We start from the raw sequence: 286,825 nt of genomic DNA, 5'->3' as shown, positions 1-286,825 counted from the left end.
ATAAATTAAAAAGATGAGTTGTTTATTTGATTTTGAGTCCTCTGGGCTCTTTTTTCTGAACAATTCACGTGTGAGTGTGAATGCCAAACAGCAAAAGACACAAATTGAACAAAATCAAGTGCCATAAATGCATTTTAAATAAATGTTTTTTTCAGAATGTAAAAACCTGATTAAATATCAGTCTAGGTTAGATATTTGACATAACATATTCATTTAAAACAAGTGACATGAAACTGTTCTTATATGAATAAAGTTTTTTGTCAATTGACATACTTTTGAAGATCTTTTGAAATCCTTCAAACTATGAAGATGTTCTGGAAATTTAAGATTTTTTCTTTTTATTGTAAAAATTTGTTGAATTTAAAGTTAAAAATTGTTTTATTATCAGAGAACACTCAGATGCTTTTAATTTTTTTTACATGCATACGAAAATATTGAAAATAACAAAAAAGACCGATACCGATGAAATTAGTGTTTTTTTTGTTTTTGTTTTTTTTTTCTTTGGTTGATTTAGGACATATATGAAGAAACTGAAGCTCAAAACTGCATTTCTGAGTATTTCCTTTTTCAAATTATTGAACGTAACTTCTGAGTTCACATAAAAAACTCAGATGAAAACATTTGCGTTGAGATGCTGACACTCGTAAATTCAGCACCAACATTCGGCTCCAGTCCCAGAAAACTGATGCAGAGTCGAGTTTGAGTCATGGCTGCAGCAGTGAAAGCAGAGAATTCCAAACGCCTCTCTTTCTGCAGTCTCTACTCCAGCCTTTCATGCTGATAACGGGAGCTGGAGACCTCAGCAGGAAGGAGTGTTGTCTTAATCTGCAATTCACCGTCACTGAGGGCCTCTTTGTTGGAAGAAACCTGGAGCTCAAGATGATTGACGTCCAACTGTCCGGCTTTCCTGAGAATGGAGATCGTCTCGGTTACTTGAATTCTGGATCCTCTTCTCACAGATCCACCAGAAAACTGAGCGCTTCTCCTTTGGTCTCATTTCTGTTAAGACTAATCTGAACGACAACAGCTTCACGCTGCTCTGCAGACCTGCAGCTCCGGGCCTCATCCATAGAGAAGTGGAGATGGCATTCAGAGGTGCCAGGTTCTGTCAAACCCATTGACTGTATAGGAAACCTGGACTGAGTGAGTGTGACATCAACCAGAGAAAAGGGTTTACTTCCAGCTTCCAACAAAACACCGCCATGTTGGAACCAGGGCTGCAGTAAGCAGTGATTGGTCTGAATCAGTCTGTGTCGGCGTTTCCGTAGCAACCATCTCTACCAAACAGGAGTGAGCTTGTTAGAAGTCCACTTGAAAGCAGGTTCTGGAGACTCTGTCAACCACATGTTCAGAAAGTTCAGTGCAGGGACCACATCCTTATATTAAGGCATCTGATTGGCCATTTTATAACTTAAATAGCTTGCAAAAAAGGGAAAATATAATGAAAAAAACAGGGCTTATTAAGAGCATAGATTTTAGACTGTAAAAATAGAACGACTGAGTAACAGCTGTTTATTTCTCTATAGAAGTCTAAGGGATTTTGGCTTTTTGGAGCCAGCAGGTACCCTGGAACGCCAGGGGGGAGGGGTCACTCAGTTCAGTTCTCTTATACATTCGATGGTCTGAACCAAACTCTGTTTTTTGTTCTGTTTGCGTGTTGTGAGGGAAAATGTGAACGTTTGACTTCAATTGCGTCGGTAGCTTAAGTGCTCCTCTTTTTCAGGGTCTTGATTAAATAGTTATCTGTAACAGCCAGGGCATGTCGCAATATGTGCAACCTATTTAGTCTGATTTATAATTTATAATTTAAAGACTTCAAAGCAGTTTCAAGAGCATCAACAAGGTATAAATATCCTGAATTTTGAGAAGAAGGGCAGACTCCCTCCCTCAGCTGACTGCTTTTGTGTTTGACTCTCTTGCTGCAGCGATCATAAATAAACTTGGTGTTATTTTTACGCTCAGCAAAGTGTGTGATCTTTGATAACTAAATGTCCTCAACAGTGTAGACTGTAGTCTAAACCATCTACAGCTGATATGTGCATTTTCAGGGGTGGAGGGCACTGCAAATAAAAACACTCCCTTACGTTTTTTTATCACAGTCAACAGGAGCTGAAGAGAAACTGAAAAAGACATTCAGGAGGCGAATCTGTAGAATCTGGAAATGCTGCTGTGACTGATGATGATGATGATGCCCTTGCCTTTCCATCACTGCTGCTGCGTGTGCTGGTGTCAAACTGACATAGAGTTCTGAAAAAAACACAAATGTGGTTAGAAATGAGCTCTCTCTCTGTCAAAAGTAGGAATTTATGTGGAGTTTAGTTCATTTTTGTTTGTTTTTTAGTTCATTCAACTACATCAGCTGATACACTGTGCCTAAAACAGGACATTTTTATTAAGTATTAAATCCAATTTAAGACACTCAAAATAACTCAAAAGACTGGGATCAAATAATTGATCAATTTTGTATAAAGGCAAAAAAATATCCTGAATAAACCCTGAGAACCAAATGTGAGATACTGCTCAAAAATACAATTCTAAAGAAAAAAATGGTGTTGGAATAAGTGAAAAAAGTGTCTTCCGTTTGATGCATTTGACTGCAAAAGAAGAGATTCTGATCTGTAGAGATTATAATCCAGAAGAAAACAGATGAAGCCTCATTAGAAGCATCACATTGTATTGTGCTTTTTTTTCTTTTACAGCTTTATATTTTTCATTCCATAACTCTCTAAGTTGTTGTATATTTCTTGAAACACTCATGAAAAGCATTTGGAATCTTTATACTTAAATGATATTGATTATGGGAAACCTCTCTTTATTTATGTTATTAATTGTATATATATATGTATATATACAGATTTATATACAACTCTATAAATATATATATATATATATATATATATATATATATATATTTGTTTTTTGAACAAATCCCTGGAAAAGATGAAAAAACAAATCTGCTTTCAGAATAATTTTAATACAAATATTTATCTTAGTGTATTGAAGGATTTTTCTATATGTCAACACAAGAATGTTTTTAAGATATGAAAGAACTTGCTGAAAGTTAGAACCTAATAAACTCATTCAATGGTTAACAGAAAATGACTATTTTTTTATGTACTTTGGTTTTAGGACCCAGAGCAGGTCTGAAATCCCCACCCCCTCCACACCCACAGACATTCATCAGGCTTCAGATCATTGTCAGAATTTGATCAAATATGGTTGAGATGCTGGGACCCTCAAGCCACCTTAACCTTCCCTCATGATGGTACTCCCACCACCATGTTTCTCTGTTGTTGTTTTTTTTCATCTTTTGCATCTTCTCAGCTGATCAGCTCATGTCGGGGCCACACCTTCATGAAAGCCTTTTTTCTGAACACACCAACTTTCATGAAAGATCACATTTTGAAGAAGCTAGTGTAGATGTTAAACCCAGTGAACATTTTTAGTATCTCCAGATATTGGGAAGGTAGATGATCCATCTTTTGGTGAGGATGGGATTAAAAAAACAAAGTTTTACTGGAAACAAAATGTTTTGTGCAAAAAAAAAGCCAATTTTGTGGAGAAGTTGCTTCAATATAGTCAAATGTTTTCTGTTATTTCTGAGGTTAAACATGTTTTTGATGAGCTTGATGAAGTCTGGAACTGTGTTAGTGTTTTGCTCCGAGCTTGCTCATTTTTCTGATTGATGGTTTGCTCCGTGATTGCAGGCTCCATGTTGATGCTTTAAAGCCACACTGACAGTCTGACAGGCCATTCTTCAGATCTGCAAAGAGCTGCCGCCGTACAGTTCATTTGGATTTGATTTCATTTGCTCCATGTTTTAAAATGTTCAAAAAAACTAAAAGCAAAATGTGAGTCATTTGAAACCTACGTGTATGAACAGCAGAAAGATGGTGCTGTGTGAAGGTAAACATTGAAGTCCACAGGTATAAACCAAACATGTGAGAGTAAATAAAAATGCTGATGTTAATTCACAGAACCTAGTTGAACATATTCCATTTAAAAACATGGCTTTTGCACAAACATTTGTTCAGTTTGTTACATTTTTAAGAACCAGCACAAACCAAAAGGAAGTGCTTCTCTGTAATGAAAGCAACGTTTTCCTTTGCTTCAAGGACCCGCTCTAATCATCTTTTGATTTGATGTAAAAGCGTTTCAAGTGGTCTTTCAACCATGATGATGCCGTTTTTAGCCAAAATCCAAAATTCGGTGTCGTTTTCTGGCTGCAGAGCGGCAGTGGTTCATTAGAACTTCCGCTCCAAGTTGTGGATGTTTGGTGCGGAGCAACCCCCTCCCCCTTGATGAGAGCTCTCTGTTTTCACTCTCTTCCGCTAGCTTATAGCCCCTCACCCCCTAAACCTAACATTAACAGTGCAACAACAATGGCGAGCAACATTCGAGATTTCCAGTGGCACAGTTTTGATCCAGATTCCAGCTCAGACGAGGAAAACAAAGACGTACATGGATTTAGTCGTCTGACAGTGGATGTATCAGAATGGAGCAGAGCAGGGAGCTTGTGGCTTGCCGTAGTAGCTTCTGCATGACAGCTAAGAGGTTATTTAAACAGCGTTTTTGTTGTCTGCTCCAGATTCACAACAATTTAAAATTTAAAATACTCACAAATGCATTTTAAAGCTGGATTTTCTTTATATATTTCTCTCCATCATCAGAAAAATGCAACAAAAACATGTTGAAAACACACATTTTCATGGGAGGGGGTTCTTACAGCGGTCACAGCAGCAGCAGCAGGTTTTAAGAGAATAAAGGTCACAACGATGACGGATGATCATTGGTTCAGACTCCCTCTTCTTTCTTTTCTTCTTCTTTCCTGTCCCACTTCCTGCTGACCGCCTGCAGCTAAACTCCATTGAACACACACACACGCACACACACACACACACACACACACACACACACACACACACACACAAACACCAGATGAACTAAAGCAAATCCGAGGTTATTATTGTGTTTGTGCAGTTTTCATGGTGTTTCTGCTCCACTGGGCAAACAGAACCAGTGTCCTGCATGCAGAGCTGCAGACTCCAGTCCTTCCTGAAAGCATTCAGTTTTAGGCTCAGTCATTGAAACAAACTCTAATTAATACAATATTGTTACAGTTTTTAGTTTGTGAAACTTTGAGCTGAATACATGTTTTCATTTTCCATTAGCGAATCCTTTTAATTTGTGTTTGTGTCCCGATAAAGATGAGTATTGGTCACCCAGAAGACTCAGAACAGCAACAATGAGGCCATATTGGCTTTTACTCCGGCAACATCGGAGTAAAAGCCTCATATTCAAAGACTCGTGTGCACACACACACAAACATACACACACACACAGAGCTGTCATGACTAGAAAAAAGGTGAACATCACTTGAATCTTTTTGACACCTTTTCAATCCCGCCTCTGGTGGTCATCTAAGGAACTGCAACATTTGGAACCTCCTGAAAGGTGGAGGTTTGGTTATTCCATTACCACAAAAATGTGACCTTCAAATCTTCACATTGATGATCAGATGATCTGTGGGCTTTAGGTGCATCTATAAACACCGTGTCCCTTTAGATCACAGGTGTCAAACTCCAGCCCTTGATGGCCGGTGTCCCACATATTTTCCAAACGACCTGCCATTGGAGCTTCTCATTGGCAAAACACACCTGATCCAGGTAATGAGCAGCACATTTGTTTGCATCATATACGGCATCATTCTGGTGAACTCCTGCAAAACTTTCAGCTAGAAATGCTTTGAAGTTCTGCCCGGCTCTTGCATTAATGATGGAGCTGCTGATCAATTGGGCTCAGCTCCAGACTCTGGTTTCATGCTGCTTCAGTCTCCATCTCACATTTTGAAGCTGATCGATTCTGTCTTTGCACATCTGGAATACGCACGGCTGTTTTGTGACATTAAGGTGTGAAGTGCCGGAGAGCCGAGCACGCAGCTGGATTATGAAAGACTCGTCGTGAAGCTGCATAATCTGTCTGGAGGCAGCTCGTCAGCTGTTTTCATTCAAGTCAGTACTTCTTCATCATTATCTTCAATTAGTAAAAATGTACATTATGAACCTCAATCTGTAGCTCATTGATGTTCCTTAAAAAACTCAAGAAAGAAAATGTTTTCTTTGTGGTTGCGCCTAAAGGTTATTGTTGAAAAAAAAGTAAAAAAAATGGATTTCAGAATTAAAACTTCTTACAAATAGATTTATTCACAAGTTGTGGCTATTTGTAGATGACTTAAGCGAGTGTTCCTTAATAATATACCATGGTCGGGGTGAATACTCCATTCTGATTGGCTGCTGTGTGTGCATTAAAAATTGATATATCGCAGTAATAACCACACGGTGAAAAAAGAAGTTCCGGTCAGCTAGCTTAAATGTTTTGTATCACTGCGCCGGCTTCTTTAAAACAACCTTTTGCTTCATCATCTGGACAAAAACAAGCGGTAAGAGGAGAACTTTGTCTCTAAACTGATGCTTTATTCAACCCATCGGAAAGATCAGCATATATATCGGTGAATCTTGACTGCAGCAAGACCGCACCACGTAACAAATAGTCCGTTTTTTGGGAGAAAAGCGATCCAAATCGGAAAAAAGACAAGAATTAAGGACTAAAAACTGGTTAATATGTATTGCTTTTGTAAGTGACCATGAATGGCCTTCGAAGTATGCATTAATACTTTTAACGCACTTCGCGGAAGCAACCGTCCGACTCCAGGCTTCCACGGCGTGCGTTAAAAAGTAATAATGCACACTTCGTCGGCCATTGACCCTCACAAATATGCTGAGAAAAGACGCATTCCTGAGTCATTTGGCACCAACAGTTGCAGAGATACAACCCTCAGGTCCAGATTCTTCTGCCACAGCAGTATTACATAAAACCTGTGTAAAAACGGAAACTTTTGAGCTCCACAGCAGACCAGCTCAGTCAGAACCGGGTCAGCTGTGCATGTGCATGACGCTCTGCTGACCGCCGTCACTAATGAAGGCAGAAGGCTTTGGTCGCTCGCTGTGTAGCGACTAATTGCTCAATGATGCTTTCAGGCTCTGCAGGAAAAGCTGCAGGCTTAACTGAAGTTTGCAGTTTTCTCTTTTTGTTTGTTTTCTGTCATTTTAGAGACAGTCCTGCCCACAACTCAGTCCTATTCCTAAAAAATGACAGGTTTTTCATTTTTTTATTTTGTCATAATCAGAATTAAAAGACCACTGAGAACATTTTCACAATAGATCAATAGATGATTGAAGTGGGAATTTAAGTCACATTTCTTTTTCTCTAGCTTATGATTTTAATTAATGCTGAAAAACCCACGAAAACATGTGGAACTCAGGAGTGCAGTTTTAGGTTTTTGTTCCATTTTATAATTAAAGCAAAGCCAGAAGTGCCAAATCTTACAGTTCCTCAAATGACCACTAGATTGCTGGTTTTAAAAAGGCAGCAGTTGAAGAGTCTAACTTCACATCAAAAGTAGAGTTTTCTACTGCCTAGTAACAAGTGCTGGTGATGTGGTGTGCTTTATTTTATGTTTATAACACCGTTTTGATTTCATTAGAGCTTCAGTTTGTCCAAATTGAGGGGAGTGAATGTCTTTGATTGGCACTTTACTTTGTCCTGCCCAATCGCCCATTTTTGGAGTGTTGTTGGCACAGTCAACGTGGCTGCTCCGCTTAAAGGCTTTGTCTTCAGCATTTGATATCTCATAGGTCCTGTCCTTATGTGTTTGCTTTATAATAATGGAAGCTCACGTGAGGATGACAGCTTTGAGGAGCAGAAGGGAACAGACAGGAAGACCTCACATCAGCAGAGCGCTTACAGGAGGACACTCGTAGGGTCTGTCCAAACTCCTCCATTACAAAAGAAAAGGTCTTTAGTGGGTGAAATGCAGTGACCCAGTGCCTCCTTGATTGTAGCTTACTAGAAAGTGCAGATCTCTTTTATTGTCTCACTACCTACTTTCTTAAGATTCATGCATGCAATCGATGCATCTTTTTTGTCTATCTTTGTTATTTCTGCCTCTTTTGTTCATTCTTGCATTTTTTGCATCTTTTTGCTGATGCTTTGCACAGATTGAATCATTGTTAGTATTGCTGGTGATTGTTTGGAAGAACTTTAAAGCCTCAGATTCTGCTGCAGGTTAAAAAAAACAGCTCTTGCACAGCAAGAAAATAGCTATTTTTTTAAATTTGAAGTACAATTTTTGTGTTTTACTTTTCCCGTTTCAATCTTTCGTTAGGTGAGAAGAAGATAAGCAGGGCGAACTTCTCAAGTTCTCTTCTTTTTCTCCCCCGTGTTCGTCTCCTCTGACGGGCTTCAGAATGTCAGCCGCTCGGGCCTGGTGGCTCCATGCATTCACAGCTCAGTGGTCTTCATCAAGATGATGAAGAAGAAATTATCTGTGCAGCATCCCACCAGCAAGCTGCCCTGCAGCAGTGAACGTTCTCACGATCTGCTGGTGCCCGTGCGCGCTCACGTGCTCGTTGGAGCTGCATACTGATTCATGAAGCAAACTCTGGAAGATCTGCAAACCTTATTCAAGCTCTTGACTGTGAAAAGGAGGAAAGAGCAGAAATGCATTTTGGGGGAGTTGCTGCTTTCATGCTCTCATCCTGGAGGAGCTGAAGCTCAGCAGCAGATCTTCAGAGTAACAAAGGAAAGACTTTTTTTTCTCTTGCAGAGGTTTCTTTAGCCTGCAGACAAATGTGAAATTATTTCTCCTTGTTGATGTTTTTTTATTTATTTATTTTATTTTGTCATTTTAGTTAGGGGTTCCAATGGTGATGCAATGGTTAGCGCTCTGACCTTACAGTGGAAAGGCACCTGGTTGAACCCCAGCTTCCTGCATGCGAGGGTTTCCTCCCACAGTCCAAAAACACGCTTCATGGGGCAATTGGTGACTGTAAACTGAGCCATGGTGGTAATGTGTGTCCCTGTAAAAGGTCATTGACCTGTTCAGGGTGAAGCCTGCCTTCATGCAACAGCAGCAGTAGCGCATCCCTGTAAATAACAAGAGAGACACAGGGTGTTCTGAAGATGGATGTCATTTTAGTCAGTTTTGTTCAGATTTCAAGGCTAAAATGCTGAATGCAGCAGTAACTGGACGCCGAGCAAATGTCTGATGCTCCTGTCGGGGTTAGCGAGGACATTTTGGCCTAAAGCATGAAGCAGTTTTGATTTAGAGGAAGTTTCTGCATCAGCTAGAGAAATATTTTTATAATATATTTTATTGTTCCAAACCTGGAGTAAAGTGAATAAATCCTGAATTTTTCCACACCAGAATGTTTTATCTAAATTTTCTATGAATTCAGTTTTAAGTTGCTGACATGTGACTTAAATGTTCAAAATGCTCAGTTTCTTTAGTAAAACTAGAAGAAACTGATGGATTTATGTAGCTTTGTTTAGGAGGAAAACTGTAGCAGAGGAGCAGAAAAACCTGAATATAGATGAATAATTGTGCCAGCTGCCCCCCTGAAGGTCGATGGGTGGCGGGTTTTATTGTGTTCGTGAATCCACAGGAGGAGGAGCTTCTTGGAGCTTTTTATAGAAGCTGCACTGATTTCATCGGCTGCTATAAATAGACTCGCCGTCGTGCTGCAGGTCTGTTTGTGATGCAGCGATGAGGAGGCCTCATGATGAAGGTCAGAGGTGAATTATACCCGTCAGGAGGAGGACGATCGGGGGGGGCACAGTGAGGATGTGTCTTTCTGAGGTCCTCTACTACAGCTGCACACATCACCCTGTTCTTCGTATTTTGATCATCTTGTGTATCTAGAAGTTTTTATTCCTGTTTTTTGAAGATTTTAGATTTTTCCAAATAACTTTTGGAACATTTTTTAAGTTAGCAAGTTGGCCTTGCAGGTACTTTTTTTTTATTCTTGATGCTGACACATTCCTTTTTTTTTGCTTCTTTCAAAATGTAAGACAAAAAAGGTTTGTTTGTTTGTTGTTGTTTTTTTTTTTTTGAAAGGCTCAGATGAGGGTAAAACTGTTGCAGAGGAAAGGACTGCAGCTCCTGTCAGGACTGGTGTCCCACATATGACGACAACGAAACAGAAACAGACAGAAAAGATTTTCAGCAGAAACGTTTGGTCTTTTTTTAGCTTCTCACCAGAACAGAAAAAAAAATAACTAAAAGACAAAAGAAAAACTTTATTGGAAGGGAGATAAGGTGAATCATTGCCATAGCAACAAAATCCAGTTTTATTAATGTTAATATTAAAGTACTCAAATAAATTTAAAGCAACAAATTTATTATAAGACTAAATCTAAACCATTTAGGGAACTCTGAAACGCAATATCTTTCAGATGTATTTACTTTTTTAGGAAAACATTTCTAAGAAGTGTGTTTTTTTTGGTGTGAAGGACAAAAATGTGGTTTCATGTTCCCCAAAGATGTTTACATCCTCATTTTCCATCATCATCATCATTGTTTTTCTGCACAGAAAAGCAGCCCCAGCCTAACATTATGGGTCCAACTAAAATGGGGAGCAATATCAGAGCTATCCATCTGTACAGTTTAGATCCAGATAACAGCTCAGACACGGAAAACGAAGACGTACATGGATCTAGTCGTCTGACAGTGGATGCATCAGAATGGAGCAGAGCAAGAAGCTTGTGACCCAAGTGTATTTTCTAGAAAGATTTTTTTCAAACTGCCTCGTTACATTTGCTTCTGATTCACCACAATTTAAATACAGAAATACTCAGAAATGCAACTTCAAGCATAATTGTCTTCATATATGTCCTCCATAATCAGACGAATGCCTCAATAACATGTAAAAAATTCCCAAGACACCATTTTCATTGGAGTGGGTCTTTAACCCTTGTGCTATCCTAGGCACTTTAACGTTGGGAGTTGGGTCATCTAGACCCACTAGACAGTCCTCTGAACCTTTTTTCATCAATGTTTTGTGATCTTCACTGGTGTCCATGGATTACATGAAATCTTTCCACCTTTATCCACCTTTGTCATGGTAGGGAGAACATGTCAATGTAAGGGTGGGGTCATCTAAGATAGCACAAGGATGAAGAAGTTTTGATTTATTTGTTGTCCTTATTTGGCCCATTGGAATGGGTTTTCCTTTGATTCTGTGTGGCACTCCAAGCGAAGGACTAATCTGTTGGTGGTTTTTAACCCTGGGCGTGTCTCTGCCGTCCTCTGACAGCTGCGGGGTTGGGATGAAGGCCTTCGTCTTCACCTGCTGTAAATGTTTAACTGCTGAGCAAACCTCCTTCAAGTGCAGAGCATCCGGCAGTGATGCAGGGATGGAAGCGTCAGTTCCCACCGACTCCGAGGCGGCTTTAACAGACTTTAATAAACTGAAAGGGAGCCCACAACATTTAATGAATTATAAAGCCGGTGCATGAATAATGCATTGGCTCTGTCTGCGTGTGTTTGTGTTCAGTGGCAATTAATCTGTGTGACGACAGCTTCCCTCCTCGCCTGCTCACATTCAGATCTTGCCGCTGACAGCAGCCGCCTCGTTCGGGACGGGACTTTGATCTGCAGAAAACGGAGGCCGGTCTGCTTTTAGATGTTTCTTCCTCCAATTATGCTTCACTTATCCTGTCAAAAGTGACGCCCAGCTTCCAAACTGCACTCGGTGTCAGGCTTTCAGAAATATGTGGTGAGATTCATTCAATGGAAATTTCTGCATGTTTTCTTTAGTTTTCCAATATCATCGAGTTTCTCAGCTGCAGTCATGCACGTTCACATGCACGCTCAGATTAAGCTATCTGCAGGATAAACTGATTTTCCTGATTTCCATCGTGTTCCTTCACTTTCTTACGTTTTGCGTTTCCTTTTTGAACAAAAACATTATTTCCTTTGTTTAAATTTACAAATTTTTAGAGGTTTATAGCAGCACAGATTCCTTCCTACAGCCGAGCAAAGTCTCAGTCATAAATCTCAGCTCCACACAGCTTCTGCAAACAAACCTCTGTCTATTATTAGCAGCCGTCTTCTCACTAAAAATGTGTCTTACTGCTGTTAGGAGGACATGAAGCCGCCTGGGGTGTCAAACTGGCAGAACAAAAGAAAAGTAGTTCCGAGACAGATCATTAAAGTTTAGGTAGAAAGTTCTGCTACGTGCAGGGAAAACTTCTGCCCTCTGTTGCCATGGAAGCACAAAGCCATTTAAGTTTTGGGGCTTCCAAAAGAGGATGATCCAAAAAGAAAAAGGTTTATTTATGACAGAAAAGGGAGCTGAAGAATGAGTTATTACATATACGAGAAAGAAAAAGCAACCAAAAATGGATTAAAAAAAAGTTTGTTAGAATACTTTAGGGAAAGTTTATGCCACAATTAAATGTTGAGAAACAGAACCTTCAACAGCCCAGAGATTTTGCTTGGAAAAATGTGTCTGTGTCCAAATATTCATGGTCCTGATTGTATGTGTATGCATCAGAATGGAGCGGAGCAGCACATTTTCTATGTTATAATTTAAACTATATTTTTTCATCTGCTCTTGATTCACACCAATTGGAATAAAGAAACACTCATAAACACAATTTTAATCTTTTTTTCCTTTATAAATTTATAAATGTCCTCCTTTATAAATGTCCTCTATCCTCAGAAAAATGCCACCAGAACATGTTGAAAACACCCAAAACAGTTTTAATCAGAGTGGGTCTTCAAGATTTTACGGAGAACCTCTCAGAGGCTTTCAGATCTGACCCTCAGCTTATACCCAAAAATAAACAAATCAGTTGAGAGGACATTTCTTTTTATAAATTCTGGTCAGACAAAACCTTTGCCTGTTGTGGCTTTGCACCTCAGTAAAATGTTCAGCACGTGTGGTTTTGCTAAAGAACAGGGTTATATTTTCCTTGTATTTTATTCTCTGTTTGAATCCTTAAACATATTTTTTAAAGACTCAGGTCGAGCTTCATGAAGTCTGTTGAGCTTCGTTTAGAGTCTGTTCCTCCAGCTCTCTCCTGCCTCACAAAAGAGTTTTATCTTTACATCGCTTCTCTTGTCTGTCTGCCGGGATGGGGCCGACCTTCAGTTCCTGCTGAGGATGATGGAGATATATGAAAATGTGGTTTTATGGAGATGGTCAGAATCTGGGTGTGCTGCAGTGGTACGGGCCCATGTTGTTTCAGCAGGAGGATTTTAAAGGATCGGTTCTTTCCTTTTTCATCTATTTTGCTGAAAATTGACTCCCTTGAATCTTTTCAGCGTAAATATAAGAATAAAAGTACTAATAACAAACCAACTCCTCTGCCGTTCATCCAAGGGATCACCATGTTTGGATTTCCTGTGCCCTCTGACCCTAATCTTCTTCATCAAAATCATGTAACTCAACTGTGCCGTCAGGTATTTAAAGTGTCACGCCAATCATCTTTTGATCTATTGTATATGTTTCCCAGTGGTCTTTTAATTATGATTATGTTGTTAAAAAACCAACAAAAAAGACATAGTTTCTGTCCAGCGGGAGGAGTTCATTAGAAAATAACCTTGGAGTCATGTTCCAGACCGCTGGACTGGGACGATTTCCAATCATCCCCTTGTTTACATTCTCTCCTGCTAGCCCCTCACAACCCCAATCTAACATTATCTGAGAACAAAAACGGCGAGCAACATCCGAGCAATCCAACAGTTTTGATCCAGATTCCAGCTCAGCCGAGGAAAACAAAGACGGCCATGGATCCATCTGTCTGCAAGTGGATGATCAGAATGGAGCAGAGCAGGAAGCTTACAGCCTGCCAATTGTAGTTTGTACATAACGCTTTTTCCAACAGTGTTTTTTTTGTCTGCTCCTGATTCACAACAATTTAAATAAAACACTCAGAAATAAAATTTTTTGTTGCAGTTCACAGCAGGATGATGGGATTGATCTACTAAACTGTAGTACCTTTACTCTAAAGGTTCAATTCCCTTTGTTAATCAAGCGTAACATGAAACAATACAACAACATTTTATTTGACAAGGATTTGAAGTTTGTTGCCTCTTAATATTTGCTTTCAGTTTTGTTTTATTCTTAAACATTTTGGTATTTTTTCCCCACTTGCAGTAAAAACTCTCTTCAGTGTCACTGAATGGAATTTTTTGCCCTTTAAGTTTGTTTTATTTTGTTTGCACACAAAAATACACAAAATCTTTCAGTCACTTACTCTGTCACTTTTCTGTTTCTGACCAAACTTTTATTAAGAGTAGCAGAATTTGAACTTCAAATTCAGGGAAGCTAATGTGTCATTTAAAACAATATCAAAGAAAAAAGACTCAATCATTCAATCAAGAAGAAAACAAATGTATGGAAACATGGAACCTCTTTTTTTCTTTTTAAACAGCTATATGGATTATTTTTTGACCATTTGTTTAAAGTTCTGATCCCTTATCTGTTACTTCAATAAAGGAATTTAGATGGTTTTGAATTTGTTTGTCTCTCCTCCACCCTTCCCTCCAGCCTGGCCTTGCATCCAGAGCGTTCCCTGGTGGCGACGGGTCAGGTGGGGAAGGATCCTTACGTGTGCGTCTGGGACTCCTTCACCGTCCAGACCGTGTCTCTGCTGCGGGATGGACACACTCATGGCATCGCCTGCCTCACCTTTAGCGCTGACGGACAGGTGCCATTCACACAAGCACATACACACATGCACACACATATGCACTCTCTGGAAAGCACACATGTTCACATTTACACACACACCCACACACATGCACATACCAGTGAGCATGCATGGACCTAGTTGATGATGCAAAACCCAGTTAAGGAATTTTGTAAAAACGATCAGATTTTCAGGATTTCAGCATTTTTGTTACAACACAGAATGATTACAGTGTCATCAGCAAACATTTGGGGAGAATTTCCCAAAACTCCTCGTCAAAATTTGCCAGGAATTTTCTCAAGTGTATCTGTCAAAAACATGAAGCCTCAACAATTTCAGTTAAAAAAATGCTGCACAATGTTTGTGTTCATCTCAAAACAAAAGCTGACTCACGGAAATTTGCTGATAAAATAAACAGATTTATAAAACAAAAACGAAAATTTTGTGTTAGCGTCAAAGTTTCCCACAATTCTCTCCTAACCTGCGGAAAACGCTCCTGTCTCTGCAGCGGCTGGCGTCGGTGGGTCTGGATGCCAAGAACACCGTGTGCATTTGGGAGTGGAGGAGAGGGAAGATCCTGGCCTCGGCTACTGGACACTCGGACAGGGTGCGAGGAAGCCCCTCCCCTTTGTGCGTGTGCGTGTCTCTGTGTTGCTGCATGTTTGTCCTGACGCCTCCTCTGTCCTGCAGATCTTTGACATCTGCTGGGATCCGTTTCAGCAGGACCGCCTTGTGAGCTGCGGAGTCAAGCACATCAAGGTGGGATGAAAATGAAATAAACAAAAAACTAAATTCAAACAAAACAAGCTGAATTGAATTTGTTGAACTGATTTTGGAATTAAAAATCAAATGTTCATTTTTTTCTACAATTTCCAAAAGTGAATAAAAATAAGATATTCTCAAATAACAACCTACTTCACAGCACATTTTTCAATAAAATAGCATCTCATAGTCTGTGTACTTTAGAATTTAAGTTTACATAACCTACCCGATACTTTTTAGACAGCAAAGTATGATTAAGAGCGTTAGGATGAACTTAATGTTCTAAAACACTTAAATAAAATACCTTATGCCTCAAAGTATTGACAAGCAAGAAAATATAAACATATAAACCAACAGAAAAATAAAATAAATTGAATTAAAAGCAGATTAAACGAAGGAAAAATGTATAAAAAGGATGAGAATACTTTAGAAAACAACAGAAGGATGATGTCCAATTATAAAATGTAAACCCAAATTAAATATAAAAAATAGAGTATAAGTCAAAAATTGAAAACCAGTTAAATGTACAGTTTCTATTATGTTCAAGCAAACAGTTTTTTTATCTTTAAAATACAGGATTTAAAAAAAAGTTGTTCAAATTGGGTGATTTAATAAATATAAAAATAAATAATGTGAATAAAAATCTCAAAATAAAATGAATTCCTGCTTGTGTTTAGTTCAGTAAAAGTCAAAGAAAATATAAACATATAACTTATATTTATAATTAAATTAAATTAATTAAACATTATTAAAAAACTTTTATTGTTTTTATTTTTAAAAGGGACAATGAAGATAATTAGATGACAGATTAAAATATAAATGTCTGTTTTTAATTTTTTCTCCATAAAGGCCTTGACAACAAGTGCAGAAAATGACAAATGATTCAAAAACAAAACAAAGAAAGCAAAAAAACAAGTGAAGTCACAAAGTTTCCTCAAAAATGGATTCTTTTTACAACTCAAGGCTATTCTGGTGTTTGTGTCAATTCCATTTGGATGTCTGTCTCCATGGCACCCCGTCACTGCAGCCGAGGTCTGGATGGCCCTGACAATCGAACAATTTTAAATCAGTTTAAAAAGATTTGTTTATTTTTCACCAATCTGTTTCTTTTTTTTACATTGAGGTGTACAAATGCGTCATTCAGTGTTTTAGAGGTTTCAGACAAACCATGTTTTACATCTTTTTCCCTCCTGTTCATGGCCTGCAGTTCTGGGCTCTGTGTGGAAACGCTCTCACGCCAAAGCGCGGCATTTTCGGCAAGGCAGGAGACCTGCAGACCATCTTGTGTGTGGCATCGGCTAAGGATGACATCACATACTCGGGAGCTCTGAACGGGGACGTCTATGTGTGGAAAGGACTCAACCTGATCCGGACGGTTCAGTCCGCACACGGAGTGAGTCTGATCCTTCAGCCTGACCAGCTGCAAAGAGGAGGCACTGAGGCGATGGAAGAGGGTCTTCGGATGGAAAAATGGTCCAAACGCCACGATCCTTGTCCTGGATCCATTTGTGTTTGTTTCAGGCTGGTATCTTCAGCATGTTCTCCTGCGAGGAAGGGTTTGCCACCGGAGGCAGAGACGGCTGCGTCCGACTGTGGGACGGTGACTTCAAACCCATCACGAAGATTGACCTACGGGAGGCCGAGCAGGGATACAAAGGTCTGAGAGTTTCTGACTTAGCAAGCAAAGCAAAGCGAAATCACAAAAAGTAGTTACGCAATACAGCACATTAAGTCAACACGAGAATTTACCAGAAAATTGAAAAAGAGGAAAATGGAGCAAGTTAATCTGACTCTTGAGGGTTTTTGAATATTTTAGAGTAAGAAAGAACAAAGCCATGTTGGTTTTATGCATTTATATATCTGACAAATGTACTCTGTAAAACTAAAAGTCCACAGTTTTTTCTCCTGCTCAGTTTGTCAGATATTGTCTGTGATTTAGGCACACAACAGTCATTAATTCAAAATTTCTGCTAATGTTGTGTCTACACGGAACACAAGCTTTGAAAAATGACTTCAGTACTTCAGTATTGAAGCATATTTGTAAATGACCTGGAAAAAATCCTAGAACCAAAAAGGTTTACCGGGTAACAACTAGATGGTTTTAACACAAACTGTTCAGCTTTTATTTACTCAGTTTGAAAACAAACAAAAACTTTACATCAGTAAAAACCTAAATACAGTCTGATTTAGAAGGCCCCTTTGAAAATTTGTCTAATAGATATTTTCTAAATTCATTTTATTTTTAAATGTTAGAATAAAATTGCTCTCAGCCTGTCAAAGTCTCAAATCTATTCATTCCTTTTTGGTTCCAACTGTTGCCATGCTCATTATTTCTGCCTTTTTACTCATTATGCTGAAAGTCTGGGGTTCAGTGACATCATATCCTCTCAGAGTGGCAACTAACATAGACCGAAAGAAACTGGAACTGGTTCAGTTCATCAAACAACCACTAGGGCTTTTGGTCCATCGTCCCAATAGGGCACCCACAGTGTGGCTCCAGCACTGGGGATGAATTTCTATCAACTTTATTTATATTTTACTTTTTCTTTTATGTTTTAAAATTTATATTGAATTTGAGCCCACTCCACACAAAAAAAGAAGGTCGGGCGTGGTCATGGACTGTTGAATCGAATGGTTTTAAGATAAGATAAGATATTCCTTTATTAGTCCCACGATGGGGAAATTTCCTTATTGCGGCAGCAGTACAGGAACAGAGAGCAATATATAAAAGATACAAAACTATGGAGTCAGTATAAACACATATATACGCAATATACACACATACATTTCCAAAGACATTGCACAGGATGACCATATAATCAGTTATTGCACAGGGTAAGATAAATAAGACAGAGCCCATGATGTTGTTTAACGTGGTTCACTGGGAGCAGCTAAGGTTGTAAAGTCTGATGGCAGAAGGTAAAAAACAACCTGCGGTGTCGCTCCTTCAGACACCAAGGATGTCTCAGTCTGACGCTGAAGGAGCTGCACAGTGAGGACACAGACTCATACATGGGGTGGGCCTCGTTCTCCATCAAGGATGATAGCTTAGCTACCATCCTCTTCTCTCCCACCTCCTAAATTGTGTCCAAAGGCAGCCCCAGAACAGAGCTGGCCTTCTTCACCAGCTTCTCCAGCCGCTTCCTGTCTGCTGCCGAGATGCCGCTACACCAGCTGACCGCTCCATTAAAGATGTCTGATGCCACCACAGAGTCATAAAAAGTCTTTAGGAGTGGTCCCTGCACTCCAAAAGACCTCAGTCTCCTCAGCAGATAAAGTCTGCTCTGTCCTTTGTTGTACAGTGCTTCTGTATTATGTGACCAGTCCAGTTTATTGTTGAGGTGAACACCCAAGTACTTGTATGAATCCACTCTCTCAATGTCCCTTCCTTAGATGTTCACCGGTGCAAATGTAGAGTGTGTGTGCCTGCGAAAGTCTACCACCAGCTCCTTGGTTTTCCCTGCATTAATCTGGAGGTAGTTCCGCTGGCACCAGTCCACAAAGTTCTGAATCAGTTCTCTATAGTGTCTGTCATTGTCATCCATGATTGGTCCGACAACAGCAGAGTCATCCGAGAACTTCTGCAGGTGACAAGATGCTGAGTTGGACATGAAGTCTGCGGGTGTAGACAGTGAACAGGAACGGAGCCAGAACTGTTCCCTGCGGTGCTCCTGTGTTACAGGAGGGGTTTGGGTTTGTTTCAATATCCTCTAGAGTTTTCTGGCTTATATTTCCAGTCTCAGTGAAGCAGACGTTCGGTAACTCATGATCATGGAGCCCAGAAAGAGTCTTTGTACCAAGATCATGTGACCTCACAGGGGCGTCACTTATACAGACATGGGAAAGAAATAATAACCTTTTTTTTTTAAAGGTCAGGCTTGGAAAAGCAGCCCACACCAATAGAAACAGTTTAAAAAATTCTTTAAAATTATCAAGAATTCCTGTTTGGGATGACTTCAGACGATCACAAGGAAGTCTGGATATTTTCCTGCCTTACATGTAAACTATTGATATTTAAATAAGGCGGTTAAATAAGATGTTTTCGAAGACTTCAGTGGGCTTCAGTAACAGACGTTTTCCGAATGAAAATTGTTTAACCTTCCTGAAAATAGGGAAGGTCTGAGCTGAGGCGCTCTGGATGAGAGCCCAGCACATGCGTGTCACATTGGCTCTTATGGAGAACTCAGATGGAAAAGAAAAAACAGTAGGAATAGGTCATTCAGAGAAGAATCCTTTCTCTAGTGAATGTTTTGAGTCAGTGTATTTTTTTACAGAGACATTTTAAAATAAATTGCTTGCTTTTTTCTGCAGGTGAAATGTTTCTTAAGCAAAGTAAAGCGGAGTCTGGCTTCTCCACCTGATGAGCAATTCTCTGACGTCTTAAATGTCAAATCTGTATGAAGGCAGAGATGTGTCTGTTTCAGAGAAGCTCAGTGGGGACTTTTGTTAAAATCTCTTCAGATATCTTCTCAAGAGGTTTTCTGAGCAGAAAATTCAAAATATGAAGAGAAGACTAATGATAGAAATGGTTGGGAAGACAAATAGGAGGTGTAAACTTTTTATTTTACAGTAAAAATTGTGACATTTCAGAAGTTTTTATGTGTTTTTGTTCAATCTTTCACCATAAAAAAGTTGAGGACTTTGATTAGACAAGATACTTGGTCAGAAAAATATTGCTGACAGCACAAGAGGAGAGGTCTTGTGTACAAAGAATTGCACCGATTTCCTGCTGGAAGTGGGAGTAGATTTCAAAATAGAAGGCAGACAGGAGTTTTCACACATATGAATCTGTTGGAGATTTTTTTCAGCACATTTGGGACTAAAACCAGATGCAGCTCTGATTCTTCCTTTAAAAATGGTGCCGGTAAAAAAATGTTTTAGGTTTTCATAATTTGTCTAAATATTAATGCTAATTACAGCAGAAAGGTCAAACAGAAACCGCATTTTCACCAAACGTGAACATTTGTGAACTTTTCTTGGTTCTGGAAAGCAGATGAATATTTTCTGTGTGATGTTGGTCCCCTTCTGCGGTCTCCTCCTGTCAGCCTCTGTGCAGCTGGAGCACCACACTGACACAACTGGCATGGTCTCCATGGTGGAACCATGGAAGATCACCAGCAGCTTCGAGTGGAGATGCTGCTTCCTGAGCCCTCTGTGGAAGTGGATCAGCTGCTCAGCCCTTTTGACCAGAGCTAAGGTGTTGGCTGACCAAGAAGGTCTGTAAAGATGTGGAACTTGGAGGACACCACTCGCTCCACGCCACTGATGTGTGTGTGTGTGTGCTGGAAGTCCAGGAGGAGTTCCTTAGTCTTGGTGATATTCAGTTCCAAGCTGTTAAATGCACTCCACTCTCCCAGTGTCAGACTTCATCCCTGTAGGCCGTCTCATTTTCTCTGGATGGGTGGGACTGCAGTGAGTAGAAAAGTGGGCTCAGGGGAGCTGATGCTGGGAGTGCAGGCAGATGAGAGGGGATGACCTGAGCAGGTGGATGGTGGGTTTGATGTGTTTCAGGACCAGATCTCAATTCATTTGCAGCTGTCAGCAGAAGTCACTGAAGCTGATTGTGTGGCGTTTTGGGGACTGAGAGGATTTAAGCAGGCTGGAATAACAGGTTGACGTTTTAAGGAAAGCTGTGGAAATGCAGATTTGGACCAAACCTCTTCGACTCTCGGGGGGGATCTTATAAATACTTCAGAAAGTAATTGACTAGCCCACTTATGCTCCACATAAGTGGGCTAAAGTAACCTCAGGCTGGTGATGCATGAGCTTTGTGCAGAAACAATCTAAATCCGTTGTCATTTTTATCAATCTTGCTTCTTGACAGTCCCACTCATTATTTCCTCATCTTTGCTTAACCCTCTCATGACCTCTTCAGGCTGTTTCTACTGCTCAGGGTCCAAGCAGAAGACTTTGACAAAATTAGAGTAAACATTTGTCTTCAGGTTTCGCCCTCAGCGGCAGCGGATGCTCTAATTGGCGAGCGCAGCGCGGCTGATTAGATTCTGGTTTCTGGCAGTTAAGCAGAGAGTGAAGGAGGAAACAAACTCTGAAAGCTCCATCTCTGATGTTTGTGGTCTTAACTAAAGCAGCATTTACTGCACTTTACTGACAGAATCCGTTTTTTACGAGCACATGGAAGGTTTCCCATCCCTCTGTTCTGTGTTCAGGTCTGTCTATTCGCAGCGTGTGCTGGCGAGCGGACCGAATCCTCGCCGGAACGCAGGACAGCGAGATCTTCGAGGTGAGGAAGACTAAACAAAAGATGCTTCCGGTCTGTCTTAATTCAATTTAAGCCAATGCAAAAGTCAATATTTAGACCTGAAAATAATGTTGAGACATATAAATTGCAGCTGATTTTTTTTTTATCCATCGGTGTTTGATTTGCATTGAATGTAGAGAAAAAAAAGTGTTTTTTATTTGAGCCTTCATCCTGAGGAAGAAAAAAACATTTCCAGGACCTCCTCTCCTCCTAGATACCACCATGGATTTGAACCTCTTAAGACCTGTCGTCCACATGTGTGGACATCACAGTTTGAGTTTTATTACCACAGTACCGTAGTTGATTCTGCTGACCTGAGGCCTGTGACCTGTGACCGTAAAATAAGAAAGGCAAACAAGAGCTTAGGTCTTGACAGGGTAAAACCCAGAGGATGAAAAAGAGACAAAAAGATGAAAAATAAATAAGTCAGGATACCGAAATGTAAGATCTTTGTACTCATTTCATTACCACGCTTCTCTAGTGTCAGATTGTATGACAGGATTTGAACATGCAAACTCAATGTCAATCTGTGTAAATAAGTCTTAGCTGAAGAGATTAGCCATCAGACGGAAAACATTAAAAATATCACTTTGGTTTTAATGTTCAGCAGATGTTGCATTTTGTGTCATATTTAAGTATAAAACTGTATTTAAAAATCAAGTTTTTCTTATTTATAATTATTTGGTATTTTTATTTGTGCACAAGTGAAATACGAAAGACATCTAATAAACAAAATTTAAGTTTTAACGTACCATTTTGTCCACAGTGAAATGTTTTTTTTGTAGTTATGATTTTAAAAAATTCCAAATGTGTGTTTTTGTGTGTGGGAACAGGTGATGGTTCGAGAGCGAGACAAGCCCCTGCTCATCATGCAGGGACACAGCGAAGGCGAGCTCTGGGCGCTGGACATTCACCCCAAAAAACCTCTGGCTGTCACCGGCAGCGACGATCGATCTGTCAGGTGATCCGTTACAGATTTCCCACAATTTAGAGCAATTTGAGGTTTGATTCCACAGACAATATCTGTCTTTTTGCTCGTGAAGATCTCCTCTGTTCCAGGAGTTTTGAAGTTCCCAGATTGAGTTTTGTTAACTTATTTGTTTTTTTTCCCTCTTCAACCTATTAAAAAAAACTTATTATTCTGTCATGAACTTCAACACTTTGTATGTCAAAGAGACATATCAGGTGGATAAAACCTTATGTCATGTGACCATTTTCTTTTCTTATTCTAATTCTTAATAGATCCTTTAACACTGGACATGTCATAGGCAACATCTATGTTACAGACATTCTTGGTAACTCTTTGACCATTTATTCGATGAATCAGCTGATTGGCAAATGGGCGGGGCATCTGTCTTTCGAGGGAGTCAGGTGGAATGCCTCTCCTTTCCTCTTTGATTTGAGACTGAACCAAGTGGAGCCAAATCACTTAACCATTTAACCACTAGGTGGCTCGTACCAAATCCAGTCATTGCAGGTTTAGCCCCAATGTGAAAGAGACCAATTCTACACCAGAAAAAAACACACTGTGTAAAGTTTCACAAAGAATAAAAGAAATATACTCATAAATTCAATTTTTTTTTATTTAATATTCTTCATCTATGTCCTCCATCATCAAAAAAAAAATCCACAAGAACACATGAAAAACACCAGAAACACCATATTCATCAGAATTGGTCTTTAAGGTTTAGTGTTTAGCTGCTAAACTGACACAGCTCCAGTTAATTTTGTTTTAACACCAGGCTTGAAGGCACAACTGACGGCATTACTTAATAAGGATCATGAACTCTGTTTGTCAAAGAACGTCTTGAAAATGTTGAGGATAGGTCCTACTGTGGGGAAGGAAGTATTACTGAGCACGCACGAAGTGCTAGCTGTGTGTTTGTGCATCAGGCTGTGGAGTCTGGTGGATCACGCCCTCATCGCTCGCTGCAACATGGAGGAAGCAGTCCGCAGTGTGGCGTTCAGCATGGACGGATCCCAGCTGGCTCTTGGCATGAAGGACGGCTCCTTTACCGTGCTGAGAGTCAGGTGACTCACAGTTCACTCAAACCAGCTTCAGGTCTTTGTTCCTGCTGGTGTACTTAAAAGACTGTCCTCCTCAGAGACATGACAGAGGTCGTCCACATCAAGGACAGGAAGGAAGTGATTCACGAGATGAAATTCTCTCCAGACGGGGCGTACCTGGCTGTTGGCTCCAACGATGGACTGGTGGATGTCTACGCCGTCGCCCAGAGATACAAAAAGGTGATGATGGTGGAGAAAAAGAGGCGGAAAACTTTCAGTTTACAAAGTTCTGTGACTTCATTTGGCTGTTTCTCTGTTTGCAGGTTGGAGAATGCAGCAAATCCTCCAGCTTCATCACACATATGGACTGGTCTCTGGACGGAAAGATTCTGCAAACCAATGATGGAGCCGGAGAACACCTCTTCTACCGAATGCCACGTAAGAAACCAAACTCTGTGCTGAGATCTTTGAATGAAGTTGAAATGAAAGTTAAAAACGGAAGAGTTTGGCTTAAAGACATTCGTTTGCTCAGATTCTTCTCCAATGTCGTCACTGTAGTTTTCTTATTTATTCTTTTAATTGTTTTAATGTAGCTTATTCACAGGTTTTTATGCCTTCTTCCTGTTCATCTGTAGTTTTTCTTTGTCGGTATTGTTATCTGCTCTGCCTGGCTATTATTTTTTTCCCACTTTCATGTGAATTATAAATAAAGCCAGTTTTTCCGGACCTTTAGTGCAGTAAAATGAAACAGAAAAACCCCTTAATGTCTTTTTTAAAGTTCCACTCTGATAAAATTGTGCTTTTAACATTTTTTGTAGCATTTTTTGGATAATGGACAACACATAAAAAAAATAAAAAGCTGTGAAAGTAGCATTTTTGAGTATTTTTTTATTCAAATCTTTGTGAATCAGATGAAGATAAAAAAAAATGCTGTTTAAAAAAGATTATAGTTATGACATAGAAAATAATCTTCTTGCACCGCTCCATTCTGATCATCCACTTGTAGACAAATAGAGCCATGACGTTCTTTGTTTTCCTCATCTCAGATGGTATCTGACTCTAAACTGTACGACTGGATAGCTCCAGTATTATCTGCCCTTTTGCATTGGTAATGGTTGGTTGAGGGTGTGAGGGGGTGTAAGCTAGCGGGAGAGACTGTGAACAAAGAGCTCTCAGCAACGGAGAGTGGGAGGGGGGATGGGTTTGCTCCGCCCACAACACAGAGGTGGTGGTCTGCAGAAACTATGTCCTAGAAATCGACAGTTTTTTTTTTAAATTTTGGGTGAAAACAGCATAATCGTAATAAAAAAGACCACTGGGGACGCCTTTACAATAGATCAAAAGATGATCTGAGCAGGACTTTAATGTAAAACTGGAAATTCAAGTGTTTTAAGCTTAAATTTTTCCCTGTCCATTGATTAAACTCCTAAAGCATTTGTGCCCGATTTCTTTACACATTTACTAAGACAGCCTCTACCTGGAGACCTGGAGTGGAGTCTTAAAGTTTGTCGTCTTGCTCCTGTAGTGGGGAAACCTGTCAGTAAGGAGGAGGTGAAAAATCAACTCTGGGCCTCCTGGAGCGGCATCCTGGGCTCTGAGGTCAGTGGTATCTGGCCCAAATACTCTGACTCAACAGCCGTCCATGCTGTGGGCGCCAACCACGCTGCTGCGGTGCTCATCACCGGAGATGACCTCGGCCTCGTGAAGCTGTTCCGCTTCCCCTGCCTGAAGAAAGGTCTGCACTTCGTCCTGCTGCCATATTCCATCTCCCCTTTAGTTTTATCTTAAATACTTGTGTGTTTTTTTTCAAGGTGCCAAATTCAAAAAATACATTGGCCATTCAGCCCATGTGACTAACGTTCGCTGGTCACATGACCTACAGTGGGTGTTGACCACGGGTGGGGCCGACCACGCCCTCTTCCAGTGGAGATTTCTCCCAGAATCAGTCATGAATGGGGGTGTGGATATCAACATTCAAGGTAGGATGGAGATTAACTTTAACCCTTTAAGTACGCCCCCTAGGGCCTGCAGAAAAGAATAAATACAGTTGCAAGCAAAAGTATGTGAGCCCTTTAGCGTTACTTTTCTTTCTGCATAAATTAGACATTAGATGTGGCCTGATGTCCATCTAAGACAAAACAGTAGAAAAACAAAGTTAACTGCAACTAAAACGTCTGGATATTCCAAAGTCCTTCTAGTTACACATCATGTGAACAGATGAAACCAAAAGACAGTTGTTTGTGAGACGCACCATCATCAAAACTTCATCCTAACTGTGAAGTATAGTACAGAGTGTTCAATAATTTATCACAAGTGGTACAGTCTAAAAGTAACGCGGCATAGGTAAAATCCACAAAGTAGAATTACAGATGTTTTAAGGCTGTAAACTCCACACTACACACTTTCTACACTTTTGCTCGACAGACATGAACATTTTCAGACTTTTCTCTCTCAAAATTCAGACCTTCTTGGAAAAATGAGTCTAGTATTATAGCAATTGAAAACCAAGATGTGGCAAACTGAACACGTTCTGTACAGGAGACACGGCAAGGAGGACATTGATTGACAAGGTCAACAGCCAATCAGGATGCAGTATATAGTGCGCTGTAAATTAGAAAGAAACAGAAAAAAATAAGTATGCAAAGCAGCAATGAAAAGAATTGGAAGACGGCGTGACTGTGAAAGGGGAACTTCAATGTAGCGAGGGAACACTTTATATAGATATATAGGGCATCATAGTTTGGGGCTACAACCTGGGTGGTTTGCTTTCATCTACTATAAATGTCTCAGAGATCAAACTATTTTTAAGTTATCAAAATCCAATGAAATAAATCTACTTTGGTCACTTTTTAAATGTGAAATTCATACTACAAACATTTCTGTCTTTTTTCATGCCAATCTGTTACTCAGTTTTGAAGAATCGTTAGGATGAACCCATGAGGCTGCAGGCTAAAGCAAACCTGGCCAACATTTACAGTATACTCTTTCAAAACTTTATATATTTTGAGTACCATCAGCTTTTTTCAAACTGACTGCTAAAAAAGGTGCCAAGGGCAAATCCTGACTTAATTCAGGTGAAATAGTTCATTAAAGCTGGATAGCTCCTCGTCTGAGTTTACTGCATCTTCAAAACTAACCTGGTGGAGAGCAGGCCTGCCTGAGGAAACACCCCCCCTTCCACCTGTCAGGATTCCCCTTTTAATTTATCCATTCACAAAACATTCATTTAGACACATTTTATCAAAAGACGATGTTCGATGTAGATTTCCTTTCACAAGATTTGATGTTGATGTAGAGGAACAGAAATTTTATGCAGATTTATGTTTATAACTTCTCATTTCCTGTTTCAAATTCTCATCTCTTTTTTTATTTTCAGAAGCAAATTATTTAGTTAGTTTTTACTGCAATTTGAGTTTAACTTTAAATACAAACACAACAAAGATTATTAATCCCCAAGATTGTCATCTTAAAGATTGAGTTATGGGCAAAGATGTGGTTAGTTGTTTTTTTATGTGAAATGATCAATAATATTATTTTGTACACAACAACACTCCCCTGGGGTCCAAAGAGACCTATGCTTTTAAAATCAGGGGACATTTTGTGTTCAGAAGATTTCAGATGATCATGCAAAAGCCTAAACTGGATCTCATCTTCTCCTCAGACAGTTATGGCGACTCCGGCAGCGAGGAGTCAGACAGTGACGCGTCCGACGTCCCGGAGCTCGACTCGGATATCGAGCAGGAAACGCAGATCAACTACGACAGACAGGTGAGCCCCTGCACGTCTGTTCAGGATGTCCCGTTTCCATGGAAACCCACTGCCGGCTTTTCTTTCCATCAACCAGCGGGGTAGTTTCCGTGGCCTTATCTCCACAACCAGCTGCAGCCAGATGCTCCTGTGACGGCAGTAGCAGCAATGTGCTGTTTGCAGATAGAGCTCATAGTGCACGTGTATGTGCACGAATGTGTGCATGTGTTTGGCTGGAAATGGTCAGATAGAAGGATTACTTTCTTCTACAATAAATCCATATTTAGGCAAAACATTTTTAAGGAGGCACTTTACAATCGAATGAAAAAAAAATGCATCATGTTGAATTTTACGGCAGCAGCAGTTCTAGCAAACAGCCACAGAAGGAAATGCTAATAAACAACTGGAAGAACTCCTGTAAGTAACCAGGTTAACCATCGCCAATCAGGAATTAAGAGATGTTTTAATTTTTTGTTTTGCAGAACTGAAGATGCACAGAAATTTGCTAATCTGGGAAAACAAAGTCTACAAGACAAAAGAAAGTCAGAAATATTAAAAACAAAGACAAATAAGATTCATAATCATCAGAAAGTTTTAAAAAAATCTCACCAAACTCAAAGAAAATAAAAGAATACCTGTATTTAATGAGAAAATTTAAAAATGGGTATTAGAAGTTGGTTGTGTTTGGGTTAAATGAAAAGTTCTAAAAAATTCAACTGGACAAAACCTCTGGTTTGAAGACGTTTCGCCTCTCACCTGAGCGGCTTCTTCAGGTCTGACCGACTGGTGTTCACACCCGATGGTCAGAAGCGAAGAAGCCGATATGAGGAGAGACTACACGTCTTCAAACCAGAGGTTTTGTCCAGTTAAATTTTTTAGAACTTTTCATTTTATCATGACCTGGATGACTGAGATGACGACAGCAACCTAGTCTTTTGGTTCTAAAGCAGCTTTGCATTAAAGTTAGACAAAAATCTGAAATCAATTCTCACAGAGAAGGAAACCTATGAGCCAGAACCAGGTGTGAACTTGCACTGTAAGGTCAGAGGAATTCACACCTCAGGTTAGTGACTTCAGATTATCCATGCAGTCTGTGGGCTTTACTTTATGTGATCTGGGACATTCATGTCACCCCAACACTTGTTTTTTATGCAAAACGTGGTATGCATGCAAACACCATGAATGACTCACAATCCTGCAAAGATAAAACTGTCAAAAGTATCTGTTCAAAAATAAAATCAGAAAATGTTCAAAAAAACAAATGCTTGATCAGGGGTCTGCAACCTAAGGCTCCAGAGCCACGTGTGTCCCTCTTACCCCTCCTTGGCTTAAGAAAATAAAATACTAGTAATTTTTAAAAGTCAGGGTTACTAAAAAACCATTGATTTGATTTAGATTAGTTAAGTTTACAAATTAATGGCTGATGTAAGATATTAAAAGGTTTTTACATACCGCTGATGAAATCAAAAGGCCACCTTTGCTCTGCGCCTCCTCCAGAATAAAATCTTTTTCAAATACTAAGCAAACTTTGTTAAAAAGTTCGATCTTTTCTGATTGCTTAGGTCATTTGATGAGTTTAAAGCACATGTTATCTTATACTGCACAACAATTGCTAGTAGCTGTCCAGAGGGGAGTTGATAAGATGTGCATAATCTTTATTTAGTTTTTCTACTCGATCATCAACCATTTAATTCATGTTACGTTCAGGTTAACAGCAGTAAGTAGGAAAAAGTAGACCCAAAAGCAAAAAGCAAGTTTTGTCTTGCGTTGTTTAAAACAGTTTGTAGGAGAACATTGGCATGAATTCGTTTGGCACAGGAAGTCTTTTCTTTTGAAAGGAAAGTCCTACAAGCATTTGTCAAAAGTAAAAAATGAATTTCACATTTTGAGAAAATGCTAGTTTCTCTTTCTCTTTATAAAAAAACAAAAAAACAAAAAACTATGTATATTTAATGTAAAAGTAACAATGTAAGAAATGCAAAACAATATCAACATTTCTAAAAGGGTAAAAAAATACTTTGTTGCTCCCATTGGGATTTGATCAATAAAAAACAGGTCCAAATGGCTCTTTTACTTTTAAAGGTTGCAACCCCCTGTGCTAGATACTCAGAAGATCCACACAGTACAGATTGTTGTTTTTTTTTCTTGTGGATCTTTTTTTCTTTTCTGTGTGATCTTTTCATTCAGGTCAGAATGAAAAGAATTCCCATAAACTGCAGATTATGATTATTATTGGTATCAAAAGACTTTCAGCCGCGCCTGGATGGATGTGAAATGTGAGGCCTGTTCTCGGTGCTCCTGCAGGTTTATAAGGAGGACCTGCCTCAGCTCAGGCAGCAGAGCAGAGAGAAGAAGCAGCAGGTTGGATCTCTAAAGAGACAGAAGGGACCGGAGCAGGGCCTCCGACTGCGGTTTGTTCACGGGTAACTTGTTCTTCATGCTAACACGTCACAGTTGTAAAAGTGAGAGTCATTAAGGGTATTGAAGACTGAAGACTGTGGGAGCCGCAGAGTTGAACATGACAACAAATTCCTGGGAAAATGACCAGAATCGACTGAAAACAAGTGGAAAAGTAGCCAATAAAAAGGCTCTGTAAACCTTGTGCTATCCTAGGCACTTTAACATTGGGAGTTGGGTCATCTAGACCCACTAGACAGTGCTCTGGACATTTTTTCTTCAATGATTTGTGATCTTCACTGGTTTTCATGGATTATATGAAATCTTTCCACCTTTATCCACCTTTGTCATGGTAGGGAGAACACGTCAATGTAAGGGTGGGGTCATCTAAGATAGCACAAGGGTTAAAAGCTTGTGGATGAACAGCGAGTTGATAAAATTTTAAAGCATTACAAAGAATGCAATTTTACTTTAGCTTTTGAATGCATGGGCCTTTAATCAAACTATAACAATCATAATAAATGTCATCACTCATTTTTATTACTGTAAAATCTTACAGCCCAAAACAAAACGCTTCTTCTCATCTTTGTTCATGCCAGATTGCCTTTTATCATTTTTGCTGTGCTGTGTTGTTGTTTATGCCGCTCAGGTATCGTGGCTACGACTGCAGGAACAACCTGTTCTACACTCAGAGTGGCGAGGTGTTGTTTCATGTGGCGGCGGTAGGTGTGGTCTATAACCGTCAGCTGCACAGTCAGCGCTTCTACTTGGGCCACGACGACGACATCCTGAGCCTCAGCATCCACCCGCTGAAGGACTTTGCAGCCACAGGACAGGTGACGAACACACACACAAACACACACAATCTGCACAATGACTGACAGCTGACGTGTTGGTTTCGAAGGTGGGGAGGGACCCAGCCATCCACGTTTGGGACATCCAGACTCTGAAGTGTCTCTCCTTGCTGAAAGGTTTTCATCAGAGAGGCGTGTGTGCGCTGGACTTCTCAGGTACCTCTGCGTCAGTACGAGGAGCAAAAACATCCAAACATATTTTTCACATTCAGATGCTCTGGTATAGAGTTAACCTAAAGCTCTAAAGTTCCACTTTGAAAACCAAAATACCCTTCCGGCTTTCTAAACTTAAACATAATTTGCTTAAACCTTTATTGTGAAAGAGCGGGGGCTTCAGGATGATCTGCTTTTTTTCTGTTCATCCTCTCAGCTGATGGAAAAAGTCTGGTTTCAGTGGGCCTTGATGATGACCACTCCATCATCCTGTGGGACTGGAAGAGAGGAGAGAAGCTGGCAACTGCTCGGTAACATGAATCCTGCAACAGAGTTTACTGTTAAAAACATAGAAAGATCACCGTCGTACAGTGCAGCTGCAAGAACCATTTTTTCTTTAAAAAAAAGACTTATGGTATAAGTATTTTACCACAAAACCAAGAAGACCACAGAATCCATGTCTGATATTCTTCTGATGACTCTGGTGACACTGGCACTTCATCCTATATTTTTTTCATTTGGTTTTCGATAACAAATTTTCTTGTACATAATTTTACTGTATTTTTTGTCTTAGTTTTGGACTTTACAGTAACTGTTTCTCTTAACCTGTAGGGGTCATAAGGAGAAGATATTTGTGGTGAAGTGTAACCCCATGCTCATGGACAAATTGGTCACTGTGGGAATTAAACACATCAAGTTCTGGCAACATGCAGGTAAAACTGAAACACAGAGCTTGAACTGTAACTATGTCACCATGCATTTAACCTTCAAACATCAAAAGTTTGAGGCTTTCTTGACCTCTGGTTGGGTCAGTGACATTTGTTGCATTTTCATCTAAAGAATTTTTTTAGAACAAGTCAGCTGAATGTAAGGAAGTGCATTTCTTTTTGTCCTCCAGGGGGCGGCCTCATCTTCAAGCGTGGGGCGTTCAGGAGCTCCGGTCGGCACGAGACCATGATGTCTGTGTGCTATGGTCGTAACGAAGCGTTGGTTTTCTCTGGAGCCGCCACTGGCGACGTTTACATCTGGAAGGAGCCGCTGCTGCTGAAAACGGTCAAAGCTCACGATGGGCCGGTGTTTGCCATGTTCTCCCTAGACAAGGTGAGGAGGACAGATACCCCGATCAGCTGTTTGTGTGCCCTCTTTTTTTTTTTTTTTTTTTTTCTTTTAACTTGTCCTGTCCAACAGCTGGGCAGACAGACGAGAGCTGAGGGCCTCTTGTGTTGGACATATTTTGCTTTAACAAGAGGGGTTATTAATCTTCTGACAAACCAAAGGTATGTCTGAATAAACCCCTTTTGTAATTGAGGCCAAACTTTATTAATTTCAATCATGTCTGAAAATCTTTGGTGTTGGACCGGACGGAAAAGGAAAGAGGGGAAGAAGAGAGAGGGACGCTAGAGAGAGGGGGGGGTAGGGGGTGATAATAGGAGGGGAAGGGGGATAAGACCATGAAGCAGCATACAGCAACAAGTTTACTGGTTGTTAATCATTATGGTAAGGTTCAAATGCAGTACAAAAAGGGCGGGGCCTGTCCACACACACACTCAAATGTTATAAACACACCTGCTAGCTGCAAAAATGTCCACCTGTCGACATGTACACAAAACAGATAGTGTTCACACGCATACTTATGCCTGATAACCAACTAGTGTGAAATATTTCAGTCATTCAGTCATGCAAGCTATTAGTGCAAAGGTGAGCTAACACCAGTGCTCAGGTGAGGTTTTATGTTCTTCTAAAATGGATGGTGGAACGTGAAAAGAAGGAGGGAGAGTGCCCAGCCATCCCCACCCCAAGACCCCCACCGCAGCAGCAGCGGCAGCCGGAATCCCCCCAACGCCACACGGGAACCGGCAGGGAACAACCGCCGCCCGGGCGACCAAGCCCGCCACCCAGGCCAGGGCCAGCAGGGCCGCCGCAAGGCCCCCAGAGCCAGAGGCCAGGGAAGCACGGAGGGAAAGAGAGCGCCGCCCCAGCCCAACCAGGAGAGCAGCCCCCCCGCCGCGCCGGGAGAACCCAACGCAGAGCCCCACCGGAGAAGGACGCCCACAGCCCCAAACGAGCACCCCACCACCACCCAGGAGTTCCGGGCATCCCCCCGCCCCAACCCCAGGTACGAGCCAGGACCCCCCAAGGGAGACCCGCTCCGCACTCCAGGCAACCATCCGCCCGGCCCACGGTTGGTCCAGGGAGGAGCGAGGCAGGGGGCCCGCCGCCCCCGCCCAGGAGGGGGGAACCCCGGGGAAAAAAAGAGGGCCCACAAGGGGTGTTATAAATATGGCCCGACCAGGCTCGGCCACAGTTGGAAATTTGGCGGGGCCCAGCACTCAGGAGCAAGGACCAGAACCCACCCCCCAGGGACCAGACACCCCCGGCTCAGATGTAATGTGAACTCCCCCACCGCGCGGAGAGAGCACCGCCGGGCCCAGGAAGCCGGCACCCCGGGGACACGGCCGCCGTTGCAAAGGAGGGCCCGCACCCCCCACCAGGGAAGAGGCAGGGGACAGACGGACCCAGGTCCCACCTTCCTTGCAAATTGTGTGTGCGTGTATGTGTGTTTGAGATGGTGTGTGTGTGCATGTGTGTGTGTTTATGTTGGGATGTATATATTGAGGGGGGAGGGGTGTGTGTACTAAGGGGGGTGCAGTTAAAATTGGCGGGTAGGGCACTAAGGGGACATCTCCTGATTACTCACAGTGACGTCCCCTCACCTTCCCCACCAAGGGGCCCTAAATGTCTAAGGTGCGGTTAAAATTGGCGGGTAGGGTGCTAGGAGGACATCCGCTGCTTGCTGGCAGTGATGTCCAAGCACCCCCCCTACCAAGGGCCCTACATGTCTAAGGTGCAAATAAAACCGAAAGAGGGGGGGCCCACTCCATACGGCAACCATAGGAGGGGGGCCACTGCCTAGTAAACCCCCCCCCAAGGCTCATCGCAGGCTAAGCCCCCCACCCCCTCACCCTATTATGAGGTTATATGAGGAAGGGGGTAAGTTGGGGACAGCTGATAAACTGTCCCCCGGTGGTCAAACAGCTGTCCCCCGCCCCCCCCCCAGCAAGGGGGCCAGGCCCACCCAGCCCAGGGGCCCCACCCCCGGAGGCGCCGACACCCCAGGCCCAGCACCACCCCCCCCACACAGAGAGAGAGGAGCCAGAAAGCGCCGGCCCCCCCCGGAGCAAGCCCAGGCCCCCACCCCCAAACGCCGGCCCTAGAAGAGCTCTGGTCAGGCCTCGACGGGACCGAGGCAGCCAACCGGCCGGGGAAACCGCCGATGGCCTCAGCGGAGACCCCGACCCGTCAACCCCCCCTGCCCCGTACCAATAGTGGACCCCCCCCCTCCCCCAGAATGCCCCCCCACAGGTCAGGGCCGACAAGACCCCCCACCCCACCCCCCCCAGACCCCGCAGCCGAAGCGGAGGACACCCAGAGCGACCGGGGGCCCCAAGAGGGTTGTCCCGTCCCGCCCCAGAGCCAGGGAAGGGCCGATCCCAGCCCCAGGCGTAGATGGGAAGCCCATCCAGTGCCGCTGGGCCCCCCCCCCCAGCAGCGCCCCCCGCCGACCCCCCCCAGCACAGGCAAAGGGACCACCCCCCCAAGCCAGGCCAGACCACCACCCCACCCCCCCACCACGCACCCCCACACCCAAGCCCAAAGGACCACGCAGCGCCCCAGCCCGCCCCACCCAGGCGCCGGACCCGATCCCCCGACCAACGGAGCCCCCAACAACCCCCGCCAGGCACCGGAGGCCCCGACCCCCACCCCGGCCCACGGCAGAAGGGCAAGGAGCAGCGACGACCAGGCCCCCCCCACCCCCTAAGTCACGGAGTTAGCTATGGGAGACCAGAGAGACCGAATTCTTTCGAAGTTACTTGAACTTTGGGCTGACATTTTTTCCAAGCTGATATGATCAAGCAGCAGATTTCTGTGTTGACTTAAATTTATATTTTTTTTGCTTTTCCAATTTATTAAAATAGTTTTTTTAGCAATGCAAAGAGTTATGAAAATGATAGATGCTAATCCTCCTTCTACATCGATGGCACTCATGTCACCAAGCACACAAAGTAACGGTGAAGCTGTGATTGAAACCTTAAGCCAGACTGATAGATCGGCACATACCTGCCGCCAGAGAGCCTGGACAGGCGTGCAGAACCATAGTGCATGCATGTAATTGTCGGGTAGATTACTGTCACAGTGCTGACAAATGTCTGAGTTACTGAGACCCATCTTGAACATCCTCTGTCCAGTGTAGTAAATTCTGTGAAGAGTTTTGAAATGGATTAGCTGCAGATTTGGACTTTTTGTCATTTTAAAGGTGTTTAGACAAAGTTCTGACCAAAAACTTTCATCTGTGCTGATGCTTAAATCCGCATCCCATTTTGTTGTCGGAAGTGAAATATTGTTATCTAAATTGCATAAAAGTTTGTATATTTTGGAGAGAGTTTTATTCATTGAGAAATTGATCAGAGTGGTAACTACATCTGGTAGCTTTAAATCGTTGTCTCTGTATTTAAACTTTTTAGTAATAATTGATTTAAGTTGCTGATATTCCAAGAAGTTATATATTCCATGTTTGTCTTGAAGTTCCTGGGGAGTTATGAATCTTCTATCAATAATTATGTGCTCTAGTTGTTTTATGCCCCCTGCTTGCCAAGCTGGGAAGTGGATAATTTTTTTGTTTATGAGGATGTCTGGGTTGTTCCAGATGGGTGTCATTTTGCACGGTTGAATTGATGATTTTGATATTTTGATTGTGTGCCCTCTTTTAACAGAAACGTCTGGTCCATACAGTAAACACTAAAGTGTGATGTTGCCAGGTTGCTGGCCTCTAATGAGCCAGGGAGTGCCATTATTTCAATACCTAAAACAAAGAAGCCACCTTTGAACACACAACATATTTACATTTTAATACTTTCTATGTGTAGTTTAAAGCTATTTTAGATGGTTGTTGATTATTTTAGATGATTTAGATTGATTGTTGTGTGCTTTGACCTTTAGACTATTTTCTACCAACAGCTACTCCTAGATCTAGATATTGTTAAACCTTTCTGTTTGGTTTTAGGGATTCGTTACAGGTGGGAAGGACGGTGTGGTGGCACTGTGGGACGACATGTTTGACCGCTGTTTGAAGACCTACGCCATCAAGAGAGCAGCGCTTTCCCCAGCCTCTAAAGGTTCACAGAGCTTTTTTGATGTTTGACTTTTTTCCTGTAAGGTTACATTATTGGTCAAAGTAAACAGGGCAATCATTCTGAGACATGACATTGTACCCCCGTTCAAAAGTACATTCTCTGATAAAGTGCACAACTATCGGATCTCTATTTAGGAAACTACTCAATTTGACCAAAACTTGTGGTACAATGACTCTCGAAAACACATTACATCTTAGCTGTGTGTGTGCATGTGTGTGTTTGAGCAGGCCTGCTACTGGAGGACAACCCATCCATCAGGGCCATCACTCTGGGTCACGGTCACATCCTGGTAGGAACCAAAAATGGAGAGGTTCTAGAAATTGACAAGACTGGACCAATGACCTTGCTCGTGCAGGTAGGAAAAAAATCAATTTGTTGATATTTTCAAGCCTGTTGACCATTGACTGTATGTGAGAACTGGATTGAGTGACCCCTCCCCCCGTGGGGTCCCAAACAGGAAGTACCTGCTGGCTCCAAGAAACAAAATCCCATAAACTTCTACAGAGAAATAAACAGCTGTTACTCCAGTGCTTCTCAAATAGTGGGGCGCGCCCCCCTATGCGATGCCAGGGGGAGCACGCAGTAGTAGCAGTTTTAGGCACAGGTAATATGGCCATTGCCCGGGGCGCAAATTTAACGGGGGGCGGTTGTGACAGCGGCTCAGTGCTTGGAAAAAAATCCGCGCCACTATTGGTTTCCGATCATCTGTTCTATCACAGAGTTTGTAACAGCCTGAAACTGTGAACTGCCATCCCTGCAGCTGCTCCTGTGTCCTGGGGAGGGGTAGAGGGCTGATGCTGCAAGGTGGAACGGCGCACACGGAGCGCTGCCCACCAGGATCATCCCGTGCCTTTAGATTACTCAGCTAATGCTAATGATGTTATTCTTTATTGACCGTTGTTGACATTTTGATGACGAGTCTTTATTTTCCATAAATGTATTCTTTGTCTGCCTGTGGTTTAGTTGGTGTCAGTATTTGACATAAAGACAGCAGGTTATGCAGTAAAACTGCTGAACTTTATGAGATCATAAATAAATAATCCATCATTTTGAAAAAAAAATCAGCACACTGTTTTTTACCTATTTCTTCAAACTAAAAACATTAAATACATTGGTACTGCTGTGTTCATGTTTCAGATCAATTTACACTTAATATTATTTATTGATTGAATTATTTTTGTTGCTAGTTTAATTAATAAATGAGAGATTTTTTATATTTACAAATTCAAATTTAATATTTGTTGAAAGTGGATTTATATTGCTTATTTTCTTTTGTTAATGGTAAACCTTGTGCTATCCTAGGCACTTTACCATAGGGAGTTGGGTCATCTAGACCCACTAGACAGTGCTCTGAACCTTTTTTCTTCAATGATTTGTGATCTTCACTGGTGTCCATGGATTACATGAAATCCTCTCCACCTTTATCCACCTTTGTTATTTTAGGGAGAACACGTCAATGCAAGGGTGGGGTCACAAGAGTTAAAAGATACAATTTTAGGTATACTTACACAATTTTTATAGATACTAAACTAATATATTGTCACCGCGGCGAGTGTGTGTGTAGGGGGAGTTGGGGGGGGCGTTAAATATTTTCTTCCTTGTAAAAAAAAAATTGAGAAGCACTGTGTTACTCAATCATTCTATTGGTCAGAAAAACTGTTCATGCTCTGATCCCTTTTTAACATATTCTTGATCATTTTCATATTTTTTATGAGTACACACACTTCGATCGATCGATAGATATACACATTTTTTTATGTGTATACATTTACATAAATATAAACCATGGCCTGGGTGAATACTCGATTCTGATTGCCTGCTGGGTGTGCATTAAAAAAGTAAAAACGCACAGTGATAACCGCACCCCCCAAAAAGAAGTTCCGGTCACATATCCTAAATGTTTTGTATCACTGCGCCGGCTTCTTTAAAACAACCTTTTGCTTCATCATCTGGAAAAAAGCAAGCGGTAAGAGGAGAACTTTCTCTCTGAACTGATGCTTTATTCAACCCATCGGGGCGATCAGCAGATATATATATATATATCCCTTTATACCGCAGAATCATGACTGCAACGTTGGTGCGGCACCTTGTCATGTTACCATGACATAACAAATAGTCCACTTTTTTTGAAAAAAGCAATCGAAATCAGAAAAAAAAGAATTAAGGACTAAAAAATGACTAATATTTTTTTGCTTTTCTAAGTGACCATGGTTTAAGCGGGTTAATGGCCTTCGAAGTATGCATTATTACTTTTTAATGCACTTTGCTTTGCGTCGGTCGGTTCAGGCTTCCACGGCGTGCGTTAAAAAGTGATAATGCACACTTTGTCGGCCATTAACCCTTACAAATAGTATATAAATGTATATGTATATGTATCTCCTCTTGGTCTTTGGTGCAATGTGCTTGAAATTATCTGTGTTTGTGTCTGCAGGGTCACATGGAGGGGGAAGTTTGGGGTCTGGCCCCCCACCCCCTCCTGCCGATCTGTGCCACTGTCAGTGACGATAAAACCCTGAGACTGTGGGAGACTTCCACCAGTCACCGCATGGTGGCCGTCCGCAAGCTGAAAAGAGGTCAGAGAAAGAAGTGGGCCCTTGAGTCTTCTCATTTTGTGAATTAAACAGTCATGTTTTTGTCGCTGTTAAGGACAGGGATCCTCATTCCACTGCCGTCCTGGTGCACAGTTTTGTTACTTTCCCCCTGGATTACTGGAACTCCCTTCTTTTTGGTTTACCACAAAAACCACAAAACTCTGCTGCCAGAATTATTAGTCAAACACCATCCATCCAACATATTACACCAGTTCTGCAGCAGATGTTATGCATATTTCCCCCATAACTTGTCATCCTTGGCCTGTTTTGAAGTACACGTTTTACTGTACATTTTAATGCTTTTTTACTTTCACTATTATGTATGGCGTCCTTGGGTTCTTAGAAAAACAAACAAAAGCCGGACATGTTTGAACCTGAACTTTTAAAGTTTTGTTAAGAGTTTGTACCTAAACTGGACTCCAAACATCATCATATTTTCACTCTTTTCCCTCCTTTACTTGTGACATGCATCATTTTGATACTACTGAATCCCACACTTGGGGTTTTCAAATCCCTGATGGTTGTCTCTTGGTCTGCAGGTGGTCGCTGCTGTGCCTTCTCTCCCGATGGGAAAGTGCTGGCGGTTGGCCTGAGCGACGGTGGCGTGCTGGTGGTGAACGCCGACACTCTTGAAGATCTACTGAGTTTCCATCATCGCCGCGACGCCATTTCTGACCTCCGCTTCACCCCAGGTGCATAAGCATAGATATACACTTCCTCCAAGACAAAATGGCGCCTAGACATCATCAAGCAGAACATAGAGTACACCCTTCCCCATATCGATTGAAAAAAACTTTATTTTAACTGGCAACCATGAAGTTACACACCCAGCCCATCTTCTATGTTTGTCGTTTTAAGATTGAAAGACTTGTACTTTACTAATTAAATTAACAAAACACAAACTAAACCAGTCCTCAGCAAAGAGTGGATCTGTGTTAAATCACGCAAACTTCATCAACTTCTGTTTCAAACCTTCAAAACAAAGTACACGGTAATTTACAAAAAAGGAGACAATGAGGTTGTAACAGCCCTCACTACATACTTTCTACTTTGGATCGTGATCAAAGATTTATGTAGATTTTACAAGTTGAATGCATTCTCTACAGGAGAGATGGCACGGAGAAGTTGATTGACGAGGTCTACAGCCAATGGCGATGGAGAATACAGTGTGCTTAAAATCAAAACAAAAAAAGGCATGCAACATTACTCTGAACAAAATCAGTGAAACAGCGAGGCTGCAATAGGTGAACCTCAATTTAGTGAACACTGAAGGGAACACTGTATTCAAACAGAAAAATAACAACAACTTCTGCTTAAAGTTGTGTCATTTCCTCTTTTATTCGATGACGTCAGCCGCCATTTGGTCCTTTTCCACTGTTGGGGCATTCACTGATGGATGAATGTGTTTAAGTTGGAACAGAAATAAAGCTTTATGGTAAACAAAGTACATCTGAGTGTCTTTGCTCCATCAGGGTAATGCCAACATAAAGTTTTTCCAACGTTTATCGGCTCACATCTTTTCGTTAGGCTAGAAAAAGTATAGCTCAGTGAGTGTACTCTGCTTTGATGATTGCAATCACCACTGTGAGGCCTCAAAAATGAAAAGAAAAGAATACGTTATTGTCTTGAGTCACAAATGAGGAGCATTTATAGTGATTTCAGGCAAAAGTAGAGCTTTATTTTCTGTTGTTATCGGTGTAAATTGTGTGTTTAGATTCAGGTAAATACCTGGCGGTGGCGTCACATGACACCTTTGTGGACATCTACAACGTGCTGACCACCAAGAGGGTGGGGATCTGCAAAGGAGCGTCTAGTTACATCACGCACATCGACTGGGACACCCGAGGTAATACGGCGCCCCCTGTGGGTTTGCTCTTTCATTTTGACCTGAGATGTGGCATACATCACTATGGGAGCATAGAGCTTTCAGTTTACAAACCTCAGCTTCACCTGTGTCAGGCAGATGAGTCTGTTGCTCCAGCTTTTACGACATTTGACAAAAAAGATTGGAATTTAACCCAAAAAAGGCTTGCAGAGCATTAAACTGGATTTGAATATGAGGTACTGATCTTAATTTTTTTGTCGTGTTACTCATCAAACACCAGGATGTCTTAAGACCAAAACCTGGCCATAAATCGTTTTTCAATTGCAAGCTAATGTGTATAAATGGATAATAAAAAGAAATCCAGATTGAACAAGAGATGGCCTTTTAAAAAAAACATTTCGATATCGTCACACTGAGTGGTTTAAACATTTACACACTTGATTTAACTTGCTATTTAATTTTGACACCATTAGGTGTAACTATTACTGGCAATCAGTTTGATGTAAAGGCGGTCCCTAATAGTCTTAAATGAATTTTCACTTAATTTGCAGATCCATTGGACATATTATCATATAGATTATGATATCACGTATACAGAATTCAGAAAAATGTGATAAATATTTTAAATTATTTCTGACTTAAGTGCCGAGCAGAGGATTGTAGAGTAAGAATTAAATGTATAGAGATTTTTCTAATTTTTACAAAGCGACAAGAAACACTAATCTTTTAATTTTAATTATTTAGAAATTATAATTCACTGATAAACAGAGAAATTTGCATACGAAGCATCATTTTACATGAACACAGACTTCAGGGGGTGTGTCCTCTCAGCAGGAGCTGATAAAAAAACTTTCTGTGTAACTTTACTTAGGCAGCGGTTAAGAAACTCAATAAAAAAAATCCTGAAATGAACATTAAACATCATAATCATGGGGTGCTGAGAAAATTACTGTTTACAAATAAAAATATGTGGCCTTTCAAAATACTGTCTGCTTATTTTTATGTTCACCTGAGAAATGGTTTTTGTGCTACAGGTAAACTTCTTCAGGTAAACACAGGAGCCAAGGAGCTGCTGTTCTTTGAAGCTCCCAGAGGAAGAAAACAAACCATCAAAAACTCGGAGGTGTGTCTGTCTTGTCTGAGTTCAACCATTAAAAGTTTGATTGTTGCAACTCTTTAATGGTCCAATGATGAAGACTGTTAAGCAACCAATGCCTCTAAAAAAAACAAAATCAACTAAATGTCATCTGCATAAAGATGATAGAAGATATCTGTCCCAAAAGAAGAGTACACAGTAAGATAAAACAGGATGGGTCCTGTTACTGAGCCCTGTGGTATCCCAAACGCCAGATGTGCTGTTTAAAAAACAATATTTGCGAAGATAACAAAATTACAGCAGAAGTACTTCTGCAACCACAATCTCAATTTAAGTTCTGATCAAATCAGTTTCAAAAAAAATGTTTCTGTGGAAATGCATCTGATTCTTTTTTTTCCTTAAAACTCCTCAGTTCTTCTGATATAATTAAAAAAAGATTTCAGGAAAAAAATGGATATTTTTGAGATGTGTGAGATCATTGTTGTTCTGTATGAATGTATTGTGTTATTGTGTCTGTCTGTACGTAGCTGGAGCGGATCAGCTGGTCCACCTGGACGTGTGTTCTGGGGTCCAGCTGTGAGGGAATCTGGCCGACACACAGTGACATCACCGACATCAACGCAACGTCTCTGACCGCTGATCGGACGCTGCTCGCCACTGGAGACGACTTCGGCTTCCTCAAACTGTTCAGCTACCCCGTCAGAGTACGAAACTCTAACCACTTTGTCATTTATGAGACATTAATTACCATCACTTGCTCAGGTGTTTCTGATCACATCTATGGTCTGAACTCTTTGAGCAAATCAAGCAAAACAACATCTTTTGGGAGTTAGTAGTTCAGCATGGTGGGGGAAGATTGATGATGTGGACTCAGAGAACTAGAAAAGAGTAAATTCAAATTCAAATTCAACTTTATTTATATAGCGCTTTTCATGCTTCATAGCATCTCAAAGTGCTTCCCAAGTAAACGTGTGTCTTAAGAATGTTCTTTTTGTCTTCTCAGGGTCAGTTTGCCCGTTTTAAACGATACGTGGGCCACTGCGCTCAGGTCACTAACGTGCGCTGGGCTCACGACGACTCTATGCTGTTGACGGTGGGCGGAGCCGACACGGCCCTGATGATCTGGAAGAGGGAAAGAGGAGGCGGAGTCAACCCAGAGCGGGAAGGAGCTGTGTTTCGAGACAACCAGCCGCTGGTGGACAGCGAGGAGTCTGATGATGACACGGAGGAAGATGGAGGTTAGTCCTTTCTGTTTTTTTTACTCTGTACTTTTAATGAATTAACAACAACATTTGGGTATACCTGATCAAACCTAAAGCACACGTTTATTTTAATCATTTCTTAAATCTAACCTAAAGTTTGCCTTTAAAAAGGTGGATCAAAAACTTCTAGTTTTAAATGACAAACTGATACACTTAAATTTTAGTTTATAAAATTATATAAAAAAATATCAAATAAAAACTATTTTATACTTGTTTTTTATAATTAAAATGTCATGATGGTTATCATATTGGAGTTACACTTTTATCCATCCATGTTTTCTTCTTTTAAGGTTTTTCTACATTTTGCAAGTGTTTGAAATGAATGAACAGAAATTCATGCTTTGTATATCTTAGGCAGAAAGTCTCTGAAAATATTCATCATGTTCTTATTATAACAATAAAGTCTCCTGTTGTAGAACATTTCATAGCTGTATTATGTTTTCTAAAATAAGCAACATTTCCATTAGCCACTTGCATTTATATAAAGCTGATGTCTTTTCTTTTCCGGTTTTAGACATTTTCTGAGACTGAACACTTAATTAGTCTGATTGCAACAGAGAAGTTGGCACATGAGTACAAAGAAAACAAAAGGGTGTTTAAGTTTTTTTTCTTGCTTCCCTGAAGAATAGTTTCTAATCTAGAAATTTGGGTTGACAGCATTTTTACATTTTTGACAGTGAATCATCCATTCATCTACTAATGAAGTCTAAACTGCCTGTGAAAGCTGAGAGAAACATTTTTCAGTCCTGTCTGGATTAGAGAATCTTTGTCCAAGCAGTAGTTGGTTTTTGAAAAGTCCTATCAGCTGGTAATAACTATAAAAAGCTTTCTTGTTGTCATGGTTACACATTATGAGAAGTACCGAAAAATATCAAAGCACATTACTCTGCGTTCATCCTCATCTTCTTTTGCATTTGGGCTTTTGTTTGTTCAGGTTGACACAGCTTCCAGCCTTTTTTCAGATGAGCCAGTGTCAGTTTCTGTTGTTCCCCATCTACCTACCCCCTGTCATAGCTCCTGGTTGGGGGTGGAGCCTATAATCTCTTCTGGCTTTACTCCTCCAGAGTAGCTAAATGTGGGAATCCTTTTATCTTTCTTGCAGCCATTTTCTTTAATCTCCCAAATTCGGTTTTGGCTTAATTTATAACAACCTGCACTAAACATTCCTATTCACCCATAACCGTGAATGTACTGTATCTGGAGTTGAATCAGAAAATTGATACTGTGTTTAAGTAAGCTTTATTATCTTTACTTTTCCCAGTTTTCCTTTTTTTTTTTTAAGTATTTTTAATGAGCCGGTTGATAAATTGGGGCTTGTCCGGGATGCGAAGAAGCCGACTCTGACTTCTCAAGGACAAGGATTATAGGAAAATAAAGTTTCCTTTTGAGTTCCCAACAGTTTTAGATGCGTGGCACTCTTGTGTGGTCATAATGCTAAGTCATAGGCCAAAGAAAGCTGATGGGATTCTGCGTTTACAGGGTACGACAGCGATGTTGCCCGAGAAAAGATCGTAGACTACGTCACCAAGATGAGCACCACCAGCATGAGAGAGATGAGGGGGAACAAACCCCACCAACAGCAGAAGGAGATGAATGCTGAGGAGAGGTATGCACATGCAGATGGAAAACATGGAACAAGTCTTATGCACAGACAGGAACTCATATTTTTGTCTTTACCAACATCTCGCGTTTTACGTCTCTGTATTTTCACTAACTATTCTTCACCTATTTCCAGCATTTTTTTTAGCTTTTGTTTTGTTTTTGTTTTGTGTTTTTCACTTTAGACATAGACATAGCATTTACACAATCTGCAAAATGATGTTTAAATCACACAGAACCCCTCGAATGTAATTGTTGTCTTACAGCACATTCTGAGATATTTTCGTGTTTTTGTTACAAAATCAACATTGTTTTTTTTTTTGGTAAACCTAAATCTAGTTTAGTAAGAGCTGCAGACAACCAACAGTAAACTATTCTTTCTTGTTAACCAAATTACAAGTGTAGGCATTGCAAAAATGAAATTAAGAATGGTATGTACGTGCTTCATGCGGACAGTATACTTAAGACCAAAAACAAACAATTGGAAGGAAAAAACCTCCCCTAGCCTGTGACACCAATTTTTCAAAACTGTAAACAAACCCCTTAGCCTGTTACACGGAATGACCAGATGTGCAAGAGTTTCAGATACCCCACAAAAATCACACTTGTTATTCTAGTTATAAATGGACCTATGAGGTGTATGAAATAAAGGTATGTGGCCTCACAGTGAATGTTCTAATTGTTTGATAGATTTTGTGTTGGGCGCCATCAAGTGGTAGGGGTGCGGCCTTCCAACAAGCTCACTCCTAAGTGGAAAGAGTGGTTGCCATAGAAACGCTGACTCAGACCCACTTTGAACAATTACTGCTTACTGACGTATGTCTCCAACATGGCGATGTCCGTATCACATAAAAATGGTGACTGAATTGAGTTTGTTACGTTATAGCCCGAAGTACGCCATTTTCTTTGGGTGACGTCACATTCACTCAGTCCAGTTCTCATATACAATCAGTGGTTCTTTCAAATGTGGAAGAATGTAAAATGGCGTCCTTTTGGTGTCATGGAGCTGCAGATGCTGCAGTCACGTTCTCACAACCTTTGTGTTTGTGAGATTTCCGGGTGAGTCTTTTAAAGTTCTGCACCTCGGTTCTGTCCCTCTGGTGTACTTTTAATTCAGGCAAAACAGCACAGGAAATCTGAATTATAAAAGTATTTTGAAAAAAAGGTATTTCGTCAGCCACCAATTGTGCAAGCAAAACATTAATTTTTAAAGATTTTATTATAAATTATGCTGGGAAATATGTATTTGGTCATAACAAAAGTACAATTCAATACTTTGTTATATTCCCCTTTGTTGGCAATGACAGGAGTGAAATGTTTTCTGTAAGTCTTCACAGACTGCTGGTGGTATTTTGGCCCATTCCTCCATACAGATCTCCTCTAGAGCAGTGATGTTTTGGGGCTGTTGCTGCAGAATTTCAACTCCTTCTAAAGATTTTCTACAGGGTATAGATCTGGAGACTGGCTAGATCACTCCTGGACCTTGAAATGCTTCTTATAAAGCCACTCCTCTGTTACCTGATCAGTGTGTTTGGGATCGTGGTCTTGCTGAAGATCCCAGTCATGTTTCATCTTCAATGCCTTTGATGATGGAAAGAGATTTTTACTCAAAATCTGACGATACATGGCCCACGCGGGCGGATCAGTCAATCTGGTCCCTTTGCTGAAAAACAGACCCAAAGCATGATGTCTCCACCCCCATGCTTTACAGTAGGTATGGTGTTCTTTGGATGCAACTTAGCATTCTTTCTGCTCCAAACATGACGAGTAGAGCTCTTACCAAAAAGTTCTATTTTGGTTTCATTGGACCATAGGACATTCTCCCTATCCTCTTCTGGATCATCCAAATGCTCTTTAGTAACATTTAGACGGGCCTGTACATGTACTGGCTTTAGCAGGGGGACACGTCTGCCACTGGAGGATTTGAGTCCCTGGTGGCGTAGTGTGTTATGGTATCCTTTGTTACTTTGGTACCAGCTCTCTTCAAGTCATTCACTAGATCCCCCCGTGTGGCTCTGGGATTTTTACTCTCTGTTCTTGTGATCATTTTGACACCACAGGGTGAGATCTTGCTGGAAGCCCCAGATGGAGGGAGATTCAGTGGTCTTGTATGTCTTCTATTTCCTAATAATTGCTCCCACAGTTGATTTCTTCACACCAACCTGCTAACCTATTGCAGATTCAGTCTTCCCAGTCTGGTGTAGGTCAACAATTTGTTTTCTGGTGTCCTTAGACAGCTCTTTGGTCTCTGCCATAGTGGAGTTTGGAGTGTGACTGTTTGAGGTTGTGGACAGGTGTCTTTTATATAGAGAACCAGTTCAAACAGGAGCCATAAATACAGGTAACAAGTGGAGGACAGAGGATCCTCTTACAGAAGAAGTTACAGGTCTGTGAGAGCCAGAAACCTTGCTTGTTCGTTATTGATCAAAAAATTATTTTCCACCATCATTTACAAATAAATTCTTTAAAAATCAGACAATGTAATTTTCTGGATTTCTTATCTCATTTTGTCTCTTATAGTTGAGGTTTACCTATGATGAAAATTACAGGCCTCTCTCGTGTTTTTAAGTTGGTGAGCAATTAGTGGCTGACTAAATATTTTTTTTGCCCCCCAGCTGTTTTTTTATCTGTCTAAAATTAAAAATAATCACATTAGTTCTTTGTGTCTGGATCATTTTATTACTTGAAATATTTGACACGTTTTGGTTTTTCAGGCCTCCTGTGAGCCGAGCAGCCCCACAACCTGAGAAGCTCCAAAAGAACAACGTGACCAAAAAGAAGAGGGTGGTGGAGGTCTGTCTGCCTGTTGTGTTCTTCAACTGTCTCCCCATCTCGTCTTCGTCCCGTTTCATTGTCTTCCTCTGACTGCAGGACCTGGTGCTGGATCATGTGTTTGGTTTCCGGGGCTTCGACTGTCGGAACAACCTGCACTACCTGAACGAAGGATCTGACATCGTCTTCCACACTGCTGCTACTGCCATCGTCCACAGTCTAACCACTGGTAACCAAAACCTTAAAGAGATACAGGAATACTCAAACCTGCAACTCTCCAGATAAAATGATGCATTTGTGTTTTGCAGGAACTCAGAGTTTCTACCTGGAGCACACAGATGACATCCTGTGTCTGACGGTCAACCAGCACCCTAAATTTAAGAACATCATAGCGACGGGACAGATCGGTATGTTCTTTTGTTTCTTAACCCTGTAACCATTCATATCATATTTGATACACACATTTCTGAGACTCTATTTCATTATCATACACGTTCCTTAAAGAAATCCTTATTTTTGCAGGATTCATATGCAAATTTGTGGCTTTCAACGACCATTTCAAGTATTTCTAATGGACTTTTCACGTATCTACCACCGATGTATAACTTTTATATCGCATGTACGGTGCACATATTACGTTGAAATTACGTTTTTGACCAATGGTAAATGTCGTATACTTGCATAGTGCTTTTCTATCATCCTCAAACGCCCAAAGCCACAAACCCATTTACCCTTTCACACACGCATATTCACACAATGATGGTGGCTCCGCTGGCGAACACTGGCGCCAACCCTCCACCAAAGGCAAGGTGGGGTTCAGTGTCTTGCACAAGGACAAGGCGGAAATTGAACCTGCAATCTTCCAATCGGAGGTCGACCTCCCTTCCACTGCACCACAGCTGCCCTAAATCACTAATGAATCATGAATCACTAATAAATTGTATATAAGCAGAGGAATAATCACAAACAGGTCATGTTCTACGTTGATTTACATGTTCTTTGCATGGTTTATTTGTACTTCTTCTGTGAATTTTAATGTGGTTCATTTGTGATTCATCTGTGAAAAATTCATGTAAAGTCCACCACTTTTGTTACTTTTTCCACGTATATTCATTCATGACCAGTTTTCCTCCGTGTAATATGTGCAAAAATGTAGGTAGTGGCTGTGTGACACAGCCTTTGACCCTTGTGCTATCTTAGATGACACCACCCTCACATTGACGTGTTCTCCCTACCATGACAAAGGTGGATAAAGGTGGAAAGATTTCATGTAATCCATGGACACCAGTGAAGATCACAAATCATTGAAGAAAAAAGGTTCAGAGCACTGTCTAGTGGGTCTAGATGACCCCACTCCCAATGTTAAAGTGCCTAGGATAGCACAAGGGTTACAGGGATTATCCATAGAAGCTGATAGGACAGTTGATGGATAAATGGCCCTCAAAAATTCTTTTGTTGTCCTTTGTGTGAAGTTTCTCCATGAAAATCTAAAGTAGAGCTCATCTTCATGCAGGGACGACTCCCTCTATCCATGTGTGGGACGCCATGAGCAAGCAGACCCTGTCTATCCTCCGCTGTCCGCACGCCAAAGCTGTTGGCTACGTAAACTTCAGCGCCACAGGGAAGCTGCTGCTGTCAGTTGGAGTGGACCCCGAACACACCATCAACGTGTGGCGTTGGCAGGAGGGTCAGCCTGATGTTGATGCTGATGTTTACATGTGTGACGCTGTCTTTTTAAGGAAACGGACAGCATTCGGATGTGTTGGGGTCTAAACATCTGTGACTAAGGAGATTTTCTCTGCAGGATCCAAAGTTTGCAGCAGAGCGGGACACCCAGACCGGATCTTTGTGGTGGAATTTCGGCCGGATTCGGACTCTCAGTTTGTGTCTGTGGGAATCAAACACGTAAAGTTTTGGACGTTGGCTGGTGGAGCACTAATGCACAAGAAGGGTGTGGTGGGCACAGTGGAAGACGGCAGGATGCAGACCATGCTGTCCATCGCCTATGGAGCCGTGAGTCCACAGAAACTTTTCAGATTTTCCACTAACTGGATTTGTAAAAGCAATCCATTCATTCATATTGATCTTTACTCACAAAACACAAAATGGATTCCAGGAAAAGATTAATTTTGCTGTTGGACAAAAAAGTGATTTTCTATATATATATATATATATATATATATATATATATATATATTTTTTTTTTGAGTTTAGTTACGGTATTTAAAAAAACTTATTCTAAATAATTATAGTGTGATTGTTTTTGGAATGAAAATTTAAAAAATGAGTGAATATGTAAGAGAATCAGATTTAATCTGAAGTAGTTTGGGAGCCTGGCAAAGGCAGGAATTATCATTTCCATAAGGAGAGCTCTTGAAAATGGGATTGAAAGATTTTATATTGAAGTATGGTCATCGGTCCTGACCCTGTGAAGAGACCCCAGCCCAGAGCCCAGACGCTTACGGTGGTTGAGGCCAGACTGCGCCAAATCGAAGAGCCAGGAGAACGGGGTAGAGGTGGGCTGGCAAAATGTCTGGGATGTAGAGAAACAAATTTTAATAAATTTAAAGGCAGGAATTTGATTGGGATTGGCTGTGAGGAAAGTGAGAACATAAGGTATTGGCTCAGACTGAAGATCAGAAACCCAGCATAGAATTGAATTTGCACCAAAGCTTCACTTTAAAGTTGCACTTTGCTCATCTTTTGATCTGTTGTAAAAGCGTTCCCAGTGGTGTTTTAACCCTTGTGCTATCCTAGGCACTTTAACATTGGGAGTTGGGTCATCTAGACCCACTAGACAGTCCTCTGAACCTTTTTTCTTCAATGATTTCTGAACCTCACTGGTGTCCATGGATTACATGAAATCTTTCCACCTTTATCCACCTTTATCATGGTAGGGAGAACATGTCAATGTAAGGGTGGGGTCATCTAAGATAGCACAAGGGATAATCATGATGATGCCGTTTTTTGCCAAAATCAATAAAGTTATGATGTATTCTAGAACATAGCAGTAGTTAATTAGAAGTTCGCCTCTGAGTTATGGGTGAGACTATTGGCAGGTTTGGCTGCCCCTTCCCCTGCTCTCCATTTACAGGCTCTCCAGTGCAACAAAAATGCCGAGCAAGACTGGAGCCATCCAGTCGTACAGTTTTGAGCCAGATTCCAGCTCAGACGAAGAAAATAAAGATGTGCACGGATCTAGTTGTCTACAAATAGATGCATCAGAATGGAGTGGTGCAGGGAGCTTGTGGCCGCGCCCAATGTATTTTCTATGTAATAAATAAAATCTTTTTTAAACTGCATGTTTTTCGTCTGCTCCTGATTCATAATCATTTAAATAAAGAAATACTCAGAAATGCTACTTTAAGTTTAATTTATGCATGTCCTCCATCATCAGAAAAACGCCACAAGGACATGTTAAAAACACCAAAAACACTCCTTTCATCAGGGTGGGTCTTTATCAAAGAAATCAGAAAAATAAATAAAATTTGCAGTTGTTGTGGGCCAAATAATTCAAGATTATTTCAGTCCATCTCATTCTAGTAAACCAGATTATCTTGAGTTTATTTTAACAAACAGATTACATTATCACAAATTATGCTAAACTTAGAGAAAAACTACTACCTTCAACATAACTGCACTGAAATGAAGCAAACACTGATTGTTGGCAGCGGCATTTTTTTAAAAGCAAAGATGTCATTTGAGGACAAGGAAGAAGTTGAGTGTCTGTATTGGGGAAGCGGGTCAGATTAACAGTTGGGTTTGGGTCTCCGCTCCATTCTAGAACAACCTGACGTTCACAGGAGCCATCAACGGGGACGTGTACGTGTGGAAGGATCATTACCTGCTGAGGGTGGTGGCAAAGGCTCACACAGGCCCGGTGTTCGCCATGTACACCACCCTGAGAGACGGCCTCATCGTCACCGGAGGAAAAGAGCGGCCGTGAGTGAGGCATCCATAAGTCTGGAGGCCTTGTGACGAACTGCAGCTTCCAGATGTTTCTCTTGTCTAATGGTTGTGGGTTTTTTATCATCAGGGATGTGATGTTTGTGTGTTTGTTCATCAGGACCAAGGAAGGCGGTGCGGTGAAGCTCTGGGACCAGGAGATGAAGCGCTGCCGAGCGTTCCAGCTAGAGACGGGTCAGCAGGTGGAGTGCGTACGATCCGTCTGCAGAAGCAAGGTGAGGCCGCTCATCTTCCTCCTCCACCTTCATGAGGCGTCTCAGTTCACCCACACCTCTTCATCCGTTCAGGGTAAGATCCTGGTAGGGACAAAGGACGGGGAGATCATCGAAGTGGGGGAGAAGAACGCGGCTTCCAATCTGCTCCTGGACAGCCACGCCCCCGGAGGAATCTGGGGTCTGGCTGCTCATCCCGCCAAAGACCTCTGCGTCACCGCCAGCAACGACGCCACCATCAGGCTGTGGGACCTCGCCGACAAGGTATGACGGTGTTGCAGCCTCATCTGCTCCCATCGCCTCTGATCTCTTCCATCAGACCGCAGTCTCTGATGGGATCTGAGGGAGAAGAAAATGCAACTTCAGCTAGTTCCAACTATTTTAGACAGAGAGAAAACAATCTGGTGAACTCAACAACACAACTGTTGAAAGTAAACGAAACGGAAAAACAACAAAACCACCTTTTCTGTTGCTCTGCTCAGAAACTGCTGAACAAAGTGTGTGTTGGTCATCCTGCCCGCTGCGCCAGCTACAGCGCCGATGGAGAAATGCTGGCAGTAGGGATGAAGAACGGCGAGTTTCTCATCCTCCTCGCCAACTCTCTCAAGATGTGGACGAAAAAACGGGATCGAAGCGTCGCCCTTCAGGACATCCGGTAGGAGACGGCTGAGAGGGAAAGCACTGACGTGTCTCGGTTTAACTGAAGTGAAGAAAAATCACCAGGAGGAGTGATGAGAAGGGCGGCACGGCGGGGGAGTGGCTAGCGCCCTTGCCTCCCAGCGAAAAGGCCCTAGTTTGAATCCCGACTGGGACGTCTCTGTGTGGACTTTGAATGTTCTCCTCATGCTTAAGTGGGTTTTCTCTGGACACTCCAGGCCATTCCACTGTCCAAAAACATCCTTCATAGGTTCATTGATGTCTCTATAGTGTCCCTAGCTGTGAATGTGTGTGTGTGGCCTCACAACAGACTGCTGACCTGTAGCTGGGATAGGCGCTGGAGCCTATCCCAGCTACAGGTCAGCAGTCTGTTATGAGCCCAAGGGGGGGTTTTAGGTGGGTGGATGGATGGAGTGACAGTATCCATATCTGGCTTTGTGTGCAGCTTCAGTCCAGACCAGCGGTTGATGGCGGTGGGTTCTGTGGAGAACACGGTGGATGTGTACGACATGAGCGCAGGCCCGAGTTTGACCCGGCTGGTTTACTGCAGCGACATCCCGGCCTTCATCCTGCAGCTGGACTTCTCTGCAGACAGCTCCTACATACAAGTACACAACACACACCGGCATTTCTTCACACACACACACACACACTAAATGCCGCTTTCCTGTCACATGTACTCCTGGGCCTGAAAAATGACTCAGCATTCGCTTAGGTGGGGTTTCAGCACTTTGTGTTGTCAAAGGTTAGATCCATAGTATCAGAATTAAATTACACAGAATCTAGTGCAAATGGATTTACAATTTTATGTGGTAGTAATAATTCACCACCATATTCATTCTATTTCCTAAACTCCTTGTTTGTGTTTTTAATCATTAAAACACAGCGTTCCCTTGTTCTCTCTTGTTTAAAAACTCAAAGTTCAAACCTTCATAGAAAAATATTTCTATAGACTAAAACAAAGATCTGATAGTGATGGAAGACGTGTCGATTTGGAGAGCTGCATGTTTCTGTACAGGAGAATCTGCAGTGAAGAGATTGATTGACAAGGTCTCCAACCAATCAGGAGGCAGTGATTATGTCACACATATGTTTTTCTAATTATTTCTCATATTCATGATCTTAAATCTACCAAACAGAACAGGGTTCACTCTGGTTCTGTGAGGTGTCGGGTCTGCCGGAGGTCACAGTTGTGGCCCACGCTGACAGAGTTCTGTGCGCTCAGGTGTCCACAGGAGCCTACAAGCGGCAGGTGTTTGAGGTTCCTTCAGGGAAGCTGATCAGCGATCAGGGGGCCATTGACAGGATCACCTGGGCCACGTGGACCAGGTAACAGTTTGATCTCTGAGTCCGAGTCATTACTGATCGCGTCTGTTGGTCCAGTTCAGTGCTGTGACTGTGATTTCTGTTTGTGTGCACAGCATTCTGGGAGATGAAGTTTGGGGAATTTGGCCACGTAACGCAGAAAAAACTGATGTGACCTGCGCATGCGTGTCCCACGCCGGCCAGAACATCGTAACCGGAGACGACTTTGGATTGGTCAAACTCTTTGACTTTCCGTGCACAGAGAAGTTTGTACGTTTCTCACCATTGTTGAAACTGCTCGGATATTTGGTAACCTTAAATAATTATATAATAAGATTCTTAAATAAAGAGCACCTCCTTTTTTTTTTTTTTTTTTTTAAATTGCTTTTGCAAAAACCTAGAAAATAATTGTATTTAGGATTAAAACCACAAGAAGGGGAAAATCTCAGCATGAATGTCACTATAAGCTGAAAGGCACCATTACACTAGAGCAGGTCCGCCCAGTCCGGTCCTCTAAAGCTTCCTCCCAGACAGCATCAGCAATTTAGCCTGACACGACGGCCATTACGTCACATTTCATAACACTTGGATTATGTCCAAATTCCCTCTCTAGTCCCTAACATCTAAAAGACTATATAGTGTGGGAGCATCCTGAATTTTAAAATAATAACTCCCTACTTTTATTATGTAACCCTTGTGGTATCCTAGGCACTTTAACATTGGGAGTTGGGTCATCTAGACCCACTAGACAGTGCGCTGAACTTTTTTTCTTCAATGATTTGTGATCTTCACTGGTGTCCATGGATTATATGAAATCTTTCCAGCTTTATCCACCTTTGTCATGGTAGGAATAACACGTCAATGCAAGGGGGGTGGTGTCATCTAAGATAGCACAAGGGTTAAACGCAATGCATTGTGGTCAATATTTGGTGAGCATTGACACACAATAGTTTTTCGCTGAGACTTCTGGGAAATTTCCATGGCTTGGAATCGTAGATCCGACCAAAGTGATCCGATCATCTTCTGATCTGTTGTTAAAGCGTTCCCAGTGGTCTTTTCATTAGGATTATGCTGGTTTTAGCCAAAATCCACAAACCTGTGTTCTTCTCTAGGACGTTGTTTCTGCAGAGCGGCAGTAGTTTATTAGAAATTCACCTCTGAGTTTTTTTCGCACAGCGGTTTGAATAAAGAAATACTCACAAAGGGAATTTGAAGCTTAATTTTCTTAATATTTGTTCTCCATGAGGAACATGTTAAAAACACCAAAACACGCTTTTCTTTGTGGTGGGTCTGTAAACACCAACTGTGTGTTGGTAGGTCTGCAGTTCAAATCCTAAGCTGACAGTCATCTTACTAAAATTTAAGTGTGATACCAAAGAATTTCTGATTTCAGGCCAAACACAGGCGTTACCTCGGCCACTCGCCTCATGTGACCAACATCCGCTTCTCCCACGATGACAAGTTTGTGATCAGCGCGGGACTCGACGACTGCAGGTACAATCCTTCTCAAGAACGCAAGATCCTCCATGACAAATTGAACTCCATCCAAGTGTGTTTTTTCTCTCCTTTCTTTTCCAGCATGTTTGTGTGGAAATGTCTGTAAACACTGAGACCCGAAGCGCCTTAACAGCACCGCCAAGCGGAATGAGAGTCATCACAAAGAGCCTCCACGGTTTAACAAACACAAACGGCCTGAGAAAATGTTTACAACCCACTCCGGGGGCTTCAACTTTGACAGAGCGGGGAAACTGCAGCGCCCCCCCAGAGGGAAGGGCTGGAGATGACGCGGATCTACCCCTGCACACTCTGACCTTCAAACAGGCCTTCACAGTGGGGCGCCAACACGAGCGCTCACCTCAACACTTTGTGTCTTTACTGTTTACAAATCTGTTCCTTTAGTTTGCTATTCCACAAGCACACAGCGGACCCCACCCATCACACGCAGGCCTCACCGCTATCCAGACGGCGAGAAAGCAAGAGCAGCTCCCTGAACCCTGAAAGGCCTTTCAGGATCATGCGGGGGAAAAAAACAGATATTAAGGACACTTCCCATCCTCTCCTGCTACCATAGCTTTTTAGAAAATTCTCCAGAAGATGCTGTTTTCTACAAATCCAACCAGAATCTGGATTAAACTCCCATTTTCATATTTACTTTTAATAAAATGTAGTTTTAAGATACAAAATATACTTTAAAAAATATATACATATTTTTTTACTATTGGAATTTTATATAGATGTAACTTTTATATTTTGTTTGATTAAAAAAACCCTCTTGAGCTTTCACCTGCAGGTCCAGTTCATGTAACCCTTGTGCTTTAACATTGGGAGTGGGGTCATCTAGACCCACTAGACAGTGCGCTGAACCTTTTTCTTCAATGATATGTGATCTTCACTGGTGTCCATGGATTACATGAAATCCTCTCCACCTTTATCATAGTAAGGATAACACGTCAATGTAAGGGTGGGGTCATCTGGACCCCATAGGATAGCACAAGGGTTCATCTGAAAACCTCTGAAACTCCCGCTTCCCTAGAAAGAATCCAGAAGTTTCACCGGACGACCCGCCAACACTGAAGACGGACTGATCCGGCTGCCTCAGAAAAGTTGATCTGTGTTTGATGAAAACAGCATCTTCATTGACAAAAGAAAAAAAGTTAGCTCTGACTGTTTTAGCTTCATGTTTCCAGAAACTTCCTGAACTGTCGAAAGCAAATCTGCAGCTCCCTCTGCTGGAGAACTGCTGCATCTGATCATCGTCAGACAGAAGTGCCTTTTTGAATCGTTCTCCTCGTTTCCTAATTTACCTCCGAGCTGTGGGGGATTTCATACTCTGTATTTTCAATTGGTTCTTTTATTTGGAAGCCATTCTTGGACTTATGTTGTACTCTGTCTGGTGCTACAAAGAGAGATTGTTCATCTTGGATGAACGGAAAAAAAGAACGTGTTTTGCTTTGCTGCTGCTTTTTGTTTGGAAAAACACCCAAAGCTTTGATGGTAAAAGAATATTTAAAGGAACATATTGGTGTCATTTCTGCCTGATGTGACGTGTGGATGATTTCTGCGATGAATATTAGCTGTTGTGAAACGTGTCCGTTTGTGAAGAATAAATCTGACTCGTCACACACCCGTTTACATCTCTCTGTGGGAAAGAGTTCTGCAGAACTCGTCTGAAGGTGTTGGATGCCAAACGCTCCTACAGGGAACCAAAGGTTGCCATTTGGTAAACTAGGATTGCTTCTTACTTTTTCTGAAGCGCTGAGTTCTACATCTGGATCTCATTCAGATCTGGCATCCATGAGGCTTTACTGTTTTATTTGATCAACAGCTGCTTGATGCATTAACCCTTGTGCTATCTTAGATGACCCCACCCTTCCATTGACGCGTTCTCCCTACCATGACAAAGGTGGATAAAGGTGGAAAGATTTCATGTAATCCATGGACACCAGTGAAGATCACAAATCATTGAAGAAAAAAGGTTAAGTGCCTAGGATAGCACAAGGGTTAAACATCTCATGTTTGATCCATTGGCTTAATACCGTCCTAACTACCAGAGGACACACATTTTGTCTAAACTTTTTTAAAAAGTCCAATCACTACAATTCCCGGAGCCCCACCCCTTCACATTTGGAAAAGCCCTCATGTTTTGGAGGTGATGGCTCATTTACCATGCTGGTGGTCAGGAGGACATGAAAACTGAATTCAGGAGTGAGCTTGTTGGAAGTCCACACCCCGACCACCTGGAAGCAGGCTACACAAAATCTATTAAACGTTTGCAACATTCAACACATACGTTTGAGGCATCTGGTCAGCTTATGACTTGAAATAAAGAAAATCGAGAACATGTTATAAAAAATGTTTTCAGTAAGAATGGTTATTCTGACCAATAGATTGACTGAGTTACTGTTTATTCTATGGGAATTTCTTGGAGCCAGCAGGTACTTCCTGTTTGGAACGTCAACGGGGAGGGGTCACTCTGCCCGGTTCTCATGACCAGTTGATGGTATTTCTTCACGTCAATATTTCTGAACTTGATTGACAGGAACGAGGAGGCGGGGCCGTCTTCGTCTAGAAGCTTTATTGATAACTGTTTACATCTCACAATGCATTCCACAAACACGACTCCCAGCTGGGAGCTTTTCATCGTCACAATTGAAGTATGAAGAAGTTGATCATTCACAATTAAACTTGCATTACAAACAAATGCTTGAAGAGTTTTCCAAAGTCACATGGAGCGGCAGCGTCAAGAAGACGTGGGCTCCACGCGCACGCTTGTTTTCCCTCCGCCTGCTGAAGAATAATACACATGTTCCGATGAAGAGTGTAAACGACGTTCATGTGGTTAATGAGTTTTGTCTGCTGAAAGATTCCTAGATGTTTCTAGCTACAGTTACTCAGAAGCGATGAAGATTTTTAGTACAGCCCCACCCCCCTCCCCCCTCCTCAGACGTGGGGGCACGACCAGATCCCCGAGGAAAACGAGCTCGACGCTTCAGGTACGATCAGAGAAGGAAGAGAAAAAAAAAGAAAAACAAAAATCACGATACAGCTAAAAACATTCCTAGGATAAACGTAGCGAGGAGCTCATCTTCCTCGCTACTGTTCACGAGCGGGAAAAGGAAGAAAAAAAAATCCGGCTGGAGGAGATCCTGACCTCCCACAATGCACTGGGTGGGCAGGGGTTATTCAAGTCTAAAACACCCATCTGGGTGCTGGCACCTCACTGAAAACATCTCAAAGCTTCAAAAAATAAACCGGGGAGACGAACGCCGACGAGCCGAGCTCGCAGTCCGGACCGATCCAGGAAATATACGCACGAAAAAAGGAATTCTGAACTGGAAAAAAATCTGTTTTTATTCGGACAAATACATTAAGAAGGGCCGCGTCCTCGCCAGACCCCTCCCTCCTCCAGCCTTCCTTCATGTCCGACACACCTCCTCTCTCCCTGCCCCCCTCCCTCCCCCCCTCCTTCCATCAAACCATCCCGATCCGAACTTCCAGAATCCAAACTTTGACTTTGCTTTTCTTCACTCCGCTTTGCGTTTCATTCCAGGAACCTTCGCCTGGATCCTGCAAGTTCAAGAAGACCAGAAGAAAATGAGAACACCTGAACGCACCATCTGTCCCACACAGAGCTCACCCCCCCAGAACGTACTTTCCAACGACGTCTTTGACTTGGTTGTTGACCAGAGCCACGTAGTGATCGATCTGAGCCTGGAACGCAAAGATTCAGGATCAAACATGACTCTGCAAAAATCCATTAAGTTCTCAAACATCTTCTTCTTCTGAACGTCCCAATTACAGAGGAAACCTGTTTAGACTCTGTGACGGCTGGAAACTGGTTTGGACAACGTCTCATTTGGACAGCTCAGCTGCTGAACTGAATTGTCTGAACCAGGATTCATAGAAACCAGCTTTAAATGCTTGCTGCGTCTTACCTGGTGTTTCTCGTAGACAATCGGACAGGTGAATGCAGCAATCAGGCCTGGGGACGAAGAGGACAGGAATTAGTCTTCTCTTTTTGCTAATCTTGCAATAAGAGAGGCAGGTTAGACCCTTGGGCATTGTGGGAAATGTTCCTCACCTAGAATAATCAGAGTGAGCCCATTGAAAAAAGCGCCCACGTAGGTCAGGATCCACATCAGGACAGCAAACTGTGCAGAGGAACACCACAAAGGTCATGACATCAAACGCTGAAGAATAACAGCTTCAGGACAATGTTCTGAAACTCCAGGCAGAACCATCGCTTCTGCTCATTCAGCTGTGAGGTTTTGTGCAGAAAACCCGTCTGCAGGCTTCTGACAAAGAGATGAAACAGAAGATCGGGATGACTGAACGCCATCATGACATCATCAGGACCACGGTCAGCCCTCACCTTGATGGAGTCGACCAGGTCCTCCACCAGGAACACACGCCTCAGTTCACCAATGGTCTTGTTGAGTTTGGACAGAGCCACATCACTGTACTTGTGGACCATCTCCTCAGACAGCGCCACCTCCTGGTCAAGGTACTGCCTGCAGGGATGAACAGATCTTATTTTTGTTCAATCTTTGAGTATTTGCCATTAAAACACAGTACAGAACATTAAGATAGTGTGATGCACAAACTCAGAAAAAAGTCTACGGATTTATTTAATCTGATTGAAATGTGTTTCTGCTTTTTATTATTTTAAATAGACCGGAATCTGAAAAAGCTACAATAAAAACTTCAGAGAGCTGAAGCATCATTTCTTCTTAGTTTGGATCTGTTCATTATTTGATCAGGTGGCTCTTTATATAACCTCCATCTTAGCCAGCCACTGACCACATCAGGAAGTTCAGTTGACATTACTTACCCCTTTAATTACCCTTAAAACCTGATCAAAATGACCAACAGGATCCATATGACCAGTCAGTGCCAGCTGCTTAATCCATGTGGGTGGTTCTTTTGGTACTCACTTGAATGGGTGTCCCTCATCAGACTTCTGGATGGCCTGCAGGATTCCCTTGTATATCCTGAAGCAGATGGTGACGGACAGCAGGGCCAGGCCGATGTAGGAGCACACGCTCACGATGCTGCACATGGTCAGGGAGAGAAGCAGCAGCAGGGCGGCGCCAAACACCACACCTGTGTTCTTCACATCGCGCCAGTACAGGAGATCCACCACTGCAGGAGGACCAACAGAACTCAGTCACGACATCCTCTAAACCAGCAGAGCTTTTACAGGAGGCTTCAGCCCAATTCTGAGTTCATCCATGTTAAATGAAGAAGATCAGACGGTTCCTTCAGACCCAGAGCTGCAACCAACACCCCCGATAGGCAGGATAGGAGCACAAACCAACAGAACCCTTTTCACTTGTTCTTTAAATCGGTTTTGTTTTTTACTGCCTTCCCTTTTAAAACACACCAGCTTCCCTTTGTCCCTCACACCAACTCATTTCAATGAGAAATGAAAGCAAAAGGACTAAGAATTTTAAATAAGTGAACTAACACAACAAGGATTACAAAGCGTAGGACTTCCATTACTCTTTTGTTGCTTTGCCCCTCCCTCTTCAGTCACGTGCTTTTGTTTACAAGCTTTCATTCGAAACAGAAATGTCCAGTTTTAGGGCAGTCTAAAACAGACCAAGCGCAAGGCTCAGTACTTGATCCGACCAAATTAAGCGGACTCTGTCCGGACCGCTGGACTTTTCCCATCTGATTTCAGAAATCCCCCTCAAATCCACAGACATGAAAGACGTGGACTTCCTGCTGACACGCCAAACCATTTTCCATCCAGAAAGATCAAAGTGAGACGACAGGAGGAATCCCACATTTTGTTCTAATACCGTGCACCAGAATGGACCGACTAAACTGGTGAATTGTTCTGCAGTTCAGTTGTTTCAGACACACAGAAGTGTCCACATGTTTGCTCGATTAACAAACCAGTGGGGAACTCAAACTGTTCGGAATTTTCCTGGAATTAAAGACGTAATGAAGTGTGCAAACATACAGAACACAGTGTGTTCTGATTTGTTCCCCCAGTTTTTATGAACACGCGTCACCACAGACAGTGATAATGATGACCAGCACGTCAGACCGGGGTCACGGACATTATGCAGGGGTTAAAAAATTACTTACAAGTCAGAAAAACAGAATTTGAAATCATTAAGCAACAAAAATGTGTAAAATAAAGTTTCTTTAAGCTATTTAAAACTGAATTCAGTTTCAAGATGTCTTAACATTACAGTCAATGTTTATCTTTCTTTAGATAGTCAGCTTCCTTTCTTCTGCTGTTGTGATATTCTCCTGCCTTCTAATCAAAATCAAATTTTTAAGACCAATTTAAGACCAATTTTTGATCTTAAGTTTAAATCTATCCGTTTATTAACAGTCCGGCCTTTAATTGCATTCATTTCTCCTGAAGATATAACGAGTGATTAATTGCTAGGACAGCGGCAAACGTGTGAGCTACACTGACAGATGACTCTGGAGCTGTACTGAGCATGCTCAGATTTCAGCAGAATACCAGGCAGGTCAAGGGACAATATTAGAAGTGAAGAAAGTCTCTGTGTCCTGTGGGGCTGAAACCCCTATATGTTGTATTTCTGAAAGGAATGCGTCGCTAGGACAGCTCGACGCCTCAGCATTCACATTGGGAACTATGACATTCCAAAGCCGCCTTTAAATGCTCAAAGGCACGACGGCAGGGGAAGCAGGTGACCTATAGACTGCCAACAACACGCCTGGCGGTGGATCAAAACACTCAGCGAAAATGGCTTTACGGCCAATAAATCAGATTATAAGGCTGATTAGCTGTAATCAGATTTTCTGCGGTAAAGCCGTCTTCTGGGCTTCGCAGTCGCTCTGACATCCTGTCAAACAAAGAAACGCAGTGTCAATTACACAACATCTCTTCATTCTTTTATTGCAGCCCGTAACTCATTCACACTAGAGTCACCGTTGATTATGTTACAGATGCAAATGCCTTTAAAGTTCCCTTTAGGCCAGCAGATAACAGATTATTTACTATACCAACTCAGGGATTACGATTAGGAAACAAAACATTTTCCTCCAGCTTTTCTATGCATGTTAAAACCCGTTATTTTTTATCAATGCTGATAAAGGTAGGGACAGGGACTTGGCGTGTTCCAAAATCCCTTTATTCAGGTTGCATCTCTAAAATTTAAAATATAAACATTTAAATCAGTTATGTTGTTCATCACAAAAAAATGTAATGTGTCATTCAGTCGTTTGTTTTTCTGTTTCTACAAATACATTTGTTTCTGGATTGTCTTTTTTTTTATCGTTAACACACTGCCAAAGGACTGGAGGCAGGAATCAAACCATCAACCACCTCCTAAAAGCACTTAAGCTAAATAAAGCATTTAAACACCTTTTTTTTTTAAAAAAAAAAAATATATATATATATATATATATATATATATATATATATATATATATATTTGTTAGAATTAATGATAAGTGTACTAAATGGTACAGCCCATCCAGTCTGTGTTGTTTCGGCACACAGATGAATGTGTATTAATTTAAACTATATGAAGGATCAGAACCGAGCAGGTCGGCTCTGATTCGGTCGCGCAGGCGCCGTTAGCTCACAGCTAGCTTCAGTGTGCTCCAGCAGCCTCCGGCTCGAACAAAAAGCTACTGTGTTTATGTCAAAACAAGCTACAGGGAAACGTCTGTTTAGAAAGCGGAGCAGTGGAGAGAGAAGGGGGTTCTGAGGGTCCAAATGTGGCCCCCTGGCTACATATGGTAGCGCGCAGACGAGCAGCGCCGACGGCCGCTAAAAATAGAGCAGCATCACATCAACCTTCTCCTCCTGGCCGCTGATCTCGTTTCACTGCCCACCAGCTTTTAATCTTCTCTGGTTGGCATGGCCACAACCCTCCCAGGCCCCCCAACCCGACCGGGAGCTCGCATCTAAGCACCGAACGTCAGAGAGAGAGTCCGGCATGACCTCCGCAGGCGGCCCTGTCAGCTTTTGAGCTCGCGGCCCGAAAGAAGCAACGAGGCGTATGCAGAGAAATATATACACAGACGCTAAAGATCCACCGCCACGCACGCGGGGATGGAAACCAGCAAAAAGGCCGCCGGGAGAAACAATATTAAAACCAGACTAACCCTGCTTGGCGTCCATCTTGAACCTCAGCTTGCGGTAGCTGGGAGGCTCCGCCCACTCCGCGCACGCGGAGAGGGGGTAAGCACATGCGCAGTTGACCTGTTCAATTTACACCGACGAGTCAAAGGAATGGCAGAAACTAATGAAAGCATAAAATAAAAATAAATAAAAATAAGACTATGATAATAAAATCACAAAAGCAAAAATGCAACAAGGCAACACATAAGTAAAAAAAATTATTGTAGACATTTTTAAGTTACTGCTTAATAAGCTAAGTTGTGAAATATCCTGTGTGGAGTTTGCATGTTCTCCCCATGTATGCGTGGGTTTTATTCGGGGTCTCCCCGATATGCTCCCCGTCCTGCTGCAAAAGCCGCTTTCAGCGGTCTGACCCACATTCTTTCAAGAAAGGAAAAAGAAAAACAAGAATGATCAATTTATTATTGTCTCAATTAATATAAGAAAAATATAATAAGATTTAGGATGCTCACGCTTTGTGCTTCGCCATACCGCAGCAATTCACTGGACATAGCTCCTTGCTCCGCTGCAGAGCTCTTTTGCTTGTCATGCTGGCAATCAGGCCGTCTAACGTCCAGCCAGCTGCGGTATGGGATATTGTAGTTTAAGGTCGAATAGGAATAATAATATTCAGGACTTGTCTTTTATTAACATACTCGTTAGCAGTCACTTTACATCTGTAGGCTAGTAAGCTACACGCTACGTAGCCTAACATTTGTCCCATTGTCTATGAAAGCATCACAGTTAAAGGGCCACGGTGATTGGTTCAGATGCATAATGGGATGTGTGTGATGCATGATGGGATACGTAGCATGTAGACTTCGGATGTTAAAAGATAGACAATAATAAATTGATCATTGTTTTTGTTTTTCTCCTCTTGCACGAATGTGGGTCACAGAGACACGGAAGTAGCAGCAGAAAGCTATTTTTACGGCAGGAGGGAGACCATACCGGGATGTGAATGAACCCAGACATGAAAACGTGATTACCGATGCTTTTGTGCTTTTTAAAATAAATAAATCTGAGCTCTAAATATCAGCTGTGTTTTCCATGCAATGTAATGAGAAACAGACAGAAATGTGAAAGTATCTGCCGTGAATCCAGCTAGGAGCTAAGTCTGGTAGGCGAAGCAGCAATCCGTGTTTATGAATGACTTATGACGAAAATAATTAAGTTGTTCGCACAAATTAATTAATTCGTGGGAACAGAATATTATTTTGTGGGAACAAGTTATAATTTTGTGGGAACAAGATATATGTTATTATATCCATGTCAGGACACAGGCTCCATAAGTTTGGGAAGTAAAGAGAAAGAAAATCTTTATTGCAAAAATGAAGTTGAGTGCTAACTGCTATTGCTACTTATGTTAGGGAAATTCAAGGATTTAGTTGTCGGGATTAAAAATGAATAGTTACTTGCTACATACAATAATAAATTCACTGAAACTGAATTTTTTTCTCAAATCAGGGATATTTTCAAATGCACAACTATAATCATGTCTGCCTCATCTCAGCCTTTAAAATCTGGTTTAACTAGCACAACTCAAAATGTGCAATGTATGAACTGTTGCCGCCATTTTCAATACAGTAAACCCTTGTTTTTCGCGGGGGTTACGTTCCAGAAAGAACCCGTGATAGGCAAAAACCTTTAAGTAGAAACCTCTATATCTTTTAACAATTATTATACAATTAAATACTCTATTATACATTGAAAAGACAGAACAAACCATTTTACAGGCTCAAGCATTTGTTTCACCAATAAAAGTACCTTGGAAACGTTTTTTTCTACAAATAACTTCTGTTCTGTACTGTCAAATAATAATTTTAATCATCAATGTGAACAGAAGGCTTCAAATCGGAGATTAGCCCCGCCCACCGCGACCCGAGTAATTGTCATTATAAAATAGTGATTAAAAAAAGTACAGTGGGACAAATAGTGACTCGGGTGTATGTAACTGCTCTAAGTCCAGACTGAGCCGCTGCATCCTGACTTTACTCTGCAGTGTTTTCTTCTTTTGCAGCCCGCGGTGCAGCTGCAGGTGTGTTTGTTCGGGGGAAGAAGAACATAGTGATCGCAGTTGGTGTCGCTCTTTTTTCTTCTTCCCAAAAACATCCTTATACACCGACATGCCAACGTCAAGAGAATTTGCACGTACATAATGTAAATTTGCCAAGCTGTTTTACGTACGTGTACATATTAAACTGCAACGTTATTGACGCACAGGTAGAGAAGAAGCTGAGTGACTTTTTAGCCAATCAGAATGCAGAACACAATGCACGATGCAAATCCGTGAAGTAGCGAAACAGTGAAAAGTAAACCGTGTTATAGCAAGGGATCACTATACAGGAATTTATAGTCCCTATAGAGGTTGTAAAAATGCAATGGTTGTTCAAATGAAAGGAAAATAAAATAGACTGATGATGCATTAATGGCAGATGCATTTACTCTGTTGTGGCCTGATCTAGAGCCAGCATTGAATTTTTGAATGATCAAACTTATTTTCTCGTCGAGGAAGCCACTTCAGATCAGCAGCAGAAGATTGTAAACATTGCATACAACAACTAGAAGTTTAGGTCTTTTGACTAAACTAAATCAGTTTTTAAAATCAACATTTAAAGCTACAGTGGGTAAATTATGATTATTCCTAATATTTGTTGCGTTTCTACTGTCTACTGACAGGTTCAGTCAAGTTTCATGTCCAGCTGGGAACCAGTTTTCATAATTCACTCAGCTGATGGAGACTAAATGGTCTGAGGCGAAACATTACCAGGGATGGGAAAGAAGTATGGCGTGCTGTGACGGAGCCATTCAACTGTGTGATATTATAAAGAGATGGCTGTTCTAATGGTGGTGAAGATGAAGAGGAGGTGTTGCATAACAGGGCTGTAAATGTAAGTCAAGGCTTTAGAGATAAGCAGGAATTCAAATCTACCCAGCTAGAACAGAAGTCAACTTTTGATCGGCTCTACTCAAAATCCATAAAAGGAGGATTGGGCAGTCCAGGTGTACCATAGGAAAGTCTCACCAGCCTCACAGAGGAGCTTCTCTTCAACAGACTGTTATCAAAAACCCAAGACTTCTTGAATTATTTCAGAAACTACAACTGCACTTTGATTAAATGACCCACAATGTCTTAACAATGATGAGTGTTTGTTATTCATCCACATTTAAACTATTGACATCATTATTTAACTTCTCACAAAGAAGCAGAGACTTCTGAAGTTCACCTCCTGTAAATTATCTCAGTGGTCCCCAACCCCTGGCCCAAAAAAGAGAAGCATTCTATAATTTTAATTATTTCTATGTTGTTTATTTTCTGATCCATTCCTGAAAGAATGTATTTATTTTGGAAAAATACCAGATTCTCATTCTTACCGTTCCATGAAAATATTATCTGACAATAAACCGGTTCTTATCCTGAAAAAGGTTGGGGACCATTGCCCTATCTGACCACTGACCATATATGAGAACTGGATTAAGAAAAATTACTTCCATTTGCAATTCGGTTGCTATTTTTTCTCAATACGGACACCATCATGTTGAAACCAGAAGTCGTCAGTAATTGGTCTGAGTTGGTCTAAGTAAATGTTTCTCTGGGAACATTTCTTGCCAAACAGAAGTGAGCTTGTTAGAAGGCCACACACCTATCACTTAAATGTAGGCTTGGGAGAATCTGTCAAACATTTCTAACGTTCTTGATGAGATCACATACTTTTATTGAGGCATTTGTTTGGCCAGTTTATAATTCTAATAACTTGCACTACAGAAAGAAAATGTAAAAGAAAATTAAGATTAGCAAAAACGTGTTTTAAAAAAAAAAGCTGGTTTAGCAAGAATGGTTATTCTAACAAATAAAATGGATGAGCAATAGCTGTTTATTTCTCAATAGAAGTCTATGGGATTTTGGCCTGTAAGAGCCAGCGGGTACTTCTTATTTGGAACACCAAGGGTGAGGGCTCACTCAGTCTAGTAGTGAGGACTTAACCATTTCATGATCATATACAGACAGCATTTTCTGTTTTTGAAATTGGAGGTCAATACTGACACAGGGAGACCCAACCATCACTGAAACAAACATCTTTGCTCTGGTTCAGATTATAAAAATTCAAAAGAAATGAGCTGCTTACCAGACTGATGGAAAATAAACTAAAGCACAAACAAACCAGAATAAAAGCTGAACTATCTTAACCTGAACTTAGAGGAATAATATTAATGTATATTAATAATATATTTTAGGACATCAGAAAATTGATGAAATATTTACCTGAAAACTGAATAAACAATGTGTGATAAGACTAATGCTCAAAAAAGGCAGCCTCACTCATCAGGATGAGCTGTTGGTGGAGTGTCCTGCAGCCCTGCACAGACTCAAATGCAACATGACACACATGTAATAAAGCCACGGGGATTGGCCGAACTCCAATCAAAAAATAAGTGACTTTCATTGTTTTCCGTCAGCAAAAACCAAGCTTGCTGCCCATTCCGGAAGCAAACTGACTTCAGATTTAAGAGTTATTACCACCACACACACAAACACACAAAAATAATGCCTAGTCACAGTGCGGCTTGCAGCTTTGCTCCAACTTTGCTGACAGATGACTTTTGTCCTCTAGGAACACTGTTTCACTTCATGTTCTACCATTAAACTGGCCATTTTAAGTCCTCTCTAGTGTTACAAATTAATATTAGCTCTCATTCCATTTCTGTGAAGCTGCAAGTGATTCAGATAATAAAAGATATTGCCATATGTTTTTATTTTTAAACTAATATTTCACTTTAGAAAGCTCATTTCATAGAGATTCTCTGTCTAAAATTAAATAACATCAAAAGGACTTTTTAATATTAAATTTAGTCCAAATAGTAATGATCAGTGCTTGAACCACCACTTCTGATAGGTGTGTTATGGTGAAATTCTCCTGGAGACTTCAGAATCTTCACATCAGAAGACTGTCAAGCCAAGAGCTTGAAGTAGCAGATCAACAACCTGCTGCACCTTCAGATGAAAGGTCAGCAACGATCTGATCTAATCAGAGAGGCGCAACTCCACCTGTAATTCTGATGAGATCAGGGTTTGAGCCTCAAACCTGCAGCGCTCGGTTCCTCAGTGCAGAACCGACACCAACCTGGAGCTGCAGAACTGGAAACGCCCGCTCCAGGCGCGAGGGCGACGCTCGAGAAGCCTCGTGCCTCTAACCTAAACTCACAGCTACAACTTTAACATGAACAACCAACTGAGGGTCTCGGAACACGGATCTCCGGCCGCTCTTCTGGAGCACGTCACACGCGCGACAATCATTAACCTACCAGCTGACGTCACCGCCCTCCCGACCACCTTTGGTTCCTGTGAGCTGAGAGAGTCCAAAGGTCCTGCAGCTGCTAGCGCAGAACCAAACCGGACCGGTCGGAAAGTGTTACCAATAGAAGTACCCCCCCCCCCCCAGCTGGAAATGATAACAGCTGCTCCGACCCGAACCCGCTGACCGAACTCCGAGAACAGAGTTCGGGGAAAACATACAACCGAACACGCACGCGGTCGGGGAGTGACACGTACCCTGCTCCCTCCACTGCGGGCTCGCGGGCTTCTCGTGCACCACGGAGTTGTCCATGTCCGATCAGCACGCGCGCATTCCACGCAAAGACGACCGGCCGCGGCACGCGCTGGGAACGTGTGAGCTCCGCGGGTGAGGAAGAGGTGGAGGAAGAGGTACGGGGGCGTGGCCTGGAGTCAGGTGACCGTCTGCAGCAGCTCGTCTGACGCAGCGACTGTCTACACCCCCTCCCCATCTGACTACAGAACAACCATTTCTGTCTTCAATACAAACTCATTCTCACACCCTGGTGTACATGCAAAAGTAGTCCTGGATGTTGCCAGTCTATGGTAAATACCGACCACACACCTGTGTGGCACCTTCAGGTGTCGCCATGTTAACTCATCACCACCCTGTAAACCGCGGTGTTTCCAGATACGAACACGGACCTGAGGGATAGACCAGAAGCAGGATAAACACGCCCTCTCCTTCCACTAGAGGGCGCCAACCTGGCCTTCTGTCAATGCAGATTCCTCTCAGATCATCGGCAGAGAGGATGATGAGCTCTTGCTGCTGCTCAGACTGCTGCAGTGACTCTTCACCTCCATGTGATGCAGTGAACTTTCACCCACATTCACATGTTGTAACAGAGCTTAGTCAGCGTTCAAGGTTCACTGGGTTTCAAAATTTACACTTTTTTTCTGTGTAGTCTGTGCTCTTGTCCAGGGGAGTGCAAGGCTTTAGGTAAAAATACTACATCTTTGCTTTTTTATTTATAGATTAAACATTTTCAATAAAAATGTCAACTTTAGGTTTGTGTGAAGGCGGGCATGTGGACAGCAGGAGGCGCCGTAGGACCTGCTTGAACCTGAATAAAGGCAGCATCAGCAGGCGACCTGCCAGACTCATGCAGGTTCAAATCTAAGAGAGCAGCTCAGTGCTCAAGAGATGCCAGCAAACCGGCAGGATCAACAAAGTTCAACCACACACATGGACCTTCTGTATCAGCAGCAGATACACACAGCAATCTGAGCTTCACTCCAAGTAGAAACTTACTTCTTTGAAAGGATCGGACAAACAGAAATCCTGAACATAAAAAAATAGCCCCAATGATGTTTGACAGGTTTGAACCTTTGAGGAACAGATCAACATCTAATGCAGAGATAAGGAAATTAGTCATAGTGAGGTACAGGTGAAGCAGAGAGAAAACAAAAATATGCATTTGATTCCTGCTCCTTTTCTTTACAGGATTTTTATTTTGCCAAACTGGAGACGGATTTCTACAAAAAGCCACTCCAGTCACCTTTTGTTCTGTTGTAAAACTGTTCCCAGTGATCTTTTAGTTATGATTATGCAGTTTTTAGCCAAAAAAAAAACCTGCATCATTTTCTAGGACAGATTCTGCAGAGGGACAGTTCATCAGAAATTCCCCTCAGATGTGACCGGGACCATTGGCGGGCAGCAACCCCCTCCACTCCCTGTTGTTGAGAGCTGTCTGTTTACACGCTCTCCCACAAGCATGGGAAATACATGTCCCATGTCCTCCATCAGAAAAATGCCACAAGAACATGTTAAAAACACAAGAAAATTAATTTTTATCAGGGCTGGTCTTTAAATTGCAAATGTTTGGGATTTTTATTCAGCTGCCAGAACCGTCGATCTTTTTCTGGTTTTTCTCTTTACAATGATTATATTAGGTCATCTGGGGTTTTCAATCTTTTTCCAACGGATAAATGTAGTTATTTTTCTTCAGAAGTTTTAATATTCTTACAGAAAACACTGGATTTTAGGTTTTCATCACAGCCATAGTTATTGGAACAAGACATGGGCTTTCTGGGAGCTTCTTTAGCATCATTATGGGATGTTGGCTGATCGCGGATGTGGACTCCCTGCAGATAACATCCTTACATTTACCTGTAAAGTGACTTTGTTAAACAAATCTGATTAGGATTCTCTTATAAACAGATTTTAAGATCGTTTAAAACGGACTGGCGTCAGAGACAACAGACTGAGCTTCTAGCCTTTGTTGATTCTGGCTGCATTATAAAAACATGCATGCACTTTATGATGCGTGTTATCAGTCAGACATGTGGAAATAGTAACGGATGTTTCAGGATGATGCTCTGAGGGTCATTATACAGAAAGGCACAAGAGAAGAAAAAACCAGCAGAGCTAAGCTTTTATCTGAAAGAGCCTAATTATGTTTACTCAGGAATATTAATGACATTTTATTTTATTACGTTTATATCAGTCTTAAGTATTAAAGTAGCCTGTCATGCTGGACAGTGTTATTTCACTAATGATACAAAACCCCTCACCCACTCAGTCTCAGCTGTTGCTTTTTTCCCTAACAACTATATAAGCATAAGAATATAAGAACTGGACTGAGTGACACCCCCCCCCCCCCCCCCCATTCCATAGAGTTCTATAGAGAAATAAACAGCTATTACTCAGCCAGGCTATTGGTCAGAACAACCATTCTTACTCTGGTACCTTTTGAAAGATGCAATACTTTTGTTTTTTTCATTATATTTTTTCTGGACTGCAAGCTATTCAAGTTATAAACTGACCAATCAGATGTCTCACTCACTCCTGATTGGTGAGAGTGGTTGTCATAGAAATGTTGGCTCAGACGGACTTGACCAATCATTGTTTCCCGACAATGTCTGGCTCCAATATGGCGACGTCCACATCGTGAATAAAATTGCGACTGAATCAGAGGTGATCAGAGGCTTCCTGCGAACTAAAAATGAAAAACGCATAAAGAATTGGTCAGAATAAACTGAGGATGTTCACATTATGTTTTTGTTTTCAACTGCACTGCCTGCACTTCAGGGCAAATTAGGTTTTGTACAATTACTTGCAACCAAAGCCAACTTAAAGCAGGGCAAACCTCAATCTTTACAGCCGTGGTTTTATGAAAGAATTAACAATCGCATCAGAAGACAAAAGCATAAAAATACCCTTTTCTGCACCTCTGTTGTTAAATCTCCCAGATATGATTTTAATTTGATCACGAGTGATGACAAATCATGGTCTGCAGAAGGTGTTCGAAATATGGATTCTAAATTATCAACACTAAAGGGCTTATAGGTGATAAAACCAAGGCTTAAATCTAAAAACACTAGAAATTTGTTTTAGCCAAAACTTGGTCAAGACAAATCTCAAACAGATGTCCCAGTACTCAAACATTAAGGTGCGCAAAGGATTGCTATTTTTGATTCATTCATGCACTAACGTGTCTGACAGACTAGCTCCTCCTTCACTCTCCACACAAACAAATATCTAATAAATACAGGAATTATTTTTTGATTTTTTTTTGCTACAACCAAAAGCTGTCAATCGAAACAAGACACAGTAGCAAACTCAGCCAAAACAACATCAGCAAGACTGACGAAGAGCAAGGTGTGTCAGGAGAGGACCGATCCCAGAGGATCCCTGCTTGCAGCCCCCGCACTTCCGATTGCATAACAGGGAATGTCTGCCGAGTGGTTTCTGGGTCGGAGAACCCTTTGTGGGGTGCCAGTGTCGCAATGCAGGGAGGAGGAGAAGGAAAAGTAGGAGGGAGAAGGCTGAGCAGCTCCAAATAACAAAATCCCTCTGCTGATCACACATGTCTGCTCCGACTTTGCATAAACGCATGAATCGGATTGAAACCAAGAAACTACAGAGAAGTAAATCTGCAACATCTGCTGCCCCAGGAAAACAGCCATGAAAACGTCTCACCTGATGATGTCAGGAGCTTACATGAATTCATAAAGGAGCCAACAGAACCTGAACATACAAGTTTTAAAGTTTCAGTCTGTGATTTTTAATCACTTTTTCTGTGCAACAAGGTTTTTCACAAAGCATGCCGTCCTGGTGAGTTCCTATATATATATATATAAGAATGAAACAACCTGCTCCGTCCTAACGAATAATCCCATTATTTAGAAACAATGTTGGATATTAGTTGCGTTCTCAGACTAACAGGGAGTTTGGATTTTAAAGAACTATTTTTGTCCACTTTCTACTCTAGTTTCCGCACAATAAGGCACACTTACAAGTCTTTTTTTTCCCCAAAAATATTGGGCCTAACAATCTAGAGCACCTTGTATGGATTAACTCTGGTTGTGCGTATTGATTTTGAAGCCATTTTGAGAGGTACACAACGCTCTGTCAAGTCTGTTTTTTTTGTTTTTTTTTCACAAGTTGCAAAAAAGGTTGGGAGTTATTGTGAATATGCTAAAAGCAAATTTTAAGATTAAATTTTGTCTTAAAAGGGCAGGACATCACAACCCATTTTAAGAAATCTTACTTACCATGACGAGTTCTACTAGTTCCATTGGTAGATTTAATTACCAACAACAAAAAACATTCTATATTTGATTACTTGTTTTGAGAAGGACATTTTTTCCAGTGCAGTTATTTTTTGTCGATAACTTAGGGTTGGTGTTTGTGATCAACAGGAAAGGCAGTATATGTTGGAATTGTGGGTGGAGTTAAGAATGTTTCTTCGAAAGAAATAAAAACGCAGAGGTTATCAGAAATCTACACTCAGGAACATAAATCTTTGTGCTCTAATGGTGGGTGTGTGTGATCGCGAAGCTTTCTAAAGGAGTGGCGAGGCCTATCTGCATTTGAAGTCTGTAATGGGCGCTGGGCTCCCTCAGGTGGTGTTAGGTTGCAGATTGGCATCTCGACGTCTTTCCAGAGTCAAGAGGAGCTCAAACCAGAGCATTAACTCTGAGAGCAAAATGTTGAACAATGAAGGTTTGGTCACAAACACTGTTCTGATCAGGTAGTACACATATTCAACACAACTTTAAAACAGATAACTTCACTATACTTACCGTGGATTTGTGTACAAAATTATTGGAAAGACGAAACAGCCAAATGCTCAGACAAGTTATGTAGTTAGACAAAAACACAAAATGCTGCAGATCCAAATGTTTGATCACAATGAAACACAAACACACACAAAATGCCAATGTTCAACAAAATGCAAAACTGGATGATGCAAAGGGAAGACTGCATGGAAGAAAAAAAAAAGGGATGTAAAGTAAATACTATGCGCTGGTTGGCTAGAAGAAAGTGAACGGATGAGGGGAAAAAAAAGAGTGATGATGGAAACTGACGAAGATGGTGGAGCCTGCAGGAACTGAAGAGGATGTGTGGGTGGTTTCCATGCCAGCACTGGTTTATATTACCTGCTCTTATGTTCAGGTTTGGCATCTTAAAGAGCGTGACCCCATCCACACTCTTCTTGGCGGGTGTGTCCCCTGGTTTGCTGGCAGGGGAAACAGTGGGAGCTTGGGTGGAGAGCTGCTGGTTGTTGTGCCTCTCCAGGTCGGCTTTGCTCTTCTGGGGGGAGGCTTGAGTGAGGAGGTGGTAGGAGCTCTCGCTTGAAGCCTCTTCTTCAGCCTCCAGGGGGGGAGTGGTTTTAGTGAGAGGCATGGCAGCACCTGCCTCCTTTTGGCCAAAGCTTAGATCATCATCAATGGGAACTTCTGGGACCTTGGAGGAAGCAAACTTTGATGTATCCAGGGCTTCAAGAAACTCATCAATAACACCTCTTGGTGGTCTCTCAATAAACTCAAATTCCTCTGAAGAAACTTCATGCTCAGAAACTTCTTCAGCCACCTCGGGCTCTTCCATCTCCATCTTAAGATCTTCCTTCTCTGTTTCTATCTGAAAGCTGGCGGGATTCTTGGCCATGGCCTCCAAGACAGGAGACAGGGAGTCTGCTGTTGGGGACTCGGAATCAGAATCCTGAATGTCGGTCTTCTTGCTCTGGAAATCAAGCGGCTCAAACTTGCTCATCATTTTGGGAGAATCGTGGCTTGAAAACCAATCTTTCTGCTCAATCTTGACAGGCTCTTCTTCACTGACCTTAGTTGGGCTCGTTTCTTCGGCCTCTTTCACCAGATCGAATGCACCAAAAGTTTTTTCATCGTCTTCTTTATCTGTAGACAGTGCCTCCATCTCTTCTGTCATCTCCTTGAGCAAGGACACTTTTGTTTCAAAGGCGAAGGGATTGTTAGCCGATAGGTTGATTGGCGGGTTGGGAGACTCCATCATCTTCCGTTCAAAGAGGGGGCTCTGCTCCTCAGGACTTCCTTCAGAGGAGCCAGAATCAGCCTTTTCAGGGTTGAGGGGGGAAGACTTCAGGATATCAGGAAGGGAGGTTGGAATAACAGAATGCTCTTCTTCTTTATCTTTGAGACCCAATGAGAACAGGTTCATTGAATGCATGGGTGAATCAGAGGCTAGCTCACTGCCTTCAAATGGTTTCCCCTCGTCTAAGAAGGATGACAGATTCTCCTGGGATTCTTCAGTTTGGCCATACTGGACCAGATCGGGTGTTGGACTCTCTGACATCTTGGATGCTTTGTTATCAGACTGGGCCTCCCCAAAATGAGAGTAACTGTTCGCAGCCTTTGAAGAATAACTCTCAAATGGGTTATTATTCTTCTTCACCTCATACATTAGGTCATCCTCGTCATCAGACTGGTCATCGTGAAAGTCTGGCACATGTTTGGATGAGCCAACAGAGGTTGTGTCCTTAGAGAAGGGATCCATGGAGACCTTGGAGTTGTCTTGAGATGCTAGGAATGGTGAATCCCAGTGTTCTGTTGGGTTAGAGGAGGCAAGGTGAGACTCAGGTACCATCATCTGGGGGTTCACAGGGGAGGGGCCAGTGGAGGACCTGTCTGAGCTAATGAGCTTCTCTTCAGGTGAAAAGGAAACGCCGCTGTCTTCACATGGATTATAAGGCCCTGGGTATTTCCCTAAACTGAGGTAAGGACAAGTTTCCTTATCTGAACTATAGGCTGGTCCAGAGTCACCCTCTTTTCCCTCCCAAGGCATGTCTTTGGAAAGTGTTTTGTGGGGTTCACTGGAGAAGGAGCCCAATGGTGGAGCTGATCCCGTAGGGAAGGGCTGGTTGGGACTCTCGGTCAGAGAGAGCTCTTCCAGAGAGTCGGGTGAGTGGAGGGGAGAGAGAGGAGAGATGGGAGCAGGGGAGTCACCCTTCTGCCCAAGTTCTTGAGTAGAAAGGGAGGAGGGAAAATGCAATACAGCTTATATCAAAGACAAACTCCATTCCTTTAGAGTGCCCACCACACCTGGGTACAACAGGTACTATACACTGAGGGTCAAAGCTGGGAAAGGTCTGTGGGCTGACATGTCTTTTAGCCCAGGATTCTCCAGAAGCCTCTCAAACGATTACAAACATGGACTCAAATTTAAAATAGTTTTTAGCATTGGTATTAGGGCTGGATACCAAGTTAAATACTTTAAAACTGATTGATTTGCCTCAATATTAATCCCTTTTAAAGACTAATTTTTATTCAACACCAAATTTCTTAAATGGTTCAGGTTATGTTAGGCAGGAGTGAGCCTCCCATACACCAAATTATTCAGTGCTGATTAGACGCTATTAAAGATTTGCGCACTGATACACAGTTTTGATAACATTTGTTCCTGTTGCTTTTGTTTCTTTGCATACTGGTTTAGGAAATCAGTAGAACGTGTTAACACTTTGTAAATGAAAAGGTGAAACAACTTTTAATAGAATCTTATTAAAAATCATTCAAATCTGTAACAACAAAGGCATCATTTGGTAAGCGATATCAAATTGGTGGAGTAAAATTTGGATTGATATCCAGCTCTAAGCACTGGCCTGTAGTTGGCGTTTTGAAGGCGCTAAACAGAGGTGTCCTTAAAACATAATTAATTAAAGAAGTAAATATTAACCATGTTAAAAGATTTAAAAATGTATTTTTAAGTTACAACGGTTACATTTTAAAAATTAAGGAGAAGGGAGTGTTTTGAAACTGTTAAACTGTCAGTTGATGTAATGACAATTTCATTTTAACCTGAATGTTTGTTCCCATCCTCAAGCATCCCTTTGCTGCCTTTCCTTTTGCTTTTTATTTTCGGTTCTTTATCAGTCACATCTTAAGCTGGGTCTTCTTAAATATCTAATTTTAAAAATGAAGATTGAAAAAAGCATCCGTTTATATTTTTGTTCAAACCTCTCATATTTGTGCTGATAGTTACTTGTAGGACTTTGGAATATTACAGTTTTTTTATTTTTATTTTAACCTGTCAAATATGGTGCTCCCTTTCCATAATCATGTTCTCTGTTACTACTGTGCTTCTTTATTATCAACCATCACATTTCTTTTATGCTGATGTCTTTGATTTGTTGCATAAACTCTAAATATACATTTTAACCAAAGCTTGTGGTATCCATAACTCCCTCTATTGACTGAACTTAAGAGAGACGTTTTGGCCATTTGGCAGGGAAAAAAGGGCAGAATGAGCATTTTTCTTTATTTTAAATAAAATGTAAACACTCTCTTCACACTGAGCTGGAAAGTTGGGCAACTACACTTTCAAAATTTACAAAATGACATTATGGGCTGTTAAAATTTGAAACTGTCAAAGATTCAAAAAAGAATTGTCCCATTCTTACATTGGAATGGTTCAACGGTAACAGTAACATGCAAGGTCAATTAGGCCTTTTGCTATACAATTTCTTAATGTAAAAAATGTTTAAATATGGCTAACATAAGTTTGTGAATTACAGTTTTTGGGTGTTAAAGGACATGAGGAGTTCGTTTTGGCTGTCCAGCATGTTTTAATAAAAGTTCAAGTGAGGACCTATATGACAAATGATGCAGTAAAAAAAGTTCAGTTGGATCTGGTGAAAACTGAACCAACCAACAAATGGAAACATGGTTTAAGGGCACATCAGTTAGGCAGTGAAACAAATTTCTGTTTGTACTTTGATGCTTGTTGAGTCAGTTAAGGCTTCTGGATCAAACCAACCCTCAGCCCGTCTAAAAAGGTCAACATTTGCCAGCTTTGGTCCAGTGCCCTGTGCACAGACACACTTTGGTAAAATCATTTTTTCCAGGTCTGGTGCCAATAAAACCACACTCAGTGGGTTAAACAGACTTCAGAGATGGTAAATAATGATTTTTCCCAAAGAGTGTTAAAAACATTTCCATTTACCCATCAATCACTGACAAGGACCATTATTTATCTACCCGCTACAGTGCCAGTTCACTTCAGTCTACTCTACAGCGGCAGTCCAGCGTGAATCACGATGCAGTACAAACGGGCAGATGTCTAAGAACACAGGCTTCCCATGCAAATGCTCTAGGTGACAGATCTACACCTTCTGACATGCAGGGTTATTTTGACAACTACATTAATCAAGACTCAACACATTCGTCAAGACTGAGCTAGAAAGTGGAGAAGGGAGACAAACGAAGACCAGGAAGCCCAGCAGAACAGAGAGAACTTGCCTGTAGGGAATTGCATCAGAAGTGGAGGCTGAGCTTTAGAAGCAGGAGGAACATCTGTGAAAGAAGAGGAGAAAGCAGCAGAGAGTGAGTTTGAAGGCTGGAAGAGAAAACACCAGAAGAGGTAGTGGTACACAGCATCTTCCAGATTCACATAGAAACTGGACTGATGCCACAGCCACGCCTGAAACATGATTTCAGCGGTGCTACCAAGGACTACAGGAAGACGTTTCACTCGTTCAAAGATCTGCTGTGAGACAACGCTCACCTGACCCATGTCAGGGGTGGGGAGGCCTGACTAAGTGTGCGACGTCAGACTTAACTCTGGAACTTAAGGAACTTCCAGTAGTTCAAGAAATTTATCAGCTTGACAGTTTTAACTCTAGGTTGAAATCACTAAAATCGGAAAAAAAAAGGAGACAAAACCAACCGATGGAAGAACTTCAATCTAAAAGCTTCTGTTGTTGCACAGCTACAGAGTTTGACACATCAGTGGTCTGATCCGTGTTATTAAAACAGACAAACTGGATTCTTGTGCAAGAAAGAAAATGTGCGGTGCAGCAAAGACATATGGAGCAATTTGCCGCTACTGCAAAAGGCAGTCGACCATGTGATTGAATCGTACCGTCCACCATTTTAGACCTGGACATAAATAAACAATTAATAAAAGAGTAATGACTAAAAAGCATGGGACAGTAAGAGAACTCTGATGGCTTCCATGATTTCATTGAGATGTTGTGCAGTGAAGTCTCATAAAGCATCAGGGAGTTACTCAGGGAAGGATCTTAGGAGCAGCAGTTAAACTGCATTCCTTTATTCTGACTACAGTCTCTTCAAGACTGAAAAGTGCAACAACAGTTTGGCCAGCAGACTTACTCTTTATAGATAATTTAGATAACTACCAGAAGAAACAGCTAAACAAATGTGTATTTGAAACATAAAGCAAAGGTTTAGGAAAGTTTGCAGTGTATATTTGAAACTGTTTATTTTAGAGTTTATTTAAAGATTCAGTTGTTCGATGAGGTCTAAGAGAAAGAATCTTCATTGTTTCTGTCAGGGGTCAGCAATGTTAATAAGATGAAGGGCCAAATTCCAAAATTTTCTCTATAACAACGGTGACATCACCAACTATAATGCAAACTAATTCATAGAAATACAAAAACATTTCCAATATATCTGAAATTTAATTTAATTCATAGACAGCAGCTCAAATAGCTTTTTCAAAAATATTTAAGCATCAACTCAAAAAAGTGCTTTCATAAGAATATAGCAAATATATCCAAAGTTGAAAAAGTATTGCACTGTTTTGTGCTTGGTTCTTCAACAAACTGAACTTATGACTTGATAAATGTCAGCCACTGCGACGCCAAAAACAGGATAAAAAAAAAAAACAGCTGTGAAGTCATGAACATGTGCAACAGATCACGGATCGTCTTCATGCTTTTCCCACTGACGCACGCGCTCACGTTCCATCCACAGACACTCGCTTATATCGCCCACCTGTCATCTCACAGTAAAAGCTGTTTAATTCTCAATAGAAGTCCATGGGATTTTGGCTTCTTGGAGCCAGAAGGTACTTCCTGTTTGAAATGCCAGGGCGGAGGAGTCACTCGCTCTATTTATCATATACAATCAATGCTTCAGACAGACAATACATGTCAGACTTCTGAGGATCAACATCATGGAGGAAACAGTGCAAAACCTTTTTCGGATCAGGTGTTCAAACCCTATCAATGTGCCTCGTTTCACACCAACATGTGAGCTTTCTAACTCGTCCCTCACAGCTGAGAGAGCCGCAGCTTGGTGAAATGAACTGCCGCCGTGCAGATCCTGTTCAGATCTGCAGAGCTGCCTGCAGGAGCTGAACCCTGACCTGACGTGTTCAGAGCAGCTCTGCGTGCTAAGCCACCTCCCTGGTCTATAAGTGTCTCCTCGCAGCGTGTGGCTGAAACATGACTTCAGGCTGCAGCCTCACCTGCTGCCTGCTCGTAACGTGTTCGGTCGCTGTCAGCGCCTCCTCCTCTCCGTTTCTTTCCCTTTAACTGCTCGGCTTGTGCTGATGATTTTAGCTGTGAATTGATTTTTGAGGTCTCTGCTGCAATCTGCCCATCGACTGACCCGACTCTTGCATAATCTGAGAAAAACACGCAGCGGTCTGACACCCGCACTCCAGCCACCGGGTTTACAGGATTTCATGACTAACCATCTCTGCAGAAAGTGTGAAGGCATTTGTTATTTGTGACACATTGTGGAAAACTAAACTAAAGTAAAGGAGAGGGGCCTCCAGCAGAACCGAACCAGGACCAGTCTGTCCATCACTCCTCTGAACTACTGACAGAACCACAGCATAATACAAAGTTTCCTCTAGAGTTACAGAACTCATTTTATGAGCCTTAAAGGCATTAAACTGAGATTGTTAAAGTGGGTGTTGCTGCCATCACTTCAGCACCAAGTAAATCAAAGTTGCAGTAATTTAGAGTCCCCATAAGAAGCTAAATAAGTAATTAAGCTCCATTTTAAACTGTCATTTCTACCTGTAGTTCAGTGTGTTACTCTTACAGCGCTGCAAGAAAAAAAACAATCCCTATTACTGGGCTGCACGATATGAGGAAAACTCGCAATATGCGATATTAGAGATTAATATTGAGATAACGATATAATGTGCGGTATATAAACAAATAACCAAAAACATCATTCCTGTTTCATTGCAACAGTTTAAAATTTATATTCCAAATGACCCTCGTCGACATATGTGACAAACATCTAACATAATAGGCGTCCATCCGATTGGTCAAATGCATAAAGGGATTTATTTGATTCGTTAAATGCTTCAAGCTGCCATACGATTGCTTTAACAAATTTAAGGTTAACAATTTATTGCGATTTTCACCGTCTTTTGTGATATGGATATTGCAGAGCTGGATATTGCGATAACGATAAATTTGCTGTGTTTTTTATAATTAAGCTTCAAATCAAAAGGTCTATTTTGTTTCACCAAGTCTTCCATGTACTGGAATAGAGCTGCGCTGCAAGATTTCCAACTGTAGGTGGCAGACATGCGCCAGCGAACAGCAGAAAAGGAAGAAGAAGCCCCTTCCTGCTTGTAGAGTGTGAATGCCACATATTAAAAGCGCGTTCAAGAACGTGGCAATCGCAGGTTCTTGAACGCGCTATTGGCATGTGGAGCCACATGCTCGGTGTGTCTGCAGCTTAAAAGGTTTATGCTTTCGTAGATGTTGCATATTTTCTGGATGTTTCTAGGTTACAACATTTTGAAAGGAACAGAATATTTAAAGAAATTTGCTTCAAAATACAACTCTGTGAAATCTCAGCGAATTCACGGATTGAAATGCTAGCAAGAGGAAAACAAACATAGCTTTGAAACTTTTCATAAAGCTCATCTATTAAGCACATTTTCTAAGAAACAAATGTCAACAAGTTTTGAAATTTTAGTTCTTTAATTGATCTCTAGTGAATCCATCACTTCGGCTGAAAGCGGGTCATTCATTTCCCTCCCCCAGCCAGTTCTTCCTGAACCTGATAGTGTACTAAAAAGGACGACGTGATGAAGTTAGACGACCTCCTCACAGGTGAATGAAGCCTTTGTCGCTTCATGGAAGGAACAGCACGTGACCCAGAAACCGTGTGAAAGGGAAGAAAAATGTTTAGAATGAGCACAAACAGATGAGTGTGATACCTCTGCACTCAGCCATGCCTCCTCTTTTACAGCAGCTCAGTGAAAGAGGTCACAGCCTTCAGACATTTGGAGCAGATTAAGGTGAGCTTCCAGACACATCCAGCTGCTGCGCTCGCAGAGACAAAACAACAGACGAGGGCTGCTGCTGCCACAAACACTCCACCTGCGCCCACATCTAAAGCTACCGACACCAGCGTGTAATCCACCCCACCGCGCCAGGCAAGACATCAATGCAGCCGGTCATGTGATCCTGCAGGGGCAGGGCGTGACCGTGCACACATGGAGGCACAGCAGGCCCGTAATTTGCGATGCTCAAAAACCAAAGAGGACATTTTCTACTCAAACTAAACCAACGGCAGGTTCATCTGTTCAAAACAAAAAACAAACAAGATGCTTTCATTCATATCCATCAATCCTCCTCCCCTGAAGGCAGAGAAAAGCTTCCTGCAAAACGGGAAAGGATTAGCAAATAACACGTATAAAATCTCCAGGTCTAAACCCAGCTCCCACTTCCAGTCACTCATCTGTTTCGCCCACTAGCTTACATCCCCTCACATCCCCCAACCTAGCAGTAGTGGTGCACGAGAAAGGGGGAGAAATGTTGGAGATGTCCAGTTCTCAAACAGATTCCAGCTCAGACGAGGAAAACAAAGACGAACATGGATCTATTTGTCTACAAGTGGATGCATCAGAATGGAGCAGAGCAGGGAGCTTGTGGTGTATTTCCACGTCACAAATATAATCTTTCTCAAACAGCATTCATTCTTCTGCCCCAGGTTCAAAACGACTGAAATAAAGAACTACTTAGAATCACAATTTTGAACTTAAATTTTTTAATGTATGTTCTCCATCATGAGAGAAATGTCAGAGGAACATGTTAAAAACACCATTTTCATCAGAGTGGGTCTTAAAAACAGAAAAACTGGTTGGTACCTAAAAGGCAACTAGATCATCTTTACACCAACACTCATGTTTAAATCACTCTTGTAAAACATAAGGTGGCATCAAAATTGTCTTTGCTAAATGGTTAAATCGTTTTAGATTCATCTTCAAATTGAGCAAAATAAGAGTTTTCGTTTTAATGCTGAGTCTGCCTGGTTTCTGCTTCGCCTGGGCTCTTTTTACGTCAGATGGGCACGGCTTTAATGAGCTGCCAGCTGCTTTCAGCACTGCTATGCTTCTTCATGTGCAACATACCTTTGGAAATCTAAGATTCAGAGCTGGCCTCTATTTATACATTCTTCTAAAACAGGGCAGCATATGAAGGAATAGTAAATGCGTGAGAAGGCCTTGTGATTTCTGCATCGACCACAGAAAGGTTACAAGGTTATTGTTAGATTTTCTTAACAAAAAACAAACAATGATTGATGGTTTTGAGCCTGCATGAGTCATTTTAGTGCCAGAGAGTTCATGACCGCTGTTTAAAGGGTTCAGGAGTACACACAGGGATGTGCCACTGCTTACTCAAGGTCTGGAGGAGTTTATGGAAACATTAACTGTAAAATATTAACATTTTATCTGTTTTTATTCTTTGGTTGTATCCTAAGGTACCATGAAGGATTTTCTTTAGTGAGACGGAGAAAATTTATCTCAGTTTTGGAAAATTTTGGAGATCCCAACCCATGATTACTTTTTATTGACTAAAAACAACTTCTAGTGACGTCATTTATGTTTCTGGATAGTGAGAAGGCACCGAAAAAAGACTTTAATCCATACTTGTGGATATAACAAAATATAATTTAAAAAAAAGCTATAATGTTCAAAAACAGTAAAAACTGCATCTTTGCTGAAACAGTATTCCAGTTAAATGCCAGGTTTCTGCTTTTCTTTTGTTCAGGCTTCCAGTTTCATCTGGAGCTCCATGTTTCTCCACCTCCACCCGCAGCCATGCCAGGCAGCCCCACCCTGCCTCTCAGCTCCTGGAGGATCCAGCACAGGCCTGTTCACCAGCAATCTGCCACATCTCCGCGCGCCACGGCGCAACACCCACAAAATAACAAATAAAACTGCCCTGACATCTCAAGCGCGTGGCCACAGGAAGAGCAACGAGCTAAGCCTCTGGACCGGAACCGATTTAAGGTTCTGGAGTGTAAAGAATAACATAGACGGACACAAAACAAGTGGTGGATACCGACTGAGAGCAGCTCAGGTTGGCTGACAGCGACATGCGAATGCTGGGAAACCAGGGAGTGGACGCCCAGCGGATTCTTTTGTTGCAACTGATCGGTGGTACACGGCAACCGCCGCTTCCATTATCGGACACATCTTTAGATGACGTTTTGGTTGCTTTTTTTTTTTTTTTTTACACCCTAAATTCAAAAATAATCTCTTGACGAAAACGAGAGAGCGAGGATGATGCGAATTTACCTGGGAAATATGACGATGAACGTCCCCATAATAAACCACGTTAGGACAGAGGAATATATATATATATATATATATATATATATATATATATATATATATATATATATATATATATATATATATGGGTGTGCGTGTCCGATAATGGAACTCCACTGCTAGCAACAGCCGCTAGCATCATGAGAGAACCGAGCCGCGCGCCCCGTTAGTTTGACTTGAATTGATGTTGGTGACACTTGAGCATAAAACTCACATATTCGGGTAAATTTGAATGTCAGGAAGAAAATCTAAACTGTAGTGGGTGCACGGTTGCCGTTTCTCCGAGCGCCTCGCCCAGTCGACAGCTCAACATTTCGGCTTTTTCTGCAATCTGTGTGTCCGAGCAGGTGGGCCGCATCATGACAACACGGCAAAAGCAGAGCTAACACGAGCTAAGCCGCGGCTCCGACTGCGCACATCCCCCAAAAACCCCCGTGGAAGCTCTTATTTCCCCCCTAATGCCCCCTTATGCTGAAGGATGAGCCTCCTTCATCCGCGGTCCAACCGAATGTGTCAGGCGGCGGATGGGCTCCATCATCATCCTCCCCGGATGCTAGCATCCTCCCTAGCCGGCTAACGCGGCTTTTCAACACAAATATGGAGAAAATACACGAAAAATCACTATTTTCATTATTTTAACGAGTTATGTCGACTAAGTGCTTAAAAGACAACAGTTGATGAGGCTGGTTTCTAATCGGCGTTATGTGGACCAAACGGCGATGGATGCTAAACCGGGTCGGATGCACGAACATTAAAGTAAACAGAAAAAGATGAAAAAACGTATCTAGGATCAATCCACGTTTATTTGGATTATTTATTTAAAAATATTGCCACATAGCGCCTCCAAAATCTGCCATTTTCCTCTAGAAACTTACCCGATGTGGGAGCCGGTGGGTGATGTGTGACCGCAGTCCGCTCTGCTGCCTCTGCGGGGGCTGGCGCAGCTTTCCGGGGTTCGGCCGCTGGGAGGGCGTCGCTCTCGGGGGCAGGTTCCGCCTGTGGCTCCGGAGCGAGGCTCGAACTCTCCGGTTCGGCTTTGGGGGGGACAACACTCGGCTCTGGGGCAACAAAGGTGAAGCTCGTGGAGTCTGGAGCAGCACGCACGGGTTCTGGCTCTGGTTCAGGTTCTTTTACCAGTGGCTCTGGTTCCCTAATCACCGGTTCTGGTTCTTTTACTTCTGGTTCTGTTTGTTGTAGCAACGGTGGTTCTTTTACCCCTGGTTCTGCTTCTTTTATCACCGGTTCTGGTTCCTTTGCCTCCGGCTCTGGTTCTTTTACCTCCGGTTCCGGAATGTGAACAACAGGTTCGGATAACGTTACCGGTTCCTCCACAGAAGTCTGCGTGAGCTCCTGCGGGCCGCTGTCTTCAGCCATGTGCCGCTCCAAGGCATCCTGAGCCCCGCCGACCAAGTCCACTATGTCATCCAGGCTGAAATGCTCCTGCTTTGGTTCCGGCTCCGGTTCTGGCTCCGGCTCGGCCTGGTAGTGATGGACCTCGTCGTTGAACAGAGGGGTGGTGGAAGAGACGTGCTGCTCCTCGCTGTCTGCCATGACTCCTTCCTCCTAAAATAGTTTTCAGTCGGATTCAAACTTTCCGTCGCGGCAGTGACCCGGTTCCAGCGCTTCCCGTCACAAAGTTTCACGGAGGAAAATAAAGGCCCGCTCCGGTGAGTCCCTCCGGTAAATCTTTTGTGTTAAAAAAAAAAATACCGGACTGGTTTCAGAAAAAGTGCGCCACGCCACAACAGCCACGGCGTCGGACCCGAGTCTCAGATGGAAGCGCCCAGGTTGAGAAGTGGGATCCCCGCTGACCAATGACCTGAAGCCTGACCCGTGAGTGACATGGTCCGTAGCCAATCAGAGCAGACAAAGAGGGGCGTGGCGAATGTGAACTGCATAAATGTGGGAGGAGCTGTTAAAGTTCTCTAAAACTGTTACCCCTATTTACTCTGGTTGATGAAATACCCAAGTATTTCACAAAAGTACAAAACCTGACTTCTTGTTTTTGTTCAGACTTTGTGACACGCTTTATTTCACTTAAACAACAGTTGTGTTGCATCACTGTTGTCGCGTTTGCTCGCATATTAGAGCAGTACTCAAAGTATCATGTAACTTGTAATCCTGACACTTGTGCTCCTCAAGTTCTTAAAATATTTCAAAAGCAGGACATCCGCAAACACCAAACTGGAGGGAGTTTTTCTCTTAGAAAGGCAGACAGGAAATAAAACAAAGCTGTTTGAGGAACATGTCACCATTAAACAGTGACTTCCACATGTTACAAATATTCAAAAAATTCTTGAAAATGTTTTTATTTGTATTGTAAAGTAATAAAAAAGGTGTTTCCCCACATTTCTATACACAATTTGGGGTTTTGCATGCCTCCTCTATTAAAAACACAACAGTTTTTAGAGCTTAGTCAAGTTTTATATAACATTTTCCTGTTTAATTTATTAAATATGACATGTTTTACATGTCTTTAAGTATTTTCACAGCCTGGGGTTTAAAAAGCTTTTTATGTGAAAAATGTAACATTATTTTTGAGGCTATTAAGTTTTAAATAGAAATCTCCATTTTATTTGTTAAATATCACATTTTTACAACTTTAAATGAGAATTGTTGATATTTACCAGACTACAAGAGCTTTTTAAGCACTATAAAAATATTTTTCATTACGGTAATACTGTTACAACATTTTAAAAACATGACCATATCAAATTGAATAAAAATACTCAAAGTTTCAGGCCTTAAAGAACAAATTTGGGACTCAGAATCAGGAAATGTTTTTACTTTTTGATCATTTTTCTTAAATTAGGTCCTTATATTCTTAGAACTCTAGTTATGCATTCATGGTTAAAATAAGGAAGAGTTTTCTTCTTCTTGCACTTCGTTATCTTAAACTTTACTCAAATTGTACTCAGAATGAGTAAATATGTATTTTTTTAGCATTCTGCTATTGACTAAAAAGTATTCATTTTTAAAGATTTGAATTTATAAGCGTACCATTTATTTATAACCATGTAATTTTTTAAACAGTCTGACAATTTGTGCATATTTCCTCTTTTTTTGGTTCTGATGTTTTGTAGTTGGATCTTAGATGTGTCCTAATGGGGGATTAAGGGTTTTCTGTTTTTAAAGTAAGAAAGAAAAAGGATCAAAAATCTCTTGGAAAATGAGCAGCAAATTATTTTAAAGATGTATTAAATCCAAACTGATAGAACACAGCAGGAACAATAACTAGTCTAATTGAAGATCCATTTACTTTTCTGAAAATCTGTTCTTTTTACACGTTTATTGAACCACCTCTTTGTATGAAGCTGTATTTGAAGACTGAGCGTTTCTTCAGCGGCGTCTGGAGGCGAGCCTGGGCCAGAAGCAGCTCAGGCAGCAGAGGAGCAGGAACCTGAAGCTCCACTGACAGATTCAGTTACTCAGCCTCACTAAATATAAGACATCTCATTTACATCTGTACTTATGGAAACTTCTGAGGCAGAGCAATGAAAGAGTCCAAGTGAGTCAAAGCTGAAAAACCAAGCACATGTAGATCATTTTACTGGTAGCTCTCATTGACTTATTCCATAAAAAATGACTCCCTGACCCCGTCACGTGAGCTTAACGGCGTGCTGGGAGGGGGCGGGACTATCCACGTATGTGACAGCAGATAAAGGGCGATTATCAGTCATCAACATTAGAGCAGGGGCGTCTGTGCCTCTTTGGGGGAACAAATCCACTGAAGAGAAAGTTTTTACCACAAGAATTACAAAGTCCAGATGAAGCAGTTTCATCTGAATCTGCAGGGATTTATGTCCCGAGAACATCGGCTCCATGAAAACCTTCACACATCACTGAACAAGAGGAGGTTTTAAGCTTGTCTCAGGTGATTTTTGTACGTTCACTCCTATATTTATTCCCAATTTTTTTTTCTTTTCATGAATTTGTTTTAGCTATAACATGAAGTATTTGTTACTCTATTTAAAAGAAAAACAATATCTGCATTACTATCGTGCAGTTCACAATGTCAGAAATCCTTTAACAGCTGACATCATCTTCTTTTATTTTTTAGAATTTACATGGTTATACATCTATGATTTATGCTGTTTATAGCTTTTTAATTGACCTTTTCAGTCGATTTATTCTCTAAAACAATTTTCTTGGTGAAAGGTTTTGATTTTAAATCAATAACCAAAATAAAAGCTCTCAAAAACAGGAGCTGTAAAAATTGCATGCAGTTCTTAAAACCGACCGCCAGAGGGCACCAATACAACAATGTTCAGTAAATGAATGAGGTTTTTAAATTCACAACATATGATGAGATCTGACCATCATCACTGTTTGTATCTATTACTGATTTTATTTTTAATGTGTGCAATCATTTTCTTTTCAAAGAAAGCAAATGTTTGAGACAATTTTCTACCACATGTTGGAGAGAAGTCAAACTTCAAGCAGCACCTGGTGACAATGGAAAGAAAAGACCTTCTAACAGCGGAGAGAGAGAAAACAAAACAATGTTCTTGCTTAATTTTTATGTGTAACTTTTTATTATCCTCTGCAAGCTTCTTCAACTTTGTATTGTAGTTAAAAACTGTATAATTATTTCTTTTACAAGCTTTTAAGCTAAAAAGTCGCTTCAGTTTGAAAATGTGCTTTTTCAGCAAAGTTGAAGGATTCACCTGAGAGCAAAGCTGAAATCAGAAACCGTCTGTGGAGCCTTGAATGACTCACTTTTGACCTTTCAGACTCATTAATGGACTCTGAAAGACATAAACGGTTAGAAATTATCCTCATTATAACAAATGCAATCAAATCTTTTTTTTTAATCCACAGAAATTTCTTTGCCTTCATAGTTTTGAGTGAAACTGATCTGTTAGTGGATCCTCTTCAGGATGAGACATGATCATAATCTGGAGAAGTGCCTCCACCTTTATAACTTTATTTGATTCTATTTCTTAGAATCAGTGACTGTCTTTGCTCTAAGGATCAGTTGGAAGTTTTTTTTCCACCCATAATTCAAAGCTACATATATGGAATTCTCAATTGACATTTCAATATGCCAGTCAGGCTTGTAACCATTTTGTAATTTAGATTTCAAGATGAAAAATGACAATTTAATCTTACATTTTTAGTTTGTTTTGCAATGTCATGTGAATTTTGTTACAAAAACACTACGGTAAATTCAAATGGAATCAATTTAAAAGGAATTTAAAGCAAACCATGTATTGAAATGTCATCTTTTAGTGTTGAAACGTCAATTTAAATGTGGAAGCTGCATTTTCAAAATTCAACTTGCCTTTTCATTTCAATTATGGTACCAATAACCCATGACAATGTAACCCTTGTGCTATCCTAGGCACTTTAATATTGGGAGTTGGGTCATCTAGACCCACAAGACAGTGCTCTGAACCTTTTTTCTTCAATGATTTGTGATCTTCACTGGTGTCCATGGATTACATGAAATCTTTCCACCTTTATCCACCTTTGTCATGGTAGGGAGAACATGTCAATGCAAGGGTGGGGTCATCTAAGATAGCACAAGGGTTAAAATGCAACTGATTTTGCTTTCATTTATGAGTTTATTTTTATTTGTAATATTAAGTTGTAATTTTTCATATTCGATTCTACATTTCAAAATACATTTTCACATAGTACACGCCTGAATTTATTATTGAAATCAACTGCAAAATGCATTTTTAACTTGCATGATCAAATAGCAAATGGAATTGCTCATTTAAAATTCCAAGTTATTTTGAGTTAAGGGTGAAAAAAAACTGGTCTAGGATTGCAGGTTTGTGCAGCATTTACCAGAGAAAAATGCTCATTTGTCTGGAAATTTGTCAAATTAAGTTGACGGAACAGAAAAGTGTTGATTTCTTTTAGAAGATCTGAGCAGAAAGAAAAAATAAAGTAAAAGCAAACACGAAGGTCTGATTGTAGTGATACTTCAACGCCAACTCGTGCTCTGCTGCTCTCTGCTCTTCTTCATCCTAATCCATTCTGCTCCAGTTCTGTTGACTCATTTTTGTAGTGACATATCTGCCACCACACTGCAAACGAAATGAAAATATTATCATTCTGGCCCGTTTCTTTCTGAGTAAAACCCATCAGGCGCCAGAATCCAACCGGGTTCTGCATTTATTTATGTTAGTGTAGTGACCAGCGTGTTTAAAATGTCTGCAGTAGAAAAAAAACATCTCAGTTAGATTAAAGTTACATTTGAGTGCAATTAAGATTTGTATCTGAACTGTTGTTTTGTTTTATGAATAAAATGTTTCATATAAATTTTTTTTTTTTTTAATGAATGATTTTGTTTTTTACTTTGGACAAAAGCAAAGGAATTCTTAAAAAAGAAACATTGTGAAAATTAACATTACAAGTTAGAAATTCTTATTCTGCTAAATACATCAGGTCTACTTATGGTGAAGCATCGTTCTATTACTTTTTACTGCTGTTATTCTATTCCAAAACCTTTGTGCAGCATTACATAAATGTTTTAGTTAAGTTTTAACAAACACATCTTTAAGAAAATCAAACTTTTTACCAATATTTTGCTCTTCACAGATCACACACAGAGCTGTGGATTTAGTGTGATGTCAGCAGATAAACTTTACAGTTTATTTACAGTTTCAGGAAATCCTTTTTTCATTCATTTATTTATTTGTTCCTTTCATGAAAATAGTTGATTGTCAAAAATGTTTACATGTTTGTTGCACATTATTGAACATTTTCACGATTGGAAAGGAGCAGAATTGAAGAACACTATTCTTATAATTGTCTGCTCCCTCAGCCAAAAATTCACAAATCTGACAAAATATAAAATAATTATTGCTAAAAAAATCCAAATACAAAAAGAAATTAGGAATAATTTTTCAAAAAAAAAAAAAGAAAAGAAAAGAGTTTTTCTTTAGCCAAAGAGACAAACTCAAGGGCAAAAAAACCTGTTTCGGCGTCTGAGCCTCGATAGCAGACGCCATGTTAAGTAAATATGGCGATTTGATTGGTTAGAATCTGGACCAATCAGCAGCTGTTTGATGGCAGCTATGTCACGCTAAACCAGTGCTTCTCAATTATTTTTTGCCAGGCCCCCCCTAGGAAAAGAAAATGTTTCGCGCCCCCCCTGACCCCCCCCCCCCCCCCCCATAACCCCCCCCCCCCCACACACACACACACACAGACACACTCGCGCGGTGACAATACATCAGGTCAGTATCTATAAAATTTGTATACCTAAAATTGTATCTTTTAACACTAACAAAAGAAAAAAGCAAAATAAATCCACTTTCAACAAATATTAACTTTATTTAGCCACAGAAACCCTGTTCTAGTCTAAAACAGAAAAGAAGCTGAAAGTACCTGAAATAAAAAAAAATCTGTCATTCCTTATTTAAACTAGAAACATTTTGACCAACTGAACCATTTGATGCTGAAAAAAATAATTCAATCAATAAATAATATTAAATCTAAATTGATCTGAAACATTAACACAGCAGCACCAATATATTTAACGTTTTTAGTCTGAAGAAATAGGTAAAAACGTGCTGATTTTTTTTTTTTCTAAATGACGGATTGTTTATTTCTGATCTCATAAAAGTGCAGCTGTTTTTCTGCATTACCTGCTGTCTTTCTGTCTGTCTGAAACCAACTAAACCACAGGCAGACAAAGAAAACATGGATGGAAAATAAAGACACGTCATCAAAATGTCTACAATAGTTCATAAAGAATGACATTGTTAGCATGAGCTTAGGAATCTAAGGGCAGCGGTGATCTTGGGCAACAGGCAGCGGTAGCAGTGGTCCGCGTGCCCCGATTCCCCTGGCAGACAGGGCCCACACCACCCCTCCCCTTTCGTTCTCACTCGCGCAGCCGCGGACAGACAGAACAGACAATAGGAACCGAATAGTGGACCAGATTATTTTCCAAGCACTGAGCCGCTGTCACCGCTGCCCCCACGTTAAATTTGCGCACCGGACAAACCTGTGCCTAAAACCGCCACCACCGCGCGCCCCCCCTGGCATCGCTTCGTGCCCCCCCCTGGGGGCGCGCCCCACTATTTGAGAAGCACGGCGCTAAACTGAAACACAAAATCAAAGACAGGGAGAAAGCGAAATGAGACACAACGCATGTGAAAACATTTGTGTTGCACACGCAATAATATTGTTCAAACAAAAAACAGTTTTTGAAAACAAATATTTAATATTTTCATTTGCTACTTAAAACGTTCTGTTTACAATGTGGTGGCATAAATATCACTTCCTATGACTGGGGCATCACAAATAAGAATCACACCTCAACTCGGAAAAACAAACCAATAACTGGCCCCCAAAATATAGTCCACAAATCTCTGAGACTGCCACCTAGTGGCACCAACCTGACATGACATGTAAAAGCTGCTGTTCTTACAGTATTTTAAACAAACCGTTTCTTCATCTGGAGAAGATTCCAGTCGTCAAATTCAAGTATATCAATGGGATTAATTCATAAATAAAATAACAAAAATAAGAAAACACTACAGGTTGGAGGGGAGAGGATATTGCACCATCTGATGGCACGTACCGACATCCATATGTTGGCGAAACAATGAGAAATACTTACAAACATGCAGCTGAAATCGACAATCCTTGTGCCGTTCCCTCCTGAGTGCATAAGTGTGGTGTGCGTTAGCGTCAGGGATGCACGAAATGCTATGATGCATTCATGGTCATCACGGACATCCCAGACTTCTGCTCTCCGATGCAGAGAGCTGTCATCTGGTTCAGTTCAGGACAAACCAAATAAACCACAAAGGGAGTTTCAGTCAAAACACATTAGTGTTGGCTTTTGTTTGTTTCCAGAGGAATGCGTGTGAGCAGCTGAGCCGTGGACTCAGAGGCTTCGGTTCTTCTTCAGGACCTCCAGGTATTCTTGCGTCGCTCGGCTCAGGGGGTCCAGCTCCCCTCTGGAGGCGGAGCCTACAGATGACATGCGCGTACAGGCGGCGTCTAGTTCCGTGTTGGCTGAGGAAACAAATTAACAACAGTCGGTGTCAGCCCCTCCCACGGGACAGACCCCCCCCCCCCCCCCCCCCCCGCATGCATGCAGGCATACTGCTGCTCCGGGTTTCTCACCTTTGCCTAATTCTTTGGAGATGCTGCGGTCCAACTCCCCCAGCATCTGCAAAAGAAGGAGCGCTGCTTTAATGCAGAGAAACGACTCAGAGGAGAGTCTAAAAAAGTACAACTAAGGTCAAAGGTCGAGTTTTGGAGAACATTTGACAAGGGCATTGAAGTTGTTGAAGGTCGGATGAGTTTCTTTGCACAAAAATGGATTTTCTAGCTTTAAAACTGAGAGGAAACCCCAACCACTTAGAAGCAGGCTCAAATCTGTCAAACATTTTGAACTTTCAGACCACCGACTTCCACTAAAACATGTGACTAGTCCATAACTTGGATAACCTGTTCTGCACAAAGAAATATCATGAAAAAAAGGATGATTAGCAGGAACAAGGTAGTTGATTTCTCTGTAGAAGTCTGTGGGATTTTGGCTTTTTGAAACCAGCAGGAACTTCCTGTTTGGAACGCCAAGGGGGAGGAGTCACTCAGGCCAGTTCCCCTCGACTCCATTTGGTTGAAGCCAGAGGGAAGGCCTTTTCTATGCATGAGGTCACACTCAGTTAGTCCAGTTATTTTATACAATGTCCCAACATTGAGTTTTCTTTTTTAAGCCGCAACAATAAAGTGTATTTGGGCTCCGGGTTGTTTTTGTGTCACAGGGACAGAACGCACGGCGGTGAGTCACAATCTGCTCTGGTTTGACGAGTGAAAAGGAACTTTTTCCTGACAAATCCATGAATTTGGAAAACAGCAGAGATCCTTTTTAAACTCTTGGTAATAAAACATGTTCTCTTCTCTATTAGATGAGCCATCTGCGGGCCAAGCTCTGCATTTCTGTAAGGTAAAGTCCGGCCGGTGAGGACTGACACCACAGCTTGAGAGCCGTCGCACAGCTACACACCTGGTCATGAGTCTGGCTGAAGAGAGGAGAAATGACAGACAGACTTTTGAGCTAGAAGCTAAAAGGGTGAGAAATAAAGACAAGTTAGAGGGAAAAGTTCAGCGGAAAAGAGCCGAGAAGAGCTTCAGCGTTCACACAAACAGTAAAGTAAAGGCCGCGGCAGACCTTCGCCAGATAGTCGTCCACGCCGCTGCGCTGGCCATCAGGCGCAGGGTTGAGGAGGGAAAGCCCCAGGCTGGCGTTCCTGTTCAGCTGCCCGTAGTTTGCTGGTGAAGCCAAAGAGCTGAGGTCCAGCGGCGGTCCGAGCAGGCTCCCGTTTGCCATGTTGCTGCTGATGAGAGACCTACTGCGCTCGTTCAGCAGCTTGGAGTTGGCTTCTGCCAGCCGGCTGTTGGCCCTGAGGAGAACAGCAGCTTCTGTGACACCCCAACCCTGGCGAAATCACGTGAACAAATCCTTCATTCATGGCAAAACACAGTTAAAAAGAAACTTGAAACTGTGTGATGTTTCACTAGTGAAAGCACTCTTAATGCTCGTTTTCTTTGTTTTGTTGTGAAGGTATCCAAAGACCCACTCTCAAACATAATCAACATAAAAAAGCTTTAGCCTTAAACACAGAAGGGGTTTATCCAAATATAACCACCAATCGGAACAGTAAAGTCTGTCCAACACAAGAGGCCTTCAGCTCTCATCTGTTTGCTCAGCTGCTGGACCGGACAACTTAAAAAAAGACCCACTCCTATGAAAATGTGTGTTTTTGCCGTTTTTAAGGTGCTCTTGTGGCATTTTCTCAAAATTCAGAAAATTCTGCTTAGAATTGCATTTTAAATATTTTTTTATTTAAATCGTTGTGAATCAGTAGCAGATTATAAAAATGCTGTTTGAAAAGGATCGTATTTGTGATGTAGAAAATACGCTGGACGGGCCACAAGCTCCCTGCTCCATTCTGATGCATCTATTCCATGATCGTCTTTGTTTTCCTCGTCTGAGCTGGAATCTGGATCTAAACTGTACGCATGGATGGCTCCAATATTTTTAGCCGTTTTTGTTGCACCGCTTATGTTAGCGTGGGAGTCTGAAGCAATGGACAAGCAATGGTTCAGGAACGCGCTAAACGCAGGGTCTTTAGCTCATGGTGTTCACACTGGACAAGCAGGGAGGGGCTTCTGCTTTTTCTTCTTTTTACTAGCGCATGTCCACCACCTACAGTTGGAAGAGGCTTTGTCGTGAAATGCTGAAGCGGTTCTTTTCTCTCAGGCTTTTTCTTTTACAGCTACCAAATCCTAGTCCCTGATTGGTCAAAGTTCAACAGGTTTAACTTTCAAAGCGTTTCACGCGTTTCCAAAACAGCTGTAGAAACGTGGGTAGCAACATTAAAACGCGAGCGCTTTAAACATGGAAAATTAAAAATGTGCGATTTTATTGGAAGTGGTCAGTTGAACATGGGTTGCTGAGGGTGGCGTGAACGTAGCTTCAGGGGCAGTAAGCTTGTGGGACAGCATAAAAAACAGAGAGCGCTCAGTTATGGATTATAGGGAGAGCTGAGGGGAATTTCTAATGAAATCATGCCGCTCTGCAGAAACTATGTCCTAGAAAACGACCCAGGTTTTTTGACATTGGCTAAAAACAGCATAATAATACTTCAAAGATTACAGGGAAGTTATAAGGGTTATAAGAAGGGTTATAAGAACTTTTCCCAGAGTTCCACAGGGTTATCTGAGGAGTCTTGACCCAAACGCTGAAGAACTCAGGGTTTGCATGCAGACTGTGTTTTCTCCCGAACCTCTCCAGTTTGGCAGACAGGGACTTGCGGAGGCGCAGCTCCTCCGAGTGCAGCTGCTTGAAGCGCTCCAGCTCGGAGCGGGTGGAGTCTCTTTGCGTCAGGCTGTCCTGTTGGGAGTTACGGGCCCGCCCCAGTTCCGCCTCCAGCTCCCGGATCTTCTGCTCGAGCTGAGAGCGCAGGCTGGCCTCGTTGGCCGCTCTGATCTGATCCAGCGCCTCCTGAGAAGCGGCGTGGGTCTGGAACATGGAGAGAGAGCGGCGTCACGAGCAGCCCGTCTGTGAATGGAGCTACACCGGACGTTCCCGTCTGCCTTGTACCTGCAGGAAGAGGTTGACCTGCTCCAGCTTGTGCTGCACCTCCTGCCGGATCCGCTCCTCCGCGTCGCGGCGGAGCTGCTCCACCTGGCTGTGCTCAGCCTGGGTGGCCTCCATGCGGCGCCTCAGATTCAGAACCTCCTCCTCCAGCTGATGCTTGCTCCTCTCCAGCTGCTCGCTGTGATGGCTCGTGCTTCTCAGGGACTCCACCTGGTTCTTGAGCTCTCCGTTCATTCGCTCCAGCTGGTTACATCGAGATGCTTCCCTCTGCAGCTGCACCTGCAAATCCTCCACCTGCACAAATTAGGAAAGGGCACTGTACTGTCTCTCTCTGCTTTTGTTTGACCTTTAGGGAACTTTGTACCTAAACAATCTTTTTTTTAATCTACAATTTTAGCCTGTTTGATTTCTCAAAGAACAGAATAAATGTTATCTTTGCATTCAATTGTTCCCTTTTCCAAAAAGCGTTGAACTTTAAGGCGGAGCTCTAAATCAGCACAGATTCTTCTACTTGTTGGATGTTGTGAGAGCTCGCAAACTCCTGATGCAACATGTCAACTGAACCACTTAAACAAAAAAATATATATTTGTGTGTTGATTTAAAACAGTATATTTGACATATGGTGAGTGGAAGGTAGAAAAGTGCTTTATAAGTATACACCATTTTCTATTTGTTTATAAAATGTAGATTTTAATATTTAGAATAATTTCATCATATTTACAAATATACTGAATTATATTTATTTTAATTTTACGAATAACTAATTTATTTTAGACAGCAACACACACAAATTCCCTTCAAAATAAAACACATCCTGTGGTAAATATGAGGAAAAACCTCAAGAACTTTGCCTCTGAACAGCAAAAAGACCAGAGACCACCAACCGTTCTGAGGATGAGAGCTATGATATGGGGTCTGAGTAGTATGAAGGACTGTAAATTTCTTAGTTTAGTAATGATAATTATTTGCAGTAATTATATTAACACTATGCATTGATTGCTCACTTATCAACAGTATTTTTTTTCCTCAATTCCAATCATTGATTGACAAACAGTAATGAGAAGAAGAACAACATGTATAAACAGGAAACATTGATTTATTTCTGTTTATCCGCTCAAACATTTAAAAGTCAGGAGGGACGCTAGGTGTATTGGTGGTAAAAAAAAAATCCCTTTAATAATCTTTTAAGTCAAGAAAATCATAAATCTTGTTGTCAGAACTAGTTTTTTGAAAACTTAATAAATATTTAACATTTTCAGCTTCATACGTTTAGTTTTATCAACATGATTTGATTTGTCTGCTCATTTACTATGCAGCTGGGAGGACTTCATAGAGGCCTAACTGGCTTTCTTGTTTTTTACCCAAAAAAAAAGTGCAGCCCTAAACGAAGCTTCGGTTAATTTCTGGGATTTTTTCACAGGTCTGGTGAAAAAATTCTGCAATGCAACTTTGCATGTGTGGAATCCGTGGCTGGTGATCCGTAGTGATCATCTGCACTCCATATTAGTTCCAAACATGAACAAAGTTTTTTAAATCAGTGTCAATTCCATTGTGAACTGTGATATTTTTAGAGCCACCTTGCAGGCACTGTGGTGGTGACCCCTGAACAAGGCCCTGTTGTTTATCTGAAAATAGGAATATGTGTTTACTAACTTATTATTTATTCAGATTGTTTGCATTTGTCTTAAAAGCAGAAGAGCCACAATAGATAGAAGAGACGGAGCCTAGACTCTCAATTTGTAACATTTCTAACTTTTAGATGCATTTCTGAGGCTATTATTAACACAACAATAATGTCTATATACAACTGAACATGTGTAAAGAGAGCGCGTCTCTGCATCAGAGGAACAGACCCTGTCCTGCACTCGTCCGTCAGCCTGGCTGTGTCTGCCGTGCTCCATCCGAAGACTGCTGGACGGAGAGAGGAACTCTGCAGCGCCCATGTCCTGATCCCGCAGCTTCTTCTTCGCTGTCTTCAGCAGAGTCCTCAGCCTGGAGCACAAACACACACAACACATTCAAAAAGACTCAACTAGAAACACACAACACGTCATACACACCAAAAAAAACATGCAACACATACAAACATTATAATATCACACACCCATTACACTTGTTAAGCCCAGAAACACACACATAAACAAACAAAACACATTTTACACACAAACATACAAACATTGCACACCGTCAACACATTCCACACACACACACACAAAAAAAACACTCAAGCATGTGTTATACACACTAACATACAAATGTGACACAAACTGATGCCACACACCTATAATATCTTACACGCAAAAATACATTTTACACACACACACACACACACACTCACGAACACACACATACATACATGACACATGTAGCACACAAATATGCAAAACACAAGTCACACACATGAAAACGACAAACCCCATTTCGCAAACACAAAAATATAAATGTTACACACACAAAACACACATTTGACACAATAATTAAAATATCACATGGCAAAAAAACTTCACAAACAAAATCAAAATACCCGCAAGGGTTCAAAGACTGCGGGGACATCCCATAAACCAGAAAGGATCTGGACACTACAGGATCTGCTGAGTCTAAACACCAGGAGTGTCTGCCACCAGCCACAGGGGGGAGCCAGAGAGTCACCTGTACATTTCTTTCTGAAGCTCTGCGTTTCTCTTCATCTCCTGATCAAGGCGGGTGTCCACAGCCTTTTTCTGCTCAGAGACCTTTTTCACCTTCTTCTTTTCCACCTCCATCTGCAAACAGCAACCTCTTACTAACACCAAACTCATTATACATTAAAACGCAGCACAAAGTACTCAACATGTAACTCACTAAAACTATATTATACAGTTAACATAACAAGAACCCATGTTTAAAACTGGAAAAAGGTGGGTGATGAGTTTCCTTTTAGAAGGTTTGACATTTTCTGCAGCCCTCAGGAACTTGAGACAAAATACAGGAACAATGTCTCACTGTAGCATTTCCACTGTGAACCCATTAAAGGTTACTTACTGGACCTGAGGACCTCAGGGTCCACAAAAAATAATAAATATAAAAATTCACACACTAGAAGCCAATCTGGCAAAAGAAGAAGAAGCAGGACCCATAAAAACCCTTCATGCAAATCTAAAATTGACCCTAAAATTCAAAAGAAACAAAGGCAGGGATTTAAAGCTCCACTCCAAACATCTTTTGATCTGTTTTAAAAGTGTTTCCAGTGGGTCTTTTAATTTAGGACAATGCCGTTTTTAGCCAAAATCAAAACAATTGTTTATGAAAAGTGGCAGTAGTCCATTAGTAGAGTTGTGGGCGGGACCGATGAGGAGGAGGAACCACGCTCCCCTTCCCCTCCCCATAGCTGAGAGCTCCAAGCTTGTAGCTCACCCAGTGTATTTCCTACATTACAAATAACCTCAGCATTTTTTGTCTGCTCCCGATTCACAACAATTGAATAAAGAATTACTCAGGATTACGATTTTGAGCATAATTTTCTTCGTATATGTCCTACATCAGGGGTGGCCAACCCCGGTCCTCAAGAGCCTCAACCCTGCCTGTTTCCCAGCTCTCCCTGGACTGCTTGATGCTGATAACCTAAACCAGGTGTGTTCAGTCAATCAGGATGTGAAATCACTTGAGTCAGCGAATCAACAGCAAGCTGTCAAGGGAGAGCTGGAAAACAGGCAGGGTTGAGGCATTCAGCTACCATCGTAGCAGGCAGAGGAGATATTTTTCGAAAAACCAGAAAATAGAGACTGGTCCAAAGAGAGCTCATCAGAGATCATCACAGAGAGGATTCAAGGAAATCCTGCATTGACTTTAAAAAGATTTGATTTTATCTCAGTTTTTTCCTGTTTTTCACACATAGTTTGTTTCTTCTGGTGGTCTGGATTAGGATAATACCATTTTGGTAATGTTCTTGTGTAATATCACCCTGAAGACATAACATGCGTGGGTTTTGTATCCTCAGGAACACGATGTAAAGCTGAATGTCATCAGCAAAGCTGAAAAAGTGACTGCACTCATGAGAGGGATGAAAGTCTGAGCTCACCTGGGCGCTCAGTTCCCCTTTTTCCTTTTCAAGCTCTGCCAGACGCAATCCTAACTTGGAGCGGCTCTTTAGCTCCTCCTCCCACAGCGCCTGAGAGTCCTGGGCTGTGTGAGACATCAAGCTTTGCTTCTGGACCTGGAATCAAGACACAAACCACAAGTTAAACCAGCAAAGAAAAACATAGACATTACTCCAATGACTGTCTGTGGGTGCTCTTGTTAGAAATCAGTTCATAACTTGGTTTTGTTGTAGAGAAAATAGTTTAGATTCAGTAAAACACGAGCCCAACCTCCTTGCTGAGCTGTTCCTCTAAAGTCATCTTACTGGTCTGCAGGTTTGTTACCAAGCCCTCCAGATGACCACGGACCTACGACAACAAGGAGAGCGGTGAATGATCCAAACGTTTGCCGCAGCCTCAAAGAGGACAAACTACAGGAAGGAACATGCAAAAGTCTGCTCCGGACGTGAAGAATCAAAGAAAGAAAGACACACACGGAAATCGAATAATGAAAAGTGACACCAGGAGTAGCCTAAACGACACACAGACAGTCATTTCTCTGAAGTTTTAGCTTTGCTGTCCTGCCGCCCACAAAGCCCAAAAGCACCATGTTTGCTTGAACTAAAGTAAACTTTTGGAGGAGGATTTTAAAAAAGGGGAAAAAGAAGATGAAACCCCACAGAGAGACTAAATCTATGTTGACAATACTAACCCCTCCTCCAGGTGAGCAGTCAGTTAGCTGGAAAAAGATTGCATACATTGAATTTCACAATAACATACTGCAATGAGCATATGAGGCTCCGCAGGCATAGTCGCTGTTCTTTTGGGGGGGGGGGCTGCTCCTCAGGACTCACCTTCACAGCTTCCTCAGCTTCTTTCTGCAGAGCCTCGATTTTACTCGTCTGTTGCTTAGCAGCTGCTTCTAGCTTGGCATTTTCTATCTCCAGTCTGGTGTGAGATAAAAGAGCGATGCGGCCATCTCATGTTTATTCCACAACACTCATGGATGAAAATCCCCGTCCCACACAGTGACTGTATATGAGAACTGGACCGAGTGAGAAAAGAGAAAATGGTTTAATTCCAGCTCCAGTGAAATGAAGCCAATTCAGTGTTGAATCAAGTGTTGGAGCCAGACGATGTCAGTAAGCAGTAATTGGTCCAAATGGTCAATGTTTCTATGGCAACCACTCTCACCAATCAGGAATGAGCTTGTTGGAAGGCCACAGCCGCTCCACGTATTGAATGTTCAACGTGAGACCACATCCTTTTATTGATTACTAAGAACATTTAAAAAAAGGTAGTAGAGCAGAAATGGTTATTCTGACAAAAGGCAGGTACTTCCTGCTTGGAACATGAGGGGGACGGGGTTACTCAGTCCAGATCTCATGTACAGTCAACGGTCCCACATCAAAATAATGTTTTCTGCTGGTTTTCTTTCTACGTGACCACATGGAAGACTTGGATGAGTCCACACGGCCCCGTACTTTTGCAGTGCCTCCTCCAGCTGTTTGATGGTGAGAGCTGTTGCCGCAGAGGAAGACAGCGCCTCCTGCAGTTTCTGAGCGGTAGTGCCGAGCTCCTGCTCCTTCTCATTCAAGCTGCTCTTCAGGTTGTGGACTCGTCTCTCCGCCTGCACAAACTGGTCTTCACTTTCCTCCAGCTGTGGAACAGACAAACGATGAATGCACAAGTTAGACTGAGCTCAATGTCTCTATTCAAGAAAAACGGAACGCCATTGTTTATTATGAATCCCTGCAATGTCTGGAAAAACTCTGAAATTGAATCTGGAGAAAACATGTGTGCCTTATTGTTTCTATCATGTGTGCAACAACTGCAGAAGAGTTTTAAACAGCACCTGCTCCTTGTTTTAGCAATCATTTTTGCTTCAAAGTTATCAGAGCTGATCACACCTACATTAATGGTTTCAATAATAAAAAAGCAGTGTCGACAGATTTTAACTTGTAAAAAAAGTGAGTAAGTAAATAAAATGCAAATTACACAAAGTTAAACACAAATACTTGGTAAGGTTTTTGCTGCGTCCGGGTCTGCCTCACTCTCCTCTGAACAAACGATAAATGGGGTAATTTTATTTATTGCTTTGTGGCGCAAAGCCCTTGACAGTTCCAGTCCCATTCACCCATGCGCGCGCACACACACACACACACACTGATGGTGGCTCCACTGCTGAACACTGGAGCCGAACTATAACCACAAAGAGCAATGTCTAATTTCCTAATTTCTAACAATCAGGCTGCATAGAAGGAGCGTGTACTTATCACTTGAACAGCAGTGACAGACTCCTTGTTCAGTGCACAGGGTTCGGAGGGATCGTAAAGTCAGTACGATGTGCCTGCATCTCACCTTTTTCCCTCTAACTTACCCCTCAGTGTTGAATAGGTCTTTGCTACGACCGCAACATACCCGTAGGAAAAATGTGCATCACCATCTTAGCTCTGCAGACTCCCCAAGTGCTCTGTAATCTTAAAGTCTTTTGTGGGCCACCTTGGGTGCCCAGTACAAGTTTGCCTTTTTTCACCTGCAGATAAGTCTGTCTCCACCCAGGAGGGCAGTTGTGACTAAGGCATTAGGTTTTGTTATAGTGGAAAACTTTTTGGACATGAATTTAGGGATTGGAGTAATCCACCCTCATGAGTGCAGTGTGAGCTGACATCAGGAGAATGGAGGAAGGAATAGCTTGATTTGAGCTCCTGCCACCACCTTTGCTTTGAGCCTGTCCAGGTCTCTGAGAAGCCGAGTCTTCTCCTCCTCCAGGTCGCTGCGATAGCGAGTATTGACCTCCAGAGAGGCTTCGCTCATCGACAGCTTCTTCAGAGAGTCGGCTAACTCTTGCTGCAGCTGCCGCAGGTTTGTCTGTTCAGATGGAAACCAAAGCTTTGTTAAACGTTGGAGAAGACTTTGAGAAGTTGCTGGACTACTGTTCTTTTTAGTCTCACCTCTCTGTCACTCTTCTCTTCCTCCAGCTTGTAAATCTTGTCACAGAGGTCAGCAGCTTTGCTGGCGAGCTCCTTATTCCTGTCCTCCACCAGCTGAACCCTCTCCTCACAGTCGGAGCGCAGCTTGGATAGGATGTCGCTGAAGCGCTCTTGAGCATCGGTCACAGCTCGCTCCTTGGCAGAGCCTTTGTTTTGGGCTTCCTCCAGCTGTTGCCTCAGCAGCATGGCGTCGCTCTGAGCCTGGGCCAGTCGCTCCTGTGCCGCTTCCTGGCGTGCCGCGGCTCGGCTGCCCGACTCTCTCTCCGCCTGCAGCGCCGCTTCCAGCTCCTTCACACGTGCGGCCGCCTGCTCCTTCTCCCGCTGAAGGACATCCAGAAGCAGGCTCTTCTCTGTGAGCTGCAGCGTGACCCGGTGAAGCTCGTTCTCCAGGCTGTTCTCGTGAGCTTCTGCTTTGGCCAGCTTCTGGGACAGGCTGCCGACGGCATCGCGCTGACTCGCTGCTTCACCTGCAGGAACAAACCGGAGCTTTTCAGAGTGAACTTCTCCACAAAAACACCTGCTTGGAGTCTAACTTGTTTAAAAACCCACTCCGCTGAAAACTGTGTTTTTAGGTGTTTTTAACATGTCCTTGTGACCTTTTTCTGATGGAGGAAAGGAGGGGGGGGGGTATAGGAGGGGATTGGAGGTTGTGTGGGTCTGAGGAAAGGAAGGGGGATACATTTTTAAGTTTTTGTGCTTGTTTTTTCTTATTTATTTTGGTAGACAATACTTTGTGTTACATTGGGAATCAAAAGTGTTGCTTGTTTTATATTTGATATATTAGGAAAAATAAGCTGCAAACTGTATTTCTGAATATTTCTTTTTTCAAATCGTTGTGAATCAGGAGCGGACAAAAAAAAAAAGCAGATTTGTGACAATGAAAATTTGCTGGGTGGGCCACAAGCTCCCAGCTCAGAGCTCTTAGCAACAGAAAGGGGAAGGAGGGGCAGGGTTGCTCCAATGTCAACGGCCCCGCCCACAACCCAGAGAATCTCTTAAGAACTGTTCACTCTGCAGAAACTATGTCCCAGAAAATGACACAGGTTTTTTGATTTTGGCTAGAAATAACATAATCATAATTAAAAGAGCACTGGAAACGCTTTAAAAATAGATCAAAAGGTGATTGAAGTGCATGGGTCTTTTAACCGGGGGGCGAGGGGCCAAGTATCGTGCTCCAGGTAAAGAATGCTTCCAAGTCAAAAAAAACAACCTTGAGAGTTATGGCATCGCAGACACAAACCCTTGAGCTTGTCTTTGAGACGTTGGTGCTCCTCCTTCTCCCGGAGCAAAGCCTTTTCCGCCTCAGAATGAGCTGCCAGCCGAAGATCAACCTCCTTCAACGCTCCAGTCAGGCGGCTCCGGGTCGACTCCACCTCCGCCTCCAGAGACTCGCGGACCTGACGCTCACTTTCCAGACGGTTTGCAGTCTTGGTCAGCTCAGACTTGAGCACAGTCAGCTGGTTATTGCAGCTGTAAATCGTTTGGGTCACGGCTTCATTGCTAAGTTTGAGATCCCGTTGGACATCTTCCAGCTTTTCCTTGAGGGCCTCGTTCTCCTCCTGCAGCTGGTTTTCCCTGAGGTTCCCGTTGGACTGGGACCTGTCCAGGTCGGTCCTCAGGACGGTCAGCTGTGCCTGTAAGGCAGAGATCTGCTGCAGGAGCTCCCTCTCCCGGTCACTGGCCTCAGTGAGTTGAGACAAAGCCTACGAGAACCGGGTCAGAACAGAAAAAGGCTCAGGCCTAGACATTCTTTCTCATGTGAAACATTCAGGTATTTTTTTAAACTTAGCAACCAGTTTTTAGACCAATTTATTTATGGTTTATTCATATTTAACTTATGCAGAAATGGCTTTTGTGTACTTTTTTTCATTCTTGTCATTAAAAACAACATTCATTGCTAAATTAAAGTTTATGATTGACAACTTTATGATTATAACGAGGAAAACGAGGAAAGAAACCGTCGTGAATTTTCCAATTTTCTGTCAAATTCTTACACAAATTTCACGATGAAGTCTGATTCTGATCGCTGACCGGGATCATTTTCAGAAGAAAAAGAGGTTACTGTTTATAGGAGGAAATAATAATAATAAAAACAATCAATTTTTTTAGACCGTTTCAAAAAGTCAAGGACATTGTGCATAAAAGCAAAAGCCAGAAAAATCACAACAAATATAGACAGAAAACAAGCAGTGAAAATGCAGATCTAAACAGATTACATTTGAGTTTGGATTTGAAGGTTGGGAGGGAGTCTATGTTACGGAGGTCAGGAGGGAGAGAATTCCAGAGTTTGGGAGCCAAGTGGCTGAAGGTTTGACTCCCCATGGTAATGAGCCAGGCCACTGGAACAGAGAGCTGGACAGACGAAGAGGACTGGACAGAACGGGAGGAGGTATTGATTTGGAGATGGTCAAAAAGATGAGGAAGAACCAGGTTATGGAGGCCCTCAAAGGTAAACAGGAGGAGTTTGCAGTCGATTCTGGAGGTTTTGGGAAGTCAGTGCAGCTGGCGGAGAACCGGGGTGATAAGACCAAAGGTTGGGTTTCTAGAGATGATGCGGGAAGCGGAGGTCTGGACCAGTTGGAGCTTATTGAGGGTTTTTTGAGGAAGACTGAAGAGGAGGGAATTGCAATAATCGAGACAGGAAGTGACCAGACTGAACAAGAATAGCAACAGAGTGGACGGTGTGGGAGGGGCAAAGGCGATCGTAAAGGAAAATGGGCAGACAGAGCAATGTCATTAATATTAAACTGAAAAGATAATGAACTGTCCAGGATGACACCAGGAGGCTGGAGACTGAAGATGAGTCAATGGAAACAGTAAAACTTGTAACTTTGGAGAGTGTGGATTTGAAATGAAGAGAAAAAGTACGGTTTTATCACTATTAAGTTTCAGAACCAGTTTTTGATTTCAAACAGACATGAGGAGAAGCAGGAAGGTGGAAAAGAGGAGTCAGGTGTACTAGATAAATATGGCTGGGTGTCATACTCGAAACAGTAAACATTTATATTAAATTGGTGGAAATATTTGCCATGGGGTAAGAGGTAAGTGATGAAAAGAAAAGGGCCGAGGACAAAACCATGCGGTGTGCCAGAAGAGACAGATGAGCAGATGAGGGCTGGGATTCAAAGAGCTTGAGCTGGATAAATTGGGTGCAGCTTGGTGGAGGTGATGGCTATAAGCTATAACTAGGGATGCTGGGAGGGGATTGAGATGTCAGGTTAAAGGTTTGGATTTGGGGATGAGGGAGGAAATTTCACTGGAATCAGAAGGCTGACAGAAACAGAATGCATGATTTAGAGAGAAAGAGTCAAAAGGGATGGCAGGGAGGAGAGAGAGGAATTGAACATGGAAATGAACATGAACCAACATTAAGCCCACATGTAAAACTTACTGTATTTTCAGTTTGGTTTTGTGTAGAAAAACAAATACAGACATGAATCAGTTTGTAAAAAAAGGTGTAAAGAGAATAAACTTATTTAGATGAATAGTGTGTTCACCGTTCTCTGTTTTTAAATAAATAAATAAATAAATATATATCACAATCCAATTAAAACTAAAGTCCAAACAGGTGTCATATACCTCCACACCGGACCCATCATCCTCTGGGGGAGTCTTTTGTTTGACCCAACTATGGTTTTGAACCCAGGAGGTGGACACTTCCACTAAGCCACAAAGCTCATGTTTGTTTATATGGCTTCCTGCGCTTTTTTTTTTCTAACCTGCGCCTCGGTAGGTTGCCAGTTACCATATCTCTGTGTTACTTGTTTTTTGTGTTATTGTTCAGTTCATCTCTTGTTGTTGGCCTGTTTTGTGGACAAAGACTTTCTTCTTAAATGTAGTGAGTGCAGTGGTATGCCTACTAGTCCTTCTTAGACTCTTTTCCACCACTTCTGAAGTGGTCTGCAAGTCCATTGTTTACATGAACAGCTCTTGTTGCTGGGCAACAACAAAATACCGCCATAGAAACAACCGGAGATCACAGGAGAGGCTGAGGAGACTGAGGTCCTCCAGAGTTTGCAGGACTCTTACAGAGTATTTTTCTGCTGGCGGTGTTGCATCTGCCCTCTCCTACAGAGTGAGATGCTGGGGTGCACAGATGCTATGACAGAAACAGCAAGGGGATCAACAAACTGTTGTGGAGACCTGGTTCCATTCTGGGATGAGTCTGTGATTGTGGCAGGTGAGTGGAATCCATCACTGACAATCCTGTTCATCATCATCCTCCTCTGCATGAGACCATGCGTGCACAGAGGAGCTCCTCCAGTCAGAGACTTTAACACTTCGCTGCAGGAAGGAGCTCTTTTACAGATCTTTTCTACCGTCAGCTATTAGACTCTATAAGGCCTCATAGACAATTATTATTGTTATTCATATCTTAAATGTATTTTTAAGTGTTATTTATTACTGTTTTTAACAGAACTATGGTAACAAGGTAATTCCCCCCTTTGTGGGATCAATAAATTCTATTCTGTTCTATTAATTTTGTATGCTCCTGTTTAACTTGTTCATTTAAATAAATACATTTTAAAAAATCTGTGCATTTTGTAACTAAAGCCCAAACAGACCTCGTTGCTTCTGCTCATGCTCCTCTTGTTCTCCTCCTCCATCTCTTGCTGTCTTCTCAGATGGCCGTTCAGCAGGTTTTCCTGCAGTGTCCGTGCGCTGCGCTCCTGAGTCAGCAACCTTTGAGTCTCGCTGTGTTCCTCCTCCAGCTGGGATACAAACGTCAAACACAAGGCTTTTTTTACCAAAGCCCAGAACGGGAAAACTGTTCACCACATGTGGACAGAAACGATGAGACAAACCCGCTTCATGTCACTTATGAGCGTTCTCATCTCCAGCTCCAGGTTTCTTAGCGTCAGCTCCACCTGCTGCTTGTCCTGAAGATCCAGCTGATGCTGCTCCTCCGTTCTCCTCAGCTTATCTCTGGTGGTGTTGTACATGATTTCGGAATTGCGCCGGTTCTCCTGCTCTTGTTTCAGCTGGAATCTTAGCCAAGTTCACGACAGAATATTTAGGATAAGTCACAACACATGCAGGAAAACTATTAAAGTAAAAAAAACAGCTGTATAAAATGCATTGATCAATTTCCCCATTGTGGGATCAATAAAGTTCTATTCTATTCTCTTCTATTTTAAAGTAAAAGAAAAAGCCATTCGTACTTGAGGTTTGTAACTTCAGTCTGCAGCTCCAGCTGGTTTCGTTCCAGAGCAGACTTTGCATCTTTGACTTCTTCCAGAGAGTTCTTTAGCTCCGCCCTCTCCGCATCTAGCTGGTTCACCTTGTCTGACAGGTAACCATGACGACTCCTCACCTTTTGGATGGAGCGCTCGTATTCATGGAAAATATTCTGCAGCTTTGCAATGCTGGTCGGGTCTGTGGGAAAGAACATAGAAGAGACGTTCCACCATTGACTTAGCCAAAGTTTATGCTTTCAGAAAACAGGGCGTCGTACCCAAAGTGGCTGAGTCGAGCTTCTGAACGAGAAGTGATGCATGATGGTAGCCCGAGGAGTCGATGTCGTCTGTGGCCGTGTCTGACGACTGAGTGAGCTCATCGAAATCTTCCGCCATCTCCATTTCTTCAGGGTTCTAGATAGAAAACAGGCATTCGTTCTCCGGTTCGGTTTCATGAATTCAAACCCAAATCTACTGTGAGTTTTACCTTGCTTTTCTGTTGTTCGGCACTTTGCAGCCTGAACAGAGAAGAACAGAGAGTTACCCGAGACGGGTCGCATGTTACTGAAACGGGAACAGCGTTTGAAGAGCAAAGGTAAAATGCAGTACCCGCTTCAGAGGCCAGCCATGAGTCGGAAATGATTTAAAGACTAAAAACTCCAGGATTCTTTCCCTCCACCACAAAATGCTAGGAGCTGAATACAAAGTGTCTTTACTGCAGCAAATTTGGTTACATGACACTTTGACTATCAAAGTCACTGTGAAGAACAATGAGTTTTCTATGTTTTTGGATAATATTCTTTATTGTCATTCATCTCCATCAAATGTTTTGTTTAATCTGCTGCCCTTTAAAATACATTTTGAGTTAAATGATTCTTTAAAAGACTCAAATAGGAAAATTTATACTCAAATAAGAGTAGTGTTACTTCAAAATAATAATACCAGAGTAAAAGTCAAAAAATTAGTCCAAGTAATGACTTAAGGAGCGTAAAAAAGCATCTGATTCCAAACTATTTTTATTTTTGTGATTTTAATACTTTTTTTGTAACTACAATGTAGGAAATGATTATTTGACCTCTTGCTGAGTTTCCAGGTTTGTCTTCTTAAAAAGAAATTAAGTTTGTCATCCCAATGTGAGAGAGGGAAAAAAAAAACTTTAAAGAAACTATATAAGTGTATTGGTATTTTATCCAGGCAAATAAGTATTTGAACCGTCTTGCCAGAAAGACTTAGTACTTTGGGGCAAAACCCTTCTTAGCAGCATAGATGCCAGAAGTTTCTTGCAGTTGATGAGCAGGTTTCTGCACATATCAGGAGGAATTTTGGTCCACTCTTCTTTACTTTTAAATCAATAATATTTGGTGGCTGTTGAGGGAAACCTCTGACCTCAGCACGCTCAATAGGTTTTCTACGGGATTGAGGTCTGGAGACTGGCTGGGCCACTCCATCACCGTCATATGCGTCTTCTTTAACAATTCCTTGGTTGTGTGTTTTGGGCCGTGATCCTGTTGGAGGACCCATCCACAATCCATTCTAAGCCTCCTGGTGGAGGGAAGGAGGTTCTCACTTAGGATTTGACGGTACATGGATCCATCTATCCTCTCATCTACATGGTGAAGTAGTCTTGTGCCCATAATGTTTCCACCTCCATGCTGGACAGGAGGGGATGGTGTTCTTGGGGTCATAGGCAGCATTTCTGTTCCTCCAAACACAACGGGTTGAGTTGATGCCAAAGAGCTCCATTTTAGTCTCATCTGACCACAGCACCTTCTCTTAATCACTCTCTTAATCATTGAAATGTTCATTGGCAAGCTTCAGGCAGGCCTGCACATGTTCTTTCTTAAGCAGGGGGGCTTTTTAAGCACTGCAAGATGTTAAGCCATTGCGGTGCAAAGTACTGTATTTCCAATGGTTTTCTTGGTGACGGTGGTTCCAGCTGATTTAAGATCAACAATTAACTACTGTTGTGTTCTTTTAGGTGGATTTCTCACTGTTCTCATGATCGTGGAAACCCCATCAGGTCAGATATGGTTTGGAGCCCCAGACCTATAGGTGGATTGATGGTCATGTTCCAGTATTTTTGGACAATTGCACCAACAGTTGTCACGGTAACCCCCAGCTTCTTTCTCATGGTTTTGCAGTCCATTCTGGTCTTGTGCAGGTCTACAATCTTCTCCTTAAATTCACTGAAAGCTCTTTAGTCTTTTCCATGTTGGAGACTTTGGAGTCTAACTGATGCTCTGATTCTGTGGACAGCTGTCATTTCTACTGGTGACTAGTTCAAACCGGCGTTTTCAATTCAGGTGACAGATTGATTAGGAGAGTCTAACAGGTCTGTGTGAGCCAGTTGAGTTGAAATGAACATACTATTAGGATGACAGACTGTGGGAAAACCTACAAAATCAGCAAGAGGTCAATTACTTATTTCCTCCACTGTAAAATGAATACAATTATTTTAAAATAAATATAAATGTCTAATTTAAATTAAAAAAATCACATAATACATTTACAAACATTCTGAAAACACAGAATCATTACCTGGTTTTTAAGTCTTTTTGGAAAGACAAGCACTGGTGTAGTAAGACTACTCTTAGGAGTACATGAATTTTAGTTACTGGAATGTTTGTGAGTAAATGTGAGTCATTACCACCCCCTCTGTTAGTAGTGGACAGAGGTCAAATGTGACATACTGCATTTATACCTTCTTTCCTCGTCCGACTCTTCACTTAGAGAGCTATCGTCAAACACAGACAGCGGGTTCCCGTTAACGCCCACGCTGGTCTGAGGGGCTCTGCTGTGCCGGGCCCCCCCGACCAGCTCCTGACGTAACGCTGCGTCTACAGCCTGCTGGACCGGGATGTGCATTTGCAGAGGAGCCAGGCTGGTGCTACAGGGAGTGATAAAGCTGATGGTCAATGGGAGCCTTTCTGAAGAAGACAGGTCTCAACCAAATGGAGAAAAGCAGCTTTACACTTGAATCTATTCTCAATTTATTAAAAAAAATAAAAATACAGATAAAAAGGATTAGAGCATTTCCATACTTAATATTATTCTGGGAAAGCTGGATTGAAATATGGAGTTCTTCTGAAAAAAAGGAACAAAAGGAAATAAAAAAAGCAATCATGCATACCTGCTGGGAGCAACAGGATGCTGTTCCTCATCAGCTTCTTCCGCCTCACCGGATAGGTCAGGTGACTCAGGTTTCTCCTCTGATGGTTTTCCATCAGCCTCACAGGAAGCGTTTGATTCTTGAAGCTTCGCTTTGGCCAGAACTGTATCTGTGTCAGCCTGAAAGACCAGATGAAACAGCGTTTGTGAGCTCGACCTGAAAGACAGCAGCCAACATGCGTTTTGGATGACTTCTCCACTTTGTCATACATAATTTAGCCCCGCCCCTCCCGCTGGAGACGCAACACCTGAGGGTTGTGACACTTTGAGACCAACCATCTCCAGGTAATTAGAGTCAATGGGATACTGTGCAGAGGAATTCCTGCTGCATGACAAAGCGGAGGAGAAACTCAAAACCAGCAGGGAACTGCATCAGTTATCACAGCATCACTGCAGATCTCACTCCAGAGTTCACCCACACAACTTCAAAGGTCACGCAGACTACAAACCACCACTGAAGAGAAACTGAAAACGCTTCAATAACCTTTGTGATGTCTTATGGAGTCCAGATGACCCCACCCTTACATTGACGTGTCATCCCTACCATGACTACTGGACTACCGGAACTACTGTAGCATTTTTACTTACGGTAGTCTTTTTTTATTTAGTTATGTTTATTTAATCCTATATCTAGACATAGACATTTCTACCTTATACTACTTTCTTTTTTTATTATTTATCCTTTTTTTATCTTACCCCTTTACACTTTTTTTATATCCTTGCTAGTTTGCACGAGAGCACAAGACACCAAATTCCTCGTACATGCACTGTACGTGGCCGATAAAGCTGATTCTGATTTTGATGACAAAGATGGATAAAGGTGGAAAGATTTCATGTAACCCTTGTGCTATCTTAGATGACCCCACCCTTACATTGACGTGTTCTCCCAACCATGACAAAGGTGGATAAAGGTGGAAAGATTTCATGTAATCCATGGACACCAGTGAGGATCACAAATCATTGAAGAAAAAAGGTTCAGCACACTGTCTAGTGGGTCTAGATGACCCAATTCCCAATGTTAAAGTGCCTAGGATAGCACAAGGGATAATCTGCACCTGTTTCTATCTTAAACTCAAAACATCTTTAAAAGGTCCACTGCAATGAAAATTGTGTTGTTGATATTTTTTAAACATGTTCTTGTGGCATTTCCTCAAGATGGAAGACGTATTTAAATAATACAAAGCTGAGTATTTCTTTATTCAAGTTCTTGTGAAACAGGAACAAACAAAAAAAAATGCAATTCGAAAATGAGTGTATTTGTGAAATATGCTGGGTGGGCCACCAGTTTCCTGCTCAGCTCCATTTTGATGCTGGTAGCCGGCACCTTTTTGTTTTCGTCATCCAAACTGGCATTTGGCTCAAAGCTGTACAGCTGGAGGGCGCTGATATTGCTTGCGGCTTTTGTTGCACCGCTGATGTCAGGTTGGGGGTGTGAGTGTGTGTGTGTGTGTGTGTGGGGGCTGTAAGCTAACAGGAGAGAGTGTAAACAGATGGATGAAGGGAAATAGGGGGAAGCTTACTCCACGCCAATAGTCCCACCCAAAACTCAGAGGCAAATTTCTTACCAACCACTGCCGCTCTGCAGAAACTAGGTCATACAAAACAACTATTTTTTTTTTTTTTGGCCAAAACTGCATTATCATAATAAAAGACCACAGAGAACACTTTAAAAATAGAGGAAAAGATGATCAGAGTGGGCCTTGAAAATTCGTTGACTCAGCACTGTGAACGTTGCTTTAAATGAATAAAGATTGTTCCATGAGGAATCAGGAAAAGGTCATTTTAATTCTTTTTCTGTTTTTTGCTTTTTGAATCGGAACAGGCTGGCATTATTCCCGTGACTCCTCTGTTTTAGGAAGTGTTTCACAAGTTTCTTTTAGACTTTTTCATCTGAGTCAGTTCATTGATTATATAAATTGGAAATCTCTATGGTTTAGCCACAGCTGTGAAGAATTTAAACTGTTTGAATGCTTCCTTGATAACTGGATTTGTACCCCCAACCTTATGAAAAGAGAAATGGCAGACATGCACTAGATTCACATGCATGAAATGAAGCAAAGAAATGATTGAAAAGAAAGAAATGCTATGAAAAAAAAGAGAGCTATTCAACCCAGAAAACAGCAGCGAGGAGGGGCAACCCTCTACCTCTGTTTTGAATTTGGTCTCTTTTTCTCTTGAAAGAGGAAGACCATTTCCTGTCTCAAGTTTCCAACTTCCCATGGACCCTTTGAGCTCTTCAGAAGCTGCAGGATCAAGCTGAGAACGTCTTCTTTCTTGCAGCTCTTCAGCTCTGTGGTCTGTGCCGTCAGGACTCCGGTTCCCTTCACTTGAATCTGCAGCTTGGTCTTTCAGGATGCTCTCCAGCAGGTGATTGTCCTGGCTCTTATCATTAAAAGATTTGAAGCCGTCTTCACTTTCCTTCTCTGTGGTCGTCAGTAGCAGAGACGCAGAGTTTGGAGCGGCAGCGGAGAGCAGGTCTGACCCCCCTCGACCGTTGCCGTCTCCTCCCGGCTCCTCACCGCCCTCCAGGTTCTCCTCACCTGACTGGCTGTCAGGATGTTCGGCTGCAGAGTCCTCCTGGCCAGACTCTCTCTGCTCAGGTATGGTGAAGAGGACAGAGCTTCTGGCTCTAGCTGCAGGGCGAACAATGACTTCATCTTCATCACTAGACTCTTCTTCAGCAGAGGAAGATGGAGATGTTTCCTCTGCTGTGGTGTTTTCTGGAGGGCGCCTCGATTTGAACAATTCTCCAAACCTCTCCTTCAATTCACCTGCAACGCTCTTGAAGGTGGACTTGACTTCTTTTTTCTCCACCTCCACCCAAAGCTTCTCATAGCGCTTCTCCCACGGGATATCGGCAACGCCCTCCACGGCAGAGCCGTCATCACCATCGACGCCTTTCCGAGCTAACTCAAGTCTGTCATCGGCATCCTCTTTCTCCTTTGATGGGGTGAGCGAACAAACGAGCAAAAACAGTGACATCAAATCCACAGAACTCTGTCCAAAACCATCTTTTTGAAGAAACTTCTCATGTAGCCTGTTGGAGAGTTAGCATTCCATAACATGCAATGTAAATTCAAGGACTGATTAAAACAGATTCATTTGTCAGGAGTTCTTTCCAGACTCAAATGATCAGTTTTTTATTTACGCATTTCATCCTTTCTGTAATGAGTTGGATAAATCTGTGTACATTCTTTATTGCTTTGACTACGATGCTTGAAATCAATCAATCAGTCATTACACCAGGCTTAGTATTAGCCAGATAAAAGTGATTTCGTCACCATTACTTGCTTGATTGTTTTGAATTTGTTGTTGTTGTTTTCTAATACACAAAACACATATAGAAATTAAAACAAATCTGTGACTAAAACTTTGAATGGAATCGTTGGGAAAGTGAATCGTTTCGTTCCCAGTAATGACCAACAGGATTGCCTCGTTTGGATTTGTCTGACCCGATTAGGTTTCTGGAAACAATGAACTTTTTTTGTTGTTGGATGATCTCAAACTCCCCCACGTTTTCTTTCTACTGTCTCAAAGAGCTATTGCAGGTAAAGTTTAAACTGAGTTGATGTAGAGAAAAAAACGATTTTCTGGTCTCTATATTTGTCAGATTATCCGATCTCTGTTGGGAATAAAATATTGCCTCATGGTTTAACTTTGAATTTTTTTATACTGTTGAAGCTGTTTCGTTAAAAAGAACAAAAGCTGTAATTTTAGGAAGAAAACATCTTTTCTTCTGACCTTTTGCAGATTTTCTCTAAATTCTCTGGTGGCTTTTGTGTCAGTTGTCTTCTCTTCATCTCCAGAGGAACCTAAGGAGAAAGCAGAGGCTTTACCTAAAGAAATGAAGAATATCAGCAAAGACCAGCTCACAAATATGATGGAGACTCACTGTGTTTCACAGCTGTGACAGGCTGATCCTTGTTCCTGTCAGGTGATGAAGCTTGGGAGGAGGAGGTCCCTTTGTCTGATTCCCAATCTGATTCTGGACAAAAGAACAAAAACAACCTCTAGACTGAATTTTATCCCATCTTTGATTAGATTTAGAATGACTCAAGTTAAAACCTGGGACAACATTTTACCTTGTTCACTGTCTGGTTTCAGAAGAAGCCTCTTTCTGGCACGAGGTTGCGGCTGGGGGCCGGACTTGGATGGCGTGTTGGGCCGTCTCTTCTCAGAGCTCCTCTGAGGTGTCATTTCTGCGGCAGGAAGGGAGTCATCAGGAGCTGGACTGGAAGCTCCGGGGTCTCTAGGCCCGGCGGAAGCCATTCCTTGGGCGGATAGGGCCGTTTTACTGGCTGTACTGGTAGAGTCCCAGTCGGAGGAATCTTGAAAATAAAGAAGAAAAAAAGAAATACAAATAAAAAAAACTACATGGGAAATCGTTCTTCCTGTCAAAATGATTCTAAATCCTGACAGCTGCAACTGGTCACTAAAGATGCAGAAGTTAGCTTATACACTAGAACAATTTAGAAAAGTGTTGAAGTGAAATATTACCTGAAACTTGATTTTTTTTTTTAAAACAGCTTTAATGATAAATAAAAAAAAAAAAATTTCTATCATGCGTATAAATGCAAAGAACTAAAACAAGCTGGAAGAAGTGCTAGCATGACTGCTAAATATGCTTGAATGCTAAATTCACTCACTCCTCAGACACTGAAGGACGGGAAGCTTGTACTGTTCATTTTATAGGAATAAGACTAACTTAATGTTTAATGAATGACATAAGAAAAGAAATACCAAATACTCTGAGCAAAAATCTCTAAAAGGAGTTGGATGATTTGATATCAACAGCAAAAACATGTAGGGAAGAGTCGGGACAGCCTGGTTCTTAGCATTCACACAACAAGCTAGAGCTCCTACAAACAAACAGTAGTTTCCTCTGAGACAGTCTTTTCTGTCTATATGTACTGCTGTTAAAAAACGTAGATAAAGAACATTTGCACTTCTAAACATCTGACCTCTATGAGGCACTGCAATGGACTGGCAACCTGCCCATGTGTTCACCCAACAGAGGATGGGATAGGCTCCAGCAACCCCATGAGCCCAAAGGTGATAAAACAGGTTTGGAAAATGGATGGATGGATGGATGGATGGATGGATGGATGGATGGATGGATGGATGGATGGACCACTACGAGGCTGGATCCTACATTTACACTACCGCTTTTTTTTGCTTTTGCCTTTTACTGACCTCGTTTTTGTGCTTCAAAAAGTGATGTGTTGACAAAAAACAGGGAAAGAATATTAGCGGCGTTGACAAAAAAAGTTAAAGGAAAAACTAAGACTGAATAGTTGAATAAAGAAAAGCTACCAAACAGAGGAACAAAAACATTTGTGGTAAATAGTAGCAAAAGGAAAGACATCCATTAGTTGATTAACCTTCAAAATCATCGAATTCACCCAAGCCAAGCTCTTCCATCAGGTCTGTGGAAAAAAAGCGAAGAATATAAATTGCAGGCAAATGATTCCTTAAAACAAACATTCCAATTCTTTGCTTTATTAATTACCTTTCTTCTGATCGATCTCAAGTTTCCGTAGCACATTCAGCGGTTGCCAGTTTGCCTTCCCATTCTGGTAAAAATCAGAAACTGCATCTTTTAGCCTCCAGCTGATCACAGTACACTCACATTTACTTTGTGGAATAAATATTTTGGTGTTTTCTAAATTTGAGATGGAGACCATGAAGATGGGACTCTAACTATCAGCTAGAGTTTCCAGCTCCCAGTCTATTAGGATTTCTAGTTACCCGCTGGAGCATAGATGATAAGATGTCATTCAGAGTTGAATGAAATAAGCACCTAGCTTACCCCTTTCTGTTTGGGAACATCTTCATCAAAAGTTTCCTCCACATTTTTCTCATGTCTGCTTTTTCCAGCTGAAAGAAAACAAAAGGTTTTTTCATTTTGATGCAGTTAGATTCTTGCTGAACAACAACACGGTCTTATCGAGACATTTGTGAGAAGCATTCCCATGCAAATGAGCTAAGGTTAGTCACCATGTACACCAGGCGCATGCATGCACATCAGACCAGCACAAACTTCACAGGACACAGTGTTTCCCACAGAAAATGATCATGCTCGTGTCTGAGCATTTTTCCTTGTTTATATTGTATAAGCTGTAGATAACCAAAGTCCGGTCCTTGAAAGCCCTTTGAGGTGCCCCCTTTAGGAATACTGCTATCATGAAATGTGGATCCTCTTTACTCAAACCATGGCGCATGGAAACAAGATCACATAAGCCAATGACTTCAAGGGCAGGAAGCTCCTAGGAAGCATCCAAGGTGGTTAACTCCAGCATCTTCCAGCCAAAGACCAAAGAGAAAGAAGGAAGGGCCACAATCCAGGAAGAAACAAGAAAGATCCATCAACGTGGCAACAGTACAGACGCAGCAAACTCCCAGAGGACAAGGATTGGGGAGTTCACATTTACAAGATCCAGTCAATGTTAATGACACAGGGCTGGGTCAGTGAAGGCTAGGATGAAGGAGCACCGATCAGGTTTGCACTCTGCCTAGTCTCCTGACACCTGACCCCTCATTAAAACATCTCATCATAAAGGTGAATGGTCAGAAACCATCACAGAAAGGTCTGCAGATACAGTGTCTAAACATCAAAACCTATGGGTTCTGTAGTTAAAGCATCTTGTGTAATGTTGATCATTTGTAATTTACTGCAAAACAATTGATTAGATCCATGAGAAATGCTTTCAGTGGTTTAGAATAAATCCAAATATTTCATTTTATTTCCTAAAATCTTCCTTGGGTGAAGCTAGGAGGGTCATCTCTGGCTAGGCTAGTGTTATATGTTGAGAAGGAAAACATCATGAGGGTTGGGGCAATAAAAGTAAGAAGGCACAGAAAGGACCCAGATGAGGGTCTTTCTGCAAAGACAACAGAACCACCAAACAAACGTTCCAACAAGTACTGCCAGTGGTGTCATGCAGCTCTGGGACGTGCACTTAGCCCAGCTCAGACTGAAGCAGGATGACATGTACGCTCCGATTCCATCTAAATGGTGTTAATGGGCAGCAGGCAGGATGTAGCGGCGTGCGCTAAGTGAACTCTCTGCTGGTGGTCACAAGGCGGTGGTTAGGGTTAAAGGCTGGCGTACCCTCTTCCTTGCTGCCTTTGGTCCTGCCTACACTCCTACATCCCTCCTTCCCTCTTAAAAAAGAAGGAATGTAAAACAAGTCTACGAAAGAAAAGCACACATTCATTTAAGTTCCGTTTACATAACCGATGCTGCACTGCACATCCTGCATTGAGTCTTCAAGGAGGATATTACACTTCAGTTTAGTAGAAAAACGAGGTCATGTTTCTGCTGCGTGGAATGGTGCTTGGAATGACTGGTCTGCATTGAAAAGGTTTAGAAGGACGGAGGGTGACTCACGTTCTTGAGCTCCCGTGGAGGACGTCTCCTGATCGAGAGCTTGTAAACGCTGCTCCTCTTTGTGTGGGGTGTTAGAGTTTTCAGAGTGAGACTGAAAAACAGGGGCTTTTTAGATATCGGTGCAGAAATGATAAACCATAAATGATAAACCCTGTGGCTGAGAGATGAGTCAGAAACAGAGCATATGTGAGGATACATTGTAACCACCAACAGCTACTGCTAGACATCTAGTATGAACCCAGCAAGTTCATTGGTTCTTTTGAAATTTGGGGTTTAAAGACTCACTGCCAAGAAAATTGTGTTTTTGGTGTCTTTAACATATTCTTGTGGCATTTTTCTGATGATGGAGGACATATAGAAAGACAGTTAAGATTAAAATGAGATTTTACATGTTTTGGCTACTAATGGGTGAAGGCATCATGGACAGGTTGGCAACCTGTCACAGGGCCTCACAATCACACACCCACCCACCCACCCACCCACAAACACACAGACCTAGAGGAAGTTTAGAGTCACTAATGATTCTATGAAGCAGGATTTTGGACTGTGGGAATGCCCAGAGAAATCCCACATATATCAGAGAGAGCATGCAAACTCTACACCAAGCCAGGATTGGAGTAAGTGCCTTCTAAATGTTAGGTGGGAATACTAATCACTGCGCCACTGTGCAGAAACTGTCCAAGAAAGCAACAGGTTTTTTTCATTTTTACTAAAAACAAACAATCATGATTAAAACAGCACTGGGACTACTTTTGAAATAGATCAAAAGACGAACAGATTGTCTCAGCATCATGGCTTTCTCCTTCAGCTACAATGGTCTGAACCGAAGAAACCTTTGTCTTCATTTTTTTGTTATTTCCATAAGTTTTGTAAATTAATAGCTCTTATAGTAAAACGTAGAATTTCAAATCTGCAGTAAATGTCCACAAAACTCCTGGCTTCTCTGTAAGAACTTCATCTTCTCTTTTCACGTCTACACACATTTTCAGTTTCCCAACTGGAGAAAAGCTCTGTTTCATCGGAGCAATTTTGTTTCTTATTAACATGGATGTTAAATAATTGAAATGCAGCAGATACTGAGACAAATGTGTGAGAACCCATTTCTGAAAGGTAGGTATAAAATGATGGGGTAACAATGTCAGTTTTTTTATACTGTATCATGTGTTTTGTGTGGATATTTTTTACATGTTTTAGGATGAAATCTGTGCAGTTTTACAAATGGGGCTCTAGAATAAAAAGGTTTTCATCAAACCTCAGAGTCCCAGGAATCCTCCTCTTCCTCATCCTTCTCCAGACCCAGCTCTGACAGAAAATCTGCTCCAGAAAAGAGAGATATATTATGACTATAGGTAACAATGATGAATGACTAAATTATCTAATGATGAGCAGTTTGCTTTTTAGGTTTCTAGACCAAAGGAATGAGAAAAAGAGCTTATTCCTTCTTTAATCCACAGCTTCTGTCTGCGGAGCAAATGTAAATCTCTGTTTAATGACAGCACCACTTTGATAGGAACCTGCTGGAAAAGATTGTAAAGACAACAGTGCACCAGCAGATACCCTGCAGATCCTCAAGTAAAGTTAACTCCCCAGAAAAAAAAGCACAAAGGTGGACTGGTGCTGTTTTTGTGTGTGTAGATTTTTACACCAGCTGCTGCCCCCTTTAACCACGCTGAATGTTGATGGTCTTCTAGTCAGAGCCTAGTCAGGCAGCTTTTCGGTTTCAGTCAGAGTGTTTAGAATCCATTTGATTACTTCCGTGGACTGATGTCATTCATTCAGGTTATAATCAGAATCTCATTCTGTGGAACCGACTATGAAAGGAATCCTCTACTTTCACTCAATAAATGAAAACCAAAGTTGAGTTTTTAATTCTTTTGTTTTTCTCTCTCACGTTATTTAAACTGACATACTATTGATAAATATGTGATCAAAATGAAATGTTATCTGGTAAGTAAGTTACTGTCTTATTTCAACTTTAAAAAGTCCATTTGATTTGAAAATTGAGAAAAATAATTTGCAACATCTAAAGTTCCTGTGGTGAACTTTCACCTCTTTTCTTCTCTTTGAACTCTTCTTCTTCAGGAGGGGCTGCAGTGGCTTCAGGGCCCCCCCCATCACCTCCGGGCTCCTCTTCTGACATGTCTTCAACATCTTCCTCCTCGTCTCCTCCCTTGGCCTTGTCAGTATCATCCTCATCTTCACTAGAATTGTCTCTCTGTCAAACAAGCACGTCAGGTCAGTTGTCACTCTATTCAGCCGTCAGATTGGACACAGTAACTGTTTGATAGTTTGACCCTTTTTCCATCAGATCAGTTGGAACACTCAGTTTTTCACGGGGTTTTGCGGATATCCGATGTGCAAACAATTTTAAAGTCCCTCTCCAATGAAAATTAGGCTTTTTGTGTTTTTAAAATGTTCTCATGGGATTTTTCAGAAAAGAAGAAAACAAAGCTAAAAATGGCTGCAAAATGATTGTATTTGTAATGTAGGAAATACATTAGGCGGGCCACAGGCTCACTGCTCCGAGCTCTCAGCAATAGGGAAGGGGTTGCTCTGTTCCAACAGTCTCACCCACAACTCAGTATGCCCTATAAAACGACATGGGTTTTTAAATTCTGCCTAAAAAAATGCATACCGTATTTTCCGGACTATAAGTCGCACTTTTTTTCATAGTTTGGCAAGGGGTGCGACTTATACTCCGCAGCGACTTATATTAGAAATAAATTGAAATAAATACATTGTTAACCCTCCTGTTATGTTCATTTGTGAGGAACAGAGATGATGTTTCTGGGTCAATTTGATGTATGAGGTATGTTAAGTGTTAAGAGGATGTTAAGTGACTCAAGAGAATCAGCAAACTTTTTTTTACAGTAAGATCTTGAAGGCTAACAACATAATATTCTATTTTCCAATGATTTCATAGATTCAGAAATGCAATAAAAGTGAAAACTGTTTCTACAAATACAGGATGAAAACAGAGTATTAGTTAGCCAATGATGCTTCATGAAAGGAATTAATAAATAAGTTTGAGAAAAAATTACTGTGAAATTATTAGATAAACAGTCTGCTATGATTGTGTCATATAAGGTTGTGAAAGTTAAAATGCGACTTATAGTCCAGTGCGACTTATCTGTGTTTTTTTTTCTACTTTATAATGCATTTTTGGGCTGGTGCGACTTATACTCCGGTGCGACTTATAGTCCGGAAAATACGGTAATCATAATTAAAAGACTACTGGGAATGTTTTTAAAATAGATCAAAAGAGGATCGGTGCGGGACATTAAACACACTTGCCCGTACTGATATTTAAACTTTTGGTTTCCTGATTGACACCAAATCTTTATTTACACCTGCAGAATAACTTTTGCTTTACTGTTGTCTTGTTTCTTACTGACAACACTGGTAATTTCTTTGACAACAACATTTTCAACAAAAAATCAAAAGCAAAACATCTAAAACCTCGAAATAGTTGTACTTCTACAAAAAAACAATAAAATCCCAGAACAAGCATACGAATAAACATCAAAGTCCTGACAGATAGAATGAGGCTCTACATTACAACAGGAGGTGATACCGTTTTACCTGAATGCCAGTTTCGTTAATATTTCTGACTTGGTGGGCTTCTGAAATATCAGCCTCACCAGGTGAGTCCAAATCAACGTCATCGATGTCAGTTTGAGGTAACGCCTCATCGTTCTCTGAACCGTTGGTGTCGACATCATTTGAGGGAGGACTTGAAAACCAGTGTCTTCCTGTCTCCCTTTCATCCGCTGACGGCTCGGCTCCTTTAAATTTGAGTGGGATAAAAGCTGTCAGCTTGGCGGGGAGGTCTGTGCATCCATCGGTTGAAGGAGGAGGATCTTCTCTGTCACAGAGCATTTCGATCGAGGCCCCGCCAAAGTCGTTCTGCAGTATGTGATGCTTGCTGTCCGAGTCCTCCCTCCACTCCTGAGACTTTACACCCGCCGCAGAGCCGTCCTTTCTGACACAGACTGAGGGGGCCAACGCTTGGTTCCCTTCACAGCCTTCAGCCCCATATCCCTCTGTTTCCACTGTGGGCTCAACCTGTCCTGAAGGTAATTTGTTCAAGTTGGACAGGGATTCCTCTTCTTCATCATTCCAGCTGTCTTCTTTTTCACCCCCAGAGTGGGATTTTTCTTCCATTTCTGCATCGTCCTCATCTAAGACTTGGTTTCTGGTGGTCTCATCATCCTCAGGTGCCTCTGACACCACAGGAGAGGGGTCATCTGGCTCTTTCTCAAGGCTTTCATCATCTGCTGAAGAGCGTTCTTCGGTTTGTTTGGACGTCACAACATTTGAATCCTGTGACGCTGCTTGAGCTTTTACAACAGAACCGACATTATTTTTGGAAGAATCCCACTCTGAATCATCTGGACCGTCTACACCGGGTCTGTTTGTAGAGTGAGGAGAAGAATGGCTCAGCTGGTCTTTAGTTGGATCCACTGGGGAAGTAGAAAGCAGTGACAGTATCTGTAGCTGGACCTCTGCTGCTTCAGTCTTTAGCTCCGCCTTTCCTTCACTCTCATCGGGCAGGTCGGCGTCGCTGCCCTCCGATGATGAGCCCCATGACGACTTTTGTTTCTCCTCCCGTACCTGATCTGATTGAACATCTTCTTCATCTGATGGATTCCTTGTAATTTCTTTATCAATTTTCTCCAACAGGTTTCTTTGAAAATCAATCAAACTGCTCATCAATCCTTCTGGCTTAGTTTGCTCTTCTCTTTCACTGTCGTTCCAGGATTTATCTCCGCTGTTTTGGGAATCATTCTCCACATCTCTCTCAGATTCTTCATCTTCAGCTTCATGGGGAAACTGAGACTCGGTGACATGTCTAAGCAAAGGGCCTTGAGGGTTTATGCTTTGACCAGTTAATCGTAGAATGTCCTTTCCGGGGCTCTCATCTTCATCAGAAAACTTGGATTCTACTCTGATGGCAGAGACGATGCAGTCCCCCACGACAGAGAGCGTTGCTGGAACAACAGAAATTCTACCTAATCCAGGGAGGTCCGTGTCTTCGGCATCTGCTTTGGCCTTTTTCTCGTCATCTCTTTCATGCTTGCCCCCCCCTGATGGCTCAGGACCGAGACCGACGTCGAGAACCCCAGAAACAGAAGCTGTTAGTCCTTCAGAAGTGCTGGGGTCACCGTGGACAACAGCAGCATCATTGACTTTGTCAACAACCGGATCGTCTTCTTCATTCTCCTCCTCTTCTTCACTTTCTTCATCTTCCTCCTCTTCTTCTTCTTCTTCATCCTCCTCCTCCTCCTCCTCTTCTTCTTCTTCTTCCTCATCCTCTTCTTCCTCAGAGTTTTCCCCGACTGAGCTGTCCTCCTGGGAGCTTGAATGTTGCCGTTTTTTCTCAGCTTCATTCAGGATTCAGAAGAACAGAAGCAGAGAATATCGTCACAGAAAGCAGCCGACAAACAAAAGCCTTTACCTTTCTGGAGGCTGGTAGAGGAGTGGAGCACATTTGGTGTTCTTTGGGAAGGGAAGAGGCAGAGGGAAGGTCTACAGGGGGCTGCGAAGGTTTGCTGAAAGAAAAAGCCGCTGGGAGGGCAGGGTCTTTCTGGATTCTACTTTCAGGTTTTGGTTTTGATTCAGTCTCACTAGAGGACGATTCCAGCAGGACTGATGCTACAGTAAAGACAGGAGAGCAGATTACTACCAAAACTACAACCTACGGGCAGCAGATGGGTGCAATGAAAAGCAGAAATGTTGGTACCTTTCCCTTTTTTGGATTCAATCATTTTGCTCAGATTTACTTTGAGCCCTCTCTGAAATTCAGAAAATAAAAATCAGTGTTTGTGAATTAGAAAATGGTGTGAAAGTAGATGTGAGCAGCACCCACCTTGTCAACTAAAGCAGATTCATCCTCTTCCTCCGATGAGGGCCATTCATCAGCAGCACTTTTTGAAAGTCTGAGGAGGGAAGAAGAGCGTTGATGGCAGGCTGATCAACTTTTGTTCTAAACACTGAAATGCTGAAAGCATTTTACTGACCGACTTAAGGACTCTGACTGAGAATTATCCTCAAAGTCTGCAACAAAAATCAGAATCTTACTTAGTAAATTTAAACTCTCAGCATCAAATGTCTGGTTCTCAGGCATTTCATATGTTAAAGTCCCACTCCGATCATCTTTTGATCTATTTCAAAAGTGTTCCCAGTGGGTTTTTTTAATTAATTTCTTTTAAATGTTGTTTTTTAGGACATAGTTTCTGCAGACAACATGTTAAAAAAAGAAAGACCATTTTCGTCGAAGTGGGACTTTAAAAGAATACAAACTAAAACATTTTTTACATTTCAAGAGCCACAATTTTATGATCAGCAAAACAAAGAAAACAAATGATTCAATAAAGGGTAAAAAAATAAGGTCTCTCTTTATAGCCCTGACGACATCGAGTCAAATATGAATATTCACTGTGGTTGGGGTCGTGGGATGTATGTGGCAACAGAGGGTTTGGAGGGAGGGCAAAGGGGTGGGTTAGTTTTCATTTAAATTTTGTTGGATACATAACATGTAGCTCATATTAGTACTCTGATGGCAGAACTCTTTCCCGTTCTGAAACAGTCCATTTTAAGGAGTCTTGGTACACAGGACATCCTGGATCTTCTGAACCATGTTCAAATATGGCTTTCTTCCTGCCTGATCCAGCTTTAGTTTCATCTTCAGGTGAGGAGGATTGTGTTTATGCACATAGATTATTAGAAACACAATGTGACCACATTGACGCCATCATGCAGATGATTGCAGATCTTCGATGATGCCATTTTCAGGGAACATTTTTTTGAAAACAGGCTGCACGATGGCGCAGTGGTAAGCCTTCTTGCTGTGAGGCAAGAGCGCTAACCACAGCGCTCTTGCCTCACAGCAAGAAGGCCCCTGGTTCAAGTCCCAACCTGAAACAGAACATCAATGTCCTTTCTGTGTGGAGTTTGCATGTTCTCCCCGTGCATGCCTGAGTTTTCTCCGGGGGACTCCGGCTTCCTTCCACTGTCCAAAAACATGCTTTATAGGTCAATTGGCAACTGTAAATTGTCCATAGGTGTGAGTGTGAATGGGTGTGTGATTGTGACCCTGCGACAGACTGGCGAACAGTCCAGGGTGTCCCCTGCCTTCGCCCATAAGTGGCCGGGATAGGCTCTGGCAGACCCCTGACCCCGAAAGGCATAAAACAGTAGAAAATGAATGTTTTTTGAAAACACCAACTGCACCCTACCTACTTATAGCTATGAAAATTTAGTATATAAAAGGGTAAAAATTCTTAAACATTTGTTAAACTGTGTTTTGTTGTCATAAAAAAGTGGCTCATCATATATGATTATTTTAATTCTTTTTTTGTAAAATTAAAAAACAGACACTATTGACTAATGTTTTGAACAAAGTTCCTCTCGGTATAGTACCTCCCCCTGCTTCATTTGCTCCATGCTCTATATCCAGGCAAAGGTAATGCATGAGGAACAAATCAAACGGTCAACATCAGTAATTAGCAAACACATCACCGTTCAAGTCTATTAGTCTAAGAGTCCCCACCCTCTTTGTCAATGGCTGGTCCTCCCAAAGAGAAGCCTGCTTCTACATCGTGGGAGGAGCTGGCCAACGTTGTTCTCTTCTTTGTCTTCTGACCTCGTTGAGACGCTGAAGCCCCATTGGTCTTCTGGGTTCCATGTTCTATGATCAGGAGGGAACAGCTGCGAAGAGACAGAGAGCAAACAGCTGAAGGTGGTGCGGTGTGGAGCAGCGCATGGGGAAGCGCAGACACAAGGGCAGCTTACGGATGATGGCCGTTCATCGCAGCATAGTTATCTGCTAAAAGTCCTTTGGCGTCCTTGAGTGTGATGTCTGCATCAAAGTGCAGCAGCAGCTTCACCATACTGATCTGTCCATTTCCAGCAGCTAACATCAGCAGTGATCTGGAAAATCAGTGAGAGCATAACTTTAAACTACAAAGCAGCTGCCCTGCAGCTTCTGACTAGCAGATGGGCAAAAGAGTTGGGGCAAAGACATCTGGAAAAGTAAGTAAGACAGCAGGCCTCAAGGCCTGTTGGACTCGCCCGACTCAGTTTATAAATGATGCAACACAAGGTTTTACTGTTTGAAACTGGCCTTTGATCCTGGTCCACAGAGTTCACATCAGAACTCTCCTTCAGAAGAAACTCTGCCATCTCTATGTGGTCTTCACGGACTGCTACAGCCAAAGGGGTGAAGCCCTCCTACAACAGAGGATACATTCAAACAAATGCATTCACAAGATTTTGGTTTCATTCACAAAGTCTTTGTTCTGAGGGCAGAAATGAATCTGATCCTATTTTCAAACTGAACTACTTGTATGATGAGGTGAAGCCATTGATTCTACATGAGAACTGTACCAAGTCAGTGTGATGTCACCGATATTAAATGGCATACTTCAGACTCCCACCAAATGAAGTCAATTCTGTCGCCATTTTTTCATGATGCAGACGCCGCTATGTTGGATCCAGACGTCATCAGTAAGTAGTGATTGGTCTGGATTGGTCTGAGTTCATTTTTCTATGACAATCATTCTTGCCAAGTGACCTTGTTGGAAACCCACACCCCCACCATTTGAAAGCAGGCTCAGGAAAACTTGGCTGTGTCCGAATTCCCACCTTAACCCCTAACTACTAAAAAAACTATATAGTGCGGCACTATATAGTGCCCTGAAGTTTAAAAGCAGTTCAGACACCATGCTTACTACTTTTTTATTTTTTTTAAACGGCGGATATGACGTCATCGATTTTACAAAGTGAGAAACTCATTGATACGAGTGTTTTGGGATGATCATTCATTAATCCACTGTCTTCTGAAGATAAAAACATTATTGGTTTATTAAAAAAATACATTTAAATTCTTTTTTGTGGCAAAAATTGTTCGGACACAATGCATTGTGGTCTATATGCGCCAATCTAGTGAGCATCAATGCACACTGGTTTTTTACAGAGACTTCTGGGAAATTTCTAGGGCACTGGATTTTGTAATTGTAGATCCGGACAGCACTGCAAAATCGCAAACAAACTATACAGTGCACTATGTAGTAAGAAGGGCAGGAATTCGGACACAACCTCTGTCAATCAAACATTTCGAATGTGAGGCCACATACTTTTATCGAGGCATCTGATTGGCCAGTTTGAAACTTGAATAACTTGCAATAAAGAAAAAATATCTTGAAAAAAAAAATAGGATTAGCAAGAATATATCAAGTTAAGGTAGCAGATCAAAAATGGATATTCCAAGGAATAGAATGGCTAATTAATAGCTGTTTATTTCTCTATAGAAGTCTATGGGTTTTTGGCTTTTTGGGACCAGGGGGTACTTCCTATTTATAGGAGGGAGGGGTCACTCAGTCTCGTTTTCATTTACAGTCAATGGGCAATGGTATAATAAACCTTCAGTGCAACAAATGGTTGCAGTCCCTGCGCCCATAATTAAACATCTCTGGTAACACGATGCCGAGTCCATATCAAATAACTCGTCTACTGAAGTGGAAAGACGGACAGAATCACCTTATTCTGTGCGTCGATTTCAGCTCCATGCTGCAGCAGTAACACCGCTGTGGATATGGATGGGATGTTTGCAGCTAAATGCAAGGCTGTGTTGCCATTGACGTCCACCACGTTGGGCTCTGCGTGATTCTCCAGCAGAATGCTCACACAGCGTTCGTGCTGGCCCTGCACTGCCTGTTGGAGACAGAAGCACGCAGAACCTCAACCAAAACTAAGATGGAAACAAGGAAAAAAATAATATAAAAAATCAAGAGGCGGGGACGGTGGGTTCCAGTTCCGATTCCTCTGCATCGCAGGGTTCCATCTTCCAGGATTACCTTCATTAAGGCGGATCTGTTTTGATTGTCACATAGGTTAAGCTTGGCTTTATTCTCGACAAGGAACTGGACCACTTCCACATGACCGGAGGCACAAGCGATATGAAGAGCAGTTCTGAAACAACAAAAAATTCACGTTTTAATAGAACAAAAATTGTAACATTCTACTGTAAATATATCACTGACATTTGAAAGGCTTATAGAGATCATTTTAATAATTCAGTTAAGGCTCCATGGGAATAACTTATTTTCAATCACAAGTTAAATTAAGTCAATCTCATGAAATCACAGTATTTTTAAACAGGCTTTTCTGAAAATACTTTAACATGTAAAAAAACAGGACATAAAAAAATGTATTACATCCATTCATACTAAATGATAGTGATTTGTGATGTTCATTTTGTAGTGACAACAGTGTTACTAATGTCTTTTCAACTTGATTCTATTTATATACCATAATCATTCATTCATCTTCTTCTATTTATTGAAGTTTGCACGTGGAAAACATGCAAACTCCACACAGAAAGATCTCCCATTGGTGGACTTGAACCGGGGGCCTTCTTGCTGTGTGAGGCAAGAGCGCTAACCACTACGCCACCGTTCAGCCGCTTTATATAAGCAGTTATGTGTAAACATTCCTCTCTAACATTACATATTATTTTTCATTTTTCATATTTTTTCAGATTAATTGATAAGACCTGGAACACAAAAAGGAATAGAAATGGTCAAAAAATGGAAAGAAAAAAGGAAATAAATTATAATTTACTATAAATACAGTTAATACCAATTTTGAATCATCTGTAAAATCTAAGATTACAGTAAATTGGAAAATAAATGAGTGATATTGTAACAGTCTTGTAAAATGCTGGTTGTTAAGCTTAAAAACTGTTATGTATTAACTTTTAATGGAAAAGAGACCAAAAACAAGATTTGTTTTCCTTCTGCTCATTAAAATTCACAAGTGGAATTCAGTTTGATCTTTTGAAAAAATAAAAATAAAAAGGGAAATACAACTAAAATATTAAATAGAAATGTAATTGAAATGGAAAAACAGCTCTGTGAATAGAATAAAACAGAATAGAACTATATATTGATCCCACAAAGGAGAAATTACCTTATAGCTTTAAAACAGAGGATGTTTTATAAAGAACACTAAAAATACACCTAAAAATCCTCATTATCAACAACAACAACAATGTTAATACATGTTCATATAAGTAAAGTACAGAAAGAAATTATTTAGATGTTCTAATCAACATTTAACAAAATAAATTCAAAACAAAATACAATATAGAGGGAAAAGGCTATGGCCTCACTCCTTTTTACTCCATTCAAAACGTAGTTTTCCCAGCTGCTGTCTTTGGGTTTGTTCCTCACCTGTTGTCCTTGTCCAGTTGGTTGATATCATTCTTCTTTACAAGCTGCCTCAGCTTTGCCAGGTCAGCCTGCAAAGCTGCCTTATGTATCTTCCCGAGGTCCTTGTCTTTCAGGTCATAGCCGGCAGACAGCACGCTCCCGTTGTCAGGGGTGCCATGCTTCTTTTTCTTGGTAAAATTGAAGATTTTCTTCATCTTTTTGAGGCAGTCCTGTGCTAGATTCGGCCAGGCCGTCACTGCCTTCCTATATCACCTGCAGCACGGGGGGGTCACTGCTGACGGCTCCTCCATCCCTAAAATAAAACGCGCAAAGCGGATTAGAAACCTGTCAGGAACTCGGGACAGTAGTTTGCTGTCTCGCAGGGGTTTCACAGAGACTGAAATACTATGTGTCGTGCATATGACGCGGCATTAATGCATATAGGATCTGGTTACTGTAAGCCGGTGTTGGGTGACGGAAAAAGACCTTAGCTGTCGTGCTAACGGAATCGGCAATAAAAGCACTGATAACTGCAAAGCAGCGCAGGTGTTTGATCACAGACGTTGATGCGCTTACAAGGATCATGAGCGGCGCCTACATCTGCGAAAATCAGCGGTGGGAAATGTGTTTACAGCTTGATACCACACAAAATTGTATAATAACGGAGCTTGACAGCCTGTTACCACGGCGACAACCGTCCCAGAAGTAATAGCTGGCTAATACATTTATTCGTTTTGGGGGTTTTTTCCGTATGCAGAAGCATTATAAAATAAAATAAAAATTCAAACTGAAGTTAATTTAAGAAAAATTAAAATATAAATTAATTTTTTGTTGCCAAGCAACGAGATCTAGCTTCCTCGGCCATTACTGCTGCGCCTCCCACGTCGTCGTCACATCGGAATGATGCAAACCGCCACATTTAAAATGATTGTGATTGGGCAGAGAAACGCCCGTCGTTACAAACCAGACAGAAATACGCAAAAAGGACGCTCAGAGCCCCAAAAATGACTGCGGACAACTAATACAGTGGAATAACTGTAATGCGGCTAACTATATGCTAATTAGCAAGTGCTAACACTAGTACAACAACAAAAGAGATTTTATGTAAATTACGGGTTATTTAAAGACAAGCAATAAAGTATTAGATTAAGGTGTTGACAATTATATAAGTGTAGTTAACAGTAGCAAAGCGTGTTAACTACAGAACTAACCTGTTGATTGTCCGAATCAAAGACACAAGCTAACAAATCGAAAAGACTGAAAAGATGGGCGGTCTTTATTTTTTGAACCAATCAAAAATGGGAGAAATTAGTTGGCAACTGTGATTGACCAATAAGTGGCTTCGAATTCTGATTAAGGTTGGTTTCCCTTCAGCGACGGCCAGTGTTTATTAGCATTTACCACTGGGGAGCGACATTTCCTCTAAAATTAAAACTTGAAGAGTCCACCGGTATTTTAGAATCAGAACCAGCTTTACTGGCCAAGTATGTGTGGACATACAAAGAATTTGGTTTTAGTGTATAATGCTCTTATGAAGGACAAAGCAAACTATAAAAAGATGTAAAAAAAAAAAAAAAAACATTTAGGCCGGTTTGGGAATGTTACCCCACAAAAACAAAAATAATGTATAAAGTTATATTATCACACAAAAGATCAGCCATGTTTTTTCTGTGATGTTTGTTAAAAGTGGGGCGTGCGCAGCCCGTTAAATTTATTAATCTGGCCTGCCTAGTTGGAAGGCATTATATTGATAATCCTTATTTACCTTTTCCCTGTAATTCTGGCGTCAAATAAGTTGACCTTTGCTGATGTCCAGAAAGTTATTTGGCATTCATGTTTCAAGTTGGAAAGTCACATTTCTGATCATTCCAATACCACATGAATGCAGCATTTCTCCAAGTTAGCATTTTTCCTTGGAAGGGCATTAACCCATTTGTGAAATTGCCACCAAAAATAAGGCCAGAGTGTTTGAAATAAACCCCCATAATGTTCTGCTTTAAAGTTTAATTTTCAAAATTAGGTCATTTCTCATTTCCAAAACTATGCATCTGCTCCCACACTTGTCAAATTTTAGAGCCTTGAGTGGCCCACAAGTCAAGTTTGCCCAGCCCTGGGTCATGGAAAAATTAAAATGTCAATTCCTTAAAAGGCATCCGTTTACATTTGATGAATTCCTCTTATAAGCCCCTGCCAACCCACATAGGTTCTCATTTTGACTCTGAGTAACAGCTGCGTCCAAGGAATCTGCCAGCACTGCCCCAGGCAACCACACCTACCTTCTGCAAGTTAGCAGTGATTGTGCAAGGCTCCACAATTCTGTAAGAATATTGGTGTTAGTGGGCAAGACAAGCTGCCTAGATTGAAGTCATGACCTGATAGGGACCCACAAGGAGCAGAAGCTTGGCTCCCTTTAGGGTATAAGGGGCAAGTCAAAAAGTACAAAGGGATTTAAAAATTAACTTTTTGCTGCTTCAAGAGGCAGTAGGAAGTCCATTCCATCCAGTCTGACATATGATAACCCCTCAGGCTCATTTGGATTTATATTCAAACCACCATTGTGTTAAAACATTTTATTCTAGCGTCAAACACAACTCAACTGTAGCATTACTAGCTGTAGAGCTTCTGCTGAAGCTGCTGTTGTTGTTGAGGACCTTGGTCTTCAGAAACATGCTCCTTCAAGTAGTGGATGGATTGGTAGTAGTCTTTGCCCTTCTCATGGTTCTGGCTGAAGGTGGTGTAGGTCCCAGGAGGGTACAGACCATACAGGAGCCTGTAGTCAAAGCCAGGATAAGGAGAACCCCAGAAACCACCAAGTCCTTGGCCTGGAACAAGCACACTGGTGAAAGCAGCTCCAGGCTGCACGGGCTCAGCCGGGTAACCAAACTCTTCCGTCTGCTGCTGGTAGTTGCCAAGTTCAGCTTCCTTCACTATATTGGAGCTCTCTCCAGACTGGAGGACAGGTCCAGGCTGAGGTTGAGGGGCTGGTGGGAGAAATTCCCCAGGTCCCATGGCTTCAGCTTGTTCAGAAAAAGTTGGGGGAGCAACTACCCACCTAGTTTCTGCAAAGAGAAAATCAGTTCAGATTTTGTTCAGTGCAAGAGTTACATTAGCTTAGTTACCTGGCATGCCAGCTTGAGCCCCTCCAGGCTGTGGGGAAACCACTGCAGGCTGAGAGACAGGAGCATTGTAAAACACTGCAGCAGGAAGTTCAGTCTGGACAGGCAGGGAAGCTACAGAATACCCTTCCACAGGCATGACAGAGCCTTGACCAGCTGATGGAGCTGCAGGAACAAACTGAACAAGGTTCAGATCCTGCATTGGTGAGTAAACTGGCTGAGAGACACCGCCTGCAAAGGAGCCCCGAAAAGGTGCAGAGTGGGTCCTCTCCACTGTTCTGTAGGAACCTGCAGAATTTGTGCTGCCGCCATCTGTGGCCTTTGAGCCTAAAAGCCAAGAGACACATTTACAAACAAACTGGCATATTTCTGACCACAGCTGCAACACAAAAATGAAGCATTACCTTTGGCAGGAAAGCCACAGGACTCTGAAACCAGCAATGCAAGAAAGGAAACCCTAGAAATGAGAAAAGCATTAAAACTCATGACACTACCCAAACTAGGGCCAAGACTCTGTTCCTACCTCAGGAAGCACCTCACAGACTCCATAGTGAGCACCAGAGTATGGAAAACCTTAGTGAGTGAGGGGTTATAAATGTGAGCAGACCAATAATGACCAATCCCAGCCTAACGAGCAAATAACAGACAGCTGCAGGTGAGATCAGCATCAGGCCTCACCTGAGTTAAAAAATAAAACTGAGTATAAAACAATCTCTATGAGAAGACAGTGTCAGAAAAGTATGAACATTTATGAAGCAAAAGCCTTTATTGCATAAACTTGTGATAAAAAATGTCAGTCTTCCTCAATGCTTCACTGAAGAGCAGATGATCCACAAATTGAGCTCCTCTAACATCTTTATGAGTTTGGTTACCACAGTCACAAGCTGTTTCCTGTTGGAGATCAATTTTTAATGTATGTTGGATTTTGTTGCTTTCAAGCATTCAAAACAGAAAATACCAAAGCATCTCTCCAACCCGCTCTTTTATCCCCTCCTGTTTCTCTTCGTGTGGATGGTGGCCCAGTCTAAACTGGGAAAGAAATCTTTTCTTCCTGACGGGTTGGGGAAGGGGGGGGGGGGGGGGGATTGAAGTACTTCTGGGTCTGGGAGGGTTATGGCCCTGCAGATCATCAGTAGGTCCCAGATTGTCACATCCTTGACCAGGACCTAATCACCTGTTTCCATTGGTAACACCCTGCCCAAACTCATTGTCTGTCTGGTAGCCAGACCAAACGGGAGGGGTTTATGTCATGAAATGCTCCTTGTTGTATCTTGTGTTTAGTTTAGTCAGGCAGACTTTTACTTCTTCTGGATGCCCTCCCCTACTCTGAGGTCTCATGAGAGAGTAAGAGATGCCATCAATATCTCATCAGGCTCCTATATAAGGGGTGGTCTTTGTGACCTGTGTCTGTGTCCTTGTGCATTCCAAGGTTTTTGAGTTCTGTTGTTCTGAACCTAAGGAACATTAAATCATACGTTTATTCGAGGAACTGTGCCATATCCTTTCTGCTTCTGAGTGTACTCTGTCAGCCAAACAGTAACATGTTTAGATTGAAGTATCCTTTGACTTTAACAGGGCCTACAGTAACTCCATTCTTGGTGACAGATGCCCTTACATCAGAGACTCTCATAAGCTCTTTTTGGTAAGTCCATCTCTAGTCTTTGGCTTCAAAATTAACTCCAGTCTCAAGTCAATGCCTTAGTCTTTTTACGCACAGTTAATATTCATGTCTTACTATTAGCAATTATCATTATGCTACTTCAAATCAACTAATGGAGACACAATAAGGTTGTTTCTACAATCCAAATTTAAAAAGACAAATTGCATTGTTTCTGTCCCAAGCTTAAGTCTCCATTCCCTGTGGGTGGGACTCTAATATGACAAGTCCAAGTCCCCAATCCTGCCTCACATAACATTCTTTGTCTCTGAAGCCTCTGCCTTTCTTCCTGGTTTCATGTTTGATTGAATGTTTGTTGACATCAACAGTGAAACACTCAGGCAGTTATTGTTGCTCATCAAACAATCAATTGTTCGTCCTCTCTCATTATGGATCTTGGTTCTCTGATCCAGAACCGGCCTCTATCAACTGAGATCCCACAGGGAGGAAATCATTGTGCTTTCAGTGGTTTTATTTGCTTCTTCCGTTCTACACTTACACAAGCTAATTCAGTATTAAACATGTTAATGGCTACTTTAAAAACATAAACAAACAAATAACGGAGGTGAAAATATGCAGAGGGAACAATAATGAGAAGAGCTACAGAAGTAAAGAAAAACTTCTCTCAAACATGCAAGAGACGACCACACAAAACTGTGATGCAATTTATTAAAAACAAACATAAATATAGCACATGGCAGTCATGACAAGTTCATTGTAACATTAATTAGCATATTATCATAGCTTAATGTGAAATCTTTTTTTGTTTAGAGATGATGCACCATAAACAATGCAATGGGATCAGACAGAACACACACAGGTCCCTTCTTCGTCCTACACATGATCAGGTCTTCAGTCTCTCATTTAGCTTCTATTGGTACTTCACAATCTTTACTAAGTGTAGCTTTTTTTTTTACACACGAATTACATTAATGAAGAGTAACACATGAGGTATAAGAATCGAAAGATGAAGCACCGATAACAAGCTGAGGCAAACTGTTCAGACTGCACATGCAATTGGAAGTCTTTATTTTCAGGATTTTCTTTGCAGGTTGGGAATTTGACAGGATTGTCCGGATAACTTTCAACACATGGTAGAGCAGGAGATTCTATGGAGTTCTGCCTTATGAACTTATGAGTTTGCTCCAATCACACACCCAGATGGTGCCTGGAAAAATTAAGGAAAGGCAAAAAGAGATGGACAAGGCAGGAGAATAAACAAGAGAGGAAGGATTAGAAGAGAAAGGGATATATGTAGAAAAAAAGGAATGGGTTCATGATTGGATGAAGAGGATGGACAAAGACAAAACAATTGATAGGGGATATGGCAAAGGAAAATTATGAATGGATGGATGAATGGACAGATGGATGGATGAATGGATGAATGGACGGTTTGAGGTGCAGATGAGTAGATGGGCAGATTGATGGATAAACTGGTGGGTGGTTAAACGGATGGATGAACAGACTAATGGATGGATGGACAAAGGTATGGGTGGACAGATGAATGGTTGGAAGGGCTGATTAGTTGATGGGTGTAACAATGGATTGATAGATGGATGTTGGATGAACAGGTGGGAAGATTGAAAAATTGACAAATGAATAGATGGATGGATGGATGGATGAATGGACCAATGGATGGACAGACTAAAAGGATGGATTGACATACAGATTGGTGGACAGATTGGTCTTGGTGGTTGAATGTGGTTGGCAGATGGAGGAGCTATGGTCCTGCCTTCAATCTTTCTTTTTCTTCAGTTTTCCAACCAAGTTTTCCAATCATTAAGGAGGAATGATAGTAGGTGTTTTTTTTCTAAAATAACTTTGTGACAATTAAAAAAAAAAGAGGTTGGTGCAGTCTCTGTTTATTTCAACTTTGTATTAAAAACAATAAAAAGTAAATTTAAAAAATCTAAGCCAATAGTGGAATGAAAGGATGGAACTTTAACAGATTATCTAACAATTGAGGCCCAGGCCGTCTAAAAGTGGGTGAAGAGCCATTATGCAATAAGGGTTATCATTTTCCTCCACCAAGTTCCAGGTCACATTTCAACATGAACTAAAAGCTTACCCAAACTTCTACACACATTTACTTTTAAGAAAATTAAGTTATTCAGTGGCAGGGGCCATTCCATGCTGCTTTCAGTTGTCCTCTAGTTTTTTTCTTTACTGCTGAAAACCTCATAGTTTCCCCTGGTGATGAATTTGATGCACTTGCGGTAGCAAGTCACAATGCGGGTTTGGCTGAGCTTAAAAGCCATGGACATGATGGCCATGCCCACAATGATGAACAGCGAGATGAGCATGAAGTAATTGGGGTGTTTGGGTATGATGTCGCCAAAACCAATAGTGGTGAGAGTGATGAAGCAGAAGTAGTACGGATCAAAATCTGTGAAGTCTTTTTCCCACAGAGGCAAAATCAGACCACCGAGGCAAATGTAGGCAAATACGGCAAAAAGAATCAGCACAAAGGGAACGTCGAGCTGGTCCATTCCATCTCCTAATCCTGTGAAGTCCCACACGATAAATCCTTTGGGGGGGGTTGGAAGCTGATTCAGTTCTGGGCAGGAGAAGGTCCTGAGCAACGGGCCCTTCCTCTGTAAATTGTCCCTGGCGAGAATCTTTTCAAATATCTCTTTGTTGTTTTGGAGCTGGATGGACTTGTGGCGGACATCCGCCTGGCTGCGCAGCACCTGCCGAATATCGAGGGGCTCGAGGGCCACCACATCGCGGCTGAAAACAAAGGTCCCATCGTCGAGACCCTGGCGTCGTGAGTCCGATGCTCTGTCCTGGGCTTTCCCTGGTGACCAGGTTTGGGAGCGCAGATCCTTAAAGAAAGCATGGGCCTGAACATAAGCTTTGGTCATCAGCAAAGCCAGAAAGTCTCCCACATCCAGTATGACCAGTAGCATGAGTGGGATGCCCACCATGGCGTACAAGACACACACCACCTTACCAGACAAGGTAACCGGGTAGATCTCCCCGTATCCTGCAAGCACAAAGGAAACTGTAAGTTTTTGCATCAAAATAAAAAAGAAAAACTGTACAGGTGCATTCATGTGTGACCTCTGAGCAAAAGGCCTCCACTGTTAGGAAAGCAGAAGCACCACCATCACTACTGATTCAGTTGCAATATATTAGACTGCTTACAATTAGGATTAAATTGAGTTACCTCTAAAATGACATTTTCCAAAACTGGAAACAGATTTAATTTGAGTTCAGTTCTAAAATCTGTTGGTGTCAGTTTAGTTATTGTCCGTAGAAGACGCTGTGGAATAAGGCCAGTGTGACCACCAGAAAGCAGCAGTGTCAGAATCACACTCTAAATTCTTTATATCCTGGGAGTTCTGATGGTATCTCAGCGAACTTGAAGTCAAACACTCCAGAGCAGAGGTTTGTTGGGTGTGAATGCAGAGGAGGGGGGCTCAAACTGGGGATCAGAACATTAGTGTGAGCAGATGCAGACCTGGGAAGAGGAAAAAGACCAGCCTTCATGGAGAACAAATGCCTCTTTCAGATTTCAATGACCTGTTTACTTCTTCTGAATCAAAGCTGCTGCTTGTTCTTTACATTGTTTTCATTTTGCGTGACCAAGAGGTTTTCTCTGCCTTTTCCTGTCCTTTACTATTCTAGGGTTTCTCTGTGCAAAACGACTTCACTAAAGGATTACCAAACGTCTGCAGAGCTGTTTGATGAAGTAAAAGTGGAGTTTTTCAAATAGGAGAACCGGCATGATGAACGCATTTTTAAAGCACTCTCAGTGGTCTTTTAATTATGATCATGCCGTTTTGTGACAAAATAAAAAAAAAAACCTCCATCGTTTTCTAGTACCCGGTTTCTGCAGAGCAGCAGTAGTTCATTAGAAATTCACTTCTGAGTTGTGGGTGGGACCATTGGCATGACCCTGCCCCCTTCCAATCACCAATACCTGAGAGCTCTCTTTTTCATTTTTTCATCTGCTCCTGATACACAACGATATGAATAAAGGAATACTTAGAAATGCAAAGTTGAGCTTAATGTTTTTTAGGCTGTTTTTGTTGTGATTTCATAAAAATAAAAATAAAATCAATTGAATGAAGAACCTTTTTCTGTCAATTTATCCCACTTTAGTGATATTTTTTTTCTAATAAGAAAACAGAAACAACTTGTTTGTGACTGAAAATAATACATTTCATGGACAGCGAGAAAAACAGCAAAAGCAGAGAGCAAAGATTGATTAGAAATCAATGAAGGAATTCCTTAGAAAATATATTTCCTCTCTGTTTGCATTCAACATAATATCATTTTGTTTAAATAACAAAATGGCTGGTCGACTATTTTTTGTCTACTGGGCAACTTGAAGGCTGTTCTTACCAAAAGTGTAGTGGTTAGTGAAATGCTCAAGCTAGCGGTAGCTCACAAAACATCTGCTGCATTGCTCTTCAAACATTTTTACAGCTTATAATTAGTTGACCTTTGGGTTCTAGGCAATTTCCAAAGGAGATTTTGGAAATAAAATAGTTTTTGCTAAATAAAAGTAAAAGGAGGTGAACAAATAGATTAAGATTGAAAATTGAAATTCGAATTGCATGTGAAAAAATCTGAGAATTTATTGTTTGGCCAGCCATCCTTCATCTACTTTCCTAGCTCATTTAAAACGAGAGTACTGGACTGATCAAGTCTGAAGACAACCTAAGAAAGCACAATACTTAAAAATTGGAGATTCTAAAATTAAATTCTGGCTCACACAAAACCAAGTTAAAAAAGTTTATCCTTGATTGTTCTTCCAATTTAAAAAAAAAAAAAATCAGTAAACTGCTGTGGATAAAAGCATCTGCTAAACGGAAAGGAAGGGATGACTGTTTATGAATGACATCCACAAATAAACTTGACTTTTTTCTAGGATTCCCTCTAAAGGAGTTAAGAAAAGAATAAATGAAACACAATATTCAAACTATCCCAGCATTTTCTTTAACAGACCAAAAATGCTGATGTATAAACAAGGTCTTAATTGGTTGAGTTTGTGGGAATCCAGTCAACAAACCAACAGATAACCTCTCTGCTTCTGTGGTGATGAAGAAAGTAGTACAGTCTGTAAGTGCTTTGTCATCTCCTGAGCCATTAGCCATTAACTGACATCCTTCAACCACTTACATGGTTCTTCACTTAAGATGATTAGAGGTTACTTCTCGAAAGACTATGCCTTCACTTGAAATGCTACAGAGAACGTCATGATGAAAAGAGGCGTCACAGATTTTTGTGATGAGGTGGGAACAAAGTTCACTGAACAAAAGACGTCAACAAGGACTTGAACATAAAATGAAAAAGTAACGTTCAAGCACAAAACATGAAGGAAATATTTGTCTTTTTGCTCAGCTGTGACAGAATAAGGAGTCTCTGAAGCATCACATGTCAGTCGGGAACTGTACCAGACTGGCAGACGGGGTGGTGGTTCAAACCACACTCCTAAGTCTCCCTGGGAAAGTCTATGCCAGGGTACTGGGGTGGAGAGTCCGATAATCGAACCTCAGATCCAGGAACAACAGTGTGGTTTCGTGAAACAGGACCAGCTCTACACCCTCTTTAGGGTGCTGGAGGGTTCGTGGGAGTTCGCTCATCAAGTCCATATGTGTTTTGTGGATTTGGAAGGGCGTACGACCGCATCCCCCATGGTGTCCTGTGGAGGGTGCTCTAGAAGTATGGGGTCCGGGGAGCCTTACCAAAGGACGTCCAGTCTCAGGAGCCTGGTTCGCATTGTCGGCAGTAAGTCAGACCTGTTCCTGGGGCACGTTGGACTCAAGCAGGGCTGACTTTTTTTACCTGTTCTGTTCATAATCTCTATGAACAGAATTTGAACAGCTCTCTGCAGATGATGTTGTCCTGTTGGCTTCATTGAGCCAGCTCGGCTGATCAGGCTTGTGTGCGTTTGGAAGAATTTCTGACCAATCAGCATCAACCTTCGTGTCCATGTCTGGGATTGGCTGGCTTTTGTGGCACATTTGTAATAAGGTCCCCTGCTCTGTTGAGAGAGACATTCTCTCAAGTGAAAATTGTTTTGTTTGCATACATTTGTGAGTTTCAAGTACATTTTTTCTGTTTTAAGTGCAAAATAACTTTTTGAGCACATACAATTTTGAAAGTTTCATGCTCAAAACAGTGAGTGTTGCACATGGAATTATGGCACTAAAATCACTCCTTACTAATAGCACCTGTACCAAAAATCCATAAGACTCAAACAGAAAATGTACTTTTTTGTGTGATTTGCGTCTTTTCTTTCTTTATGTTTTTTTGTTTTTCTCTTACTTTTAAAGCAGAAAAACAAATTCTCGGTGCAGCAGTTCAGATCCAAATGATGAATTAAAATAAACTTCTGTTGCATAAAGAATTAGACATTTATTGACTCACCTACTGTTGTGAAAACTGTGCAGCAGAAAAACATTGAGCCAAAAAACGTCCAGTTGTCGGGATTCTGGAACCAAATGGAATTAAATGTCTTCATCTTCTTTTCCACCTGATCTACCATGCAGCTTTGAGAGCAGGAGGTGTTCTCTACGAATAAGAAAAAACTAAAATTACTTAACACAAAAATTTAAAATCAAGATAATAAAATAAAATAAAATCCTTAAAGAACTTGTGTGGAAACTTACGACTGTGATTCCGGACAATATCAACAATTTCCCCTAGAAACTCGCGGTAGTCCTCCTGGATCTTGGAGGGCTTGTTTCCCCCTTCGATCCGCTGGAAGATGAGCGCACCCAGCACTGCGTACGCAACCAGCGTCCCGCACAGCGCCAGGTGCGGGAAGACTCTCCAGAGGGGCGCCAGGCATTTCCCACACCCGCTTCCAGCGCTCATCCTCTTTTTCACTGACAACCTGCTCCTTTTTTCACAGAAGCTTGAGGGGCGAAGCGCGCGTCTGTGCGTCACTGGAGAGAAAGGCAGAGGTCTGGCCAAGAGCGCGTGCCAGCTGCGAGACCGCGCGCCGCTGAAACGCAAACTGCTATGGCATGTGAGGAAGAGTGAGAACAGTTAGGTGCTGCATGCCTGTCAGACTAACACATAGAGAATAAAAAACTTTAATATTAATACATACAGCAGTTTGAGAAAAAAACACTAACTCGCCATTGTCAAAATAACATGTTCTATTAATTCACTTTATCCAGATATTTAAAAGCTATTTAATTTTTGATTTGGCAAACTTTGTGTCTGATGCAGGTACCAATTCATTGATAAAAGAGTGTTTTGTCATTTGCATTGTCTGCAAAAAAAGAATGTATGTGTATTTTAAAGTAAAAAAAAGAAAGTATCAAATTAATCTGACCAGGAACTGGGCCCAAAGATAGCCAGCCCCAATGAGGCAAAGGTAGAACATCAGGGAGGCAAGCCTGGAAGTGTCATATTCTCCCAAACTCCTAAAATACATAGAAAAAACCATCAGTTCGTCTATCCATTAATCTATGTCTTGCAGTACCCTCCGTGTTTACCGGGCTTGGGACAAGCACAAACAGGACACTGGTTTGTGCCCCATTCAGGCTGCATTTATCTTTTTTTCTTTCTTTTTATGTCTTTCTATTTGTCCATCCACCCCTATGGTATTCTTCGGGTTGTAATGTTTTGTAATTTTTGTTCCTTTAGTTAGTTTTGGATTTAAAATTAATAAATAATGATAATAATAAATAAAACGAAAACTATTTATGTTTTAATGTATGCTCAATTGCAGTCCAGATGATTCCTATCATAACTGTAATATCTTTTCTACATTTTTTATTTTATCTCTCAAATGAAGCCCACATTTTGGTGTGAAACAGCTCCCTGTGTGCTATTGTTCACTGTGTTTTTATTTTGTGTTGCTTTTTTTTCTTGTCAAACTGTTCCAACCTCTGGCCAACACCATCAACACCATTGGTTAATCTGTTCACCCTGCTGTCTTTTGACTGTAATGCTAGAAACCTAAAGTTTCTAGCTAAAGGTCATTTAGTTATTTTTTCAGGTCACACGGTGGTTGTAGTTTAATAGTGAGTCTAAAATGAGGTGGAGGAGAGAGCAAAACCTCAACATCAATGAGAAAGGAAGTGATTATAAACAAGCCTTTCCTCCTTGCTTTTCAGAAAACACCCTGTGCAAGTGGTCCCCAGCAAATTCCTGGATTTTCACCTAAGCAGGAGCCTGACATGGACTACAGTCACATCATGCCTTATGAGCTCCTCTATTTTCTCTGGAGGCTGAGAGCTGTTAGACTCAGAGGATCAGTTTGTCCAGATGTGTGGGGAAGAGCCTTGTCACCTCCAGCATCATCGTGGGAGACATCAGCTGTTCTAAACAGGGCTGTGGAAGCTGCACAGAAGATTGTTGGAAGCAGTCTCCCCACCACTACGAACATCAACAAATCCGGGAAGAGAGCTGATCGCATCAAGAGAGATTATTCACTCTGCATACACTCTCCTCACCCGCCTTTACTCAGGAGGGAGACTCCACTGCAGAACCACCAGACGGAGGAGCAGTTAGTTTCCTGCAGCTATCAGACTGCTGAGCAGCAGTGATGCTCTATAACCTCTCTGCATGGACATGAATTAGTTCCTGTCTGCACATCTGGGCACACTGTGACAGCCTCTCGCACAACTGCACATTTCTGTGACCTTTTGCACACACAAATTCTGCAGTTTATTTATTTACTACTTTAAATTCTGCTGGTTTGTTGTTCATGTATTTTTTCTATTTATTTGGTTTAGTTCTAGCTTGTTCTATGCTGCACAGAGACCACAGAAATGTACAACGTCTTTAAAATTAAGACCAAAATGACAATAAGGAATCCTGTTTGCTTCTGTGCTTTTACTTCTTGTAGCCTACCTTTGAGTTTTGTGTCCTCCTATTAGAAGATTGAATCAAAATGAAATGAGGCCTTTAAAGTAGGACTGTGGAGCTGAAATGTTCTAAAAACAAAAATAACAAGAAAGAAAATACTGTTAGAACCATGAAATCACATCTGCTCAATACAACTTGATCCTTGGTAACTGAGAACTCCATCCAAAGTTTCTCAAATCTGGGATCCTTTGTACCTTTCTTAGTCACACTCGTGTTCAGCCTTGGCGGATAAGACTTTAAAGAAAGCAGTGTTCATAAATTAAGTGATTTGAAATAAGGGGATCCACCCCCACACATTACACCTTCTGCCCACTCCCTCAAAGTGACAGTTTGTTCTGCAGTCCTCTCATCAGTCTCATCAGTGGAGCTTTAGATCAGCAGGAGAAGGGGAAGGTTACGCTGACCTGCCAATGCTTTTAACACATAACATAACAACATACTTCTTTCACATCCAGGCGCGAGCGAGGTGTTCCAGCAACAATCCTTAAATGGCGCCAATCTCACTTGTCAAAAAGGAGAGTTAAGGCCAGTTTTATCTCAATGACTTTACTTTGGTATGGAGTTCCTCAAGGCTCAATGTTGGAAACCTTTAGGTCCTTTGTTTTTTGTCACTTGAGTTTAACTGTTTGCCCTAAATTTTTAATATCTGATTCATGTGATAAAACTGTAGAATTATTCTATCTAATAGCAGGGTTGAAAGTAAGCCGATACGGCCCCGTACTATGTACCAGAATAAGATCTGGCGGAGTTACGAGGTACCGGCTGGAAGGTCAGCTGTGTGGCGGCTCCGTGCTGCTTTAACACTTCAAAAGCAGCTGCAGGCTGATGCTGCTAAAACTCTGAACCAGGCAGCACTTTATCTCATCATTTTAGTCGTTTTTAGTGTCTTATCATTACTAAAAAAGGTTGATCTACGTCCCTCTCTCCCCTCACAGCTTTTACTTGCTTATATGAATTTACGTTCATTTTTGCACACTTTTCTGTGAATTGGTTTGTTTTAACCATCAATAAAATACAAACTGTTATTTGCCATCTTGTGCTTGGCTCTCATCCTCCTCATTTAACAAATGAATCGGTTAGTTTAAAAGGGACCCAAGTCCACAATTTTTTTTAAAATAGAGATATTATATGTTATATGGGCCTCAACGGAAAAGCTATCGGATTATGTGCAAAAAAGGCCCAAATCTGTTGTAATGTATTGACTATGCTTGACATTTAAAATGCATTAAGTGCAAAATTCCTGGACTTGGGCCTCTCTTGAATAGGTTTTGCTTCATCCCATAGATGGCAGCACTAGTTATTCAATATGGCAGCGCCCCTGTTAAATTCAAGAAGGGCGCAAGTCCAGAGATTTTAGTTTGCTAGTCCTCTGAAATGATAAAAGTGAGGTGCTTCATATTATAGCATTTGTAAACTATGAACTGGTGCTAAATCTGGGTAAAGTAATCATTTGGTGTAGCCTCCCTTTAAGCTATGCAATTAAAATCATTTCCTGGAAAAACAAACCTCTTTGCACTCGGGTCCAAAATGAACTAACCGATTCAAATGGACTGATGCTTGAATAGGAATGGAAGAGATCTCCCAAAGAGGCAGCTTCCATTGAAGTGCTGAAGTTTAAAAGGAACTGTCATTGTATTTACCCTCTGTCTCCACACAGAAGTGTGGTGTGTGGAGTGAGCATCATTCAGAGTAAAATGTCTTGTTCTCAGGGATTAAAGCCATCATGCGATGATTAAAATAGTTGTAGTGCAAGACAAAAATGATGAGCTGAAAAATGAGCTGTCTATTCTGCAAAAACTCTTGGACATGCAATCTAATTTTTTTTTAAATTTCTGCAGCACAATAAAATAAAATAAACTGGCTGGTGTATTGAGTGTACAAACTAATGCCTGTACATTTTTTGTGGACCTTTTAAACCCAAAACTGATGCAGTGTAAATTATTCATTTTTGGCATATTGTTTAAAATGGGGTTTTGTGGCTTCCACTCCTGCTCATGCTTGCTTTTTGGTCAATCTGCTGTCTAATAAAGTGGAGTTCTGGTGCGCGGAGAACAAGTTTGTGTTAGTCTTGGTTCATGGTGCAAGCCTCCTTTTGACTGCCGTGTCCCTGCTGTAGCTGCAGCAGAGGTGACTCCTTCATGCTTCACAGGTCTTTAGAAGCTTTAGACTTCTGAAAAATGTTTGCAAATCTGAAACCTTGCAAAAATCCAAAGTTAGCAGAACTTACACTGCTGAACTTGAATGTATTCACAGTAATTGTAATGTGCAGTGATTGATACTCACCCTGCAATTCAACTTTTCAGAACTTGTTAACACCCTAAGCTACAATTATTGGTCCATTACTGAGGACAGAGCTCAGAGGAAGAAGCCACTCCTCCTCCTCTCTTAAGGCATCATGGGAATTCATTTATTATATCTGCAACCTTTTAGTCATAAGAGATAGAAAGATCATGAAAGATCAGAAGCTGACAGCTTTCAGAGTTTTCTTGATCACCACTTTGTTTCAGATGCTGAAAGGATAGGATGACAGGACGGGATACACGACATATTAAACCTAAAATGTGTAGAAAACACCTCAGATGGTCCTACATGAATGGACTGAATCCAAACTTGTGGGCTTCCTATCATCCACATCACATTCATTCTCAGCCAAAACAGACAGAGATAGATTTCAGGAATTAAACAGTAGCTCCAAACTTTTTACTTCTGAAAATGAAAGAATTTGAAGAACTGGAAATGAGCCATGCATCACTTTAACAACCCCTCATGATCAGTTGCTCTTGACCCGTCAGATGCAAAAAGCCGCAGAAGAATTTCTATGCAGTGAGGCAAATAAGTATTTGAACACTCAAAAATCATGGAGGGGTCTGACCTTTTCATTTTAGGTGCATGTCCACTGTGAGACACAAAATCTAAAAAAAGATCTGGAAATCACAGTGTATATAAAATAGAACTTTTTGTTCTAAGTCCCACTCGCCATGTTTGGAGGACGAAGGGTGGTGAGTACCATCCCAAGAACACCATCCCTGCTGTGAAGCATGAGGGTGGAAGCATCATGCTATGGGGGTGTTTTTCTGCACATGCGACAGGACGTATTAAGGAGAGAATGACCAGGGCCATGTATTTCGAGATTTTGGGGAACAACCTCCTCCCCTCAGTTAGAGCATTGGAGGTCATGGCTGGGTCTTCCAACATGACCATGACCCGAAGCACACAGCTGAGACAACCAAGGAGTGGCTATGCAAGAAGCACATCAAGGTTCTGGAGTGGCCAAGTGTGTCTCCAGACCTCAACCCAAAAGAAAATCTTTGGATGTAGCTCAAACTCTGTTTTTCTTAGCAACAGTCCAGAAACCTGACTGATCTAGAGAAGATCTGTGTGGAGGAGTGGACCAAAACCCTTCCTGCAGTGTGTGGAAACCTGGTGAAAAACTACAGGAAACGTTTGACCTCTGTAATCGCAAACAAAGGCTACTGTATCAAATGTTAACATTGAATCTCTCAGGTGTTCAAATACTTCATTACAGTAATATACAAATAAATTCTTTTAAAAAAATCATGCAATGTATTTTCCTGATTTTTTTTAGATGTCTCTCACAGTCGACATTCACCTAAAATGAAAATGTCAGACCCCTCCATGATTTCTAAGTGAGAGAACTTGCAAAATCACAGGATATTCAAATACTTTCTACTAATCTAATTAATACTTTCTACAAACACTAATCTTTGACTGTTTTTATCCTTCAATGAATCAAACTTAAGCTATTTTCCATTTTTAAAGGATGATGAGCACAACAGGAGTTTCCAAGAATGTTGCCACTCTGAAATGCACCATTTGAACAGAAGTGCTCATCAGTGCTGACTCCTTATCACGTTCTGTCACAGTCTTAAACAAAGACAGTCAAAGAACACGACACTAGGCCTCGCTCTGAGCTTTTTAAGGTAATCTGAATGGGTTGTGTCCATGTGAATGTGATTTGTTTTGGGTGAAGCTCAGAGGCTCACAGGCCTCCCTCAGACATGATCATTCATTAATGACTATGTTTATCTTTAGGACTTCACTTAGAAGGCCATGCTAAACAACAGTGTCAACATGACACATGAAGACCACTGAACAAGTCATTTTTTCCTCAAATCTGTCATCTGGTCCAGTGTGTGTCTTTTTTTTTATTTAAAAAAGACTTCTTCAAATTCCTAAAAATTCCCTAAATAAATCACAGATGTTGAACACTGACTTATCTTCATTCCAATACTCACCTATGGTCATGAGCTCTGGATCATGACTGAAAGAAAGATGTCCAGAATACAAGCGGCTGAAAGTTCTTCCTCTGCAGGATGGCTTGCCGCACCGTTAGACATAGGGTGAGAAGCTCAGAGTAAAACCGCTGTTCCTCCACACTGAGAAGGGCCACGTGATTCTGATGCCTCTGGACGCCTCCCTGAGGAGGTGTTCCAGGCCTGTCCCACTTTGTGGAGGCCCCGGGAAACACCCAGGACACGTTGGAGAGACTACGTGTCTTGGCTGGCCTGGAAACATCTCAGGGTCGCCCTAAAGAAGCTGGAAGAGGTGGTCTGGGAGAGGGAAGTCTGGGCATCATTGCTTAGACTGCTGCCCCCACTACCCGGTCCCGGATGAGTGGAAGAAGATGGATGGACAGAAATCTTTTTATTGTCTTCATTGGTATTTTCTGTTTTGAATGCTTGAAATGAACCAAATACAAAATACATAAAAAATTGATCTCCAACAGGAAAACAATGAAGCAGCTTGTGACTGTGGTAACCAAACTCATAAAGATGTTAGAGGAGCTCAATTTCTGGATCATCTGTTCTTCAGTGAAGCATTGAGGAAGACTGACATTTTTTATCACAAGTTATGCAAAAAAGGCTTTTGCTTCATAAATGTTCATACTTTTCTGACACTGTCTTCTCATAGAGATTGTTTTATACTCAGTTTTATTTTTTAACTCAGGTGAGGCCTGATGCTGATCTCACCTGCAGCTGTCTGTTATTTGCTCGTTAGGCTGGGATTGGTCAGTATTGGTCTGCTCACATTTATAACCCCTCACTCACTAAGGTTTTCCATACTCTGGTGCTCACTATGGAGTCTGTGAGGTGCTTCCTGAGGTAGGAACAGAGTCTTGGCCCTAGTTTGGGTATTGGCATGAGTTTTAATGCTTTTCTCATTTCTAGGGTTTCCTTTCTTGCATTGCTGGTTTCAGAGTCCTGTGGCTTTCCTGCCAAAGGTAATGCTTCATTTTTGTGTTGCAGCTGTGGTCAGAAATATGCCAGTTTGTTTGTAAATGTGTCTCTTGGCTTTTAGGCTCAAAGGCCACAGATGGCGGCAGCACAAATTCTGCAGGTTCCTACAGAACAGTGGAGAGGAGCCACTCTGCACCATTTCGGAGCTCCTTTGCAGGCGGTGTCTCTCAGCCAGTTTACTCACCAATGCAGGATCTGAACCTTGTTCAGTTTGTTCCTGCAGCTCCATCAGCTGGTCAAGGCTCTGTCATGCCTGTGGAGGGGTATTCTGTAGCTTCCCTGCCTGTCCAGACTGAACTTCCTGCTGCAGTGTTTTACAATGCTCCTGTCTCTCAGCCTGCAGTGGTTTCCCCACAGCCTGGAGGGGCTCAAGCTGGCATGCCAGGTAACTAAGCTAATGTAATTCCTACACTGGACAAAATCTGAACTGATTTTCTCTTTGCAGAAACTAGGTGGGTAGTTGCTCCCCCAACTTTTTCTGAACAAGCTGAAGCCATGGGACCTGGGGAATTTCTCCCACCAGCCCCTCAACCTCAGCCTGGACCTGTCCTCCAGTCTGGAGAGACCTCCAATATTGTGAAGGAAGCTGAACTTGGCAACTACCAGCAGCAGACGGAAGAGTTTGGTTACCCGGCTGAGCCCGTGCAGCCTGGAGCTGCTTTCACCAGTGTGCTTGTTCCAGGCCAAGGACTTGGTGGTTTCTGGGGTTCTCCTTATCCTGGCTTTGACTACAGGCTCCTGTATGGTCTGTACCCTCCTGGCACCTACACCACCTTCAGCCAGAACCATGAGAAGGGCAAAGACTACTACCAATCCATCCACTACTTGAAGGAGCATGTTTCTGAAGACCAAGGTCCTCAACAGCAGCAGCTTCAGCAGAAGCTCTACAGCTAGTAATGCTATGGTTGAGTTGTGCTTGATTGTAGAATAAAATGCTTTAACATAATCATGGCTTTCTGTTTATTTTTGTTTCACTGGAATGGGAAATTGGATCAGTAAAGACCCAACCAATATCCATCTCTAGAAAATCTTACATTTTCCCAAATGTTTGAGTTTTGCAGATCAAAAATTTGTTTTTATTTGATAAAAGATTGTATTCCAAAACTTGCTGTTATCTTCTGTCCTGTCTCTGTCTTTGTCTTCACTGTCCTTTTTACATAAGACACTATAGCCAAATTCCTTGTGTGGACTAGTTCTTGGCCAATAAAGCTGATTCTGAAGTACCAGTTGCATCCTCGAGTTTTAATTTGAGAGGAAATGTCGCCCCCAAGTGGTTAATCCAAATATAATGCTACTAGACATTAAACCTTAAAAGAAACTATGGGGTCAAAACGGTTTCAGATTGAAATGAATAAAAACCAGTATATTTCAAAAATAGGCAGTGCAAGATTTGGAAAATTAATTTGAAACTTGAATAAAAAGAGAAATTAAACCTAGAACTGTTGCCAAATCGTTTTTTTACAGCTGCTGTTTTGTTTCTCCCTCTTTGGTTTTACTTAATGTATAGAATCTTTGTTTAATAGAATCTTTTTCTATTACAGGTTGCCTTCAGGCTTCCACAGAAAGCACAGCATGCCTGGGTTTCTTTTAATTTTGTAACTGTCTAGGCAATAGGGTTGCGTCTAAAACAATTTTTTTTCGTTTCGGCTTTTCCCTTCAGGGGTCACCACAGCAAATCAGCTTCCTCCATCTAACCCCGTCTTCTGCATCCTCTACTCCAACACCAGCTACATTCATGTCTTCGTTCGCTGCATCCAGAAACCTCCTCTTTGGTCTTCCTCTAGACCTCTTGCCTGGCAGCTCTAGACTCAGCATCCTTCTACATTATATTTATTCTCTCCTCTGAACAGGTCTGATCCATCACAATCTGGCCGCCTGGACTTTATCTCCAAAACCTCTATCATGTTCTGTCCCTCTGGTGTCCTCATTACTGATCCATCCCAAAGAGAACCTCAGCATCTTCATCTCTGCTACCTCCAGTTCTTCTTCCTGTCTTTTCCTTAGTGCCACTGTCTCTAGGCCCAACAACATGGCTGCTCTCACCACAGTTTTTTTCCCATCTTTCCTTTCATTTGAACTGAAACTCTTCTATCACACATCACAACTGGCACTTTTCTCCACCCATTCCAACTTGCCTGCACTCGCGTCTTCCCTTCTTTTCCAGACTCTCCATTCCTCTGGACTCGACCCTAGATACTTCATATCACCATTGCAAACAGGAAGGGGCTCAGAGAAGACCCCTGATGTAATCCCACTTACACCTTGAACTCCTCTATCACCCCTATAGTGTCCCTACAGTACGCCTCACCACCAACATGTTCCTCTGTCACTCCAGACTTCCTCATACAATACCCCAGTTCTTCTCTGTCACCCTGTCATAAACCTTTTCCAGATCTTCAAAGACACAGTGAAGCTCTCTCTGAACTTCTCTGTACTTTTCAACGCACTTATGCCAAATATTGCATCTTCAGTGCTCTTGTTTGGCATGAAACCATACTGTTGTTCACAAATGTTCATTTCTGCTCTTAGTCTAGCTTCAATCACTCTTTCCCATGACTTCATTGTGTGACTCATTAACTTTATTCCTGTGTTGTTGCCACAACTTTGCACATCTCCCTTATTCTTAAAAATGGGCACCATCACATTCCTCCTCCAGTCCTCTGGCATCTTCTCACCACCTAAGATCCTGTTGAACAACCCAATCAAAAACTCCACTACCATCTCTCTTAGACACATCCATACCTCCACAGGTATTTATCATCAGGACCAACCGCCTGATCCACTGCACTATCCAACCATAGCATGCAAGCCATCATAAACCCCTTGTCTGGCTTTTTATTTTCTTCCTTTTTCAGCTTCCAACAGTTTGTCCTGTTTTCTGCCTTTGCCCTTTCTTTCTTCATCTTCTTCACCACAATGAGATCCTGGGTTGGGCCCCCTCTTGACTACATTGAAGAGACAAACAAACGATATTAGACTGACCTACCTAATTGGAAACACAAGGGAACATGCACAGTGGCTGATCAGAACAACTAGACAAACAAGGGGGGACTAAAAAAGACTAAGACAACCCAGCCAGCATGGCCAAGTGCCCCATGTGGTTTCAAAAGTTTGAAGAAAAGTGGGCACAGGGGGCTACTTGGCTTTGCTGCCTGGGAAGCTAAAACCTACAGAATACAGCAAACAAACAGTTTAACATTTCCTATGGTAAATAAACTTACGAAAATAACGAAGCTAATGAACATCAAGTAAAATTTAAAGTAAATCAACTTTAGGCATAAACATTTTTTGTTCTCCTCTGGGAGAGAACAGTCCAATTAGCTGCCTGCTGAATATAAGGCTTTTGCTGACTGGCATGCAATGTTGTGTCAGGCCTGACTGGATGTTCCAGCAGCAGATGGCAGCAGCAGCAGCATCAGCAGTCACAGGGGTCCCCTCAGCACCGGTAATGTAAAGACAACATAACATTAAATAAATGAAAGTAAATTGAAATACATCTTGAAATATGTGTTATCAAATGTTATGTTATAAATCAAACAGTTGCATGTTTTATATGGGTCTTATTTTTGCAAAATAATCAATTTGAACTGAGAGAATATCTGTAGTATGGTGCAGTTGTTACTACCCTGATGGGGTGGCAGTGTAAGCAGCCATAACAATCTGAAAAGCTTCATTAGTCTGAACTTTAGTTTGAAAATGTGCGCTTTTTTTAAAAAAAGAGTTGAAGGATCGACGTGAGAGCAAAGCTGAAATCAGAAACCTTTTGTGTAACCTTTACTGACACACTTCAGACTGACTAATTTATTAGACTCTGAAAGACATATACAATGAGTAAGAAGATTAAAATAATACAGAAAAGCCATGCAATTTATGGATCATAATATAGATTCAACCTTCTGCTCAGCAGCTATTGTTTTCTGGTTCAAACAAAACAAACAGAAAATTTGCATCATCACACATTATAATTCTTAAAACTCCACTCTGATCATCGTTTGGAAGCTATTGAAAAGAAATCAGAAAACTAACTTTAAACCATTTTTCTTATAGAAACATTCCTCGTCGTTTAAGCACAACACGAGGAAATGTTTTATTTTATTTCATTTCATTTTGCAAAGCATTTAGTTTATATTAGATGTCAACTACTATCTTCACTAAATCATGCACTCGTTAGTTTGTTGACGGTCCCTAAAGTCACTGCCGGGGATTTGGGCTGAATGTCTGTCGAATTTCCAACCTAAAACTAACTGCACCGCGGTAATACTAACTACTTTTTTTGCTTGGTTTCTAGGCAATCTGAATATGAATAAATGTATTTATTTTTTGTTTTTAACTAAAAAAAAAAGAGAAGAAGATTGATATCCATTTGATCTCAATGTTAACGACTGATTCTCGTGTCCCTCTCTGGTTCTGATCTAGTTTGGGTCAGGTTCTCATCCGGTTGTCGTGAGGACTCTCCTGTTTGCTGTCTAAGGTCCATTGTTGCGGGTCTCATGCGGGATGTGTGGTATGTCTGTTTGGAGAGGGCACTGACTGGAAGAAAGGGGCTGTGACGTCAGCGGCGGCTCGTGCCATAGAAAGCCTTCATCCGCGCTGCGGCCGCTCAGCTGCTGCGTCTGCGCCTTAGGTAGGACGTCGCTTCTCTGCTCCTCATCAGTAAAGCGCTCATTTTAGCTTTTTTTTTTTTAAACCCCCAGTTCCTGCAGGATTTTTCAAGCGGCCCCTCTGACCCTGTAGGACCTCCCTGGGCTCTGAGGACCGCGCCATGGGGGTCCTGGATGCGCTGCGCCAGTTCAGACTGATCCAGTGGCTCCGAGAGGAGCGCCAGTCTCGGAAGCTGATTCTCTTCATAGTTTTCGTGGCTCTGCTGCTGGACAACATGCTGCTGACTGTGGTTGGTAGGTGCGCTCCTCAACTTTTCCTCTTTGCGCACCTATAGCGCGCGAGCTGCCGCGCAGTCGGCAAAAGTGAAGACTTTGGTGATGTATTGGTGCAGAGTAGTGGACATTTTGTCCAGTGCGCTCTGATGCATCTGCGTTTAGGTTCTTTTGTTCTGCAAACAAAGGCTTATAAAAGGCAGGTATCATTTACAAAGTCAAACAAACTGCTTTATTCAATCCAACATAAAAGCATATTTTAATACGAATCGAAATTTGATTCCATGAGGTAAAAAAAACACACGCATAGTTTGAATAAAATAACATATTTTAACAAAACAAATCAAATCATATGGAGTAGCTAATATGTCTTAGAAAGTTCAAGTGCCAGTTTAGATTTTAAAGATGTCTCTTTCCTTTTAGCTCTTTATTTCTGTATTTTGTAATGCATAAGTGTGCTTTGCCAGCTCATTTTTTTAAAGAAGGACCTTGTTTTTAGCTAAATATTAATATTTCCAATGACTGAATTGACAAACATTTACATTTGTTGTTTTTGCTGACACTAAACTCAAAATCTTTAAACGTTTATATTTATGCATATCAGTTCAGGAATTCATAACTGCAAATGTTTGATTAACGAAACGTTCTAATTTAAATGTTAAAAAGAAACCAGGGGTGTAGCGATTCTTTTTAACGACGATTCAGTTCATATCATAATTTGTGGTCGAGGATCCGATTCATGGTATTGGTTCATTTTTATCGATCTGATTCACTGAACTAAATTCGATCCAGGACATCTTGAGTCAAAACTTCAACCAGTGTTGAAAAAAATAAAACAAAAATAAAAAAATTCAACCAGTGTGACTCAGAGATAAATACTTGAATACTGAACAGTGTAGGTGAAGATTCCAGATTCATTGTATTTCTTGCAAGATAATCAAGTCTAAATTTAAATATGTACAAACAAACATGTAAACAAAAATTAATGGCAAATCCATTCACATTTTAGTCCACTGTTGGTTTCCACATTAAAATAATCCAAAGCGCTAATTGTGCTCATTTCTGTGCAATAATTATAGGACCGTGAAATAATCATGGGACTGTGCGACACATTCTCCTCTGTGGAAAACTCAATAGGAATCATAATATATCATATTGTCTCTTACTTTCTGTCCTTCCCACTGTAAACGGCTGGCCCGGGACCAGAGACACAAATTTCGTTTTATCCCTGTGGTGAAATGAAAATAAAGAATCTTGAATTTTTAGAACATTCTACCACACTGTATGGTCACATGTGTTTGATAAACATAAATAAACAAGGAGGACATGTGTAAAATAAAAAGTTTTTGTTAAATTCAAACTGTTTCCACACGAACTTGAATGATGCTCAGTTTTGGCTGCACTTATGTGTGTTGTCTGCTGTGATGCACTTAGTCATTTTCATGTAACAGTAAAATAAACATATATAATGCCTCAGTCCAAATGATATTTTCCAATACAGCCAATCAATTTGTCACAATTATAAATTAATTTCAATGGTGAATGTTGATTTGATTTAATTGCATTAACAACTTTCCTCAGACAGATTGATCTGGTTAGATCGTAGGAATAAAAATAGATTAATTGATTAAGTCGATAAAGTTATAAAAACATTTCTGGCAAAAAAAAAAAAAGTCCACTAAGGAACTCAGAGCGACAAAAAACGAAATATTTTGCATAATTGATTACCATAAAGCAAACATACTCTGTGGTGTGGAAAAATCTAATGTGATGATGTTGAGTGAAGTCTGAAAAGCAAAAAAAAAAAGACTTTCCTCCAGAGATATCACTAAACATACAGGAAGAGGATTGTCTAAGCAATTCTCTTAAAACTGCTAGTTTTGAGTTGATCACTGGTACGGTCATCCTCCTCTAACCTTTCTCTGTAGTAGATCATAATGTTGATGACAAGGAACAAGTGGAGGACCATTCAAAGAGGTGGAGTTTTCCTCAAAAAAAGGAGCGGAATGAAGGTCTTCTGAAGCAAGACAGATTATCTGTGTAAAAAAGAGATATTTAAGTGGAACTGAGGTTACAGGGAGCAGAGGGAAGGAGGTAAAGGACTTTTAGACAACAGTCCAGAGCAACAAAGAGTTTGGTAAAGAGGTGAAAAGGTGTGTGCAAATAGGTAGGTACGGGTGGAGGAAGCTTTCAAATGTGATGTGTGACTAAAGAGTGCAATCAAGAATGAAAGTAAAGGGGGTGAGAGCAGCCATGTTGTTGGTTTAGAGACTATGATGCAGAGACAGAGCTGGGGGTAGCAGAAATGAAGATGTTGAGATTTTCTTTGGGAGTGACCAGGATGGATAGAATCAGAAATGAAGCCATCAGAGGAAAAAATGATGGAGAAAAATGCATGGAGGTAGATTAAGATGATTTGGACACACTGAGATGAGGAACGATAATGATGTTGGCAAAAGGACACTGAGGTTTGCAGATCCAACAACAAGAAGTGGAGGAAGACCAAAGAGGATGTTCATGGTTGTAGTCAAGGAGGACGCATGATTATGTCGGTGAGAAGGACACGGAGGAGAGGATTAGATGGTGGAGAGTGATTCAACGGATGTGGCGACGCCTGAATGGAGCAGCTGAAAGACATGGAAGAATGACTGTGATGCTCCTCATCCTGCTCATTAGCATGACTCACCTCCACTGAAACAATCCTCTTCCTGCTTGTGTGCTCTAAGGAAGCAGTTCTGATGCAGCTCTTTTGTCAGGTTGGCAGAGAAGCATCTTAGAAGTTCACTAAGACAGACAGAGAGGAACAGCAGCGTTCTGGAGATCATACTGGAACAGACAACTGTAGAAACATTTTCTTTAGAGCAGACAGGTGGAAGCTTCAGGTAACCTGAACATGGCTTGATTTGGACTGCAGTAACATCCAGGATTAAAAATGGAGAACCACTCTGAAAGGGTGAACTGCTACTTAAGTCACTGATATAGGACTTAAAAATAGTAACTACATTAAAACATCACATCCGCTAATCCAGGACCGGGTTGCAGGGGCAGCAGTCTAAATCAAAAATACCTAGACTTCCCTCTCCTGTCTACTCCAAACTCTCCGGGTGACCAAGCTTCTCACCCTATCTCTAAGGAACGCCCAGCCACCCCACAGAGGAAGCTCATTTCATCCTCTTGCATTTGGGACCTCGTTCTTTCGGTCATGACCCGTAGCTCATGACCATATTTGAGTGTTGGAACAAAGATCGACTGGTAAATTAAGAGCTTTGCTTTTTGGCTCAGCTTTCTCTTCACCACAACGGACTAGTACAGAGGACGCATAATGGTGGATGCCACACCAATCCGCCTGCTGATTTCACGATCTGGTCTTCCCTCACTCACGAACAAGACCTCAAGATACTTAAACTTCTACTCCCCCAGAGAGGACAAACTACCGTTTTCGGGTAGAGGACCATGGCCACAGACATAGCTTCACACGCAGCCGCGAATTGCCCCAATGCATGGTAGAGGGCCTGGCTTGATGAAGCCAACAGGACAACATCATTGGCAAAGAGCAGAGAGTAAATCTTGTGGTCCTCAAATCAGACCCTGTCCAGGCCCTGGCTGCGTCTAGAAAGTCTGTCGGTAAAGATTATGAACAGAACCGGTGACTTACTGCGGGCTGTTAGAAAACAAGCTCCTGCTTCGGTCATACAAATGGTAAATGCTAAATGGCGTATACTTATATAGCGCCTTTCTTCCCACAAGGACAAAGCGCTTTACAGTCACAGACCCATTCACCCAGTCACACACACATTCACTCACACATTCACACACTGGTGGCGGCTCCGCTGCCAAACACAGGCGCCCGCCCACCACCAGAGGCAAGGAGACCAGACCAATACAGAGACCAGACAGCCCTAAGGCTCCCCAGACCCCATACTCCCAACTAAAAACATTCAACAAACAGGTTAGCGAACAGCTAAAGCTGACAGAGAACACGTGCAGGAATTTGTGACAGGAAACGGCTGCTGGTCTGATGGGAGAGCAGACCTGCAAGGAACACTACTAACTGAAAAAACAGAGTCAAACAAGACAAATCACAACACTAGAATGTGTGATTGCTGAAAGCATGCTGATGATATTTTTTGTGTCTTTGTAGTTTTCTATGGTTCTGTTACACTAGTAACTAGTACCTGTGTAGAAAAATGGTCGGTAGGTGTCTCAGACGTTTTCAGCATTTTAACCTCATCTTGTTTGCTGTGATTTGCTGAGGCAGCAGGCTGAATGCCGCAGAGTCAAACGGAACAAATAAACTGATCTGTGAGGTGGGAGTGAAACTGGATTTACTTGTAGACAGTGATGGAGTGAAGGATTCTTTAAAAACTGACGCCACCTGTCCTCTCCATCAGCTCCTTGTCCAATACAGGAGCACATGGACAGCTAAACTAAGACACACTGATCATTTGCACAGCACTCTAACTGGACCATAGGTAGCTTTTTCTTTGTTTGATTCATGTTTGGTAGTCGTACCTCTGCCAAAAACACAATTTTCCCCTGGGAAAAATAAAGTATTAGGATTCTCTGGCACTGCTGTAAAAAATTCTCCAACAGTTGTAGTAAAAGGATGCAGTCTGTCTTGCCATTTGTCCGGCACGATAAATTGAAGAAAAAAATGCTTGAGGTTAGTAGAGATGCCTGTTGTTTAATGGCACTTTGAGCAAACATTTATAGGTTGCCTCTGGCTCATTAGCAAAAATGTAATGAACTAAGGTAATTCTGTTTAAGCATTATGAAATTGCAAAAGTCCCACTCACTTAATCTGCAACACAAGCCTTTAGAGACCCAACTTAATGAAAATTGTGTTTTTGCTGTTTTGAACATGTTCTTGTAACATTTTCTTGATGATGGAGGACATGCATGAAAAAAATTCAGATTAAAATTGTGTTTTTTGAGTACGGTATGTATTTGAATTGCTGTGAATCAGGAGCAGACAAAAAAAGCCTGTTTGAAAAAGCCTGTAGTTACATAAATCTACAATCGACATGCCACAACCTCCTTGCTCGGCTCCATTCTGATGCATCCACTTGCAGACAGATCCACGTACGCCTTTGCGTTCCTCGTCTGAGGGGGAATCTGACTTGAAAGTACGGCTTGAAATCTCTGATGTTGATCGCCGTTTTTGTTGCACTGGTAATGTTAGGTTTTGGTTTTGATGGGCTGTAAGGCAGCGGGAGGGTGTTTAAACTAATGGATCATGGGAAATGGTGGCAGGTTCACTCTGCACCAACGCTTCCGCCCACAACTCAGATGTGAATTTCTAATAAACTACTGCTGCTCTGCAGAAACTATGACCTAGAAAATGACCCAGGTTTTTGGATTTTGGCTAAATTTGGCATAATTCCAATTAAAAGAGAGCTGGAAAAAATGTGAGAATAGATGAAAGGATGATCAGAGTGCGACTTTAAAATAAATTGGAATTTGTTTTAAAGATTCATCAGAATGATTGAGACCTTTACGTTTGTTGTGTACTCATTAGGCATGGACCAGGATTGATAAATATTAGATGGCCTGTAATCTATAGGAAACTAAAAGTGTGACAAAAAATTAAAATAAAGAAAGATCAAGTAGACAGAAGTGGGTGGTTTCACCGGTAACTTAAACTTAACTTAAATTATGAGACAAGAGGTAAAGCATGCTAATGGCAGAGGTTCTGCTGTAACACGTTATCCATAGTTGATGACTTTTTATAGCTCCAGCTGGTAAAGGTTTGGAGCTTTTTGCTGAAATATTGATGTGTGCCGTAGCGCCTCTTATGGTCCAACCATTCAGTCACAGCTTGGATGTTTTGATGTTCTGGGGCCCGCAATCTTCTTAGATCTTCTTCAAAACCTAATGATGGTTTGTGGTTAAACTGTGCCACCTATTCCTTACCACAACATTTTTTTTTCCTTTTTCTCACATGTTCACCAGTTCCCATCATTCCCAGCTATCTGTACAATCTGGATGAGTCAGCGGATGTGGCGCTAAGGAACGACAGCCTGTCACAAAAGGGTCCAGAGGGATCTTTCCACACGATTGTGTCTTTGTATGACAACTCCATCAGACTGTCAAGCTCCAACTTCACAACCAGGCCTGCTGACCCAGTTCCTCCAACTCTAGTGGTTACAAAGCTGCAGCAGAACTCTTCCGACTGCCCCCAGTCCAGCAGCAGGCTCCTCAATGAGAACGTCAAGGTCGGAATGTTGTTTGCTTCCAAAGCCACTGTGCAACTTGTGACCAACCCCTTCATCGGACCTCTCACAAACAGGTGGGCTTTTACCTCATTTTCATCCTGAAGCAGAGTTGTTTACCTTTTTTTTGTGAATTTCTCTGAAAACACTGAAGGGACATCTTTCAGCCTTATGGTAACAAAAAAAGATAAATATAAAACAACACATCCAAAGAAGTTTAAGATGAGCTAAAAACAAGGTTCATGACATGTTTTCATCAGAAAGAGCTACAAAACCATTTTTAATTCTTTGAGAGTTCAGAAAACCACTATACAAGTCAATATCCACTCATCAATAAAACTTGGAAAACTGAAGAACTTTTGTAGTAAGAACAAGAATATCAGTCCAAGAATATAACAAGGACTCTGTCACGGTGAGGTGGCTCGAGAGCCGGTTGGACCCAGATGCAGAGGCAGGAGGCAAGGATCAGGGCTAGTGGGTTTTAATGCACAAAAAGAACAAACAAAAAGCGCTGCAGAGCAGGATGACAAAAACCAAACGAAAACTCACTGTGGCGTGGCGAGGGACAAGGAACGAGGAACAGGGCATGACATGGCATGAACACCAGAACAGGAATACTAATGGACCAACACAGGAGGAGGGCAGAGACAAGACTTAAATACAGACAGGGCAGACAAGACACAGGTGGACACGATCAGGGCTGATGGGGACCAAAGGAAGTAAAACTCAAGAAACCAGACAAGACAGGAGACTTTCAAAATAAAACAGGAAACAGAAACAAGACAGAACAAGGACCAAAAACAAGACAACAACTTCAAATCATGACAGACTCATTAAGAAGATCTTCAAAGAAATAGGACATAGAAAAAAGCCTAACTCGACTCATGTAAAGTCAGAGTTCATGATTACATATTCAGAAAGAGACTTTTGAACTAAAATGGATCCATAAAGAAATCACACAAAGTCTCATCTGACGTTTAATAGAAACATTGGCATATAAACTTTCAAGCAAATAGACAAGGAACTAAGAAGACACAAGGGGAGTTTTCCCATCCAGAAAAAAACATCATAATAATTCTAGTAAATGGTGGTAGTAGTGTGATGGTGTTGGTCTGGAGCCATTCATTCTACAAACTCCAGGAGCATGTTTTCTATCAACTCTGCAGCAATTTTACATTTGTATAAATCAAAAACATAAATGAAGGTTCTGCTCAAAGTCTGGACTTTAGTCAAAGAAATTTTCTGTTTCGCCACAGAAAAAACCTCATTTAGTCTAAATTCAAACAGTATCCCAGGAAACACAACCAAAAAAAGAGTACATGTTGATTTCCTCTATCTGCTGTACCGTGCCGGTCTCAGGGGGCCCTGGCTACCGCTACCGCTTCAGCAGGGGTCTTAAGCACAGGTGTCAGCTTACTTTTGCACAAATAGTGTGTGTGACAGAATGAAATGCTTTAAATGTGTTGGTTTGCATGCTCATGTGCGTGTGAACTGTAGTACATGTTGACATGATTGTGTGTAAAGGCTTTTGAAGCCAACAGGTATGTTTGCAACCCCTGAGAATGTGTGTGGACTGGCCCCGCCCCTTTTGACTAACATTCCCACCAGACAGTAATGATGATAATCCAGCATCTTGTTGCTTAATGATTTTAACCCCCCCCCCCCCCCATCACCTCTGTAGTCATCCTCCAGATTTCCTGAGCTCCCCTTTTCCCCCTTTCTTCTGTGCCCTTACCCCCTGTCTCCAACATCCCTCCCTTCTTTCATCTTCTTTTCCTTTCCAAAAAATGACCCAAATGTAATCAGCATAAATAAAGTTTATCCTAAATTACAAAAGGGGTTCATACAAATACACACCTTGTGTGTCAGAAGTTCCACAACCCCCTGTTGCAACAGTAAAATATGTCCAACACAAGAGGCCTTCAGCTCCTATCTGTCTGCTCAGATGTTGGACAGGACAAGTTGAAAAAAAAAAAAGAAATTACCCTTTCACAGTGAGGGATATTTACTTGCATCAATCACGCACCTTCCTTAAGACATAGTTGTATATGCATGTGTACGAGGGTCCTATGAGGCATGGTACTCATATGTCCACCTCAAGGGACTTCATGGAAATGGAACGTACCATTGTCATACGTGTGGTATGTTTGGGTGATGCTGTTGTTCAGTGCACCTACGCTGCACTCTAGTTGTTGGTAAGGTGCGCAGTGACTCCTTAATGCCCTGCTCTCTGGTTTACCCAAAAAGTCTCTTTCAAACTTACAACTTCTACAGAACTCAGCGGCACGAGTTCTGACGAGAACCAGAGGGCGGGAACACATTACACCGGTTTTAAAATCGCTGCATTGGCTCCCTGTGCGTTTCAGGATTGATTTTAAAATTCTTTTAATGGTTTATAAATGTTTTTATGGTCTTGGGCCTTCTTATTTAAATGATATTCTTTTAAAATATGAGCCCTCGCGGACCTTGAGGTCTTCCGGTACTGGCCTCTTAGTTGTTCCCAAGGTGAGGACCAAAACTTATGGTGAGGCTTCGTTCTGCCATCACGGTCCTCGCCTGTGGAACGGCCTTCCGGAGAGCCTCAGGGCCGCAGAGACAGTAGAGGTTTTTAAGAAGAGGCTCAAGACCCACCTTTTTAATTTAGCTTTTAGTTGATTTTAACTGCTAATTTATTCTATTAGTTTTAGTATAGGCTATTTTATTTATGTATTTATTTTAATTTTATGCATCTTATTTTCAATTTTATGTTTTTTCTTTTTTATGTTTTTAATTTTAGCATCTTATGATTTTAGCCCCAGTGTTTCTTGAGGGGATCTTTTCCTCCAGGGCTTGCCGGCTTGGTCAGCGGTTGTTGCTGCAGTTGTTGCCCTTGCTGGGGCGGCTGGGGTCTAATTTTACAGCTTTTGGCTGTGAGGGGGACCCCGGTGTTGTCCCGGTCTGGGTGGGCACTGTGGCGATGTTCCGGTGGCCGGGCTGGCTCCTGGTATGAAAGGATTCCCAGATACTGTTTCCTCACAGCAGAGCTAAGCCATACTTGTTTATTTATTTATTTATTTATTCTTTTACAGTTACATAGTCATATTTCATTGTACGTGGGAGCCATGGGTCATGTGGTTTAATGGAGGGGAGTGGGAAGGGTGAAGGGTGGGTTGGGGTTTTTATTGTAATGTTGTGTGTTTACTGTTTTTAGTGTTAAAGCGCTTCGAGCTGCACAAAGTGCATGAGAAGCGCTATTTTATAAATAAAGTTTGATTTGATTTGATTTGATTAATGACGGTGTGCTAATGCGGGCTGTGTATGTGATATTGTGATATGTAAATGCCCAAACAAACTACACCCTGATTGATTATATAATTTTTTTATTCTAACCGTCAGGCTGCAAGCACAGAGCGTGCACTTATCACTTGAACGGGCCCCTTGCGCAGGGGTCGAAGGCTTGAAAAAAGAAATAAAATCTGTCTACAACTTTGACATTTCATGCGGTCCACCTGCTTCCATGTTTGCACATTTTTTGCCTGCAGACAGCCCGTGTTCAACTGTTAGGGCAGTGATGACTAAAGCTTCAGAGATTTAAGGAGAAATATTCACAAGGTCTAACTCTATAGGGCAGCCAAGAACTGCAACCAACCTATTTTAAAGAAAAAGATGGTCTTTTTTTCTAATAGTGTTGCATAATCTGCTGTCATAGCAGCCACAGTAAAGAGCATTAGGTTACTGCTGTGGCTGTTTTTTGTGGTCTACTTTCTTTTCCTTATAATATCTGTGACGGCCTCTGTCAACTTCATCAAACCAAGAAGACTGCGGTTGAAAATTGTTTTTTATTTGTCTTCTATCTATCCAACACCTGCAAATATTTTATCGGAAAAAAAAGTTGCAGCAAAACTTTGTTGTCCTTCAGTGATGTGTCACATGAAATCCCTTCAAAGTGTCCTGATCCAAGTAAAAAAATGTTGGTTTTTATGGTCCATTTTTCTCCCAGAATTCACAATTTACTGTCTGATTTGTGAAAAGCTGAACAGATGAAACAGAAGCTGACTTCCTTTTTAAATTGTCGTTAGTAAGAGGAAAAGGTAGCAGGTGGAAATACGTCACATTAACAGTAAAAGCTGGCATGTGTGTGAATTAGGCAAAGCAGAATTCCTGATTAGTCATGTCTGGATGCAGTCTGGTGTGATTGTGCACAGACGGCTCCACCGTGAGGACCTAACGTCAGCAAACACACCTGACAGCGCAGGAAGCAGGAATCAAATACGAATGAGCTCAGAGAATTTGTGTCATCAGATCTGTTTAAGTTTCCAATACAATTTCATGTCAGAACTTTACAGAGTAGAAAGACAACTCAAATCATAGGTGAGGGTTCTGGACAGGGAAGACCAAAATTTGGGTTGATGCGTGTTTACATAGCCTCATCTTCATTCATCATCCGGAGTGACCGTACCTTTGGACTGGCACCAACCTATGACAATCTAGATAAAAATGTCTGTATTTTGTTAAAACAGAATACAGAGTTTCTTTTTTATTATCAGTTGCTATTGTGCCTTGTGATTTCATCAAGGAAAAAGAGCAGCTTAAGCTAAAAAAAAGGTCAAAATATTCAATAGTTACAGTCTGATATGTGCCTAACCTTTATGTTTTTTAAATCTGAACTTCCAACCCAGATTTTTATCTTTCTATTTATTGATTTGAACATCATTACAAATTTAGTAAATGATTTTCATCAGATTCCTTCATCTCAGTTATCAGTATTGATTGAGGTTACCAACATCCTCAGAAATATTTAAAAATATGGTTTAGTGTGTGACTGAATCAGCGTCTTGCATGAAGAATCAGCTGCTGTTTTATCTGAAAAATAGTTTGGGATTAACAAAGAAAAAAAATAGCGATTGACTTTTTTGTCATTTTTTTTCTAAAGACTCAGTTGAAATGATCTGCAGCTGCTTTGTCAAATTGAGTGTAAATTGCAAGAGGAGCATTAACTGCTGTTTAAAAAGGTTGTTAAAATGATCTCAGAAAATGAAATCTGAGTCATGACGCTCTCTTTGTTAGCTTTTCCTAAGGAATATAGGATGGGAGATATTTTTATAGAAGACAAAAAGCATGACTTTTCCATCGCTGCTGGCATTTATCCTTAAAGCCAGTGTTTAGCGTTTCAGATGGACACTCATGTAAGCAGCAACTGAAGCAAGGAATGCAGTCCCATTATTGGCTGTTAGTCACCTTCACTCCTGAAAGAGGACAAAGCAAGGCAAGTCGAGCGTGGCACCAATCCACATGGAGTACAACAGCTTGTTGTTTGCACTGTAGCTTTGATTCCCCCTCTAGTGTTTTTGATTCACAAACGAACAACTGACGTTTCTCTGCAGATTCACTGATTTCTTTATGTTTTCCCTTCAGTTGCTGGTTTGCTGCTGCTCCTTGAGAAGTTGCATTCAAGGTTTTATTCCATTTATGAAAACATAGATTGGATGCAGTTTCTGGTTCCTTTGTAAAAATAATGACAAACTCCAAACAAATGTTTCAGTTGTATGTCAAAATCTAACATCATCTTAAACTCAAAGCACAGAGTCTGAAACACAAAAATGCTCTTTTTGTTTTTTATTGTCCCGCTCAGCCAGAGCTGGATTAACTATGTGTGACACAAGAGGTGTGAGGGTCTTTAAAACTGTATAGTTATGTCTGATCACTTTATCCAAATGGACATTTTGACACAAAGATAATCAAATTTGGATCCAAAATATTTATGAATGAAAAACATTTGGGGGGAAAAATTGGAACAGATTTTTTTCTTTCACGGTACTTAAAAAAAAGCCTTAGTTTGTGGGCATTCTTGAAAAACTGGACCTTTATTTGGGAGCCAGAACACAAGCAGAGGATTATTCCGGCATCTGTTCGTCTACCATGATCACGGAGGACCTGGATCTCCTCATCGCTCTGGTTTGTCCATAGTTCATAGTTTGTGAGCATCGTACCTGGCTACGGTAGAAAGGAATAGAATAGAATGCTTTATTGTCATCATATATGGAGCACGAGGAAATTTAAGGTGGCCATCAGGTGCTTTATTTGCATTTGTATAGATATTTTTAAAACTGAATAAATGTATCTTTTCATAATATGTCTACGTAGAATTGGATATCAGCTTCCGATCTTCGCTGGCTTCTGCATCATGTTTCTCTCCACCATCAGTAAGTTCTCCACATTAATCTGAGGGGTCGGTCATTCCTAGTGTTTCCTCATGTTTGATGGTTTCTTTATTCCTGTCGTAAAGTGTTCGCTTTCTCATCGAGCTACACTCTGCTGTTCCTGGCCAGATCACTTCAAGGCGTGGGCTCCTCCTGTTCTTCAGTCGCAGGTTCTTTCATCTTTTTCTGGGACTTTCAGTGCAAATTCTGTCTGTTTAGCTGCTCACTTGTCAGGATCTGAACACATTTATTTCACTGATTTTTACATGTTTATTGCTTGAAAGTGACCTCTTCCAAAAATAAAATACTCAGTTTAGATGTTTGTGTATTTGGAAGATTTAAGAAAAACACACTTCATCCCAAACTGTAAAATTACATCAAAAATTCCTGCAGCCAGTGTTTGAGCAATGATGCATTCACATGATGCTAGAAAGTGTGTATTTTGGTAAATGCTGCATTTATGTCTAAACCATAAGCATTTATGTCCAAAAAAGGGAATTATTATTAAATATCAAACTCTATCAGCTATTTCTTCTAAAAACCAAACTAGCAGCACTATTCTCTAATGTGTCTGGAACTAAAAAAAAAATAAGCCAGCTATGGCATCTAAAGGAACTGAAAATCAATACAAACACAAATACAAACAAATAAATAAACAAACAAAAACTTAAAGAGTGACTAAACGGAAGCATAAAAGAAGTGCGGAAAAAAAGGCGACATTTAGAAATCTCACCTAAAGCACTAAATATGTTGGGTTTCTGGTTCCAAGCCCTAAATGCAGATACAGTTGCTGTAAGTTAAAAGATAATAATGATATGAACATGACAGAATAACAAACTAATAAACCTCAAATTCCAAAACTTTCTAAATGTGAGAAAAAATAAATAAAATCAAACATAGTATATCTTAAATCAGGCACCGCTTCAAATGAAAGACTTCCAGTTATCCCTGGAAAAGAGTGGAAGAAGACAGTCTGGAGGAGTGCCAGAAGAGAAAATGAAAAAAAGAAGCCAAGATTAGTTCAGTTGAGCATAAAGAACAGAACCTAGCTGGACTTCAATGCTAAATTTTGGATTTTAAATGACACGTGAAATCAGGTCATTGTGGTGCAGCAAAGTTCTCACAAATGTTCTGTTTTTATACAGATTTATGATTGTTCTATTGTAAATAAGGTACATAAGGATCTGTTCTCCTTAATTTGAGGTAAGAAAAATGCGCATCTAGAGTTTGCACTTCTCATTAACTCCTTCAATGAAGATCATTTGGACAATCCCAAAAGTATTAGGCTTTCATTTTTGACCTTGGTCTGAGTTTCTGCTGTGAAGTATGTGTTTTGTCTCCTGACTTGAATTAAATGTTGTTACAGCTTTAGCTTCCACTCATGTCATTATTTATTAAGTTTTCTAAACTCTACTGTCCGACCTAAAAGGGTTTCTTTGTGTCTGTATCGACATATGCTGTATGTTTAGGTATGGGGATGCTCGCCAGCGTGTACACGGATGATGAAGAGAGGGGTCATGCCATTGGAATTGCTTTGGGAGGTCTAGCATTAGGAGTGTTGGGTATGTGCACATTCATAGGGACAGCTTGATTTGTGAATGTGAAAGCACACTATTCATAAATTCTTTGATATGTCTGCCAGTCCTTAACCCTTGTGCTATCCTAGGCACTTTAACATTGGGAGTTGGGTCATCTAGACCCACTAGACAGTGCTCTGAACCTTTTTTCTTCAATGATTTGTGATCTTCACTGGTGTCCATGGATCACATGAAATCTTTCCACCTTTATCCACCTTTGTCATGGTAGGGAGAACACGTCAATGTAAGGGTGGGGTCATCTAAGATAGCACAAGGGTTAAGCTATTTTCATGTCTAAAGGCCGTGTCATACAGCCACTACCTACATTTTGCCAATTTTCTAGGTATTGTCTTTGTTTTTTTCTGATTCATGCGTGATGTACGTAATTCATAAGTGTTTCGGCCAGTGGGTCTTTACATGAATTCTGCTGTTCACAAGTTTTAGTCGGTTGAGAATTGCACAGTTTACAAGTATTTTACGCAGTTTAGAAGCGATTATTGCGAAAATCTTTCGCAACTGTGTCAGTTTTTGCAAGATAAAAACACAACTTTGTGGCTTTCAACAACCATTACACGTTTGTTTAACTGACTTTTCATGCACATACCACCAATGTAAAACTTTTATATCACGTATGGGGCACACATTTATCACGTTAAAGTTATGTAACTGATGCACAAATCACTGAATTACATGTAACAGCGCAATAATCACGCACGGTTCATGTTCTATGTTCATTTACGTGTTCTTTACGTGGCTTATTCGTACTTCTTCCATGATTTTAACGTGGTTCATTTGTCATACATCTGTGAAAATTTCCAGAAAAGACCACAACTTTTCTCCATTTTTCCACATATATCCACGTGAGACCAACTTTCATTTGTGTAATATGGGCATAATTTACGTAGCTGTGTGACACGGCTTTAAACTAAGTGGCAGCACTGACCCCCCCCTCCTGCATGTCCTTCTCAGTTGGACCCCCGTTCGGCAGTGTGATGTACGACTTTGTCGGGAAAACAGCTCCCTTCCTGATTCTCGCTTTCCTGGCTGTGTTTGATGGAGGTACAGTTGCATTTCTCTCCCACACACCCAGCAGACTGTGAGCAAAGCACTGATTACTGTTGAAGTGTCTCTTGAAAAATAGCTTTTTTATCTCAAGGGACTTCCTGGTAAAATAAAGGTTAGATAAAAATAAATAAAGATTTTTTTTTTTCTGTGCATAGTTGATGTTAACTGAGATTTATGTGAAATTTCTAATTTTTTTCGTGTCAGCTTTGCAGCTTGTTGTTCTGCAACCCACCAAAGTGGAACCAGAGGTGAGTGTGGCTTCTTTAATTACCTCAGATTACCTCAGACTAAAACTCTGTTTAGAAATATGCATCAAATGTCAATTGAAGGGGAAAAAACGGTTCTAGGAAAAAAAACAAGAAACCTCTGGAATGTCCACATGAAGGAGGGATTCTCTCCCGGGACGGACAGGCGATGTGCCAGAACTCTTAGAGAAGAATTAACTTATCTAACTCTACAACTACATGTTTAAATAGTGTAGCAGATGGGCTTCATCCAGATGGAACTGGGGGAGGGGCTGGGGGCGCGAGATGAGGTCCACAGCCAAGGACAGCAGGGGCACAGACATGCCAACTGTTTCTGGCTGTAAAGGCAGTACAGAGTCATTACAAAAGCGGAATTCAATGTTACAGAACAATATGAAACAAGCGTTTGCATTATACACACATAGTGCTTCCCTTTGGACCGGACTCTAATCAGCAGAAAGTTAGGCAGAGCGAAGTGATGATTGGGATTCCATCATCACCAGCTGGATTTTACCCCCTTATGTGGCCAACCAGACACTTTTGCTTTTTGTTCTTTTGTTCTTTAGTCCCAAATCCTCCAATACCCATTTTTCTGAACTAAATCCTCTGTTTAAGTCTAGTCTTATGAGGGTCACCTGGGACCACCTTTAGTATTTTGCCACCAAATTGATCCTTTTGGCATGAGGTCTTGGTGTTGAAATACATTTAGATCATTTTACTACGTGGAACTATGAATTAGAGACCCACTACAATGAAAATTGGGTTGTTGATGTTTTTAATATTTTCTTGTGGCATTGGAGGACACGAATATAGAAAATTAGGCTTCAAGTTGCATTTCTGAGTATTTCTTTATTAAAATCTTTGTGAATCTGGAGAAGATGAAAAAATGCTGTTAAAAAGGGAGCGTAGTTCTGACGTAGAAAATACAGTGGGTGGGCCACAAGCTCCATTTTGATGCATCCACTTGTAGACTATATCAATGCTTGTCTTAATTTTCCTCATCTGAGCTGGTCTTTGGCTCAAAACTGTATGGCAGGATAGCTCCAATACTGCTCGCCATTGTTGTTGCGCTGATAATGTTAGGTTGGGTGTTAGAGGAGCTGGAAGCTAGCGGGAGAGAGTGCAAACAGATTGGTGATCGTAACAATTTGTTTTAAGTTTCTGTGGGTTTGGGTGGATGAAGTTGGGGTGCACCAACAGTCCTGTCCACAACTCAGAGGGGAATTTCTGATGAACTACTGCTTCTCTGCAGAAACATAGTAAAAGTTCTAAAAAAACAACAGAGGTCTTTTAAAAATTTTGGCTAAAAACGTGATTAAAAGACCACTGGAAACACTTTTACAATAGATCAAAAGATGATTGTAGTGGGACTTTAAAGGACACATCTCCATTTTAGCAATCCAATGGATTGTCTTGGGAATTTTGTTTACATTTTTTTTCATTTACAAGTACCTGTTTTTACTTTAAAACAAAAGTTTTTACTGTTTTTCTTCCAGAGTCAGAAAGGAACCCCTCTGTTGACGCTTATGAAGGATCCTTACATTCTCATCGCCGCTGGTAAGACAATAACACAACAATCACACAGCCGATGTGAGAAGAGTCCAGCCTGCAGAAGCATCTGTGGTATATTGCCTTTTGATAACGTGAAGGGGTGGAACAGAAGAAAAAAAATAGACTCATGTTTTTGTTTTTGATCATTTGGACATATCAGCCAAAGGGAAACCTCCAAATTGATTTGCTGGTTGTAAGAACAGACTGTGATGTGTGTTGGGCCATGAGTGCTAAATTAAAGGGACGATAAGCTTAGAAAGAAACTCTGTCTCACTTTTAGAAGCAAAAATATGTTTTGTTAAATATTCAGAATTATCTGAACTTTTTTACCTTATCAATTAAATTTATATTAACTCTAAAAACCTAAAAATAAAACAAATTGTAATCATCAACTATTGCTTTTAGTGTTTATTATTTTCATTAAGGGTTCCAAAGCAGAAACCTTTCAGCACAGAATTTGATATTACAGCTTTTCATGGCTGTATATTGCTATATTTCAACAACAAGAAACAAAACTTAAAAATTATTCCATATTCTTTCAGCCAACAAAATAACATTTTTTTTCTTTCAATTTCCTGTTAACCCCTTCATGCTGTATTTCACTCATTTCCAACGTACTAACATAATTTGTAGTGATGTATGGAAGGTGTCCATTTAAGTCATGGAAGTGCCAATCATTTGAAACTTGATCATGGAGGAAAAATCATAATTGTGGATGACATGTCACTAGTGGTTGGCCGTCAGGGCCTTCAAGGCCTTCTCTGAAGGCCTAAATAAATATCTGAATCAAGTCTTAATTATATTTTGTCGATGCATACTCATTAAATCATGGTCTGTCCACTCCCTTTTATTGTGTAATTCAGGGGTGGGCAATTCCAGGCCTCGAGGGCCGGTGTGTCTGCATGATTTCCAGATACTCTTGCCCTACTCATGGCTGATTACCTGGTTCAGGTGTGTCCAGCCAATCAGAACATGCCAGAGCAGGGTATGCTGGAAAACATGCAGGACTGCGGCCCTCAGTGCCCACCTCTGGTGTAATTGATGGTTATGCTGCTTCCAGACAGATGTATTTTCATATTGTAGCATTTAACCAATCGCATTTCAGCTGTCCTTTGTTGCCAAGCAGAGTCACAGCTAAAGAGGCCTTCAATATGAGTTCTGAAGGTCTTGTAATGTAAAGTCAATGTCAGTGATTTATTTCTTTCAACCAATCAGATTTTGAGTTGGCGTCAGCAGGGCCTTCTAGCAGGCTTAGACAACGTCACGGTATTCAGACCTTCTGATTGGACAGAAGTTTCAAGAAGTCACATGCAGCCTTGTCCCATTTGACACAGAGCCATGGAGCAGTTTTTGATCTGTCTCAGTTAAAAACAGAGCTGACTGTAATGTACGCCATGGATGATTTGACAGGAAAATCTCCCACTGATCTCCTTGACTTCCTTCATCAGAAAAATCTGAGTGAGGGCATCAAGTAGCTTTACAGAATTTGTGTGTTTGGCGCTGACAATCCCCATGTCCACTGTGTCTGTCGAGCGGATATTTTCAGCTCTGAAGCGAATTAAAACCTACACAAAAACACAACTGGACAGATGTGTCGGAAAAGAGCTGTGACAGAAAATCCTGGAGAATGATTCATGAGATTTGCACCATTTCCACATTTACATCAAGCCTCTTCCAACTGTTGGAGGCGGACATTGTGCTAGTAAACATTAGAAAAGGAAGAAGGAGCCCCCCCTGCTTGTCCAATGTGAACACCATGGGCTAAATGCATCTTCAAGAATGCTTGTTTAGCGCCTTCAAGAACCCCCGTCACATGCTCGGTGTGAATGTAGAAATAGAGGCCAGACCATTACAAAGCAACGCTCTCAGTGGAGAACAAGGTGGAGGGCTGGCAAATCATCTAGAATGTAAAGAGAGACCATTTATGAACATAGAGACACATATACCGCATTTACACTGCATGGTTCAACTGACCCAATTCCGATTTTTTCCTCTCATGTGGCACAGATCGGATATGACCGGTGAACGTGTAAACAGGAAAAAAACGCATGGATTATGATTTTCTGAGATAGGATAAAGGCCTCATTCATATGTGGTAATAAATCGGATATTCCCCAGTAAATGTGAGTCGTACGTCAGTGACGTCAACAGGACACCACCAACTGAGATCACATGTCACCAGTCACCAATCTTGAGTCCTTTGCTGCATCTTGTACAGTAATTGGCTGATAAAAAGGTGGGCTAGAGTGTAGAGTGATGTAACAACACAGCATACCTCATTACAATTGCACCAAAACGTCACACTATTTCATAATGCCAATGATTTGAGGCAATGCTACAAAATAATGGCTTTAGCTGCAAAAGGAAATGTGGAAGTATGAAGCATACAGCCAAGAAAGTCTGACTTCTACTGCTGTACTTTGACGAGATGTAACAAACAAAAGGAATGTTCTATAAATGTGTCAGTGGGAATACCCAACTGTTCCTCACAGTTTTTTCTTTGGAGTTTCCAAACAAGATTTAAATGACAAAATCTTCAAATCTGAGTTATTATTAGATTTGCGCGGCTGTCTTTAGTAAGTTGAGTAAATAGGAAAAATAAAACATAAAACTCCTAAACTACAAATCATTTTATCAACAATACTCTCAGACCCGGGGAAAACATGTGCTGGTTGAGTTTTTGTTGCCAATAAGAAAAATCCCTAGAGATTAATTTAATGTTTGCATCGGTGATCAATTATCATTTTATCAGGAAAAACTGTAAGTTTGATCAAAATGTTTTTTGGTGCGATCAGCCTTGCTGTTGTAGTTTGTAGCGTTTACACATAAGGAGGCTCACCTGCTTGAGTAGAGACAAAATACTCAGTTACAGTATGCGATTACAAAGGAGACCAAATCTAATCATGTCAGAGACACTTCAGCGGCCGGTCCTCACAGGTAGAGGACCGCAGATGTTTCCGGCTGTGAAATTGCATCTATCACGTGCAGGTGGTAACAAAGGGAGTGATCTGTGCTTGTGCCTGTGAGCAGGAAGTTGGGCGGGGCAAATAACATGCAGACAAAGGAACAAAAAAAGAACATAAATGACCCTGCAAACACTTATCTTTAATCTTCATCCACAGGTGCCATTTGTTTTGGAAACATGGCCATCGCCATGATGGAGCCGACGCTGCCAATCTGGATGATGGAGACCATGTGTACCAGGAAGTGGCAGCTCGGTATTTACAAAGCTAAGCACCTAAATACAACTCACACTGTAGCAACAAACATGCACTGACATGGCTAAACACGCCGTGTTTTATGTTTTTTCCTGCTGAAGTTAAGTGACATTTTCATCCCATTGTGTGAATTTCAGAGTAGATGATGAATTCTGTCTGAGGCCAATGGGTCCATGTTCCCTCTCAGACCTACCCTTATCTTTTTTACTGGACATGTAACATCCAAACTGGACTAGATGAGGTCACCAATAAATCTCTGTTTGACTTAAAGAAAGAGGGTCCAAATTTTTGTTCCAGTTCTGATGCTGTGTGCACACCGAATGCAATCTGTGCGACCAATTTGCGCAGGTATCCCTTTCTTTTGCTGCGCTGCAAATTCTCTGTTCGCCGCCTGAACAAAAATGTGTTCATAAGCTTGATGCCTTGATCACCATGTTTGGGATCATTCAAATCCCCCCCCCCCCCCCCCCTTCAGTGATCCTCTCTTCTGCTGCTGTGTCTGAAAGACGGCCGCTTTCATGGTGTTTCCATCTCTCTATGATAAAATATACAGATCTACGGTATATTTTAAATGTAAGTTTATTTTTTTTTATATAAAATGATATAAGAGTGAAGATATGTCAATGTTTGTTTATTTTAATGTGTACTTTATTTCTAACTTGTTCAATTTGACAGGACATCTTTTTCATTGAGGAAAGAATACAAGTTATTGAAGGTTTAAGTAGATATATTCCAGAATCATGTTTTTAGTCTATTTGAGTTTAAGTTTAAAAGGTTTAGTTTTAGTGTGTTCAGTAAAAGTTCATTCTGTTTGGCCTTCAGCATGTTTTGGAATTTGGCCCCCTGAGCAATCAAGTTTTACACCCCTGGTCTAGGGTGTCCCCGCTTTTCGGAAACCCTGCTGCCCCGAAGTGACCCAGCAGGTTGAGAAAATGAATGGAAGTTCGGGAGAACTATGAATCGATTCACTATATTGGATGTGTTTTCTACCTGCTATCACTGAAAACATCACATGCACAGAGTTGAGTCTCTGATTGGTTGATGCTACGCGTCGACCTCAGAGTTCAGATTTTTTTTAAAACCCTGGCCCGTCACCACCCAAGTCATGTTGCTCAAATGGCGCCGCAGGACCAAACTGGCCGCCTCCGCTGCACAAATCGCGTTTGATGTAAACACAGCATTACAGGTCACCAATATTTTAGCATGAATAAACAATAAAGCTAAAAATTTCTAAAAATATTTTTGTTAAACTCAATCAAACTTGGTGCGTTTAGTGTTTATGAAACAGATTCACTGTAATTTACTGTAGGAGTGCAGAAATGTTTAAATTGTTTGCTTCTCGGTTTTACCCTGCTTGTGCAGCACTTTTTATTTTATGTCTGCCTCTAAACATTTTGCTTTTATCTATTCTTTATTCCAATTTTAAGTATAAGGTGCCTGCAGTTTAACACCTAACCGCTAATATTGGGAAATGACGTAAAACAGTGGGGCAAATAATTATTTGTCAATTATGCAAAATTGATAAAAAAGATAGAAAAGTTTGGTCTGTGATGTTCATCAAAGAAACATTTCTACTGTAAGAAACAGAATGTAAACAAAGAGTCCAGTAAATTATTTGATATCTACATAACTTATTTGCATAATGATGCAGAAAATAAGTATTTATCTCCTACAAGAATTCTGATTCCACAGACCTCTCACTTCTTTAAGAAGTTCTTCTATCCTCCTTTTGTTATCTGTATTCATTTTGGCACCTGTTCTGACTGGTTATTTGAATAAAAGACACCTGTCCACACCTTTTAACAGCCAGACTGCAACCTCTGCACCATGACCAAGACCAAAAAACTGTCGAAGGACACCAGGAACCAGGGTTGTTCACCTGAACAAGACTACGATGAACAAATGTACGATAAGCAGACAGCTTGATGAGAATAGATCAACTGTTGGATCGATTATAGTAAATTGGAAGAAATATAAGATTACTGCAATAGCACTCCACCTAAGGCTCCATGCAAGATCTCACCTGGTGGGATTCAGATGATCTTGAGAACAATTACAAAAAAGGACAGAACTAGACGGGGGAACTGGTCAATGACCTGAGGAGGGATCACAGTAACAACGGTTAACATAGTAACACAACGTCATTGTTGATTCAGACCCCGCAGTGCAGGGCCAGCACATGTTTAGGGCATCTGATGTTTACCAGAAACCATCCGAATGAACCAGAGGAGATTTCAGAGAAGATTATGTGGTCAAGTGAAACCTAAATGGAACTCTTTGGTATAAACGCCGCTCGCTGTGTTCGAAAGGAGAAAATGTTGCATTCCAAGAACATCATACCCACTGTGAAGCATGGGGATTGAAACATCCTCCTTTAGGGTTGTGTTTCTGCTAAATGGGGACTGGACGACCCATCTGTATTAATCAAAGGATGAATAGAGCCATGTATAGTGAGATTTTGGTCAAATCCTCCTTCCATCAGTGAGAGCACTGAGGATGAAACACGGCCTGATCATCCAGCATGACAGTGGTACCCAACACATCACTGGGGCAACAAATTACTGGCTACATAAAAAGCTTATTAAGGTTCTGTAGTGGTCTAGTCAGTCTTTGAACCTCTATCCAATAGAGAATCTAAGGCAGTGTTTTTCAACCACTGTGCCGCGGCACACTAGTGTGCCGTGGGAGATGGTCAAGTGCGCCGTGGAGAAATTGCCCTCATTCACTGATCTAAAAACATTTCCCATCTCCAGGATTTCAGCTCTGTGTTCATCCAAACAGGCCCTGATAAAACACTGAGTAGTTAGGAATATGAAAGATCTTAAAATTACTTTTTATTTGTGTTTATTTAATTCTATTAAAGACATTTTGATAAGAATCACGGTACCGCGATTTAGCTGCAGCTATAACTGTGTAAGGAAAAGTCCCGCCCCTTTAACTGTCTCCACCAATCATTCTTCAAGGCTTAATCACATGTCATCAGTCTGACCAATCAGAAGTGGTTAAAGTCTTCACTTCCTTGTTCTTAATTCTGCTGATAAAGTCGCTAAGTTCTAACAAAAATACCAGCTAAAGCTCGTCTTTAGCTGGTGGTTCATCTCTTAGAAAAAAACAGCCGCAACTTCCTGCTTTTTCTGCCACAATTATCACAAAAATCTACGTGAGATTGCGGGGGGGGGGGGGGGGGGGGGGTTGTCGATCAATACAGACCATAATTTTCTGCTTTTTTTTTTTTTTGGATGCTGGTGTGCCGCGGGATTTTTGTCAAGGTTAAAGTGTGCCGTGGCTCAAAAAAGGTTGAAAAACACTGATCTAAGGACACGGTTGTCTGTTTTCCGGCAACAAAACCAAAACATCACAGCTCTTGAGAAGATCTGCATGGAAGAATGGACCAAAATAGAAGCAATTATGCAAACCTGATAAAAGCTTACAGAAAACCTTTGACCTTTGTCATTGGCAACAAGGATTACATTGAAAATGGGATAAACTTTTTTTTTCAACCAACTACTTATTCTTTGCACCATTATGCAAATGAATTCAAACATTTCCTGGATTTCTTTACATTTGGTCTGTAACAGTTGAAGTTTATCTATGATGAGCACTACGGACAAAAGTGGGACAAATAGCAGAATTTGTGACTCACATATAGTTTGTAAATAGCAATGAAGAGGTTTTCAAGTCCCAAAGTGCTTTACAGTTTCAGTCACATTCAGTAGAATGAAGAAAACTATGAAAAAATAAAAGGGGAAAAATGTCGCATCATATGGGGAGATAATCTCATTACCAACCAGTTGGAAAACTTTGATCCGCTTTTCTAAATCTTTGCCTTTTAGTCACTAAATAAAAAATAAGAATAAATTAAATGACATTTCATCAGTGCTGAAAGGTTGTGAAACATTTCGTTCAAAAATTTCAGCATTGCATTAGTTGATCAAATATGCTGGTCTTCTGTCAAAAACACACACGTTAGATTGACCAAAAGTAACTCCCAAAAATGATGTTTTTTTTCTGGTTTTCTGGAACAAAGTGACTGAAGGCTACAACTCCTTCTGTAACTCAATATTAGAATGCAGATTTGTTTTTAAAAGTTTTTAAAAATTAAAACATTTGAATTAGAAGTACGCAGGGGTGTTTTTCAAGCTGTGATTTGCAGAATATTTAACAAACATGCAACAAAAGCAAACACAAAGGCTGCCACACAGTCTTTACTCTTATTATTTCAGATCTGCACTCGGGTGTATATGAAGTCTCAGTCAGATAAAAAGAACGGGAGGGGAACAGGATATTAGGGTGTCAGATGCTGGCAGGTGGAAAGGAGTCTTCATTACACACAATGTGAGAAGCCCAGCAGCTCAGAGATGAGGCACAGATATGGATCTGCTTATCTGGAAAATCCTGCCCACACCTTTGTGCCCTCATGTCTCTGTGTGTCTGTTTGTGGCCCAGGCATCGCCTTCTTGCCGGCTTCCATCTCCTACCTTATTGGAACCAACATCTTTGGCACGCTGGCACACAAGATGGGGAGGTAAGGAGGGAAATTACCCTTATCTGCCGTCTTTCCGCTCCTGCATATGAGTTTCCAGTGTTTTTAATGTGCTGCTTCTGATGTTGGAGGCCTCTTGATACGAGCTATCCAAGCTTCCAGCGTGAACCGGACATCAATAGATCTTCTGTGGGTGGCACTGTCATCTGCAACAGTTTCTAGTGATAACCATGTTTGGAAATGAACAAGTTGTTTTTTTTTGCTGTAAATCTAGTTTTGTGTATTTATAGTCTCCATTTAAAACTCATCTCAGAGAACTTTACTGAGAAAGCAGAGGAGTAAAAAAGAAATCATCACTGCCCAGTTTATTCTAATTACATTCTAATTTGATCCAATTCACTCAATTTGATTATAATTCTGTTTACATAATGCCAGAGAGCTGCTGTATCCTGAAGGAACAAATGCTGCCTTTTTTCTTTGATCAGGAGAGGTTGCAGAGAGTAAGAGATGCTAAGTCCATTCATTTAGTCATGAAAAACTAAACGTTTTTAACACTGGTCCTCTTTGGTACATGCCAGAGTTTGTTTCTTTAGATGGTTCTCAGACGTGAAAGCTCATCTGAACCACGCAAGAGAAATCTGGTCCTCTTGAGAAGGAGCGTCTTAGTTCACCTGCAGATGAACTCTGGTGTGGATCTTTTGAATGCAAACTATTCAAAAAAGCAAAGAGAACCAAAAGGGAGGAAGTGGCGTTATCTCTGCAGTATGACCAGGACTACAAACCAGGCCATAGCTTGCATTTAAAGAAACGCTGGGTGATCAAGTTGTCATGAGAAGGTGAAGGCGCTCACTGGTTAACAGAAACAGAGTCAGGGGACTAGTTTGCGACTTTAGCAATGGGCGGGGCCAACCTCTCATAGCTTCAAAGTGCCTTTGGGTGAGACCCTGCAGCCTTTAATTTTCCCTGGTACATTAGAATAAGCAAAAATATATGTTCCCATATTTGTGTGAGCAGAGATTTAGATGAGAAGCTGAGTTAAAATACTTGAGTACGAGAAAAGCTTTATACTGCGTCACTTCGTTTATTGCAGAAGTGAAATCCACCAAGGAGTCTTTTTTATTTTTTTTACAATTTTTTTATATGTTTCAAAGCTGTAAAACTCCTTCGCATTCTGTACAGGACATGGCATGGAAGACATTGATTGACGGTGGTCTATAGCCAATCAGGATGCAAAACACAACGCACAGTAAAAAAGAAAAAAAAAACAAATCACGCAAAATTGCTGTGTAGCGAAGATAATTTAATGCGTTATAAAAATATATGGTTTCCAGATTTACAAAGAGAATAACATCATTTGTCCTTCATAGATATTACAGATAATTCTGGTATAGATGGTTGTTTATGGCAACCTTACAGTAGCAATAAAATATTTTAATAAATACCAGCAAAAATTGAAGTTTTGGGTTCATTTTATGTGACCTATAGTCTAAAATTTGAGAATGAGAGTAAACCCTATATGACAATTCGTATTGTATTTGTAACGCACATGTCTGTGCATTATATCTCACTATCATGATCCACACTTTCCTTAAAAAGCCATTGTATACGACTGGGTCTTTTTTCTGCCCTGTAGTTTATTATTATTCCACCAGGAGCAATAGAAAGACTTTTCCTGCTCGTTTCAAAATGGCTGTTTCTATGAAATCTCAAAAGCACTTGTGTTGGGAAAAAGTTTTTGCAATTTCCCTAACTTTATGGTTAAAAAATAACTCATCTATTGATGTTCTTTTTTTCGTTTAAAAGCCAACTTGCTGTACTGAAAGAAAGCAGCATTTGTATACATTTGCACCATGCTAAAAATGTGTGGATGAAATTTGAGACAGATAAATAAGGTGCTTTTTTCCTGAACACTCATGTCAATATTTTGGATTTTTTTACATTGTTTTGATCAAAAACTAAAAAATCACCTAAAGTATAATAATTGATATTAGATCTCATTAAAAAAATTATACTTCAAAAATAAATAAAAAATGTTGATTTCATCAAAGGGTTTAAAAAACCGTTTAATTTAAAAACTGATTTTTTTCTTTTGTCAATTGTTTTATGTAGTTGGCATTACAGGGTTAAAGTAAAACACGTTTTTTTTTTCCTTTTATCTTTGCCTTTTATTGATGTGAACCAAAGTTCTTCTTTTCAAATGTTCGGACTGACAGTCACTGTTGTGTGATGCAGATGGCTCTGCGCTCTCATTGGGATGGTCTTGGTTGGATTCAGTGTCATATGTGTAAGTATGAAACACCCACGAAAATAGGGGCCAATTCTTGGATTTTTGGAAAAATGAAATGCAATAGAAACATTCTAGATTATATTCTAGGCTAACAGGTATTGAATTGTTGTAACAATATGTTCTGCATACCTACCACTCACATTTTGGAAAGGATGGCAAAGAAAAGGGATTCACAGCAGAGCAAAGTAACAAATTTAGAAAAAAAAATTATATGACTAAATGTGACGGAGAGGGGCATGGTTACCATAGTTACCATAATCTCTTCTCCTTTTCTAAGCAGTTTAAAGATGTCTGGCCAGTCGAGGTTCGGAGTATCTGGAGTTCTGGTGTAGAATTAGCCCCCCAGTTTTGCCTTATAGGTTTACAAGTTGTCTTTAGATGTATTTTTAGTTCATAGATGCACTAAATGTTCTCCGTAAATGAAAGCTGTGGACCGCTGCACGTCCGTTTGGCGAAGCCATGCTGCTTTAAAGCTGCTGAAACACTCTGAAACAGACGTCTAGCAGGAAGCAGATGTTTCTCTCCAACAGAAGCTCTGGAGCCACATGCAGCTCTTTCATCCTCCATCTCTGGGTTTGAAAGAAACTTAATGCTTCTTTAAATAAATAAGGACTACTTTGTGAGCATTTATATTTCTCTAAAGTTGATTTTTGTGGGGCTTTTATAAAAGTAAGATGAATCATATTAAGATTTTTAGACCACTCCTAATATAACAGTGAATCCAAAGGCTCCATCATTCTTCCAAAAAGCACTTATGATGGTTAAAGATGTAATCTACTCCATCATCTGCTTTATTAGATCAGGTTTAAAGAAAATGTTCTTATCTTCTGGTGCAAGTAAGATGAGAATAGGATGACTGCTCACTAAAGCTGCCATGAAAGTGGTTTTAACGGGGTTCATTCGTGATACATCTGTGAAAATTTCACGTAACGACCACAACTACGTATATTCAAGTATGACCAGTTTCATTCCTGCAATATAAGCAAAATGTAGGTAGCTGCTGTGTGACGCGGACTTTAGAACTGAAGCTATGGTTGTTCTTCCTCAGGTCCCGTTTGCCAAAGACATCTATGGCCTGATTCTCCCAAACTTTGGTGTTGGATTCGCCATCGGTAAGTCGGTTTCATTTCCTCCCTTTAAGTTCTCCTAACAAGGAGTGTCTGTTTGTATGTTCAGATGTGGATGTGGTTTTCTTCTTCTTCTGCATTAAGTCTGCAGATCCTGGCTTCTTTTAATCAGAGAGTCAGTCATGTGATGTCTTGTGTTGCAGGTATGGTGGACTCCTCCATGATGCCAATCATGGGTTACCTGGTGGACCTGCGGCACATTTCTGTTTATGGAAGCGTGTATGCCATCGCTGACGTGGCCTTCTGCATGGGGTTTGCTTTGGGTGAGCGCAAACGGAAAAAAACACGTTACTTTTATACCAATAACTTTTTACTGTTTAAAAATCGTATCATTATATCATGTTTTTAAACCTGTGCTTCCAAGTTAAAAAGAAAGTTATCATTTTAAAAATAGACTAAAATATAACTGATTTTGCTAACTTTTTTTTTCACTGAAATGATGTACTTTTTATACAAAATAGTAGAGCTTAACTTTTTTAAGTGAAAATGTTTAACCATGTATTTTCACTAATTGACACAAATGAGGCAGTCTGATAAAATAAAAATGGAACTTTTATGAAGTTTAGATTATTTCCAGACTTGTCTGAGTGTTAACATGTGAGACGTTGTTGTGCATTAGATTCCCTTTTAGGAGTGAACGTCACAAAAAATGTATATTGAAAGCAGAGGTGATGCTAGTGAATCTGTTAAATTTAAAATTGATGTTAACATAAAATTTATCGTGGATTTTAAGGGCAAACTAAAAGGGAATTTGTATATTTTGGGATTAAATGTCATTTAAAAATCATTGAGCATTTTATTGCTTATGAGAAAATGAGAGGGATGCATGGTGGTGCAGTGGTCAGTCCCCACAGCTCACAGTGAGAAGGCCCTGGTTTGAATCCCAATGGATTACCTCTAGGTGTGCATGTGAGAGCAACCCCATGACCCCAACAGGGATTCAGCAGGTCCTGAATTGAATGAATGAACGAACGAATGAATGAATGAATGAGTGAGCGAGCGAGTGAGCGAGCTCTGAATTTAAAAGCAAAATAGTCACAGACCACATGAACGCCAATATTCTAATCCCAGTTCACTCAAGCTTTGTCTGTAAGACAAAACTGTGTAAACATGTTTGTTTGATCAGCCTTTCCAGCCTGAGGTCAGATTTCTGATAAGATGTAATCAGGAGGGAAAGACTACAGACATGTTTATGGTTTGAAATTCAAACACAGTTATCAAATATCAAAACCCAATGAACAGCTGTTGTTCATTTTTCCGACTGGGATGAATATTGTTGGTGGAAATCTCCTAATCATCAGCTGATGCTCCTTTGTTGGGATTTTTCTCAGAACCATGTAAACAGGAATATTCCCTCTGCTCTAAATCTACATGTCATTCCTAATATTTTGGAATATTTTTTAGTATGGAGTGTATGTAATTATTTCACTTAAAACAATTATTCAAAAATGTTAGTAAAAATTTGGGTTGATTTTGTTTAAGAAAAAAAGCATTGTTTAATCAAAACACCACTTTTGTTGCATTGGTTTTTCAATTTGAAATAATTTTATTATCTTTATCAGTCTGCATTGGTGTTATTTCTAGAGAATTTGTCTGATGCTCTAATCAAGGCTGCATTTTTCTTTCTTTAACTAAATTAAAATCCTTTTACAAGTGTTGAAAATAAAATATACAATGAAGGACAGAAGTACAATGTACAGCATTCAATGAAACATTCAACATTTAGCAAAATGTTGTTTTCACAGAACAAAAACCTTTATGTCTTCCTTTACATTTACACTGCAGAGTTTGTTTTTTAAAAACAGGAGAAATCCATGTTTATGGATTTATGCAGTCCGGAAAAGATTTACATCCTCCCTCCCTAACCAAAGAACTCATGCAAGCCGCTATTAAACACAGCAAACAGAAGGATGTACACTCCACACAGCACAAAGGTGTGCTGCAGGTTCTTTTGATTTCAGCTTCACATTGATTTCAAATTGTTTTGCTTTTCCGGTACAGGTCCCTCCATCGGCGGATCCATAGCTGAGAACATTGGCTTCCCCTGGCTGATGACCATCATTGGAATAGTGGACATTTTCTTTGCTCCTCTCTGTATCTTCCTCAGGAATCCACCTGGACAAGAAGAGAAAATCGTAAGCTTTAATGCCCTTAAGCTGCTATAAGCACTAATGTATTCTGTGTGGACAACATAAAGCTGAACAAACACAAAGAGGCCTTGATTTTAGCTTGACTGACAAGTCCTTAATATTTTTTAGTTTCACTTAGTTTTAGTTCCAATTAACATTATAAATCTGTAAAAAAAAAAAAAGTTTGTTTTATTTTTCTAACATTAAATGCTAAATTTTTTTTTGCTAAATCTGAATAAAAAAAAAAAGTTTAAAACAAGGAAGAAAGCTCTTTGGCCTTTTCAAGAAAAATGAGCTCTTCCATAATTTTCATGTTTAAGAAACAAATATATGCAAAATATTCCTGCAGTGACTACTGCAATCTTTTAAAAAAAATTCTATCACACAAACACATTTTTGTGATTTATTTATTTTTTGGATTGCTTGTTTTATGTTGAATCAAAGAGGTTTTCTGTGTTTAGGAGTATCTACCTTCTTTTTAACAGAAGCTGATTTCGCCGCGTCAGCTTAACTAAAAATGTATAAGAAGAAAGTTTGTGTTGTTTTCTTCACCGGAGATAGTAATGGAAACTTTAAATCTCATCAGAATTGGGGGTGGAACTCTTGGCGCGTAGCAACCCCCCTCCCCTCTCCTCCCTATTGCTGAAAGCTCAGGGCAGGGAGCTTGAGGCCCACCCAGCATGCTTTCTACGTCCCAAAAATGATCTTTTACAACGAGCATTTGTCTGCTCCTGATTCACAATGATTTGAATAAATAAATACTCAGAAATGTAATTTTAACCCTTGTGCTATCTTAAATAACCCCCCCCCCCCTTACATTGATGTGTTCTCCCCACCATGACAAAGGTGGATAAAGGTGGAAAGATTTCATATAATCCATGGACACCAGTGAAGATCACAAATCATTGAAGAAAAAAGGTTCAGCACACTGTCTAGTGGGTCTAGATGACCCAACTCCCAATGTTAAAGTGCCTAGGATAGCACAAGGGTTACGCCCAATTTTCTTTATGTATGTCCTCTGTCATCAATGTTAAAAGGGCACGTTAAAAATGTTCATCAGAGTGGATCTTTGAATATTACTGGTAGTGATGAAGTAATGTGACATTTAGTTAGATAAATACGTAAATTTGAGTTGTATAAACAATTATTGAGTTTGAATAAATTTAACTAAATTATCTTTCAGCCGTGTTACTTTTTTGATGGACTTATAATTTCTATCCGCCGTCATTAAAATCTCAGACTTATATAAAGCACTCAAAGTCAGCTGGTAGAACCTGGAATCAGAACCAAAGAGAGTGGATCCGCTTCAGCTGCATGTATAAGGAAGAAGCTTAATGATGACCCCCAAATCCGTCTTTAACCCCAACTTATTTTATTTTTTTGACATGCTGCAATATCTGCTTTTTTGTGTGTGTGTTTTTATTGCTTCGAAAACTTTTTGTTTCTGAGAATCAGTATATTCCGGTAAATACAGTTTCACATGATAAAAAAAACAATTCAATGTAAACAAGACTGGAATGAACCAGGACTGATCCAGAAATGCCCCCAAAAAAGTAATAAGATGCAGCTGTGATAAACACAAACAAAAAAAACAGGGCTAAAACCTCTTGACGTTGATTGATTTAAATACACATCCAACCTTTTCTGTTTCTACCTTAAATTAATTTAGCATCTACCTCAGAGCAGAAACATTAGTGAAATTTTTTATTATAAAAAAAATTCAGCCGTCAAGAGATTTTCAAGAATGTCAAGAAAAAAAGATTTTTTTTCACATTTAAATGAGAATCACTCATAAAAAATGAGTATTTTTCTCCCGTTTTGGCAGAAACTGACTTAAACTACATTTTTTTTATGTCAGGCTATCCTGATGGACAGCAACTGCTCCATGAAGACGAGGTCCTACTCTGCGCAGGGGACGTACTACCAGGGGGAGAGCATGGATCCAGAGTATGATGATTACGATTAACAGGACACCAGCCATGCAGGTTGACCTTTCAGAGGATCTATTTTGTTGTACAAAAGAGAAAAAAAAAGAAAAGTAACAAAAACTTCATCACCAAACTGTAAAGACATGTCTCCATGTGAATGTTCTCTATTTAATCGTCTTTATTCAATGTAGCTGTACTGGAGAAACCAAAGTTGTTCTTCTGTGGTCACAAGTGCATTGTGTGACAGGTATTTGTAGCCAACAGCCTTATTCTGTGGGGAGATGTGTTCAAAAGCACTTTTGAAACTGCAGGAAGGTCCTGAGCGACAAGAACCTTTTATATTAGGTTTAGTTTTGTCTTCATCCTTGTTTGACTTTTGTCTGCTGTGTGTCAACAAGGCTGTCTGGAGAATTCAAAGCAGAACTCTGTGTTCAAGTTAGTGATTGGGTAAATGTGTGGTTTGTGAAGACAACACTGGGCAAATGTTTGTTGTTGTTTACCTGTGTGGGGATGTTAACGCTCTACTGCTTACAGTTCCCATAATCTGTCTGACCTTGTCAAGCCTTAACCCTTTGTAGAGTTTCTTTCACATTCGTCTCTATTTATTGATTGATAAAACAGTTGTTTGTGTCAGTGATCTACGTGCATCTTTTAAGTAAAACCACAGCTTCCTTTTTTTACAGACATATTTTTGATTTCATTACCTAATAATTCCTCCATGAACCTGAAACTACCAAAAAAACCTCAATTCTGTGTGGTAAATCTGGTCATTTTTTACCCCAAAAAGTGACATCAAACGGTTTTTATATTGTATAACAGAAAAGTCAAACACATTAAGAATGCATAGAACCACAAACAAAGCAAAGACGAGGTAAAAAAATGTGAGAAATGGCCTAAAAACAGGCAAAGCTCCACTGAACTACATATAAAGTTCCAAGGATTTATTCCAAGGGGTATCACAATTATGTGTCATAACTCTTGTTATGTTTGTTTCAAACCAAAAATGTCAAAGCTAGTCAACTTTTTGAATCAACCATGTTAAATCCTGAAAGACTGGTAAATATGAAATAGCATAATGTCAGATGGAAGAGTTGAGTTAACTGTGTTCAAGTGCTGCAGGAATATTCCTGTTTTACAAGCTTTTCTGCAAATTCTGAATAAAACACAGTCAGTAGTTCATTATTTCCTAGAGTGGACCCAGCCAGTCCAGACCCAGTCCGCTTAATTTGTTCGGATCGAGTCCTGAACTTTGTGTTTGGGCTGTATTCAGACTTCCTTCAAGGAGACTTTCCGGTTTCTGAATAAAGCTTGTAAACAAAACCAAGTGACTAAATCAGTCAAAACTTTATTTTTTGGTCACAAGTTTTAAATGTCTGTATCAACGTCAAGCTCAACACTTTTTACTTGCTATTTTGGTTCGGTGGAGGCGTCCTGCAGGGCGGTTACTAGCAAGAAGACCGCTAAGAAGGTCCACTGATAAGTGTTTATGACATATAGATTGGCGGGAAAATAGTGACAAGCCGTGTGTCTCACGTTAAAATTTATTTTGATGTATCTGAACTCATCCGATCACATTTCAATGAGTTGCTGTGTCTCATTTTTGAGGTGTTAGAGTATTAACACCGTATGTGAGAAGCGATTTTAGTGGTGTTAAAATAAATGTACTAACAAATAAACAGTTGGACCCTTTTTTCGTCTTTGATAACACAAAACACATTGCTTTATATTTGTTGCTTCATTCCTACTCTGTTTACGTCTACTATGTTGACCGTTTTGGTTCAGTTGTTCCGCTCCAGGAACGGATTGTATTCAGACTGAGGAATCTTAAAACGAACCGAAGCTCAGTCCAATTGGAAACAAACCTAGACCACTTTCAAAAATGGATCCAATAGCAGTTCCTGGTCTCGGACCAGAAACCCGTTTGGGTGTATTCAGACTAAAAATGTTTTTCGGATTATCAGGGGAAACGAACTCTGGTTCACTGTAACCCTTGTCCTATCTTAGGCACTATGGACTATGTCTATGAAATGAGTAAAAAAAAGCTCAAATGTGGAGACTAGAGGGATAACTTAAGACTTCTTTTCTCTCTGTAATGTTCTACTTTATGACAACCAGAGTTCTTGTTGTGTTTTTTTGGTCAAATAGATGGTGGCTCTCACTGTGATTCTCTGTAGACCCAAAGCTGCAGAAATGTCTTTTTGCGTAACATTTTTAAAATAGGCTTTGGTTTCACTTGATTCACCTCAGAACGTGAAAACAATTTGGATTTAATTTGAAAATGTTCAAATATTACAAGAAAAAAAAAATGAAAGAAGTTATGCGAGGATTGGTATGCTCAGTACGTACAGATTTGCATTGTTTTTTAACAAAAACATTTATCTGTGCTCAACTTTGTCTCCATTGTTTATTTTAGCATTTGGTCTGCTTTAAATCTGGTCATATATTTTTGCAATTGTTTTTGTTTTGTTTCTGAAATGAAGTTGGAGATGTTTTAGTAAAAAAAAAAAACATTATTTATGTTCATCTGAACTAACATCTTTGGTTTTTGCTGCTAAACGGCCTCAATGTCTCTTTGGCCCCGACCCCTGATGAGCTTTGATGGATGAACATCATGTCTGCTTTAGAAAAAAAGAACTTTTCACATGTCTGTAAAAAAAAAAAATGTATATTGCACAATTGTTCCAACAAGTCTGTTCTGTTGTTTCTTTTACTTTGTGCTGTAGTCCTCTGAGTTTTTAGTGACTGTGGTGCGCACAGCCGTTTTTACACTTCTTCCTGTTTTTCTGACTGTACATCATTTGAACGGCGTGGAACAGGAATGATTCTGGACACAGTAGACTGTTCTTACTCTGTGACTTGATGTTGCCGTGCGTTTTTGGTTTTTGTTAGTTTGGTTTCAGTCTGTCAGCGGCTGAACCTGTACGTCACTGGCCGCTTGTTTGTCTTTTCTTTCATACCTGTGGAGCACAATACCCTCTATTAAAGGCAGTTTACTCTGGAAAAGCTGTTCTCTTCATGCCACCGACACCCTGTGACAGATGGATTCTCGGCACTGTTAGCTGTTCATGCATCAAATATGCGTTCACAGAGTTTTTTTTCACATGTTGGTTCCATTACAGCTGATGGTTTGTAGAGGCCAAACATTTAGTGTGGTCGCACACAGATGCTGCTGGTGGAGGACAGCAAGCTTGTGCAGCAGATCTCAGAGCAGACATGCTGTAATCAGCCTGTCCATCTCATCGCTGGCCTTCAATTACTTTGCAGATGCTCACGCAGTAAATGCCTCCTCCTCATCATCCTCTTCCTCATCAAGAAGCCACACAGTGTTGTGTTACGGATCAGTGTAGGTGGGTTTAAAGTTTTCATGACAATGTAATGCAGCCATCAAGGGAGCCACCAATGTGCTGGACTTCTTTTAGAATAAATTGACTTTGTTTTTTAATTTTGCTATAAATACTTTCTTAAAACCTGGCTTAAAATTTAATTTATAATTTATATTCATTCAGTGTGTTTTAAAAGTTGTGTTTATATTTCAACCTTTAGACATTCATGGATGTTTTTAATCACCAACTCTGGGTTTTTTATTAAACAGGTTAGCAGTTTGGCAAATGTGATGCTACAGCGGGGAAAAAAAAAGGTTTTTTTAGCCACAAATTGTTCAAGTTCTCCCACATAAAAAGATGAGGCCTGTAATTTTCATCCTAGGTATTCCTCAACTATGAAAGACAAAACGAGAAATAAAAATCCAAAATTTACAATATTTGTTCGTAAACTATGGTGGAAAATTAGTATTTGGTCAGTAACAAAGGTTCAACTCAATACTTTATGTACCCTTTGATGACAGCACTCAAATGTTTTCTGTAAGTCTTCAAAAGGTATTCAGAAACTGTTGCTGGTATTTTGGCCCATTCCTCCATGCAGATCTCCTCTAGAGCAGTGATGTTTTGGGGCTGTCACTGGGCAACACAGTTTCAACTCCCTCTAAAGATTTTCTATGAGGTTGAGATCTGGAGACTGGCTAGGCTACTCCAGAACCTTGAAATGCTTCTTATGAAGCCACTCATTCATTACCCGGGCAGTGTGTTTGGGATTGTTGTCATGCTGTAAGACCCAGCCATGTTTCATCTTCAATGTCCTTGCTGATGGAAAGAGGTATTCACTCCAAATCTGTCGATACATGGCCACATTCATTCTTTCCTTTACACGGATCAGTCGTCCTGGAAGTTCTATTTTGTTTCTTCTGACCATAGGACATTCTCCCATCCTCTTCTGAATCATCCAAACCCTCTCTAGTAAACTTTAGACGGGCCTGTACATGTACTGGCTTTGGCAGGGGGACACGTCTGCCACTGCAGGATTTGAGTCCCTGGCGGCGTAGTGTGTTATTGATGGTATCCTTTGTTACTTTGGTACCAGCTCTCTGCAAGTCATTCACTAGATCCCCCTGTGTGGTTCTGGGATTTTTGTTCACCGTTTTTGTGATCATTTTGACACCACAATGTGAGATCTTGCTGGAAGCCCCACATGGAGGGAGATTCAGTGGTCTTGTATGTCTTCCATTTCCTAATAATTGCTCCCACAGTTGATTTCTTCACACCAAGCTGCTTACCTATTGCAGATTCAGTCTTCCCAGTCTGGTGCAGGTCAACAAGTTGGTTTCTGCTGTCCTTAGACAGCTCTTTGGTCTCTGCCATAGTGGAGTTTGGAGTGTGACTGTTTGAAGTTGTGGACAGAGACCTCTTTCAGGAGCAGTGGTTGGTACTCATCTCACAGCGAGAAACCATTCAAACCTCGGCTGGGACCCTTCTGTGCATGTGTGGGTTTTCTCTGGGGGCTTGGTTTCCTTCCACATTTCAAAAACATGCTTCATAGGTTGATTGGTGTGTCTAAATTGTCCAGACGTGTGCACGTGTGAGTGCTGCCATGCAATGGACTGGCAACCTGTTCAGGGTGTACACTGCCTTTGCCCAACAGAAGCTGGGTTGGTTCCAGCAACCCTGTGACCCCAGGAAGGATTCAGCTGGTTCTTAAAAATGGATGGATGGATGTTTTAGTCTCTGTTCACGACTTCCTGTTTCCTTGATCTCCCATGAAGAGTGACTGGTTTCAGACACGGCAGCACTTTTCAGAATTTTCTGAAAGAAGATTGGTGTGGTGCCGTCTGTTGACTACAGTAAATCCTCACTTCTACTTTTTCTGTGCTATGTCCAACTTATGTCAAGCAAAGTTTTAGGGGACAAGATGATTCTTCTGCAAAACATCTGTAAATTTAATCAAGGATAAGCTGCTTAGTATCAAAGCAGCAGGTTTGGTAACTAAACAGTCCGACAAGAAAGGGCTCTAGGTATCTGGGTAGTCTAAAAATCTGTTTAACTTGCTTTAAGCATTCGATTATTATCAACCCTACTCAAAAAGACACTTTAGGGATGAATTCAAAACAACTAGCAGAACATTTTTATTTATTATATAACAGGTTTTAAAAACTGTTGCATGTAGATTTCTGAATGTTAAAATAAAACAGTTGAGGCTTAGAGATGGAAATCCATTTGTTCTCGTTTATTTACGTTATGTACAATAAAGCTTCGTCACAAGGCTTTCTTGAAAATTGTTGTACAGCAACTCTCAAACACACACAGACACACAAAGACAGCATTTTGACCTGCTGACTGCCAGCATGTACAGTCTTTTACAGAGCTCGGCGAGGACGGAGGGGGCAGAAGCAGGTGAACTTTTAGAAAACCAAATCCAAGCGTGCTGTTTTTTTTTTTTTTTTTTTTAAACCAGCCCAGAAGGTGCACTGGTGGCAGAAAGCAAACCCCTCCATCTCCGAAGAGTTCATTGGTCCGCAACCCCCACCCCCCTCACAGGTGACATGAGCATAGACGGATACACATACGCTTATCCACAGAAACAAAAACTAAAGAAAATTCACAGACACAGCAACTCATTCCTGATTATCGGCTTCTTTCCTACAAAAATATTGCACAGAAAAATCTGGATTTTAAAGATTGACGAGAGCAGCCAGTGAGATAATATGTACACGAGCAACAATGATCCACAAGGAGAAATTTCACTCCAATCATGTGGAATTTCTGGTCTGTTTAAGAGCAACAAGTGTCAGAAATTAATGTAAAGATGCAGATTAGTTTGGTTTTAGATCTTGTAAAGTGGATCCTTTACTCTGCAGGTGGAGAAATCAGTTCTTCAGGACCACCAGTCTGAAATTTTTTCATCGAACCCAAATTTTGCTCTTATTTTGTGCAGGTAAAGTTGCAGCACTAAAGGGGCGTAAAAAGAAACAAATCTGTCCTCTTCAAGCTTTACACTGTAGCTGTGCTCCTCTGGATAAAAAGATCAATGAAAAAAGAAAAAAAAAAGCGTCACAGCTAAAGCTGATTGCAACGGTGGAGCTTGTGTGGAAAGTGTGGAGGCGGAGTCTAAACATACATTCATTAAAGCAAGACAAACGCCTGTTGAAGGCATTTGCATCTCCAGGGAATTCACCCCGAAGAGCACGGAGATCATCTCCACACTGGAGGGCTTATTAAAAAAAACACCAAAATGATAACGTCACAAGGGCCAACATTCACCCAGATACCTTTTTATGGGTTTTATCAAGACACAACAATCCATGGATTAACTTTAAAAGCTGGAAATAGTTTTTTTTTTTTTTAAAGAAGAACAATGTATATAATAAAAAACGGCAAATAAGGGAAAAATTTCACAACGATCAATAATGACAATAAATCTCAGCCCTGGAAAGATAATAAGTTAATTAGATATTCTTAAACATAACGAAACAAATGACAAATTATGCATCATAATTAATTATTACAATGGGATTCAAGTCCAGAAGAGTAGACAGCATTTCCTTAAAATCCAAACATTTGCAGTAAAAAAAAGTGCTAAAAACAAAAAGGTTCTGCATGAATGCTTGCAAGGTGCAAAGCGAAATGTGACTTCATCATCATAATCGTCATGCGAAGCTGACACTAAAAGACCAAAGTGAGGACTATATTTAGAAGCTGTGTCAAAGTCTGTTACTATATTTCTTGTTCAGGTTACTGGACCAAACGAAGGTGCGTTTTCCATCGTTTTTCCAATGCAACAGATGGAGAACTAAGTGACCAAAATGTGACGTTTGAAAGACAAGGAAAAGCACAACTGGAGGGTAAACACGCAGCAGAACTGAGGGCAGGTGATGCTGTCGATTTCCAGCTTCCCTTTAACAAACCGTCAGCATGGAAAAAGCATCACGGTGTGCAAATCAGATCGTCAACAACAGAGGAGGAAATCTTTTAGGATCCTTCCATTTCTGACTGAAATAAAAAAAAAAAAAGTGAATAAAACATCCCCAATATCTGAAAAAGGACTGCTGAAGTTCTTCAATATCAAAATCACTTTTTTCTGCAAAGCTCAGGCCCAGTGTATGCATACTTCATCTTTTCATTTACAGGCTTGGTCTAATGCAGTGCCTCCACACAGATCTGCTCCTCGGTTATGTCATCCAGCAGATTTCCATCCACAGGGCTGGAGATGTCACTGTCATAGACCTCTGCTCCCATCAGGCCCTCCTCTTCCAGACCCACCCTTTTGGCCTTGAAGCCTTGCTGTTCAGAAGGTGACATGCTCTCCACAGACTCCAGGTCTTCTATTCCGGCGCGGTAGTGGATCATGAGCAGTGTAAGGGCCTGGAGTCTCTCCCCAGACTTGGTCAGAGCAGCACTGATTAAGGCCTTTCGTCGGACATCTGTGGCCTCCCTCTCCTCCATCAGAAGGGAGTTATTGTGCTCCAGCTCCTGATCGATTTCCTGCTGGAGCTTGTCCAGCATCAGCTCCAACTTCTGGGAGCGTTCGTCCGTGGGCAACCCTCGATACAGGTCACGACCTATCTCCTTCACTGCGATGAACACGCTGTCGTCCAACCCGCTTTCTTTTGGCGCAAGTTTGCTGCTGCTGCCACCAGAGGGCTGCTTTGACGGGCTGGCACCACTTGTGTACGTCTCAGTGTCACTGCTCTCATTGTCGGACGTGTTTGGCGTTTCTTTGGGTGAGGGTTCCACCCCTCCAGGTGCCATGTACATCTGTTCAGTAGGTCGAGTCTTGGGCACCTGGCGAAGGCTAAGCAGGCGGGAGCTGGTATTGATGATATGTCGCGTCAGGCCAGTGGCGCGGTTAATGGTGGATTTAGCCTCAGGGTCAGTTCCACGGCGCTCAGCTGCTGCCACACAGAAAGGATTTTCAGCGAGGCACTTATCCTGACACTTTTTGTGGCAGACATAAGCACAAATTATACACTGAGAGGCTGCCTTGGTCCAGACCTTTTTCTTGCAGTATTCACAGTAGGTAGGGTTTTGGAACTGGGTGTCTTGAAAGTTGTGACGAACTTCTGTTAACTGCATGGTATTAAAGGCCAAGTCATCACGTGGAACCGAGGGGATGGGTTCCTTCTCCTTGTCCTTAATTTCTTCATCCTGGAGGCTACCCTCTTGCTCCCTTTCCATCAGCCCCACTGCATTGTCCGGCTCACCCTCTGCCAAGTAGCAGAAGTTTAAGGTTACATCTCCATAGCACAGTTTCTCATTGAAACCCTTATGGGTGCCGAGGCTGCGCAGTGCAGTGCGACTGACATTAGCTCTAGGCTCTGGAGGCCCCAACCTAAAGGTGCTCTGATATTCTGCAGACGATGTAGCCATACATTCTAGGGCTACATGTTCGAGCTGAAGGCTCACATGACCCAGGCACAACAAACTGCCGAGCTTAAAGGGATCTTTGGACCACAGGGCCACATTAAGGTACTTATGGTTGGCCTCCACCTCAAAGACAACCGAGGTCTTAGACCAACGTGCAGTTTGATTTTTAAACAAGGTTTCTGGGGATTCCCAAAGCAAGTGTTCCTCCAGACTGTCTCGTGTGCTGCAAGAGCTCTCGGAAGTTTTGTCCTTTGCTTGATCGGCTTTGCTGCTTGTCACAGAGGAAGGAGCAAGGAGTTCATCACTGGAATCTGTTGGCTTTGTAGATTGCTTCACTTCAGCTTGTTTGATACTTATCTTCTCAGCTTCAGCTTTTTCGTCACCAGCTCCACTTAATGGAGCCTTTTCTGGTGATTTCTCAGAAGCACTGATGGTGGTAGTCAAAGTTGAAGCAACAGAAGTAACAGTAGTAGTAACAGAATCAGCACTTTCTAAAAGACTGGTCTCTGAGGATGCAGATGTCAATCTTATCTGAGGTCTTGGGGGCACTGGGGGCCGAGAGGGAGGAGGCGGGGGAGGAACAGCAGGTCGTTGCAGACCCTCCCCTGGATCACTACTGGCCTTACTTGGTGAGGGTTTGGGCGATTCTTTGGCCTGGGGTTTTAGTGGTGATTGCAAACCCACTAGGTTCAACTTGCGGTTGAGAATGGGTGATATGGTGCCAAGGGGTTTAGCAGCCAAGTTCGCAACCGTCCTTTTGGGACTTTGGTTTACGTTAAGTAAAAAATCCTCCTTGGTGTCACTGGTGTTTGTGGTACTGCTGCTAGGTCCACTTGCCTGGCTAGTTTTCGTCTCCACAATCAACTCCTCAAACTCAGAGTCCATGTCTTTGCTGTCGGTTAAATCAGAGATTGTGGTGATTGGAGTGGGATCCTCTTCATAGCTTACTGGATGGGAAATGAAAGCCGTTTCCTCCAGCTGCCCTAAGCCTTCCTGAAAAGTTCCATGGCTCCCCAGGGAGGCATTCTGATGGCGAACTGGTCTTTCATATAGTACTTGCACCTTTTCTCCAGCTTGCTTTAACAGTTTGGGCACTTGAACAGAAGATGTCACTTTGACACCTGAAAACAGACAAGAACATTATGCTTTACAAGAACATCTGTAAATAGTTGGAACAATTTCTACACTACTTTTCTCAATAACACTTCTATACATAAGGAATTATAGTTTGTTTGTTGTTTTACCTCCAATAGCAATGAGGCGATCACCCTTCTGTAGATCCGCCAAAGCTGCGGGAGAGTTGGGTGTCACCGTCTCGATGCTGACATGCATTGCATCTCCCTCAGACGGAGGAACTTGCCTGAACGTCATCCCCACGCTGCCACCAATGCCCTTGATAACCTCCGTCTGAAGCAGACACAAAACATGTATGTATATCTGTTTGTTTATGTATTGCATTTGTGGCTCTAAGAAGGGGAGACCCCAGGAAGAATAGCTACTGGCATGTCCAGTAGCTAATGGAAATCCTAAATAAACAAAAAAACAGAACAGTTAGGGCTATTGTTATTAAAAGGCACATGTTATCAACACCCTGTGGTTTAATTTGAGTAGCTTGTCTACCAAAATGATCTGTGGCAAGTCAGGTTGTGGACATAAGTTGTTCTGAGAGTTTCATACTTGGTGATACAAATTCTGTCAGCCCTGTAGGATCTAGAACTGGATCAGGGTGGCTTTGTGAGTTGAGGATCCTTTCAGGAGATGTATATAGAAATAGATATGGTTTATTTATATGGTCAATCGTTTTTGGTGTCACAGAAGGAGCCACAGTGGTGTAACCTTTAATTCTTTACAGATGCTGTAAGCTGTTGTTTTCTTGAAAAGAGGTGCATGTGATGGATGCTAAATTGATGGTTTCCAGTGGTATTTTAGTTATTATGATTATGCTGTTTTAAGGCAAAACACAAAAAGCCTGTGTTGTTTTCTAGGACATAGTTTCTGCAGTGCAGCAGGAGTTTATTAAAAATTCGCCTCTGAGTTCTGGGACTATTGGTGCAAGAAAGTTTCTAAGCTATTTTTTTAAACAACATTTTTTTCATTGATTCCTGATTCGCAACCAACAATTTGAATAAAGAAATACCCAGAAATGCCATTATCAGAAAAGAATCCACAAGAACATGTAAAAAATATGATTTTACACTTCAACAGTATTTAACTGTTGAAGTGTGTGCACTCAGGTTCAGCCCTATAAGGGTTGAGTTTGAAAATGTGATTAATCAAACTTCAGAAAAATGGAAGGCAACCTAATATTTTCTTTAAACAAAAGACAAATTTTAAAAACACTTGAACTTTTTTTCTTTCCTTATTTTGTCTGGCAAATACATTTTTTCAGCTAGTTTTTAAAAGTAAAAAAAAAAAACATTTTACAAATAAGGTTGCACCTTTTTTTCAATTTAAATCTGTAAATACTGTTATGGTAAAGCAAGTCAGCTTTGTATGTTTAGGAACTTTTGACTGGGGTAGCAATTTAAGAAGCTTCACTTCTGTTTTAGAATGAAAATTTGAAACATAAAGTTTGTGTTTAGTGACTTCAACCCAGCCTTAACCCATTAGCATTTTCTTGGCCCATTAATTCAAAAAGATAAACTATAACAAATATTACAACAGCAGCAAAAAATATATAAACAATTTCAAAAGATTAAACTGTAAAGATTTTCTAGCGGTGTCAGAAAAAAAAATATCTGCACGTCAGACTGTGAAATTATCAGCATATTCATGATGAGACACAAAAGTGGTGATTCTGTGGAAGGACAAAGAACTGCAATTATGACACCCTCCTCGGCAGCCTAAATAACACACCTGACAACACACCCCTGTGGTGGTGCGGGGGTAACCTGTTCATCAAAACCACACAACACGTAATTCTTGCAGCGCCAAGACGGATGAGCACATGTTCACGTATGAAGCCGTTTTAGGTTTTGTACTAAAGAAAAAGTGGATCAATATCCCACAATCAATCATTTCTCTACAGCCTAAGATTATTTTGTCTATTAATTAAGCACCAGAAAATATCTAATCAAAAATGTCATCATGATTTTTGGTTCATAAAATAATGAGATTTCCTCATCTGAAGAGAAATCTGGATCAAGCTTTTTTCCACACTTGGTTAGATGAGACAGGCAAATTAACTGATAACATTTTCCCTCAGACATCATTGTAGGACTACAGTATGTTTCTGTCAGGCATTTATTAAGGTCTGTGTCAATTTCAAAGCACCATGGAAAACCTCATTTTGTTCACTGCTGATAGATATGGAAGATGATGTGGCTGGTTTGGTAGCACAAGCTTTTTTAAAGCCGGCTTTTACAAAGAAGGAGTTGGTTGGACAAAAGATCAGTGCACTGGAACTGACAGAGAAGAATTTTGAAAGCGTTTCAGAAGTGCCTCATCAACTTTATCTTGGTTTATTAGGAAAAAGACACTGAGATGGTTTCCAAGTAGGAATAGAGCTCAGTGGCTGTTAATGATGAAGGGGCGATGGACAATGAAGAAGATGGAGGAAAATGCAAGGAAAAGAAAAGACAGAAGACCAACAAGATTTGGGTAGACCGAGATAAATGACTATAATTTTCCCTGTTGTCATTTGTTACCACTCATCTGGAAGACTGAGTGAGTCATTCATGGTCATAAATAAGCGGAAGATTTATATCGTGTGGTAGTGAAGTTTTTGTTCAAAAAGTAAGTCTGTACTTTTGGAACAGAGTGTGTTGATGTGGCGTCAAAGGCAGTCAAACACCATATTAGCTGAATAGCACCCTGATGTGGTTAATTTGCTGCATTGTGAATAGTGGATGGATGTATTGTAATATTGTAATGTAAAAATAGTGAACTATGAAATACATGCTGCTATTTGCCGATCATAAATTATTGGACTGCAGCAAAATTGTTTCATTACAAAATTGATCTTCTAATTTTTACAGTATTAACAGAATTAAAGTTGACTGTAGCAAATAAAAAAAATAAAAATTGCCAGTCAATAATTTGGTACATTTTTACAATTAAAAAGAAAACAAGTCTGTAAAAATTATCAACATAAGTGGGAAGTGGCGTTTATATCAAAGAGTTCCATCTTGATCTCATCTGACCACATGACATTCCCCCAATCCTCCCAATGTTAGCTACTGGTCCATGTTGCTGTGCTATGAAGTACAGGAAAGTAAACACTGTTGTTAGCAGTAAATATAGGTTCAACTACATAAATACTTCAGATGTTAGGACTCCTGGCATACTGAGTTCTTCTTCATGGGATACTTCATGGGATACTTTTTAAAATAAAGTTGGATCACCATCGTTTTGAGATATATTAAGAGCCTTACCAAAGGAGCAGTCCAAGATTGTGATTAGTTCAGTGCAAAACCATCTATAATAGTTAAGGACAAACTAAAACAAGCATACAAGCATTAGTGCCTTGATCCTGCTCTGATCACTTATTGACATCATAGTCAATTATATATATATATATATACACACCCTGATATAAATATCCCAGGTGAAGAAACCCTGTTAATCCGTACAATGATGACTTGCTCTTTTGATGAAAATGGTATATGTGCTACATACATACTTTCCTTTTGACATGATTTTACATTAAACTCTAGTCTGCCAGCTCAAATGGGCATATTTTAGCCTGATGCATAAAGACTGAAGAAAGATGAAAGAGAAAAAAGCGGTCGTTTAGAACACATGAAGGAATTAAAGGCAACTTTCTGCCAAAACCAACAGTTTAACTGTACTGTTGTGCAACTCATTTAGTTTTCAAAGTTTCTGATGGGTATTTCATGAGGGCAAAGCATTACATTGAATGACCTTACTGCCTTTACAACATAAATAAAAGGCATACTGGCTGATTGAATTTGGGGGGGGAAGGAAAATATTTTAATGATGAACATGGAGAATGGAGAAGTGCTGGTCCATTACAACTAGCTAGACTGGCCTACTCATTGTGCTGCCGTTTTCATCATGGTCAACAATATTTCCCCTAAATTCAGGTGGTTTGGTCTACTTTAGTTGTTCAATGTGTGAAACCAAACCAAAGCTGGTGAAGATGTCAAATGTTCAGTCTTTCCTGCCAACTCTGCGTGACTATCCAAGTGTGAAAGCAGCTGAACTCCTAAACATCAACAGACACATCCCTGATGAGCTGTTACAGACAAATGCTCCAGAACTGCTGTTGATCCACAGCCCCGCAGAGAAGTGGATCAGCTCTGCGTCTGTCAGACTATCGGGACGGGGATTTATTTAGCCGTTTGAGTGGGAACAGATGAAAGGTGAGAACAGGTGTTGACTGTCACTGAGGAAGCTGGTTGTAGCTGTGTGTGTACAGCTGCATCACTGGCTTCCCTCTGGCCATTGTGCCTATAATAGATTTACAGAGAAGCTTGCAAGTCCATTCTGCTCAAGTGCAAATAGTGGCAATCTCCCTTTTACAAACAGGCACACGCTCAGTCATGGAGCCTCATATGTAGCTGATAATGGCACACACCCACAATGATAAGGTTTCAGCAGCTGCAGGTTCAGAAAAATCAACCTGCAGTGACTTTGATTCCCGCTTATCTGCCTGTTCACGACTTCCTGAGCAGAAAAGGTGTCAAAATATCTCTGTTATCAAAATGTCTTAGGAAATTAAAACATTTGAAAACATAATGATTTTCTATGAATTGTTAAGATTACTATACATATCAGTTTGAAGAAAATATTTTATGCCGTTTCAGTTTGTAAATGTTAAGTTCTACTTGAAAAGCATTTGCTCTACTGGAAAACTGCACTCACAAAGCATCTGTGATTTTGGACTTCGTGTCCAGAGGGAATCTGGTTCCAGCGTAGACGCACTTCTAAAGACCACAGAGATGAGGAGGTTAAACACAATGTGATGTCCAAAAAGATTTATCACCCAGCCAACCTCATTTAGAGGAAACAGGCTGATCTGTGTTTGGCCCCAGAAGTCTGAGGATGCACCATGTCTGCATCCGTCATCGCTTTGTCTCACTTTCATTTTCTAAGTTGAGGGTTTTGCGTAAGAACTGTCTTCCTGCAGAAACATGCTGTAATGTTTTTTTCTCCATTTTATTTTGAAACGTCCCCTTTTTAATATCAGTTTTTTATTTTCTTCATGACAGCAGTAACTTTTGGATTTGTGATCAACTAAAAGGAAATATCTAAGATCAAACCAAATCTGCTTAAAAGAAAATGGCATGACAAAATGTAGTTAGAGTTCAGCTAATGCAAATATCTTATAAATAAAGTAAATAATAATTAAATAGATTTATTGTAAGAGCCAATAGAATTTTTCTACAATATATATATATATATATATATATATATATATATATATGTACAGTACAGACCAAAAGTTTGGACACACCTTCCCATTCCTTTGACTGAGAAGGTGTGTTTAAACCTTTGGTCTGTACCGTACATAAACAATATTTTTTCTATGTTTTGAGTATTTTTTATCCTATTTTTCATTATTAGTTAGTTATTGTTTAACATGAAATCCAAATATTAAACAATAAAAATAAAAATTTTAACAACATGGGAGGACATTTGATTTAGTTTTAAAAAACAGAATAAAATAAAAAATCTGTCTTTTTTCTATTTGCAGCCACTAGCAAATCTGTTTTCTTGTCATTTCCTCACAGTCAACATTTGATTTTGATTAAATTTATCATGGATGAAGATGGAAAGAGTCAGATATAACATACCAAAAACTTACTTCAACATTTTGCATTTTAATGCCAATATTTTGTAACAGTCTGACAGGGTTCACAAAGCTGGAATAGCTTCACCACTAACTTAAAAATCACACATCTATGTTCTTGTGAATCGGAGATTAGAGTAAATTTAACCTTCGAACAATAATTTAGATAGCAGGGCTGGACAGAAAGTTAATATATCAGAAGACACCTTGATAAGTGGAGGGAGAGCTACACCCCAAATACCATTTTTGTTTATCAAACAATAAAACCAAGAGGAGAGCAAAGAAAATTTCATTCACTTAGATATATCAAGATTTTAAACCATAACAGAATGTAATGATAGTGTAAAGGTGTATAATATTTGGATTTCATAAAGTCACTTTAACCCTTTAACATTTGTTACACGTTCAAAGTTCAATAAAAACATCCTGATAAATTGTAAGTTCGGTGTTTCCCAAAATTGCAGGGTGTAATTGTTGTGTGCTTCCTCCGAGGCAGTAATGGTCCTAACCGTGTTTGCATTGACCAAAGACAACAAGCGGCTCCTAGTTTCATGTATCTGAGCAAAAAAGACAAACAAGGAACAGTGCAACCCTTAAGTGGCTACATGTAAATTGCAATTCCCCATCTATCTCCGCAAAGACAGCCAACTCTTTTATCTGGGCTGCCACAGACAACAAATGAAAGGTTAATGTGTTCAAATTGCAGCTATCACAGCTTTAAATCTCTCTCCTTTACCTCGGGGACAGAGTCCCAGACAGACCTCCCTTTGATCTCTTAAAAAAATAAAAACCTCTCGCCTTCCTTCTCTGAATTTTCCACAGATTACAAACCTCTTTCAATCGAACCAAAACTTTACAACAATGGATGAAATTAGACAAATTTTTTGTTACTCTAGCAATAATTGCCGTCAATCAACACCAGAGCATGCTAAGCCAATTAGATTCAAGCACAGGAGCAAGCATTGCAGTGTAGTTACTGTGGAAAAACACTTTTTTTTCTGACAAACCTCCATGACAGAGACTTATTCGTCAACATCTATGGAGGTTTAGTTTTTAGATGTTTTTACATCACACATCATTTAACAAACCCCAATGTCAAAAGCAACTGAGAGGTTTCTTACAGACGGCCAACATCTGGAAGTGTCTTTCTCAAGGACAAGACTGCAAGTAAACCCAACCAAGTGCCTGTTCGACCTACTGAGCTCCATTTTTAAGTAATAACTTTAGCACGTAACAGCCAACAGTAACAGAGAAGATGTTTCAAAGAACAAGGCGGAGTGCAGCTCAACGGTAAAAACAAAACCAGGTGTGCGAGAAAAACCTCGGGAAATGACCCTCGCCAACACCACTCCAGATTATTTTCTTCGTCGGCCTCACCTGTTTAGCACGTTGACCATCAAAGCAACCGTGCACCAAAAAAACGAACGGGATTCAACCATCTGATCCACTAAATACCAGGATAGTACATTCAGGTGTAGGTTTAACCATTTAGTGGGAGCATTTATCCACAGCAGTTTGCAAATGTAGTACAAAGCAAGTAAAAGCTAATCGGAAGTCAATATATTTCAACTTCAGGCATTAGAAATGTCATGGAGTAGAAATGTTTAATTTAAATATTTTAATTTTAAGATTCGAGCACTTTGGGGATACTTGTGATAAAGGTCGCTGTGTCTGTAGAGTTGGAAAGCTTCTTCAACTATCATAGATCATAGAATTTGAAAATGCTGCATAAATAACCAGTCGTCACTCATTAGCAGAGAGTAGAACTCTAAAAATGCACAAGTCTTATTTGATCGTTCCATCCAATCTTGTCTCATAAAGTGAACTTTCAGTCTCAAGTGGATTTAATTTTTGCTCAATTTTAGTATTGAATTATTGTTTTTTTATTGTGTGTGCCACTTTTGGTAAATCCAGAGGAGAAATTTTGACTTAGTTTTGAGCTGTTATGACTTGGTGATCAAAAACAACAAAGGCTTAAATGTCTGATATTAGTATCGGCAAAAAGGTTTTATTGTACTGGCATAAAAATATCAAAATGTTATATTGAGCATTTGTTTTGCAACGTTACTAACCTAATTTTGAAAATGGAGTCTCTTATTATCAAAGAAAAAGACCAAACAAATTCTCCGTTTGGTTATATTTATATAAATTGATGAAGTTTATACACAGCAGGGTAGGAAACTACACCACATGGCGATCTTCAGAATAGAAGTTCTTGATGCTGCTTCTGGGACACTCTTGAAATGTGGCAACACACCCAATGAAACATGTCATTTAAAAAGCATTGCAATAACGTCTGCTTTGAGCCTTTAATACAATGAACATAATTACAGCAGATTTCTGAGCAGAGAAAATCTGCCTTGCGCTGATATGCAACACTTTACAGTAGTGGAGTGTTTACACAATCAACTTAAATCAATGGATTTTGTCGTAGCTTAAAGTGTTGCATATCGATTCAAAACCTATATGAAGAGCTACTTTTCTCCACGTCAGAATCAACCGATTCACGTCGACTGCAAAAATGGTCGAAGGTAGGTCAGAGAGTGTGTGTTATTTAGGTGGCAACATCTCCGGTCTTAAAGGGTTAGTATGCCTTAGGACATCTAAAATCAAAGTGCTCATAGTAACTGGAGTGAACTATTTTAGCAACAAAATCCTAACGGTTTATTTATTGTAATACAAGGAGCTACCTTTTTCTCAACACACCATGCCGAACAGAAGGTCCTAAAAATTTTATTATTATTTTTATTTGCTTAGTATATGTTGTGTAGCCGTGTGTCCGTGGAAGGGTCTTACTATGAACTTTTTATAGAATAAAAGCACACGAGCTCTAGAGAAGATCCGACGGTTGTGTGGATACTTGAACCAGCTGGGGGGCTGGTCGGAAATATGGGCATGATAGATGGTTTAAGTAGCATCTCCTGCTGCTTGACCAAACATCCCTCTGGTCTTCAGCAGGTCTGGCCGGGTGCTTGTGAGACGGAGGGGTAGAGCAAATTCTTTTTCCTGTCACTGGGCTGCTTGGTAATTTAATTTAATACCACATGTCAGATCGATTTGTGTATGGTTATAGGGTACAAGTCGCTGCAAGGCAAGTGCGCAGCAATTCCCTGCCAGATCCAATTAGCAGCCCCGGTGGTGATGGGGTGGGGTGGGCTACGGGGTGGAGTGCACGGCTGGTAGCTCCACAGGTGTTCATGTGGGCGCTTACTGGGCAGGCAGCATACGTTCCCAGAAACACAAACGGAGATGGATGCTAAACTGCCGGCACACACTTGTACACAACAGTGCTACCAAGACAACTGGATGCTTCCTCCACGAAGCCCAGCTGGAGGTAGGCATCCGGACTTTTTAAGTAACTTTTCATCAAACTGACTATTGAGGAAGGATGTGAAGAATGAAGACGTCCTCCTTGATAGCAAGGGACCGTCTCAATGACAGGGACATGCTGTCAAAAATTCCTCAAGAATAAAGAAGACAGAATATTGCTGGATCCGGTTTGTATTTAACAGCACCAATACATCTGTGGGAGTGGTGATGAACAACATAAACCTTTGGTTGGTAGAGCTGCTTAGTAAAGTACCAGGACTGACAGTAGTGGTGTTTGATCCTCATTACCCTACTGTAGTTCCCTTGAGCAAGACCCAAATTTCCCCAATGGCTATTGATTAATCTATGGTTGATCTGGTCAGCTCTCGAGTGGGAATCCATAACTGTAAATAAATGACTTTGATCTATCAAAATAAAGGTTTAAAATACTTGGTTTTGTGAAACTACGTTATTTCAAATAAAAAGGGAAGCTGTTGGCGGTAGTTTGACTATGTCAGCTTGTCTGGATCAAAGTAAAATCTCTGTCCACCACATGTGCACTTCTGGTTTTCCCAGCAGCTCATAACCTCCACCACTAAATTAATTCACAGTGTGTCAAACACAAAAGGAGTGTGCTCCCACAGTAACTAAGCACACATGCAGCCAGAACAAATGCAGTATGAGATTCAGTCCACGCTGCACAAATCTGATTCCACTCTATTACACTGAAGGTCAGCGCAGAATACAGTTTTTGCTATTCTGGAAATATTTATCTACCAGTTTATGTGACAGACTATACTGAATGCTAAGACTACTAAATAGCAGTATGCTAAAAACATAGCTCTTTAGTAACAGAGACAAAAAGTAATCACTTTATATTTTATGTGTTTTGACTCACTTGGAAAATTAAAAATAACCAACATTAACCAGATCTAGGTGCAACATTTTTATGTACATTGTTTAAAATACATCTTGAGATTTATCATTAAATTAGAAAATGGGTTCTAAATACTATATAGTTCTGAAATTTAGGATTGTGAAGATACATTCGTGAAATAAATTATTTCTATTGAAATCTTTTAACTTTTGTATTTGCTTCAGAATTTTTTGTTGTCACGATGACTTCAAAGAAAAAAATAAAATAAACTTCAAACAAGCCTACTTGCTATTGAATTTCCCAGTTTTGAAAGAAATGTTGAAACAAATAAATCAATCGATTTAGTATTTTGGTTGCTATATCCCAACCCTACTGTGGACAGTGACAAGGCTTTGTTTGGGCCACATCTACTATAGATATTTCCATGCTATACCTTACACTAAATTCTTCTTACCAAGCAAATACATTATCGGTGAAGCATAATTAAAAAAATACATTACAGTAGCATTACTATGAATAAGTAAAAAAGAAAAAATTAATTCTAAAAAAAAAAATTATTATATTTTTTTAAATCATAAACTCAGCAGTTTAAGTCACCACTTTCAATGAATTGTTATTATTTTATTTTTTTTTAACTTGTAATTGTATTTTATCCTACCTGTGCAGCACTTTGGATCTCTAGTTGATGTTAAAGTGCTTTACAAATAAAGTTTTGATTGATTTGATTGAATCATATGTCTATGTAAATGCGAGTAAAGGTGCGTTTTGGGTTTTGTGTTCACGCACATTTTTAACGTTTTATTCTATTCGTACAAAACACAAGGCAAAGGCACAGAAAGCTAAACCAGGTTAGGGTTAGGTTAGGTAAACTTTGACCAATGTGGGACTCTGATTTGGTAGCGACATATTGATGGCGACCCCCTTTAAATTCACGGAAGTGCCAGATGTTTAAAAATGTATCATGGAGGTGAAATCCATAAATGTGGTTTGAGTCCTGCCATAAATGACACCAAGTCTTTCAACCTATCGGAATAGAGCTGTGAAAAAAAGCTTGGAGCAAAATTCATGAGATTTGCACTGCTTGGACATTTTGCACCAGGCCTCTTCCAACTGTAGGCGGTGGACATGCGCTAGTATCAAGTAGCGACGGTCTAGCGTGGACAGCAGGGGCTAAATGCATCACATAGCTAGTGTGAACATAGCATTAGAATGAGTCTCTTTTTATTGGCTTACTGTTCAGAGGTGGAACCTGCTGTTTGCATGCACTAAAAAGCAGACAGTTGGGAAACACCATTTCAAAGCGAACCTGATAAATAAGAAACCAACTTTTAGAAGGTAGAAGTGAATGTGATGTCTAATCTTCCAGCAGTTTTGGTTCACACTTGTTAAGGCTGCGAGGCTCAATCTGAATGTTCAAGTTGCGGTTTTATCATTGAAAGTAGAGTTCAAAGCTTGAAGAACAAAGCAGTCGTTATGGAAACATGGTCAAACAAAAAAGGCGTTCCGGCTTATTTGCACTTGTATGAAGCTCGGTCGCCTACGCAACTCTGTCATTGTCCTGCTATTAAAAAACAAGGATCTGTCGTGACTGTTGCATCATCCTGCTTAATTAAATGATAAATACAGTTTCAACTAACAGCACAAGCCTAGATGGGAGGAAAACACCATTTCCACTCAGTTATCTAGTTGGCATTTGGTTTGTTCTCCTCTGAGCAGTACAGCTTCTCAGTCATCAAGACAAGGGTCCTAAACACCCAATCTAAGAGCCACATTCACTTATCAGTCATTCAACATTCCTACATTTTGTCAGCTAATTTCAAGACACCAGCAAACAGTCTAAAGATTGTCATGTCATTTACATTTTATCTGTTGGGCTTTTAAACTCCCAGAAAAATTAAGCACTTCTGGAAAAAAAAGACTGTCTTCAGGAGGAAAAGCTCCACAAATAGCCCTTTTATTCCATTTGGATCTACTGCAACCCAATAAATCTACCATAACATCCTTTTATGGTTATACAGATGAATATATGTGGTGGTTAGTATCATTGTAAATGACACTAACAGAACAGAGCATAAACAGACGTGCCTACGTCATGTCAGCTGTCAGATCTTTGTAGATGGAAGAGAAAACTCATTGAGTATTTTTTTTTAACACTAAGAAGGCTATGTTGTCTCCGAGTTTGTTAAACCACCGGGGACTTTGTCTGGATTACACCTCTGGATGTTATCAGTGGAAAAGTAAAAAAATCGAATGACTTCTGAAATTTCAAATTGGATAAATAACTTCGTCACAGTCCTTTTTGGTAAATCTGGGGGTCGTTTTAGGTTAAACTGGGCATTTTTCCACACCATCACAACTGACGACTCCTCCTCTATCAATTTATTATCTCTCCTATTGTGTGTGTCAGCAGTCTACTAAGAGATGTTCCAGATCTCTTACTTTAGTTTTTGTGACATTGTGCTAATTTGTTTCCTGACCTCCAACTGCTGCAATGACCACACTACTCCTTTTGTCTTTTCATTGATGTTCCATTGGTTTTGTGTGTGTATCTGCTTGCCCTTTCCGCTCTGTTGCAGTTAATAACAAACATGTTTGTCTTAAAAGAGATGTTTCAATTTTGTTTTGTCCGACTCTTTCCTGCCTTCTTGGACTCCAGTAGATAGTCATCCTTACTGCGTCTGGTTCCACTGGAGATTTCCTTCTGGTCTTCCACTAAGAATGAGTTTTCTCTCCATCATTTCCATGATAACCGCTAGCAACCATGGGTCAGACTTTGTTACATGACATTTTCTAAAAGCGGTAATGTAGAAGGGACCAAGAAGCCAGATAGTCGCAGGGTTGTTGGCGTGCATAAGTGTTAGACAAGACAGTGGTTTATGGAAATCAAATGGGAAACTTTCCTAGAAAAAATGCAAGGAGACAAAGAAAGTGTTTCCAATGTAAATATGTGTACCTTTGTTTGCTACAAAAAAAACCAAATCTGATACATATGCCTTTTTTATGTAAGCCCACATAAGGAGTACATTAAGGCAGCCCATTCTTTCTAAATTTCTAATAGAATTTACACCCTATTTATGTTTTAAACTGCAATAATTCTGCTGTTGTGGACTATGGACTGCTTTTATTTGGGGTTATGAACGCTCACAGCATTCAGCTTCCATTAACAGGTCATTCCATCTGTAATGAGAGCACAGCTACAGAACAAGGAGAGAAACACTTCAAATGAAAATGGACGGCGATCTGTAATATGACTGCATTTCAGCGCATCATGCACATGGTTGCCGGCTTATTGGGTCTCCTTAGAGGTGAATTGATCAGTGGAAGAACGATTAGAAACAAACAACTTGTGGGACCAACCTCTCATGCCTTTAATCTGCCTTTCTCCATATAGCCAGCCGTTGCCATACGGGAATAACAACGGGTCAATTTACCGGCAGGCCAAAGTGGAAAGAGATGATGAATGTGTCACCTGCTACAAGGTGTGTGTCAAATATGGCTAAATTAGTAGGGGCCATCAGGTGTACTTGTGTCATGTGGTGCATGTTTACAGAGTTTGCTCTGCATCGAGAATTTGGGGGCAACTACCAATTTTAGAAGCCCCCACCAGTTCTGTCAGTTTTCTTAAAACATGTGATTATGTGTATCTAAGCTGTTAGCTGCCCTTTAGTCAACTGTAACTACAGTTTTACATAGGCAGTGGTGTTGTATCAAATAAAAACATGAAACAAATAAACTAAATCAAGCATGGACTTTATCAGTTTGAGATCTCAATCATTTTGCAACTTTGTTTTTGTTTTGTTTTTTAACAGGAATATCCTTATAGATGAAGTGTGGTCACATTGAACACTATTAAAAGCAGTTAATATCCAAACAGGAAATGTTGGACTGCTGTTTTCTGCTCTCAAGTTTTGTGATGTCATTTGGTTTAGGTGTTTGTGTTTTTCCAGAACACAAGCTCATGTTGATATGTGGATGGTGGAGAGGTAGAACGGTTGACCCCTTATCGAAAGATCATGGGTTCCTGCCTGCCCATGTAATGGTCCTTCGGCAAGACACTGAACCCCACTTTGCTCCTGGTGATTTTAGATTGGCGCCAGTGTTGGGCAGCTGAGACGCCATCAATGTATGAATGTGTGTGTGCATTGGTCTTGGGCCTTCTAAGAAGGTTGTAAAGCGCTATACTAGTAAACCAGGTGGAAGCCTCCATCCATCTTCCTCCACTTATCCGGGACTGGGTCATGGGGGCAGCAGTCTAACAAAGAAGCCTGGAGTTCCCCGGCCATTTCCTCCAGCTCCTCTGGGGGACCTCAAGGTGTTCCCAGGCCAGCCGAGAGACGTAGTCTCTCTAGCGTTTCCTGGGTCTTTACCGGGGCCTCCGCCCAGTGGGACATGCCCGGAACACCTCTCCAGGAAGGCGTACAGGAGGCATCCGGACGAGATGCTCAAGCAACCTCAACTGGTTCCTCTCGATGTGGAGAAGAAGCCGTTCTACTCTGAGCTCTCTCCGGGTGACCGAGCTTCTCACCCCATCTCTAAGGGAGCGTCCAGCCACCCTACAGAGGAAGTTCATTTCAGCCGCTTGTATTCGGGACCTCGTTCTTTCGATCATGAACCAGAGCTCATGATGATGTAGAAGGGTGTTTATTTTTTTAATCTGACATTTGTGAGACACACTGTAGAACTTAGAATGCGGATTTTAAACAGCTTTTTCTGCTATCGCCTTGTGTTTCTATTTTCGACCAAATCATTTTCTGATTTGGAGCTGGACTTTACATTCTTTTTGTTTATCAAATATTGGTATTTTCTTTATTCGTGTGCGCGTCAGCCATGCATGCCACAGAGCAGTAACCCAGCAGCATGCAAGCTTGCTCTGTGTTGTGCCGTCCATGACTATGTCAAATTGATTTTGATTACTTCTAAAGATTTTTGCAAACCCACCACACGCCCCAGGTAGATTGCCTACACATATATTTACAGTATATATCAAAAGGTTATGCTGACCGCTTCAAATGATCCCATCCTGGTTCAGAAAATAAAAGAATCCCTGTTGCTGCAGCCTCTTGAAAAACAACAATCTATTGTTTCGCAAGCTACTCTTTCTTCAGAAGAACCCTAACTAATATTTATGGTGCAGCTCTGATCTGAATTTCCAAATCAACAACTGGCAAAAGTTATCCATAATTTGTATTCCATTTTCTATATAAAATAAACAAGTAATATATTCTCCCAAAAGTTAGGCAAAATTTAAAATGTATTATTTAATTAAATTTAGAGCTTTGATGTCAGGAGTATGTTGTTTTTAGAGTGATGTATGAGAGGAGTGTATCTGTTGTGAGTGAACAGGAAGAGGCTGAAGGCTGTGCACACAAACACTCCAATAATTTCCAGGGAGAAACAAACAAAACCATAAACACTTTCAGATACACGTCACCCACAATCACTCAGGATGAGACAGGGCAGTGGCTTTTAAGAAAATACACACTGTGGCTGATGTTGGTAAAAATAGAGGGATGGTGGTCCGAGTCACAGCCAATAAGCTTCATTTTGAAATATTTGCAAACAGGTTCGATTCCCTCTACAGTGTACTGAGCGGCAGGCATGTGTGCGCACAGACTCGCACCTCTTTGAGCCCCTCAGCCAAACTGTCAGCAGGCATCAGCACAACCATCCCAGCATAGAGTCGACAAGGCAGATGTGCAAACCCGCCCAACAACTTCAGCACACCATGAATGAATAATACAAAAAAAAAACAACAGCCACCAGTCATATTTCAAGAAACAGACTCCCATTCACCTCTACAGAGACGTCAGGGATGAACAATAAACCTGACCAATGGGAGGTGGAGGAAACATACTCTGAATATAACAGGGGAACCTGGAATCGCTAGTGTAAAGCTTTAAGGATGCCTTTACTGCAATGAGGCAGAAATGTGTGAATTCAACTCTTCCCCCTGAAATGAACTGCACTATTCTTCTCATTTCTTTCCAGTAAAGACCCTAGCTTCTGTTTTAAAGTTTAACAAAAAACAGATGACCAGATATTGCAATTCCTCTAACACCACTGGTCTTTTGGCAGGTCTCAAAGGAGAAATTTCTCATCGACTCCCTCGTTAAAAAATAAAAGTGGGCCTCAAAATATGTTTCTCTGCATTGCTTAATTTTCTACTAAAGACAACCCTCTGTGTGTGTGTGTGTGTGTGTGTGTGTGTGTGTTTGTTTGTAGGGCCATAAGAATAAGTTATTTTTATTTTATTTTATTTATCTACAAAGTCACACCACTTCATGGACTGGTGGAGGATTGCGGCTACCAAAGTCAGAAGCCTGACGGAGTGACACGAACTCAAAATAATATAATAATGGGTGTATATAACGACCTCAAATTAGCACCTATTGGAGACCTGCTATATCTGAATTCCCTCACTACACCCTAACCCCTAAGAGACTATATAGTACAGGACTGTCTATAGCCCTGGATTTTAACTGAATTTGGATGTGCCAAAAGTGACGTCACCCATTTCTAAAAGTAAAAACCTAATAAATATGAACATTTTACGAAGACTATTTATGGATCTACTGTTTTCTGTTGATAAAAACTTAGCCAGTTCTTTTTTTGTTTTTGTTTTTTACAGAGTTTCAAGCACAATGCATTATGGTTTTTATTTGCCAATCTTGTTAGCACACTAGTTTTTTTGCGTGTAAATTATTTTACAGTTTAAACACATGGAGGTTTTAGCTTAAACTGAACTATTTACCAGAAGTTAACAAGGTAAAAACTTTTGAAGACACAGCAGTGAGATGAAGGTCTGCTGCAGCCTGGCCTCAACAGTGAAGACGATAAAGCAACTTTAAGCAGAATCATTTGAGCCTGCGGTCCACAGAAGCAAACTGTATTAACGGCAGGCAGCCTCTTTAGCACAGCACAGCTGATATAAACTCAAAAAGACAGAATGACAAAGTCAAGGTCAAGTACTCGCACTACTGCAGCTAGAGCACGGTCCAGACTGCAGATGAATGAAACCGTTAAAAAAGAATCTTCTTCTGGTTTGACAACACAATCAAGCTTCAATAACAGAAAAAAATCCAGAATATTTTCAAGAAGTGAGACCAAAACAGAAGTTAAGAGATCCTTGGCAGTACTGATTCAGGCACATTCAGTACAGACTGTGCAGTGACATGCAGTTAGAGGCTGAACTGGCCTGTAAGGGAGGACGGGCGCCTAGACATGAGAAGCTTCCACTGCAAATATATTTAAATGACACCAAAGCTATTAGCATACACAGAGAGAGCAACTGTTTTCACCAGGCCAGCGATGGAGGCTCATATCTGGAAACCATCAAGGGAGGAAGAAGAGGGGGATGGACAGTGACCTTTTCCAGATGGTATAGCCTTTAATCCTGACTACAGAGTCCTGCTGAGGACATGCAGACTGGAGACGTCTGATAAATCAGCCTGAAATGCCACCGTGAATCTGCATTTGGATGCGTGCATCAACAAAAAAGGAGACTCGAGCGCTTTGAAGTGGGTCCACTTGGAAAGGCTGAAATGAAGGTTGGATATTCATGACTGATTGGAGAGCTGACAGCACCGTTGCCTGCTCTGGTGAAGCTCAGCGCTCCAGTTCACTAGTTAGAAGAGTTCGTTCCAATATCTTTTCACTAACTAGTAAAACACACTAAACAGGAACACTAAACTATTCTCACTTGATCGATTTTGATTTAGTTAATCAATCAACTAAATATCAAAATCAATCAGAAAATCAGCTAAAGGGGACTTAGAAACTATTTCCACTTGATTGATTTTGGTTTAGTAAATAAACCAACTTAAAATTAAAATCAATCAAAAAACAAGCTAAAGGGGACAGAAAGCTATTTCCACTGTAGACATCCTCTTCATTTGACCGATAGAAATTAAACTACTAGAAAAGACTCTAATTAGAAGTAAGGAATTTTATTGTGTAGAAACATTTTCATCCTTCCAACTCATTAAAATGAAAAGATTAATGAAAATGAAAATGGAAAAAATGAGTGATGGGTTTAGTTTAATAGAAATCTATTATATTGCATCAATCTTTTCTTAAAAAATGTTTTCTGACCTATTTGAGGTTTCCGATATATTTTTAAGGCACAAAATATCTTTTTTCATCTGCGTTTCACTCATTTTCCATCCAGCTTCTCACCGGAATTTAAGGGATTCTGCAGAAGATTTACCGATTAAAATTTTTTATTTAAAGGTCTCGAAAAAAGTATAGATGCTAAAAGACAAAACACTGAGAACTATGACAATATTTTTTATTGTTGTCATGTAGATTAACAGCAAAACTTTAACTTGGTTGTTGCGTAAAGTAAACCTAAAAGTCCAGAGACTGCTCTAAAAACTGAGCAGCATGATTGGATCCATGTGTCACAGAGCACCAACCGTAAAAAAATATTGACCAAATGAATTTTGGAGCAAACTACGGTCAAGCTGATAAATAGAACATAGTGTTTGTAATATTTGAGTCCTTATTTCTTTCTAGTCAGTATGACAATATGTCTGCTCCAAAGAAAGCAGGTGAATCAAGAGAAACTGGAGTATTTTTCAGAGCTGGAGCTCCCTTAGAACTTTTTCTGAATTGCAGTGCAAGAACAAACCCAAAAGAAAAAAACTTAAATTCAGTTATTCTTTCAGCTCATCGAGAAAAAAAAAAATCAGAACATTTCTAAAGGCCTCCAGGACATCAATAAAGCATTTTGATCATGATTTACTATACACATTTTGTGGAAAAAAAAAACTTTGGTTTGGAAAACTAAAACATAAAAGAACAAATCCTTTTGCAAGGTTGGAACTAAAGTAAATAAATATAGGTGCACATTTAATTTCTATATCACAGAAACATTTCCCCCCCAAACACTGATCTGAATCAGAGAAATGGAAAAAAGCATGATGGTCAAATTCTGCTGTGTTACTGCCCCCTGCTGGAAGAGATTCGAACTGCAGAGACGGTAAACCACATTAACAGTGACTTTCAGATCACAGTGCTTTCACCATACAAACCAATGATCGTTAACGATTGTATTCCTCCTCGCTCATAATGTGGCCCTGGTGTCCTCCTGACAAACACCCTAGGATTCAAACCATCAACTTCCCCAATTGGCAGATGGCTCCTCCACCTCCTGAGCTGTCCGAGGATATCACAGATAATCCTTGAACTGTTGCAAATGTCACAGAAAAGTGTGCAGGGAAGCTTTGCTGCAGCGACAGGCAATAATTAAGCCTGACATTTGCCTGTAAAACGCTCATTAATCACTTCCAAACCGGGCTGACGCCATGCCTGTAATATCTCCAAATTGCAGCAATTAGAAAAGGTTTTGCTAGAGGGGCCTCGAAATGCTCTTTGCTGTTCAAAATGTCAACATTGGGACAATCTAATCAGCACGAGGAAGATGAAACTCCGCCATCATTAATTTGTTATGATGACAATATGCATCATGTGCAGCATAGCTGTACCTGACAGCCGATTGGGAAGCAGCACGTGTTCTTCATCAAGAGCACAACCTCCGTCTACTTTAGTGCTCAAACCACAAAATATAAAAAACTGAAAATGGATTTAGCTTTAAAAAATGAAAATAGTTGACATTTCTGAAGTTTGCACTGTTAAATGTGGGTTGGTGGAGCCCCCTGCTGGCTTGACGGCACTACTGACACGGTATAGGTGATCTTTAATTCAGCTTTTCTTCAGAAAAAGAGATTTTATGGAAAACTAGAAGGAGAAAACGTCTCGTGTTGGACACAAATAGTCTCGCTAACCAACTGCCTGCAGTAAATGTACTTAAGCAACTTTTAAACAAAAATTTATTTATTTTTGTGGTTAAACCGTTTTTTTGCAACAGGGAGATTTATCTGAATTGTATCTACTTGTCAAAAAAGAAAACTAATTCATTTATCTGTTCTAATAGCCCCCCAGCTCAAGGGGGTCTCTGGAAGAGAATCTCAGCTGACATTTGAATCCGGAAATATTGATATTCTAGCCCTTGGCTCAATGGTTGTTTTTTGTTGTGTTCAGATATTTCTGGTCTGAAATTTGTTCTTTTTTTCATTTTGATCTTATGAGTTTCTAATAAATGTCCTTTCATGTTTTTTCTTATATTTTTAACACGGGACATGCCTCTTTTCTTCTGTTATTTCTTATAGGGAAGCATCAGTAGAGAGTATTTATGTCAGGTTTCTTGGCGCCCTCTTTGCATTTATTCCGCTGTCGGCTCCTCATTTCTATAGTATCAAATCAGGATCAGTCTAAAGTGATTGAAAAAAACAGCGTCAATAGAACAAATTAAATATGATGGGAGGAAATGATGTCACCATAACCTTTACCACCTGGTGGCAATCGTGTCTAATGGGCTCGAAGCCCCATCAAATAACAGGGTCAACGCCAAAAGCGTGAAGCCTGAAATAAAACTGTCAACTGAGGATTGAAAGCGAAGTGGAAGAGAAACAAAAACAACATTTAAAAACACAAAACCGCAGACGCTTAAAAAAAAAAAAAAAGTTATTTTTCATTTTAGGTTCTTTTTTTTCTTACAGTGTTTGTTTTTCAAATTTACAATCTGGTTTTTCATTCACTTTAGGCCGATCCTGGTTTGACAGCACACACCATCTCACTGCATCTTAAGAAGCGGCTGACAGCGGTCGTACAGTCTTTTTAAGAATTCAAATTTGAACTTTATGTATTTTCTGTGGCAGGACAACTCGAGGCACTTAACATTAAATTAAAAAAAATTATTATTAAAAAAACATGAACAAACATTCACACAATAAAAACCAAAGGAATCAGTCCATGACACGAATTAATACATAAGTAAAAAACCTATCCCAAAGCTAAAAAGAGGTTTTCATTTTTTTCTTAAGAAAGACAAATACAATTTTCCCAAAAATGTCCACAGACTTGATGAATCTGTCAAAAAAGATCAACTGCATAATGGAAGGCAAAAGACCTAATATCTTTTTTTTTTAAACACCATAAAAGCATCAAAAATATTTTCTCAAAAGTGAATGTTGAGTAATTTCAAACATTTTTAGAAATGATGTGGAAGTTTTCAATCCTTACAACAATTGAATGTTTTTGTTTGTAAAATTAATGCCATTTTTAACCTTAAACAAGGACCATAAGATTACTATCAGTAGATTTGAATGTTTAATGTTGTTTGTACACTCAAATAATATACTGTGACTCAGAACTCGTTTTGGCCCATAAAACAATAGAATTTTGTTTTCTTTTGTTTGTTTGAACGTTTTGTTAAAACTGCTTTGCCTGGTCATATTAACAATGAGTTTTTTTATCATTCAATTATCTTTTCTTAATAATTACAGGAACTGATATTTACAAAAGTGACCCTAACACTGAAAAAAAAGAGTTATTTTTAAAAGAAAGAGGTACTCTGGACAATGAATTTAAAGGTTTTTTTAATTGATGTTTAGAGGAAGAGCAGAGTCAGAGGCGGAGAAGAAGGATACCCACCTGTTTGATGGAGCTGCGAGTCTTTTCCTTCCATTGGAAGCTGCTGAGCTCCAGAGTCACGTGAACGTAGGTTTCTCTGTCGTACGAGCCCAGGATGAACAACCTGCAGAGGAATAAACGCGGGATGAAACTCTAAACTGTCATTTTTATTCACAATCCTGAAAGAAATATATTTTTTTTTTTTAAAAAGCATATGGCTCCCCCTGCTGGACAACCTCATGCACTTCAGATAATGACCCACGAAGCCCCACCGTGTTGAGAGGAAAAAACACGACAGCAGTGTGATGTAACGGGGCAGTGAGAGCAGAAAGAGCAGATGATTATAATGGCCAAGGCTCATCATTAATAGATGAGCCTGATCCGATCATCCTATGCACCATAAAACCAGCCTCACTGAGGCTTTGTGAGCGCTCAGAAACACGTGCAGAGCAAACGCACCACCCTATCCGAGGCGGCCCGGGCCAGGCCTCTGCAGCTGCAGAAGCTTCGGGAAATTGATTCCAGCCTTTTCCAGATTAAAATTTAAACATTCCAGATTCAGAAAAAGGCAGAAACAAACACTTATTCCATGAAACATTTATGAGACCAAATGTTTTTTTTTTAAGGCTGAGTTTTAATGTTGGAAAACCGCCTCGGAACAGGACGGGGATAAGAGGAAGGGGGGTAAACCTTCCGATCAAAGTGCGTGAATGGGAATGTCGGGATCAATCAGGAATGTGGGGAATTCCAGAATGAACTGGAGTCTCACCTGCTGCACTCGATGAGGGTGACTCTGAGCCTGCCTTCAACCAGCCGGCTGTCCTGGACAGACAGGTCCAGCTCGCAGGGGGACCCCTGGGGGGGCTGCACCTGGAATGGGAAGAAGGGCTTGTATCTGCAGAGAGAAAGACAAAAACACACCAAAGGGGTTGTTAGCGCACAATCTGCTGAAACAAAAATGTCATTTAAATCAGAGAAAAAACACAATTTTGAGCTCCTATTTTTTAGTTTGGAGTGGAAAAGCGGCAGCAGGTCTGCAGGAAAGCACTGACGGGAGCGAGGAGAGCATCCACACAGCTTTTCCTGGTGACTGCTGGGAGGGATTTGGCCTCAGCTGGACCGAAACCCACCACCGTCATGAATTATCAGCTAACACACCCAGCCTGGGCTTTTCTGGGATCCTGCTGCTCCCGTTTGGCCCTGGGGACTTTGCTCAGACTAATCATGCCTGTTAATTATGTAACCAGCATCTGGCTATAGCCAAGCTCTGATAAGAGGCTCTCTCATGGCGTTCTAACGCAGACACTTGTTAACACTTCTATAAAAGGAAACCATGACTAAGCAGTCGAACTGCAGGTTTTGTATTCTATTGATCCCTCTGTGCTGCTCTGAAACTGACTTTGAACACTTTTCTGTTAGATTACAAAAAAAAACAGCAAGTTCGGATACTTTGCTTCAGGCCTGAAGTATCCAAAAGTTTCTGCATTTCAGAACTTTAGCAAAACCAAAAAAAAAAAAAAAAAAAAAAAAAAAAAAGAGTCCAAACAGAGGCTTTGTGGAAGTGAGGCTAAAATTTAAAAAAGGGGATCAAAAGTGACAACGGGTGATTATTTGCTCTACAGATCACAGAAACATTGAACCATTTAGACGTCTGCAGCCTGAGAGCCTCAGGTCCCTCTGATGATTCTGCTGCCAGTCAGGCAAACGTTTCCACATAAAAACTAAAAAAAATTCAAATGTGCTGCATTTGTTTCTTCTGTTCATGAATTCTGGAAGCTGCTGAATCCACAGAAACGCCCAATGCAAACTGATTTTCATCCTCAGAGCAAAGAAACGGTCCAGGACATTTGACTTTCACTGAGATTTGAAGCAAAAGTCGGAACTTTGCATCCTGGAGTGGACCAGTTTACACACTGTGACTTTTTTTGTTGTTGTTGTTTTTTGTTTGACACACCTTGACTTCAAGGATTCCCAAGAACCGTTGAGCCAAACCAGGGACTTCTCGCTGTGAGCAGCGTCTCCACATTCTGTGCATGTAAATCACACAGCTGGTTCCCCTGAGAAAGAACCTGACCAATCTGGACTGATATATAAAATGATCTAGAATAGTTGATTAGAAAATCTGCATTTTAGTTTTGCTTGGTTGCATGTTTCTTGCAGTTTGTGTACAGGTTTTAGACAACATTTCCTGAAAGGTTGTGTGTATAATCTTCAGTTTATAGTATTTAGAGATATGGAATTAGCAGCAGAAAGTCTCTAAAAACAGATTTGAAACAATAAAAATGTCACACAAAAAAACACTTCAAAAAGACAAGATTTGAAACAATAACAAGTTTTGGATCATCATTTCTTTGCTGTGCTTTGCCACCCCTCACTATTCCCTTAGAAATGGAAATCCACTCTGTCGTAAAGCTGCGTTCAATCTTCCTCTGGTGTTAAAGATCAGATGAAAAGCAGAAAGCTCCTGTCCCAAAGAGACAAGAAAAGCAACAGAAAAGAGGAAGATGGAGACAAATGACCTGAAGTTGAACCTTCTGAATAAATAAGTAAAAATATATATATATATAAATTTTGGTTTTTGTTTTAAAAAAAAAACTCGTCTTCCCACCTCGGAAGTTACTCATTTGATGTAATTTGACAGCATAGTTTGTCCGGCAGTTATAGGTGTGGCAGTTTATACAGAAGACCCAACAGTGACCAGAATTTACTGCAGTGCTGTTAATCTGCTGAGAAGCTCATAAAACAGAGAAGTGGAATGGCACTACGGAGCGGCTGACGGAGAGTTTCAAACTGCAGCCGTCCAGGCAGCAGGCAATTACAGTTTTGTTGTTCTACAAACATCATCAGGCCTCTCTTCCAGGCCTTCAGCCAAAAACAGCCGTCCGATCGATGAGCGTTCCTGCAGCCGGCGGACAGCTGAAAGGAAACTGGAGCACTTCTAAAATGGCCCAGTGCACCGGACCCCCCCCCCCCCCTTCACACACACACACAGGAAGTGACAGAGGGGGAAAAGCGGCGCTCGTATCGACGCTGCTCTTGCATAACAAGAGATGAAGCTGCACATTATCTGTGTGAGAGCGGACACAACAGTTCAACTGCTCATGTATAACGGTCTGAGCTTGTGTTGAGGAGCCGGCACCTTTAGTTTTTACTTCACTGCTGGAGCATCGCTCCTTCATGGTGAACACAGAAAACATTAACAAACTGTAGGGTCAAGGGGGGTGATGCTTCTAGATTCTGCTCCAAAACCACAGAGAAAATAAGAAAAATTAGATATTTTAGCTCAAACTTCAAAGATAAAACAAGGTAACTGGAACTGATTGATCATTTTTTAAGATTTAGTACAGCCAATCACACTCGTAAATAAATGAGGCACCGTTTCAACCCCATACACTAGGTGGCAGTATATTATTTTCTTGTTTGTTTACCAACCATTAATAAATGGAGAGATGAAGAGCCTGCAGATGAGAGAAAAGGCTTTTAGTCCTACTCCGATCATCTTTTGATATATCTTTTAAGTGTTCCCAGTGGTCTTTTCATTAAGATTAAAAACAAAAAAAACAAAAAACCTGTGTCTTCTTTTTAGAATATAGTTTTTGCAGAGTGGCAGGAATTTATTACATATTTACCTCTGAGTTTTTGTTTTTTTTTACCTCAGTTTAAACGCTCTCCTGTTAGCTTAGAGCCCTCACACCACCCAAGTCAACAAAAATGGCGAGCAGTAATTGAAGCTATCCAGCCGTACAGTTTAGATCCAGATTCCAGCTCAGACGAGGAAAACAAAGACAAACATGGCTCTACTCGTCTGCAAACGGATGCATCAGAATGGAGCAGAAATTGTGGGCCACCCAATGTATTTTCTATGTCACAAATGTGCTCTTTTTCAAACAGGGAGAAAAGTCAGCGAGGAAACCGAATAAGAGCTTTTGACTTAAAAGAAAAATAATGCTGCTATTTACCAGCAAAACAGGGAATCTTTCTCAACACACGGATTTATTGAGACAGTCGTTACGTACCAGAAGCTGCTAGCTTGTATAACTTTTGAATCTTTCATACACGCAGAAGATAAAAGCAGATACGGTGGATTTGTGTTTATTAATAAATTTTGGGAAAACAACTGTTTTACGTTGGGTCATTGTATTTTGCTTCATTTATCTATCGCACCTAAAAAGTCAGACACAGCTAAAGTTAGCATCCAGTTTTTAGCATCCGCTTTGACATAAAACAGGAAACTCTTCACCACAAAGTTTAAGTTTAAACCAGCCGCAAACATTTTTCCAGAAAATGAAGATACAATCAAATAAAGTTGCTGATTTGTGACAGTTGCCTCTGATCTGTGTAAACTTGTAAAAATGACGTTTATGAATTTTTCTACAGAAAGGGAAAATAATGCAGGCATCCTTAAGAAACATGAGCACAGAAAATTTTCCTGAGTAAAAAATATGCAATGTGCTCTGAAGATGAAACATTGATGGTTTATTTAAAAAAAAACATTTAAATACAATTCTTTGGCAAAAATTGTTCAAACGCAATGCATTGTGGTCTATATTTGCCAATCTAGTGAGCATCAATGCACATTGTTTTTTTGCAGAGACTTCTTGGAATTTTCTAGGGCACTTGATTTTAGAATTGTAGATCCGGACAGCACTACAAAATGGTGATGAATAGTGAAGGAATTCCGGCATAGCCGTAGACTTTGGCCCCGTTCAGACCAGTCCGTGAAAATATCGTCCGACATTAAACCGGTCCGAGGCCTGATAATGGTTGGGGACCACTGTTCTAGATAGGTGGTGTTTGAAGTTAGCAGTTTTTCCCCACAGACAACTCAACTAAACTCTACTTCACCTCTGCAAGCCAGCGCCACTAAACTTCATTCTTTCATATCTGGTCATGGATCACAGCAGCCACACTAGCCGGGCTTTGTGCTCAGACCTGTTTGGGTTATCTGATGGGAGTCGCCCTTAAAGTAAAAGACCAACAAAACTAGAAACTTCCTCATGGCCAACTACACTGAGGATAAATGGAGAATTCTTCATCACATTTCTTTGCTTTTTATTTCACCTATAGAGTTAACGTCTCCTTTTTTAATCACTAGGGGTGTAACGAATCATTTTAACAAGGATTCGATTCAAATCATAATTAGGTTATCGTTACTGAATGATTCTGATTCACTGACCTAAAATCGATCTTTGGCCATGATGTCTCAAGAGGCAGTTGGAGAGATCAGTCGTGTTGTCTTGGGATTTTACTAAAGGCTTTAAAAACAAGTGACTTGTGTAGCCCTTGTGCTATCCTAGGCATTTTAACGTTGGGAGTTGGGTCATCTAGACCTACTAGACAGTGCGCTGAACTTTTTTTCTTCAATGATTTGTGAACCTCACTGGTGTCCATGGATTACATGAAATCTTTCCACCTTTATTTTGTCATGGTATGGAGAGCACATCAATGACAGGGTGGGGTCATCTAAGATAGCACAAGGGTTACAACTTCTCTGTCTTTGTAAATTTCACAGTATTTCCACACACTGGACCATAACAACGGCTCGATCACTCCTAGTTGTTCATGTATGGAAGTTAAAGCCAAAAGTATGAATGTGTCCCTCGGAAACCAGGTGTTTTATGTGACACAAAGCATGACGAAGACAACAGCTCTGACGCCTTTGAACTGCTACATCTTCTGCTCCTGACTTAGTTTAGACGCTGAGGTTTCTCACCCTCACCCAAGTGTCACAAACAGAGAAGCAGATGCCTGTCCCGGCAGAGGGAAGCAGTTTTTGTTTTAACCATTCATAACCTCAATCATTATGGTGTCAAGGATATTAATCAGCACAGGCTGCAGAAGCATGAGAGAACCCATCCCAGATTTGGCTGCCAGTTATTATTCCCTCATAGCTGCTTGCATGATTGCCGTAATGCCTGGATTAGCTCCAGAGGGCTGCTTTCCCTGCCCCGCCCTCCACTGAACTACCATCTGTGCCACTCAACGAATCCCAAGGCCCGGCACTCCGCATCTTAGGCTCCATTACATCATCCCATCCTGCACAATGGCAGCTCACGGACACCCGTTCCGAGAGCTTTTCTTGGCTGTGGTGCTCTCCTACACACATAGCTCCGCCGGAGAAATAAACGCCTGTGTTCAACAGGCAGTTCTGAAAATGCATCGCATTCACATCCGCCTCTTTAACCTCCCACACCACTGATGCTGGGCTCCACAGAGAGACAGCAAAGCCTCTCAGGCTGTCGTCCTGCTCTGCAGGAGGCGTCACAGGAGGCCCAACTGCTCCAACGCCACCATTTGAATCCCTCAAATAAGAAGACTTAGTTCAGGTTTGAAAACACATCCAAAATCTTATATGATCAGATAATAAAATGTCTAAGAAAGGCCACAGTGATATGGACATTCACTTCTTTTTGATCCTAAACTTGCTTTTCAAAATCTCTAGGAATAAATCCTCTTTTTATTTATAGGTTCATGCCCCCCAAACAGCTTTACAGCTTTATTTTGAAGGGTTTACTTCAATTAACAAAGTGTTCATTTTTATAAAAGCCTTATTATGAATGAAAGTTCAAGAACATAATTCTCTGAGGTTTCCAAAAGCTGGTTGAAATGGATGAAAAACTCGCCACAGCAGGCATGTCCAAAGTCCGGCTCATGGACTAGATAAGGCCCACATTCAAATTTCCACCGGCCAGCAGGCTCCTTTCATAAAAATCCCAATATACAAAATAACTCTGTGTGATTTTTTTGATTGTGGTTGGCTAAATTACGTTTTAAGCCGTTGTTGTAAATCTGTGGCAACTCTGTTGCACGACCTTTCTGCAACGCATTCTAGCTCTTTTCTAAAATGTCAACAGTAAATAAAAGGGAAAAGTTGACAGTGAGGTACGCCGCTTCCAGGACAAGTAAAGATTTTCATGTTTTATTAGTCAAATATAAAACAACTTTGCCTAATAAGCCAAAAGACTGTGGCTGTTTTTTTTCAAAAGTTTCAGTATCAAGAGGCACATGCTTATTACAACCAGCTAACTGAGAATGAACAGTGACAAAAATTGACCAAAATTGATAAACCTTTCTTGGTATTAAGATGTACTAATTTACTATTTGCTCAAATGAAATGTCTGCCACTGCAATTAAATGTTTACATACAACATTTCCACTTAATGCTATTAAAATAGTTTAAATAATGCAAAAAGTTTGAACACCAATGAAGTGTGAAACTGCAAGTTGATGAGGAGGAAGATGGGGCGTTAGAGGAAGACCAGCAAAAAGAGGACCAAAAAGTCTCGCCAAATGTTTTCATTTCATTTGAGTTGGTTTCTAATGCTTCAGTTTAGTCCTGAGGTGAAGCAGCTACACGAAGAATGCATGAAAAACACCCAACTCAAGCAAGAAAAGAAAAAATAAACTAAAATCTGTTCTAGTCCAGTTCCATCCAGGTTCTAACTACAATGCTCTGTTTTATTCAAAGTCTGAATAAGAAAGATTACTTTAAAGAGTTAAACATACCGATGGGTGATTCAACATTCATTTACAAAACAAAAGAACTAAAGTGAGATAAAGTTTGGCTTCTATGCATCTTGGAAGAAAGACAGGGTCTGCATCCCCCTGCAGAGTCACGACTCCAGAGCAGAGAAGAGACAGAGTTTTTGTTCCAGGAGACGCACTGACCTCTTAAAAGATGACCGGAAAATGCTTAATATTCTGAGGGGATCAAGTCAGTTTGCTAAGAGCAGGAAGAGATTATGGATTCAGGCCACAGAGCAGCACATTCCACTTCATGACTCAAAGCGGACAGTTCTGATCCGGCCCCAGCGCATCCACATAGAAATAACAGATTCTGGGGAAAAAATACTAAGAATTCACAATAATGGATGCAAATATACCCATCAGTCTCAAGAGTTTAAGAAAATAAAATGCATTCAGCCATTGACTATATATGAGAGCTGTACGAAGTGACCCCTCCCCCCCTCACGTTCCAAACAGGAAGTACCTGATGGCTCAAAGAAGACAAAATCCCGTAGACGTCTATGGAGAAATAAACAGCTGTTGCTCAGTCATTCTATTTGTCAGAATACCCATTCTTGCTCTGATACATTGTTTAAACATATTCTTGATCTCATTTTTTGTAGTGTTAGGTATTCAAGTTATAAACTGACCAATCAGAGGCCTCAATAAAAGTAGGTAGTCTCTCTGTTGAATGTTTGAAATGTTTCGTTGACGGATTCCGTGTAGTAGGACTGTGGCCTTCCAACAAGCTCCTGATTGGTGAGAGTGGCAGCCACAGCACATTCTGAGGAAGTCACGAGAAACTCCTCTTCATGCCTGCATCTTATGTGAACTTTGCTAGGACGTTCCTGCCAGATCAAAAGGTCATGATAGGCCTTTCACCACATCTGCTACGTACACACCGGCCGTGGGGTGCTCAAGAACGTACTGAACACGGGTTCTTGAATGCATATAGTGTTCACACTGGTCTTTCATTACCTGATACTAGCACATCTACTCAGTTTGTTCAAATCTCACAAATCTTGCTCCAGACTTTTTCTTTCACAGCTCTATTCCAATACGAAAGACTTGGTGTCATAGAATTTTGCGCGGACACAAAAAGTAATTAGTAAAGCACTTCGGCTTCCTCCCAAACTCCAAAAACAAGCTTCATAGGTTGATTGATTACTCCAATTTTTCCCTGTGAGTGTGTATGAGTGTGCGAGTGGGTGGTCCAACGACCAGCTGGAGCCTTGTCCAGGGTGTACCGCACCTTCGCCCAACAGTAGCCAGGTTAGAAACTGGCAACCCTGTGACCCCGAAAGGGAGAAAGTGGGTGAAGAAAATGGATGGATAGATTTATCCAGAACAATCAACTGTGTCAAAGGTCTATTTGACATAAAACTATACACATTTCAAGGAATATCAGAAAAACCAAAAGGTTGTAATTTCATCAAGCTTTGTCTTGTCATCCATCATGATGTCGGATAGTCACGCTAAGTATTAGAAAAAAATAAGAGAATATTCTTTTTGCAGCAAAGTGTGAGCATGTTTTCCAGAAGATGATCTCCCCCCTCATGAAGAGTAAAGCTTATGGATGCTCCCATATGACAACACTGGAGCTCCAACCCAAACCTACGGCTCAAGGTCAGACTGAAGACGTAGAAATGACTACAACCAGAAACCCTGATGAGCCCTTTACCATGTGACTGCAGAAAAACGGAGTCGCTGGAGGACGGACGCCCGAGTGTAAGTGGACGGGTGAGAAACACAGTTGTAGAACACAGAGAGAATCAGGCCATTTATCATGTGGCGTCACGCTGATGTGAGGAAGCTGCTGCTGCTCTCCAGAGGACAGCTGGAGATCCAGTTACACTAACCTGCATCACAGGCGTGTGTAAATACTTCCTCTGAGCTGCTGAATTTCTGCAGAGTTTTGCCAAAATGCCTGCTGCTTTCCTTCTTCCAGCCTCATTTGTAGGATAAAAGGTAAACACAGTAGAATAAGGAGCAAGCAGTTTTATGAAGTCCTTCTCTTTGACTTTAACTTTCTCTATTGGCATTCTGCTTTCCTTACTCTGCTTGACAGTCCGTGTGACTGCAGTTTCAGGGGTTTGCATGGAATGGTAAGCAGTGAGCTGTTCTTGCAGTCCTTCTGTCTGTGCAGCATTACTCCGTTAGCTTACAAAGGGCTTCAGTGTCACATGCGGTTGCACTTAGAAAAAGAAAACTGGAAAGATTTATGGGCAAGATGAATGTTTTAGCAATGATTTGAATTAAGAAATATTCAGAAATACAGTGTTAAGCTTAATTTTCGTAGTATTTTTCTTCCATAATCAGAAAAATGACACAACAACATATGAAAACACTCAAACACCATCTTTCTTGGAGTGGGTCTTTAGTTATTATCTGATTGTGCATGGATATACACTTTTAGCAGGCTGCAGGCTTTCATTTTGTTTGCTTTCTGAAGGCATGCACATGCTTAAGTCCATTAAAACCTTTGATTCTTACATAAACTGAAGTATTTACCAAATAATAGAATTAGGGAAATAATGATTACCATGATTCTGGATGGAGGCGGATTAAGTTGATGTAAAGTGGAGCAATCTTGAACCACGGTCTGCTTAGAGCCACAATTAACAACCCATTATGATTATGATACACATTCACACAGTGTGTTGAAGGCTAAAGAGACACTTCAGCAGTCCTGCACTACCAACTAAATGAAGATTTTGTTGTCATTTTTTTCAAATCTTTTACCGCAAACTTAAGTTTTTTCATTTACAAAAAACTGACATTTTTGTTGATAAGAATGTTTACTTTTTTAAACAATTTAAAGTTGCTGGGAGATTTTTCTGCTAATATTAGTAAGTAATATTTTATTAAATACAAACTATTGATAGTTATTGTTGATTTCTGCTCTCAGACAAGAAGGAAACTCGTGTAAGCTTTTACAGAGCACCTAAAAATTCTCCTTCTTTTGGGGCGGCTGTGATACAGGAGAGGAGTGGTTGACCTTTGATAGGAGGATTCGCATGTTTGATTCCTGCTTCGCCCGCTTGCGTGTGGAAGTGTCCTGCCGCGAGACACTGAACGCCACCATCAGTGTGTGAATGTGTGTGGAAAGCATTTTGGTTATATCAGTAGAAAAAATGAAGAGGATGTTTTTTGAATATCCACTGAAGTCTATTATTATAACAATAACATAATAAATACTGCATTCCTAATTAGTAACATTAACATTACACATGTATTTTTTAGAAAATTTTAAAAATTTAAACTTACTAAATTCAGTTGTTTAGTTTTCTTTAACCGTTTTTTAATTTTATTTTTAGGAATAAACACATCATGTAAAAAAATGAGTGTGTTACGAGAAAAAAAATCTTTTAAAGCCAAAATTCCCATAAAACTTTGAAACATGTTTTTCTTTGTTTTTACTGATTCAGGATTACACTAGACAGTGCTAAATGTAATCTACAGACCGTTTTACTGGAATATTCTGGGCTGAACGGAATCCCAGTAATCTAAAATGATTAGAAAAGGACCGAAAAGTAATTTTAGTTGTTTTGGTTTAAACCTTCTTTGGGCACGACTTCAGTTATGAGACAGACTCTAGAAACGTCCTAAAATTTTTTTATAGAATTAACATAAAACTAGAGATTAAATTAGTTGAAGTTAATTAAATAAAGGAAGTAAAATTTCAGAAAATATTCTCAGTAATCTAGAAAAAATAAAGAATAAGTTAAATTTCATTTTGAACTTAATACACTGCAGAACAACAATGTAGTTAAAATCATGTATTTGTTTCTCCGTTTTTCATTAGGATTCTTTAGAGTAATTGTGAGAATCTTTACATCCTTAAAATGATATTATTAGACTCTTTCCTTTAATTATGTTATTGTTAATTTATATTCCGGACCATAGACAAGACTGTATTTTGATGAAATATTCTCACTTTGATTCATGATTAGTATAACTGTGGTCTAAAAGAACTGTCCTGTTTTTGGGCTCATGTGTTTTTCCGTTTAGTAAATAAATAGCAGAAAAGGAAGGAGCAGCGTTTTCTTTGATGGATGCAGAGCCTGAATGTGACATAATGAAAAGCTGCAGAGAGCATGTCTGGACAGCTGTTTTCACTCTCCAAATCCATCATATGGGCTGCAGCCATATCTTCATGTAATCAATTTCATCGGCTGTGTGAGTCTGTCGGCACACGCAGGGCGGATTAATGCTACGCACTTTGAACACAACCCGCGTTCCGCAGGAGGTCACTCGGACTTCAAAAGTGTGGGAATTCCCAACAGATATCCAATAGGAAACTATTCCGGACAGCAGGCTGTCACACCTTCAACACACTGGTGTTCAGATTGTAGATCCACTGTTTAGCTGCTGAAGAACATGTTCTCTTAGTTGTGAGGTTGTTGAAATGTTTTGTGTTAAACTAAATCGATTTTCGCTCTAGGGCGAGACCTTCTCACGTAAGAAACTTTTTCCACCTTTGATTGAATTCACTCGTCTGTTTGACCACTTTTTTCGTTCAAATGCACTTTTTTCTTCACAAAATAAACATTTCAAAAAGATTCATGTTATTTATCGATTTAGGAACGTGTATGTGTCTGATAGTGGTGGATGCTCCTGTTTCAGGAAGTTTGTGGTGAGCTCCTAACAGCAGCCTCAGCTGCTGCTGCTGCTGCTTGTGGCTCAGAAAACCAAGAGAAAGACGGCATTGAAAAAGATCTCATATGACATGTGTACTGGTGTTTGCTTGGAGGCATGAGGAGGCTGAAACTGTAGGGAGAGGCTCTGCAGTGTGTTGGTTTGCATCCAGTCTTGTTCCAGCAGTCATGAGGGTGAGAATCCATCACAAACTAAGACCTTAAAGCCAATTTCTGCACAGACACAGGAAAGCTGCACGCAAAACGAGCCTTGATCTCCAGAACCTCCAACTTTGAGACAACGCTCCAAACATCAAGCTATTTCTCTTGTTGGAGAAGCTGTTTTTGCAGTGGGGTGGAGGGAGAAGACCACTTTCATATTTTAAAAAAAATACTAAAGTGAACAGTCAACATTCCCCCCTAAACAGAATGAAGCTTTAGCAAATTTTAATACTGTCACAAAACGAGTAAAGATGGAAAATAATCTGTTTTAAAAGTTAGATAATATTCAGCTGTTACATAAATGTAACATGGGTTGAAAGTGGTTGTGGAAGTTAAAAAAACCCACACAAAGGAAATGGAGATTTAGGGCTGACTCATCAGGGAATCTTCACAGATCCGTGCTGGGGTGCAATACTTCTACTTCTAGCTCTCACATCATCAGATGATCCAGGCCAAGCACGAGAGCCGCCAATTCACCCAAACATCCACTAGATGGCAGTATGAACTGCTCGTTAGCTTACCATCCACCATTATATGAAAAAAAAGAAGGGTTTCACATTATTCTTATAGAACCAAATGTTTGTTGTTTTTCTTAATATTTGAAAATGTCGCATAGCGTTTGGTTACTTTACCGACATTGGAGAATAGCATTCTGGGATGTTTAGCGTTCGCAACAAAGTGATCGAGACCATTCCAAACAGGTAGTACCTGCTGGTAACAAGAAGCCAAAAAAATCCCATAGACTTCAATAGGGAAATAAGCATATCATTTGTCAGAATAACCATTCTGGCTCCAATATCTTTTCTTAAAATGTTCTTGGTATTTTTGCTGTACTGCAAGTTATTCAAGCTATAAAGTGACCAAGCAGGTGCCTCAATAAAAGCATGTGATTTTGTGTCAAACGCTCTAAAAGTCTCATTGGCAGATTCTCCCATGCCTGCGTGCAGTTGAAGGGGTGTGGACTTCCACCTAAGTGACTCCCGATTGGCGAGAGTGGTTCCCATAGAGACGTTAAATCAGAACGACTCGAACTATTCACCGCCTACTGACGTTGCCTGGCTCAGACATGGCGGCCTTCCTATTGCAAAGAAAATGGCGACTGAATTGACTTCCTTTGGTTGGAACTGGAAGGAAGACATTTTTCTATGGGTGATGTCACACTCACTCGGCCCAGTTCTCATATACAGTCAATGACCAGGAATCGGGTCAATTTTTGCTGGCTGGCCCCGAAATGTTTGGCATACTTTAGTGTGCATAATGTTGCTAAATTTGTCAATCCAACCGACTTACCAGTATTAATCCAGTCGAAGGACACATATACCCAATGAAATGATTATATTTTAAATTGATTTATGTAAAAAAGTAACTTTGCATTTCTATAAGTCTGCCCCTGGTGGACAGGAGGTGTATTACACCAACAGCAATGGCTATAATTTAATAGGTATTTTAGGTTGTTCTGAGTGTTACATCACCTAGAGTTGGTGTTATCGTTCTAGTCAAAGTTCTGAACATTTCCCAGTGTTTTTTCTGTGAGGAGTCTACCTGATCTTATAGTTGGGTAAGGTGTGCTTCTTCTTGATGACTCGTTTGAGCTGGTTGACGATGATGGAGGTGAGCTGCGGCAGCGGCCTTCCCTCAAACTGCGACTTCACCTCAAAGTCCACCAGCGGGTCCTCCAGGAACGAGAAGGACCAGTGGGAGAAGGGCATGCGGGTGAACTGCAGCCGGAGCCGGCCCACCACCCGCTTCATCTTCACGAACAGGTAGGCGGACTTCCCGAAGACCAGGTCCACGTCGATGGCCAGGTGGAAGCCGCCGTTGTACTCGATGTCCACCTCGAAGTTGAGCTCCTCGGGCATGCCGTCCTCGTTCAGGTGCACGGGCTTCATGAGCCTGGCGCTCTTGAGGACCGGCAGGGAGTTCCCCAGAGAGATGTCCCGGAGACTGAGCCCCTCCAGCAGCCGCCCGGCCGTCTTGGTCTGCAGCAGCTCCTCGAACTCCACCTTGATCTTTTTGGTGAGCCAGTGTCTCACCACGGGGGTGTCCCGGAGCTCCCTGAACAGGAACAGGAAAATCGCGTTCAGGAAATGGCAGGTCTCCGGTTTGCCAGAATCCACCGGCTCGCCGTGAGCGACCGGCGGCGCCGGCTGTTTGGGGCTGCCGCCGCTGACAGCCGCTTCCTGCGGCTTAGAGAGCGCGGCCTCCGGCTGCTTCCAGGCAGCGGAGGCTGAGCCTTCCTGCGGCAGCGGGCTGGGCTCAGCCTGCGGGGTATTAAAGTAATCCTTCAGCGAGGTGTCGGGCAGCACTTTGACATACTGGACCGTCCTGCCGACGGGCTCCGGGCTCCTCCTGTAGATCAGCAGGAACTCCAGAACCAACGTCAGGACCGCCCCGCACACGGCGGAGATCAGGATTAGGCAGAGCATGTCGAGCCTCCGTCCTGACGCTGCCGGCTCAGGCGGCTATCATGTCCGAATGTCCAGTCGTGTTAACAAAGCAGGTTCCACCTGGCCGCGCTCGAAGCTGCCATATCATCTGCTCCTGTTCTCAGCTCCGTTCTCCGCTTCTTATTGGACGAACGACCGACGTCGCGCTGCGTCATGACGAAAGCAGACGCGTCCTGATACGTTCGGGTCGTGTCGGTTTATTTCACTTCCCGGAAAACTGGTTTCGTTTTTTTTGTTTTTTAACTTTACTGCGTGCTCACATTCTTACTAAGGTTTTGGCCGACAAATTACGATTCATACAATTTAAAATAATTCACCACATGTATCTATAAGTCTGAAAACAGTTTATACAGAGATTTAAACAACATTTCTTTAAAATAAATAATAATAATATTTGAAAGGATTGTGACAACAGATAAAATCCGCTGCACACCCTTACAAAATGTCTTCTATATTATTGCATTTACAAAAAATTTTAGTTGCTTAGGCAGTTGTAGGAGTTTGTATTTTGTTATTTATTGTATACTATTTGTATCCAGACCATGTTTTCTTTTTACCTGCTTAAGTTGAACCTTTATCCATCAATTGAATGTGGTCAACAGACTTGATAACATTAAACCAACAATAAAACTTTATGATAGAAGCAACGGTACAAAAAGATTGTCAGTGTAATAAAACTCTCAATGCAATAAAAGCTTTACATAACAAAAACCTTTGATGTACATTTAGTGCATTTCTCACAACAGGGCTAAACTTTACACCATAGTGCAACCTCCACAACATGTCGTCGTTTCATGTTCATTTCAAATCCAATAGCAGAAGCTTTTGGAGATGAAGAACTTAAGAACTAATATCTGCAAAATGATCTCTTCTGACTTACCTGTGATCATAGTTTAGACCTAGTGTTTCCCACGTCTGTCAATATAAACTATACCTGTGCAGGCAGAATAGTTATCGATCATGCAACTACTAATTTTTATGTCATTGCTTACCTCATTGCACACAAAATTGTTAAACACGATTTCAAACATTTTGCACATCCTTTTAAAAAACATTTCAAGATGGCAAAAGGCAGACATCGTGGAAGAAATCGCATTAGAAAGACAGCCTCCATTGACATCCCAGGCCAACGAGGAGGGAACATTACAATGTGTGCAACAATCTTACTTTGACTGGAAAGTCTGAAAAGCTCAAATCAGATTGTCCGAGGCCCATTCAGAGTCTTGAAACTGCAGAGATGGAAACATTTCTTAACTGCAAGCACCTGACTAAAACTTTGAGAAACAAAGTGTTTCTAACAGAAACGTTTGATTGTCTTAACCCCTTAAAAGGAATATCCTCTATTGAGTCAAATTCAAGGAAATTCTGACTCATATTTGCAGAAGATAATGGATCTTCAGGTAGCAAACAAATTCCTGAAATTCTAGATTGAAAAGTCAAATTGACAGGAAGCCTAAGCTGATGATCACCTTAACTGAGTTGACAGCTCATGTCAGCAGAGCTAATGAAGAGAACAGTCGTTTTAAGAATGAATGTAAGAACTTATATTTGCAGATCCAAGCTCGTGACACAAAAATCTTGACTCGTCATCATTAACAGAGATGACTGTAATCCATAATGAGTCCTTAAAGTCCTTAAGGTGTCATCCAGTCAATACTACAGAGTCCTGAAGAGCTGAAACAAGAGAGCAAAGCTTTGGAAAACAGTACGAAGTTAAAGAAGAGTACACCCAGGTGCTGCAAGGACATTTAGCTCTGGCTGAGAACAAACTTGCAAAGGCTAACAAACGCTGTGAAGCTCTGGCTGAAGAATTAGTGTCTGTGAGAGGAGGACTTCAACAGTCCTTGCAGGTTGAGCACACTCAACCTCATCCTTCAAATGAAGAAAACAATTAAGTCTTCACAGTTTAAAGATCTTGTGGTGGAGCTGACTTGCAGCCGTGTCCACCAGCTTCCTTGAATCTTCCAGACACAGGAGTGATCTCTTGGTTCAAGCAAGTCATGCCTTGTTGGTCCTGATTTGGATCATTCAACTGAACTTGTTCCCTCTGACAGAGAACTTAACAAAGTTGCCTGCAATATTTCTAAGTTTGAACCAATTTCCAGATGGTTAAACTTGAATGGCATTGACTTTTATCTGCAAAAGTTTCCAATTGCCACTACTGTAGGTAAAATCTACTTGATCAAAGTAATTTAAAGTCGTGAAGTTTGCAAATTCATCGAATGGCAACCTGAACGTGTGAGTAATGACCTCCACTTTCTTCACCAAGCTTTGAAGAAAGAATGATCTGATCATGTTTCTCAGTCTGGTTTAACTGTTGCCTTTACAGTCAACAGGGAAGTCATGATCATCTTCAGCATACAGACTCTGGAGAGCTTGCTTTGGAATTTGAAATGAACCTGGGACGGAAGAAGACTTGAACTTCAAAACCCTTTTCATTCAGAACTTCTGTCCTGACAGGCCAACATTTGGGTGTTTCTACTAACCCCAACTTTATAGCAACTACACGTGTTGGCCTCTTTGAGCTATCACAAACAAGAAGAGTCAAGTTGTAAATCACAAAGACTGTGCTGGCAACGAGCACAGACTCAGTGTCAATGGAGCTAGAAGGCGTCTCCTAAACAAAGACTAGTGACTCCTTTCTTCATCAACTTGACAAAAGTCACCCAACCTTTGAATTCCGGCATGTCATCCAATGCCTTGGTCGGTCCAAAACACTCTGATCTGAATCGACACAATGCCAGACATTGACAGAACGAAACAAGCATAGGGCATATGCTAAGAAAGTAAGAGATAAATTCTTACCATGTGAGTATAACAAACCTATGGTTCAAAACAACAACAAACATGGTGACAAACATGGTCAAAAGAATGGGTCACAATCTTCCCCATGCATGTTCCACCCAGAACCCAGACATGTTGAAACCAAAAGCATGCTCTGATCATGACTCTGCATGCCTCAGTGCAGATGAAACTGATCATCTTAAAAAGGTCTTGAAGAAGTGGGAAAAGAAAGAGGAAAAATGAAAAGACAAGTGTTTGCAGTGTCAATTCATTTACACCAAAATCTGTCTTTCATGCTGAACAGAAACCGGAAACATTGGATCGGAGCTTTGCAGCTTCTGAACCCAATCCTGACCTAATCACACTGGTGATCAGCTCAGATCTTCAGTCTTACCCACCAGATGAAAAGACGAAGGATTCTTCTCAAACCAATGTTTTCTTGGTGGTCCCATTGGAAAAGCAATATTGGACACCAACTCAGAATAGCAAATTAAGACTGAGGGAACCGTCGGCAAAATTGGTTTGCAACCTCACTGAAAAAGGGTCTGCACAAAAGCCCTATGTTCCCATAACACTAAAATGTTTAGGCTGAAGAAGTGTTGTTGGACATTGGTACTTGCATCGCTCTTATGTCAACAATTGTTCAGAGGTGTCAGGCTCAAGGCCTAGGGGGCCAGAATCCTGCTATTTTTTTTTAGAAACCTTGCATTAACTTCTGCTGATCACCTAGATTAGGTGTGTTTTGCCAGCTGTAGCGGCAGGTTGGTTGGAAAATAAGGATACCGGCCTTTGAGGCCCAGAGTTTGACATCTTATAAGAAATTCCCCAGATGAGTCTTTTTCTCTCTGAGAACAGCACAGATGGAATCCCCTGTCTAATTTTCCTCAGAAAAGTAAACAAAAAAAAAATTCTGCCAGACTCGGTGCACCTCAGATCTGAGAGAATCCATATTACACCGATTTCTCAGTCTTTCCACTGGTTCTCCGCCACCGTATGATTGATTTTAAGACTCTTCGGTGGTTCATGAAAAATCGTCTTTGTCGCTGTCTTTGTTGATCTAATGAGGTGCAAAGTAAAATCTAACTAGCTGTGATTATTTTCTTGATTAACTCTGAGTTAATCAATAAGATGCTGATGAATCTGCTGAGTAAATCCACCTGGGAGTAATGTCTAGTCTCTGTGGCTGAGGTAATGTAGTAGGTTTTGATATAAGCAATCTATCATTTTACCCAACTTAATCTTTCATTGTTAGAAATCATTTGAAGGTTGGATTATTCTAAGTTAAATCAGATGATTTAAAAAAAAAATTGAGCCACCAAAACCAAAGCACCACACACATTAAAAGGTGGAATTACGTATGCATTTTTGCAATGGTTAAAGGGAGGAAAAATCCAGAAAGTACACTGAACATTCATTTATGTATTTTTATTTGTTTTTAAAAATTTTCCTAATTAAATTTTGGATTTTTCAATAGAGCAGTGGTGCTGCTGTAGCAGCTTGGTGACACTAGATGGCAGCAGAAGGCAAACTCTTACCACACTCATGTCCCTTGTGCTATCCTATGGGGTCCAGATGACCCAATCCTTACATTGACGTGTTCTCCCTACCATGACAAAGGTGGATAAAGGTGAATAGGATTTCATGGAATCCATGGAAACCAGTGAAGATCACAAATCATTGAAGAAAAAAGTTTTAGCGCACTGTCTGGTGGGTCTAGATGACCCAACTCCCAATGTTAAAGTGCCTGGGATAGCACAAGGGTTAACACAAACGAAACATCTGGAAATAGTAAAACCAAAACAAACACCAAAGATCATAACATTGGTCTTTTAAGGGTTTTATTTCATTTTATTTTATTTGCCAGATACACACTTTCAAAATGCTTTTATGGTCTTTTGGAATAAACTGTTGTCCATGAGTACATGTTGAGACCATCCTCATTTCTCACTTCACGTCCTGATCATTCACCATGCATGTTTACACCTCCTTAGCAAAACATGGACATAAATAAACCTCTGGGTAAAACCCTAAAAGCCCCTGATCATCTCCTGTGTGAAGAGGAAAAGAAGGTCATCATGGAAGATCTCAGCAGATCTCTACCAACCCCCTCTGACTAGTTTGAGCCTCCAAAGTCTGGAAAGAGTTGAAGAGTGTCCTCTGCTTCTCAAAAGTTCACTTTCTCTAATGGAAATACTTCCGTCAACAAACTTAAAATAAAATAATATGGCCATAAACTGAACTTCCAAATGTCACATTTGCCTAGAATTGTACTTGTTTTTTTATATTTTGGCATTCTGTGTTTTATGAAAATTGTTTGTTATTCCTCATATTACTAACAAAATAATAATAAATAAATAAATAAATAAATAATTTTCTTCTATTTTCTTTGACACCCTTTTAGTTCTCACTTTTTTCATGGGTTTGTCAAAAGTTATTAAAGTTTTAATTTCTGCATTCAAACATGCTTTCTGGGATCTTTACTAATGGATCCTGACATTTATTTTACTCTATGTTATTTCATTCTGTTTAATTCTAATCAATTCTTTTTTAAGAGCCAGATTTTAAAACATGAGACTTTTGTGGGTACAAAACAATAAGAAAAACCAATGCAAGCTTTGAGATTTCAAAGCAATTCAGAAAAATAATAAAGAAGTATAAATAAAACCGATGTGAACATAAATTTTATGATAAATTACATGTGTTGGATAAAAACTAGCAAAGAAACCATAAAATGCATTTAACAAAGGGAGAGGGACAACAGTAACCCTGGCCCTAACCAATAAAACTTAGTCTGAATGAAAGAAACCCTGTACCCTGCCTTCAGGATAGGCTCCGGCAACCCCGTGACCTTAAAAGGGATCGAGTGGGTTTAGAAAATCATCTAAATTAGCTCTTGGGGACAATAAGGAAGTACATAAAGTACTTTGAGAAAGTTTAAACTCAATTAAGGGTCTCTTGGATGATAATATATGGATTTTTTTTAGTGTGGTTTCTGTTTCTGAGAATACAAATCCCAGCAGGGAATTTTGAATTTCAACAGGCACTGCAATGATTGAACAGCTACAGGGAATCTTTATTTTTTTCTGAATAATTTACACTAATGATCAATATTTTCAGTTTCATTTTACCCCTTTCTTATAATTTACAGCAGGTCTGTTGCCATTTTATCTCAAAAACGTCAGAGTTTGTGCACCTAAGGTCATCAGACCTTTGTAGAACTTCTTAAAATTTGAGAAAAATGAGAAAACAAAAAGGCATTTACTTTTGTTTCATCAGTTTGATCAAAAATCAAATCCAGAATCCTAATGTGAAAGTTTTCAGACTCAGGGCACTCCTGCAAAACAATGCAGAGGTCTTTTGAGGCGCTTTTTATAGGTATTATATAACCAGAGCTGTGTAATCAACAGGTGACATTAAACCGGTTACATTTACTAGAGTTAATTTATGGAAAGGTGAGTTTTTAGAATATGTTTAGAGTAGAATAAATGCTCCAAATCCTTTTTAAGTGAAATGTGGTCAATATTAACGATTCTTTTTCTGCCTCATTGAATTGTTGACTCATATTTTTTTTTCTGAAATTTTACCTGAAAAGACAATAAATATATTTTATAAAAATGTTTTGTATTTCAGAATAAAACAAACTCTCTGAATGTGTTATATATAAGGGTTAATGGCAGACGAATGGTATAAGATATGTTAATGTTAAAGTTCCACTTCCATCCTGTTTTGATGTATTGTAAAAGTGTTCTCAGTGCTGTTTTTAATTGGGGTGATGCCGTTTTAAGCCCAAAAACGTGTAGTTTTTTAGGACAAAGTTTCTGAAGAGCGGCAGAAGTTCAAAGTCAGCTCTAAGTTATGGGCAGGACTGTTGGTGCAGAGCAATCCTGCCCCCCTTCGCTTCGCCCATGACTTATAACTAAGCTCTCTTGGGCACTCCCACTACCTTACAGCCCCTCACATCACCAAGCTAACAACAAAAATGGCGAGCAGTATCGGACTATCCAGCCATACAGTTTTGAGCCAGATGCCAGTTCAGACGAGGAAAACAAAAACGTACATGGATCTATTTGTCTGCACGTGGATGCATCAGAATGGAGTGGAGCAGGGTCCTTGCAACTTGCCAAGCATACTTTTTTCTACCCCACAGTTACAAGCTTTTTCCAGCTGATTCACAATGATTTAAACAAATAAATATTCAGAAACACAATTTTAAGCTTGGTTATCTTTATATATGTTTTATATGTCATTTATGACGCTTTTTTGTGGTTCAGGAAACTCTTTACTGATCCTCATTTCGCTCTTTTTATTCTGGGTATCTGCTTAATTGTAACAAACTAAATTAGGTACTTTGACGCTAAATTTATTTTATTAAAAAACGTATGTTCTGTTTGAGAGGATTTCATCTGTTGGTAACCACTGTCACCAGTAGCGGTTTTAGGCACGGGCCATACGGGCGATCGCCCGGGGCGGAAAAATGACGGAGGGGCGGCGCCAGCGGCTCAGCTCTTGTAAAATACTTTATGCACCACTTTTGGTTTACTTATATCACTGAGTTTGTAACAGCCTGAAACGTGGCGGCGCCCCCGCCCCGCAGCTGCGCTCCCTCCTGTCTTTGAGAAGTAGACGCAAATGTGTGTGAGAAGGAGAAGGGAGGGGGCGCGGGGTGAAGAAGGAGAAGGGAGGGGGCGCGGGGTGAAGGGTACAGGCTGAGAGGTGAGCACGGAGCGCAAAACGCATGCGCAAACCTGGCTGGATCTTCTTCCAGGGGGGCAACGGTCGCGGGCCGCGGCTCAGTGCTTGATGAAAAAATAAAAATAAAAATTGCGCCCCCATGTAGCGAATTGGCGCCCCTGGGTGCAGCTGCACGCGCTCCTGCTGGAAATGTTTGACGAACGGGGGGGGGGGGGGGGGGGGGGGCTGCGGGTATAAAAAAGGTATAAAAAAAATCATGCTTTTTTGGTTATTTTTGTGTGAAATGCCCAAATAAAAAATGGGAAAACAAAAAAAATTCTTCACTTAGATGACAGTTGGTTTAGTCGACAGACTTGATGCCTATGTCAGGACATTTATGCTAAATGCAAAAAACATCTGAAATATGGAGAAAAAAGGTCAAAACTGGTGCCCAATTTAGAAAGAAAAGAGAAGAAGAGGAGAAAAGAGACAAAGAAAAGGGTAATATAGCATAGCTAGATGCACGTTTTTTAAATTCGAATGCTATCTACCCTCCAACATCAACAACGTTGCAGAGGAAAAATCTCTTGTTTGGTCTATCATGACCAAAACTGAAGTAGGCCCAAATATTGCAAATAACGTCATTTTTAAGATATTTATTCTTAAATGTTTGCTCTGCCTTAACTTGTAACATTAGTTATGATTCGTGTGTCTGTCTGCTCTGCTGTAACACAACGTTTTTTTTGTGTTTTACTGTTGTATATTAGTTCATAATGTTAAATGAGCTGTGATGGTAGCATGCTGCTGCTGCTGCTGCTGCTGCTGCTGCTGCTGCTGCTGCTGCTGCTGCTGCTGCTGCTGCTGCTGCTGCTGCTGCTGTTAGCTTTTCAAAACTCCAGTTGATCAAGTCATACCTGAGGTCACCAATGTCTCAGGAGCAACTCACTAACCTGCTGTTGTTAGTATCAATCATTCAGTAGGGGAGCAGATTTCATATGATGACGTTATTGACAAGCTTGCAAAAGGAAGGCCACAAAGGTTAGGTTTTAGTTAGTGTTTTCTGTTCTTAGTGCTGCAGTTACATTTATTCTAGTGTGTTATTAGTGTGATTTGTAGTTTATAATATTTATTTTAGATTATTTATTTGTGTTTGATGGGGGGGGGGGGGGGGGGGGGGGGCGCCAGAGGAGGGTCTCGCCCGGGGAGTAATTCAGGGTAGAACCGCCACTGACTGTCACTATCAGAGCACTCTGTCTTCCTGCGTGTAGTAGTTTTTCCTGCGTGTGGTAGTGTCGTAATGAACGAGTCGCCCCTGAAGGCGGCATTCATTGAGGCCGTCGTCGTCATCACTCAGGTGTCTCATTCGTAGGAGACTCCGCGGCGGGCGAGAAGGCGCCGAACCCTGAGCAGAGTTCCCAGCGGAGGATGTCTGATAGTTGTTGCTCTTTTCTTCCCTTCAACGCACTTTAATAATTCTTCCTACGTCCCGACGCGCACGAGCCTCGACCATGAGCACCTTGATGGCGTGTAAAGCCGGACGATGCGGTGAGTGCCACGCGCTCACACTCAGCGTCACCTGCAGACCATAGAACCAAAAATCTCCTCAGTTCTTTTTAGACTTCTTTTTAGATTGCATAGATTATCTTTAACTTTTTCTTACTTTAGGTATTCGAAGTTAACTTTTTTTATTCAAAAACAAAATGAAAATAAGCACAAGAGTTACAAATAGACAAATGTGCTCGAAATTTTTAGTTGTTGAAGTAATAAAGTTCATTTCAACCAAAAAGTATCCTTATAAAAAACATGTATTATCATTAAAAATGATAAATAATTGTAGTAAAGAGTAATCCTGATGACTCAACTTTGCCCTGAAACTAAGTGTGTGTGTGTTTTGTTTTTTGTTTTTGTGCACAAAAAGTAGTACACTTGAAGTCTAACTTAATAAGTATACTTGAGTATAAGTATAGCTAGTACCAGTATACTAGTCAGGTTCATTTAGTGAAGGAAGTATAATAAGTAAATACTTCTTCAGACTACACTGAAACATTTTAAGTTTACAATATAAAGATAGTCAGTAAAGTAAACTTCTAGTATACTGCCTCACGTTTAGTACACACTGGGTATGCTTGTAGTACATTTAAATCCACTACTTTTTGCTAAGACACAGTGAGAGTTGATGAGACTAAATCAAACATCTGGATGTTTACTTTTGCAGCTTCAGAAACAAAAATGACATCATTGCAGAGCAGGACCTTTTGCAACACGTCTGTGTTTCAGTTTAATGAACAGGAAGCGTTTTTTCATCACCTAATAGCTGGATCAGTTTGAACTTGTTAACTACAGCTCGACGCTTTTTCATGGAATCAGTCTTCATTTAAAAAAATATGCAACTTTTCTTTGCATCTATTAAGATATAAACTTTAGATGCATGCATACACTTATGAGTCAAGTTTTGACAGTTGTGTTGTTTCCTGCAAATATGTTGATTGGATCGACACAGTTTCTACTATAAGGAGGAAGCTGGAGACATCCGCTTATCTTAATGTGAAGCATACGTACTAATGCTTTTTTTTTTACAATTTGGGTTTACTGCTTCTGTATTTAAAGATACGTTTATTTATAGTAACCAATAAACCTATGAAGCAGGTTTTTGGACGGTGGGAGGAAGCCGGAGTCCCCGGAGAAATCCCACACATGCACGTGGAAAACATGCAGATCTGCTAACAGATTACAAACGAGAAAAAAGTTTTCAACAATTTTCCCAACCTGTCTTATTCAGCTTGTCTTTAACTCAATAACGTACACAGATCTGGAGCTGTAATCATTTTTTAGTGAATTATCTTTTTTTTTTTTTTTAGTTTTGCTTTTGACATACTTTGGAAAGGCTTGCATCAACAAAACTTGGTTAAATTTAAATACTGAAACACAACATAACAACATGACTAAGTAGTAGCGAGTCATTTCAACAGGTAGAACGATTACTTTCACTTGCGTTTATTTTTTTTAGGGACTGTGTTGTACAAACACCATCCCCTTGAGCTCCTGACATTAGTTCAAGTGTAATATGTCTCCCATAAATGAGTTGATGCTGGTGATCAACCGTTAGGTGGGTTAAAATTGTTGTTGACTGTTGGAGGAGTAGCCAATATGAATATACAGTGACGCAAAAGGGGACCTTTCCAGGAATTAAGTCATTAGGTTTTGTTCTTTTGCAGTTGTGGTATGTTAGTTTTACGTGTAGGTGGTGGAGCAGAAAGATCTTCTCTTTTCCGGGGAGTCTGGTAAAAATGTCAAAACCATGTTTAAAAAATGATTTAAACTAGGGTTTGCACTGATGAAGTGTTAGTGCACAGAGAATGAAAGCAACAATCGGGTTAGTTGGATTAGAAGGACGTTTTGGTGCGATTCAGTAGCAGTGAACCTTAGTTTGCGTTTTTCCCACAAAAATACCTTTTTAAACCCTTTTATTTACCTTTACATTCATTAGAAAGAATGTTTATTTAAATTATGCCTTAAAAACCCTAAATATAAAACTACGACAGACAAATACAGATTAGTTTTGCTTGAAGTCTTTATATAGATTAGAGGAATTAATCCTAAAATATGAGCTTTTATGATTGGGGGACTTTTCCCACTGCTGCCCCGGACCGCTTAAATTCCTTTTTCTCATATCCAAGGTAAAGGAACTGACTTTGTAGTGATAGATGATGGATGAGCGCGTGTGGAACACTTCTCAGTGGAGCCAGGACATCAGATACACAGATCTGACTGCTACAAAATATTTTAAACGCCTCTCAGTGTTTCAACGACTCATTTGAGCTACAAAAGTAGAGAGGAGTATCAATGCAAAGAGTTTCAAATGACAGGATCCATTCACTTTCTGTTACTGGTCTTTGTCTGTTTACGTCCCATAGAAGTCGGAGCTTATGTCATCTGCTCTAACATATGTCGCTAAATCATTAAAGGAAATAAGAAATGCAGTTTAGATGACTTCCAGACCCGTTTTATTTCATTTTTTATATTTATTCAGTATATTAACCATGGGGAATGTCGATTTATGATCATATTTGACATGTTTACATGCTAAAAAATACAATAAAACACATTCAAGTTTTCATTACATAAAAACGCTAACATACATAAAAGCAGCAGCTGGTAACGATGAATATGTTGCACTGTTTATTTGTGATATTTCGACTAAAGCTTCTTACAGACTAGGCCTGCACAATATACCGCAAATTTATCGTTATCGCAATATCCAGCTCTGCAATATGCATATCGCAAAAGACGGCGAATATCGCAATAAATCGCAAACCCAAAATGTGTTAAAACAATCTTCTAGCAGCTTGAAGCATTTAACGAATGAAATAAATCCCTTTATGCTTTGACCAATCAGATGGACGCCTTCCCATTGTTGACCAATCAGATGGAGGCCTATTATGTTAACCCTGGTCCTGAAGAGCCTCAACCCTGCCTGTTTTCCAGCTCTCCTTAACCAGCTTGCTGTTGATTGGCTGACTCAAGTGATTTCACATCCTGATTGACTGAACACACCTGATTTTGGTTATCATTATCGAGCAGTCTAGGGAGAATTGGAAAACAGACAGGGTTGAGGCTCTTGAGGACCAGGGTTAGCCACCCTGACGTTTGTCCCCCATGTCGATGAGGGTCATTTGGAGTATAATTTTTAAACTGTTGCAATGAAATTGGAATGATGTTTTTGTTTATTTTTCTATTTGTTTATTTACCGCAAATTTATCGTTATCGCAATATTGATCACTAATATCGCATATCGCAAGTTTTCCTCATATCGTGCAGCCCTATTACAGACTATTTATTTCAACCTCAGGAAACTTAGTCAATTTGTTAAAAAAAAAAACAGGATGCACAAGCGAAACCGTGAAATGATTCAACAAAGTTTATACCTAAACAGGCTTGATGTAGGTTTAATCTTTTTTCTGTACAAATGAACAGAGCTGCTTTAAAACAACTAAAGTTTAAGACAGGGAGCTTTCAAATGGGAAATTACAGTATGTTTGTACTTTTAATTTACTGAATAATGGATGAGATGGGTCCGTGTAATCCTTATCGCCTTTTTTGAAAAATGAAAATTGGATTTAAGAATGTTTTACATGTGTTTCCCCAGATTTCAATGCCAACACCGTGCGGCTTTTACTTAGTGAAACCGCTTTCAAACGTGTGACTCTGGATAAAAAGACGTGTTTAGAAACATGGGAGGTTAATTTCTGTTTGCCTGGAATCCTGTGTGATCCATAAATACAATGTCATTCCCATAACCGTCACTGATCTGTAATTTACTGCAGTTCTCGGGGAGCGGAGTTTAATGTTCATGATGGTCTCAAAGTGACTTCACTGCATTTCTGTGTGTAGTTGTTTGGACTTTTTCCCACACAGCTTATTAGTCACAGTAGTACTAACCTTTTTTAACTAAATATGCATATGCGTTTGCACCAGTGCCCAGGAAAGCCACAGCTGCACAGTCACACAGTGGTATTCACACCTATCCGTTTGTATTTTTATGGGTGACAGAACTGAGCATTAAAAACAACAAAACTTTGCCACTTGTAAAATTGTCCTTATTTTCACCTGTAGTGTGACGAAAGATGACATGTGGGTGGTTGGTGTGAGAGGGGTAGATGCAATGGACAAGGGTTAGATGAAGGCTGAAGATTTGCTGAAGAGAGGAGTGGAAAAATAAAGAGGAAAAAGTGGAAGACTAAAAAGAGTGAAGTTTGCTGTTCAAGAGCTGCAGGCAGAACCTCAGGCAAGCCTTTCTTTGCCATTTTACACATAACCATAGAGCCTTTTCCCTTTCATCCCTCTTAAAGTCTTACTCCGATCATCTTTTGATTTATTGTCAAAGTGTTCCTTCCCAGTGTTTTTTGTTTAAATTATAATTATGCCATTTTTAGCCAAATTAAAAAATACCTGTGCTGTTTTCTAGGACATTATTATTTCTGCAGAGCAGCTGGAGTTCATTACAAATTTGCCTCTGAGCTGTGGGCAGGACTGTTGTCAGCCCCGCCCCCCAATTCCCCTCCCTCAGAGCAGGGAGCTTGTGGCCACCCCAGCGTATTTTCAACGTCACAAATGCAAACGGCAATGTCTCCAAAATGCAATTTTGAGCTTAATTTACTTTATATATGTCCTCAGTCATCAGAAAAATGCCACAAGAATGTTAAAAACACCAAAAAAACACTTTTCATAAGAGTGGATCTTTAATGCAAAGATTCAATCTGCACACAGTCACGCACCAGGGAAATGTTGCTAACTGAGTCGCAATCCTCTCATCAACTTTGTTTTTTTTAGGAACTTTTAAAATAGAAAAAAAATTCACACTTTTTAAGTAAGTTTTTTATAAATGACTTTCATGCAGGACCGTTGATCTCAAAGCTTTTAAGATGGTTCAGACCGAGAAAGGACTACCTTCATAATTTCCTAATAAAACACTGAGTCAACAGCTACTAATGACTAGACCGATCTGCTAACAAGGCTGAGAGGTGACCAGAGAAACTCATGACAATCTACTGTTGATGTGGTTTCAAGACTTTCACTTCCTGCTTTGTGTTTATGCATAACAGCGATTGGTCTGGTCCCTTTGAAGTGTCTTCAATGCCTCTTACTGTGTTCGTAAAAAAAAACTACTTTCTAATTTCTATTATGTTTCTGATCTGTGGTAATGTTGGAGTGAAAGTATGAAGAAATGGTGTAACATCAGTCAGATGATGCTGACAGTATCCTGTTATACAAAGAAATAACATCCTTAATGAAGCATTTCTATTGTTTTTTGAATTATTCCTGCTAACTAAGACTTTTATTGTGTAACATTTTATATTGCATCAAGCCAGAGATTTGTGTGTCCATTCTATCCATTCAAACTAATGTGTCTGTATGTTTGGAGCCACTTTCCTGTGGCCAGACATAAAGGATATCAATACATAAATCTAGTTTTTACACAGTGGAGCGTACAGACTCGAGAGTTTGTCTCCAGTTTTTTTGTTTTTGTTTTTTTTTTTGTTCTCAGTCTGACTTTCATGTTTCTGATGCAACAACTTTGTGAGTTTGCAACATTAGTTGGGAATGTACTGCAAAAAAACACCCACAAACCGCTGTATCATCTGTCACCGTTGCTATGAATGATGCAATGTTTTTTCAGATTGCATCTTGCACATCAAATGTTTTTAACATAAGGAGCTCCTCTGGTTATACAGTTTTTTGTTCTTTGTTGGTGTATAAATAGGTACACAAGTGTGGGATTTCTTCGCCCCTAGAAGGGGACTGTTTGATTTAACAGCTGAGTTGGAATGAGGATATAAATCAAACAGGTCTTTATTGTGCAACAGCTGCGTAGAAAAGTTCAGGTGTCAGAGTGAAGGCATGTTACTTATACAGTAGGGTGGGGCGATGTCCCTTAAATTGGCAGTTGACGATGTTTGCAGTAAACCATCGGGTAGACGATGAAATCGTCGGGGCGGGGGGCGGCTATTTGTAATTTTTCGTTTTTATACAATTATTATGTACTATGTATGTAGCTTCTCAGCGGAACTCATTTCCCCTTCCGGTATTTCAAACACTACTGCGCATGTGCGAATGATTTATTCCGACCGAATGTGTGCCCCATTTGAACATTTGTTATAAACGGAAAAAGTTTTTCTGGGCCATTGTACACGGTTGGATTCTAATCCGACCATTGATCTGATCAAGATATTTCGCACATGTAAGCGCGGTTTATGGTGTCGACTCGCAGCGTGGGGGGGGTGGCATCCCGATAGTGTCTCTCCATCGTGAGGTCAGTCACCCATCACGATGGACAATGGTATTGTCCATCGGCACAACCCTATTATACAGTTGTAACCACATGTTTACAGACACCACATAAAAACACAGATATGCTATTTTTTCTCACTGTGAGACATGACATAAAAGTAAACTTTTCCTGTTCTAGGTCAATTACAATTAACACAATTATTTTTATTTGCTAAATGTCAGAGTAATAACTAGAGTTTTTTTAGACAGGTTTTTATTACTTTTGTCAATGTCAAAAGTTTACCTACGCTAAGATCACTATGCCTTTAAACAATTTGGGAAACCCCAGATGATGTTCTCATCTCTTTGGAAGCTTCTGATGTGTTTATTGACAGCATTCGAGTTCATTTGAAACACACTTATGAATATATATTAGGGCACATTTGAAACACACTTGCTTGTTTGTAAAACATCATGGGACAGTAAAAAATAAATCAGTCAGGATATTTGAAAATATTTGTGAGTTTGCACAAATACTAATGAAAAGTATGTAAACTTTTCACTTTGATAAAAGTAAAACAATTTCGTTAATTGTAATTGACCTAAAACAGGAAATATTTTCTTGTAATTCATGTCTGACGGTGAGAAAAAAATGTGTGTTTTTCTGTGGCGTATGTAAATAACTGGTTTCAACTGTACTGTTAGAGGCCAAAGAAATGTTTAAAAAGCTTGTTGAAAATCATTCTAACATTTTTTTTGGTTTAAGTTATTGGTCGGTATAGGTTGTAACCTGTGAGTGTGTACTGAGGTGAGTTTTTATCAACTTTGGTGTCATTTCATGTTCAAAATAGAACTTGATTTATAATGGAAGCTGTGCTTTTGATTGGTAAATTAGATGGTAAATGGTGCATTGTTATATAGCATTTTACTACCTTTTTAGAAGGCTCAAAGCACTCAACAGTCACAGTTCCATTCACCCATGCACTCCTACAGTCGCACAATGATCCATCCCCGCTGCCAAACACTGACGCCAACCTATTACCACCAAGAGCAATTGGGGGTTCAGTGTCTTGCCCAAGTACACTTCAACATAGTTTGGTTGAAAGGGATCAGTTTGTTTTCCATATTTGTTTGGACCAAGTATGTTGTTCTGCTCCAGACCAAATAAGCAGACTTAGCTCTGTCCAAAGAGGTGGTCTCCATTAAAGTGTAAAAAAGACCAATCCAGGTATTGGTCTGAGAAGCATGTAGCAAATCCTTATGGTCCAGTTAACTTTTAGTCTAATAGTCATAGGGGAGTCCAACAACTCCACAGCCGGGGCTTCATCACATCAACAACAGATGCTTTCAAAATTCAAAATGTTTTTTTAAAACTTTTTTTATTTTATTTAACTTGTCCTGTCTAGCAGCTGAGCAAACAGATAAGACTGAAGGTCTCTTGTATTGGACAGATTTTACAGTTTCAATAGGGGGTTGTGAATCTTCTGACACACAAGGTGTATATTTGTATAAACCCCTTTTTGTATTTTTAAACATTTCTAAAAGTAACTAAATAATTATCGTCCCAAAAGACCTCCATGATTTCTTTCCTAAAGCTGCTCCAAGTGCAGCCATCCTCACACATCTCTCTGTTTACAAATTTTTATTCCACATACTTAAAAGTACAGTAAACCAAGCGGAAAAAAAACCAAAATCTGGACTCTATCCAGACTAAGCAAGTGGACCTGACAAAACAAACTGACTTTCCTGGTCTATGGTGGCTGGGTAGCTCGGTGGTTGAGGTGGAAGGCTGCCATGCAGGAATCCAGGGTTCAATTCCTGGAGGGAATGAACTATTACCATATCAATGGTGAGCAATTAATATCACCCAGTGATTATAATTTTGTATTTTATACTGTTCAATTCCTGTAACCAGCATCCACATCTAAACCTTAGATTTTAATCAAGCAAATAATTTCAAGTCTCTCTAACCTTTTGACTTATTTAAATGCTCCCCATGCATCACTTCTGCTTTCCAACCAGAGCAAACACCCACTTTAATGTATGTTTCTGTGACTCAAACACCTCCGCAGTGATAACAGCTCTTTTGGTGGCTTTGTCTCTGCTTCAATATCAAGTCAGTTTACATCAGCTAATTCTGATAATTACTATTACAGGACTGATAATATGGATAATATCAGGTAGATGTGAATTTGGTCAGTGTTTGCAATTTTTTTTAACCCGTTACTAACAGATTTATTCTTGTGTTTTCAGACTTTATCCTAAAATTCCACCAATTTTTATCTATGAACTTCACTTTCGTCAAACTGAAGCTTCCACAAAAGAAAGTTTGAATGTGTTTTTCCTGATAATAATGTAGTTCAAGTTGCTGGCTACGTTCACACTGCAGGCTGAAACGACCCAATTCCGAATTTTTTGCCCCTAAGCGGCCCAATTCCGATCTTTTCATGACAGTCTGAATGACACAGATCCGATCTTTTCAATTGCGACCCAGGCCCCGTGGGTTTGCCGTCCTGATTCCGAATTGTAGCCGTTCCTTTCAAGTGCGACCGCCGTCTGACCGGCCAGGCGACTTGATTCCGAACTGTACGTCATCGACACGCAACAAACGTCATCATTTTGCGTTGAAGTAGGCGGGAACGAGAACGTAAACATCAACCATGGTGGACGATGCTGCTGAGACCAGTCAGTGTAAGGGAAGGGAGGTCACTGATTGGATTAATATTTGGGCTGATCGCTCTTTTCAAGCCAAACTCCAGGGCTCTTATCGCAACTGGGCGGTTTTTGAAAAAAATTCCAGCTAAATGGCAGAGCGTGGTGTTGAACCTTTCCCGCGATAACTTTTTTTTATTTCTCCCCTTTCCGACCGTGCTCAAGCGCGGGGGACCCGAGGCGATCATCCTCCTCCCTGTTCTGATCCTTAGATTCTCCAGAACGGGTTAATAAAGAGTCCATAGCATTTATTCTGGGGGAAACCTTCTTTTCTTTCCGTCCTCCGTAACACACAACATGAATGCGCGCCGACACTGCCCCCCCCCCCCCCCCCCCCCCTATTCTCTATCGCGGCACGCGCTTGCACACACACACACACACACACGCGGGGGTGGGCCCCAACACATACACATTCCTCTTCCACTACAGTACAGTGGTTACAGACGATCCCGACTCCAATGCCTTCTTAAAATGAAAAGATTGTAAATGTGCTGCTCCTTCATGAAAATAAATTTAATATTACAAAAAGAGCTCGGCTTTTGACAACACTGTTGTTGACATCCATTGTTAACGTTTGCTCCGCAAACAACAAGTGACGTCGTTCACCGTTGAGTATTCTTCTGGCTTCTGCGCATGCGGGTCTCGTTTGGGTCGTGTCACGGTCACACTGGAGATCACAAAAGTTCGGATTTACTTGGAAATGTGAACGGTCTAGCAAACAAATCAGATTTTTTCAAAAAATCCGAATTGAGCATTAAGCCCTGCAGTGTGAACGTAGCATAAGGCCCTGCACGAGTGAACACCAAGCTGTTCTTTGAGTCTTTGCTGATTGCTTGTGATTTTTATTTACTTTGATTACTTGTTCTTAAATCTTTAAAGAGCAGGCTAATCCATTGCAGCTCAAATACACTAAAAACTGTGATAACCCTCTAAAGTAACTTATCTGTAGAGAGCACTGTGGTGTGGGTCAGGTATTGGCATGCCATTCGCCTCCATTCATGTGTGGAAACAGGCTCACGACAAAGCTCGGGCCCAGTAGGCTGCTGAGAAACTGCTTAATCCTTTCATGGCAGACTTGGGTGGTCAGAATAGAGAAAAGACTGGTTCACCTGCATGGAATTATGGCCCCTAAGCAATGAATTGTGATGTGGTTTATATTTCATCTCTTGAACTTTATCCAGAGCATGCAGTTACATGCTCCTGCATTCCCTGGGAGGGAGAAACAATGTTCAACTGATCTGGGGTTCGACTTACTTTGGATAACTTGCTGCTTGGCTTTATGTCTAAAAATGTATTGTTTTATTTTTAAAGGGAAAAATTAAACTGAAGAGTGTATTTTTGTTGTAGAAAAGCAGAGGATCACAGAGCTTCCTTAGTCTGACAGTATCTGAATTAAAAACAGAATTTTCACCAGACCAGTAAAACCTGCACAAAGCTTTAATGTTCTCCTCTGATATGTCTATGAATCAGCTGAACACAACTCTGAAAGACAGATTTTTTTGGTTTTCACAACTCTGTATCAAATCAGACTTGATGTGTTGTCACAGACCACAAGACTGAGTAGTACACAGTTCAGATTGTCTTTTAAAACACATATCCACTATCTCAATTCATAATGACAAATCTAAAAAACCCTAACCGCTAACCCCTAACCATAAGAATACTCAATGTAAATAAATAAAACTGTTGTGATCAATCTGAGTTTAGACCAAGCTGTAATTGTTTTTTAATGTTCTAATGTTCTGCTCATTTAGGATAAAGAATAGCAAAGCAAAGTTTGTCAACATTACCTAATAAATGTATTAATAGACAAAAGTTAAAGTTAACAGAAATACACACGAAAGCTTAATGGAGAACCGAAAGTCAACATTACTAGCTAATAAAATAAATCACTGTTAAAGTGCTATAACTTCTGTTTCAAATGAAGGACTTCTCCCTTTAATGAAGCAGATTGAAATATGGCATTTGTCCTTCGTTATTAAAATGTTAATTTTGACATGAAGCTTGAAGTGGGTCTCTTTTAGAGTTGGTAGAAATTGTATATTTTGTATATATGAAAAACTCAGTTTAACCCCAAAATGATCTGTTCTTTGAACAGATAAAATCACATTTATTTTCCTTAAAACAGTTTGTTGATTTTTGTACAGGATATAGATGTCATCTGTTTTGTTTAGTAGTGAAACAGTAGTGGGCATAGTAATGGTCTGTGTTTCACACCACAGTCTTTTTTGACGTAATTCGAGGATATTCTAAGCCCCCTCCTCTGTTTATAATGGTAACCAGGTGAGTAAGCTGGCAATATTTGCTCATAGATAAGATCGCAGTGGAAGCAAAGAGCAACTTCTCAACATTTCCTGCTAGTCTGCGTGGGTCTACTGCTGCGGCGAGGAGAGGAGGGGGGATTACCTTTTTTTACCCCATTAGAAATTTGCTCTCTGTCTGCCACAGTTCCGTTTTCCATCCTCAAAAAAATAAAGTTAGCGTTCTAATATTGGCCCTCTGTTGTCACTTTCTGAGGTTGTGACTGACAAGTGCAACATCCTTTGCTGATAGAGTGCTGTCAAGCAAGAAATTCAACAGATATTCGACTATTTGATCTGATCTCTTCCTTGTAACTGTTGATTCAAGGCAAATTAATGAAACAAAATTTATATTTGTTTTTTACACACGTGCATGTTCTTCACCTTTCAGCTTATCCCATCAGGGGTCGCTACAGCGAACCAGCTTTCACTGATTCACACGGGTGGCTTTGTAGAGATTTTATGCCGGATGCCCTTCCAGATACCAAAGGACCCACGCCAAATTAAGCTCATTGCACGCCCTGGGAAGCAAGCCCAGGTTTCCTGCATGACAGTCAACTGAGCAGTCAACCCAACCAACTGAGCCATCATTAATTTGTTGTTTATGAGTTACAAACATTTTGTGGAATTTGATATTGTGGACATTCTGTTGTCATTGGCCTTTTAGTGAATTCAGTAAAAGGAGGTGTCAGTTTTTTGTTACATTTTTATTCCTGATGACATCTTTGATTATTTTAGACTTATTCATAAGAAGGGAAAAGGAAATGCGACCTTTTTAAAGTGATGCATTTTCTTCCAGACATTATACATGTGTTAGTTAGTTCTGTAAAAAAAAGTAAAGTGTCTTTCCAGGCTTTACCCGTCTGCTTACTTCAGACAGCCACAGGAAAGTAATGTGTGACTAACTGTGGATTCAGACTAACCCTGACCTACATGTGGTCTGACAGAGTTGGTGACAGGAAATCTTTTAAAGAAAAACAAGGATCAGAGCCAGTTTCATTTGTTGTATGTTGTACATCAGGAGTACATAGTTCACATTTCAGAGAAGGTACCTCCACCTCTCCTTAATGGCATAGTACAGAATTAACATTACATTCATGAAGAAATTATAATCTTCTAGCCTTGTTAACACCAGTTGTATGAAAAGTCCTACAATTGTCCACAAAGGCCCAACCTCCGTCTTACACACTAATCCCAGGACGGGATCAAGAGAGGGAATGTCATCCCTTTACCTGCAAAGCCCACTACATCAAAGAATTGACAGAAAAGTCTAATGGTTTGGAATTAAAAATGTTTTAGTTTAGTTGATGAACTCCACAAAACTTGTTTTTTATTAGATATAGATAATATCAATTATGATACGTTGGGTGATTTGGTAAGTTTTTACTCTCCACATTGTTAAGTTAAGATGCACAAATATTGACATATTGACATAGTTACCCACTGTCTTAAATTTGATCCACACATTTTTAACATGGTGTAACTGTATTATAAAGAATTAACTATTAAAATTATCAACAAATTTTGGATTCTTTCAAGCAAAAAAAGGAAAAACAAAGGATGAGTTATTCTCACCAATGTTTAGGAACGGAGCTAAACTTTTCCCGCGTAAAGGTGTTTTTAAAGTTTCATGGAACAACTGTTTTGAAATGACCAAGAAAGGCCCTATTACTGCTCCTAGTGGGATGGATTTACTCCAGGGCAGAAAACATGGACAAAGATATACGCAATGGGTTTTTAAGGACAGTTTGGATCATGCTAATAAGATGGGAGTCACAGAAATGTGTGTATCAAATATAATATAAATGGTTAAAATGATTATATAGGATTCAATATTCCCTAACACCATAAATGGTGGGCTCTTTACATTGAGCTGGTTTGTGTCCTGGAATGTGCTGGGCTGTTATTTGGATTAACCATTTCAAAATCTGTCGATCCGTGATAAGAAATCCCTACTAATCCAGGTGCTAAAAGAGCCATTAGGACCATTTTCTTAGACCAAAACCCAACGAGACCCGGAAAGCCCCACTTTTTGTGACCATTAAGCCTTTTATTTGTAAGATGTAGCTTTTAATTATATACGATGATTCAATTATACCAACGTTGTACTTTTCTATATGCTTAACAAACTTGATTTATTTCACATTAGACAGCAGCACTTTCTAGTTACTTACAAAATAAAATACAGCCTGTGTCAATTAACTTGCTAACCTATTATTTTCAAGTCTAAGAGCTACACGTGGCTCTGAAGCGTCATGTTGCAGCCCCTGTTGTTAGGACATGGGGGTTCTGTATTCTGGCGCGCTTTTTGGCAGTTTACCCTGTAGCTGACCTTTTGTGGCTGGTGGTGAGAAGCATTTTTATAATGGGATGAGTGTTGAGTTCCTGTGTGGACAATAGCCATTAGGAAAGTTCTATTTACGCAGACAAGTGACCCAACTTTGAGGTAGACCCTGTTCTGTGAGGATTCTGTGGTTTAGTTTGGTTTTTGAGTTTTGATTTTGAAGCTGTGGATGATTTACTTCAACCTGAAGTGATTGACAGGGGACAACTCAGAACATGACCAAAAACTCAAATTAAAAATTTAACTTAACCACAGAATCCTCACATATTGCTGTTTTACTTGTGTTTAAGTATGATCTGACTTTACTGTGTTAATGTTTTGGTTCCAGCAAGCAAAGGTTCTTTTTTTACAGTAGATATGGCTTTTTTAAAACATCTTTAAAAATGTTTTTTTGATTAAGCAGAGTTTTGTAGTTAAATTTAGTGGAGTTCTAAGAATTTTTAAAGTATTTTTTCTGTCCGTCATCTGTTGAAAGCAGTGAATGTGATCCTGTCAGGTGTAGTTCTCAACATGCTGGTTTTTTATAGCAGTTGTCTACTACCTTTTTCAGTCCTGTGATTGGTTTAATGTCAGACAATATTGTCACGCAATGGCCTGTACAACGGCCATGCACACACATTGATTCCATTCAGATGCCACACGGATGGCGCGCAGGGCAAGAACCAAACCTCCAGTATTCCATTCAGAGGTCGACCGCTTTACCTCTACACTACAGTTAGTGTAGGAACCATTAAAATGTGATATAGATTTTTCCATTAACCCATAACTGGAAGCTATATAAGATGGCAACTCAAACTAGTTCGACTTTAAAAAGTGTGACAGGTAAAAGCAGGTGTTTTCTGAATATAGACATAAACATGAGCAACTTTATTAGAAGCAACTTCGTAACATGAGTCAGTTGGTTGCTGAGTATTGCCTGGGAACAACTGGCAATACATCCATATGTGGAGTAAATACTCTTGGTTTTGGTTTGTTAAATGCAGATTTATTTTATTTTGAAGTCAAAGGCTCCTCTTCTGTTATCTCCCTGGCTCTTTTCTGCTGAAAGAAACGTTCCAAATACGTTTTTTCATTTTTTATTTGCTAGCTTGGGGGTTTCAGTTTAGCGTTTGGCGCTTTAGGAAGCAGTGGATGTATTTTCAACATGTAATTGAGCAACTTGACATGTGTAAAGAATGAGTCGAATGTGGTGGAGAGAATCCGGTGGTTTCTAAAATAAGACCTCCTTTAGATTTAGTCCTTAAATAAAGCGGAAAAAAATGTAGGTTATGTTTTTTTTCTCTGTTATCCAGTATCAACCACGGACCGGTACCTGCTCTGGGACTGGGATCACTTATTTATAGCAAGAAAAGAATAGAATAATAAAAACCCTTGATATAGATTAGGGCTGCACGATGTGAGGAAAACTTGCAATTTGCAATATTGGTTGTCAATATTGCGATAATGATAACTTGCAATACATGAACAAATAGCAAAACAACTAAAAACATTCTTTCCATTTCTCTGCAACAGTTTAATTTAAATAAGAGTCAACATAACTTAAATTAGACTCCAAATAACCCTCGTCTACATAGGAGGCGAACATCTAACATAAAAGGGCTCCATCTGATTGATCACATGCATAAAGGGATTAATTTGATTTGTTAAATACTTCAAGCTGCCATAAGATTGTTTTACCACATTTAAGATAACCATTTATCTACATTTTCACCAACTTTTGCGATATGCGTATTGCACAGCTTGATATCGCGATAACGAGAAATTCAACGATTTATTGTGTAGGCTTAATATAGATAGATATGGATTGATACATATATATATATAAACAAATTTTAAAAAAACTCTCGTCCTATGCGGGTGGTTTCTCCTCCAAGCTCGGGTCCTCTACCAGAGGCCTGGGAGCTTGAGGGTCCTGCGCAGTATCTTAGCTTTTCCTAGCACTGCGCTTTTCTGGACTGAGAGGTCTGAGGTCTTTCCAGGGATCTGTTGAGATCTGTCTGTGATTCACAGATCTGCAGATAAACTGAATGAGGTTTATCATATCTGCTTCCAGGTTCTAAATTAGCTCAATATTCTCTAAAGAGACATGACGAGAATCCAGGCTTCAAACTTAAGAACTAGCTGTTTTTTTCCATAAGAATGCAAGTTTAATGCTTGTGGAAAGCTACATGTAGGATCAGTTCATCTTGATGCTGGTTTCCTGCTCAGGTGAAAGTATTCCTTCTTGTCATGTAACTCAAGAAAGGCCAGAGCTGGTCCTTATATGAAGCCCTTTGGATAAGATGGCTTTCTAGTGACGTGGACTGACGAAGGCCCCGTCCAGGTATTTTCTGGAGCTGAAAAGCCGTCTTTGTGCTTCGGTTCCAGCTCATCCGAGAAAAACCTCTTGCTAAAAATATACCTTCACGGACAAACAGCTCTGGATTGGTGAGCATTTTGTTTGTGCTGAACAGTATTTCCATTGTTTGGCTGCAGTCTTATGGACTTTTTTTTTGGCAGGAAAAACACACAACAATAGTTAATGTGCAAATCTCTTCATCACAAAATGAACAATATTTTGTTTGCCCCATCACTGATCTGAACATCGACATGTTTGCTTTTCGTACCAGCATGTGGCTGTTCAGCATGTCCATGTGGTTGAGACTTTGACATTTTCTAGGAATGGACAGAGTTGAACTGTCGTTCAAATGACTGACTCTCTCCTTGCTTGTTGTTTGGAGCAGGCAGAAGCAGCTCGGAGCCTGTGGAGGACACAGACACCACCAGCTTTGTGGCAGAGATTGTGAGAAAACTTTTTTTCTTTATCCTTTCCTCCAGCCTTCTGTTTATTTAAATGCTGTCTTGACTTGCTGTCTGTCCGGTTTGCTTTGTGATAATTTTTTTTAATTAAAAAGAGTCAGAGTCTTACAGTAATCTGCTGAGAAATGTACCATAACTGAGCACACAGGGCTGTGATTGCTAGTGCCCAAGGGCTCATGGAAGTACAAGTTTCAGCAGGCTCGTCTCTGTCTTAGCACAGAACAGAGTGGTTTTGTTCATCAGCGGTGGAGCCACTCTTACCAAGAGACAGAACATAAAGCTTTTTAAAGAGGCTTCAACAAAGCAAACATGCCTGTCTTTCTCAGGTTTCCCCTCAGCTCTGTTCACATGTTACATTGTCATGTTTGTCTTTGTCTGTCTCCCACAGTCCTTGGAGACCAATTACCCTGTCCAAGTCACGGATCCTCACGGTAAATAAAGAGCCCTCCTCTCCACAAATCGCACGTGGAACGATTCTTTCCATATTCCTGCTGTAAATCTGATTTAGAGATGAAAAGGGTTTGAAAATCTAATATTTTTTCTACAGTAACAACCTTCTAGCCAGTTGTTTCTAACATATTTTTCAGACTATAAGTTCCAGATGCAAAAAGAGACATAATAAAGAAGACAAAAAAAAATAATCTTTAAGTCATACTTTTGGGATAATTTTTTTTTTGGAACAAGAACGGACGGAAAAGTTAAAAAAGACAGACTGAATATCTGTACGCTTCACTACCGTAACCGTATTTAGTTCCATGAAAAATATGAGGAATCCAATATATTAGTGCAAGCTATGAACTATTACTAAGATGACCATAAAATAAAGAACACGCTAAAAAGTTAAAACTTTTTTTGTCACTTATAATAACTAAATGTGTTAAACTCTTCATCCTTTGTGTCACTTTTGACCAATTCCACAAGTCCGGTGTAAGACTGAGCGGCGCTTCTTCTTCTGCTTTGCTGTCAGTAGCAAATACTGATGCACACACCTACAGTGGCCTCTAGTGGTTGTTAGTGGGAAAATAATGAACACATGGGTCTATTTATTTTAAAGGTAATCACATTTGTCTCACCTGAGTATAAGTCGCAAACACTGCCAAACTATGCAAAAAACGCGACAAATATTCAAAAAATGCAGTCCTTTGATCTGATAGTAATTGTTTTAGTTTTCCTAAAAGCATTTCTTGGTTTTTCTACTGAAAATTAGGAATGAAAATGTTAAAACTAAAAAAAGAAAAAGGACAAAATACACACTGAACTTAATTTTTGGACTTAATTGAAAGTTATATTATTATTTACAGCTTCAGATACATTTTTTGCTGAATAGCTAAAGAACATTGGATTTAGTGATTTGATGATTTTGCACCTTTTTGGTAAAGCATCTTTGAATTTGAGGTCTGTTTTTGTGTTAGTGAAACTCAAAACAACCTTCTTTGCAAAATCTTGAATTAATGTCATATAAAAGGTGAAAATTACCAGCATAATGATGGATTTGCTTCTGTGAAATATTCATACTTTAAGAAACATTTTTCTCTTCTACGAATGATTATGCTAAACTGATGGGAAAAAATCTGTAATATATTTATATTTTGATGTATTTGCATGAAATAACATTACATAAATTACATAAAATGTCTTTGTCTTCAGCAGATGCTGTAACACTGCACCTGAGCTCCATGCCCTCCAGATACCTGAACCCCTCCCCAGAAAGTAGGATACGGCAGGTGAGTCAGTTCCTCACTGATTTGCTAAAGAGGGCCAGGGGCCAAAACCACGAGCAGCATGTGCCCACACAAGCCTCTGCATAATTTCCTGCACATAGACTAAAACATGTGTAAACTTTTGTCAACCCATCAGATCAGGCTTTCCAATGAAGAACATTTAAAAAAGGAAGCAGCAATCTAAAAGGATTTTCAAAAATGGCAGATTGCGCTTTGTGGCATCTCCTCAAACTTTATATAATACTTTATCATGCACAAAAGATCTGTTACCATAGCTGTTTTGAAAGTCATGTCATATTTAGAAGGTGAGCGCCTTAAAAAACGTTTTGATCCTTAGGGACCCTGGATGACTGTACAATGAGGTGCATAAGGAAAAGGTTTATATATAAAACTCAGGCTCACAACAGAGAAATATCTCAAAAAGCTACAATAAAAAAACAAAAACATCCTGCTTTATGAATTACTGCTGTTATAGTTCAAGTCAGTAGAAGATTATCCTAACTTAATAATGAAAACCTACCAAGTAAGCTACAGATTACTATGAAGGATTTTTAGCAGAATTACCATACTAAGCAAGCAAAAAGGGAGACAAAAACTGTAAATTGAAGGTTAAGAAAACCTCCAGCAGAACCAGACACAGTTAGAGTAACTATCTGCTGTGAATGGTTGAAGATGTGAAGATGGAAGGTCCAATTAAATATACAGAAACATCTGTTGTTAGACCATCAGGTAGAACAAAATGTTTCTAGACATTTTTTACTACGGCCAAGGATAAGTAAGAGTGAAGTAGATGAGACCTAGGTGTGTCGTGCAGTTATTGGCACCAAAAAAATGTATAAAAAAGGAGCACATTTTGTGTGTTTTAGTATGTACCGTATTTCCACACTATAGGGTCCACTAGATTATAAGGCAAACCTTCAATGCATGGTCTATTTTCAAAAGTATGTGATATAAAGTATGAGGTGCACCAAACTACAAGGCACATTAAGCAAGACAAAAAAGTCAGAGATAAGTCTGTCAGTTGGTCAAACTTTATTAAGTGCATTTAGTATCGTAAATTCCGGGCTATAGAACGCACCTGACTACAAGCCGCACCCTTTTCATTTTTTAAAAGGTAAACTATTTTATACACAAACGAGCCACACCTGCATATTAACTGAATACACCCACGTATACATGTTGCAGTGTGCGTTATGCTGCAGCATATGTTATGCACGTCTCCAATAGTCTCAGAGAGGGAAAAGCAAATGCAGATTACATATTTTCCTTTCTGGCATTATAACCTATTTATTTGAACACACTCACAAACAGCCAAACAGCATGGATGTCACTTCTGCTCACAGCCACCTCAGTCACGGTGATGAACTTTACACCCACGATTCCCCACTTCCCAAGAGTCTTAGGGGCTAAAGGTGGGGCTAACCTCCAGGTCACCACACTGTGATGTAGATTGAGGATGTGTATGTGCTGAAACCGCGCGCGCATGTGTAAGAAGGGGGAGGGAGCGCGTGCAGCGCAAGAGGGAGTGAGAGCAAGAGCAGTGAAAGTGTGTTGGGGGAGTGTGTTTATGTTTGTTATACAGAGTGAAAGAGCACTGTAATAAAAGAAGGTTTCCCCCAGAAGAAGATGAATGATTCTTTATTAACCCGCTCTGGAGGTTCTGGGGGTCCAAACGGGGAAGTGAACAACTGAAGGAAGATCCGCCTTCAGCGGAGAGGAAAGAAAGAAAGAAAAAAGTAATTGCAGGAAAGGTAAACACATGATATATTTACAAAGAAAGATGGCACACAGAAAGAGTTTTCAAAGTTTGAATAACATACCTGAGCTTTTCTTTCCAAACAGTGCCTGTGACACGGCAGCAATAAGGTAGTAACAGGGCTGGTTAAAAAACATGAGCGTAAAAGTCACTGAGAGCTTTCTTCATCTTCCTCCTGTGCACTGAAACAACGGAAGTCTCCCTCCTCAGTGTCGGATTGGAATAGCGTCAGAAATTCTTTGCCACACTCTCAGTCTCTCCTTCGTTGTAGATGTCAGTGTCACTCTCATCCTGAGGCAAATTCCCTTCTGACCTTCGCTATCCTCTCCGTCTCGCAGCAGACCGGCTTTTCCAGACCCGTTGGTGATGGTGGATTTTTTCATACTGCTTTTAATGATTGCTTTTAACTTGAAAGCTGCGTCATATTGTAGTGGCGGTCACGTGCACGTTGGGTCTAATGGCAGCATGGGATTGTGGGATGCGGCTGAGCGTGGATGTTTCTTTTTGTTGCACCATGACTGAGGGGTCTAAGAGCAGAAGTGACCTCCATGCTTTTTGGTTGCTTGGGGGTGTGTCAAAATGAATGGACTTGATGTCAGAAATGAGAGTATGCATTCAGCTACTCTCATAGCCTCTTCCTGAGACTGTTCAGAGTCCAGAGGTTTATGGTTCATGGATAGTTGACAATTACAGTCAGTTATCTGAGTGACAGTTCAGTTGACTGACAGCTAGAAGCATCTGCTCTTCTTTTTGAATTTCCAGTGATTATCTGTTCAGGCTATTCATTCTCAAAGTGGGAATTTACATTTAACTTGCATTCCCCCTGTCTCATGCTTACCTTTTCTGCTCCAGTGCCCCTAGCGGCAAAATGCATAAATTAGCCGCATCCTTGAATAAGCCGAAGGTTTGAAAGCGTGTGATAAAAGTAGCGGCTTATAATCCGAAAATTACGGTAATTCTAGAATTTGTTCGTTACATACTGCACGTTAGCCATGTCCGAAGCGTCAACATATTCACAGTACCTGCAATTCCTAACCCTGTGTGCAACACATAAAAACAAAACATAAAAAAACTGACTGATATGGCCAAAACAGATGTTAATGTGACCATCCTAACCCCCAACCTTGTTAGTAATATGTAAAAAAACAAAGTCTGCTACACATTAGCCACGTTAGTGTTTTTACAATAACACCCAACATTTAGACAGCACTGTGCACCTCTCAGAATCGCTTTCACATCAGTAAGCACAACCAGAATCATTCTATTTCTAAGGCGCTCCGGATTATAAGGCTTTTAAGGGCTTATAAGGGAAAATATGGTAGAATTACTTTATATGCATTTCAGACAAGAATAGCAGGAAAAAGGAGACAAACACCAGTTTCATTAAAAAAAACTGAATTGTCTGCATATCTTTGTAGACAATTTTAATGCTCTGCAATAGATGATAGTTGTGTGATAAGCCAATTTAGCTCAGTGTGTCTTTGAATTCTTCTTCAATTTTCCCTCAACTTGTCTATTAACGGTCAAACAGCCAGTTCCCATCATCATCTTACTGCAGGTCTGGAAAAGATGAAGCGCCTGTGATTACTCTTTAATTTGAGCGATGAGTGTACAGGATGTGGTCTCTCTTTCCTCTGCAGCTGTGAGCTTTGTGATAACAGAGTGAACATCAATGGCTCATAGGCAGCATTTTCATAAATAGTTGCTGCGTTTAGGTGAACTGTATGGAAAAGGGTGGTTAGCTGAAACTAAAGAAGAAGAGACTTAAATCCTTACAGTATTCCTGCTCTGGTAAAAATGTTCATCATGTCAAAGGGCTCATATGAGATTTATGTTGAAATTGCACATCCAAGCATTTTGGAGAAAATCTTCAGGACTGTTTGAGATGTTTAAATCCTGCAATTTGTTGCTTTTTAAATCTGTTTTACAAAAATATCTTTATATTTTCTGCGTCATTCTAATTTTGTAGTAATGATCAAATGTATTCAACTATTGTTCTTTGACTTGGAAGAACTGGAAAGTTATTGATTAGTCCAAAGTTTTATGATTGAAAATATTCTCTGGAAAAGGTTTAAATTTATGCTAAAAAGAAAACCTTTTTACCACAAAAAATGTTTTCCATGATAGACAGAGGCTCTCTCTTTTTCTGTTTTCTTTGAATTTGTGGTCGTCCACATTGGTTTTTCTGTTGTCAGTCTGCTGTGCAAAACGTCTGACAGTACATTTCCTGTTGTGCGTATATTAGCAACAGTGCAAAGGGAATTCACACAAACTGTTTAAGTCAGGATTATTTGTGAAATGCAATGCAAATTATTATTCTCATCACAACTGATGATAACCAAGCCCTGTTAGTTTCCTGATAGGAAGGACAAATCGTTCTCTTAACATTCTTGAAACCTTGGAGCAAGATAACAATAGATACAATTTTATTGAGCCCACATCAAAGGTTTTAATTTGCTTAACTCCTAAAAACACAAGTGCTTACTGCTGCAAAGATACAAATCTAGGGAGATAAGGCAAAAAACAAGTTCACATTTTTTACTAATTTACAGTAATAACAATTATTAATGCAAAGGATTATGTCTAGAAGGGCATTCTACATGAAACTGAATAAAATGTTATGGATGAAGCATTGATTGTATATGAGAACTGGACTGAGTGACCCCTCCCCCTTCAAAACAGGAAGTATCTGCTGGTCCCAAGAAACCAAGTCTTTATTGAGAAATACTGAGAAATAATCATTTGTCAAAATGACCATTTTTGCTTTTTTAACATGCTCTCGCGAATACTTTTTTTTTTCATAATATATTTTTTTCATTGCTAGTAAACACAAGTAATAACGGGACCCTTAGATACCCTTAGATAGTATGTGGTGCCCACTGGCCCCCATGTTGAGCGTTTCGAAACGTTTAGTTAACAAATTCTCATGAGCCTGGAAGTTCTGGTTTGGACTTTTAACAAGCTCACTCCTGATTGGCAAGAGTGGTTGTAATAGTAATGTTGACTCGTGAAAAATGGCGTCTAAATTGACTTCATTTGGTTGAAGCTAGAAGTAAACTACTTTCTATAGGTGACGTCACACTCGGTTGTAAATTAGTCGATGTGTATGAATCCCAAACTTGATTGGTTAATTGGTGATTCTAATAGTCAGCCAGATGTGACAAACAGCAGTCTACAGTCAGTCCATATCAGTTCAGCTCAATTGAACTGAGTTATAGAAATGTAAAGACTCCTTCTGATGAAAATGGTGTTTTTAACATGTTCTTATGGCATTTTTCTAATGATGGACGACATATAGAAAGACGGTTTGGGTCAAATTTTCATTTCTGAGTATTTCTTTATTTAAACTTTTGTAAATCAGGAGAAGACAAAAAAACGTTTTTTTTTTGGAAATGGAGCTTATTTGTGACGTAGAAACTACACTGGCCGGACCCCAAGCTCCATGCTCCAAGCTTTCAGAAACGGGAAGGGGGGCGGGGTCGATCCGGGCCAATGGTCTAGGACGCAGAGGCAAATTTCTAACCCTTGTGCTATCCTAGGCACTTTAACATTGGGAGTTGGGTCATCTAGACCAGTGTTTTTCAACCAGTGTGCCGCGGCTGACTAGTGTGCCGTGGGAGATGGTCAAGTGTGCCGTGGAGAAATTGCCCTCATTAATCATTAACTGATCTAAAAACATTTTCCATCTCCAGGATATCAGCTCTTTGTTCATCCAAACAGGCCCTGATAAAACACTGAGTAGTTAGGAATATAAAAGATCTTAAAATTACTTTTTCTTTGTGTTTATTTAATTCTATTAAAGAAATTTTGATAAGAATGACGTTACTGCGATTTACCTGCAGCTATGACGTTTGCGGAAAAGTCCCGTCCCTTTAACTGTCTCCACCAATCATTCTTGAAGGCTTAATCACATGTCATCAGTCTGACCAATCAGAAGTGCTTAAAGTCTTCACTTCCTTGTTCTTAATTCTGCTGATAAAGTCGCTCAGTTCTAACAAAAATACCAGCTAAAGCTCTTCTTTAGCGGTGTAGCTTTCCACAGAGTCCGGTGTCAGACCGTGAAACAAGTGGACAATACAATGAAGCTCAGAGACGCGAGTCTTTCTGCAAGTTTTCGGCAGTCTTCACACTACATCTCCCATGATGCATTGGCTTTAAGGGCCAGTGTCCCAGCGCACAATGAGTTGTCCTTGCGAAACGCCTTGAAACCACAACAAACAAACAGTTTCTAAATTTTCTAATTTAACTTTCATTTCATCTCTTAGAAAAAACAGCCGCAACTTCCTGCTTTTCCGGCCACAATTATCACAAAAATGCACGTGAGATTGCGGGGGGGGGGGGGGGGGGGGGGCTGTCGATCAATACAGACCATGAATTTCTGTTTTTTGTTTTTTGTTTGGATGCTGGTGTGCCGCGGGATTTTTGTCAAGGTCCAAGTGTGCCGTGGCTCAAAAAAGGTTGAAAAACACTGATCTAGACCCACTAGACAGTGCGCTGAACCTTTTTTCTTCAATGATTTGTGATCTTCACTGGTGTCCGTGGATTACATGAAATCTTTCCACCTTTATCCACCTTTGTCATGGTAGGGAGAACACGTCAATGCAAGGGGGGGTCATAGGATAGCACCAGGGTTAATGAACATTTCAATGGTGTGGGACTTAAAGATGTGCTGCAAGCAGGACAGCACATACAGTGGAAACAGTTTTAGTGTCAAAATGTGGAGCAAGCTCTAAAAATTCATCTTTGTTGTATTTCTGTTAGATTTTTGTTTATTTTGTTTAATTCACATATTTGAAGGTTTTAAAAGAAAACAATACACGTTTCTGTGAGGTAGAATCACATTCATGCCTCAGATCTTTACATGACATTTGATAAAGAAAAAGGTTTTTTTTCTACAACTCATGACATTTTTCATTACTAGGTAAAATGTGTAGCTGATGTTCAAACCACAGGATTCAGAGCAACTGCTACCAAAATATTCATTCATAATGACATTCATAATTTTCTATTCCATTTCATCCTGCTCTTTAATTTCTTCATAGATTAAAATAATTGATTTTATAGTTCTTGAAATTAAATGTACTGTGTAATTTCTTGCAGCCAGTTGAAGATCTGGAAGACTGCACTTGCCCAACATCTACGTCTCCAGGTAAATCTGCTCCTCTCATGAACGAAGATAAATCATAAATCGTCAAAACTCTTGAACTGCTGTGATTTTGAGCCAACATGTCATTTTTGACCTCAGACTGCCCCAAAGAGCTGCAGATGTTTAGCAGTCCCTGTGAAAAATGCTGCTGCTCGGCACCCCCTCCCAAGATCAGTGACCTCATGAACGACAAAGACCTGCTGGACATACTGCGACTGAAATTGGACCCAAACCACTGCACCATCAAAAACTGGAAGAACTTTGCGAGTCGCTGGGGGATGAGCTATGATGAACTGACCCTGCTGGAGCACAGGACCCAGGGCTCGTTCTCACACAGCCCCACCCAGGAGTTCCTGCTGCGCTACAACCAAAAGACGGTCACCGAGCTCACAGAACTGTGCCGCATTTACCAGCGCATCGACGTGCTGCGACTGCTGCAGAGCTGGATCGAAAAGGACTGGCCCTCACGCTGGCAGCAGACTCATTAACCTCTAAATAGTTCTCCAGTCTCTTTTTGTAGAGACATAGAACAAATAAAAACTTAGTACTGGTTTCTCGTGCGCTCCATCTGGTAAACCAGTTCTACTTTTTTTTATTTCTATGTTCCTTTAGGTTCTCTGCAGTTTTTCTTTGGGATTCTTTGTTTGTTTGTTTGTTTGTTTGTTTGTTTGTTTTTTCTTATATCCAGTCTAAATTTCTTTGAGAAACCTTTTAGTACAAATCACTGGAAAACTGGCATATTTGAGTAGAAAATGTCAAATACTTCTGACCTCACTTTGTTTCTTTTCAGTCGTTTTAGATTGTTGTGAACAGACGGACACCGCATTCTTCACAGCTTGATTCGCGGCCCTTTCACTGCGGCTGTGTAATAAAGGTCCAGCTGGCATGGTGTCAGTTCACACTAGCTGCGTTTCCATTGACTATTTAATTGTGCAAATTGCATTTGGGATCATACATTTGCCTAATGGAAACACAATTTCGACAAAAAAAAAAAAACGCACATTTATCAAAAACAACGTTTTTGCGTTTGGAAGAGGTGGTTTTTGAGACGTATCAAGATTGATATATTTCGCAAAACTGCAATGGAAACACTTTTATAAACTAAAATGAGTCACATGACCAACAACCGGATACCAATGGCTGCCATGGACACCACACAGCGCCCCCACAGGAGCTCCTACAGCATCACACAGCTCATCAAACGTTGTGTCATGCTGAATAGTTGGATCCAAAGCGCCTCTTTTAAATCACCAACCACAATTTTCCAAAATTGTTTGATCCGTAGCCGCTCCCAAATGTGAGGAGCTTGCCGCTCCATGGCCTAAGTAAGACACCAGCGTCTCCTTGGAGAGATGATGAGCGCTAGTGCTGTGGCAGAAACTTGAATGTATCTGCTGTAAGTCAAAGTATGTCGCCATGTTTTTGAATGACTTGTCGAGTGAGTTGGTTTGTATTTATTTGCATTTGATTTAATGGAAACAGTGTAATTGTAAAAGTGTGTTTTTTCAATATTTCTAGAATTTCTATGAAGTTTTGCGCACATGTGTAATGGAAACACAGCTAGTGTGTCCTCAATAGCAAATGATTCCATTCCTTAAAGACCCACTCTGATGAAAATTGCGTTTCTGTTGTTTTTAACCTGTTTATGTGGCATTTTTCTAATGATGGAGGACATTTATAAAGAAAATCAAGCATAAATTGCACTTCTGAATATTTCTTTATTCAAGCCAGCAGCAGAAAAATGTCCGTCACCGATCTTTACCTATCAAAAACACTTCTGAAACATTTCTGATGCTTTGTGAAACATTTATTAAAGAGCATTGCTCAACATAAAGATTTTCTTTTTTCAGAGCATTTGCCTGGACTGTTGTGTACTTTATAATGCACATTAGGAGTGTCACTCCGCCTTAAAACCAGGAGCCCGCACGGTGCATCAGTCCAGCAGCGGCGTGTTCTGAGCGTCGCTTCTTCCAGAAGAGGCCAGTTTCATCCATCATTCATTCATCCAGATGGTATTTATTCTCCGCCATTATCTTCCTCAAATCAGATATTCTCCGTCCGTTTCTGAGTTGGCTGATGCCATTTCGCCATGCAGGCACAGACTTCGGTTACAGCGATTCAGGAACCGGAAGGACAAGCTGTTGCTCACTGGTAACCCTTGTGCTATCCTAGGCACTTTAACATTGGGAGTTGGGTCATCTAGACCCACTAGACAGTGCGCTGAACCTTTTTTCTTCAATGATTTGTGATCTTCACTGGTGTCCATGGATTACATGAAATCTTTCCACCTTTATCCACCTTTGTCATGGTTGGGAGAACACTTCAATGCAAGGGGGTGTCATCTAAGATACCACAAGGGTTTTAAATATTATTTGGAAGCCGGGAAGGAAGGCGATGTGCTGGCGTGCTCTTCATCTCCTTTCCCCTTCTCAGAAATTCTAGCAGCACCTCCTTCAGACGTCTTGAGTTGTCTGAGTTTTAGTGACGAACTGGAGGAGTCACGTTACTGAAAAGAAATCTGCGAATACGTGAAACCATGTCATGCGAATCAGCGGGGGAACACTAGTTGTGACGTTGAAGCTACGATCCATTAATATCTTTGTTTCCCTCGTTAGAGCTGGCATCTGGCTCAAAACTGTACAGCTGGAGAGCTCCAATTTTGCTTGCCATTTTTGTTGCACCTGTAATGTTATGTTTGGGATTTTAGGGGGCACCAACAGTCCTGCCCACAACTTAAAGGGGAATTTTTAATGAATAACTGTTGTCAGTTTTAATGAACTTTTTTCCGTCACATGTCTCTGACGATGTTAACTCGCTAGAAGTGCAGCTTTGGCAAGTCAACTGTTGCTAATGCTAACTGAAAGCTACACATGCAAAAAAGGAACCCCAACCCATTTTCGGTGATAACATGACAAAAGAAGCTCTGTGCCAGCCTGGATGATTCTGTGATTCATCCCATAATTAAATGGGATCAGTGTTGGGAAAATATACTTAAGATTGAAATCAGTGAACAAGTTAATATGTGAAACACTATCAGTAAAGTGCATTGTAGATATTTGAACATATACATAAACTGACAAGTGATGAACTTCAAAAGTAAATAAAAACTGGATTCAGTTAAAATTTGTTATTTCTGCGGGTCAAGTTTCTAGAAGCAAAGTTCCAGAAAAGTTTGTGCAGAGCCAGAAGAACAGATGGCAGCTCTACATGGGAATACAGACTTATGTGAAAGATATTAATCATTTCAATTAATTCTAGAAAATATTTCTAATGCAGTTTTTTTTGGAAAAGCCTTTTTTTCTAGACCTGCTGCATAAGCCTGATTGGTTGTGAAGGATGTGTTGGGGAGTGGAAGAAGAAACGTGATTCCTGCCCTAAGCATCGAGCTGATGAGCTGGAAAAACCACATCTACTAGGAATCACATCAAACATTTGTAAAACTCCAAACAAGTTCAAGTTCATTTAATCAAAAATACAGTTTAAAATGTTCATATTAGATTTGCTTTATTTAGGTGTTGGTCTTTTGTGGCTCCATGTTTACCGTTTTGAGCTTTAAAGCTCCATTAACAAAGTTGATGTTTACATTTTTAAAGCAATTTAGAAATGTTTCTTCGCTAATGAAAAAATTAATGGTGACACGAGTATTTTAATAATAGATATGAAAATAAGGAAAAAGGTTTCATTTATTAAAAACTTAACATGAATATGTTTTTCAATAACAGACAACAAAGAGGCCATTGTGGATTTTACGTTATGGGCTTCCTTATGCATTCAATCAAATGTTACATTTACAATCAGCATTTACACAGCGTACCTGTCAGTCACATTTATTAGACGAAGCAATGCATCAGGAAAAAGTCTTGTTTGTGGTGAACAACTGTATCAAAAAGAGTCATGTCAGGGAAGGTTTGTCCACATCGCTGCTCAGCATCACATCTGTCATGCTCTCTTGAGAACAGATCCGCTCCAAATGAAAACACCAAACTCAGATTAAAATACATTCTATACCACTTTAGTATTCCTCTGCCTGAAAATGTAAATTTCTTTATTAGTATGTGACTTTGATACGTGGCAGACACGATAAAACCTACAGAGCCCTGCTACCATTACACATCTGGAGCAGTCTGGTGATGTACACACGCAGACATTTATAGTCATGTTTGTGTGCAATACCACACTCTAAAGTCACGGATGTCAATAGGTGTGAATAGGAAGCATTCATAAATGTTATTAGTGTTTCTGAGACACAAACTGCTGCAGTCTGACAGCTTATGCAGAGTTGTCAGGTAAACTGAGAATCCTGCCCACGTCCCCCCCACACCCCCACCCACACAAACACAGACAATACAACTCCGACTGATGACAGATAGCATCATTAACTTGTGACTGAAGGATGGACCTGTTGGTAAATACCCACCAAGAAATCACGTTTAACGCTGCATGATTGCTTTATTAGGTTAAACCTTATTTATGAGTGTATGGATCAAACAAATGAACATCCATAAATCATCTGTGGATGATGGGACTGTTCTCAGGTTGCTCGTCTTTTTTAGGTTGCTTGTCCTTTCGTTCACAGCTGTTGCTTCATACAGAATCCTCTCACAAACGTTTCTGAACACTTTCTAAACTAAACTGGTGTAAAATGTGGTGGATATTTACAGGTGCGTTGTACTGCTCTGAAAACTTTGTAACCACATCTGCAAAATCTTCCAAGATAATAGTCTAAGTTAACGTTTTATCCTTTTGTTCCCTTCACCTGCAGCTCGGACATCCATTCAAACTACTTCCGGGTGACCTGTTTCAGACAAAAACCTTAAAACATACATTTCAACATCCATTATCCGTTTGCTCCATTTTCAATTTCATTTAAAATGATACATTTTTCTTTTTGCTTTTGATTTTAAGATGAAAAACAAATTATACACCGATTCAGATGTCCCCAGATTAATATATTTCTACAACTTTTTCGATTTTCATGCTCAAAAGCATAACAGGGTAGGGCTAAAGCTAGAGTTTTAATCAAAACAAATTTGCTAGTGGCTTACAGTTAGCAGTAAATACCTCCATTTCCATCTATTAATATTCATCTGTTGAACTTTGGATGAAGTTGTCATTCATCTTTTTTTCATAAAAGGAATCACTCACAAAGATGTCAGAATTAAACTGATTTATTGAAGAATAAATTTACAAATATGTTCACTCTCACAATTCACTCATTAAAATGTTAAAAGAAAGGCAATATACTACTAAGGGAATGAGACGGCTTATTTCTTCTGTTTGGATGTTTCATAAGTAAAATCAACACTTGCTTAGAAAAGAAGCTTGTATAAATAACAGGATTATTCACATAGCCTATAAAATAAAACGGTTTGCCCATTCTGCCATCTTTACACTATCTGGACACTGCAGATGATCTGTAGCTACCTTCACTAGGACAAATATGTGGACTTGCTCTAATTACATTTATGTACAGTGTTACAGGACTCATTTTTTTCTGCACCACTATGCCTCATATCATTTCTCATCTGAATCTCCGACATTCAGACCAAGCATGTTTGAGAGGCTCAGCTCCAGCTTTTTTGATGTCGAAATTTCTGGAGCCGTCAGACCCAGGCCAGATTCTGGTTTGTCTACTTTAAAAGTACCTCCTCTCACCAGAGGGGTATCCTTTGTGTCTGTTGAGGCATTGATATCAAGATCTGGGGCGGTAACCTTCAGATCAGCATCAGTTTTCCCATCAGTCTGTGAGGCATTGCGTTTTTCTTTTGACAGTTTCAACATTTCCATGACATTAATCTTTTCTCCAGGTTTTGCTGTTGCATTCACTATTGGCAGTCGGATCCCTTTGCTGACAACATATTCCTTTTCCTCTGTGTCAGCTTTTAATAGGGAAGTTTGAAACATTTCCCCAATGGAACTCAGGGTATTTCGTGGCAAGTTGTGAAGTTTGAACATTGGAATCGCTGTCTCAGTAGCTGAAGCCTCAGTTTCAGGGTCTTCATCTTCATTTTCAAGGTCTTCATCTTCATTTTCAAGGTCTGCACTGGCATCCATTTCTGGGGATTTTGTTTTTGAACCAAACAAGCTTAATTTTGGAAAGCTAAAATGGGGGGGTTTAGATTTTTCAACATTGACATCTACATTTGGAAATTCTGTGTCCACCTTGGCTCCATTGAACTTTGGTGCGCCCAACTCAATTGCAGGATCAGAAATGTTAGAATCTGCTATAGGAGTTTCCACACTGACCTTGGGTGTTTCCAGTTTAGCATCACCCGATGCATGGACTTTGGGAATTGAAAGATCAAGATTTGGATGGTTGAAATGAGGCAGTTTAAAGTCCCCAAGACTAGCATCTACTTCAAGTTCTGGCTTCTTTAAATGTGCCTCAGGTCCTTGGAGGTCTGCCTTGGGTAGGCTAATGTCTGCATTTGGAGCCTTCACTGTGACATCAGGAGCTTTCAGTTCCGTTTTTGGTATTTTAGCTCCTATGCTTGGTGCAGAGAGATTCCCAGCAATATTTGGAGAAGACAGGTCTAGGTTGGGTGCTTTCAGGTTAAGGTCAGCATTTTTCAGATCCAAGGCTGGAGTACTCAAAGTAGCACCTCCTTTGAGATCAGCACCCACATTTAGGTTTGGAGGATTGACATCACCTTTCATTTTTGGAGGTGAAAAGTTTAAGTTTGGAGTTGTGAAACTCACATCAGGTGCTGTTATGTCTGCTTGAGGGAGCTTAGCATCAACTCCAGGCTGGGATAGGTCAGACCCACCAAACTTTGGAAATTTAATTTTAGGGAACTTGATTTTTCCCATATCAGCTTCAGGAGCTTGAATTTCAACATCAGGGCCGTTGAGGTCAGCTTTTGGTAGTTTAATGTCAACATCTGGAGCATTGACTTCACCTTTTATTTTTGGAGCAGACAGAGAGACGTCTGGGGTTTTCAAATCCACCTTAGGTGCATTTATATCTGCTCTGGGGAGGTCCACTTTGGCATCAATGTTAGGGGCCGTTACACTTGCTTCAGGGAGTTTAGCAGTCACATCAGCAAGTGACAAGTCAAGATCTGGAGGTGCGAAATTGGCATCAACTTCTGGTCCCTTCACTTTTGGTCCAGAGCCACCAAACTTTGGAAATTTAATTTTAGGGAACTTGACTTTTCCAGTTTCAACTTCAGGAGCTTGAATGTCAACATCAGGGCCATTGAGGTCAGCTTTTATTTTTGGAGCAGACAGAGAGACGTCTGGGGTTCTCAAATCCACCTTTGGTGCATTTATATCTGCTTTGGGTAGGTCCACTTTGGCATCAATGTCAGGAGCTGTTATACTTGCTTCAGGGAGTTTAGCAGTCACATCAGCAAGTGACAAGTCAAGATCTGGAGGTGTAATATTGGCATCAACTTCTGGTCCCTTCACTTTTGGTCCAGAGCCACCAAACTTTGGAAATTTAATTTTAGGGAACTTGACTTTTCCAGTTTCAACTTCAGGAGCTTGAATGTCAACATCAGGGCCGTTGAGGTCAGCTTTTGGTAGTTTAATGTCAACATCTGGAGCATTGACATCACCTTTTATTTTTGGAGCAGACAGAGAGACGTCTGGGGTTTTTAAATCCACCTTAGGTGGATTTATTTCTGCTCTGGGGAGGTTCACTTTGGCATCAATGTCAGGAGCTGTTACACTTGCTTCAGGGAGTTTTGCAGTCACATCAGGAAGTGACAAGTCAAGATCTGGAGGTGCGAAATTGGAATCCACTTCTGGTCCCTTCACTTTTGGTCCAGACCCACCAAACTTTGGAAATTTAATTTTAGGGAACTTGACTTTTCCAGTTTCAACTTCAGGAGCTTGAATGTCAACATCAGGGCCGTTGAGGTCAGCTTTTGGTAGTTTAATGTCAATATCTGGAGCATTGACATCACCTTTTATTTTTGGAGCAGACAGAGAGACGTCTGGGGCTTTTAGATCCACATTTGGTGAATTTATATTTGCTTTGGGCAAGTCAACATTGGCGCTAATTTCTGGTGCTATTGGATCAACATTCAGCTCAGGAGCTTTAGGTTTTTTACTCTTGAATTTTGGAAGTTTTAATTTGGGTGACTTGATTTTAGCATCAGGTGGCTCAATGTTTGCATCTAGACCTTTAAGATCCACATCTGGACTTTTGATGTCAGCATTTGGCATGTTGATTTTGACGTTTGGAGCCTCAACTTCGCCTTTAACTTTTGGTGCAGAGAGATTTATATCTGGTGCTTTCAAATTCACATCAGGTCTGTGGACGTCTACATCAGGAACTTTCACATCTGCATCAATGTCAAGTGTTGGGCTGTTCAGTGAGCCGGTCTTCTGTTTCTTTAAGGTAAACCATTTGTGTTTACCTGAGGGCGCTTCCAAATCAACTTTTGGTGTGCCAATTTCTGCCTTTGGCAATTTGACATCAACATCAGGAACATTTACTTCACCTCCAAGTTTTGGGCCTGAGAGATTTACATCTGGTGCTTTCAAATTCACATCAGGTCCTTGGACGTCTACATCAGGAACTTTCACATCTGCATCAATGTCAAGTGTTGGGCTGTTCAGTGAGCCGGTCTTCTGTTTCTTAAAGGTAAACCATTTGTGTTTACCTGAGGGCGCTTCCAAATCAACTTTTGGAGTGCCAATTTCTGCCTTTGGCAATTTAACATCAACATCAGGAACATTTACTTCACCTTCAATTTTTGGGGCTGAGAGATCAACATCTGGTGTGGTCAAATTTGGATCTACGTCAACTTTTGGTCCATGCACTTTGGGCTTTTTCAACTTCATATGAGGCCAGTTAATTTTCCCAGAGGGAGCGTTGACCTCAAGATCAGGTCCGTTAACATCCAAATCCGGAGTCTTGACTTCAGCATTTGGTAGATTCAACTCGGCGTTGGGCAAGTTAACGGCACCTTCCACCTTTGGAGCTGTGAGATTTAATTCTGGTGCATCAAGATCTTCATTTATGTCAAAGCTTCCTTTTGGGTTATGTAATTTTGGCTTTTTCCATTTCAAATGAGGCCAGTTGATTTTCCCGGAAGGAGCTTCTGCATTTACATTGGGGGTTTCCACTTCCAGATCAGCACCTTTAAATTCTGCCTTTGGCAAGTTAATGTCAGCATCTGGAGTGTTGATTTTACCTTCTATTTTTGGCACAGAAACATCAGCATTTGGTGCATTGATGTCCGCATCCATGCTGAGGTCAGGTTTGGAGCCATGAAGCTTTGGTTTCTTCCACTTCAAATGGGGCCAGTTTATTTTGGCAGATGGAGAATTGATGTCTAGATCAGGGGTTTGAAGATCTACATCTGGCCCTTTGAGGTCAGCTTTTGGCAGGTTAATGTCAACATCTGGTGCACCTAGTTCCCCATTTACCTTTGGTCCAGTAAGACTGACATCAGGTGCTGAAAGGTCACAATTAATGTCAGCGTCTGCTCCTTTGACCTTCTGATTTTTCCATTTCAAATGTGGCCAGTTAACTTTTCCTCCAGGTGTCTTAATGTCAGCATTAGGTGCTTCTACATTTACATCAGGAACTTTCACTTCAACCTTTGGCCCATTCAGATTCAAATCAGGACTTTTGACATCCATCTTTGGAGCAGACATGTTGAGATTTGGTGTCTTTACATTTGTACTGACGGTAGGCAGATCTAGATTAGCATCCAAGTCTGGTTCTGGCGGGTCAAACTGAGGAAGATCGAACTTTGGCATTTTAAATGTTGGGGCCTTGCCGTTCATGGGTTCCGTCTGTAAATTTGGCACGTTAAGATTGAGTGCCGCTTTTGGTGCATTCATTTTGGGAGTATGGACGCTGACATTGGGTGCACTGATATTACTACCTAGATCTGCTTTTAGATCTGCGGAAGGGACAGTGACTGAAGCGCCACCATCACCAGATGGGGTTTTCAGGCCAAGCTTTGGAAGGGTTCCATTGAAAGTAGGACCATTTATTTCACCCCCTGTCCCACCTTTGAGCTTTCCAGTCAGGCCATCAAGAGACACAGTTGGTGCTTTAGCTGATGCGTCAAGTGAAAGATCCTTGTCGAACAACACCTGTAAAAAAGTAACAAGGGGGAGGGGGGGCAGGTTAACAATTTATGTACTGGTATTTGTTTGACAGGATAAAATCACTTATGTACAGTTTGAAAAGAGAGAGAAAGAAAAAGAACTTTGAGACCAGTTTGAGACAGTTTGAGACAGCTGATACTATTTTAAAAGAAAAAAATATTCAATTAACATGTGAGTAAGTTCCAAATGTTGAAAGACTTTCTAAAAATGTTGCCAATGAAGTTTGCAGCATTACAAAAAAATAAATGTTATATTTAGGATTTTACTTTTCTACAGACTACTGAAAAGTAATGTTCCTAACACCAGCATTTAAAACTAACTCATACATGACATATGTACAGTGAAAGCTGGTAATCGTGAGCTGCTTTGTTCAGAAATATAAATTCTGAGATGTTCAATCAAAAAGCTAAACTTGTTTAATCCCTCCAACATCTGTTTCATGTTAGTGATCTCCAAATCTGGCCTTTGAGAGTTTCCATCATTCTCATTTGAAAGCAAGCATGGTAGCTCTTGACCAGGCTTGGAGATCATTTCAACTGCTTAATCCTCCAAGAGAAACAATGTTCAAAACAAGACAAAGATATTAATGTTTTTCTCTTTGATTTATATGTAAACTCCATTAGAGCTTAGACTGCAACATTTACCCCAGCAGAGTTTTTTAGACCCAATCCCAATGCATCCAGGTCAGCAGAGGCACCTAAGTCCTTCTTGGTCAGAACCTTCATGTTGCTTTCATAAGGCTTGAGGACCTTCATGATGTTCTCCACTTCATCTTCAGAAAGATCTGTGAGGTTTATAGTGGCTGCAACAATTTTATTATCTGAAACAGAAGGAAAATACAATATGATGCTTTTTATGTTCCAGCAATAGAAATGCATATCATTTTTTTAAGTTATAAAAAAATAAAATAATAAAAAATAAAATAAAAATAAAAATCACCTACCTGCTTGCAAGCCAGTTTTCGCAGCAATATTTCCATCTGCAGTTCCTTTAGCAGAGATTCCTGACCCGGAGCCGTCCACAGTGACTCCGAAAAGTTTGTTTTCTCCACTCTAAGTGGAAAATATGTTTGGTCAATGTTTTTCCAATCAGAGAAGCTTACAAAGCAATCTATGAACTACTGCTGTTTTGTTGGTTGTGTCACACTTACCATTTTACTGGCTGTTTATGCCCACATATCAATACGCTTCAATGCAATAAAGCCTGGAAACTCCACACAGGAGAAACGTTACCTGTAGACAACAGTAAAGTAACGTTAGTGGCCTGTTTTTTTTAATCAACTAGTTTGCACCAATGCAGAAGGAGAAAGTTGAACACTTGATTTTTCCAGTTTACAAATGCATGCACTAATAATCGCTAAAGTCAAACAGTTGGAACAGCAGCATCAACCAACCTAAACTATCAAAGATGGCTGCTACAGACAACAGATGGAGGGATTTCACCCCTGGTCCTCGAGACCTTCTGTCCTGCCAGTTTTTACAGCTATAGTCTGCTCCACTCACTGCTGATTTGCTGGATTAGATGATTTGAGGTTTAGATTCAACTTGATTGATCCAGGTAATTAGCAGCTTATAGGACATATAAGTTAAGAAAATAAGCAGGATGGGAAATCTCAAGGACAAGACCACTGGTTCTATGCACCAAATACCACACAAAATGCTGTAAAATGTGAAGTCACGCCTTTAAAAACGCAGCTCAGTGGCCCGGCGAAAAGTCAAAGTCTTTGATGCCATTAAAGTACTGACTTACAGCTACAAACTCAGGCTGGCATGACCATTTTATTGAATGCATGACACATTTTTTGGTTTAGTCACTATGACACTTGAGAAAGCACCAGACTGCTGCCAGGCATCCCACCCCAGATCAAGGATTGACATGCCAAACAGAGTTATAGCAAAAGCACAAAAGGCACCTTTAAAAGTATAAAGAGCCAAAACTGATTGGCATCAGACCAGCCTTAGGTCTTCCAATGGATGCAAAAACACCACCCACACAACGTGTTGTGTCAAGCTTCAGGAATCCAAAACTTCTGCCAGCTTCACCAAGTGGAATGCAACCATTCAAACCAGTCTGTTTGCCTGCATTCAGCCTGACACAAGCACACGGTTCCACCACACCCCAGCATTCTCAGATGCAAACGCTAATGTCCTCACCTGCAGGGTGGTTGCATTGATACTAAAGCAGGCTTTGAATACTGAACTGACCGATGACTACTTCTGCTGCAACTCACCCCTTCATTTGACTAAGAAAACAATTACGTCAGGTAGGATGCACAGTTACAATTAAAAAAGTAAATCAAATTGTGTTACTTAGCTTTATATCACAATATGCTGAAATAAAATGACCACACTAGGAAAAAACAACTTTTTTTTTAAAGTTTACATTCAAATAAATGTATCATACTTGTCACAAAGCAGATTGGCTTATTAGCATGTCACATTCTAAATTAAAACCAATATTTACTTTTGTTAGGTATAAGAAAAAAACACTGTAGAAAGATAGAGCTAATGGCAAATGGATTTGATCAAAACACTTAAGGAAATGGACTCTCTAGTGCAACTATTACTAAAAATATTTGTTTCCTTCAGTTTTCCATTTTATAAATCAAATGCAATCTACAATTTAGTGGTTTTTTTCTTAGTTGTGTTTCAGATATGAACAATAAAGCTAATTAAATTGTAGAGAGTTCATGGTCTATATTGGTATTTCTCTAAATTACAAAAAGTTACCTAAAGCTCAAATAAGGTTCATTTAATAAATAGGCATTTTCTCTGAAAAAGGGCGGCAACACAGGTTCCAAAAAACTGTGAGGCTGTGGGGTGTAAGTGTAACGACTCCACAAAAACAAGTTTCAGATGACAAAACAATTCTAAAATAAGACATCCTGTTTTCTTTACACACTCTTCACAGCATTTACTTTTACATCAGAGCAGCTGCTGAAACCAGACTATTTACAGAAATCCTCTGTGATGCATGAAACCGATATCAGGAAATCCAACTAAATCCCAGCTTCAACAGCATTGAGCTTGTGGATTTTTTAAAAATATAATCACTTCAAATCTGACATGATTAAAGGTTATATATCCACAAAATATTTCCGTTCTTTTACAATAGCCCTTAAAAATATCCTTAATAATGGTAGAAAAATAAATGTAAGAAAAATCAGGGCTCACCGAAGACCAGATGCACTTGAACCAAAGTCCCAGCAGGGATTCTTCTCCTCCAACTGTCACTGCTTATCTGTCAGACAGTTCAGTGTGAGTCTGCAAGATAAATGCCTGAAAGCAGGCGGAAGAACAGGTTAGGCAACATCAGCAACGCCTCTCCAAGTGCCTACCTTTTCATTTGCAGCTCTCACACACACACACACTCCCACACACCTCTTGACTTGAAACTGCACTTTTTTGGAAGCCGAAACCTGACTAGAAAGCACCACAGAGCAAGATGTGGCGCACAGCAACACACCACACCTTGTTAACAAGACCAACAAACACCCAGCAGTGCTATAAGACAACAACAATGGTTTGTGGCCCTAGTAAGAACTATTAGTGCTTCTATGATTCAGAAGTCAGATTTAGTGGCTTAACAACCACAACAACACATTCCTCTGCAAGCGGTCAGCTACAAAGACTGGAGTCAAAACAAGCTTTATAGCAGCTGAAGAAGCTCTGATGAACCAATTATAAAAAATCTGAATATAAATAATGATCAAATATTAACATTTCAACAAAGCTGTGCACATTGTAAAATAATTTTACTGAATAGTGATCCAATTGTGCATTAATAAACGTATCTCTGTTCAAACACTCCACTGTTCTGAGCAGATTGCATTCCAAACAGGCATGAGTCAAGAACCAACCCCGACAACAAATTAATACAAGGTGATGACTGTTTACAGGTGAGGACGGGTGTAGTCAGTATCAGAACATAGTTAAGCCATGAGCAATTCAAGGTAGAATACTTAATAAGGAGAAAGAGCAGTCGGGTGTTAAAGTAAACTGGATCGACTTCTTCTGCCTCACAAAAGGAGTGGCGTTTGCATTTGCGAGACGTCCTTTGATTCTTCCAAACATGAAAAAGGCTTTGAACAAAAAGAAAAAAACAACTTATTTTGACTGACAACTAAAGCAATCAGCCATGCATGTTTGATTTTGTTATAGATGCCAACATTAAAGCTGAATTGAATAGCTTCCACTGATGCCAGCCTGTCAGCTCCTTAAGGCCTAGAAGGATCCTGACCCAACATGGAGTCTAAACTGTGGCATCCCAAAGGAGGCATGATCAAGAGTACACCGTGTGCCATTTTCCAGTCCTCATGTACCTTCCTTCCTTCACATACCACCCATTTCCTGCTTAGGGGTAGGCAGGTGTACTTTGGAACCAGGTTTAGGAAACAGAGTGTTGTAGGCAGTTACACCACTTCAAAATTGTTGCCTCTCTTTAAAGATGCACTTCGATAAAACATTTGTTTTTGATGTTTTTAATATGTTCTTGTAGCATAAATGAGGATGGAGGACAAATTCAACTCAAAATTGCATTTCTGAATATTTCTTTATTGAAATCAATGTGAATCAGGAGCAAAGGAGAAAAATTGCAGTTTGAAACATTTGTGAGGTAGAAAATATCCTGGGTGGGTCACAACCTTCCTGTTCTGCTCCCTTCTAATGCATCCACTTACAAAAACATCCATGCACACTTTCCTCGTCTGAGCTGGTATCTGGCTCAAAACTGTACAGTTGGATAGTGCCAACATTGCTCGCCATTTTTGTTGCGCCAATAATGTTGAGTTTGCGGTATGAGAGACTGTAAGCGATCAGGAGAGCATCTTCGTTTGTGTTTTGTTGTCATTTCAGTTTTATGAACGCGCACACAGCCGGTTGTGTTTTACACTGGACAAGCACCAGATATGCAGGTAGCAACAGGGAGAAGATTCTTCTTCTTTTGTGCATTTACTGTTCATTAGCGCTCATCCACCACCTACAATAGGAAGAGGCTCCGTGTGCAAAGTCAAAGCACTGCAAAGACGTTTTGTTTTCACAGCTCTGTTAATATAAATGTTCATCTTGGAGTCATTAATCCGACTGGACACAAACCACAATTATTAAGGTCTCCTTCATGATCGTGTTTACAACGGCTGGCACTGCTGTGTTTTGAAGAGGACGCCACCCACACGTCACTACCAAATCCGAGTCCCCGATTGGTCACAGTGCTGAGTTGCTGCGATTCAGCGTAAAAGTGTTCAACCAGTTGAACTGTCAGCACCCAAGCAATGAACACCCCAAACGCACGTAGAGCTCGTTACCAGACTTAAAAACTTACAATCACAGGCGTTCCTGACGCTGAAACACGAAATTTGGTCTGCGTCAAGCCGGTCCACACCAAAGATGGCTGCAGCACTTACACAGAGCATCATTAACGTGTTTCTAAAAGAAATGAGGCCTGTCGATTTTTGAAGAGGATGGATTCAAAGACTTGATTGGGGTGCTGCACCCTGGCTACCACCTGAGTCCCTTTTGCAAACTAATGGAGGAAAAATTATTGTAGAATATTTTAGTGTTCACTAATTGCAGTACAGTAAAGGCCATGTTCATAAAGGTATTTTTTGCTTATTTCAATAGGAAGTTAAGACAATTTTGTGCAGGGATCAGGAACCCTATAGCTTGGGAGCCAATTGTTGCTTTCTTTGTGTTAGCATATAGATTACCTGGGACCTTGAAATTTTTTTATCTATCATAGGGTTAAATTAAAATTCTTGAACTGAACATGTAAAATTTCAATTTCTGTGAACATACCATACTCCTAGCATTAGCAGTACCAGACATGACGCGAACCTTCACAGACTGAGTACCAGGACTATCACCTTTTGTTAAAAAAATTGCCCATCACTTTACGTTAACAGTAATCGTTGACTAATCGACTACTAAAATGATTGTTAGTGACTAGCAGAAACTACGTCCTAGAAAAGGACAAGGGTAATCAAATTAAGAGACCACTGGAAACACTTAAAATAGGGCAGAAGAGGATCGGATTGGGTTTTCAAGGTGCTAGGCCCACAAAAACTATAGGAAATCTGGCTCATCTTGGACTGATGGAAAACAATTAAAGCCATACGAGTCTGATGCATGCAAAAAAAATGACAAGCCTGTAGATGTGATGGCTTTGTTTTTGACCAGTTACTTCACGGGCATTTCAGAAGAAGTTATGTAATCTCGTTGAGGATCAATGCTCCAGTACATTTTTGACTTTAAGACTTCTGATTGTAAATTAAAATTAAACTAGTAAATAAACCATGAAAATCAGAGTGAAAAAATCTGAAATGTACATTGTGTACAATGTGTTGAACAAATAGACAGTCATTTTCAAAGACTAGAACATAAACAAATTTACTTAAAAAAAAAAAACATCTAAAGGCAGTATGATTTATTTATTCTGACTACATTAAAACTAGAATTTAAAAGTGTGAAAAAACACAAAGTATTAAAATAAAATTGTGAAGCATTTTTTCTTTATTCATTTGCTCCTTTCATGAAAATTGATGTTCAAATGTTTCTCTTATATATATATATATATATATATATATAAGAGAAACATTTGAACATCAACATATATATTCTTAATTCAGAAAATTAGATAACAGTTCATAAAAAGCATAACCCCCCCCCCCCCCCCCCCGACATCCCTCCCTTTCTTTTCCGTCCAGTCAAAAAAAAATGTTACAAATATAAAATGAGAAAAAGTTTAGCCTAAATTACAAAAGGGGTTTATTCAAGTATACACCTACCGTGTCAAAAGATTCATAACCCCTATTGTAAAAGTAAAATATGTCCAACAAAAGAGGCTTTCAGCTCTCATCTGTTTGCTCAGCTGTTGGACAGAACAAGTAGAAGATAAAAAGCATATTGGAACTATATGCAAAAAAAATATTTTTTTTCCATTTTTTTTAATTAAACATGTATTTTTGACTTTGTGACATTTCACTTTAATAGCTCTCTTTTGAGAAGGCAAACTTCTCTCAGAATCTCAATATTTAGCGGTGATAAGCACTTCCAAGTTGCCTCATTCAAAACTTCAGAGGAATTTATCTCCATGTTTTATGTGAAACTACTTTTTGTAACTTTGCCAAAAGTGCTTAGAGCAACCTACTAGTAAATTCATCTCTGGTGAGCCCTTTCAGGGCATGACAGTCATTGTTTTCCCCTGCCACTGCAGTCTTTTAAACATGCCTCCATGAGGCAGCAGTGAGAGGAGAGGAGAGGAGTTCTCACTGGAATGTGGTTCCAGGCCCCCCTCCAATGTGATCTGGCTCATCTGATCAGATTCCATTGCTAACCCCATATGCTGCCACACCTTCTTTAATTAACACTGTCTTTTATTCAGGCATACAAGTCATCTAAGGTGGTTGAGGCGTGAAGATGAGACAGATCGCTCATCAAAAATTATCTTTTTAAAGTTTTACTAATGTGCAAAATCTGTCATTTTTTGTCGTCAATTATCACTAGTGCTGGTTTTACTCACCTAATTTAGTGTCCCAAAATAATTTGGATGGAGTGAGCAGAGAAAGTGTGGCACAAAAACCAACAATTACAGTAGAATTTCTTTCCACTTAAATTTTGTAACTCAAATCTGCCACTTCTATATTTTCATTTCAACAATTTACCTGAAATGTGACTGTAGCTGTGCTTCTGTAGTCCTGCATTGACTGCTGTCCTGTTGCTGCTATCCGGGTGATTGTTTACACCTGGGCTCATTTCCAATTAGTCAATGCTGCCTTTGCCTTCCATACACAAAGGCAAAAAAAATGGCTTTGCAATCCTGAAAAAAAACACTAAAATGAAACTAGTAGAAGTAGACTCTAAAAAAATAAACCAGAAGCAGAACAGTCAAATCTAAATCAAATTGCATTTTTTATATATACATTAAAAATTCAAAACAGTAAGAACAAAAGCTAAAAGATTAAAACAAGTAAACATTAAAACAGTAAAATATAAAATAAATCACACAATAGAATAATATCACTGAGTCAAAGAGTAGACTGATGCAAAGATGCACCAGAAGAGAGGAATGTTTTAGGTTTGGACTCATTGGATCTCATTTGTCTCAGGGATCGAATCAAAGCAGCGTTATTCTGGTTCTGATCCATGGTCATACCAGCTGACAGCTTCCTGCTTCATGGATCTTACAGGTCTCACACAAGTGAGTGATCTAAAAAACCAGCAGCATCACTTCAAATCAATTCTGTTTTTAGGTGTTCCCAGTGTAAAATTTGAAAGCAGCACAGATCTGGTTTGTTTTTCTGGTTCTGATCCAAACTCTGGCAGCAGAGTTCTGAAGGATCTGCAACTTTCTAATATTATTACTAAAGAGCAGAAAGAAGACTGTAATCTCAGCTGCTGTCTGATTTATCCTGAGCTCTGTGTGTGTAAACAGATGTTTGTTTTTCATTGTCAGCAGCAGGGTTCATTAACTTCACCTCACCTTTGCCTCAGATATCCTTTGCCAGCCCTTTTCACAATAAAAGTTTAATTTTTACCCTGAATTTAGGTAAAAATCAAAGCTTTTTATAAGTCTTTGGCCATGAAATCTTTAAGAAGATCAAGTTTCACAACCAAAGATTTTATTCACAATGAAAAACTTGGTTATACTATTTGTCTACTTTCCTCATTGCTGACCACTTCAGAATTTAGCTTGCTGTTTGATTTAATCGTTCCTCTTTGGGTTTGTGGTATATACATTCTGGTTGTTTGACACACAACTAAAGATCTGACAAGATTTTTTTTTTAAATGTGACCTAAGATATCTGTAATACAACAAATACAATAAATATAAAATATGGAAATACAAGCAAGGAAGAAAGTAGGAAATGGTGCAGTTCCTCAAGAGACCACTGGAGCCTGGTTGCAAAAGAACACATTTTTTTCTTGACTTTTAAGAAAGTCAGATTTATTGCATAACTAAAGGCGTGTGCGGCTAATGGCAAGAACTTTTTGGATTTGTATCATTTTAATTTCTTACTTTAGTTAGTTGGTGTGAGGTGTTCAAACTGCCCTGTTATTCAAAATTTTCAATGATCTTTCATTCATTCATTTATTTTCTAAACCCACTCAATTCTATCTAGGATTAAATGGTTGCTGGAGCCTACCCACCTAATGTTGGTCAAAGGCGGAAACACCCTGGACAGCTCACTGGTTCATTGTGGGACAAAACAGAGTCAGAAAAGCACTTAAATTCCTAGCTAAGAGACAATTTAGAGCAGGGGTGTCAGACTCCAGGCCTCGAGTGCTGGCATACCCTGTTACGGTTTCTGTTTCTTTGCCCTTGTGGTTTGTTTCCTTTTTGTTCTGTGATGTTTTCAGTTCACTTCCTGTTTTAGTTTGTAGGGTTTCCTGTTTTGTTTTGTTGTGACTTTTACTTTGGTTCCCCATCCTGCCTGATTGTGTTCACCTGTGTCTCGTTTGTCTGTATGTATTTAAGTCTTGTCATTCCCTTCCTCCTGTGCTGGTCCATAGTTTGTAATTGTGCTGTTCCCTGGTTTTGAGTGTTTCTGTATTTCGAGTATTCTAGCCTGCTGAAGCAGTGGTTTTGGTTTTCTTGTAGTTTTTGTTATTAAACCCCCATTCCCTGCATCCTCCTGCCTCCTCTCCTCTCTGCGCCTGGGTACTTCCCTTCTCCCCCGTTACATTATGGACCAGCCATACCAGTACCCAGCAGAGGGGACCTGTCTCTGGTGGACCCCTGGGTCTTCCCAGGTCTACAAGGACTTTAAGGGGAGTCGCCTGGCCGTAAGAGGGGGTCGTCGTCATCACCGCCGCCCCCATTCTGAGTCATCCCCTGTTTCCTGGATGGAGCAGGACGTTTTCCGGCATAGGTCCTTCCTGGACCCCCTGGACCAGGACCTATGGCTCTGGGATGACTTGTTTCTGGAGGAGGAGGGGGCCGCGACCCAGTGGACCTCGGAGTGTTTTCAGCTCCCCGCCTCCTACTTCAACGGGAGTCGACTGGCTGTAAGAGGGGGCCGCCGTCGTCGCCGCCGCCCTTCTCGGCGTCCCGTCATGGTTCCGGAGGTGGACCTGGAAGCTCCCCAACCCGGTCCTGTGTCCAGGAGGGCGCCTGATGCACCCCAACCCGTTCCGGCTCCAAGGACGGTGCCTGACCCACCACGACCCGTTCCGGCTCCGAGGGCGGTGCCGGAACCACCGCGACCCGTCTTGGTTCCGGAGGTGGAACTGGAGGCGTCCCAACCCGGTCCTGCGTCCAGGAGGGAGCCGGACGCACCACGACCCGTTCCGGCTCCAAGGAGGTTGCCGGACGCATCTCCTCCCGTCCCTGCTCCCAGGAGGGTCCCGGACGCACCACGTCCCGTTCCGGCTCCGAGGAGGTTGCTGGACGCAACTCCTCCAGTTCCGACTCCTAGGAGGGTCCCGGACGCACCTCGACCCGTTCCGACTCCGAGGAGGTTGCTGGACGCAACTCCTCCAGTTCCGACTCCTAGGAGGGTCCCGGACGCACCTCGACCCGTTCCGACTCCGAGGAGGTTGCTGGACGCAACTCCTCCAGTTCCTGCTCCGAGGAGGGTGCCGGACCCACCACGACCCGTTCCGGCTCCGAGGAGGGTGCCAGAACCACCACGACCTGTTCCTGCTCCCAGGAGGGCCCTGGACAGGGGGATGGCAGACCGGAGGGAACCGGACGTCTGGCCCGAGCCCCCCGCACCGGACGTCTGGCCCGAGCCCCCCGCACCGGACGTCTGGCCCGAGCCCCCCGCACCGGACGTCTGGCCCGAGCCCCCCGCACCGGACGTCTGGCCCGAGCCCCCCGCACCGGACGTCTGGCCCGAGCCCCCCGCACCGGACGTCTGGCCCGAGCCCCCCGCACCGGATGTCTGGCCCGAGCCCCCCGCACCGGACCTTGAACCCGAGCCGCTTGCCGCGGAACCCGAGCCGCTTGCCGCTTGCCGCGGAACCCGAGCCGCTTGCCGCGGACCCCGAACCCGAGCCGCTTGCCGCGGACCCCGAACCCGAGCCGCTTGCCGCGGACCCCGAACCCGAGCCGCTTGCCGCGGACCCCGGGCCGCCTGCCGCGGACCCCGGGCCGCCTGCCGCGGACCCCGAGCCGCCTGCCGCGGATCCCGGGCCCGAGCTGCCAGCCGTTTGCTGGTCGGACAATCAAGGCCGGACGGCGCGGCCTCCCGGCCGCCCTCCAGACCCGCCTGGACGGACAGAGGGGCCTCCTGGCCGCCCTCCAGACCCGCCTGGACGGACAGAGCGGCCTCCCGGCCGTCCT

At 40.8% G+C, this 286,825-nt stretch overlaps 11 protein-coding genes across 45 annotated transcripts in view; 4 read left to right on the top strand and 7 right to left on the bottom strand.

Moving 5' to 3' along the window:
* The window catches only part of LOC101159527 (echinoderm microtubule-associated protein-like 6), a 62,132-nt gene extending 5,816 nt beyond the window's left edge, over positions 1–56,316 (top strand). Inside the window, exons 2-43 of the mRNA XM_023963296.2 lie at positions 14,397–14,556; positions 15,047–15,145; positions 15,229–15,297; positions 16,508–16,693; positions 16,822–16,957; positions 21,468–21,541; positions 22,393–22,520; positions 23,453–23,590; positions 23,665–23,806; positions 23,890–24,004; positions 25,092–25,301; positions 25,378–25,545; positions 27,228–27,334; positions 29,618–29,736; positions 30,360–30,546; positions 30,615–30,720; positions 30,935–31,028; positions 31,330–31,430; positions 31,616–31,818; positions 35,780–35,891; positions 36,137–36,264; positions 38,341–38,482; positions 39,040–39,192; positions 40,215–40,346; positions 41,360–41,448; positions 41,949–42,125; positions 42,425–42,659; positions 44,163–44,289; positions 46,997–47,075; positions 47,154–47,283; positions 47,363–47,461; positions 48,568–48,741; positions 48,859–49,067; positions 50,839–50,996; positions 51,121–51,235; positions 51,308–51,496; positions 51,715–51,887; positions 52,335–52,497; positions 53,115–53,218; positions 53,311–53,464; positions 54,588–54,688; positions 54,773–56,316. Of these exons, the coding sequence (XP_023819064.1) occupies positions 14,397–14,556; positions 15,047–15,145; positions 15,229–15,297; positions 16,508–16,693; positions 16,822–16,957; positions 21,468–21,541; positions 22,393–22,520; positions 23,453–23,590; positions 23,665–23,806; positions 23,890–24,004; positions 25,092–25,301; positions 25,378–25,545; positions 27,228–27,334; positions 29,618–29,736; positions 30,360–30,546; positions 30,615–30,720; positions 30,935–31,028; positions 31,330–31,430; positions 31,616–31,818; positions 35,780–35,891; positions 36,137–36,264; positions 38,341–38,482; positions 39,040–39,192; positions 40,215–40,346; positions 41,360–41,448; positions 41,949–42,125; positions 42,425–42,659; positions 44,163–44,289; positions 46,997–47,075; positions 47,154–47,283; positions 47,363–47,461; positions 48,568–48,741; positions 48,859–49,067; positions 50,839–50,996; positions 51,121–51,235; positions 51,308–51,496; positions 51,715–51,887; positions 52,335–52,497; positions 53,115–53,218; positions 53,311–53,464; positions 54,588–54,688; positions 54,773–54,797 (5,710 nt within the window). The 3' untranslated portion in view covers positions 54,798–56,316. The remainder of the gene's footprint in view (positions 1–14,396; positions 14,557–15,046; positions 15,146–15,228; positions 15,298–16,507; positions 16,694–16,821; positions 16,958–21,467; positions 21,542–22,392; positions 22,521–23,452; positions 23,591–23,664; positions 23,807–23,889; positions 24,005–25,091; positions 25,302–25,377; positions 25,546–27,227; positions 27,335–29,617; positions 29,737–30,359; positions 30,547–30,614; positions 30,721–30,934; positions 31,029–31,329; positions 31,431–31,615; positions 31,819–35,779; positions 35,892–36,136; positions 36,265–38,340; positions 38,483–39,039; positions 39,193–40,214; positions 40,347–41,359; positions 41,449–41,948; positions 42,126–42,424; positions 42,660–44,162; positions 44,290–46,996; positions 47,076–47,153; positions 47,284–47,362; positions 47,462–48,567; positions 48,742–48,858; positions 49,068–50,838; positions 50,997–51,120; positions 51,236–51,307; positions 51,497–51,714; positions 51,888–52,334; positions 52,498–53,114; positions 53,219–53,310; positions 53,465–54,587; positions 54,689–54,772) is intronic.
* A 936-nt stretch (positions 56,317–57,252) lies between these two features.
* Positions 57,253–86,754, bottom strand: rtn4a (reticulon 4a). 6 transcript variants are annotated; one of them, XM_020709330.3, is made up of 9 exons: positions 84,610–85,520; positions 77,638–77,691; positions 73,528–75,363; positions 59,629–59,836; positions 59,067–59,205; positions 58,776–58,845; positions 58,630–58,676; positions 58,347–58,405; positions 57,253–58,261 (listed from the first exon to the last, which is right to left on the bottom strand). In XM_020709330.3, the coding sequence occupies exons 1-9, from the start codon at positions 85,283–85,285 to the stop codon at positions 58,219–58,221; spliced, it is 3,132 nt and encodes a 1,043-aa protein (XP_020564989.1). In that variant the 5' UTR covers positions 85,286–85,520; the 3' UTR covers positions 57,253–58,218. The 6 variants fall into 6 exon arrangements, with proteins under 6 accessions (XP_020564989.1, XP_020564990.1, XP_020564991.1 ...); XM_020709331.3 differs by having other exon boundaries at positions 73,528–74,949; XM_020709332.3 differs by lacking the exon at positions 73,528–75,363 and having other exon boundaries at positions 84,610–85,531.
* Positions 86,755–91,899: 5,145 nt separating this feature from the next.
* On the bottom strand, positions 91,900–131,136 carry ankrd26 (ankyrin repeat domain 26). 25 transcript variants are annotated; one of them, XR_002874763.2, is made up of 46 exons: positions 131,022–131,136; positions 129,832–130,123; positions 128,455–128,569; positions 128,138–128,311; positions 126,723–126,829; positions 126,392–126,529; positions 126,150–126,307; positions 126,020–126,046; positions 124,618–124,654; positions 124,467–124,536; positions 124,341–124,392; positions 122,180–123,981; positions 120,647–120,812; positions 119,850–119,911; positions 118,598–118,688; positions 118,319–118,399; positions 117,017–117,084; positions 116,717–116,780; positions 116,589–116,633; positions 116,401–116,412; positions 115,290–115,535; positions 115,100–115,192; positions 114,949–115,019; positions 111,170–111,327; positions 110,741–110,926; positions 108,527–108,557; positions 108,318–108,453; positions 108,025–108,238; positions 107,668–107,851; positions 107,428–107,574; positions 104,103–104,565; positions 102,824–103,329; positions 102,588–102,740; positions 101,354–101,529; positions 100,724–100,817; positions 100,582–100,608; positions 100,161–100,238; positions 99,872–100,006; positions 98,464–98,576; positions 97,668–97,806; positions 95,817–96,107; positions 95,500–95,735; positions 93,882–94,113; positions 93,717–93,774; positions 92,831–92,876; positions 91,900–92,719 (listed from the first exon to the last, which is right to left on the bottom strand). XR_002874763.2 is itself a non-coding variant. In XM_023963295.2 (45 exons), the coding sequence occupies exons 2-45, from the start codon at positions 130,023–130,025 to the stop codon at positions 92,589–92,591; spliced, it is 6,144 nt and encodes a 2,047-aa protein (XP_023819063.1). In that variant the 5' UTR covers positions 130,026–130,123; positions 131,022–131,136; the 3' UTR covers positions 91,900–92,588. The 25 variants fall into 25 exon arrangements, 24 of the variants coding, with proteins under 24 accessions (XP_023819063.1, XP_023819056.1, XP_078787848.1 ...); XM_023963295.2 differs by lacking the exons at positions 93,717–93,774; positions 122,180–123,981 and adding an exon at positions 124,056–124,252; XM_023963288.2 differs by lacking the exon at positions 93,717–93,774.
* On the bottom strand, positions 113,005–114,318 carry LOC144984116 (uncharacterized). The gene has a single exon (XM_078931739.1). The coding sequence runs from the start codon at positions 114,187–114,189 to the stop codon at positions 113,134–113,136; it is 1,056 nt and encodes a 351-aa protein (XP_078787865.1). The 5' UTR covers positions 114,190–114,318; the 3' UTR covers positions 113,005–113,133.
* Positions 131,137–132,365: 1,229 nt separating the features above from the next.
* LOC105355753 (uncharacterized) lies at positions 132,366–133,576 on the bottom strand. The gene is made up of 4 exons (XM_023963720.2): positions 133,450–133,576; positions 133,331–133,383; positions 132,930–133,253; positions 132,366–132,869 (listed from the first exon to the last, which is right to left on the bottom strand). Exons 1-4 carry the CDS (start codon positions 133,473–133,475, stop codon positions 132,418–132,420), a joined length of 855 nt encoding a protein of 284 aa, XP_023819488.1. The 5' UTR covers positions 133,476–133,576; the 3' UTR covers positions 132,366–132,417.
* A 3,017-nt stretch (positions 133,577–136,593) lies between these two features.
* Positions 136,594–141,571, bottom strand: kcnk18 (potassium channel, subfamily K, member 18). The gene is made up of 3 exons (XM_004077215.5): positions 141,207–141,571; positions 140,965–141,108; positions 136,594–137,569 (listed from the first exon to the last, which is right to left on the bottom strand). The coding sequence occupies exons 1-3, from the start codon at positions 141,412–141,414 to the stop codon at positions 136,734–136,736; spliced, it is 1,188 nt and encodes a 395-aa protein (XP_004077263.1). The 5' UTR covers positions 141,415–141,571; the 3' UTR covers positions 136,594–136,733.
* A 6,852-nt stretch (positions 141,572–148,423) lies between these two features.
* On the top strand, positions 148,424–149,625 carry LOC105355752 (uncharacterized). Its single transcript, XM_023963704.2, has 4 exons — positions 148,424–148,544; positions 148,611–148,663; positions 148,741–149,064; positions 149,125–149,625. The coding sequence occupies exons 1-4, from the start codon at positions 148,519–148,521 to the stop codon at positions 149,571–149,573; spliced, it is 852 nt and encodes a 283-aa protein (XP_023819472.1). The 5' UTR covers positions 148,424–148,518; the 3' UTR covers positions 149,574–149,625.
* A 3,518-nt stretch (positions 149,626–153,143) lies between these two features.
* slc18a2 (solute carrier family 18 member 2) lies at positions 153,144–188,557 on the top strand. Of its 2 annotated transcripts, XM_023963541.2 has the most exons (16): positions 153,144–153,303; positions 153,374–153,574; positions 159,506–159,842; positions 165,889–165,947; positions 166,031–166,114; positions 167,414–167,506; positions 168,491–168,580; positions 168,791–168,834; positions 170,328–170,388; positions 173,505–173,600; positions 178,047–178,125; positions 180,316–180,367; positions 181,419–181,482; positions 181,641–181,760; positions 183,499–183,632; positions 185,485–188,557. In XM_023963541.2, the coding sequence occupies exons 2-16, from the start codon at positions 153,442–153,444 to the stop codon at positions 185,590–185,592; spliced, it is 1,554 nt and encodes a 517-aa protein (XP_023819309.1). In that variant the 5' UTR covers positions 153,144–153,303; positions 153,374–153,441; the 3' UTR covers positions 185,593–188,557. The 2 variants fall into 2 exon arrangements, with proteins under 2 accessions (XP_023819309.1, XP_004077262.1); XM_004077214.5 differs by having other exon boundaries at positions 153,278–153,574.
* Positions 188,558–191,095: 2,538 nt separating this feature from the next.
* On the bottom strand, positions 191,096–231,624 carry pdzd8 (PDZ domain containing 8). The gene is made up of 5 exons (XM_023963121.2): positions 230,567–231,624; positions 217,429–217,554; positions 216,681–216,783; positions 195,492–195,654; positions 191,096–195,368 (listed from the first exon to the last, which is right to left on the bottom strand). The coding sequence occupies exons 1-5, from the start codon at positions 231,448–231,450 to the stop codon at positions 193,018–193,020; spliced, it is 3,627 nt and encodes a 1,208-aa protein (XP_023818889.1). The 5' UTR covers positions 231,451–231,624; the 3' UTR covers positions 191,096–193,017.
* An 8,622-nt stretch (positions 231,625–240,246) lies between these two features.
* edaradd (EDAR-associated death domain) lies at positions 240,247–267,305 on the top strand. 2 transcript variants are annotated; one of them, XM_004077212.5, is made up of 6 exons: positions 240,247–240,471; positions 256,773–256,831; positions 257,237–257,279; positions 258,499–258,572; positions 265,426–265,474; positions 265,571–267,305. In XM_004077212.5, the coding sequence occupies exons 1-6, from the start codon at positions 240,435–240,437 to the stop codon at positions 265,957–265,959; spliced, it is 651 nt and encodes a 216-aa protein (XP_004077260.1). In that variant the 5' UTR covers positions 240,247–240,434; the 3' UTR covers positions 265,960–267,305. The 2 variants fall into 2 exon arrangements, with proteins under 2 accessions (XP_004077260.1, XP_011482446.1); XM_011484144.4 differs by having other exon boundaries at positions 240,279–240,471; positions 258,496–258,572.
* A 3,318-nt stretch (positions 267,306–270,623) lies between these two features.
* On the bottom strand, positions 270,624–283,325 carry si:ch211-125o16.4 (uncharacterized). 4 transcript variants are annotated; one of them, XM_023963356.2, is made up of 7 exons: positions 283,061–283,237; positions 278,719–278,823; positions 276,696–276,777; positions 276,489–276,597; positions 276,190–276,365; positions 273,031–275,530; positions 270,624–272,988 (listed from the first exon to the last, which is right to left on the bottom strand). In XM_023963356.2, the coding sequence occupies exons 3-7, from the start codon at positions 276,696–276,698 to the stop codon at positions 270,986–270,988; spliced, it is 4,791 nt and encodes a 1,596-aa protein (XP_023819124.1). In that variant the 5' UTR covers positions 276,699–276,777; positions 278,719–278,823; positions 283,061–283,237; the 3' UTR covers positions 270,624–270,985. The 4 variants fall into 4 exon arrangements, with proteins under 4 accessions (XP_023819124.1, XP_004077259.1, XP_011482443.1 ...); XM_004077211.5 differs by having other exon boundaries at positions 270,624–275,530; positions 283,203–283,325; XM_011484141.4 differs by having other exon boundaries at positions 270,624–275,530.
* Positions 283,326–286,825: the final 3,500 nt, after the last annotated feature.

Source organism: Oryzias latipes, chromosome 15, assembly GCF_053564925.1.
Source record: "Oryzias latipes strain Hd-rR chromosome 15, Olatipes_Hd-rR_3.1".
NCBI classification, from domain to species: domain Eukaryota; kingdom Metazoa; phylum Chordata; class Actinopteri; order Beloniformes; family Adrianichthyidae; genus Oryzias; species Oryzias latipes.
This window is presented reverse-complemented; position numbering and strand designations above follow the sequence as displayed.

Coding starts and splice junctions, on each gene's coding strand:
- rtn4a (XM_020709330.3), bottom strand. CDS start 85,285: ATGGCAGACAGCGAGGAGCAGCACGTCTCTTCCACCACCCCTCTGTTC. Junction 77,692..84,609: donor CCCACCGGCTCCCACATCGG/GTAAGTTTCTAG, acceptor CTTCTTTCACAG/ATGTTCCTCCTGCTTCTAAA. Junction 59,837..73,527: donor AAACCTGAACATAAGAGCAG/GTAATATAAACC, acceptor GTCCTCCTGCAG/TGGTGGATCTCCTGTACTGG.
- LOC144984116 (XM_078931739.1), bottom strand. CDS start 114,189: ATGTCACTGTTTTTGCTCGTTTGTTCGCTCACCCCATCAAAGGAGAAA.
- ankrd26 (XM_023963288.2), bottom strand. CDS start 130,025: ATGAAGAAAATCTTCAATTTTACCAAGAAAAAGAAGCATGGCACCCCT. Junction 128,312..128,454: donor ACAGATCCGCCTTAATGAAG/GTAATCCTGGAA, acceptor TGTCTCCAACAG/GCAGTGCAGGGCCAGCACGA. Junction 100,609..100,723: donor AAGCTGAGGAAGCTGTGAAG/GTGAGTCCTGAG, acceptor ATCTTTTTCCAG/CTAACTGACTGCTCACCTGG.
- LOC105355753 (XM_023963720.2), bottom strand. CDS start 133,475: ATGGAGTCTGTGAGGTGCTTCCTGAG. Junction 133,384..133,449: donor TCTGTGAGGTGCTTCCTGAG/GTAGGAACAGAG, acceptor TCTCATTTCTAG/GGTTTCCTTTCTTGCATTGC. Junction 132,870..132,929: donor GGCTCAAGCTGGCATGCCAG/GTAACTAAGCTA, acceptor TTCTCTTTGCAG/AAACTAGGTGGGTAGTTGCT.
- kcnk18 (XM_004077215.5), bottom strand. CDS start 141,414: ATGAGCGCTGGAAGCGGGTGTGGGAAATGCCTGGCGCCCCTCTGGAGA. Junction 141,109..141,206: donor TATTGTCCGGAATCACAGTC/GTAAGTTTCCAC, acceptor TCTTATTCGTAG/AGAACACCTCCTGCTCTCAA. Junction 137,570..140,964: donor CACAGTTTTCACAACAGTAG/GTGAGTCAATAA, acceptor TTGTGCTTGCAG/GATACGGGGAGATCTACCCG.
- LOC105355752 (XM_023963704.2), top strand. CDS start 148,519: ATGGAGTCTGTGAGGTGCTTCCTGAG. Junction 148,664..148,740: donor CTGTGGCTTTCCTGCCAAAG/GTAATGCTTCAT, acceptor CTTGGCTTTTAG/GCTCAAAGGCCACAGATGGC. Junction 149,065..149,124: donor GGCTCAAGCTGGCATGCCAG/GTAACTAAGCTA, acceptor TTCTCTTTGCAG/AAACTAGGTGGGTAGTTGCT.
- slc18a2 (XM_023963541.2), top strand. CDS start 153,442: ATGGGGGTCCTGGATGCGCTGCGCCAGTTCAGACTGATCCAGTGGCTC. Junction 167,507..168,490: donor TCTAGCATTAGGAGTGTTGG/GTATGTGCACAT, acceptor TGTCCTTCTCAG/TTGGACCCCCGTTCGGCAGT. Junction 168,581..168,790: donor CCTGGCTGTGTTTGATGGAG/GTACAGTTGCAT, acceptor TTTTCGTGTCAG/CTTTGCAGCTTGTTGTTCTG.
- pdzd8 (XM_023963121.2), bottom strand. CDS start 231,450: ATGCTCTGCCTAATCCTGATCTCCGCCGTGTGCGGGGCGGTCCTGACG. Junction 195,655..216,680: donor CTCGCAGCTCCATCAAACAG/GTGGGTATCCTT, acceptor TGTCTGCTTCAG/ACGGAGGTTATCAAGGGCAT. Junction 195,369..195,491: donor TCGCCTCATTGCTATTGGAG/GTAAAACAACAA, acceptor GTCTGTTTTCAG/GTGTCAAAGTGACATCTTCT.
- edaradd (XM_011484144.4), top strand. CDS start 240,435: ATGAGCACCTTGATGGCGTGTAAAGCCGGACGATGCG. Junction 256,832..257,236: donor CCAGCTTTGTGGCAGAGATT/GTGAGAAAACTT, acceptor TGTCTCCCACAG/TCCTTGGAGACCAATTACCC. Junction 265,475..265,570: donor CCCAACATCTACGTCTCCAG/GTAAATCTGCTC, acceptor TTTTGACCTCAG/ACTGCCCCAAAGAGCTGCAG.
- si:ch211-125o16.4 (XM_004077211.5), bottom strand. Junction 276,366..276,488: donor GAAAACTGGCTTGCAAGCAG/GTAGGTGATTTT, acceptor CTTCTGTTTCAG/ATAATAAAATTGTTGCAGCC. Junction 275,531..276,189: donor GTCTAAAAAACTCTGCTGGG/GTAAATGTTGCA, acceptor ACTTTTTTACAG/GTGTTGTTCGACAAGGATCT.